General features: G+C 33.4%; 12 protein-coding genes and 1 non-coding gene across 34 annotated transcripts in view; 9 read left to right on the top strand and 4 right to left on the bottom strand.

Moving 5' to 3' along the window:
* LOC126769920 (oxysterol-binding protein-related protein 1) overlaps nt 1-31,558 on the top strand; it is a 31,600-nt gene extending 42 nt beyond the window's left edge. The window contains exons 1-21 of one of the 8 annotated variants that reach the window (XM_050488913.1): nt 1-329; nt 887-1,047; nt 1,349-1,546; nt 2,078-2,222; nt 2,835-2,980; nt 4,261-4,470; nt 5,510-5,630; nt 6,164-6,303; nt 6,576-6,686; nt 6,792-6,884; nt 7,821-7,890; nt 8,329-8,448; nt 8,536-8,686; nt 26,336-26,556; nt 27,787-27,902; nt 28,655-28,797; nt 29,130-29,330; nt 29,450-29,639; nt 29,759-29,875; nt 30,122-30,336; nt 30,700-31,558. The exon at nt 1-329 is cut by the window's left edge and continues 42 nt beyond it. In XM_050488913.1, the coding sequence (XP_050344870.1) occupies nt 188-329; nt 887-1,047; nt 1,349-1,546; nt 2,078-2,222; nt 2,835-2,980; nt 4,261-4,470; nt 5,510-5,630; nt 6,164-6,303; nt 6,576-6,686; nt 6,792-6,884; nt 7,821-7,890; nt 8,329-8,448; nt 8,536-8,686; nt 26,336-26,556; nt 27,787-27,902; nt 28,655-28,797; nt 29,130-29,330; nt 29,450-29,639; nt 29,759-29,875; nt 30,122-30,336; nt 30,700-30,808 (3,120 nt within the window). In that variant the 5' untranslated portion in view covers nt 1-187 and the 3' untranslated portion in view covers nt 30,809-31,558. Of the gene's footprint in view, nt 330-886; nt 1,048-1,348; nt 1,547-2,077; nt 2,223-2,834; nt 2,981-4,260; nt 4,471-5,509; nt 5,631-6,163; nt 6,304-6,575; nt 6,687-6,791; nt 6,885-7,820; nt 7,891-8,328; nt 8,455-8,535; nt 8,687-12,234; nt 12,404-16,287; nt 16,501-26,335; nt 26,557-27,786; nt 27,903-28,654; nt 28,798-29,129; nt 29,331-29,449; nt 29,640-29,758; nt 29,876-30,121; nt 30,337-30,699 lie in introns of those variants that run through there. The other 7 variants (XM_050488904.1, XM_050488951.1, XM_050488941.1 and 4 more) reach the window with 7 other exon arrangements.
* Nucleotides 31,559-34,594: 3,036 nt separating this feature from the next.
* LOC126770350 (estradiol 17-beta-dehydrogenase 11-like) lies at nt 34,595-71,270 on the bottom strand. 3 transcript variants are annotated; one of them, XM_050489734.1, is made up of 8 exons: nt 71,121-71,270; nt 67,981-68,048; nt 41,355-41,514; nt 38,353-38,504; nt 37,480-37,657; nt 37,018-37,203; nt 36,519-36,701; nt 34,595-35,697 (listed from the first exon to the last, which is right to left on the bottom strand). In XM_050489734.1, the coding sequence occupies exons 2-8, from the start codon at nt 68,040-68,042 to the stop codon at nt 35,623-35,625; spliced, it is 996 nt and encodes a 331-aa protein (XP_050345691.1). In that variant the 5' UTR covers nt 68,043-68,048; nt 71,121-71,270; the 3' UTR covers nt 34,595-35,622. The 3 variants fall into 3 exon arrangements, with proteins under 3 accessions (XP_050345691.1, XP_050345709.1, XP_050345700.1); XM_050489752.1 differs by lacking the exons at nt 67,981-68,048; nt 71,121-71,270 and adding an exon at nt 60,144-60,254; XM_050489743.1 differs by lacking the exons at nt 67,981-68,048; nt 71,121-71,270 and adding an exon at nt 60,078-60,151.
* Nucleotides 71,271-81,294: 10,024 nt separating this feature from the next.
* On the top strand, nt 81,295-93,591 carry LOC126770373 (epidermal retinol dehydrogenase 2-like). The gene is made up of 7 exons (XM_050489774.1): nt 81,295-81,442; nt 86,224-86,362; nt 86,768-86,919; nt 87,082-87,259; nt 89,875-90,060; nt 92,275-92,457; nt 93,448-93,591. Coding segments are annotated over exons 1-7 (921 nt in total). The 5' UTR covers nt 81,295-81,440; the 3' UTR covers nt 93,529-93,591.
* A 580-nt stretch (nt 93,592-94,171) lies between these two features.
* LOC126770442 (calaxin) lies at nt 94,172-102,672 on the bottom strand. 2 transcript variants are annotated; one of them, XM_050489815.1, is made up of 5 exons: nt 102,467-102,672; nt 99,576-99,678; nt 97,161-97,423; nt 95,618-95,740; nt 94,172-94,490 (listed from the first exon to the last, which is right to left on the bottom strand). In XM_050489815.1, exons 1-5 carry the CDS (start codon nt 102,670-102,672, stop codon nt 94,388-94,390), a joined length of 798 nt encoding a protein of 265 aa, XP_050345772.1. In that variant the 3' UTR covers nt 94,172-94,387. The 2 variants fall into 2 exon arrangements, with proteins under 2 accessions (XP_050345772.1, XP_050345781.1); XM_050489824.1 differs by lacking the exon at nt 102,467-102,672 and adding an exon at nt 99,952-100,055.
* A 6,990-nt stretch (nt 102,673-109,662) lies between these two features.
* Nucleotides 109,663-191,781, top strand: LOC126770394 (uncharacterized). 2 transcript variants are annotated; one of them, XM_050489800.1, is made up of 5 exons: nt 109,663-109,841; nt 164,366-164,423; nt 181,581-181,674; nt 189,790-190,514; nt 190,765-191,781. In XM_050489800.1, exons 3-5 carry the CDS (start codon nt 181,617-181,619, stop codon nt 190,873-190,875), a joined length of 894 nt encoding a protein of 297 aa, XP_050345757.1. In that variant the 5' UTR covers nt 109,663-109,841; nt 164,366-164,423; nt 181,581-181,616; the 3' UTR covers nt 190,876-191,781. The 2 variants fall into 2 exon arrangements, with proteins under 2 accessions (XP_050345757.1, XP_050345751.1); XM_050489794.1 differs by lacking the exon at nt 109,663-109,841 and adding an exon at nt 147,325-147,503.
* On the top strand, nt 137,891-138,052 carry LOC126772728 (U1 spliceosomal RNA). Its single transcript, XR_007669678.1, has one exon. It is a non-coding gene; the product is annotated as a U1 spliceosomal RNA (small nuclear RNA).
* A 3,134-nt stretch (nt 191,782-194,915) lies between the features above and the next one.
* On the top strand, nt 194,916-198,408 carry LOC126770547 (acireductone dioxygenase). 2 transcript variants are annotated; one of them, XM_050489997.1, is made up of 5 exons: nt 194,916-195,030; nt 195,136-195,290; nt 196,522-196,688; nt 196,896-197,028; nt 198,015-198,408. In XM_050489997.1, the coding sequence occupies exons 2-5, from the start codon at nt 195,168-195,170 to the stop codon at nt 198,144-198,146; spliced, it is 555 nt and encodes a 184-aa protein (XP_050345954.1). In that variant the 5' UTR covers nt 194,916-195,030; nt 195,136-195,167; the 3' UTR covers nt 198,147-198,408. The 2 variants fall into 2 exon arrangements, with proteins under 2 accessions (XP_050345954.1, XP_050345962.1); XM_050490005.1 differs by having other exon boundaries at nt 194,935-195,026.
* Nucleotides 198,409-198,568: 160 nt separating this feature from the next.
* Nucleotides 198,569-226,662, top strand: LOC126770651 (uncharacterized). 2 transcript variants are annotated; one of them, XM_050490170.1, is made up of 3 exons: nt 198,569-198,619; nt 199,340-199,413; nt 226,246-226,662. In XM_050490170.1, the coding sequence occupies exons 2-3, from the start codon at nt 199,352-199,354 to the stop codon at nt 226,490-226,492; spliced, it is 309 nt and encodes a 102-aa protein (XP_050346127.1). In that variant the 5' UTR covers nt 198,569-198,619; nt 199,340-199,351; the 3' UTR covers nt 226,493-226,662. The 2 variants fall into 2 exon arrangements, with proteins under 2 accessions (XP_050346127.1, XP_050346119.1); XM_050490162.1 differs by lacking the exon at nt 198,569-198,619 and adding an exon at nt 198,943-199,084.
* LOC126770609 (low molecular weight phosphotyrosine protein phosphatase-like) lies at nt 201,102-203,141 on the bottom strand. The gene is made up of 4 exons (XM_050490092.1): nt 203,014-203,141; nt 202,750-202,937; nt 201,964-202,125; nt 201,102-201,263 (listed from the first exon to the last, which is right to left on the bottom strand). The coding sequence occupies exons 1-4, from the start codon at nt 203,051-203,053 to the stop codon at nt 201,168-201,170; spliced, it is 486 nt and encodes a 161-aa protein (XP_050346049.1). The 5' UTR covers nt 203,054-203,141; the 3' UTR covers nt 201,102-201,167.
* On the bottom strand, nt 213,324-222,632 carry LOC126770567 (low molecular weight phosphotyrosine protein phosphatase-like). Of its 7 annotated transcripts, none has more exons than XM_050490064.1 (5): nt 222,615-222,632; nt 215,789-215,872; nt 214,708-214,871; nt 214,179-214,340; nt 213,324-213,477 (listed from the first exon to the last, which is right to left on the bottom strand). In XM_050490064.1, the coding sequence occupies exons 2-5, from the start codon at nt 215,829-215,831 to the stop codon at nt 213,382-213,384; spliced, it is 465 nt and encodes a 154-aa protein (XP_050346021.1). In that variant the 5' UTR covers nt 215,832-215,872; nt 222,615-222,632; the 3' UTR covers nt 213,324-213,381. The 7 variants fall into 7 exon arrangements, with proteins under 7 accessions (XP_050346021.1, XP_050346036.1, XP_050346013.1 ...); XM_050490079.1 differs by having other exon boundaries at nt 214,708-214,868; nt 222,615-222,631; XM_050490056.1 differs by lacking the exon at nt 222,615-222,632 and adding an exon at nt 215,958-216,164.
* A 16,549-nt stretch (nt 226,663-243,211) lies between the features above and the next one.
* LOC126770298 (arginine kinase) lies at nt 243,212-247,281 on the top strand. Of its 3 annotated transcripts, none has more exons than XM_050489668.1 (3): nt 243,212-243,371; nt 245,303-245,481; nt 246,174-247,281. In XM_050489668.1, the coding sequence occupies exons 2-3, from the start codon at nt 245,316-245,318 to the stop codon at nt 247,073-247,075; spliced, it is 1,068 nt and encodes a 355-aa protein (XP_050345625.1). In that variant the 5' UTR covers nt 243,212-243,371; nt 245,303-245,315; the 3' UTR covers nt 247,076-247,281. The 3 variants fall into 3 exon arrangements, with proteins under 3 accessions (XP_050345625.1, XP_050345618.1, XP_050345609.1); XM_050489661.1 differs by lacking the exon at nt 243,212-243,371 and adding an exon at nt 243,902-243,925; XM_050489652.1 differs by lacking the exon at nt 243,212-243,371 and adding an exon at nt 244,551-244,845.
* A 1,616-nt stretch (nt 247,282-248,897) lies between these two features.
* Nucleotides 248,898-250,758, top strand: LOC126770641 (chromatin accessibility complex 16kD protein). The gene is made up of 2 exons (XM_050490151.1): nt 248,898-249,114; nt 249,197-250,758. Exons 1-2 carry the CDS (start codon nt 248,989-248,991, stop codon nt 249,473-249,475), a joined length of 405 nt encoding a protein of 134 aa, XP_050346108.1. The 5' UTR covers nt 248,898-248,988; the 3' UTR covers nt 249,476-250,758.
* Nucleotides 250,759-267,470: 16,712 nt separating this feature from the next.
* LOC126770486 (uncharacterized) lies at nt 267,471-288,068 on the top strand. The gene is made up of 6 exons (XM_050489884.1): nt 267,471-267,685; nt 283,779-283,946; nt 284,477-284,674; nt 286,703-286,845; nt 287,341-287,454; nt 287,928-288,068. Exons 2-6 carry the CDS (start codon nt 283,785-283,787, stop codon nt 287,983-287,985), a joined length of 675 nt encoding a protein of 224 aa, XP_050345841.1. The 5' UTR covers nt 267,471-267,685; nt 283,779-283,784; the 3' UTR covers nt 287,986-288,068.
* Nucleotides 288,069-288,358: the final 290 nt, after the last annotated feature.

The raw sequence follows: 288,358 nt of genomic DNA, 5'->3' as shown, positions 1-288,358 counted from the left end.
TTTGCGCAAAAGCTTCTTATATATTTCTTGTGATTTAATATTTGAGTCGGTTAGTTGGTTACATACATTCCAGGTCAATGCACAAAACCACTAATCGGATGTGACTGACGGGATAAAATATCTCGAGTAGAGTTCGCTTAATGTAGTAAGATATTTAATACTGTTTTGTTTACAAAGTTTATTAGATATGTCTACTAAAGAAGAAAATCCTAGTTTGGAGGCTGAAGAATCTCTTTTATATTCGGCCAGACATGGAGAACTATCGGTAGTAAAAGCTCTTTTAGAAGCTAACAAAGAAGGAAAATTAAGATTGAATATAAACTGTAAAGGTAATTTTTTAAGTTATAAAAAAACACACCAATATAAAATGCGGGACTTACAAAAAATTTTATTGTTAACAATTTATATTAATCTTAAATTTACTATAAAATTTAAACTGTTCCAAGCTTAACATCAGAGATAATAAATTGGATATGTATTTGCTTAAAAGTGACTTATTTAAAATTCACAAATGAACAAATGTGAAAAAATAAGCTGTTTTTCTTTAAATAGGTAAGCTAACAGGCATTAGCTATCTGATGGTAAGTAGTCACCACCACCCTTAGACAATGGCGATAAGAAATATTAACCATATCTTTACCAAGGTGCCACCAACCTTGGAACTAATATTTATGTCCCTTTTGTCTTGTTACACTGGGTCACTCATCCTTTAAACCAGAACACAACAATACTAAGAATTGCTGCTTGGCTGTAGAGTATGTAATGAGTGGATGTTACCTATTCAGGGGCTTGCACAAAGCCCTACCACCAACTTTATTTTATTTTATTCCAGAAGTTTTGCATATGTTTATATATTCTTTTGTTTCTAATTTACTTATGATTTTAGGTAAAAGTAAAACCAATTTAGGATGGACCCCTCTTCACTTAGCCACATATTTTGGTCATGCGGACGTAGTGGAGGTGCTGCTGGATGCTGGTGTGGATGTAGATGAGGTCAACGACACCGGTGACACTGCTTTGCACAAGGCATCGTTTATTGGGAACGAGGTCAGGTTAAATCGAGAGTAAAGTATTTGCTATTGTATGTCAAATCAGTTGTTCCAAATGGTTACATTAATAAGCAAAGTTTGCTTATTAGCTATTTGGTTTATATATTTTTTAATAAATGTAACTCAAATGATTGTGTATATAATATACACAATCACAAACTTGCAAATAAAAAAATTATAGAAAAAAATAAATGTGTCTCCGCTAATCATCCTCCTCTTAGCTCTTGCTGTGTACTTGTTCTAATAACTGAGCTATCTAGACTCATTCTCTAATCTAGTAAATTTCATTTTATTTATAGGAGTTAGTGATTCTACTCCTGAATTATAAAGCAGATGTAAATATAATGAATGGGGAAGGTCGGACAGCGGTAGATGTGTGCAAGACTCAGGACGTACAGAGATTGTTGGAGGCAGCTGGCCTTGCAGAGAGGAGGGATAGAGAGAGGAAGCTGTTGACGGCTGCAAGGGAGGGGCGTATTGAAGAAGTACAAGAGTTGGTTGGTATTGATAAAGATTTTCTCTATGTACAAAAAGACATAATAGTCTAAACGTAATATGGTTTAGAGATCATAATACAAATTCAAATTAATCTTATGAATGAATAAATTTTTAAGAATTGTAACATTTGTAGTTGTTATACTACACAATATCTTATATACGACATAATTTTTTTGATAATTGCTTATTATAGTAATTATTTATTTATGGAACTAGTATTTATTTAAGTAAAAGTAATAATAATAAACACATACATTTATTTATAAGACATAACTTAATTGCACTTATACATAGTTATGCCGGGCATTATTATTTAAAATGATGTTGAAATTCAAGAAATTTATCCCTGTTTGAAGGTTGAGTGAGCTAGTGTAACTTTAGGCACAATGGATAACGTCTTAGTTCCCAAGTTTGATGTCAAGGATGATAATTATTTATTATATAGCCAATGTCTATGGGCCCTACCCATAGACATTGGCGCCACTTACCATCTACTGACTCATTTGCCAGTAATAAAAAAATGTTCTTAGTTGAGTAGTTCGAGTCCTCCGAACATAAACTGTGCGGACGCGCAAGGCAACACGTGTCTGCATTGCGCCGCCTACCGCGGACACGCGCGCGTCGCCGTGCTGTTGCTGCAGAACGGCGTCGACACCACGCTGAAAAACAACAACGGTGAGTGAACTTTTTGTCACGATGAAAGGTAGGTACAATTCAAATTATTAAAACGAAACCAAGCTGAGATGGCCTAGAGGTTAGAACGCGTGAATGTTAACCGGTGATCGTGGGTTCAAACCCGGGCAAGCACCACTGCATTTTCATGTGCTTGATTTGTGTTTATAATTCATCTCGTGCTTGACGGCTAAGGAAAACATCGTGAGGAAACCTGCATGAAATTCTGCCACATGTGTATCCTACCAACCCGCATTGGAGCAGCGTGGTGGAATAAGCTCCAAACCTTCTCCTCAAAACGGAGAGGAGGCCTTAGCCCAGCAGTGGGACATTAACAGGCTGTTACTGTAATTTATTCCATGTATTAAAACGGATACAATTTAATATTTGACTATGTATACTAGCACCTAAGTGTATGCAAAATATCAGCTCCATGCGTTTGGGTAGAACTGAATTTTATATTCAGATTTGATTATTTGTGTTTTTTTATATACAAGCTTGTAAAAATATTCGTGTTTTAATTATTTATTATTCAATACAAGATAGTATGTATGTGTGCGTATGATCGCTCTTGGAGTCTTTAGCGAATGGATAAAGGCCACGTGACGCCCGCAGGCCAGCTGGCGATCGAGCTGGCGAAGGACGGCGACATGCGCGAGGTGCTGAGCGTGCGGCCCGTGCAGCGCTTGCAGCGCACGGCGGCGCGCTTCGAGGGCGCGCTGCTCAAGCGCTCGCGGTTCCTCGGCTGGCGCCCGATGTGGGTCAGTTCTCGCTCACTTTCATATATCGTTTTATGTAATTAACTTAATTATTTGGATTTTATTCTCTACGTTTTGCCGAGCCTAGCCTTCGTAGTATAATTAATTTTCTTCTTAAACTTCATTTGCTGCAGAATACTCATTTGGGGATTAGTGTCCTGTGACTTTGGTCAATGTTGTTGGACGTCTTACGGAGACGTACATTAACGTTCGTAGCTTAAGATATAATAAAAATTAAAATAGACTTTGCTTAGTACTATAGAATATAAAAAAGATTTTTATATTTAAATCATTATAGGAAGACAGAAGACGAGCAAGTAAGCCTCGCGGTAAGTAGTTTACACTCATAGATATTTGCAATGTAAGAAGTATAAATCACTTTTTACATCGCTAGCAGTACCGACCACTGTAATTTCACACGCTCATCAAATATAATACAGCAATGCAAAGTATATTATCAATCGATGGTGTATACTCCCCACTAATAATAAAGTTTCTACCGCTTGTTCCTAGTAGTATTTTTTTTATTAGATGTCGTTCAGAAATTACCCGTTTCGGGCGCCATATTAATGATTCGCTAACGCAAACGTACAAAACCAAATAGATCGCGATTGAAACACTGAAGAAGGACAATGGATATGTCTGATTACTCTATTCAAGAATCGTTATATTTTGCTTACGGCGTGAAGAGGCATCTTGCGGGCCGGCAAGGCGGGGACGGCTAGTACAGAACATTCTTCCCGTCTGTACTGGCCGTCGTCGCGTTTGGACTCTACTACCACTTACCATCAGGTGGAGTAGAGTCATTTGCCATTCCGGGGCATATAAAAAAAATAAAAAAATAGTACAATTCAGACGTCGGACTTCCGGATCAGAACGGTACGAATAACCGGTAGTAGGATGAATGTATCAAGATAACAGATACTATGTGTTTCACTTGGCGGTAGGCTGTGTCCATACCCGTTGAGTAGGTACCGACACATCATCAAATATTCTACCGCCAAACATCAATACTTAGTATTTATGTGTTCCGGTGGAAAGGATGAGTGAGCCAGTGTGTCAGGCACAAGAGACATGACATCTTAGTTCTCAACATTGGTGGCGCATTGGTGAATTCAGGTATGATTAATATTTCTTAATTTTTGACAGCCGGTCTATGGGCGGTGGTGACCACTTATCATATGCCTCTTAAACCTAACCATATTGTAAGTAACAAAAATATAAAAATCCATAAAAAATGTAATCAACTTTTATCTTTCGCTTATAAAATAATTGCTCCTCAGGCGGTCCTCCAGCGTGGTGTGCTCCTCTACTACGGCTCACGAGCGGAAGCGGCTCGAGAGGGTGGTCGCTGGCGGGACCGGAAGTACCTGGACGGGGCGAAGTTCACCGCGCCTGACACCGAACCCGCACTCATTGTGATCGCCTTCAGCGACGGAGACAATCACCGTCTCGCCGTGCCGCAGGCCGGTAATGTCCCCGCTTGTAGACAGGTGAACAGCTGTTATTAAATAATATTTTTTATTAACTACAATTGGAGAGGCGAGATGGCCCTCCAAAGTGGTAAGAGCGCGTGAATCTTAACCGATGATCGTGGGTTCAAACCCGGATAAACACCACTGAATTTTCATATGCTTAATTTGTGATTATAATTCATCCCTTGCTTTACGGTGAAGGAAAACATCGTGAGGAAACCTGCATGTGTCGATTTTACTAAAATTCTGCCATATGTGTATTCCACCAACCCGCATTGGAGCAGCGTGGTGGAATAAGCTCTAAACCTTCTCAAAAAGAGAAGAGGAGGCCTTTAGCTCAGCAGTGGGACGTTCATAGGCTGTTACGGAACAATTGATCATATCCTTCTCCTTTTTCGTATTTCCAAATACCTTTTTCCAAACGAAAAAAACAGTATCGCATGCGATTTGCTAATATGTCTACTGTACTATGCACTACAAACAGTTCTTGACTATCCTATCCACTGTAATTTTACTTCTAAAGTTAGCCTACATTCAAAACGCACACATACATAAATTATTCAAGATCATCATCAATTGTATCGCGTCGATTTAACGCCAAAGTTGTTTTTTGTTTTTGCTCTTATTGGAATGAGCTGTATACATATATGTGTATCTTAAAACTGAGAGCAATGACCATGTTTTAGTATTTATGTAAGGAAAAACGTGGACTGTATATCCACAGGTTGCTGGTTCATATCCGGCTCGAAGGACCTCAATGATTACTCCCGAAGTACTCGGAGGGACCAAATGATGAACGAAATAATAACTATATTTCACTGTTTACAGTACTTTAATAAATTTGGTCAATTTTGTAACATTGTATACGTACTATAACAAAAAGCCTAGAACAGCGTGATTCAGGAATTTCAAATAATGAATCAACGCCATCTTTTGACAAACAGTAACAAACATGTTTACTCTTAACAATAATTAATATGACATATTAGTATCATGATATTGAATAATGTATTTAAATTATTCGTTTGTTTTCATCGATGAAAATATTTGTTTCCAGTCGTGGATAACAGCGCTAAAGGAACACATCGCGTATTCCGGACACTACCTGTGGGCCGGCGCCGGACCGGACACCGCTAAAGAGGCCACGGAGGACCTGGAAGACGAGTGCAAGCCGCTTGGTTAGTGGATCCGGTTTGATGTATAGTTGTCTTGTAGTATTACAAAAATACTTAAATGATAAAAACACACACACACACACACAAAAGTAAAAGCGTAAATAGAAACTACATTTTGAATTAAATCCATAATAGTTTTACATTGTAAAATATTATTGCAACAACCAAAACCACTCCATGGAGCTTTAGTCGGCAATTTTTCCGAACTGATATGACATAGGAATATTTGGCAAAGCACCTGTAAGACCTCCGGTGTTGTACGTGTTCATGGGCAGCGGTGGTCACTTTTCATCAGACGAGCTTCCTGTCCTCTTACATAAAAACCTCTTACATAGTATTTAATTCTGTCATATGATTATTAAAAAGTGCTCATAAAAAATCTTTGATAGTATGATTTTGTAAATAAGTATATTTTTTATTTTATTTTAGTAACATTTTTATTGAACAGTGGACTATTTTCCCTGGTATATATAATGAGAAGACACGCTTTTGACGGCAAAATTTAAGACAGTACAGGTGAGTGCGTCTGCCCGCAGGCTCGATGCAGGACGCGCTGACGGCGGCCACCAACAGCCTGGCGCTGCTCGACACGCAGCTGCGCGAGTGCGGCGCCATCGTGGCCGCGCTCGACCGCAGCGTCACCGTCGGCAACTCGCTGCACCACTCCGCCTGCATGGTGCGTGCCGCTGCCTCCCTATACCATTCATATATCGTTTGCATTCAACTGAGATGTAAAGTTAGATTTATTAAAACCATGCAGAACTTGTGTTCTGATAGAATTACACGTAAAGTGATTTCGTGTCGCGAGTGAGACACGAGTGAAATCTTTGTCGCAATGACAAGAGACTGCCGGCCCCTCGTATTACGGCAGCGAGGAAGTAGCGAGTTGACGTGTCCGGTGTGAGGCGTGGTATAGTAGCCCGGCTGAGCGCGGCGGTGTGTGTGCAGCGCTTCCAGCACGCGTGCGGCTCGGGGCAGGCGGCGCTGGCGGCGCTGCGGCACTGCGCCGCGCTCGTGGCGCAGGCGCGCGACCGCGACCGACACGCGCTCGCGCTGCAGGTGCGGACGCCCACATCTTATCCTATCTGAGTTGCTTTTGCTTAAACGAAACATTCATGTGACATAAATATTTGAAATGATACTAAATATGAAATGTGCTCGCAGATAGAGAGGAATAGAGTGCTAGAGGAGGCGCTGGCGGCGCTCGCGCGCACGCACCACGCGCTAGAGATGTCGGTGGCGGAGGAGCTGACGAAGGTAGGTCCTCCGGCTTACCGTATCTGTAAAATACTAATCGTTTTGAGGTTTTGAATCGTGAAATTAGACAATTTTGATACATCATACAAAGATACGACACTTTTATTTGATAATACATACAAGAATTTTCTCAACACTAAATCCGGCTAAAATGTCGCACTGAACGTAAAGAAATATTTATTCAGTATTGTGTCACCATATAACATAATCCGCGCGCAATCCAAATGGGATGCGACCTTTTGGAACTGTGAGACACGCGGTCAGCTTGCCAACGGACGCGTCGGCAAACTCGCGTCGATGCTCGCGAGATGCGTATTATCACTTGTTTGTTAGTGTGGATTTTTCACTGCATTATTTTAGAAAGTTATGATTGTACGATTTTCAGAATGAGTAAAAAATCAATACAATTTTAAAATCAAGTGAAATAATTCTGGTAGTTCATTATACATACATACAAACACCTTCTTGGTGGTAGGGTGAGTAGGTACCACCTAGTCATTATATATTCTACCTCTTTACAATAAAACTTAGTATTTTTGTGTTCCGATTCGTAGGTTGAATGAGGCAGTGTAACTGCAGCCATTAGCGATATAAGGAATGGTTAATATTTCATACAGTGTCTATATATATGTCTATGGGCGGTGGTGACCACTTACCATTAGTGGCCATTTAGTGGCCCCAATTGGGCCTTGTCTGCCTACCTATAGATACCTAAATAGAAATAATCTGCTACGATTATCCCTATTTTCGTCTCAGAGTTAAATAATTATTGTTCAGAACTGCTTTGCTAACGCGTCGCTCGAAAACTGACATTTTCGATATACTTTAACAAGGTTTCATTTCCATACCATTCTTATAGCGCGCGGGTTATATATCGTGCAAACATATTATTGATCGCTATATAAGACTATGTATACACTGTTTCTCTATTTACAGAGTAAAAAAAAGAAAAAGAACTCGCAATCAACGAATGACTCAAAAGAAAATTTCTACGACGTATACGATGGTAAATAAATTAATATTAATAAAACTGCAGTCTAAATACGGAGGCTCTGATTTGTTGTTAGCAGACCTGGTATATTTACTGCCACAGTACTTTGCCGCTGCCAAACAGTCAAAGATTGCTTGTGTGTGGTGAGTGAGTCAGTGTCATTTTTAGTTAGTTTAATCGCCTTTGGATATTTTATTCGCTACTGAAAAAGATACTACTTACCACCCGGTTTTATTATACGCTATGGTAGGTTATTCGACACATCACTCCGTTGACATTGGCAGCGCAATACACAGTCAGGAATGCCATAAATAGTTGTTAGTTGTTAATTGGCTCGCTCACTGTTAAAGACGTAACAAAGTAAGTATGGATATTTTTTGGTAAAACGTCGGGTAGTGGTGCCCAGAGAGGTGGTGGTTATAAAGCTCCTTCAATATCCAAGTTCTTATTTAGATTCCGATGACGATACCCTGGTGACGGCGGGTCTATCTAGCCCGCTGGGCGCACTCAGTCCCTGGGGGAGCAGTCCCGACCTCACGAGGAGAACTCCAGTCGGTAGCATCGATGGTGATAGTAATGGTAAGATCATATGTTTTTGATGTAATTTTTAATAAAATTGTTGTTGCATACTGCAAATATTTTATGAGCCACTTTCTTTAGGCGAGAGGACTCCTACAAACGAGGATAACCTGGAGCTGAGTGGGCGACTGTCGGCGTCATCCGGCTCCGCACACTCGCTCGGCACACTCGTGTCGCAGGGGGGACACGTGTACAGGAACGCGCGCCCGTACACACGACACGGCAAGCCCAGGTACATACACGCACCACGCCGCACACTCGCTCGGCACACTCGTGTCGCAGGGGGGACACGTGTACAGGAACGCGCGCCCGTACACACGACACGGCAAGCCCAGGTACATACACGCACCACGCCGCACACTCGCTCGGCACACTCGTGTCGCAGGGGGGACACGTGTACAGGAACGCGCGCCCGTACACACGACACGGCAAGCCCAGGTACATACACGCACCACGCCGAACACTCGCTCGGCACACTCGTGTCGCAGGGGGGACACGTGTACAGGAACGCGCGCCCGTACACACGACACGGCAAGCCCAGGTACATACACGCACCACGCCGCACACTCGCTCGGCACACTCGGGTCGCAGGGGGGACACGTGTACAGGAACGCGCGCCCGTACACACGACACGGCAAGCCCAGGTACATACACGCACCACGCCGCACACTCGCTCGGCACACTCGTGTCGCAGGGGGGACACGTGTACAGGAACGCGCGCCCGTACACACGACACGGCAAGCCCAGGTACATACACGCACCACGCCGCACACTCGCTCGGCACACTCGTGTCGCAGGGGGGACACGTGTACAGTACACTCAACACACTACACAATGGTTTGGTTTGGTGATTTTGTGAGGTACTTTTCGTTTTTCGTTTCGTTTTTATTTAGCAAGACAGCAGCGGTGGTAAGTTTTGGGGCCTCGTAATGGTTGCGGTGGAGCGTGATCAGCTTGCTCATTCTTCACCTTTACGCTTTCGAAGCTACTAGAAGGGCACGTGTAAGGAAACGTTGTTCTTGTTGTTGACAAAACATTAAATACGACCTTCGTTGTTTCATTTTTTTTTTTTCAAATCATTCTAATCTCATATATTTCATTAATTTCATAACACTGTTTTCTATGATTTAGCCTTTGTCTTATTTATGTGTAAGCTGTGTTAAAAGTATGTTATTTATTTTAATTTTATTTTGTTTTTGTTTCAGTTCCGAGTGGTCGTTATAAATTCTATCGAAGTACAAATTTTACTTAATAAGATTTTCGCATTTAATCATCGAAGTTATACTTAAGATATTTTTAATCTGTGACAATGGCGGATGCCAGCAATAAAACTTCCTACTAATGCTTTATAAAAAATAATAATTAAATACTTGATCTACAATTATATAAATGACTATTCGTTCCAGCTTATTGTGCTGATAGGTTATGTAACCTCATAGGTTAAATAGGAGGTTGACTGCAGCTCAACTTAAAAATAAATAAAAATACATAGAATAAAGATGTCAGTGCAAAAAAACTTTTATTCTATACATATTACTATAAGTGAGATGATAATATTTAAAAACGGCAACTACGTTGGGCTCAGGGACAGTGCGAATTTAGTTTCCAATTTACTAAATTATATTTAAAAAATCCATCTCAGTGCCTATTTAAAATTAAGTATCAGAAAAAATATTCTTTTAGTAATTTTGTTATTGTTATGCAAGTGTTAAACAGTATTATTTATCACAAATTGAGTATAATTTTTAAAGGTCGGTATATCCAGTCCATTCAAAGTCCTTCTAAATTCTTATGACATTTTATATCTAGAACCGTTACTTAAAAACTTTAGATGAGCGTCGCATCCAGCAAATTTAATAGTCATATGATATATTTTTTTTTTCATAATATCAGGTAGGCGGACGTACGAATCACAAATCACCACTGCCCAGACATTGGCACTGTGAGAAATATTAAACATTACTCACAAAATCAATGCAGCACAACCTTGGGAACTGACGCTTTTACTTTTAAATGTTGCCTAACGGTTTTTTAGTTAAACACCAATTTATCTCTTTTTGTCATTATTTATTTCACATTCGAAAGAAGAAGACAGCATCTTTTAACTAATCAGACGCAACGCAACGTTTATAAGTAATGCCGTAAAGTGTTATGTCCCTTGTGCCTGTAGTTGCACTGACTCACTCAGCCTTCATCAGTATTGCTGTTTGGTGGTAGAATGTCTGATTAGCGTGTGGTATCTACCAACACCCGAAGCCCTACCACAAATTAATAAATGTAAATTAAACAAAAATGAGTTAATAGTTTTCGTGTTCGTTTGGCAAAAACACAACGTGTCTGGAGATAAAATGTCATGAAATAAATAATAGATAAATGACTTCAATATTAATTGTTGATTTGATTGTTTAACTCGCGCGGTTATGCGATGTACAGACTTACTGACGAATATACTTATTATCACGAATATTTACAAAAAAGTGAGAACTTACTACATTACTCGCCCGTAATATGTTGGCAACCGACTTATGTTGATATACTATTTTGATCCGTGTATTCTTGTAATGTTATAATTATTATGGTCAATATCGCAAATCAATTTGACATTTCACGACCGTCTTCTGCGGTGTTTCGAGTTTGTTCTCGAAAATATCCTAACAATTGATTTGTTTACGTATGCTATCATTTTAATAAGATCGCGTTTAAGTTCGTCTCTTGTGATTAAGAGGATATTCGTCAATTCTGTTACTTTTGGCAAAACAACAAATTAACTTCTAAATAGTTTAGGACCAAAAAGGATTGACTTGGCCAATCGGTTGTTTCATTTAAAAAAAAAAAAAACGTTTTGATAGTAATAAATTGCTTGGGAGATAACATTTTGTTGTTTTTATCTCGTTATTAAATATTTGATTATGAAAACATTTCATAATTCAAATAAATCTTAAATAATCTGTTATAATATTTAGTTTGAGCGAACTCTTAAAATTAATTGAAAAAGTCGGTATGATGACAAAACGAAGTTAAGTTAAATATATATAACAATGAGACTACAAATAACGAATAATAATTATTTAAAAAAATAATAATACTACTATAATTTTCTGAAAACAGGGTGTGTAGGTTAAATTTGGGATTTTCTTGTTTTATTATGCAATACGCACAAAAACTATTATACAAATGTGAGGTGCCATTTTATATGATTAATTATTATTATTCCTTTGAATGTTTTGATTAGCAGTTATTAATAACAAATTAATGTGTTTGTGTTCGTTGCGTACCTGAGCAGGGAATGATGTGATAAATACTTAATATTATGTAATAAGTTTTTATTTTTTTATTATTATTGTTTGTAGCTTTTATGAAAATGATTGGACATTAAAAGAAATTATATATTTTTTACCCTTTTGTTTTATTTAATTTTTTTTATTCCAATTTTACAATTACGAATATACGTACATTTCAATTTCATATATTTTTAAATACAATTGTGAAGAAAACTAAATATCTAAGCTTAGAATATAAAGATAGCAATGAATTCCGCATTGTAAAACCATTTCGCCGACCTAATAACGGAACAGAAAAAGGTGATTCATAAACTCCAGCATAAAGGGTAACTATATACCTGCAGTATTTCAAGAGATTTTCCGTGCCATTATAGTTGTACGTCGTACTGTCAGTCGGTGAGAGGTATTACGCCCCACGATGGGCGCCACAATATTTTCTGTGGTGTGGGGAGGGGACGGTGCCCACTTGTCTCGCCCGACCTCTGCCAGTTGCGTTGCAGCGCTCGCCGCGTGCACACGTCTCACAGCGTCCGCGAATATCACACATTCCACACATGCCAGTCGGATCGTGAGTGTCCATCTGGTTACGTAATTGAACTGCTGGCTTGTTTGATTTTTGTGTCACTGTGACGCTTGCACCTAAAATGCTATAGTTTTGATGTTGGTTTGTATGTAATAATCGTAATTGTATTTTTTAGTTTGCTTGTAGATCTAATTATTTTTCCCTACGTTTTTTTTTATTTTTAAATTAAACAATAGGACGAAGATTTTACGATATTTTTACGAAGAGTAAAATTAAAGCAAATTAATAACTATATAATATTATATAAAAATTTTAATTGAAATAAACGAGAACTGTATTAAAATTGACCTCATTCTAAGCGCCTCCAGTTGTAGGTACTGTAGATTGTCACGTCGAGGGACACATTTGCTCCAAAGTCTTTTAATACGTAGAGACAACATTTACTTAACCTAGAATTCAAATTTTTTTTTTCTTAAAAAGTAGGTACGTGAGTTACGTCAAAAATACGTCTAGAATTTTCTTAACTAACTTAACTTTAACGTCTATTTTACTTTTCATAATGTTATATAAGAATAACCACATTTTAATACCTGTTTCTGACTGGTACTTAAAATAATATTATGATTAATAATGATCATTTTTATTTAACATAATATAATATTTAATAACGATTTTAATCGAGATATTATATATGCTTATAGCGTTACTAACTATTAATATATACTTTAAAATACAGATTATAAGTAGTATATAATTAGCGTTGAAGAATAAGTAGACAATAGTTTTTTTTATCCTTTTCAAACAAATTGACTTATGAACCTGGCTCAGTCTTTTATAACTAAGACTTATCTTAGTTAAATATTTATTTTGTTCCATTGGAATTTGTTGCAAAAATTCGTTATTTTTCTTATATTAAAAGCAACATGCGACAATCCATATGAAGTGGAGGACGTGCGATAATATATAAGGCGTTCAGACGATTTACTGTTTTAATTCCAACCATAGATTATTATAAGACTGATATCGTGTTTACTTTATTAAAAATACGTTTCGAGCCATATACGTTTCGAAATATTGTTACCGCATCTGTGATGTGTTATGCTCGTCTAGATCCTGGCTTACAGCCAGCTTAAACAAGTTGTTCGCACTTTGTTTCAGCTTAGATAACTTACATATTGTTGCACCATTTGTGATTTTGGTATAAACATAGATTAGGTAAATACAACAACTAAGAACATTTTGAATATGAACAATTGAGCTGAACAAGACGATAATTACTTAGGTAACGGTACGCCTTAAATGTCAGTATAGCAAATAACGCATATCGCTTTTTGAAATTTCTCGATCGTGTTCTCAAGATTGGTCTCGATTTTCAATTATGCTCTTACAGAATAGCTTTATTTATGTCTCTTTTAATATACAAATTAATACCGTATAATATTCGTTCAACCCCGTATGCTAATAAACTTTGAAGAACAAGCACATTTGTGACAATTGAGCACTACTACACTGAGGGCAGGATTTTGTGCAAGCCCGTCTGGGTAGGTACCACCCACTCATCAGATATTCAACCGCAAAACAGTAGTACTTGTTATTGTTGTGTTCCGGTTTAAAGGGTCAGTCAGCCAGTGTAATTACAGGCACAAGAGACGTAACATCTTAGTTCCCAAGGTTGGTGGCGCATTGCGATGTGAGCGATGGTCAATATTTCTTACAATGCCAATGTCTATAGGCGTTGGTGACCACTTACCATCAGGTGGCCCATATGCTCGTCCGCCAACCTATAAAAAAAGAGCAACAAGTAACAAATTCAATCGCAGGTTATTGTTGAATGCAAATTACGATATATATTAAATTCTACATTATTATAATACTAAATAGACTTTCAGCCCGTACTATTTTAATTAACCGAATGTAGATTAACTTTCAGGGTCGACAGTTAATAAAGCAGCTGTTCGTGATTATCATTTCCTTATAGCTACTTATATTATTTGCCAGCACTTTGTGTGTTCCAAATTTGATATCGTAATATATTTTATAATATATAGTTATAGAAACTTCTGCATGTATCTGACCTATATTTTTTTTTGGTACTATTTTACAATAGATTATTAAAGGATTCCTCGTTTTAATTTGGAAATTATATAAAAAATCTACTATGTAGTTATTGAAATAAAGAGAGAAAGAGATTTTATTAGCATATATTTAAATTATTGTATAATTATTTACATCTTATTAAGGAAGGTTTGCTTTAGGCTAGTCGAAAACTATAATATTGAGATACGAAAGTTTTGTAAGTATAATACTACATTATGTTATCGTCATACAGCTCTTGAAACGCTAATTAGGCTTCACTGTATTTATGTTTAAAGTGAAACCTTATAATATAATCCAGTGTGTTTCACGATAAACAATTGTTAACATTTCAAATATGCTTATTAGAGTAGTATTTCTTACGAATACTATAAGCTAAATTCGTCCCATGCATATTATAAAAGCAATATAGTCAAACTTGATAAGTCATTCTAAATTCTTTCAGACTGTTCCGTGATACCTAGTTGTTTTGGGTTTGTCAATTGATACATTAATTATTTAACTCAAAATCTTTAAGATTTGTTTTTTTTTTAATATATAGGCTAGCTCTTGAATAAGTAGTCATTGAATTTCAGAGTATATTGTTGATTTTTTTTTTAAAGTTAATAATAATATATTCGTCTTAAAACGATTCCTTCACATTGTTTTATTATAGATTATCGAAAATAGTTATTTGTGAACGAAAGATAAATCAATAAATTCATTTGGCCAGTCGTTCAATCTATATAATTTTCATATACCAATGTATATATATTATAATAGAATAAAGTTTTCATACCACTCTGATAAGGCGCCAAGGGTGACTCATTCAATGGGGTTTTCAAAGGGTGCATTGCATTGTCTAAAATAGAACTGCAGACATATTAAATCAATAGCTCTTTGCTATCTAACATACAACACGCCTTCATATTTAAATCTATGCATTTTTAAATAGTCATGCTAAAAAAAAATAATGACAGACGTTTTTTGGCAAATTGGCAGTAAGCTACGTTTTTAGACTAATATCGTAACAAAAACATCGTCTTCGAACTCAACAATCGTAAGAAATTATTAAGTGCTCACTTAAAAAAAAACATTGTGAGGTACTTATATGTAATATTTTATTTGACTGTTATAAATTATCAATTAAAACTCATTGACACAAATAAATAGAAATAATAAATTACCTCGGTAAACATTTTATTTTTATATAAAATTAAATTATTGAAATAAATCGATATAATATACAAATTTGAGAACAAACGAACATTGACTTAAAGTAGACGTAATATAATAAATTTAAAAAAGACCATAGATCAATTCTCATTCATAGATAATTTATCATCAAGCAAACATTACATATGTTTGTATATAACTGTAAGGCTTTTCCAAATATCTGATGTGATGAGGCCGTAAAACTTAAAAAATTATAGTAATAAAATTAATATATATTGATTTTTGAGACGAAATAACTTTTATGTTTTGAGCACATTTTCACCATCGGTGCAACCCTTGTATTGCAATCCCTTCTATTACATATTATAATATGTAATAGAAGGGATATAACAATCATACATATATAATATGTATGATTGTAACCATTATCATAATCTAAGAACAGCCGCGGGTGGGCTACTGTAACGTTTCTTAGCCCGGACACGAGTAGATTTCTAACTAAAAATTTTTAATCTTCAAGTTGGATCCGATTCGGCTATTTCTTTTTTTAAACTCATCAAAAGTAAATCGCGATTAAATATTTCTTTATAGTGGTGTGTATATACTATTTCAAAGTAATTTTAATACAAGTAATGCCAACCTGCTTTTTAAATTTCTTCCTACAGCATTTTGTTTTTTAAACGCTTCTATTCCAAATCTAACCGTAACCTTGTGTATAAACAATTGTGTTGCCACTGCATAAGACTTGCCAGATTCCAGTTGTCACAAGTACTAAATTAGGTATGTTGCCTGCTTAATTTTTATTCAATACACAAATTCCGAACACAAGGTACATTGTAGCGGTATAATGGGAACTGAGGATTAAAGAACAGAAACAGCAAAAAAGACAGTTATATATAGTGTTGTTCGAGTTACGGAGCGTCGCTAGCGGTAGTAGCGACGGGGGAGCTTCAGGTGTAAGATGGAACATGATCGCCGGCTGTACAAATATAGGTAAGTTGCTTTGTGTGAACTTCGCTTTATGGTTGACGGTGTAGCTTAAACGAGACGCTGTGCGCATTTGTTCGTATGGTCAGTGACGGATAACGGATTTACATATTTTCCAAGTATAATACGGTCTACATATTTATTTCGACCTTATTTACCCCTATAATTTTCAGAGCCTGAGTGCTTACTACGTACTTTCTTTTTGTAATTCAACAATATTGTTGAAAATTTACAAATAACGTTTGTATAATACCTCAAATCTTAATTTAAAATGAAAAAAAAATCTTGAAGACTTCTTTCTGTAAGCCATTTTAAATCCGTGTACAGATTTTGTCCATGTTCATGCATTCTCAGTTGTTAACATTAAAAAAAAATTGCCTACCTAGGCTCAAACCTCCCGATCTGCTGGTAAATCTACTGCGTATGGATGTTGAGAATACACTATTTTTAAAACCTATTTTCGTGATTTCACTTTTCATCATGTCTCAGGATTTTCAATAGTAAGTTTCATTTAAATCGATCACCTTTCAAATTTGAAAAAGAAATTTGGCTGTAATTAAAGCCTCAAAGAATATAACATCAATGTGAATTGTGTGTGAAATGAAATGATTAATTTTGCCTACACTTGTCTATGGGCTGTGGTTATTTACCATAAATTGGAATGTTCGCCAGTTTGCCTTATTAATTAGGATGACCCAGTCTATATTAATTTGACAGGACTGAAATTATTGCTATCCCAAAAATTTATTTGTCAATTTCGACAGTTCCGTTCAATGACTTACTTTAAATATTATACATCTATACTTATACATTTTTCATCAATAATTCATTCAATAGGTACAAATCCAAAATAGCTTGAAACTAGCAACAGCTTGTTAAATCAACCCTCGACACGATAATAATCAATTACCTACAGATTGCCGCCACTCACTCAACGTTGCGTCGCCTCCTCGTAATAGGGGGAGACGACAGAATACACATTACCTAATAGTCTTGTGACCTGTTTATGGGTTAAACGTGGAAATAATGATTGTATTTAGATCTAAATGAACTTAACTAAACTACTTATTAATCTTGGACAAGTTGCTAATTACTTGTATTTATATGAATCACTTACGAGCTTGCCTTAGTGTAAGTCTGTCTGAATAGGTCGCCACCCATCACTTATTCGTCAAACATCAATGATTTGTATTACCTACAAGTACCAGGTCGAAGGACGTGGGTGGGTAAGCACTGCTGAGCTTATATAAGCTTAATTTGTGATTATAATTGATGTTATGCTCCCCGGTGAAGGAAAACAGTCAGGCAACCGGATGCATGTCTCGGATGAAATTTTGCCTCGTCTTTAGTTAATCCACACTGGATCAGTCTGATCGAATAATTTCCAATTTGCTCAGCTGTGGGACGTTATTATTTTCCGAAAGCAGCTTCTATTACCTGTGAGACGGAGAAAAAGGAGGAGAAAAAGCTGATGTTAGGTAATCTATGTCCTTTTCTGTACTCCTGACAAAGTGTATCATAAAATTTCATAATAATAGGGTAACACACAAACATAAGCAACAAATTGAAACATATTTCTGGAAATTGCTGTACGATGTTTATGTATTGTAATAAAATTTTTATTACGCGCTGGAACTTCGTGTGACTAATGTCCGCCATAAAGTATAACTCCAAATCTGTGTAGATTAAACAATTTTAGAAAGAAGGTCAAATTAGCCGAGGACAAATGAGTCAAAGTTATGGCGAGTAAAATTTATAAATCTCCAAAATTTTTTTATGTTTTTTGACTATGATAACACTTAGAAGAATTAATATTATTTTATTTATTCAATATCTTTTATTTACCGTATCTTGTGAAATGATTTAAGTTTTTCTATTTAAAAAAATGGTTTCCCTTTTTATATTGTATTTTTTTTTATATAAAAACCGGGAAAGCAAATGATTCCACTCCACCTGATGGTAAGTGGTAGTGGAGTCGAAACGCGACGACGGCTAGTATAGTCGGGAAGAATGTTCTGCACAAGACACTCCCGCCTTGCCAGCCCACAAGATGGCTCTTTTTTTTTTAATTTAAAATTTAACAACAATTGGAATTAGTTGGTTTTGTTTTGAATTTAAGCTTTATTTATACCTTCGGCTCGCTCGGCTGAATTATGTTGTTCCAATACATGAGTCTAAGCAACATAAATATAGCATATAGCATATAGCATATAGCATACAGTCTGTTCAAGTTATAAATAAGTTATCGTGGTAGCGAGTCTACTACTGGCGTTTTAATAAAATATTTGGCCTAGATAAGCATTGACATTGTTAAATTTTGATTGATCTGAACTTTTCATTTGAAATATTTGTAATGAATTCGATTTTTAAAATTGTAACTGTTTAACTTTACGTTTGTTATCTTTACGTTTTCAAACTCTCCGATTTCAAATATGTTATTTGGAATAATTATCTTATGTCATAAGCACAGACACAAAAGATATATAAATATGAATGCGTATAACAATAACGGCATATTGTTATAGGTACGCGTTCGATAATATTTATTAATCAGAAATCATGTTGATTAAATCTAGCAATAAGCCAATTTATTGTGATACAAATATTTTTGTAAGAAAAAAACGTTATGGCATTAAAGTTAAATTAAAATAATGACAGTTTGTTTTTTGATTACTCATAATCTATATACACATTTTAAGACATTATATTTTTATAATAAACATTGATTCGTCGAATATAACTAATTTATTTTAAAAGTATTTTAATTCTTGTACAGAAAAAATCTAAATATTTCGTATAAAAGAATATTTCGTGTAGATCTACCTGAGTGTTTTAGGACATTTAGAATATAAAAAAAAAACAAATATTTAGAATAAGACAGTCTTAGTAACATAAAAAAATGATATTTCTTGCTACGATACTGATATTATAAGTAACTAACTTTTTTTTAAAAGAACAGGTTATTTAATATAATATAAAGTATATTTTTTCTCGCAATATCAGAATAATATTTGTTCTTAAAGGTCCTTGAAACCGCAATGTTTCCAAAGGATGCCGATAAAAATGGACGCTCGTATTGGCGCTGGTATCGATCCCGACTCGAATAACGATCCCCGAAGGCTATTATGTACACAGTTTTGTATGATTCAATATACTCTTACTGAACCTATATTTATTATTCTAATTTAGTGCTGTGACTTACCATTTCAAAACTCTTTGTTAAACAATAGAAAATTGACAATTGTTAAAATACTTATTTGTGAAAAATTAAGTTATGTTAAAGTAAATCATTATTGACCACAACTGGCCAAATTCTTTGTCAAATCCTCTTAAGTCAAAGTCATAAAGATTTTTTTTCACCACGTTGCTCAAGCTTTGTGGTGCCCAGTTTGGCAGCGTGGATAAAAAATATTTTAATTTATTATTTGATGATGTTAACCACCTTCCATATAAATAATAATAAATAGAAAAGATATTAACAACGCGTCTAGACAAAAAGACAAGTAAAATATCGATCGACGAATTTTATAAAACCGAAAAGTAATTATTTATTAGGTCACGTGATCAAAGAATGAGGTAAAAACGTAGAAAGGCAATAGTAACTCGAATGAAATACACTTGTCTAAGCCCACTGTTCTTACAAGTCAGTCATGCGAAGTAAATCCCTCGTGCCTGTAATCACACTGACTCACTCACTCTACAAACCTGAAAACACGACACATACACACACAGTTTGCATAGAACTCAACAGAACGCTTTATACATAAGATATTATATTCTTGGTACTTTTTGGTTACAAATTTAACATATTTAACTGCAGTAATGAACTAGTGTGTTGGTCGTAACTAAATTAGTGTTATGAAATAAAGTTTCTTCTCAAGTCTAATCTATGGAATGGCGTCCCTTTGTTATGTTGGCATAATGACTAGAGAGTATGCATATTTATTTAACAAACGCAGTCATTCGTAAGACTTCATTGATTGATAACAGGCAGTTAACGCAGTGTAGGTTTGATGACAGAGTAACACAAACATTTGGTAGATTTTCATCCAACACATGCAGGTTTCATCACGATGTTTTCCTTAAGGCTTAGCACAATATGAATTATAAACAAATAAAAAATCAGTGGTGCTTTTCAGGTTTTGAACCCGAAATCATAGATAAGATTCACGTGTTCAAACCACTGGGCCTACTCGGCTATTAAATAATATAATATAAATATATATTAACTACATTATAATTAAATCATTTTAATAATTTAATTACCATTTAGCGGTTTTATGTCACAGCTGTATTTCCTACGATTTTACCATAACACTTTACTTGGTCTCTCACAAAGGCCGTCTTATTCAGATTTATTATTCATAAAGTATTTTAAATTTATTTTAATTAAAATATGTTTTGTTTTAAATATTTCTTCCATATTTTGTCCTAGATTTTTATAAATTTATACGGAGTTAACATTACAAATTATACTTTGTATTTACGCATTATATATTATATAACATTATAACACGAAATTCCTTTGTTAATTGAGCAACGAAATAAGGACTAATAATCATTATATTAGTAACATATATTTAAAGAAACTTTCAACAGTCACCTTCTTGCATTTTGTAGTTTGTAAATATAAAAGCAATGCTACAAAATATATACATAGATAACAACAGATAGTTGTGCTTTTTAGATTAACCTGAGAGCATACAAGTAAATGAAATATGCTCGTATAGAGCTATATATAATGGTTTCAAAAGTTCCAACTCAAAATTCCATATTATAAAATAAAGTCCCCGCGCTGCATCTGTCTGTCTGAACGCGATTAACTCAAAATCAACCTAACGAATAATCATACATTTGTCACCAATGGATAAAGTCTTTCAATGAGTAGGTTTAATTGTATAATTCATTAGGATTTTTTCTAAATTGGTTGAAATATGACGACGATTGTTGAAGGTGTCGGAAAATACAATGCCAAATTTACGAAATTACTGACGTACGCCATAGTTATATGTATTACGATTTAAGCGTTTTATATAAGAAACGATTAATCAATTATTTTACAGTTAAACAAGTATAAAATGATGATTTCAATTTGTACGAGTCTGTTTTTCAGTATATTTTGAATATGTTACATCAAAATGATATCCATTTCCATGTATGGTGCCTTACTCTATGAGCACATGTTACAAGGTCATCATGTTGGATCGATAGCGAGCGAGCTTCCGTACTCTGATTTATACTTGTGTAGATACTTCCACAACATTTTGTTGTTTCGTATTTCTTTCGTATAAATGTAGCTGGTCTTGCTACGTTTCGCTTATCGTTTTGATCGCTTATCGAGATTAAAACTTATATTTTTAATGTTCGTAAGGTTTTATTTACTTACGGCTTCGTTCTAAGCGTTCGATAATTGTACGTCGAATATGGGGAACGCTCACTACGTTATTTTTATTTGTGGAAATAATAAATAAATTATTTTATGTCCAATATTTTTTTTATTTTAGTTCTTTAACTTCAATATATATACATACTAATTGGTCATAATGTTATTGTAGTCTAATTAGATTGTTCGATATTGTTTAAATTGAAACAGTACTCCGAAACCTATATAGACGAACTAGTAGCCATTAAAATTTTCGTCACCGGCTCCTAGAAAAATCGAATTAATCTTTTACTGATTTTCATGTTATTTCAAAGTTATTTTTTATATCCCATTTGGATTAAATTTTTTAATCAGATTTGCTAAATATTATATTAATTTAAGGTTAGAATTTATATATTTTTTTTCTTTATTTTTTGCCTCATGTTTAATCTTTTATTTAACGAATTAAATATTTAATCAAGCATAGAGTTGAATATTCTTGGCGTTTCAAATAATCCAATTAGTACTATCCTTGAATGCCAACAAAATGGTTAACATAAATTAATTTACTATTTTTCTTTTTACTAAGTATTAGAGAAAGACTATTTATAGTTAATATAATCTGGTTCAAGGATAAATTATAATTTTTAATGCGTCATTCGTATAGTATTGTAAACATACCGGAATGTTCGTAAGAATGCTAGCAGTATTTCTCCGTTGAATTACATGGATATGTACTTTTCGTCCGTACTGCGTCATGAGCAATCTGTGTAGGTTGATTTTAATGACAATCGTGTTTGTATTTGTTATCTATAACCATTACCCTATTTACCATCAAGTGAGCTTCACTCTAATGTTAACATTATTATAAATTCTTGTTCTGCATCTGTTCTCCAAGAGTTGACAACTTTCAAAGCTGCTTTTCATATGCCCAAATAGTTATGAGGAGAAACAATGAAATTTTTAATGATTGAATTTGTGTGAAATCTTAAACAGGCTTCTGAGTTCTCACATATCATTTATAATAATAATAATAATAATATCCTGGGACATTTTGGAAACCAGACAACTGATATACTACATATACTACTTTTCTTTTGTAAATACATACTTATATAGATAACTACACCCAGACTCAGGACAAACAGACATGTTCATGCACACAAATGTCTGTCCTGGGTGGGAATCGAACCCACAACCTTCGGCGTGAAAAGGCAAGTATCTACCAACCACGCCAACGGGCTCGATTTATTATATTGTAACACATCAGAACATTATTTCTATGAGCGAATATTACCACTATCGACCAGGTAGTATAAATATACTATATATATGCTCGTATATGCTCAACGTATATGCTCGTCTGCGTTCCTAATAAATTTTTCGATTATTATAATCCCAATACTTACAAAAACCCCTCAAGTATTAGACTTCGAATTAATAGCTAGAATAATACAGTTTTCAAAATTTCCTCACTGAATCCTACCTTAATTATGAGTTATTAATATTTTAAATGTATACTTAAGTGTGTGTAGTTCGCCCATAAATAAATATACCCTAATAATAAAACCCGACATATCAAAAGAGTAAAATATATGACTCGAACGCAACAGGTCATGGCCATCTGAAAACACGTAAAGGTAATTTTTAAATCCCATTTTTCCCGGGTCCCGTCTCAGCGTCGGGATCGTATTGATCCAATGCGCGACCTTGAATCGTTCCCGAAGACCAATCCGAAGTTTCACACTTTCTTAATATTAATTTAAAAAATATGAAGCGTCTCTTAAGGACATTTGAGATTTTCTTCCTCGTAATGACGTCGGAGATTTTTTTATGACAAATTAAAGTTAATTAATTTCTTGATTAGAAAAATGACTTAACCAAATGATTTAATTTGTCTTTGATACATTGGATACTAATAAATTTTAATCTAACAAAAATAATTTTATTTAATAATAATAAATGAAATTAAGCACATGAAAATTCAGTGGTGCTTGCCCGGATTTGAACCCACGATCATCGGTTAAGATTCACGCGTTCTTACCACAGGGCCATCTCAGCCGCATTGGAGCAGCGTGGTGGAATAAGCTCCAAACCTTCTCCTCAAAAAAAAAAAAAAAAAAGAGGAGAGGAGGCCTTTAGCCCAGCAGTGGGACATTCACAGGCTGTTACAAAAAAATAATAAATGATGATAAAAGTAACATAGAATTAGTATATGTAAATTTTCGTAAAGGATTTACAGTAACAGCCTGTTAATGTCTCACTGCTGGGCTAAGGCCTCCTCTCCCTTTTGAGAAGAAGGTTTGGAGCTTATTCCACCACGCTGCTCCAATGCGGGTTGGTAGAATACACATCTGGTAGAATTTCAATGAAATTAGACACATGCAGGTTTACTCACGATGTTTTCCTTCACCGTCAAGTACGAGATGAATTATAAACACAAATTAAGCACAAGAAAATTCAGTGGTGCTTGCCCGGGTTTGAACCCACGATCATCAACTGCGTTTGTAGTCAGTCCATCCTGGTAGAATCTATATTACGAAGCCGCAAAGCTATTCTGTAAGGACTAACTTGCAAACTCGTAAATCACTGCAGGGTATGTTCGTCTATGTCGGAAAGTAATGTGCCACATTGATAAAAACTATTATAACATTTAGTGTATACACGTATCAAAATAGCGTTTCACATTCGCATTACATCTCATTCTTAACAATACGCGAGTGCGGAACGAAGTGATTTCTTATAGAATAGCCCGGCATTACATTTGATTAATATTGTAAAATGACAATTCAAAAGTGATTATAACAGGCTATTTGAATAAAGAACAATTTGATTGTACACCCAATTTAAAAGACAAATGGAAGTGCTTTCAGAGAACAAATAAATAACGTCCGTTTGTTTCCCTTTGATTAAAATCGTTATTTTTTAATTGCAACACTTCTTTGTTATAAAGTTCCGTCTCATCATTTGTAATTTGTTTATTAGCTGTGTTATTATTATTTTATTTTATAATTATTATATTTATATATAATAAATGTAGTAAGTTTATTTTTATTTATTTTTGTAATTTTGTATATGAGTCTTGTTACTTGAATAAATAAATTATTATTATTATTAACTACCGTAACCGTAACCGTAACAGCCTGTAAATGTCCCACTGCTGGTTAACTAGTATAAATTAATTTTTAATTTAAATATATAAAATTAACTGGTGGTTAACTAGTATAAATTAATTTACAGTAAACAGTAACAGCCTGTTAATGTCCCACTGCTGGGCTAAGGCCTCCTCTCCCTTTTAAGGAAAAGTTTGGAGCTTATTCCATCGTATATAAAATAATTTAAATCCTACTATTTGAAAAATAATGAATCATAGATATGCAGTGTAAGGTTAGTTGAAGTATATCGTAAGCATATATTACCTATGTAGTTCTTATATATTAGGATGCTACCACGTTTCTTAAAGCACTGAGATGTAGTTAAGCTTCAGATATAGGGACCTTTAAATAATTTTTAACGGATCAATTTACAATAACTATATTATTCTATTTTTTTTAACAAAAGAAACCATTGTAATCTGTCCGAAACTATTTCTTGACTAACAACCAACATACAATGAGTACTTATAATTATTTATACTTAAATATGTTACGAGTTAAACAATGTTTATCTTACATTAGATAGGTATTGAGTCGAGCGATCGATCCGCACTTCAGAAGGCACTGCGCAAATACGTCTTAGCACAGAGTCCACGCCTATTTTCAAGAATTCATTCCAATATTTATTAATATATTTAAAATGTTGTCCAAATTGCAAAGTTTTTATTTATTGAATGTATTTTTTTATTTTAACAACGATTGAAACAATTGTAAAATAAGTAAATTGAACTTAACTTATCGTTTATAATTTCCCATTTAAAACAACGGCTACTGCGTCATAATGCTGCCGTGGATTTTTCTAAGGAGGTTTTGGTGATCTACTAATAAATATTTTTATGTATCTGTTATAGTTAGGCAGCGTTTTAAAGCGCCCAGATCGATTTTTTTCTTTGACTACATTGATGTAATAAAAATTGCATAGAATATGTTCGTTTTTAATGACCTATTATATAGTGCAAAGGTTTTATATAAATCGAGTAAATAGTTTTTTCGTTTTTAGTATTTAGCAACTGGTATTTTTATAGTAGAATTATAGATCAGAAATAGTAAAATAACATTAGTTTTAGTTAAAATTTACTAAATGTATATTAAATAAAGAAATATAAAAGATATTATTTTCGGTTTTGAATGAAATGTTGCTTATATAAAATCAGTACTCCACAAACCTTTATAGGCAAACCAATACCATACAATTATTCGTCACTGGATCCTAGCTGAAAGATTAAAGTTTTGGTACTTAAACATACAATTTTAACAATAACAATTAAATATTTCTCCAAAGGTAACACCAATAAAAATTTATACAAAATCATGTCGTTCCCAGGACCTCACTACCTGTGGCCCAATTCAGCCGAGGCGACTTCAACCTCTGGTCGGTCCTGAAGAATTGCGTGGGGAAGGAGCTGTCCAAGATCACGATGCCGGTCGTATTCAACGAACCCCTATCGTTCCTGCAGCGCATGCTGGAGTACCTCGAATATGCGCACCTTCTTAGAATGGCATCGGAACAGACGGATCCTGTAGCAAGGATGGAATATATTGCCGGTATGCAGCTCTAATAAAAATGTCATATTAAAAGCATGCTATATATTATAAAATAAAAAAAGATCCTGATTGTTAAACGTGCGATTAGCTAGTATAAAATCACGTTGTTTTCCATCCGGGCAAGCCAAGTCGTTGTTCTTTAGTGTTTTGAAGCAATATCCCTGTGTAGTTTTATTTTGCTGAGCCACGATCTTGGCTCGTGAACAAATATAGCCGCTTCCTTAGGATATCTGTGAGTCACTAAAACGTTAAGATCGCAGTTCGCAGAGCTTTTATATATGAAATTAAATGTATTTTTGTTCGTTTTTCATGCGCTCGCGGATCATTGATTTGATTAAGTTGAGATTTTCTATTCTATTCTTCAGTTATTGTTTTCCTCTGCGGATATATTTCCGCTATCAACACTTTGACACTTGCGCGCGGGTCGTAGCGGATAATTTATTACAAATAACTGAACATTACGAACGTTAGTTAATTGATTATAGTTATTACAACGTAATAATTACAATCATAATCATAATCGTCACTAAGAAAATAAAAACATAAACTTTCTCCTTATCATTCAAAGGATTTTATAAACGTGCATATAAATATCATTTCAATTTCATGTTAATATTTATTTATCATTACATGTAATTTTTCCCAATAAGATAACTAATTTAAATAAAAGTTTGATTTTACTAATGTGAAATGATTATCCAAATATAAAGCAAAAATAGATTGCAGATTGTAGAGCAACTTCGGCATATTACTTTCCTAATTATGCTTTCCAAGCTTAATAGTCGCAGGAATATAACACAAAGGCCCATTGAAGCTGGGTGCGCGGTTTCAACAAGTTGTGAGCTTCAGTTATTATGAATTTTATTTCTCTGGAACAATAAAATCTACGTACTCTTTTTGCCTTCGGCTATTTTTTCTCGAATTAGTTATTCATCTCAAGTAACTTTAATAATAAAAAGAAACCTTTCAACTTACTTTTCTTTATTTGAAAAACTATATTGGTAACACCATATAAATTATAAGTTTCGGGTTCAGGATTACATGTTGCTATTGAATGGTAATTTGACATGAACTACAGATTATATCTAAAGTAGCTTTGTCCTCCTTAATTTCTGTCAGGCCGACTTTAAATTTGGAAACATCGTTCGAATTGGTTTTTTTTCTTGTTTATTGTAAATATTATAATAAACATAATAATTTTTCTTGTTTATTGTAAGTATGTTTTTACAGCATTCGCAGTAAGCGCTTTGGCTTCAAACTGGGAACGTTTGGGCAAGCCATTCAACCCACTTCTCGGGGAAACATATGAACTCGAACGCCCCGAGTTCAGGGCCGTTTGCGAACAGGTAAAACGGAAATAATTTGTCGTTTATCATTCGAAGAACTGAGCGAACAAATCGATGAAAGCTAAAATAGACTTTAATGTGTATTATTTTAAGAACTTTATTAGAGTTCCCTCATAACAAATTTGATATACGAGTTCGTAATCAACAGTGTGTTGTATAACAATATGTATGTCAATTTTCTAATAAGGAAACTTTGTTTACATTATTGCGTTACTTCCTAGTTCACGTTTCGAGTTCCTTCGTTATAAACTTAATCACAGTTTAAGTAACATGAGAGGAACTTCACTTAAAGCAGAAGTTGTGCACAAAAGTCTCGTATGTATGTAATTGCTTTGAGTGCTCCTTTAAATTAATACGCAAACTAGAGAAGATAATAATGTGCTTCGGCTGTTTTATTATGTAGTAAGTAGTTTTGGTATTCTAAGGCAACTTCTGAATTACGGAGAGAATTACCTAAAACATATTTTAAGACATCGTGATACCTAATTCAATAGGTTTCGATACAAATAATAATTTTCAAAAGAAATTAAATATTTTGAGTACTGTCCATAATGACGTATGACATTCTTTATCTCATAAACTATCCCAAAATACAAATCACGCCGTAACCCTGTGTTTCTACTTATAATAAACACACACACACTCACACATAATTAAAACATTAGTACAAATCATAGCGGTTCTTATTGAAAAAATTTTAGATATTCGATAAACTGTGCTTAGATATTGTTTATTACTATCGATTTTTACAGGTATCGCACCATCCTCCGGTGTCAGCGTTCCACGCTGACAGTCCTCACTTCGTCTTCCACGGCTCCGTGCACCCAAAACTCAAGTTCTGCGGCAAAAGTGTGGAGATCCAGCCCAAAGGACATGTTACCGTCGAACTGCCCAGGTCTTGTTCAAAATTTTAATTTTATTTATTCAATATCGGAGTATTGCAAGCAATGTCATGTGTCCAGCGGTAGCTTAGATTACTTTTTACCATTAAGCATCAATACTATGCATTGCTGAGTTCTGGTGTGAACCAGTATAATTAGAGGCATGAGAACGTAAACTCTTGATGCCGTGGTCTGCAGCACATTAACAATAAAAGATGCGGTTTATGCTTCTTAAAATGCCAGTGTCTGTTCCCGAAGGTAGCCACTTATAACTTCTTCTTTTATATTATGACAATTTGTGGAAAAAGTTCTCGTGCTTGGCACCTTCTCAAAAACCTACTTACAGATGGGGCGAGGCTTACACTTGGAGCAATGTGAACTGCTGCGTTCACAATGTCATCGTTGGCAAGCTTTGGATCGAACAGTACGGAGCTATGGAGGTGACCTGTCACGGAGGTGCCGGACTCAAAGCCAACCTCGCATTCAAACCAGCTGGTTTCAATAACAGGGACTTGCACAGAGTCGATGGATTTATTATTGATCAAAGGTAAGATTATGTTTTTCTTATTCGAAAGATAACTAAAGCTATATTATAAATGATATTATTATAAATGAAAAGCGAATTCTATTGGAATGGAGTTACCTATACTTTCTTAAATTTTTCAGCAAAAAGCGTCTCAAATTCCTTTATGGTAAATGGACGGAATACATAAAATGCTGCAGCGCGGCTGCACACGAGCAATGGGCGCGCGAACGTGGCGACGACGCGCAAACTCCTTCGCATACACCCAAGAAAGTTCTCGCCAAGCTCAATAGTTTTAAAGTTGGGGCATTAAGGTCTATGTCTATACAGGATGTAAGTCACGTCGATTTAGCTTCACGGAAAAATATATTAATAGAACCTGATGGTTTTTGAAAGTTTTCTGCGAACTGTACATTAAATCGTTTTGAAATAAATTAATATCATATTTATAGAATGATGATGCTGAAAACTCAGAGGAGGTGCCAAAGCCAGATGAATCCATGAACATCGACATTCCTGGTTCCGTTACACTTTGGGAAGCGAGACCCAGACCCAGCAGCAGTGCACAGGTAACTACATTGACAATCAGACTGTTTTAAGGACAAATATATTAAAACGTGCCATAAAAGTTATTCTCATTTTATTTTATTTTATTTTCATTATTTAATAACAATTTATTAACAATTATTTGATTATAAAAAATGGTTGTTTATATAAAGAATTTTAAATCTACCTCGAAGGTACATTTTTACGTAAATTAAACTATAATATATAATGTTGGTATAACCGTTTTACCGTGCTATTAATCCTTCCAGTATTACCAATTCACCGAATTCGCAATGTCCCTGAACGAGTTGGAACGAGACATGAAGGGTCAGCTATGTCCCACGGACAGTCGGCTGAGACCAGACATTCGGTTGCTGGAGCAAGGAGATATAGACGCAGCTGCCACTGAGAAAACCAGACTTGAGGAGAAGCAGCGAGCGGCGAGGAAGGTTCTCAAAAAGAACGTGGATGCTTGGCAACCAAGGTATTGTGATTACGGAGGTTATATTTACTATCTTTGTAGGAATATAGATTAGTGATTACGAATATTCGTATTTATTTTATCAACAGATGTAATATATGTATTAAAAACGAATAAAAATTATATGTCATCCAAGTATATTCTCTTTTTTTAATAAAATTAACTATAGGTCCTTAAATTTTGGATCTTTATTGCATTATAAACGAAACTATGCATCATTTATTAGTTGCATATTTATATTTTAACGGTTTTACATTCGTTTAAAACGATCCATTTTGTAGAAATGTTATATGATATTTTTTCTCTATCTTAAATTAGATAAATTAATATTAAAAATCAATTTATTATTAAATATCGACTTTCCAGGTGGTTCAGTCAAGGTACAAACCCGTATACTAAGCAAGAGGACTGGCTCTACAACGGAGGCTACTGGGACCGCAACTACCAGCATCTTAAAGACGTCGATATATTTTAAATTCTTGTCTTTCTTAGCTGTGTTATTAAAATAAATGTTGTCATAGTCATTGAATCGCGAAAACAATTTAAATCAAAATAAATTATCGATGTTGCAAAGTGATTCGTCATTTTAGATAATTCAAAAGTAAGCACTGCTAGCTACGTAGCTTAACAAAAAAAAATGTAGAAGTTACAAATTTTGAATTTGTATAAATATAACGTTAGTAATGGGCGAGGTGCAGTAATTATTCGATTGAAAATAAGAAAACTTCGTCAACGGTACGAAAAGAAAAAAAATACTGTAGAAAAAAAAATTAAAGTAATGTTCTTTTCGCTTCTTCCAGAACCTTCTCTAATTCATCTTCCTTTTCTCTTCCATTGTTCTTTTACAAAGTTGTTATTACTTCGCATTATTGAGACATTAGCGGCCTTGCTTATAAACCGTTAGTGGATGATTCGTTAAATATTGCTATCTTCTTCCTTCGAATTTCAAATCAATAATGACAGAAAGAGATAAACCAATGTTTAACTGAATAGTCTCTAAGCAACGTTTATAAGTAATGCCGCACTTATTATATACCAATCTTAGTAGTATTTTACGGCTAATTAGATATAAATACTGGTAATATTGTCGTTTAACTTTCACTGAAAATCGATGTTTTGTAAAAAAAATAATGAAATTAATAAAAGATCGTTTTTTATATTTATATTTATTAAATTTATAGGCAAATAATAATATTTAAAATTAAAAATAATATTATGTACGTAGTTTGATTCAGATTGAAAAATCTTATTATTTTTATTAAAACTTAGCGAAAAGTATATTTTTGCTAGCTAATGTTTTTATTATTATTAACGAATTTAATGTAAAACACAGCTACTACATAACTTTAGATTAATTTTTCTGTGATATATCTTAAGTTTTTCATTTTGTGTTTTTTTTTCGGAACAGCCATTTGTTCACGTTAATGATATTGTGAGATCGAAACGTTTTGATAAAAATGTGAATTAATATATTTTTTTCTTCGAATTATAAAAAAAACACATCCTGCAGCACAAAATGAGTCTTGCAAATGAATGTACCTCATTAATTTAATAATTCATTAACTTGTTATATTAACGGCCTTATTTATTAAACGTTGTTTAGCGGGTGATTTGTAAAACAATGCTGTCTTCTTCTTTCGAATGTCAAATCAATAATGACAGAAAGAGCGAAATCAATGTTTTCCTAAACAGCCGCTAAATAAGACCGGAATGATTTATTTTGCGTAGTTAGTATTTTATGCTTATCACAAATATATTATGCACAAGTCATTTCATAGCGAGAATATTGTAATGCAGAGTAAATAATACAAATAATAATAAGCATTATTATTACATAACAAAAACATCCAAGCAATCGAAAAATTCATTAATATAGCAGTAAATATATAACCTGCTTAAAGGGAAAACACGAAATGTATTTCAAGGTAACAGCTTAGAAACGAGCATTACATTATAAATACTTCGATTCGAACACTTATACAATATCGTAGGCGGTCTTGAATTTTTTTTATATAATTTTTTTTTAACTTAAACATTTAAAACACTGGCCTGAATGAATTAATTAATAGCCAGCGTGACCTCATAAATTCAAATGTATACAGGTATTTAAGAACTATGTGGAATAAAGGAAGTCATACAAATATACTTGAACCATAAAAGATTACACTTATTTTTTGGGCAGTCGTGTAAAAACAAAATCATCACAATCATTTCGTCTGATATGGTCACAACAAATGAATCGAAAGGGTGGCATGTTCTTAAAGAAAAAACCCTCTTTAAAATAAATGAATTAAAAAAAAAAAAATGAATCGAAACACGTGAACACGTTTAAATGTTCACGTCACACATACGGTTGCAGTTTGTAACGTTGGATCGGTTGCAACAACGAATGATGCTCGACTGTATAGAGTAAGCGTAGCACTGCACTGTGCGCGCTTGTAACATGTGCGTGTAACGTAACGTGTTACGTAACGTGTTACGTAACGTTAGAAATGCTTCTCCGCCGCAATGTTGGTAATTTATTTATTTATTTATTTATTTTGGGAAAACATACAGCATAATATAATACATAAAATTTAGTAACAAAATAAATTACACTTAAGCCAACAAAGTTTCCACTTATACAAACAAACATGGAGTGAACCCAACGATAACAAGTTATTTAACAATTTATTAAGATATAATATACTCTCCATAATTTTGTTTGAATTAATATTATAATTTTTTTGTCATTATTAAATATACGTACACAATGTTTGGTCGTGAAAAGAACAAGTATACGTTATATTTATTTTATTCCGAAAATTAATGAGATTTCGATGATCAGGGATGTTTCTGAGATGAATGTTGTGTTAACGTGTGATAAAAAATAGAAAAAAGTATGTTTATGTGCGATCTTGTGTCGATCGTCTAAAATATAAAGTCACTTATGTAACAATGACTTATTAAAACTTCGTTCTACAACTTAAGAACTTTTAATTGTCGAAGCAAAAATATTCTATTATATTCTATATAATAGTCGAATAATACTATTTTTAAACATTTTAGACAAAATGTAATCGTTCTATTTATCATGAAATCATACATCCTGTATATAAATATTTTTGCATTATTAAATGTTTATCACGATGAATAAAAATGGATTCGAAGTTCAAATAGATATTAGTAAAATAGATTGTGTCTTGTAATTAGATATAACGTTTCAGTGGTTTATGATAAGGACTATGTACACATTTCTATTTAGTACTTTTATATCACATTAATTTAATTTAATCCAGTTATATAAGAACGATATCATTTCGCTCACCATAAACAATGAAAAATGACATTCTTATTTTTTTTTTGTGGAGTTCATTGAATGTGTAAAAGGCAAAGGAATAGATCCGAAATTCCTATAATTATGACGTATTTTTTGTAATACGGTTTAATTGTTAATTTATATTTTTAATTAGTGTAAAGCATTCATATGAAAAACGAGTACAATTCGAGTAAGGCAGATGACATTATAGAAATAATATTCGTACATATGACCTCATATGTGTACATAGGACCTTCTAGGCTTGTGACTATCCTAATTATGTCATAGAATGTATAATTAAAAAATAAATAGGATGTCAATATTATGATTGGGGTTTCAATTAAAATATCATTCGTTTCAATCGTTTTATTCCATTCGCTTAATTACAAATATAAAATTCGTTCACATCACTTATATAAATAATATCACTATATTTTGTATGACAGAATGCAAGGACGTAAATAAAAATAGTTTTTTTTTTTTAAATTGAGAACACCAATTAATCTAAACGGATATACCACAGCGAAAATATATTCGAAATATATAATGTGTATATAATAAATTACAAAAATTATAATAAAAAAAAAATTTTGATAATTTTTTAAATGTTATGTCCAGTATGAGTCGATTTTATTTCAGAGAAATAGTAAAACATTTTAGGTGACAATTTTTTAAGGCATACAAAAAAAAAGTTCGTGTCGATTGTTTTACTATTTAAAGAACACTTTTTTAAATTATACTACTCATATTGTCTATTAAAATTTACATATATGCCTTATTCAAAGTCGAAATGTCTTTGTTACAATACATTGTAACAAAGACACAGTGCAGAATATATAGCAGTTTCCCTCAAATTCGATCTTGAAATGTTACTCTTAAGGCGCTAAAAGAATTTTCACAAATAAAACATACATTCATGAATTAAAACTAATTTTCATGTTATTTTGTTTAATATCCCTAAAAAGTCATTCTGAATTTAGCAAATATATAGAAATGCATAATATATCGACTATAAAATGGAAATGACAAATGGCACTTAAGAGTTCCAAATTTATCACTGGCTGGTAGGAAGTATACAATATCATCTATATTATCAGTATAACGGAATACAGGCACAAGACAAATGTATACAAGTAAATAGGTATAAATATATAACCGTTGATAATATTAAAAAGTAAATGATTCAAAAAAATATACCACGATTTGAAAATCTTGATACTTTTTGTGCAATTTAAAGTCTGAGCTATGAATAACTTTTTGGTCGTAATTTTTCAATTTAACTTCTCGTATTGTTTTCTATTAAAATTTAACCTCAATTATATTATCAACGATTTCTTGACTATCACCATTTTATATATCCTACTTAAGCTTAACAAAATAATAAAAAAAAACTTTATCATACACCAGTCTTATGTACAACGTTCAACCATTTAAAAATATTAATAACAATTAATGTACACTAATATTATCCTTATTCAAATGTTCAATATTGTAAAGAAATATACATATATAATTTGGATAACTTACCCAAGAAAAATGAAGTCAGATTTCTTCCCATACATATATATTTTTAAGAAAAAATCGCAATTATATTTCTCTTTAACTTGTTAATCATCATATTGAATATTGTAAGAATAAGGATTTTATTTAATTGAATCATTGAAGGCAGAATGTTAACGAAAACCAAAACAGATTTGAAAAAAATCTGGTCATACAGAATATTTTGGCGAAATGTTTTAGCACAAATCCATTCAACAACTTCAGACAAAGTTTTAAGACAATTTTAATAAAGAAAACGAAAACATTCTTCATTCGAGCTGTGAAGTATTTGATGAGAAAAATATTTATCGCTCCTTGTTTATACATCCTGCATTGTTGTATATTACTTAGATAATATTTGTGGCAAAAAATTTTGATCCTAAGTTGTCTAAAAAGACTTTGCACCCTTAGTCTTTGAATTGCGAAAACATACCGTGTTGTAAGCAGCGTTGTTACTGCGCCTCCAGTCCGGAGTCCAGGAAGTCTTTGATATGTAGAGGTACTGATCGGGGGAATACTCGGAACATCTGGATGAGCAAAAACATAGCTTTGGTCTTTTTAGAGATGGTACATTGAACCATTTAAAACATTGAAGAGAAGACAAATATCCGATAATGGTTGGGCCGAAAACAGCACCACCCATTCCAGTGTAGTTAGTTTGAAATAATATAATTGCTGCGAGAAAGCGGGAGATTACCCACAAGCGTTCGAGACGTCGGGATGTTGGGTGTCGGATGCCCTTGCATTTAAGTCCGTCGCCTTAGAGAGAGGATTTGACAGTAGCTCCTGGTCTTACTTGGCGCAAAGGATGTCCATTGCCGTACAGCGTCGAAACGCGGCCTACGTTCTGGGCAGCTTTGCGACGGGTAAGGATCGGGGGGACTTCTTTAAATTTACTGGTGGTAGAGCTTTATGCAAGCTCGTCTGGGTAGGTACCACCCACTCATCAGTTATTCTACCGCAAAACAGCAGTACTTGGTATTGTTGTGTTCCGGTTTGAAGGGTGAGTGAGCCAGTGTAATTATAGGCACAAGGGATATAACATCTTAGTTCCCAAGGTTGGTGGCGCATTGGTGATGTAAGCGATGGTTAACATTTATACATTTATAATAACATAATGTCTACGAGCGTTGGTGACCACTTACCATCAGGTGGCCCATATGCTCACCCAACTTCCTAGTATATAAATAAATGAAATAAATTTGGCTATTTTTGTTTTAGTTTTGAGAAATATGTATATTCAATTGATATATTTTATCCTTTTAACGTATTTACAAAAAAAAAAAATGTTTAATGAAAATTTAAAACTAACTTTAATCCAGTAAGTAGACCGCAAAAGACCACTTACTTGATTAATATAATAAAGCGAGCTAGGAATGGTAATCTCTTGGTATTCTCTTCGAACGGCATCTACTATATGCTTAACAGCCTCTTGAGGTGAGAGGATCTTCATTAGGGAGGGGAACTTTATCTTCGGGTTCTTGCAGAGACCAGTGTCCACGATATACGGACAGATACAAGTCAGTTTGATCTGGAAGAATAGGAAAGGATTTAATACAAATTAGTTCATAATATCTATTTGATTTATACTATAACATTTATATTTGATTGACCCGTTACTCTTGCCCTATCTGTTATATATTCACCCAGTTACACAGTATTCATCGTACAACTTGTATAAAGATTTTTCTTCTCATCCGTACTCATCCGTAAGTCTTGATAATTTTAAACAATGCGTAATGACTTCTTACTTATACAATAGTACTATCGAGTGTGTTAATTGTAAGCACACCATTCGACATTGCTAGCATAATAATAATTTTTAAAATATATATTACGGAACTCACTCCACTAAAATCCCTCGGGTCCTCTCTCAGCTCTTCATGGATGGCTTCCATCATACCACGCACAGCAAACTTGGTGCCGCAGTAGGGTACCAAGTTACGGAGACCGATAACACCTGCCATGGATGACATGGCCACTATGTGCCCATGGTTACGTTCCATCATACCGGGGAGGAAAGCTTGAAGAGTCTGAATACAAAAGAAGAAAAAAGTTACAAAATTAACCAATATTGAAATGCGCATTAAAACAGAATTTACGTATGAAAATATAAAATAAAGAAAATAAAGAAATAAAAAATAAATTAAAAGGTTAATTCTTGTCCATAATTATAGGTTAAAAATATATGAAAAAGATCATTACAGAAAGAAGAAACTTAAACAGTAGATTTCAGTTTATAGTTCGTTAAAAATACGATGAAACAAAATAAGGACTGTACTCTGCTAAACCTCTTACCCACTACTTACCCAAAGATGCGCCAGACAATTGACTTCGAAGGCAGTACGTATCTCCTTCTCGCCAGTCTGAAGCAATGGCTTGCAGGGCATTATCCCTGCGTTGTTGATGAGGATTGACACTTCACCCACCTCCTTGCGGATCTTGTCCGCCATTTCGTTGATCGATGTGCGGCTTGTTACGTCGCAGCTATAGACGAGATATTTTTTATTGCCTTCTTAAGTTTAAATAAACTTAAGAAGTATCAAGTTTTTGCTTCTTTTACAAGAGCTATAAATTTTTATCGAACCTCGAGCTCAATAGTGGAGAAACCCATTCTTTTGACGGGATTTGTAAAGCTTGTGCATTATTTGATTTAATTCGTATCCTTTATTTTTAACGTGAAGCATTTATTTGTCCAACAGGGAAACATTTGTGGTTTGATTGTTTGAAAGTCCAAAAGACAAAAAATATGGAAGTTTTGATCTCAAGAATCAAGACGATCGATCATTTGGGTGGGTTATTAGAAACATATTATTATATACTCGTACTTTCATTTTATGGGGCATAATCATATATTGTGTTTCGGCCGATCTGCAGCTAACAGTAGTTGAAGAGGATTTCCACATCCGAATATATCGGATGCCCGAACCAAATCGAAGGTTTAAAAATTATTTATTACGATTTAATAATTATTACACGTATAACGTTTTTGTAAATCTCAGATTATTCATATCAACTAAATATATATTTTATTTATGTGTCTTAGGCTATAATATATTTAATGACAAAGCTAAATATTACCTCTATTGCTGCAAATTGGTTTTTGCAAAATTTCATTTTACTAAAAATACTATAAAGTATGGAATGGAACTGGAAATGGATGGATATTTACAAGAACTTACAGATAACTATGCGCTTTTCCTTTGCTATCTTTAATCATTTCGACGGTCTCCTGGTTGCCTGTAGGGTTGATGTCCACGCACACGATGGTGCCTCCGAGTTTAGCGAAGCTCAGCGCCATCTCTCGGCCCATACCGTGGCCGGCACCTGTGATCTGCCGACAACAGAGTATAAAATACAAAATCCAAAAGTCAATGCTAAACTACTATCTCATTTATTGGATTGAATTCGCGATTTTCTATTGCAATAAAAATAAAAAGTATTCGTTTCTTAACTTTGTCTATACTAAAGCTAGTAGTATTATATTTCATCTACTATGGAAGAGTTTCCATAATAGATGAAAATGTGGCTCAATTATAATTTCCTATTTAACAACTGAATCTATTCAGTTATATTATTATTTTATGGATAAATTTTAAAAGTCTAGTCAACATGTATTTCTATTGCGCTTTGGGTTTTCACAGATTTTCACAGATATTAAAGAAAATCTCTATTTAAAACAGCAACTCTTTATGTATGACGTGGTAACCACATTTAGTAGCTTTACATAAAATTATTCATTCATTTATGCAACCTTTGTCTTAAAAATAGATATCAATGTCAAATTAATAGTTTTGCTTTGAACGTTAACAACAATAACACATAATTTTAATTAATTTTATATAATGGTAAGAATGCGTAGTCCTTACAACTTTTATGGACTTGAATATTTTATATTAGTGAAATTGCAAACCTGGTTGATTGGTATCTTGTTTTCTACTGTAATTAGGTTAGGTTTTATTACTGTAATGGCATTCATTATAATTATAGACCATATATAATTCTTATATGTTCGTCTTGAAAACTGTTTATGCGTCAAATGAAATAAAGTGTCGTTTGTATTTCTCCGAACGGATTCTTATCCTATCGCTTGATCGCTCTGTGGTAACGGAGTCGAATATACCAATATGATTTTTTTCGCTAGAAGAGCCTAACTCCAACGGAATAATACACCGCAATAGCAAGAGCATAGGCCTAAGAATCCTCACCGTACCCGATGGGGTATGGTGAGGATTCTAAGTTTACATAATATATGTGAAATATTGAAATGTTGAATGAGAGCCGAGATGGCCCAGTGGTTAGAAAGCGGTAATCTTAACCGATGATCGTGGGTTCAAACCCGGGCAAGCACCACTGAATTTACATTTGCTTAATTTGTGTTTCTGATTCATCTTGTGCTTGACACTGAAGGAAAACATCGTGAGGAAACCTACATATATCTTATTTCACTGAAATTCTACCACATGTGTATTCGACCAACCCGCATTGGAGCAGCGTGGTGTAATAAGCTCCAAACCTTCTCCTTAAAAAAGGAGAGGAGGCCTTAGCCCAGCAGTGGAACATTCACAGGCTGATAAAGTTGAAATGTTATGAAAACAATTAAGAGTTTTTGATTTTTTAAGAAATTTTTTTAATACTTATTCATTGTCATGAATAAGTATTACATTTCTATTTCACGTATTTACTATTCATTCAAAAAATATATTAATAACCTTTAACTTTCTCAAAGGTCAACAGAGCACTTAATTTAATAAACGTTTTTGTAATTTGAAGTAAGTATATGTTTATTTGAATATAGATTCGCTGTTTGTTAATTACATTCTGTTCAATCTCGACCGATGATCAAAAGTCAAAAAATATTTAGTACCGTATTTTTTTTTAATAGAATAGGAAGGCGGACGAGCAAATGGACCACCTGATGGTAAGTGGTCACCAACGCCCTTAGTCATTGGCATTGTAAGAAACGTTAATCATCGCTTACATCACCAATGCGCTACCAACCTTGGGAACTAAGATTTTATGTCCCTTGTGCCTGTAATTACACTGGCTCACTCACCCTTCAAACCGGAACACAACAATACCAAATACTGATGAGTGATGAAATCTGAATGAATGAATGTAATAGAATATCTGATGAGTGGGTGGTACCTACCCAGACGAGCTTGCACAAAGCTCTACCACCAGTATCTGATGAGTGGGTGGTACCTACCCAGACCAGACCAGAGCTTGCACAAAGCCCTGTCACCAATAATTTGTTGAACTTGCGACAAATATTGGTCGGCTTGGTTCAATATTATATTGTTCGTTGTTCATTAATAATGTATCATTTAATGACTTCAGATGTTTTTATGTCAATGACCTTTAGACAGCACGGCGCATATATCGAGCGATAAAAATCATTTTAGGTATGACACATAAAATGAAAACTGAATAAAATAATTAAACGTGTGCAATTCGTCAGAACTTCCATTCAAATTCGACCTTAAAATTTCAAAGTCGTCTAAAAAAGTTTCACTTCAATTATACACAATTTCTTATCTATTATGTACGTGTGCACTTAATATTACACCTTGCAAGTCAATATATATATATTAACATCGTAAAATTTACTTAGTACGTATTAAATATAAGTATGCCACGTATATTATACCACAGCCTAGCACTGGATATAGTCTTTCCTAATTTTACTTTTATTTTGAATGTATTCGAATAAAGTAAAGGTAATGATGACATAAAATGTTTGCTTAAAACCTATTTATGTACAAAGTAACTGCAAACTCTTTACAAACATATTAAATCCACCTCACTCGATGGTAACTTTTTATTTTATATTACAGGTAGCGGGACGGGTAAATGGGGCACCTGATGGGTAGTGGTCACCGCCGTCCATAGACATTGGTGATGTAAGCAGTATTAACATTTCTTACATCGCCAATGCGTCACCAACTTGGGAACTAAGATGTTATGTCCCTTGTGCCTGTAATTACAGGTTCCAATTTGAAGGGTGGTGTAATTACACCACCCTTCAAATTGGAACGCGACAATGCTAAATATTGCTGTTTAGCGGTAGAATATCTGATGGATGGGTACGGCTTTAAATTTATCTAGAGATTTAGATTTCGTCATATACATACATATATTTCTAATCTACATAAATACATATGTAATTATAGTAATTGCTTACAAGTATAATTTCGCCCTTAACGCTCTTAGGTTCGGGGGGCACGAAAAACTTGTAAATGCTGTAGAACCAGGTCGCGTACATCTTGACGATGAGCACGATCACCTCCAGGGTGAGCATTACGCCTTGGTAGATCTTCATACTGATGCCTTGCTCATCAGTCCTGGAAATAGAAAAGAATTTTAAAAAATTAGTAAAAACATTTTTTGCGCCGATAATAGGATTATTGGGATGGTAAATTTAAAAATTTAACGTGATAAGTCAGCTTTGGAATATTATAATATAATTATAAAGCTTGTGTTGCTGCAGATAATAGGATATTCTCTCAATTCTTAAATCAACTAGGATTGATAAATCATCAATCATTTTTTTTTTCATTAACATGTACAAATGTATATGGAATTTGTTTATGTGATACAAATCGATATGTCGGTAAGTGAAATGACGAAGCTTATCTATATTTTCTTTAAAAAAACCGGTTGTTATTTTTGTAAGTGTTCACGCATCGTTTATCTACTTTGTACAGTTGTTGTTGGCACTTGCGTAAATTTTTCCGTCATAGTACGATCCGATCCGAAATTAACATACAATTAAATAGTTAGAACATGAGTTGAAGATTTTTTTTTAATAAATAAACCTGGCATTGCAAGTTATACTAGTTGTATTCAATAAAAATAAATAAATTGTTTTAAATACATGCGTATCCGAGATAAGCCGAGATGGCTTAGTGGTTAGAACGCGTGAATCTTAACCGATGATGGTGGTGGTGGGATGATTTGTGATTATAATTCATCTCATGCTTTTCGGTGAAGGTAAACATCGTGATTTCCTGGAAACCTGCATTTGCGTAATTTCACTGAAATTCTGTCACATGTGTATTCCACCAACCCGCATTTGGGCAGCGTGGTGGAATAAACCTTCTCAAAAATGGAGAGGATAGCCCAGCAATGGGACATTAACAGGGTTACTTGCGGTACATACATAGCATTGAACCTGCGAAAAGCATTATTTTTTATTATATAAAGGTAGGTTATAAAATCGGCTACCTGATAGAAAGTGGTAAAACCACTTGAAGACATTGGTAGTGTAATATTAAGCATTCCAAAAATAGGGTCTAAGATGTCATGTCTTTTGTGCCTGTAATTAGACTATTTCATTCATAGTTTCAACCGAAAAACAAGCATACAAAGTATTGCTATTTGATGGTATATTAATTATTGAGTGGTTCCTAATAATCGTACTCTTCAACTCACTTTTAATTATTAATAATTATTTATATTAATCGACACAGATTAATTTAAATTTGAAATTTAATTTAATTAACAACTCCCACCTCCGCATATAGAGGGTAATTTGATTTGCAGGGAACTGTTGACGCAATCAAAGACGACAAGTCAATACATACCGCAGACCACAGAACGTGATGACATATCAGAATGGACTTACTATTATCAACTTCATAATCCTTTTATATATAAGTAAGAAAGAATTTGATGTCTCTTTAAATAAAAAAAAAATACATGCTCAATGTGAATAGGGAGCTCTTGGATGAAATAATTTGACTTCAAAATGAATGCATCCGCTTAATTTAAAGATACACTACTAAGTTTGACGACGTCTCAGAAATGCGACGTCAATTAAAGTAACTTATTTCGTCTTCTTCGGAACTTTCGCGTTCACACACATCTTCAATGTGCTGAAACCAGTTTATGCTCTTCAATAAACCAGTACGTTATTGTGTGGTATTCAATCAAGGCTTATACTTATTGGGCCAGACTTATACTGTCCTTGCAGCACGATTCTGGATCATTCTTCCTTTTCATATTTGCCTTGACGAAATATTATAAACATGAAATAAACATACAACAGCATACGCTTTTCGTTTCAATGTAATATAATATATTTTATTTGATATGTTATCATAATTCCATAAGCATTATATTAATTATTTTATCAACGCTTTTATGCAAAAAATATTACTTTATATTGACACTGTCCATATATCATAAGTTATCAAATAATTTCCTTTTTCTCGATTTAGTGATTATTATAAATAAAATATACAATGATTATAAATAAAAATATTTTGATATATAAATATAATAAGAGAGGTGATGATGAATTTACTTTTTGTTGTGAATCTTTGTTCTGAAAAGCTTAGGAATATATTTGTAATACAATTTAAATAAATAATAATGGTCTTTTAAAGTTTTGTTTTAGCAAAATACATTTATAAATAAAGCAAAAATCACTGCAAAATACTGTTTTCAATGTTAAAATATCTTTGCTCCTTCCTTGTCGATTGTTGACGACATTGTACCGTCCAAATCTGGAGCGCATTCTGACCTTATTGTATCGATGTATATATTTTGCTTTTACTCGCATTTCAGTATTACGCTCGGTATTTTACTTATACTATAAACAAAAAAAAACTCACTTTGGGTTACGTTTCAAAGGCAATTTTAGTAATCATGATTGTTAATCGAATAAAACGTTTGTGACAGATTTGTAGAACCTTAACAAATAACTCTTATTCATTTTGTGAAAGATAAGATAACGTTACACGTAAAAGTAAAGCGGAGGTGAAGAAAGATATGAGTCACAAAAACATGTTCAAAAAGCAATAATAGTAGGTATTAATATTTCGGATATATAATAATAATATCAACTCAAACTCCTAATCGACAAATATTAAATGTTTACCGTTAATTATACGGACGAGATTAATTTTTGGGATAAATTCGCTTTTGTTCACGTATAATTTAAAATAACGTTAAGTTTTTATCGTGTATCATTATTTTAAATGACAAACCATTGTTAATACAATCAAATGTTGAATCTTTTATTAGATCCAAAGGTTTATGTAACTATATCATATATAACATTATTATTAGAATATCAGGTTAATTTTGGGTACAAGGAACAGAAATTTTGATGGGATCGTGACATATGTAGAATATTTGTTATTATATATTATTGTACAGTGTTTGTTTAATTGATACCTAAAAGGTAAATATGTAAGTATATAGGTATATATTTAATATATAAGATCAATATCAATAAGCAAGAAAGCAATGTATTGAGGTCTCATTCGTACAAATGATCGTCAATCGAATGGCTATTTATAATAAGACATTTAGATTCAGAAGCTCAAACTACGTCATGCCAATTTATTAGCACCAATAATGTTTAACTGAAACACACCAGAAACGATTATAACATATTTCATATTAAAAAGATGGCATACCCGTTGAGCTCATTATATGTCATATTTTTTTATGAATACAATATTTAACAACTCTAAATACATCTTTAGATAAACAGCCTTGGAGTCAATACAACAGCCTAATGGGTCAATCATCAAATCTATATCATCTTATTTACTAGACGTCTCTTATCATTCAATTATTGACGTTAATTATGAATATTCTAGAAGCTTCTAAATATGAAATTATTAAACATAAATAAATCTATCGAAACTCTATACGGCCTTGTCGTGCGCATGAGTCGCTGGTGCGTTGCAGTTAGCAGGAAATAAAGTACATAATTACGCTGTTATGGTTCAGTCTGTTAACATATGACTCGTAAAAGTACAATATTTTCATAATGCAGACTTGATTCATTTAGAACGGTCACTTCATCGGTCGAATTTAAGTGAGTAGCTCATTCAAAGTATCGTCGGGTACTGGACTCGTTTGCAAATAATATACACGTACATAAATACATATTCTTGGTATGCTTATTATTTTTATTATTCGTTACTCTACGTATTCGTTACTCTAGGATGCGTTTAAGAAAAACAATGTTTTATTTAAAAATACATCCATTCTACGCAAGATTATACAAGTTTTTTTTTGGGTAGATTTAATAAAATATAATAAAAGTATTAATGAGCCAAATGAGAAAATTATCCAACCGTTAACTAAGAACTATAGAATTTAGTTACCGTGTGTTTCTGTGTTAGTTTTTTAGTAACTTTGTTTATTGCTCAGAATAACGTTATTATTTTTTATTTTAAAACTTCGATAACAGAGCTGTTTTAAAATTTATCTTAGTAATTTCAAGGTAACATTTTTTCTGTTCATACTATAGCTATTAAGGTCGTAGCGAACCATAAACATGTTCGATTACATGTTATTTACTTAAATTGCTTAATTGTTTAGCTCGTAACATAATAAAGACGCAATAGGGAAAAATATAAAAAAATATATTTCTATTCTAACATAAACAACATAAAACCCAAAGGCATTATAGCATACATTGGGAAGGGAGTTATCAAATTATAAAAAGGTATACCAAACTAATATTATTCAGAATTTATTTCACATGAACAAAATTGTCAGAAGTACTGTATAAATAGAAAAAAAAAAACGAAATAAAATCAGTCTTTTCTTTCAAATACACGCAATCCGTGTTAGTCGGAAGTGAGTCTCTGACGCGCATGTGAGACAACAAAAAGTAATAACAATTGGCTGTTTACGAAATTGAATAGATAAATAGGCAGATTGTATTCACTATTCATCTCCCATATATGTCACAACCCGCACTAGCCGATTTCGTTGCCAAGATTTGTTTTATTGAAGATTTATCGAAGATGAATCACTCCACTGCCACTCTATATATATAGTTTGCACAAGAAATTAATCACGAGTGGCTGCGTAGACAAAGATCTTAGCAACAAGTCGCCTTCTAGAAATTTATTTATTATATTGAAAATTATAAACTATTTGTTTTCATCTCCTGCGTAAGGCGGGCTTGCATTGGTTTTATCGATTGCATTATGTTTATTGCATCTACATTCAATTGTTATAATATAATGATCTATTGTGGAACTCATGTTTATACGTGCAATATATACATTTTTATGATCTTTTGCTCCTAAAACCAAAGTTGTATCTTTGGTTTTAGGAGCAAAAGATCATGGAGCAAACGAATTGTAAATTGGTGATATAAAATGGTTTTACCTAATAAAAGAAATTGCTAACGCAAACGCATTTGTAGCTATCGGATTTATTACCCTTAAATACACATATTATATATTGCGCATTTGCATAAAATGAGCAAATTTAATTTAATTTAAAAAATCTTGGATCTGTGGTTCAAAAGGGAAATTGCATGTAGTTGTCGACGAGTTAAGACATTGTGAAGGCTATGAATTAGAATATGTATGATTGAGTATAAAAAATACGAAATTACCATTCGAATAGCTTGAAGTCATGACAATGACCCTCGTATTATATATACGTACCTATGATGTAAAAACTGTCATAGAGTAATATATGCTCATTGTACTTGCAAATAATCTGATTCTGAAAAAAATGCCTTCATTTAACAAGTTAGTAAGTAAAAGTTAAGTAATAGCCTATAAATGTCCCACGGCTAGACTAAGTTATCACTCCTTTTTGATATGATTAGGAGATGCTCCACCACGCTGCTCCAATGCGGGTTGGTCGGGGGGAAGATTTTTATCCGCCACGTAAGTTTCCTCACTATTTTCCTTCATCACCAAGCACGAGATTAATTATAAACACAAATTAAGCACATGAAAATTCAATGGTGCTTGCTCGGGTTTAAAATTGGAATCGTCGGTTAAGATTTTCATCTTCTAACCACTTAAACTTAACAAACGCCAATAAAATTAAGATGGACATGAGTGAACCCATTTTTTTTTCTTTTTATAAACTAGGTAGGTTCTTTTTATAGACGAGCAAAACGGCCCCCTGCTGGTTTGGTCACCATCGCACATTAGCGCTGTATGAAATATTAACCATACCTTGCATCGTCGATGCGCCACCAACCTTGGAACAAAGATGTAGTGTTTTTTGTACCAATAATTACACTGTCTCACTCACCTTTCAAACCGGAACACAACAATACTGTAAGTAATATTATTTTAATTTTTTAATATTATTTCTTGGTCGGCGGCAGAATGCATAATGAGTAACTAACCAGACAGGTTTCTATGCATCCTCTATAGACGATTTGAGAAACACCTCAGTTTTTAATCGTAATAAAAACTGCCAGCAATACTGTCAGTGATACTGTCGGAATATTAGATATCTGAATTTATACGTCGTCCTGGTATTATAAGGTAACGTTTACGTGACGTGAAATATAAAATAATTTTGGTAACAAAGAATAGAAATATGTGTTATCATAATTCAAACGACGTCTACAAATTAATTTGCATAGGAATTGAACTGTAAGACATGTTAATAAGCTAACACTATTCATTAAACGAAACGAATGAATTAATTTTCATTAATAGACACATACGCTTATCTATATTATTTATCTATATCTTTTATCGTCGTTTTATAGTATAGGTTTTTAAACTTCACAAATTACTCGAGGTCGAATGATAATTTTCCATTAAAATGTCCAAAGTTTATGTGATTTTGCCATTTTACAATTATTCAGAACCTACAACTATAAAAAGCCAATATGTAAGCATAATAAGTACGAAAACTTCTATAGGATTCCTCTTGGTATCATAATAGATGCAACGGTTTAGTGAAAACCTGACCGGCAGAGTGGTTTATGCATCGGTATAGATTAGTATATCCAATGTTATATAACGCTCGGCTAACCTGTTAGGTTAAGCCTCATTGAACCGACTCGTCATTTCCTGAATATCGTATTCTTGAATATCGTTTAATTTTCTCTGGAAGACCTTGATTGATAATTTTATAATGTTAACGTTCTTCTTTTTTTTCATTATTAAAAGTGTTTATTCGTTAAAACGAATATGCCACTCTGTAAAAGTAACAATAGTAATTAAGTTCTCAATGTGGCTATGTATTCTTAATATTACATTATCCTTTCTGTTATAAAGGCCGACTTTAACTAATTTTAATAATTCAGAAGCTGCTTCTGTGCGAGGTTCTGCCAAGATGCTATTTAAATATCCCATACAAGATTTTAATTGTGATTTAAATGACATATTTTGTTATATTATATTTATCTATTAAACTGTTATCAATCCAAGATAATTTGGGTGGTTGAGGCTGAATCGTTTTATACCAAATACATTTTCCTTTGGACCTTTCATCAAAATATTCCTTCCACAAATCACAGCAATACTTCTTAATTATATAAATATAATCCGAGCAAAAGGGACGTAAAACTACTTCAATGCCATAATTATAAGCTTCTCTAGTCAAACAATCGGCTTTTTTATTACCCTCTTTACCTATATGAGATGGAATCCACTGTCTAGATGTAAATTTCAATAGTAGCTTCAGTATACTACTACAAGCTTTTGGAACGCCTCGAAAAGCCGAGGTTCACCGAGCCAAGTGTTGTAAAGAACTTTTCGAGTCTGTTAAAATTACAATTTTATTATGATCTATAGTCTATATACGATAATGCTTCAGCTATGGCGAAATGTTCCAAATGCATAATAGATACATTATTTTTAATTCTTAATTTAAAACCATATCCTAATTTATCATCATATTATGCAGCCCCTGATACATCTTTTTCTTTAGATCCATCTGTAAAAATCCGGTAATATGTTTTATATTTATCCAAGGTATCTGAAGAGTTATAATTACGTTTTGGTTTAGAAATTTGATCAGTCAATTTAATATTATTTGATATATCAATATTCGTAATCCAATTATTAAAAAAAAAACGTTTCTAATTGACACAAACATAAGAAATTTTTATTTAATTTTAAAAATATTGTTAATCTGTTTCGACGATTTCGCTTGAAAATTTTCAATCAGTTCTATTAATTATTAATATTATTTTATTTGAGGTAGCATGATTTTTATGACTTACCATTAATTAATATTAATTTACCTACATAAGTACATTTGCTACTGACCCCTTGCAACATATGAATTTGGCATTATTTATGTATTATCGTATTACATGTTATCATTGCAAAATTACTAAATTAAATATAAATTTATAAATATATATACATTGGTACATAATCAAACTACATATCGTAAATTAAGACTAAGACATTTGCGGTCCTGCTTATAATCTTGTGCTTAACGGTTGTTCAGTTAAACACTGATTTTTCTCTCTCTGTCATTATTATAAGAAGACACAGCATTGTCTATCTAATCTCCCGTTCAGTTTATAAGTTAGTCTTTGGATGCAATGATCGTGAACAATTTTCATTAAGAAATTCTTCTTTATACTATTGTGTACACCGATTACAAAATATTTTAAACTCAGGGCGAGAATGTAAAGTTTCAGGGTAGCATGCGAAAGCGATCCCGTGGCGCTCCACGTTAAGATGGAAAGGGTACCACTGGTTTTTAGTGGGTATTCCGATGTTCGGGGCGCATTCGGCGCCTTGGACACCGGTGAGCCCCACATACCCCCAAAGGTTCCCGTGGGGGAAACGCGTAACGCGTTTTTCCAGCGTTAAAAAAAAAGTATATAAAGTTAAACAATTATTTACAACAAGAAAGCATAAAATCTCATATTTTTCGTCTATGTTATCATTGTTATGTTACTGAACCTAAACAATTACTTTGAACAAATACGAATTTGTATGTACAAATTACCAAAATGTCTGGAAGTTTAAAAATAGTATATATGTCTCACTTGATCAAAAATTGACATTGCAACGACGTAGAAAATTGTTTATATTACAGCGATAAATTAGTTTGAAATTATTTCTATCTTGACTATAATATATTTTATTTAAGTCGCATTCACGGGATTTCTGGTTACAGGAAAACATTCGAAATGAAATTGAAAATGAAAATTTTTTTTAATAGAATAGGAAGGCGGACGAGCATATGTAACCAACGCTCGTAGACAATATGTTATTATAAATGTATAAATGTTAACCATCGCTTACATAACCAATGCGCCACCAACCTTGGGAACTAAGATGTTATGTCCCTTGTGCCTGTAATTACACTGGCTCACTCACCCTTCAAACCGGAACACAACAATACCAAGAACTGCTGTTTTGAACATCTGATGAGTGGGTGGTACCTACCCAGACGAGCTTGCACAAAGCTCTACCACCAGTAGAATTAAAAATAATAGGAAATTTTGAATTGAAATAAGAACACTTATAATAGAGCCTTTTTACAGGACTTCTACATACGATTTATGTAGGCACTTCATCACAATCAATTTGTCAAAAAAAAAAAAACACGAATCTGTTTTCGATTTAGAAGCTGATCGACTGAAATCGAATCGTGTGCATATTCTATAGAGGTTGTTTACTTGTTTCGACAGGGTCATACGACGTATTTGCACATTTGTATAATTTCATTCGTTTGCCTTTCAATTCGAAAGTCATTTACATAGCATTAATATGGTATTTTTTCAAAACATATAATAAATGCATACCACAACATTTATCGAAAAAACCAATTAAACTTTTACTATTGAAATCGTTATATCACAACATTTAAGGAAAATTACAAAATATACTATCAGCCACTGCACATGTGCAAGTAAGTACACTGGCTCATTCAATTGTCACAACGGATTTCGGAACAATGTAAAACAAGACAGCGTATACCATTACTATAGGACCTGAATATAAAAAAGCAAAAATTCACGTAATTAAAAAAAAATACAAGAATACATTAAATGATATTCATTCATTAAAGCGCACACAGCACTAATTATTAAGTGCACAAGTTAACATGGGAAAAAATATACAACATATTAATTATATTTTAATATGTTATAATATATTTTAAGAGATAAACTATAATTATCATTCAAATGACTTACAATTAAACAATTTACTTGTGTCAATAAATTAAGCCTAATGGTCAATCAGAAGTCATAATAAGATAAAAGATTTTTAAATGTATATGAAAAAAGATGTCGGTATATCTGCTTCAGATTTCTAGACTTTACAGTGAGACCAATTAACATGACAGCTAATTAGTATATATATATGTCCTTTTCATGGAGAAAGTATTTATATTATCCATTTTGGAGTAATACACCGCTGAAAAGAGCGCTGCAACATAAATTCTATAGCACTTTGACCGATCGCCGTTACAACTGATTGGTTTTTGGATTGGGTTTTGAAAATATTTTAGCGCAACTCGTATGGGAATAGATGTTTAACAAATTTAAAGAAGCATTGCACTATTAACCGTATTAACAAATAAAAAAATTGTATTTTGAGAATATATTTTTTCATGTGTATCAATTGTCTACTTCTATGCACTTCGATGTATGAAAGATTCAATTGGTACAACGAACTGCCAGTCGTTGATTTATAGCAATTTGTTCCTCTATTATTGTGATAGAGCGAGCAAGCGTTCAGAATCTTCATGATTATTCAAGATAGCCTTTGCAAATAACGGATGAAACACAAGTTTATAATAAAGAATATATTTATAATTTGTGGATAATATCTAGAGAAGAATCCGATTTTCAAAAACAACTTCAATTAAAAAAAACAGCCAAATCTAATTTCCGAAATAGCTAATATAAAAAAAACGTAAATTTTTTAACGTAAATTTATTTAAATTCTTAGAAGCCTAGAAACTATATTTGTCATTAATATTCTTATCGTTTTTTTCCGCTTTTTTAATTGCTTTATGATACTTTACTTTATATATTTTAATTACTTGTTAAATAACTTGTTCTTGTTAGGTTCACTCCACGTTTCAATGTAAAAGTGGAAACTTTGTTGGCTTATGTGAGACGTATTTTTTTTTATAGCATAGGAAGGTGGACGAGCATATTGGCCACCTGATGGTAAGTGGTCACCAAACGCCCTTAGACATTGGCATTGTAAGAAATGTCAACCATCGCTTATAGCCAATGCGCCACCAACCTTGGGAACTAAGATTTTATGTCCCTTGTGCCTGTAATTACACTGGCTCACTCACCCTTCAAACCGGAACACAACAATATCAAGTACTGCTGTTTTGCGGTAGAATATCTGATGAGTGGGTGGTACCTATCCAGACGAGCTTGCACAAAGCCCTACCACCAGTATATTGTTATCAAATGTTTATGTATTATATTATGCTGTATGTTTCCCAAAATAAATAAATAAATAAAGCTTTCTGCGATCAAATAAATGTTACATTAAAATTCAAACGTTTTATCTCACAATATAGTTATAATTATACCATCGGAACATTTGTATTATCTGTGCTAGAGTGAGTGGGAGCGTACTGACAAAGACTATTTATTATCTACAAGTATATCATCCGGAAGGCCGAGGCTGCTTCATATAACGCTATAGAAATCATAACATCACATTGAAATATAATTATAAAGAATCGAGAGAACGTGGCAGTTTTCGAGAAGCTGGCTGAAACCAGATATACAGACGTGGCGGGGAATTTCATGTATAATAATACTAGTTATCGTAGGTCACCCACGTATGGTAGGAGGGGGGTGTTGATGGGTTATATGCCCTATGTCTAATATTAGTATGACTGCCTCGTTGGTCTAATGGCTTGATGTAAGGCCGCAGACCCGGAGGTCCTGGGTCCAATTCCCAGGTCGGGCCAATAAAAAGTTATTGGGTTTTTCTGTCAGAAAATTCTCAGTAGCAGCCCGGAGTCTGGAAGCTGGAAGTGTTTTCACTCCCGTGCCTCGGAAAGCACGTAAAGCCGTTGGCCCTGCGCCTGAACTCTTTCCGTTCGTGTCGGATTGCCGTCCCATCGGATTATGAGAGTTAGGGAATAGAGAGTGCACCTGTGTTTGCACACACACTTGTGCACTATAATATCTCCTGCGTAGTTGGTTTATCTCTCTTGAGATTGGCTGCCGTGACCGAAATCGGTCTGGAGGACATTATTAGTAAGAATGTAATGATTAGCGAAGCGAATAACGAAAACTATAAAAAATTAATACAAGAATAAGACTTTTATCTATAGACAAGATTATCGAACATTAAAGATTTATCGAACAACTCAATTAAAATGTACATACCTATCAAGTTCGTTGATCCTATGGTATTCAGAAACCGGCCGTGGGAATTATACAATCACGCGAAAACTACAGAATCTCGTTTTTATAACGTCTGACCCTAATTAATAAAAATTGTGTATGAAATGTCGAGATGGTCCAGTGTAAAAACGCGTGAATCATGATCGATGATCGTGGATTCCAACCCGGGCAAGCACTACTGAATTTTCATGTGCTTAATTTGTGATTGTAATTCATCGTGAGGAAATCTGCGTGTGTCTAATTTCACTGAAATTCTGCCACATATGTATTTCACCAACCCGCATTGGAGCAGCGTGGTGGAATAAGCTCCAAACCTTCTCTTCAAAAAGGGAGAGGAGGCCATAGCCCAGCAGTGAGAATTCATAGGCTGTTACCATGAACTGCCGAAATGGCCCATGTTTTTATGTGAATCCCAAACTCAGGTAAGCACCTCTTAATTTTCATGTTCATAGTCTTCATAATTCATCTCATATTTGGCGGTGAAGGAAACCATCGTGAGGTAACCTGTACACTTGCATATGTATATCCACCAACCCGCATTGGAGCTGGTGGAATAAGCTCTAAACCTTCTCCTTAACACTGGAGAGGGGCCTTAGCCCAGCAATGGGACATTTACAGACGGTGAATAATTATTTTTACTTTAATAATACAAGTATATAAACAAGCGAAAACCGGTTAATGTGTTAATACATGTGCTTATTAGATTAACTCAGATAATTCAGCTCAAGGAGATCATTTATTATTTTTTATACAGTCTAATAGTTTATTAAATATGATGTACATATTTGCAATTTAGTTTTATTTATTTATTAATTTATCTGTATACCAGCAAAACCCGCGGCTTCAACTTCTGCCATTTTAACGTACGTAATGCCTATTTGAATTATACATATAAATAAATAATAATAAATACAATATTTAAATTATTAGATAGTAACGGTTGTCTAAAATATAATAACTTAATATGGCAAATAGCCATATTATATTAACTATATAATAAAAGGCATTACAAATAATTATTTAATTACTACACTAATATTAGGCATATAATTAACATTTCACATAATATAACATTGTAACTTTACTTCCAAAGTTCCGGTTACAACTTCGCCGAGACTAAACGCCATTTTTTTATTAACCCGTTATGTAATACTATAGGTTGTTCAATGTCAACCAATGATATCATGGCAATTCAATGTCAAAGTTGTTTTTAGTTTTTTACATCATATAATGAAATTAAAAAAAAAAACAGACGATAACATTCTTGTATATGTGTGAACCGCTTTAAAATTAAAAAAAAATAACAAATATTTTTTTATATTAAATTAAAAATTATATATGAATCTCACTTCCTTATAACGTTTTTGTATGTGTAACTAAAAAAAAATTGAGGTATTTAAAAAAAAGGGAAATCCAAGACCTTCAAGTTGTGGGTACGGTATGATACGGCCTCTCAATCAGGCCTAAAAACTCAAAATTTTTGTTTCTCATACTAAAGTTATCGAGTCGGTACAGTATTTGATATCAATGATTGCCATGGACATGTAAGTATTTAGCCCATCGGGGACGTTAAAATATTACAATATAGCAAAATTGGAATTTTACTTTCATTGTGCCCAAGAAATTTCATAATAATAACCTATTCTCCAACCTTATTGAAACCGATTAAGATCGTTAATCTTTTATAGAGGGTCACAAGGTCAAATGTTCGCACATAATGTTCAGCCATTAAAAAGTATATTATAAGAGAAGCAGTACTTTTGAAATACCGAGTTTACTTTCCACAAAGGTGTAGTGCTTTTTTAATAGAATAGGAAAGCGGGCGAGCATATGGGCCACCTGTTGGTAAGTGGTCACCAACGCCCTTAGACATTGGCATTGTTAAAAACGTCAACCATCGCTTACATAGCCAATGCGTGGCGCATGGGGAACCTTGGGAACTAAGATTTTTGTAATTACACTGGCTCACTCACCGTTCAAACCGGAACACAACAATATCAAGTACTGCTGTTTTGCGGTAGAATATCTGATGAGTGGGTGGTACCTACCCAAACGAGCACAATTATATTAATTATATATATTCATCAAGTTAGTCTTATTGCGTATAATACGCCGCTGTGCATGTTTGCGCTTAGGTTAATCTACAATTGATAATGAATTGTAATAATAAATATGAATGACATTGAAAAACAGGCATATTTACTTGCCCGAGTATCCATTATTATCAATATTTATGCAATAAGATTAAAAGGTATGATAAAATGTAAACATTATTTAGTATTGCATTTTGCAGCGCATTTATAACGTCAGTATGTATAAAGTGACTTCCATACCTTCGTTATTAGACACCGAGAGCGTTTAATTAACCCGAGACGAGTAGTGTGAGTAGGATTTAAGCGGCATACCCTTATAATATTATATATAGGACGTAGTTACAGAGTCTATAAGAAGTGACATTTATTAACGTTATTCTTATATATTAAATGAGCTTAAGGTTTTGTTTTTTAATATAAAATTATAATGCACATTCTAATGGACATCGGGGAGGGTACTAATGATAAAAGATCATTTCGGACAATGTAATAAATAAAACGATTCTCACATTTACGAATCGTGATAATTTTTAGAACAAATCAATAGGTACGTAAGTGCTAAAATGCTTAAATTTAAATTGCTTGCAATCAAATGCTTCAATCGTGAACAAAAGCTTAATTCAAATTTGACATTGTATTGTTACTTGATATCATATCGGAAAATGTGAAAACGTTTTAACACTTAAGGCTTCCTGTTAAGGTAATATTAGTTATTTACGTAATTACATTTTTTCCGGTTTTAATTCCGTTATCGCGTGTTGAATTTAATTTGTGGATCGTAATTTGTGTACGTTTCTTATCTTAAAAATACTATACATCCCATAATATAAAATATTTAACAAAATCATCTCTATATATTTTTTTTTTATTATTAATCTACATAACTACATTATCACTATTGACAAAAAAAATAATATTGTGATTTGTGTCTGTGTTTGTCACGCCTTACGCCATATTGGAAGTACGAACTGTTTTGCAATGTGAAGTCATAATTTCAACCGTAGCTGGCTGTGAGCTTTTGTCCTACCATTTTTTAACTCAATATTAACTAAGTGTAGTTAGACTTGTTACAAATATTTTAACATATATTTCGAAAACTAACCAAAATTCGTGTACTTACATATTATATCATACCCGAAGTTTAGCCCGCTGGTTAATTTATTATATACTTTATGATTCTGTCCATGCTACAATAAAATGTTTTTTAAATATTAAAATAATAGAATAGTCGTAAGGTATATTATATGAAGGGACTACATTAACTAAATCTTATTTTATTAAAAGTTTAAAAAATCACATTCACGATGAGTTAGACAATGTTTACGCAATAACTAGGAAACATTTTACATAAGCCATTAATTAGTAATTATACAGGCAACGTTCAACGACAATGTACGTTATGAGATGCGCTTTATATATATGGTGGTACTGGTGGTAGGGCTTTGTACAAGCTCGTCTGGGTAAGTACAACCCACTCATCAGATATTCTACCGCAGAACAGCAGTACTTGGTATTGTTGTGTACCGGTTTGGAAGGTGAGTGAGCCAGTGTAATTACAGACACAAGGAAAATAACATCAGATATGAACATGGGATGTAAGAGATGGTTAATATTTCTGACAATGCCAATTTCTATGAGCGTTGGTGACCACTTAACATCAGATGGCTCATATGCTCGTTTACCTACCTATACTATAAAAAAAAAGCTTAAAGAATTCCACACCAGGGAAAACCATCATCAGTGTAGCTTATTCCAAGATTTTGGTCCACTTCGGGTTTGTTGGTTATTTACATGTGGCAAAATTTCAATGTTTCCTTCATCACTGAGCACGTATTACTATAATTATAAACATATAATTACGCACGTGAAAAATAGGTAAGCCTGGATTTTAAAGTGTGATCTTCTATTAAGATCCACGTGTTCTAACGAATATATATACTACTGTATATTTCTATATTTTTACATCAATACTATCAATTACGTACGTTTCGATACGAATTCTATTCGTGTGTGACAAATTTGACAGAACCGGATCGTTATTTTAATTTGAATAAACTAATCGTTAAAAACCAAACATTTCTCAGCAAGTCACGTTGCGCACACGCAGGTTACCCCACGTATTGCGCTCACCTTCACATTGACATACTTGTTACGATATACACTAATGAAATGCTTGCTATTTATGCAATTTGTTCAACTATATTTTTTTAGAAATTATATTTTGTTGTGACCGATCGATCAGTCGAAAACTTTGTACAATATTTTTGTGCACTGGATCGAAATTTACAATAAGGTGATATATGATAATTGTTGATATAACTATGTTTTTTTTTAGATCTATAAAATTTAAATAAAATAATATTAAGTAAAGTCCATGACGAATTAATTCTAACCATCAGAGAAAAATAAGATTGCATACTCGCTAATTAATTATCAAAAATGAAAATTTTAATTCTAAGTATTATTACTAATATTAATTCTTACCAAAAAAAAAAAGCATTTGATTGCAAGCAATTTAAATTGAAGCATTTTAGCACTTACGTACCTATTGATTTGTTCTAAAAATTATCACGATTCGTAAATGTGAGAATCGTTTTATTTATTACATTGTCCGAAATGATCTTTTATCATTAGTACCCTCCCCGATGTCCATTAGAATGTGCATTATAATTTTATATTAAAAAACAAAACCTTAAGCTCATTTAATGTATAAAAATAACGTTAATCTAGTTTGGGACTCATAAGTTAAAACCCATAACAAAAAAGTTGCCTAAGATAATATTAGAGTACGGACAGATCGATCGCGCCACGGGATACGAAATATGTAATAATACTAGTGGTTGAACCATAATTTTACATTCAATCGATTCGATCAACAAATTGTTGGTCGAAGACGAAATCGGGGCGCATAGCCGAACGAAAATTTAAATACGTACAAATTCCACTCGATTTAATTATTGATCTTTAATTATATTATACGAAGTTCCTAATAAGCAACAAGTCACTGTGGTGACAAGGTATAAAGTTAAACGTAGCTTATATATTACAGAAACATTCTATTCCTTCCCTTTATTTTTAAAGAGTAATAATATTCCATTTACATTATTATATTGCATTGCGAGTTGTATGTTAACAGTTACGGCTTTTGCGGCAATTGCTTTTTTTTATAGAATAGGAAGGTGGACGAGCATATGGGTCACCTGATGGTAAGTGGTCACCAAACGCCCTAAGACATTGGCATTGTAAGAAATGTCAAGCATCGCTTATAGCCAATGCGCCACTAACCTTGGGAACTAAGATTTTATGTCCCTTGTGCCTGTAATTACACTGGCTCACTCACCCTTCAAACCGGAACACAACAATATCAAGTATTGCTGTTTTGCGGTAGAATATCTGATGAGTGGATGGTACCTACCCAGACGAGCTTGCACAAAGCCCTACCTAAAATGTATAAATTTCGAAATCATCGATGACATAAAAACAAGCAAATGATATTAATCAATGGTGTTTGCCGGAGTTTGAACCAGTAAAATTAGATTAATATATACTCAAGTCAAAACTTTAATACTTACCTTAATATATTACAAATAGTAAATTCTAGAATACAATATAAATATAATATAATAAAAAAATTACAAGAAGTATAATGCAAAATAATGTCGTTTTGATAAGCAAAGATTTGTTATTTCAAATACTTTTGCACGTAACTAATGTAAATTCGGACCGGTTCATAACAATAACGCCTGTATTTTTCCTAACGATGTCGATAGAAGTCTATTGTACAAGATTTTTTTTGTAACGAATACCTTCTCTCATTTTATATAATATGAGCAAAGGAAAATTCCTGTATATAATAACGTTTTAAATTCTATTTAAATCAATATAAACCAAACTAGAACCCTACTTATGTTTTAAATGGGAAAGTGTATTTGTTTCTATCTCTTTTCCGCAACAACGAAGCAACAGAAGAACATTAATGTTGCATAAAGTGTAAATGACATAGGTTTTTTATTCCGTAAGAATGAGGCCACGAGGCATTAGTGAACGACAAATAATTAATCAATATAATATATAAAAAATCAATCAATAATCGATAATCGATCAATAATTAATCAAACGCGACATCTGGGATGTCGCGTTTGATTAATCTTTCATAGAAAATTGTTATATTTCTAACGTATATAACCTTCAATTTAAGTTATGTAATAGTGGTTTTCAATTTCTCAACTTAACACGAACGAACATCTAACCGTCCGTCCGTCAAAATGTTATGTACCTGCAGTTATATATATAAATATATACACATTTAAAACACTATTTATTTTTTATTTTGTTAATGCTATATATATATATATATATATATATATATATATATATATATATATATATATATACTCAAGTCAATTATATATGTATGCAATATATATATATATATATTGCATACATATATAATTACATAATTTTGTAAAGCGAATAAAAACGAAATTATTATAATAATTATTAACGAATATCCACAATTCGTATCGTTAATATTGTTTTGCAAAAAATATGAATAAATAAAGTTATCTAATTTTTGCCTTATAAAAAAAAATACAATACGATTAATTATTCAGTAAATTTTAATGAACGAAGGTTAATTAGGAAGCGGACTGTTTTTAAAGTTTTTTTTTTTGTAAATTCCAAGATTTTATCGGCCTGTAAACATTTATCTACTCACTCGAAGCACAAAACCTTCTTCTTCCCGGACTGAACCATAGACACGTTGAACCACATTGCCACTAACCTTATACACCAATTTTCGGTGGTTTCCAACTCAAACGTTAACCGCTGATTAACCGAACACTATTTGAAATATACAACTATTACGTTGTAGAGTCAAAGAGGCGTGCGGCTGCCGAGCCAGACTTTCACTAATGCAGAATGTTGCAGGTGCAATTGCATAATTGGAGGAAACGTTACGAAAATCTTCGCAGACGTCCTGCTTGTGTATCCTTCCCTAATTCCGCTTGTTAGCACCGATACGATGAACAACAGTAACAATATTCATGCGTTCGTCCGTCCGTCGATAGTACGATTATTTATTTTATTCAAAAATCATTTCCTAGAAGAAGTTTTAACAATTGCCGATATTAGTTGCAGGTAGAAGAACCGCCAAGTGATATAAAAGTTACAGACTCCTGATACATTAAGAGTTTAGACTATTATAATCGTATCATAAGTTTAATGCCCAATTGTATAAGATAACACAGCACATTAAAGCATATTAAGGAATTTAGTAAATTATTATATTATGTTAATGTGCCATTGAAACACAAAATACAGATAATTTGGTAGGTTAACTATTATTCAAGTAAATCTGAGATACAAAAATAACTATCTATAATATTTCCCAATACGTCATCGCTGTAATCGCAATATTAAGTTTATCGATGTACTTACTTGGTGACGTAATTCGCAGCGTAACAGATCATTAGAGACTTGAATGAGTAAAACATGTGTTACGTTAAATACACTTCGTTAATACCATACAGTATTACTTTGCTAAGCTGAGACTGCCTATGGGAACGATCACATCAACTTTAACTAACTTCGATTACAATACGGATTAAAATTAAGCGACTTCTGAGGTGATTTGGACTATAACCTTACAATGGCGTTAAAATCCATAATAGAGATGACCCCATCATGGACATGATGGCCGAACGCCATCCAAACCAGCGTTGGCATCCAGAATGAAAATAAGATCAATTTCCAAATTTTTTTTTACGAGTAACAAAACTGACATAAAGCATGATGAAATCAAAACAAAAGAAAAATTACAATTTATTGTGATGCTGTCTGGAAATAAAATTATCCAAGCACATCAAACTATCAAAATCTGAATTGATGACACTGAACGTCCGTGGAGCCTACAAGACAGCACAAAAAACAATTGTCATGGCAATTATTTGAATGTATAGTGCATATTAACTTCCATACGAGAAGTTGATACCATCTAGAGGTTAGTTGCAACAAAGTTAATTGTATGTAAAAACCGTCGAAAAATACATATATGTAGCAACTTTCGCGGCAATCGTTTAAACGGTGTCGAAGTCATCATTTTTTATAATGCTGATCGGTAAAACGTTGTCGATTAATATTGAGCTGTAAACTTTGAATGACGTAGGTTTTGAAATCATCCTTCCTAATATTATAAATGCAAAAGTGAGTTTGTTTGTTTCGCTTTCTCGTCTGAGCTACTCACAAATTATCATGAAAATTTGCATTCACGTTATCAAGGATACAGAAAAGGACATACGGTACCAGACACCTGCTCCACTAGTAATCTTAGATACCGGAAACAATAATACCACTAAGAAAGGTAACGGCTAGATATCATCAAATGATTACTTGTTTATTTGTTTTTAATTTTACAAGAGTACGTAGGTACTCGTCATACATCATGAAACTTGTTGTTTTATTTTAATTACAGAATATATATTTTTTATTGAGACTTGCACATATGTTACATCCGCAATATGTGCTATGGATTTATCTGTTCACTCTTTTAAAGAAAATAAGGCTTTAAAGCGCTTTTCTTATTTTTTATATATAAATCGCCTGTTATACTCGTCGCACATACACATTGGCGGTGTTAGATATATTAACCGTTCCTTGCAGTGTTAAAGCCCCACCAACCTTGCGAACTGAGATGTCATGTCCCTTGTGCCTGTAGTTACACTGGCTCACTCACCTTTCAAACCAGAACGCAATAAAACTAAGTATTGCTGCTTAGCGGTAGAATATCTGATAAGTGGGTGGTAACCACCCAGATGGGTCTGCACAAAGCCCAACCACCAGGTAAGGCATTGCGCAGGCAGATATCCGGCCTACTCAAAAAAATGTATTTGGCTTGACCAGAGGAGTGACACCATATCCTCGGGCCTTATAAGTCAGCACTAGATCAATGAGTGCCACAAATTAATTAATATATTTGCGAAAACAAAACCAGGCGTTAAATCTAACATATGGACGATATACGCTAATTACAATTTTAATAATTACAAGTGCGTGAATTATTATTACCGTGAATACAAAACATTATAACAAACACGTTATTATTATTTGATGTGATTTATTTTTTAAATAAAATCTCAATAATAAGAAGGAACCCATCCTTATTAAGAACGATTGTAATTATTATACATCACACACCAAATTATATCATTTATATATGTAGTTAACACGCAATACTCATTATTTTCGGTGCGTAAACAAATTTTAAGGTGTGCTTCAAAACGATTGAAACCTTTTTTAGCTCTCTTAAAAAGTCAAAGTATACAAGACTGAGGTAAGTAATGAATTTTATAACTATTGTTTCATTTCATCGTTACTAGTAAATTAATACTATAAATTACGAAATAGTATTTGGGCTGTGTTCTTCTATCGCGCAGCAACAAAGCAATGTATCCACGTTTGTTTTATAAATAGAGATAGTTTACAGGCCGAAGTGACAAAAGCTAAATTTTACAAGAAAGTCTTTGTCTTTGTTGTAAAATAAAAACTCGTTTAATAGACAAACTTTGTTTGGAAGTGTTATAAATTTTTAGTATAGTTCATAACTTTAACGATAAAAAACGACCTGAAAATCGATTTGAAAATAATTTACTTATTAAATTTCTTTCGTAAGCCTACTTTAAAAAGATGAAAGGAAATTTCTGTCCGTCTAAATATACACGAAACTATTATGATTAGTCCAGTCTTACTTCGTCCACCGCTGGTGTTAGTTAGTTAGTTAGTTTTCTCTGTGTCACTCCTCACGGTCTTTTGCTAGCCTGTTATTCTAGCGTATTAATATTACAGTTATCGCTTTTAAATGTCCTACTCGACTAATGCCTCCTCTCCAGTTAAGGAGATGGTTTAGAGCTTATTAAACATGCTATATTTAGAATAACAACCAACATATATAGTTTCACTATGTTTTCCTTAACCACCGCACCCAAGATGAAATTATAAGGTACTGTAATTCCGGTTTTTTCAATCATAGGTTCGTTTGTGATCAGTTCGTTTATCAGATAATATAATATCGTTACGTAGAAAGCGCCCGCAGCCATAGAAGTAAAGCTTATTTGTAAGTGTATTTAAAATCTTATGGGCCCCCGTAACCTTGAACGTTATAATAAAGCCAGGAGTCAATGTCACGTGGTGCACGACACGTAAAACTTTATAAGGTTAATCGCTTGCGCGTGAGTCCGATGCGTCTCGCTTGTGTAACTGCGCGTGAGTCCACGCGTAAATAGCCGTATCGAGCTTATAGCTTTCTTGCTACGGTTGCCGTCCTTGAAATTTTATGTAAACTATCTAGTTTGATCAGCAATTCCTTGAACGGTATCTACCGTTCAAGGAATTGCTGGCAAGCCAGCACATTTGTCGTTTGTACATATTAACCATAGGGCTTTTCAATAAGACCGAACTCGAAATCGGTCGTGAAATGTCAGAAAGTGATATGCGAAATTGACATCACCATAAGTAAATAATAGCACGCGGGTGAGAAGTTATGTAAGTTATTATAGAATTGCACTGTCGAATACGATTTTGTACCATTAATTTTACTATCACTATCAAAATAGTAAAAAGACCGTCTAAAAGTACAGCCTGATGGTAAATGATCACCAGTCTATCTTGAAATTGACTGTCGTGGTAGAATCGGTTAGGACATATCAGAGTAACGTTCAACAAATAAATGTTCCACTTTACTTTGAAGTAAAGTTTTATAAGTTCACAGTTAGTATGTGCGGTTTAAATATTCCAAGCAAATTTAAAGCCAGTACCACACAACCAATCAACATGAAATTGGCACACACTTTTGGTGTTGGTAAAAATCGACTTTGTATACGATTCGTTTTATAACGTGGATTAAATAAATGCTCGTATTTAAAAGTTGATATCCTTTATATAGAAATTTGAAATTTACTTTATTAAGTTAATTACCCAGACGTCATGTTGACTCTGTTTTTAGAACATGTAATCTTAACCAGAGATAACAGGCTTAAACCTGGGCAAGCATCACTGAAATCTAATATGCTTATTTTGGGTTCATCTCAAGAAAACATGTATCAGATAAAAATCTGCCTGTATGTGTCCGCGAACATTGAAACAACTTATTGAAATGAGCTCCGCACTTTTTTCTCAATACAAGAAAAACCTTAGAGCTCAGATTATAAAACAAGATCTGTTTCTTGTTTTATAAGCGCGCTAAAAATTACAGAGCGGGCACAAAATACAAAAGCGCTCTCACTGTTTTTATTTTGGCAAAGTATAATAAACTGAAGACATTGTCAAAGTTATGAGTCGAATCAGAACCAGATTCACGCAGGACTGAGGCAGATGGGTTGCGGAAGGAGCTCTATACCCAACAGGGATAAGGAAGGCTCTAGATGATAATGATGAAAATCAGTTATTATCAATGTACGTCCCAATAGATTCCGCTGACGTACTCAAAAAAATTTCATACAATAAACCATTTTGAATTTCAAAAGATCGTTCTCTACTTACGAATAAATCACGTAAACTAGAAAAAGACTGATATCAATAAAAAAAATTGAATAATTATATAACAAGAAAAAAAACGAATCAACATAAAAAACAGGTTATAGATATATCTTTAAAAATCGGTTATATATTTTTTTTTTCGATCACAAGCAATTATGCTTAATATTGTTTAGTCTTATAATTATGCTTATTTATAAAAATAAGGTAACAAGAAGCGGCCTACTAGTCATAACGGATTTCGCTCAAATTTACAGCATAGGCAGACTTTGGCTAGAAATGAAAGTACCCGAAGTGGGAACTCCAAGTAACCAAGCGTTTAGAAAACAGAATTTTTAACGCGGCTCTCGCACCGTATAAGCCATTTACGTTACATACATATATAGTATAATAGGTATAGATACTGTTTGAAGCTATGATTACTTTGTGTTCGTAATTGGTGTTCGCGCTATAAAATTTTTTGTCTTTTATTCAAGTATTACAATTATAATAGTATATACTTTTTGTGTCTTAATATAAGAAAATTTAATTAACATCAAATTCTCGCGTTCTGAATAAGAGATTCCTGACGTTTCTCTCATTATTATATAATTCGTCCTGGATTCGCACGGGTAGAATAAGACACGTCAGTAAAGCTCCCAGTCGGCATGTTTTTCTCCGACAATCATCGTCATATTTCAGCGAATTTATTCAGTAATGTATGTTTTAACTTTCCTTACGCCATCTATTGGTGAAAACCGTATGAAAATCTATTTAATTGTTTTTGAGTTAATCACATTCACACAGACAGTCATACGCGGTTGGGGGAACTTTTTTTATTATATATAGCGATTTGTTGAAAAAATTACCAGCGAGTCGTTTTTTAAATTAAAAATCTTTATTATCGCTGTATTGTTTTGCTTTTAATCAAAATTCATCGCACGTTGAAACGTACACTCGCAGAATGCATAATTAAGAAGGTTATACAAAATAATTTACTTTACATTCGAGTGAAAGAGGTAACGATAAGTAAATAATAAATATTAAGACACATAATAAAATAAAGAAAAAAGATTAAAATATTGTCATATTTTAATAAAACTGGACGGGAATGTCATGATGTTGAACATCGGCAAGAATACAAGTAGGTACAAAAGGTCGTATGTAAAATACGAGCTTCAATTTTAATTTGGTAAAAGTTTATATATTTCGTTTAATTGACGAAATTTATATCTTAATATAAAATTACGTTGTTATTGTGAGAGAAGTCGTTTGAAAAAACATTAATATATTACTAAAACAAAAACAGCTTATTGCTCCCTTTTAAAGTACACTATATTAACATACGACCCTGGTTCTAACAGTAGCGTAAACGAAACTTAGTAATGAGAGAAAAAAGAAAAAGAAAGGGAATCCACAACAATCCCCTCTCACTTCACGCACGACACGCACGACAAGTATGACATTGACATTGAAGCATTGGTATTGTAAGCTACGTTTAAAATTTCTTACAGCGCCACTGATCTGATCATCAGATGTCCCTTTTGCCTATATATTTTATAAAAAAAAAATATACCATCGAGGCAGTTCTGAATAATGCAGTTTCAGAACAGATCAAAAGGTGATCACTAGATATGTTTTAGAAGGAAAACTAGTCAGATCCAGGATTACAGCTTTCAAACTAGTGGGGTTAGATATTATTATTCTGTACGAAAAGGACAAGTGTATGCAAAATTTCATGATGATTACTAATAATAATATGATGATTAGTTGAGTAGTGAAGACTTGAAAACGTAAACAAAAAGAACAAACTCACTTCCGCTTTTATAATATTAGTAAGGGCAGTGTGTAGTGAGAACTAGGTATAATATAATATTCATATACTGGGACATTATTCACACACGTCCATCTGATCCCAAACTAAGCAGAGCTTGTACTATGGAAACCTGACAACTGATATACTAGATATACTATTTTTCTTTTGTAAATACATACTTATATAGATAATTACACCCAGACACAGGAAAAACATTCATGCACACAAATGTCTGTCCTGGTTGAGAATCGAACGCACAACCTTCGGCGTGAAAGGTAAATCTACCAACCACACCAACCGGAATTTCGTTCCAAAGATTAAACGTCTTTGATTGCGTTTTGAAGTACTTGTAAATTCGTATTATAGTTGTCGATAGGATAAGCAAGAATTTCACAGTGACTGACATTTGAACACATATAGCGTTACCAGGCGTCCGGTTTAAGCTGAACATTACCAGCTAAATATAAATTTGCCTTTTCTGTCAGACCAGAGGTGTCTCTAGCCCATATAGCGCCCGTGTGCAATCATTACCCTAGCGCCCTCTAGTAAGCGCGCGGTCTAAATGGAATAGGTAAAAATGTTAACATGTCTTTATAAATGTTATGTCATTTTTTTACAATGTATTTTTACGTGGGGTTGAGTTATAACACTCGGCGTCATAACACGGGCGCAGGTTTATTGAAAGCGCCGAGGCCAGTCCCGGCGCCCCTAACACCGTTGCGCCCGTGTGCACCGCACACCCTGCACCATAGGTAAAGACGCCTCTGTGTCAGGCTTTTATTAAGCTTTTTGTCTATGTGACGCAGTAAAGTGCATCAACTGTAGAACGAACGATGCACAATAACAATGTCATTATAATTATCTATGGACCGACTTAATGCGAAATTGTATTCTAAACGTTATGTTAAGTCTTAAAAAATATGTCTTTTAATAATCGTGTTCAGCTATAAGGAAGAAATGTCCGATCTTTAAAATATAATCGGGCCTTAATACCTAACAATCCTAGACAGATATTAGTAAAATAACGAAACACGATTAAAAGGATAGTGTGTCTCGTTCTTTTGCTAATTTAATACTATATTTTATGTATGTGTATGATAAATGCTTAATAATATCTAAATTGGTTAGTAACTATTTCCTTAATATGTTATGTTTAATCTTAATCGCGAGTAATGTGTGTTGCCTAATTAGTTTTATTTTATATAATATATCAAAATGTGAATTATTATTTTTATATACATACTTTTTAAATAATTATATATATTTTATTTATTTGAATTAAATGCAAAAAACATACCATGGCGCCTTTGATAGAAGGTTCTGCGCGTTGCCATTTTTATGCGTTTCCACCGAAGCCATTTGGATCTGAAAATAGTATTTCATAATCAATAGGAGATTACAGTAATACATAATTTTAAATAAATTTTAGTAAATGAAATTAGTAGTTATATACAATTATTGTTTAAGACTTATTTCAAGCTTGAAGGTTTACGTCAGAACTCAAAAGACCTTGCTCTTTCAATGCAAATAAATATACTAATAACAATACATGTCTAATAACTCATGAAAATATTTAATATTTCAAACAACGGTATTTAAATCAAACCAACCTATCAAAGTACATATATTCCGATATCCTTATTATTACAATTAGTATTATACTTTGATAAATCGGTTTTAGTTCCTACACTTTTATTGTGTCTGTTTTTCTTGATACCGTTGTTTCATGCATTACCTAAAACACATAGTTATCAACAAGACACGTGGTCTTCAAAGTTTCAAACTTTATCGTTTGAGAACCGCCACTTAAATGAAAGAACTGTCATAGATTCAAAAGCAAAAATCAAAATCGAAATGATTTATTCAACATTGAAGCATTACACTTGTTTATTTATAGTCAGACCAGACTACCACCGGTTCGGAAAAGAAACACCCAGTCCTGAGAAGAACCGGCGAAAGAATTGAAAAAGATTGAATTAGAACTTAGAATACTTAATTAAATAAATTTTAGGAAGCTTGGTCCAACATAATATAAATAACCATTGGAGACTTCTTAATATGAAGCTATGATTCATCATATGTATATAAAGAGTTGTCATGATATGATAAAGTTCATATTATAAAAGAGCACTTTATAATGGTTAAATGAAATATATGTTTATTTTGTTTTTATCGAGTATATATATATATATATATATATATATATAAAGTAAGATATAAAAGAACATAAGATACTGGCATATGATCATTGGCGTTAAGCCAGTTAATAGATGCAAAATAGTTATTATAGCGTGGAGACGAATAATATACATGATTAATTTCTATTATTATTATATACTATATAAATATTTAATTGTCCATTAAGTAACGAGAGATTATAAAAGAAATACATTTAAAATCAAAAATATTCTTTACTTACAACATGAAGTGCCAAAAAAATCAATTTAAAATAATGTATAATATTTTAATTGCGTCTGGTAAATTAATAATTTTATTTAAATAATAAATTAATAATTTAATACAAAAATTGTACAAAAAACATAAGCGTCAAACAATTTATTTGTTATGGTCGAATAAATACAAAAAAAAAATTCCTAATTAACACATAAATATTCTATGAGTAGATTCTTTGTCTAAAGTTTATTCGTAAAGTTCTTTTAACAAAATAATTAATATTATACATGTACAAATGTATAATATGATAAACATATTTATGACGTCGGTGGCGTCAGTTAAACAGAAATTTAATTAATTATTACAAATGTATAGTGTATTGTTATGTGATTTACCATAAGGAATCCAAATATAATCGCAATATTATCTAATGTGACAGTTGAAGATCGTTCGACTTAAATATCAATTAAATGTTTACAAAATATCTCTATATAACAATCGCTTACAATTTGAAGTCTATATTATTTCAAATTGGTTGACATTTGGTTAGCAGAATTCGTAATAAATTTCCGATTCAAAAGGATCTTTTTAGAGATAAAATTGTACCTATCAAGATAATTGTTGAGAATGGTGAGGAAGTCATATTTTCTTTATGTGTACTTATAAATAAAAATGAATGTTCGTATATTTTTCCTCTATGTTTTCCTAAATCATTGTGATGTAACTTATGTTACTTCTCAGTTCCTCGCCTAAAAACAAGAATTTGTATGTATGTCCTTCAATATAAACGTTCTAAAAATTATTCTAAAGCAGACGGGTAGCTGATTAAGTTCGGGGAAGTCCACTACGCGAGGCCTTTAAGGACGGGAGGTTGTCGAGCCGAAACTCACAAAATTTCACGTGGGGGAGAATGGGGTGTATGGTCTCAGCAAATATCACGTTTTTTTCCCACAACAAGTACTGTGTAAAGTTGTAAGAAAACAGGGTTAAATTAATGAAAAAATGTTTTTCTTGTTTGAACCTTGCAAATTCATAGTTTCATAATTCCTTGTGTAAAATTCTCTCGAGTAATGTTCAATTTTCATCAATAATAAATCGGGAAAGTTGCTCAAAAAATGAAATAAATTAATACTAATTAACAGTGTTGACCCGTGACTTAGCTAGACAACCTATTTGCAATTTATCAATTTACGTATTATCTAACGTATAAACTTTGTCGACATCAAATAACTATGATATTTCTAATCTGTTTATTTTTAATAACGTATCTAAGACAATAGTCTAGTCTAGGGGAAGAGCAAGGAACTCATCGTGAGTTTTTGCTCGACTTCCTTTGCCCCCTTATAAAAATTAAAACTGAGATCGTTCAGATGATAAAAACATACAAAAAACGGACATGGTCGCAAATTGTGATAAGAAATGTTTTCAACTTCATTATTATTTATTTATTATATATACTATTTTATTTTATAATTTATAAAGCAAAATATGCCCGTCTTTTCGGGTGTCAATTTTTTTTAAAGTAAATAACTAAAAATATTTATAATTTATTATTAGCAAAACGGAAAATTCGTTCAATCAATATAGATTTGGTTATACAATACTATACAGCCTCGTTTTCAATATTTTGGTTTTTTTCTGAATTAAATTGTAAAGCATCGTTTCAACAAATTTGATTAATCAAATATGTCTTTGTCTTACTACAATTGACTAATTACAATTTGTTATTTAACTACCTACATACAATAACATATATTAACAATTCCATTTTGTTCTCTTTATATTAAAATAAAAGTAATTTAAAATACATATTATACCAACAGACTTTATTTAAATTAATCGTCACAATAAAAACTATTTTGTATCATTACTTATGTTATGAGAAATATATTTTTTTCTACTTTAAAATGTATATAAGTTAATCAATGCATGTATATAAGGAATCATGCGGTATTTAACAAATGTATTAAAATATCATTTATTATTAATATGCAAAACGATCGAGCGTAGGTTAAATAGAAAAAAAAAACAGTGACAACTTACGTCTTGGTAATTGAAAATAATTTACCACTGAACTGTCAACCGCTAGAATGGCGGGAACTTGTAAATATAATCTGCGCTATTTTCGACACGTCCAACTGACGACGGAAGCCGCGAATGACTGGCCAACAGGCGAAGTGGCGATTCGCGATGCGTTCGGAAATTAGGTCGTAGTTAAGTACACTGCCATTGAGATATTAATCTGTTCATATAGACCAAGTTTGAACAATTCAATAACTTTCCATTTATTTCAATTCAAATAAAGTCTTACAGGATAAATTAAGATATAATAACACTAAATAAATAATTTTTGTACAAATCCTATCCTATTTGCTGTTGTCCTATTCACGGTTAAATAATTATTGGACTATTACGATTTCTATTCATTTATCTCAGATAATGAGATTATGCTGCCTTTGCACTCACACTAGTGCACTTAATATTATAATCTCTTCTCAACCCCAAACGGTAGAAAAGTAAAAAAGAATGCCTTAAAGATGGCTTAAAGAAAAAAAAGCGTCTAAAACAAAATTGGCGCTTATCATAGTACATACCATATATTATGATAATAAGTGTGACGTCATGGTTACAGAAATATAAAAATAAGGAAATTCAATTCAATTACGTGCACTTATGTTTCGGTATAATTTCCTGCTTTCCATCTGATACTTACCAACCTTGTCATTTGTTTTGAAGAAAAAATATTTAATTTTTAACTTATTGTAAAATTGTTGTTTTTTTTAAATTAATATAAATTTTATTTAACACAATAATTGCGTCAAGGTCACTCGTTGATATACCTTAATTAATGATCATTGGCTATAATAATTGATACAAATGTGTAAAGTCATTGCAATGCGCGAAATCTTTTTTATATTTATCGATTTAATATTACCGCACTTTGACTAGGTTTTAATTTCAGAATTAATTAAAAAACATTCATTTTAAATAAAAACTGATATAATTTTGACGATATTTGTAAATTACAATTATGTGACCTGTAAAGATGTTTAGACCAAAGACTCTATGGCAAATCAGTTAACTTTTAAATGATACGTTTCATTCCTCATTTTTCAAATCAATACTGAAAAACGTACGGCGAATTTCACATATTGATTGTTCGAGATTGATCTTGAGTTCTTTGGTACTTGGTGGTAGGGCTTTGTAGATGGTCTAGCACCAAACAGAAATACTTAGAATTGTTGTGTTCCGGTTTGAAGGGTGAGTGATCTACTCTAACTAAAGGTACTAAATACATACACAGTTCTAAAGGTTGGTGGCACATTGGTGAGGTTAGGAACGGTTTATATTTCATACATGGTCAATGACTGGTACTAACACTCACCCAGGCCCATGGCCCGTTTCCCCGATCAACTACCGATTTTATAAAAAAAATTCGAACCAAGTCGCGACTATACATTTGGTATACAACAAGTCCTCTTAATTGGTACAAATATTTGAAATATCACAGTTATACGGTGCTTTATCTGGAGCAATTTATACTTTTTATTTAAAAAAAAATTAAGAGCTGTAAGTACATATTAAGTTAGACACTCGTGTATGCCCTGATTCTAACAACTATCATTGTTAAGTATCCTCATGTTTTATCCATTGTTCTATCAAAAAGTCAATGACCTGGTTTAAATTTTATACAAAACAACAATTTAAATATTACCTACTGTATAAGTTTTAAATGAACATTTGTGTATAATTGTAATGTTTGTTTAATTGTAATGTTTTGATTATACTAATACTAAATATTAATTCTCGATTTCAAATTTTGCCGTTCGGACATTGCTATCGTTGTCCTAAATCCTATAAAAAGATACAAATTACTTATTTCGATACATCAACTTCAAATATCATATTATATGCAAACAGAATTAAAAAAATATATCTTGAGTATATATTTATAGAAATCAGGTAAATAGTAATATTTGCTGTATATTTTCAAAGCATTTTCATTTTAAATTTTAAAAAGCTCTTTAAAAGTTACGCGCTAAACCTAAAGAATAGCGTAAGAACCGTAAGAATATTTAACTAAGAATAATTTGGTACGTACCTATTTGTAATATCTGATTTTAATACAAAGTTAAACAATGAAAAGAAAAAAAACACTAAAAATCCAAGTAATATTTGATAATTAAAATTAAACTTTAATATATATTATTGTTTATAATTTATACTTTTAGCTGTTCTGAGAAGACAGATTAGGATTAATTACGAAATGGATGCTGTGGTTTCCTACAATTAAGGGAGCAGATAGACATATAACTAGTGTACCTAATTGTGATATTCCTTATTGGAGATCCTAAAAAAATAAAATAAAAAAATATATAAAATTAAATATAACCATATGTTCTGTCAAATCACCGGCCAAATAGCTAAGCATAACATAAAAATGAATTTCGTTATTTTTTTTAAGCAACTCGCTTAAAGTTTCGCATGTTAGCCCTAATTACGTAAAGGTCATTCGCATTTCATCCGTAAAAATATTCCATTCGGCCTTGAAAGAGAATGCGTGGTACACAGCACCACAAAAGTCGACGGGTACATTTTCTAGGCCAAAGTTTTAATATGAGCTCGTTAATATAAAATTGCTATGAATAATAAGATTAATATTGCCTATTTATAAGGGTTTTTTTTTATATTTTAGTTATTCTCGTACTGTTCTATCCTTTCTAAGTGAACTCATTGTTTTTATCTATTAAAATTATTTAAATGTTAATTTTATTTAAGCGGTCGTGGAATGTACTGATTACAAATAAGTTTTCCGTTTTTAATAAAATTAATTGTTTTAATATTGCAAATGGTAAAATAATGATTTGTAAATTCCTTTTGAGCAACCTTGACATAAACCAAATTAAAAAAAAATAGTAAATGTATTTAACTCAATCAGCTTAACATTTATGTATTACTATATATATATGTATACCATACGCTGCAAATACTATTTAGTATATAGTAGTAGATTTATTTAATTCCGTCCTCCACAATGGTATAACACCGAAGACATGGAGCAGAAGTGTGGTGATGCTGTTTTTCAAGAAGGGCGATAAAGCTCTTCTGAAAAACTACCGCCCCATTTCACTTTTAAGCCATGTTTACAAATTGTTTTCGAGGGTAATCACGAATCGTCTTGCCCGAAAATTCGATGACTTCCAACCCGTGGAACAGGCTGGGTTTCAAAAACGCTTCGGTACCAGTACTTAACGGTCAAACAGCGGTATTGGCGGAACAGGGGTATTCAAACCCGCAATCTTAAGTTAAGATTCTTGCTATTAGGCCATCTCAACCCACAAAATAGATAAATAATTGCTAAATCATATCTCGAGTGGCGACCACGAACCGGAAGACGCAGCGTGGGCAGGCCCCCTACAAGGTGGACCGACGACTTAGAACGAGTCGCGGGAAGCCGTTGGATGCGGGCAGCGCAAGATCGGCCAACGTGGAAATCCTTGGGGGAGGCCTTTGTCCAGCAGTGGACGTCTTTCGGCTGATGATGATGATGATGATGAAATCATATCTCTAGCAGTATTGTAAAACATTGCGCTGAGCCCGACTAAATAGAAAAAGGGCAAGCGAATGATGAAACATTGAAACAATATAAATACATCATTATAAACAATGAAACACATTACTTAGTATAGAATAATTAACAACGATTATTTTATAATTGCAGGCTTAATCACGAATACCAAGGAAGTAACCAGTGCAGATGTTACATCAGAGATCCGTTTAATAGTCAATTATTTCGCTAGAATAAATAAACTTCTGTGCGTCTATATTTCTATACTATCAATATTTCTATCTTTCTATCTTCTTCTATTACAAAAAAACAAAAAGGTTTTTTGTATAATATTCTGGGACATTATTCACACATGGCCATCTGATCCCAAACTAAGCAGAGCTTCTGCTATGGAAGCCAAACACTGTTATACTACATATACTATTTTTCTTTTGTAAATAATTACACTCAGACTCAGGACAAACAGACATGTTCATGTACACAAATGTCTGTCCTGGGTGGGACTCGAACTCACAACCTTCGGCGTGAAAGGCAAGTATCTACGAACCACGCCAACCAGCCCAAAGTTCTCAACTCTATTATTTTTTGATAATAATTTATGTTTGTTTGTAATGAAAAAGATCAAAATCTACTTCACTGATTTTAAAATTTATTTCACCAACAAACAAGTTACATTACCAGCCAGTGATATAGGTTATATTAAAAGTAATATATAGAGATCCCTTTTTTATTTTTAAATAGGTCGTACGTAACGGACGAGCAGATGGGCCACCTGATGATAAGTGGTCACGAAAGCCCACAGTCATTGCCATTGTAAGAAATGTTAACCATTGCTTACATCGCCAATGCGCCACCAACCTCGGCAACTAAGATGTTATATCCTTTGTGCCTGTAATTACACTGGCTCACTCACCCTTCAAACCGGAACACAACAATACCAAGTACTGCTGTTTTGCGGTAGAATATCTGATGAGTGGGTGGTACCTATCCAGTCCCTATAAATATTGTAATAATATAACACAAGGTATCACTTGCCTCCTATAAAAGACATTATTGGCGTAACATAGTTCAACCCGGACGAAGTCGGGGAGGGCCGCTAGTATATATATTGATAGAAGTAAATATAACGTCCATAAATCAGCCCACTCACGGAACAAGTTTACTAACCCGTTTTAGACGATTCTCCGTTGATCTAGCTTGCTCAACTATCCATGGTTTGCGTCATTGTTTTGGAGTAATATATGACACTTAGACGTACAAGAATTTTTGCCGCTGTCGAAATACTTTTCGAGATTGGACGAAAATAATCTTGTTTGCTTCAATAATATTTTGCAAGGAAACCACTTTATTTAGAGGACAGGATTGAAAGTTTTGCGTAAAATATATTTTTGCAATTTTAATTATATATCTATTTCTTTGAATACGTTTTATAGCATTTTTTGTATAAAGAAATAACAAATTGCATTCGATTTGATGTCAATTTCGAGATGTGCATAAGATTTTATTTAGGGTATGCCAACTGTGCAGACTAAGAAACATTTGCCAGATTCCGCGCAAACTTGGGATATTATTTCCTGCTTATGACGTACAATAGAGATGACATAATACTGAAAAATATTTGAAACAATACTGACAAATATTTTAAACATAATTGAATAGTAAACTTTGGCATTTTATAATTATTGTATTTTCGATGACCAATTAGTGTGTTGTGGACACTGTTGCAATTCGAATAAATTAAATACCAATACGAACGTTGAATTTCGAAAACATTTGATCATTGATTAAAATCTTCAAAATTTGCTGTCACATTTAGGCGGGAATGGGAGCAATTACGGAAACGATAAACAATAAATTCGTATTAAAAAACATATAATATCGTATGTCTAGATTATAGATATTGTAGTACTTATGTAACATTGGCGATATAATCTATACAATATGTTCCGTCTTGTATGTAGTTTGTATTTAATAAGTTAATTATTTATAGGATTGTTTATCTCAATAAAAGTCTCTATAGACTTTAAATTTAGGTGAGACCTTCGTTTCATTATTTATTGGAACAATTAGTAAAGATTCTAAGGGGGCGCTGCAACACATTAATTTACTATTGATCCGTTAAAAGTAATATTTCTTTTACCTCATGACAAATAAATAACAATAAATATACATACGTTTATAGGAGTAGACAAACGAGTTCAAGACCTGGTTAGTCATCAGTTGTGTAAGATTTTCATCATATCATGCAACTGGTCATCATATATCAGATACTATTCGATTTGCTTCAAGGCCCTAAGGAATGTCTGAGGCGACGATGGTGTCACGCCGATGAACAGAGGCGTACTTCTGTGATTGTTAGAATGGGAGCGACCCCATAGCACAGGCATGTACCATACTCTCCTTTCATTGACGAAACGGGATTGGTCCTCTACTAATCCCATCGCACCTTCTCAGTTAAGGCTTTTATTTATCTCAGCAGTCCAATAACTCGGCTTCGGCCGTTGGTGTGTTAAGTAAACTTCGCGTGCCGTTGCTGCCAGCCGTACAGCCGTTGGTGTGTTAAAACAGAAAAGACGAAACATGCACAGAGGTGCAAGGACATCGAAATTGTGTTCCCTCTTCCCCGATGCGATGGTGACCCCATCTCGGTCTACGTCGGTAAATCTTTCGCAAATTGTTCAGATTCCCCTCCGCGTTGATTCTTAAAAACATTGATTATGTGTTGTAAATATTTAGATTTACTATTTTTAAATTTTACGACTTTATTAATAAGTATCACTGTATCTGAATAATTAAAAACTATTCAACAAAAAAGAGTAATTAAAATCGGCTAACATTCGGCAAGCCCACGGAACGCCCAGCAAGTTACACACGGCATCACCGTCCATTTGTTACAAAAACAATCATTACCATGATGGTAATGATTATCTTCGATTGTGAGGTGATCCTCACAATCGATGATACTCCGAATATTATCAAAAAATAGAGTTGAGAACTTTCTATTTCAAAATAGTAGAGAGATGGTGTATCTTGTGAGCTTAGTAATTTGATGTGCCTGAATGTTTTTCCTTCCAGGTCGTTGGCATCTGAACGCCTCTAAATAATTTATTAAATATTTTCTCTTTTACATGAGAAATAAATATTGACGCCTACACAAACCACGTACATGCTTAAATCCTTTTTTGCTAATAATTTATATCAGGCGTTTTTATTATAAAAATATATATTAAAATGATGAATTTGATTCGTCATTTTAATATATATTTTATATAAAAAAAGTCTTACTAGCTATGTACCGAGGTTTAAAGTTCATGAATGTTTCCTATACATAAACAAGTCCATCTTATTAAATAAGCAATCATGTGTGCGTAATAATTGAAATAAAATTTAACGATCCAAAAATGTCAATTCTATTTTCATTATTTTTTTTAATTGTGAAAATACCATTTTTATTTGATCTGACATTTACAGCATCGCCGAGCCAGCTGCGAAGGACATATTATAATGGAAAGAGTTCAGGCGCAGAGTTTTGAATGCTTTCCGACGCACCGGCGTGTATTCACTTCCAACTTCCAGAATCCGGCCTACGTCTGAGATTCATCGACAGAAAAACCCTATTACTCTCTTGATCTGCGACCTTATATCTTGCCACTAGACCAACGAGGCAGTCATACATAATACAAGGCTTAAAATCTATAAAATCAAAATAACCTTTATTCAAAGAGGCTCAAAAGCATTTTTGAATCGTCATTTTACAGAATTGAATTTAATGTTAAGCAAACACCGGCTTGGAATGAAATTGTAATCAGAACAATCGACAAGAAATTCAGTACTTTGAGAAACTCTTTTCTACCAATTAAATAACAGAAAGGTGTTAACAAAAACGGTAAGAGTAACAGCCTGTTAATGTCCCACTGCTTATATATATCATGTTAATTAGACACATGCAGGTTTCTTCACGATGTTTTCCTTCACCGTAAAGCACGAGATGAATTATAATCACAAATTAAGCACATGAAAATTCAGTGGTGCTTGCTCGAGTTTGAACCTACGATCGTCGGTTAAGATTCACGCGTTCTAACCACTAGGCCATCTCGGCTTTTAAATAATAATATATACATTTTAATAATATGTATACCATTTCTATTAAATGTAATCTAATATAATTTTTATGTATAAATTTATTTCGTGTATCTCGAAAATGGCGCACGGTTTGGTTCAAATTTTTTATTTTGTAAAATATTTAAAATAATTATTAAAGCCACTCAGGTACATACTACATGTCATTTACACGTCGATTTGATAACTTCTTTCTTTTATTTTCGTTGGCTTAAAATACAATTCAATTTTAAACTCAAGCAAACTAACTACTAACTTCGTGCTTTTTATCATCTATATAACAATATAATATTTTAGTAATAAAGTAAAGCAACAGCATTCAAATTAATGCTGGGCTGAGGCCCCCAGTCTTTTTGAAGAGAAGGTTAGAAGCTTATTCCACCACGCTGCTCCACACTGCATATCTGGTGGAATTTCAGTGAAATGAGACACTTGCAGCTGTCACCAAGATGTTTTCAGAGACGAAACACAAATGAAGCACATGAAAATTATGTTAAAATTCATGTTAAAACAGACACAAATTAAGTTACGTAATTATTATAAAATGCATGATTAGTTTTAATTAGTATTTTAAATTTTTTTTAATTATATTTCGTCGATTGATTTTTATTATAATAATGACATTATTTATTATTTAAATTTGACTTTTTTTTTTAAATTACTGATGACTTTTTGTTACTTTTAATTTGAATTCGATTAGATGAATCTGGAAGTGCTATGTACACTTGTAATTAACACGCATATTAGATATACTATTATTGTTTTATAAATTAATCTTTTCAATGCTTTATATGTATAATGTAAGTGTGCTATTATAAATATAAATAAATAAATAAATAAAAAAGCATGATGTTAAAATTCATGTGTTCTAAAATATTAGTACAATAAATAAACTTAATAATTATTGGGTAAGTTAAAAATATATGCGGAATTTCATTACAGAAACTAATACCTCGACCCTGGAAGTATATATCGACTTTGTGGAGTCGGAAACTAGATATTAAGAGCCTATCTTTATATCCCGCTATAAACAGGGGATATATTATACATGATTAACAATGACTATCAAAATAATCACCGTTATCGTGAATTTACAAATTGTTGTAACAACACTTTTTTTTTTATTATCGCTTTAGTTTTATTTAAGCGAAACTATTAAATATTTTTATTATTACTTCAACAAACATTGCTTATAAATTAGACATTAACCCGAAACAAGTTTCTCCTTTATTGTGCTATCTTGTATAATGCGTTATCAGACGACGTTATCAGTCCCTATATATATAATCAACGGGAAGTATGTCTGTGTATTTTTTAAGTAAAATTACTTTTGGAACGATGAAATGAAATTTTTAAGGATGAATATGCGGTGCAACTTTGTATATGTAGAGTTTGTGAAAAACTTTTCTGAGGCGAAAAGTTTTCCCTAACTAAAGTCAAGTCGTATTAAACTTAGTAAAGAACATATGTCAAAAGCAAAGAATAATAACAACTTGGTACTATTTGTTACTAGAAAATTACTTGGTGGTAAAGCCTTGTGCAAGCCCGTCTGGGTATCACCCACACATCAGATATTCTAGCGCCAATCAGCAATACTTACTAATATTCCCGTGTTGTCTATGTAACTCATATCTTGTTACGTCAATCACCCTTGTTTTGAAGAGATTTTGTATTCAAGTGTGGACCTCCATCGTCCTTTCTGATCATAATATCATTATAAACAATCACTGTTTTTATGATTAATAGTTACTTTTTACAACAGCGAAAAGATCTTGTATTCTTGACGCAAGAACACAATAACTTTATATTGATCTGACCCGGGTTTTGAATGCACCGGGATGCACAGCCTTATAAACTAACAAGCTACTAGAGACAGGATTCTGTTAAAAGCTAAATGATGATTTAGTTCTAACTGATAATAATATGCAATAGCATTTGGTAGAACATTTTATAACACACAAGGCGATTTGAATAGTCTGAATAGACTTTCAATCAAACTCATTCGAAAAAATGATATAATAAAGTTTTCTAGTATATTGTAAATGATGGTTTGATTCATAATTTTTTTAATTAATGTTTTTTTTTTATTCTATGGTAACTAACTATATTACTTCCCGTTAAATTTTGACAACCGACTTATGGTGATTACTATTTGGATGTGTTACTTGAAATGTTATAATTGTTATGCTCAAAGCATGCGACATATCACATTTTGACAGATTTCTGCGGTTAGTTTCGAGTCTGTTCTTACGGATTACTAAGAGACCTACAGCGTTGTTTACGATTTGCTAAAAATATATCAAAAAAATATACCATGTAACAATTATATTATAATATTAATAAAATAAACGAAAATAACAGAGCAATAATCCTAATAAATAAATAACATAAGACCTTCATTCATTATTTAGTGTTGACGCGTTTTTAAAATAGACGCTATCGATTACTAAACTTTCTATAAATAAAACCATGGTTCGCTGCGTAAAGTTCGTTTTTAGAATCATATAACATTGTGTCTAAACTGTACAGATTAATAAAATGCTAACGTGAAATTATTATCAGAAGAAATCCAAAGTTCATAGCTTGTATTACAAACAACTCGCGTTTATCACTTATCAACTTCATTATTATGTGAATTTCCTTAAGAGTGCCGGCAAGCTAGCACGTATTTAAAAATGTGAGTTATTTTCGTTTATTATATATTATAACAATGCGTTTAATAATAATATGTATATTGACATTTTATTATTTCTATTTTTAGAATTAAATTTATAAATAGCTTCATTCATTACAACATTCGTGGTATTTTTATGTTCGTTGTTATTTATCATTACGTTATATGTATTTTCATGTGTATTAGGAGCTGAACTAATCCATTGGTTAGAATAAGTGAATCTTAACCGAAGATTGTGGATCACAACCTAGGCGATTTGATTGTTTTAGTACTCAATTAAAGTTTATAATTTACGTGTGCTCGGCAGTAAAAGTAAATATCGTGAGGATGCAGGTTGCATGTGTCGAATGAAAATCTGCCGATTGTGATAGAACCGTTACAGTAGTATAGTGGAATTAGTTTAAGACTTTCTCCTTAAATTGTAAAAAAATAAATACTTTCAAGAAAATACACGAAATAGAATATTTTTAACAGAACTGTTTTAAGGGAGTTTTACAGGGATACTGTGATGCTGCCCCTATACTTAGGGTAATGTCTAACTCCATTGCGATGGGAGAAGTAAAAACGCGTGGACGTTATTTCCGATAGGTTAGTTTCTTTATGGCAGTCCAAGCAGCTAGTTTATTGAGTGTCAATTGTTATTAGGTGAATCTAAGTTTCATTAAAGTAAACTTAAATAATAGCCAGAAAAAATCCACTGCTACACAAAGTCCTCTCCCCTTGAGGAGAAGGTTCGGAGGCTTGGCTTATTTCTTCAAGGGGAGAGGCCCCTTGAGGAGAAGGTTTGGAGGCTTGGCTTATTTCTCCACGTTGCTCCAATGGGAGTTGATAAAATGCCTTATTATAAGGAAAAATCAAATTTTAAAAGATTGTGGATAATGTCAGTAAAAATTAGATATCTTTTGAATAATGTGAAATACGTTCGACCTGTCGCGCGTAATTTGCTGTATAGCTATACTATATATAAAATCAGTGTGGCCAATTTATTAAATAAATTGTTAATACAAATGTTAAGTGACTGACGGACTGCCCAAGATCGGGATGGTTGGCGTTCTATGGGGGAGGCTTTCGTCCAGCAGTGGACGGCAAAAGGCTGAAAAAAAAAACTGTTAAGTGTTCAATAACGTTAAATGTAACTTGTGAAAGCATTAAGCGTAAGTCTTTTAGCTTTTTTTTAGAAATAGAAATATTAAAACAAAAATATTATTTATTTAATGCTATGCTCGTTGTCTTAAAAGCAACCAATTCTGATGAACATGAATGAATCGGCTCAAAATGAAAATTGTGTTGAAAAGTCAATCAAAACTCAGTAGCTAGTTTTCTGTGGAATGAAATATAAAGCAACAATAGTATTCAATTTGTATAATAAATTTAATTTACGAAAAAACACCGAATATGACCTCTATGCTTAATTATCATCTAAGTATTCTTGTATTGTGCAATGAGTTTTATCTATTGTTTGTTTTAGAAACATGATTAAATTTATTAAAAGGTGAAATTAAAAGATATTCAATTTTCTTTACAAAACTGTAATTTTGATTTAATTCTAATTCAATTATGTAATGTAATAGACTGTGAATGTCCCACTGCTGGGCTAAGGCCTCATCTCCCTTTTTGAGGAGTAGGTATGGTAGCTTATTCCACCACGCTGCTCCTGCGCGGGTTGGTCGAATACACATGTGGCAGAATTTCAGTGAAATTAGACACATGCAGGTTTCCTTACCATATTTTCCTTCACCGTAAAGCACAAGATGAACTATAATCACAAATTAAGCACATGAAAACTAAGTGGTGCCTGCCCAGTTTAAGCCCACGATCATCGGCTGAGATTCACGCGTTTTTACCACTGAGCCATCTCGGTTAAAATTCAATTATTGACATAATAATTGTTATGTACAAGAAAATCATATTAAAGATATATAAAACATCACATAAAATAACGATTATTATACAGCTAAATGTGTTAGAACAAGTTTCTATTATAATTTACCTTTACTCTCCTTATTTTTTACTTAGATTTTAAAATATATTTCAACATCTTGATTCAAATTACAAGTTAAGCCTGACTTTTTTATACAACACCATATATTTCTAATAGCTATAACTATGTTCTTAAAATATAACGTATCTTCTTTTGAAACCCATTTTTTTTTATTTAATATACGCAAGGATTCTGACAAATGTGTCACCTAATGACAAGTGGTCACCACCGCATACAGACATTAGCACTATAATAAATAATAAACGTCCCTTATATCATCAGTGCCACCATTTGTTACACTGGCTCACCCACCATTCGCATCGATAAACAATAATACTAAGTATGGTTATAACGTTTAGTGGTGTATTGTTATTGTTATATATATATTGTTACCTATCCAGACGGGCTAGCATAATTCGAATCGGCGCTGTTTCTATAGCATTAGAGATTTTGTTATCGTAACGTAATATAAAAAATGCTTGATAAGATTAATCATTTTAGTTGACGACACAAATGTGTACCTATGTGTAACCTATATTTATAATTTGACACAAATATACATTTTTGTCTATTGTTATTTTTATCATTATTCTTTCCTATTTTGCATGTATCATGAAAAACAGTCTGTCAATGCGCAGATGGCTTATCTCCCTTAAAATGACATCGTGGGCGTGGGCTAAGTCTATTGTACATATAAATTAATCAAGTAGCCAGATGTCTTTATAGCCTAATAAAAAGTGTAATAGGCTTTTTTCAAAAAGGTGACAGTTTTACTTTTGAAAGTTCATCTGTAAACTGATAGTAAATTTGCTTTCAAAATTTTAAACAAATAAGTCCATCGATTCACGTATGTATATAAGACAAGTATAATTAAAGGTCAGCTACCCTGAAACAATACAAGTTTTTTTATATTATCCAAGATAATACATAAGATATAATTGTATTGTATTAATTTGTAAAGATAACATGATTATATAAGTATTTTAATTTTTACTAAATACTTTTACTAACTGTCCATGTTTTTCATAAGCAACATATATTATAATATATTCTACATCTACATCTCGTAATGTCTCGAGAAACGGTTGAGTTTCTGTTAGGAAATTTTTATATGAAATATTTTTACGCGCCTCGGGAGCAAGACCGATTCGTATGCCGTGACGACAAACGTCATATAGTTTTTGTGCCATGTCACCATCATCTACTCCACTAAGTGTGCGTAGTACGTGGCGTGTATACTATATACTTCACTGCTTTATATTATTATAATAATAAGATGATCTATTTATTTTATTAACGGAGTAATGTACCAAAAATGACTGACTGGGTCCACCCGTTTGGGTGGTTGTTATTGTAAAGTTTATCATTATTTATATGTATGCTTCAAAAATGTATATAATTTAGTTTTAAGTCTTTGTCTTTTGTCTTTGTTTTGCCCGTGGGTAAGTACCACTCTGAACAGATATTCTACCACCAAACAGCGTGTACTATATAATACTTAGTGTTGTTTTGGCTTAAAAGACAAGTCTTCCAGTATAACTACAGACCCAAATTTGACTTTGATTATCAACTAACTAAAATAAGAAACTTTAAGGGAATAACTTTCAGTTTCTGAAACGGAGCAAAGTCAATTAAATAATTTGACTTTAAATACTCATTGTTCACTTATTACATTTTCGGCTGCCATCGACCAATGCCTATTCAATACCGAAGTATTTAACTTTAATTTTTCGGAAAATGAGGGTAAATGATAAATTAATATTAAACGAATAAAATAAGTTTATCGACGCACTTGTATAAATAATGCATCCATTATAAATAGCATTATAATTTTTTTTTTTCGTCATAGACTCATGTACAAGTAATTAATAGTATGCTTACTTATAACAGCTCAGTGTACCGATATCATGTTCTGGTCCACTTTAGATCTTATTGATATTAGTTGAGCCAGAGTTAGGTAACGACTTGACATTCCAGGACGTTAATAGCGCTATTGAGATAAAAAGATGTCCCAGTGGTTAGAACCCACAGATCCAAGACGAAAATTGCGGGTTCAGCCGGGGCAGGCAACAATTTATCATGTGATTAATTTGTGTTTAAATATCATTCTCGATAGCAAAGAAAAACATAAGACAAACAGAACAGCGTGGTGAAAACCTACAAACCTTCTCCTCAAAAGGAAATCAGTGGGACAATTACAGGCTGTAACTTAACTTTGATGATTTGTTATGTCTTTATTTATCTAATGTAAATTTTAAATTAAAATAGATACGAGCAGCTTACTAGTGTTATTTCCATTTTTTTTAAATTGATAACATTTTACGCCAATATTCAATATAATATACAATGCGATAGACAATGAATTGACATGTAATGAATTAATTTCATGTGCAATTAACACACTAAGATATAATAAGAATTTTATATGCAAATAGGACACGAAGTGTCAATATTTAAATAAGTAAGATAATATACTTTCAATAAATAGCTACATATTATTCCAATAACAATAATAACTATTTCTATTATTTATTTAAATACTTTACGTAATTGACTGATAATCACGCTTTCTTGTTGGTTAATATTTCGAAACTTTTCGTTTAAATTTTCAGAATATAATTCCATTTGAATATGTGATCTGGCGTACTTTTAGGTACTGTGATATTTAAGTTTGTTTCATTAATCATTTTTGTCCCTTAACTAGATCTCAGCGTATATTAAGATTATCGATCGATTATTATCACACTCTATCTTTATAATATAGAAAATATACAAAAATATACGAAACGGTTTCTGTTATCAGGGTGGATATACAAGGAGCAATAAGCCTTTTGTTCGAATTCCTGTGGACTCTCATTAAAGTCAACTATGAAACGATTCGAGGAATGTGGAGAGCGCTGGTTCCTCCTGATCCCAAGGACGTTAAGAATGATATTATATTTGTAAGTATCACTACGTGATAGGACTATGTGCGAGCCCTTCTGGGTAGTTACCATTCATCAGATAATCTACCGCAAAACAGCAATACAAGTAGTTGTTTGAAAGAAAATTAATTTAACATACTAATATTGCAAAGAATAAGTATCATCTTAGTTGAAGTCTGTGTCGGTTATTTGCCGCTGAAAATAAAACTATTATTTTATGGATTGATTTATTATTATTGATTTCTTCTTATTTTCTCTTTTGTGTGTTTTATTTTAGTATTGTTGTATGAACTTACCTAACTGTGTTTTAGTGGATGTTTTCGCTTTAAAGCATACTTACCTTAAATTTTCTAATATTTGAAGCTGAAATGATGTTCTATTTATAGTAAATCGTAACTTTAGTATATTTGTCAAATGGATTAGATTACTGGCACCGGCCATGGCATCGGTCGCGAGATGGCTTTGCGCTTCGCAAGGCTCGGCGGAACTATCGTGTGCGTTGACATCAATGCGAGTAGCAATGAAGAAACTGTCAAACTTATCAAACAGGAGAAAGGAAAGGCACATTCCTATCAGTAAGTTATGTCATATTACCTATTGGAAAATATAATATTTTTTTGGTTATGGAGTATTCGAATCCGACCTGGATTAAACCTCGGGAACTTATTTAAGGCAGAGAGTTTCTGGCTTAAAGGAAGTATTTTTTCTGTGTACCTTATTGTTAAATATTTTTAAAGGTGTGATGTCACGGATCGTTCAGCTGTGATGCAGCTAGCAGAGAGAGTTGGTCGTGAAGTCGGCGACGTGTCTATTTTAATCAACAACGCTGGTATCATGCCTTGCAAGCCTGTTCTCCAACAAACTGAGCAAGAAATTAGGCTGATGAATGATATCAACATTAATGCTAATCTATGGGTGAGTAAATTGATTATTCACTTTAAAGTACAGTTAGTCCTGGACTTAGATCCAAGGCCCTTTAACATTAGAGGCGCCCCTTTCTAAAGCGGTTAGAATAAAATTATATTATTTTTCCGGTATGGGATCCCTAGACCGATGCTTTGTAGGCCTAGGCCATGGCATAAATCAAGGGCCGAGCACAGTATATGATATATCTTCTTCTATATAAATAAAAAATAATATTTGTATGTTTGTCCTCTATGCGTTCGTAAACACATCCGATCGTGATGTCATTTTGGTGAGTTGTTGCACGAAGATTTCTGACCGCAAAGTTTTCATAAAACAAGATTTTTTCCTGTTTATAATTGTCCTTCAAAATAAGCATTTTATAAAGACAGTTATTCTTATCATACGAAGCCAGAAACTGTACCTAGTACTATAATTATAAAATTTTAGCACTTATGTTTTGCCTCATTTGTGATTATTATGTTTTGCCACATTTGTCTCATATTGTCTTTGGGACATTCCTCGTCTTGTATCCATAAAAATATTAATAGTTTTTAAGTCATAGTGTAATCAGCTGCTGTACTCGTGACTTCGTTAAAAGATTTTAATTATTTTTAGAGTAGGATATCGTAAATATACAGCTCTCTATCGCTAATGAGAGGTCAATTTATTTCAGAGATAAAAAGTACCTACCGTATGACATGACAAGTATTTACGATCCTATTGGTTTAAAGTCCCATAACTATTTTTGAATATTACATTGATATATTTCGCTTATTTGTTAAGAATTTGTTGTTACTAACTTTTGAAAATGGTAACTAAATGTTTGTTAAAAAATATAACTTGCACACAAAGTACTTCAATTAAAGATAACGTTGTTTGTATTGCTCAAGTTGATGACCTTATTTACATACTCTGAAAGATTATTGAACTTACTTTTTATTAAAATATATTCACATATTATCACGTTTGAAAAGCAAATCCATTTAAAATACATCATACTCAATAATATAAAATTGACAGTGTATGTGTCCCACTGTTAGGCAAAATCCTTTCATCTTAAGAAGGTTTCTGAAGACTTAAGAGTCTGGTAGAATTTCATTCGAAACCTGGACGTTTACTCACTATATATTTCTTCGTCGATTAAGACGAGAGGAATCATAAGCGAATAATTTAAATACAGTGTTGCTTGCCCAGGTTTGAACACGCAATCTTTGGGTGATATTCGCGAATTCCAACATCTTGACCAAACCACATTCTATTTAACTGGCTAAACAATAAACTAAAATGCCGAGATGAACCAGTGGTAAGAAAGCGTGAATATTAGCCGATGATCGTGGGTTCAAGCCCGGGCAAGCACCACTGAATTTGCATGTGCTTAATTTGTGATTATAATTCATCCGTGCTTGACGGTGAAGGAAAACATCGTGAGGAAACCCTGCTTGTGTCTAATTTCACTGAAATTCTGCGACATGTGTACTCCACTAACCCGCATTGGAGCAGCGTGGTCGAATAAGCTCCAAAACCTTCTCCTCAAAAAGGGAGAGGAGGCCTTAGCCCAGCAGTGGGACATTCACAGGCTGTTACTGTACTGACTAAACAACAAACATATTATTTTTACATAATATGGTGAAGGACACATACAAGGCTTAATACGGTTACTAACAGCAAGCCTGTCGTTGAAAAAGGTCACTTGTTAAAAAACATTGAAGATAAAAAATAATTCGAATCATATAAATGTTGTTATCTAAGTCATTCATTACGTATATAATAGCGTACAAGTCCCCATACACATTGAAAACGGCTGACGTTCGGATAGAATAGGCTTATTGAAAAGTAAATGAAATATTTGGTTTTCAATTGATGTCATAATTATTTGACTGTGGTGTTTCTCTAGTGGCCAGCTTGTGAGGACGAGGTCCTGGGCTCAAGCTCTGGATTGGACCAATAAAAAGTGGCTTTTTTCAGTTGAGAAATTTCCATTGGCAACCTGAATTCTTGATGTTGCCAAAGCTTACACTACCATGCCTCGGAAAGTACATAAATCCGTTGGCCCTGCACCTGATTTCTTGCGATTGCCGTTTAGATCGGATTATTAGTGATGAATAAAGATGATACACAATTGTCTGTCTGGTTTAAAATCTTTTACATCTAATGAATATTATAATATCTATATGAATATATATATATATATTCATTAGATGTAAAAGATATGTATATATATATATATATATATATATATATATATATATATATATGAAAATATATATATATATATATATTTTCATTAGATGTAAAAGATTTTAAACCAGACAGACAATTGTGTATCATCTTCATATATATATATAAAAGAAAGAGAAAAAGAAAAGTGGGAACTTCATAGTTTATTTAAAATTAACACATCCGTTATAAGTTAGGGAATAGAGACTGTAGTGTACGTATCTGCGCACATATTTGTGCACTATAAAATATCCTACGCAGCTATCCAGTCTCTCTTGACTAACTCAACAGGACATCACTATTTTCAGAATTATTCAACAGTATATGAACACTTGTATCTAAATACCAATGACTCGAAATTTATTAAAATTGCATTAACGTATATCCTTTTATGATGTTTCGAACAGACGATCCAAGCTTTTCTCCCATCGATGATAGCCCGTAATTACGGGCACATTGTAGCGATGTCCTCGATGGCGGGTCTGATAGGGCTCAGCAATCTGGTCCCGTACTGCGGCTCCAAGTTCGCCGTTAGAGGCATCATGGAGGCTCTCGCCGTGGAACTCAAAGATGATCCAAGGGAGTTGAATGGAGTAAGTTTGTCTTTTTATAATCTGTATTAAATATTTTGTAATTATAACAAAACGTGCCCCTGAGATCATGATATCGAATAAAGAAGTCATCACCCATTCCTTGGAAATAGCCCCTTTTTATATACAAACCGGGAAAGCAAATGACTACTCCACCTGATGGTAAGTGGTAGTGGAATCGAAACGCGACGACGGCCAGTACAGTCGAAAAGAATGTTATGCACTAGCCGCCCCCGCCTTGCCGGCCCGCGAGATGCCATCTAAGAGCCCTTAGTAATATTGATTATATAGTGGCCAAACTAAATTTGAAATTGTAATAAAACAGCTTGAATATATATAAAATTGTGTTGTGGTGAAAAATACAAATTATTTAGGATAGAAAAGGGCCCAAGACTTATATTGCCTACGAGCCCTTACATGGTTAATCCAGACCTGCACATGTTTGTAATGTCGTAAGTGATGAATTTATAACGATTATCAATGAATTAAGATACTCATATGATATTTAAGGTAAGCGATAGTAAAATTGATATCTAAAACAGATAAAACTAATTTAAAATGCCTATCCGATAAGATACTCGTATGGAATAGCTTATTAACCATTTCCCGGCAACTTCAATTTCAATTTTATTGATGCTAAATTCCAAACTTCATTCACCGATGACATTCATATATCATATTCATATTTGCGTAAGTTTCTAGAAACAAAGAATGATACTGGGCAGAATTAATCAAGTATTTTAAACATGTAAATAAACTCACTTGCGTTGTATACCTATCATGTCATCACAAATAACGGTACAATTTGCCATATTGATTAACCTTTATGCTATTCACTTCTTAGAGCCATAGCGTATTTTGCAATAATGGGAAAATTTAACGTAAAATTAATGATCGAAAACGTTACCAACTATATATAACAAATTGCAAGTTTCGACTTGCAATATATTTGCCTAATTTAATGTTAAAGTTTAAAAGATATTTTTTCATAAAATTTAAAATCAATTTGCTATTACGATTAATTAATAGAAATAAACAAAACTTAAAGTTGCCGTTTTTTTCTGTCCCACTTTTTTTAAATTAAAATTTATACTATTTATATAAAAGGTATTTTTTTATATCTGTTTATAATTTATACTGATCACAAAAGCGCATGAACCGACAATTTTCTTTCCGAAAAACAAACAAATGAAACTTACCTCTTTATAATATTAGTATGATTATCTAGGAGGTAATATAATAATATCTATATCTTATGAATATAAATTATCTTTAAATATTCGTTTTATTTATGTTCCTAAACTGGATTATGAGCTAAAAGGATGAACAGTTTATCAGGTATTAACCTTAGTTGTTATTCATTCAATATGCGTCTTAAAATGTTTTAAAGTATTATCACTTATTTTATATGGTCAATGTAACCTTTGATAACATTAAAATTAATTATTTTGTTATACAGCTTGAAATAATATTTTATATCTTATATATTTTACCTGGTGGTAAGACTTTGTCCCGTCCTACTACGTACCCTACGTACCACCACTGTGATGACACATCTGCTATCGCCAAATAGCAATACTTAGTATTGTTGTGCTGCGTTTGAAGCTGGGTGAGCCAGTAAATAAAGGCATAAGGAACATAACATCTTAGTTCCTAAGTGATGTAAGGGTTGATTAGTATCGCTAGTAGGCACCAATGTTCATGATGGTGACCACTTATCAGGTGGCCCATTTGGTCGCCCTATAAAATAAAAAATATTTTGTTATTAAACTCAGCACTTTTGTTTGTGTAAGTAACATCAAGTTAATCGTTATTAGCGACACTAGCAAATACAATAAGAAGTTTTTTGAATCATGCTGTATATTTAAAAAAATAAGACATTAAAGTGTACTACGGCTGATGTATAAAGGCCTCCTTTATTCACGAAAAGGAGGCTTGGAGTTTATTCCATCACGCTGCTCTAATTCGGAACGAAAATGAACGGTGAATGACACACACAGGTTTCCTTACGATGCTGCCTTTACCACCGAGGACAAATAAATTATAAACACAAGCTCGGGTGCAATTATCGGATTCGTTTGTTCTAACTACGAGGCCATTTCGGCTCATATAATATACAAGCCACAAAAATGTATTACGTAAATGTACCTATATAAGCGATATCAGAATTATTGTCTCATTATCCAATCAAATTTTAAAAGTACTATTTATTCACAGATCAAATTCACGACAATCTGCCCATACATTGTCGACACTGGTCTCTGCAAGAAGCCTCGCATCCGATTCCAAAACTTGATGAAGGTCGTGAACGCCGGTGAAGCCGCCGATATCATCGTTGATGCAGTACGCAGAGAAATCACTGAGATAACCATCCCTTCTGAGCTGCACTTCTTGATTAGGGTAAGCTGAACATCTGACTGAAGGATCTAATATCCTCACAATACATAAGGAACAGACTAAACGAGACGAACATGCTTATAAACTGTGCAACAAAAAGCTAGAATTAGGAGAGGAGAGAGAAGGAGACGGTAACGTATCCTTTACAATGATTGCAATAACGTGTCAGACTAAGAATTCGTATACTACACTGACGACTGACGGGGCGGTGAGGAAATTAGTGAATAGGGCACAATGGCAACTACTAAGGAGTTTTTGGACAATAACTTAGAATAGCAATCCGTAATAGACGACCCCGTATGGACAGCCTGGCCAGACTTTATTTTTTTTTCTTGGGGAAATCTTCTTCGGATACTTCCCCGCCCGGGGAGGCGAGAGAGTTATGTCGGACTCTTACCGACTAAAACCCCAAGGTGTCCCTCTCGTTGCTATGCGGCGAAGCCACGGGAACGCTTTCGCACACATCCGCGACTTCGTCAGCAATTGCCCGAATACAGACCCCCCTATGTTTTACTCCTGTTACAGGTACACCTAAGCACTCGGTGCACCTCTAACTATTTTAAGGCCTGTTCTCGTCGGGTGACAGACGTCCCCGCATCTGCCACCCATAGGTTATTCATTAGGGGGGGAACTGTCGACCGTAGGCCACTCGTCTACACCCTTCGAATCTTGCGACGCATGAGTTCAGCAGAGACATCTACCTCTGATGCGCTCCGCTTGCTCCTTAACTGACATGACGTGCTCTCAGTACGCAACCATCGCCATCCAGGAGGAGCCTGACCAGCCTGACCGAACACCATCCAGACCTACCTAGGAATCCTAAATCCCAATAAGACAATATATTTTTTTTGCTATGATCAATTTTTAGTTTCCGCAATTACTATAGAATGTGTTGTTATTAAAATTTGCTGGGATAATATTGGAAAATTTTCATTTTAAACATCAGTCTTAGATGACATAGCATACATACATATATTTCTATTTTATTTTCAGTATATCCACCGCTTGATGCCTTTCCCGGCCGCTTGTGCTTGGAGCGCTTTCGTCAACACTGGTGTGGACCCGCACGACTAATCGTTTTTAAATAAAATAAATCTCTAATTATAATTAATTTAAATAAATTGTTCCATTTTTGTATTTTTTTATTTTTATTTCGTGACTTTATTATATCGTGAATCACGTTATATTTTAAATTTTGAAGAGCGTTACATTGTTTTTAAATTTTATATTATTCATTGTTGTTCAAAATAACAGATCGTACAATGGATTAAGAAAATAGAAGCTATTTTAAATTTTATTGGTAATATATAATGTAAATGATTCTTATGATTATTATGATATATATTATTGTCAATGGCAGTATTTAAATTTCGTGCAAGAGATATTTGTTTTGATATATATGTATATATTTAGAACCATATCGAAAATCATTTATTCTTCATGGATATAAATCTATCGTTCAGCATTTAAAGTTACATCAGAACAACAGCAAGTGAAACACAAGACATTATTTTATTAACAGTAAAATATTAAATATAAAAAAACTTAACACTTAATACATAAACAAATATTATCACTTAGTTAAATTATTTTATTTGCCAAATTAATTAATTAGTCAAATAAAAGCATCTTTCTTATAAATGTACATACAGCTTAAACGGTTATATAAATATAAAATTTATAATAATGTAATGATTTTTTTTATTGTAGCGTGGTGATGTAGTTATCTTTTCTAGTGATGATTTATATTAATTTATAGAAATCACGCAATGATTGACAATCAACATTAATAATAATAATAAATTTATTTATTCTCTCCCACGGACAATAATGTTTACATTTTTTTTATAATGTATATAAATACAGTTATATGTGGGAGACAGGAGCCCAAACTAGGTTGCCTAAATAATATATTACTAATTTAATTATTTCCTTATTTAGTAACTAAAGTTTTGATAAAGGCAGATGCGTGTCGTTTTGAAGGTAGACACTGCCCGAACGCTTCAAGTAATAAAGGTTCTTGTTCCACGGCTTGCCTAATTAAAAAATCAATAAATAAAATTAGTGACAATACAAAATTATCGATTTGATATCAAAAATACGTTATCGGAATTTCGCTCAACAAGTGTAGGTTTTCTCGTGACATCATCAAGCATGAAATGAATTATGAACACAATTAAAAAATGAATCAATTAATTAATAGTTAAATTATATTTGAACATAATATATGTCATAAATAATTCGTATTTCGCTTTCTTCGATTGAGATATACATATTATATCCAGTCTGTATAAAATTTCTTATTTTACAAACTAATTAATAAAAAAGGAAAGTAGTAGTAGTAACAGCCTGTGAATGTCCCACTGCTGGGCTAAGGCCTCCTGTCTCTTTTTGAGGTGAAGGTTTGGAGCTTACTTCACCGATGCGGGTTGGAGAAATACACATGCGGCAGAATTTCAGTGAAATTCGACACATATCGGTTTCCTCACGGTGTTTTTTTTTATAGAATAGGAAGGCGGACGAGCATATGGGCCACCTGATGGTAAGTGATCACCAAACGCCCTTAGACATTGGCATTGTAAGAAATGTTAACCATCGCTTACATAGCCAATGCGCCACCAACCTTGGGAACTAAGATTTTATATCCCTTGTACCTGTAATTACACTGGCTCACTCACCCTTCAAACCGGAACACAACAATAACAAGTACTGCTGTTTTGCGGTAGAATATCTGAAGAGTTGGTGGTACCTACTCAGACGAGCTTGCACAAAGCCCTACCATCAGTAGGTTTTTCTTCACTGTCAAGCACGAGATGAATTATAATAACAAAATATGCACATGAAAATTCAGTGGTGCTTGCCCGGGTTTGAACTCACGATCATCGGTTAAGATTCACGCGTTCTTACCACTGGGCAATCTAGGATTTTCAAAGGAAAGAATTACTTAAATTCCTGTTTCCCTTGTATGATGCAGAATAAACCATTAAATTGTAACAAATTAAACGAAATTTGCTCAGTTGAGAAACTCAACACATGTATCCGATACAACTTGTTCGGTACTAATACTAAAATTATGGTACGTAAACGCTATGGTATGCATTTTGAGCACTGCATATACGAACAAGTATATTTTTTTATACATAAGTTTAAAAAAATATATTACTTGTAATCTTCTATGGAGAGCTTGCCATCCTTGTCAATGTCCATTTTTCTTAGGACTAGCTCTACGAGATCTCTGACACCTTCATCCGGGTCCTCATCTCCTGGCTGCTTCAACAGGGAATTCCTGTGAATATAATTTTTATTTTTATTTCAAGATTAGTTAGTACTTATACTCGTAATTTGAATTTCGTATTGAGAGTATCTCAGGCATGCAATACAAGAAATATTAAATAAGACTCAAAAAAATAAAAAAAGCGCGAACGCGACAGATGATAGGAAATAAATAAACTATAATTATAAAATTAGTATATATTAGAAAATGGTTTGTAAACAAAAATATTTTTGACTTCAACAATCGATTTGTCAATTCGTTACCCAAAGCCGGAGGATTTTACCACGCACGACATACGGGTAGCATAATTACATACAAAAATACATATATTTTTCAACGATTACGTAAACAACAGTTTGTATTATGATTTTAAACCTGGCGAAAACATACAAATTATAGAGTTTTAGATTGAGCAAATACAAAATGTAGCTTCCATAATGTGATAACAATATTACAGAACATATTATGCACTTACTCAGTAAAAACTCGGTTGCCCCATTTCAAAACATACTAACTTTTATTTGGATTCACGTGTTTAATTTACTAAGCATTCTCGGTTTGTAATTTTTCAACTAAAAAGTAATATAAAAGAAACTGCATTATTATTGCATGTTGCATTAAAAAGACAATAATTATAAAAGCAATAACTTGCTTATCTTTTCTTGTGACATCGTGGTTTAATGCAGTAGAAGTTAAAATGTCAGCGGATAACCATTAAAGAACAATTTTACAAAAGTTTTATTATCTGTTTATTTAAGTAGTAAAAGTTTTAATTTTTGTTTTAAAAGTAGCAATTTATGATTTTAGCGTACTACACACACGGTTTCTTAACGTTTAAACGAGCCTTTTTTTTTGGCGTTTTGACATTTTTATCGTTCATGCTTTATTTTAAGCGTGGAGTATAAAGCTCACAATATAACATCAGATAGGGAATGGCACTCTTATGAAAAATTATGGCGTTCAGACGAGCGCTTTTCAAAACACCAAGTCGAGTGTAATTGCGATAACCGCTGCGTATGTCTATATTTAAAAGCTACGTATATCAATAAATAACATAACAATAACATAACAATTAATGTGTAATTTAATAGCTAGTAATATTATATATAACTTTTTACTTTTCTCCGTATTCAGCCGAGAAATTTGCAGAATTTTATACTTTAACCTTTCACTATGTATTTCGGATTTAAACCGTGATTTGACCAAGGTTTCAAAAGAATGTCAGGTGCACTAGCCTCCGGGCGTGACTACAACTGGTTGACAAGTTCTTAGACATTTTGTCTTATTTTTTTTTTATCACATAGAATCTTCGAAACGTCAAATATATATTTGTCAAAATTTGAAAGTTAAAATACATCGAACCAATTCGAGCAAGTTACTTTCATATAAATAGAAATATATAATTATTATCTATATTAATATTTTAACTTACTTGAGAAGCGTAAACATTTCATCCCTAGTGATGTACCCATCGCTATTCAAGTCGTAAACGGCAAAACAGTGCGACTTCTTCTCTTCATCGGTGCCCCGCAAGAGTACGCTAAGACCTCGAGCCCAGGCTTCGAACTTTAATGCCCCTTCTCCGCCATTCACTCCCCTTTCCCAAGTAAGCCACACACGGTCCAGTACCACGTCCTCTGTCACCAGGTCGAAAGTATTGTGCATCACATCGCGGAAGGTATTCTGGTCGATACCCTGATAAAATAAATATGAATAAATTTACCTAGTAATTATAGGCACTGACCATACAACGCGTAAAAATATTATAAAATGACTTAATTAAAATGTAATTAAATGTGTTTTTGGTTCCTTAAAACCAATCCACTTCCACTTTTTGTACATTTAGCTACAGAGAGAAAAACGTACACATCTTAATAAAAGCAAATTATCTAGCTTAGGGAACTAGGAGGGGTTTATGTCTTCTTTCACGTGTTTAGAGGTTTAATTACATTTAAATATTTACCCTTAATTGTGGCTATTTTTTTATTACTTGTTACTGCTGTACCGTTAGTTATAAAGTATAACCTATTCATTAAAACAATTAAAGTCAATTCAATCAAATTCAATCAACAAAGATATCGAATAATAAAAACACAGTAAAAGTGACGAATCACGGAATTTTCCACACTTTTCCACTCATGGTTATTTTTTAATCGACAACTTCATATAATCTATTCGATAAAAATAATCGTTCAAAAATAATCACAATCGGCAAAGATATCTAGTTAAAGTTCCACAGTTAAGTTATTTTTTTTTTTAAATGAATATACCAACAACTTTCCCCGAGATGTAGACTATCGAATAAAAAAATAATCTTTAAAATCGGTTCCCAATCGACGAAATTGTTGACGAACAAACAAAGAAAAGGTTAAATTTCACCTTTTTTTAAATCGACTAATATTAAACCACAATCCGGCCGATATAATAAACCTGTGACATTATTCCTGTAAGCTGATAGTATATCATTAAATTTTAATATCTACATTCGTTCGTTTTGGCACAAAATAATAAAGCAAATTGCTGCTATATCAGATTTTAAGCATGCTAGAAACACATCCACTATTGCTAGTCATAAAAAGATATCGAAATACGAACATCGAATGTGTTTTTTTATTCCTGTATTGCCGTAAACGTTAGTTGTATCACGTCATAATTGGTCACGAATATTATAGAGAACGTTCGTCAGACAAAAGATGTTTAGAATTGCGTGCGTCCATATCATGACTGTTACATACTTTCTAAGTTTACGGTTCATGCTTTTTTTTCGGTTTATATCGTAGAAATGTCATGTGGTCCCATAGCTATAGAACACATACATATCGTGACTTGTGCGAGTAGCGCTACCGTTCACCATTTTGGTTGTTTAAATTAGCCTTTTATGTAAGACTAAGTTTTTTTTGTACTAAGCTCTTCGCAGTTAATTGGTGTTAACCACTCCGCCCCCGAGGATCGTAGCGTGATCTTATATATAAATATCACGTAAATGCTGAGATTAGCAAGATCAAATAAGCTAATTTATTGTCAATTATGTTTTCGATTATGGAATACGGAATTCGATTAATTATTGAAAATTTTAGGAATTTTTTAAATCACAATTTATATGAATTTATTTAAATAATACCCACATGTTTCGTGCATACATTTTTATTTTTTATTTTTTTGTGATTACTGACGGTTGTCATTAGCTATCAAACAAAAAAAAGAAGAAAATCGGTTCAGAAACAAGAGGAGAAAAAGGTGTGTCATGTGACGTAAGGTGTTATGGTTAAGTGTTCTTGTCTATTTATATATAAATGTAGATGTATATGTACATGTTTATTATTATTTCATAGTTTTTTTTAAATATAACAATAATAATTTTTAATAATAATTTACATACTTAAACTCTCACCTAATATTTACGACTCTATTAAAGTCATGTATTTTTAAAAATAAATATTTTAATAATTTTATTTTACTATCAGTATAATAAATACTAACATTCCTTTTATCCAATATTATATATAATATGTGCATTTAAGCTAGTCTTGAAATGAGAAAAATATCGCCGTTATTTTTACCCGTCGCGGTTTCGCTCGCGGAAAGTTAACAATTATTTGTCCTTTATCAAATCCCACTTTTATAAAAATAGTTAGTACATAATTGGCATTAAAATCTGAAACGCACACTTCTGAAATATCTCCAAGTCTCTACAATATAAAACACAGGACTTCTAATTGAAATGATTTTATTATTATTATTATTATAATTCAAGTGTCATAAAGAATAAGCCGTGTGTTGTTAGTCAGTAGCGGCATTTACAAATATATAAATATAGGTACGTTTATACTATAGATTAAAAACTCACGTCAATTTTAGCAGCTGGCTGACCAATAACAGAAGTTGGAGCCGTGTTTTGTGCAGATGTTACTAATCTTCTATACATAGTGAAGAGCGCATCCAATTCATTCCTAAAACAAATTATTTAAATATAATAAAATGTAACTTTTCATCTTAAAGTTTTATTTTAATGGATAATATACTTAATATTTTTTAAAAGACAAAGCATCAAGCAATATAAAAACGATGTATGTAAACAGTGGAGTCATGTTTTTCAATACACAATAACGTAAATAGGTATATGTATGGCTTATGGAAAATATTCACTTTAAATCATAATAGTCATGCTCACGCGACGTTCGAAACGATCACTTCTTTCTAATATCATTTTATATTCGACTCACTTGCTGAAATGCGTGTTTCTATATAACATTTCTAGTGTCTTTTCTTTGAGCTGTCGATACGGCATGACTACAGGGCAATGGGTGCGTGATATACGGCTACCTGTACGAAGCTCCCGAGTTCAACTGACAAGGGCGTAAACAGGGTGGTATAAACAAAATTTGGAACACAATTACCCTAAACGTTTCGGTTGAATTTGTAACGTGTAATATACATTCTTTATTGTTTATGAAATTGAGAAAAATATTATAAAATCATAATTTCTCATAAAAAAAAAACTTAAAGTATACAATTCGTTTACTTATTTCGATTTAAAATTTAAATTTATATATTTTCATTTAAATCGAATTTAATTGTAGTATTTTGTAATTCGACATTAAAAAATTAAAAAAAATATAAAGAACTTGAAGCCTCTTTTTACCGACATGAGGTTCTTCATACAAAACGGCTACTCTGATTATATTATATATTAGAATTTGCAGAACAAAATTAAACTAATTTTAATTCTCAAACAACTGCAATGGTATAATTTATTTATCGCGTGTTTATTTGCGATACATAATAATATCACAAGTCGTAACGTTGTGTTTGTATTAATACTAACTGACTAACAATTAAGGCTTGATTAGAGTATAGAAAACGTTGCTTAAAACGTATTTATTGTAAACTTTAAGTTACTGGTGGTAGGGCTTTGTGCTCGTCTGGGTAGGTACCACCCACTCATTAGATATTCTACCGCACAACAGCAGTACTTGGTATTGTTGTGTTCTGGTTTTAAGGGTGAGTGAGCCAGTGTAATTACAGACAAAAGGTTCAAATCTTAGTTCCCAAGGTTGGTGGCGCATTAGCGATGTAAGCAATAGTTAACATTTCTTACAATGCCAATGTCTATGGGTTTTGGTGACCACGTACCATCAGGTGGCCCATAAGCTCTACCGCCTACCTATTCTGTATAAAAAAAAAGGAAGTATATATATATATTATAAAAACTAATAAAACCCAAAGAAGTTCGATCGCGTTTGTAACCTGAATGAATATAATATCTTATATTAAATGTGAAAGTGTGTTTCATAGTTTGATTTCTTCTTTCATTAGCAACGGAGCAACGCATCGATGTTATAATTTGCATGGATTAATAAAGTGGAGTGAAATAGGTTTTGCTAAAACTTTTAAAGTATACATGTAAAACTTCTACTGTCTATTCTATAATCTATGAATAATTTCAGTGCCTTCCTATCCTTTGAATGTTGATCCCATATTAAGTTACTGTCTTTATAATTTAAGGAGTCTGTGTCAAGTTTCGATTATTTACTATTTAACTCAGTAGCTCTCGTCTCCACGGGAGTTAATATTCTTTAAAATCTTTCGAACTCATAGTAAAAAAAAATGTCTTATTATTATTAGTCTTTAGTCTTTATATATATACAATTACATACTATTAATGTACTATTAACGTATTAATTGTCACTGAGTTAATTGACATAGAACTTATACACAGGTAGCCTGAGGCGGACTGTCAATACTATCTTTTGAAACATATCAAGATTATAGACAATTATTAGTACTTTTATAGTTTTGTCATATTCCTAACAAATAGATTTATGACAGCCAATGCAACTTAAAACACATGTTTGCCTTATTTCCAGTCTTCCGGATTTATACGTGACAATACTTTGTGGTGTTTTGATATATATTTTTTATGCGTCTGTGCGTCTGTGTCTTGGCCTTATATTTGGTTTCTTAATTTTTTTCGAATGTTTGGTCCGATTTTTAAAATAAAAATACACTCTGCTCATTATTACATCAATATTATAAATAAAATAATAATAAACATAATTTTGTCTCCACCTTGGAAGTAAATTAAATATTTTATTAAAAAGTATGTTCGTAATATAGTAGACAAAAAGTTATATTTTACAACCAGCGTTATGATTCAAATATTATCAGGTATATGTATACCAAGTTATATCTACTTCCAGACATAACAAACCTATTCAGTAGTAATTTCAAAAATACAGGTAAAAATTACAAAATTAAAAGCCAAACTTTTAATATTGTTGAGAGTGTAATACTAGTTCAATAATGCTTAAAATATTAATAAAAAAGATAGTTATCAAAAACTTATATGAAATTGAGGACTTGTCGAAAGAGTTAAACAGGTGGCAACATTTTCTTTTTGAATCGCTTACTTAAAATGTAGTTTTATTTAATAAGTCGTTATGTCATCCGGCATTTTTGTGCGTATCAGTGGGGGTAAGATGTTGAACAACTATTTGCAACGTGTTTATCATTTTCCGCGCACGTTCTCACAGTTACCAAAATATGGCAGGAACTCCTACAGTTATCATAGTATAAATGAAACAATAAGAAACTCGAATTATTATAAAAATGGTAAGTACCTCAAACGCAAATAAAAAAATGTTAGACATAAGTGATCACTAAAACTACATTTGCAGATATTAAATAAAATACAATCAACAAGAAAAATAAGAACTAAAAAAAATATGTTGAACTTACTTATCGAATTTAGTTTCCTTAAGCAAAACCTCAGTGACATCAAACTGAAGTTTGTTCCCAGATACAACCTTCTTCGTCCGACGAGCTCGAGGTGGAGAAGTTCGTCGCTCTGCAGCAGCCTTTCCCGCGCTTAAGAATATGCGGATGCCGCGCATAGCAATGGCACTCGCAGCCATGCTGATCTGATGATTCTTGTTGTCAGCCATAGTCTATGAAATCAATTATCATCGGTATACATCAAGAATCAGTTAAATTGTTTCTCGTGATTAAGAGATTGTGAATTGAACATCGTTGACCCATTAAAAGTAAATGGATTTTTCTGTTATTATTTTCCCATGTTACACTACGCTGCCTTGAAAACACATGATATTTATCATTGATCCTGCCTTCGTTACAATAAGTACGTGCCTATGCATACTAATAGGTATTGTGTTATATGATCTATGGTACTAGTATAGTATTATATGATATGTGCTATGTAAATGTTAATAAGAAACATATTTACAATGCGGCAGTATTTGTTTACATCGTAATAACATTCGCGTTGACGAAAGGAAGTTAACTTCACAAGTGAAGTCAATTATTTAAATAGTGTCCAACTGCAACTATTTTTGCTCTATGGCATCTAGACCTACCAAACGGATGTTGTATCTGTATTATAAAACTGCACATTTTTTTAATATATAATATATATTAAAATAAAACAGAAACCAAGATAGATAATAAAATAGTAATTATTACTGATTTTATCGAAATAATTATAAATAGGCAAAGACAATACAGCTTAATATCATTTTCTTCTCGGTAAACCGATTATCTATTTTTTTTTATGTGCGCCGGGATGGCAAATGACTACTCCACCTGATGGTAAGTGGTAGTAGAGTCCAAACGCGACGACGGCCAGTACAGTCGGGAAGAATGTTCTGTACTAGCCGTCCCCGCCTTGCCGGCCCGCAAGATGCCTCTTCACGCCTCGTTTGAAGGAATCCGGGTTGTAAGAGGTTCTAACAGTAATGTTAGACAGAAAAACACAATAACTTTTTACTGGCCCGACCTGGAAACTGAACCCAGGACAGGTCTGCGGCCTTATATCTAGCCACTAGACCAACGAGGCATTTATAAAATAGACAATAGAAGCTTTGAAGTTTTACAGGTATAATTTAAAACCTATTTCACTCCACATTATTTTTTTTTGTTTGATAGTTATTGACAAGCTTTACTGTAACAAATTAAAAAATGGAAATTAGAGTGAAAAAACAATGTTCGAAACATGCAAATTAATATATGTTTTCGACTGAGCGCTTACTAGAAATGAAAAATGTTCGTAAATGTACTATTCATTCCAGTTTCACCGCATTCAGTCATGTTACATAGCGCTGGAATCATCAAAACCTAATCTAATCTCAGTTGGAAGTTAAAGTGGCAATTAGCTGCGGCTTGATCACCAGGGATAGGTAGTGCAAGGTACGAACAGCGAACTAGAACGTTCTTCTAATTGTTGCATTTACTACATTATTTTATATATAGTAATAGCTCTTAGGTTATTAGACGGACAGTTAGAAAAAAAGAATAAGTTCTCAATTCGTCTGTGTGTATATTTATACATATAATATTGTAAAGTAAAACAAACCACATTGTTCATGAAATGATTAATAAAATACATTTTGCGTTTCATTCAGCGTTCCATCTAATTTGGTCTCATCTCAATTTTATTGGTAATGGATATTGTTAACTTTCTATTTAAAACGTACATTAAATTTATTAATTTAGTTTTTCATTTATTATTTATTTTGTATTTTTTTTAGTATATTTCTGAACTATTTTCATTGTATATATCTTATTAAGAAACGATCAATTTCATTATTTGTTCAACAGTTTTCAATTTCATATATTTTTTTTTCATATAAAAATAAAATTATCGATATATAAAGGAAACTTATAACTGGATAACGTCTACATATGTTATTTATTTTCATACAAACTGTCTATTATTATCATCTGGAGAGTCGTTAATGTGTAAAGCGGTATTTGCAAACCTTTATTTTTACTTAGTCGATAGTAAAAACCACATTTAATATTATTTAATTAAAGTATTTCTGTCAGAAAATTCTCAATAGCAACCCGGAGTCTGAAAGTTGGACGTGACTCGAAAAACAAGTAAAGCCGTTGGTCCATTACAATAAGTTATATTTAATAGATGTAATTAAGTTGTTCTCATGTCTCAATATCAAATCTAAGTACATAAGATGGATTCGGTTTATTTATTATTTTTCCATCAAGTACATCAAGTACTGGTGGTAGAGCTTTGTGCAAGCTCGTCTGGGTAGGTACCACCCACTCATCAGATATTCTACCGCAAAACAGCAGTACTTGTTATTGTTGTGTTCCGGTTTGAATGATGAGTGAGCCAGTGTAATTACAGGCACAAGGGACATAAAATCTTAGTTCCCAAGGTTGGTGGCGCATTGGCTATAAGCGATGGTTGACATTTCTTACAATGCCAATGTCTAAGGGCGTTTGGTGACCACTTACCATCAGGTGGCCCATATGCTCGTCCGCCTTCCTATTTTATAAAAAAAAAGTCTAATAAGATTTACTTTAATTGTAAATGTTATCATGAATACAATTTTACAAGGAAATTATCGATTTTTTCATATTTACTATTGCCTTCGTCTCGGTTTGTCAATTCTCACATCCCTGAAAGTAAAAATACGCTTAAGTTAAATCCTAATTTTTCATTTTAAGCTGTGGTTTGAGCGGTTAAGGTCAAAATGAGCGTATAATGGGTTTAAGACTTACCTTCGAATATTTTGAAATACGTTTGAATATATCTTATATCCCGTTTTGGCACAATCCAACAAGTATTTAAATTTTCACCAAAGTTAACAAAATATATTTATGCATAAACAAGTTTGAAGTTTAATTTATCTATTCAAGTATGGTAAACAATGCCAAAACCAATACAAGATACGATATATAAACGCTGATTATTATCTTAATCAGATCGGTGATATTTCTAAATTTACGAGTACCAAATGTTAAGGGACCCACGCGATTTGACTACGGAATACAGTTAATAGTTTCCTCATTGGCATCCATTGAAGTTTCGATTTAATAAAATACCTATTAAGTGAAAAAATTCGGGTTATAGAAATTTCTACTCATTAAAACTTATATAATATAAATAAATTATTACTAAAAATGCAGGCATTAGGTACAACCTTACTAGTTAGTATGTAGTGATACCAAAATATTGTTAGCTACACTTTTATTGAATATATGGCTTTATAAACTACGTGTTGATGTTAAGTAAGCCACTTAAATATATTTGTATTCATAAATTAAAAACTGAGTTCGAATGTGTATTTTTGTATTAACTTGTGACTTATCGTATATAAATATCAATTCGATGAAATCCGAATACAAGAATATTGCCACGCCCGACATGCTTCTGCGAATTTAATGACAAATAATTTGTAAAAATTACTATCAGAATTTTTACTTACTAGAATATGTGTATACATAGGTATCTATCTACATTGAATATTCATTCTTATAACTAATAAAAGTTTTCAAGAAACTCATCATAAGGAAACGAACTTGTAACTAAAATCTAAAATCGAGTGTTCTGTGTTAGACGCTTAAATGGCTTATACTTTATAGTCATAGATCATCAAAATTTGTAAATCATTCGCTATCCTATTTATTTGGTATCGGTATTTGTCTCTTTCTTTCATTCATCTTCTCTCTATTCATATCTTCAGTTACTCTCTTTTTGCACATATCATTATTTAATGTTCAATATTGTCACACAGCGAGTGCAAATAAAATTTTAATCTATCTATCATCCCAACATAATATCTATCTTTTATAGTCTTCTTCATGGCGTATATGCACTTTTATACTTAACACTATTCCTATTATCTCAATCGTTTCTCCACATTAAGTGTATTTAACATAATAATCTGTTTTCTTTCAGATTTTCCGACAAGTTTTTTCACTCTTACCTACTTATTCCACACTATCCATCTCAACAAGAAGGTTTTGCAGAAATAATTAGGCAAAACTTTCGTATTTATTTTATTTGTTTTTTAAAGGGTCTTTCATTCATCTTCATAAATATAAATATCTGTATGTCATTCATGGCATAAACTTCAAACCTCCTCAAAGAGGAAGAAGAGGCCTTAGCCCAGCAGTGGGACATTCACAGGCTGTTAGTGTGCGGCATTCATCAACTCTGCCATGAATGAATTTATCGGGAGGATCGCAGTTCTCTGAAGATTAATCATGACTACCTATATACATATATATATTCACATTGTGAAAATACCTGTTGTATATCTTTAAAAATATTAATAATAAAGACGAGCCGGTTGGCGTGGTTGGTAGATACTTGCCTTTCACGCCGAAGTTGTGGGTTCAATTCCCACCCGGGATAGACATTTGTGTGCATGAACATATCTGTTTGTCCTGAGTCTGAGTGTAATTATCTATATAAGTATGTATTTACAAAAGAAAAGTAGTATATGTAGTATATCAGTTGTCAGGTTTCCATGGTACAAGCTCTGCTTAGTTTGGGATCTGATGGCCGTGTGTGAATAATGTTCCAGAATATTATTATTATTTATTTGTTTTCATCATTTGTACAGTTATACAGGCTATTGTTTTAGTAAAAGAAATACATAGATAAATAAATCTTTGTAATATTCATAATGCCGGAGTAATGCAATAATTTCTCCCATATCATGCTTGAAAGACATTTACGTATATTCGCAAAGCATGACATGACATACATAAGTAATTTTTTTCAAAGATATCTTTATTTTATTATCTGATTATTGATAAAATACCCCAAATACTTGGCGATAAAATATATGCATTTAAGGTGGGCTCGGCTTCGATAAGCAACCAGTCAGAGGTTACCCCCCTGAAGACTACAAGTACCACCCACTTATAAGGTATTCGACAATCTGCTACTATGTTTTGTGTTGTAGGTTGGAAAAAGAATAAAGTGTTGTGGCAAAAAGCCTGAGCTGGCCACCAGGACTTTGACCTGTGCCGAAAATGCAAGCAGCATTGTAATTACATCAAATAATACTGCATAAAACGAATTAGTATAGGGTTCTTCGATTTGAATTAGAATTCGATAATAATTATTGTGTATCAACAAATAGCATTGATTTTGAAATGTATATAAAAAGCAATACTCTCGATATTACTTCGCTTTACTCGATTTTCGGCTAGCTGATAAAAAGCACAGATGGCTAGGCTTAAGGTTCGATAGTCAAAACGCAAAATTCGAACTGGGTCATGTTATTTATTATATCCGCGCAATAGCAGCTGTAGTTTGACCTTTTCTATTAAGCTTAGTTGTTTCAACTACCTTGCATCGCAATAATCCACAATCTTTAAAATATGTAAAATATATATCTCGATACAACATCAATAAAATTAATATCTTCCAAAGTCAAAATATTTGATAAATAAATCTTATAATATCACCATGCGTATGGAGATATTTTTGCACAGAAATGAATAGATTATCAACCCTTACAGGTACTAGTTTTCCTACAAATCAAATACACTAGTACTTACGTTATTATAGTTATATCTCCCCCATTTACACCACACGATATACATACAAATAAAGATAACGATATAACGCGTAACGAGTAGCAGGGAACATGTAAGTTGATTGTTGCCTGGTTACGGATTTTCGGCGTATTGATATTTCGAAGTATTCGTTTGGATGTACAACACCCGTAGTAAAAATATCGTTTGAATTTTGCATCATAAGGACAATTATTGCAAATAATACCTACTATAATAGTAAATGGAAAAACTAAATTTAAATACATAAGCGGGGTATTAACAGGCTGTTTAACATTTTACTTTATATACTACTACTACTCGGCCAGCGCAGTCCAATTCTGGACATACGAAACTAGAATCTCGTATGTGCAGAATTATCCGGTTGTCCACCTTCCGCATCTGATCGGGTCTCACGTCCTTTTCAGTACCGATCCCGGCTAAGTCTTCACTTAAAAGCTCGCCCCAATCTGTCATCAGTCCTTAGTCCATACGCGCACACTGGCGCTTCAGTCTATTAATTTTGCTATAAATTTGCAATTGCAAATCGACACCTCCGCACCTTCTCCAGATAAATTGATTTCTAATTGTATCTGTGTGCTCACGCCATACCATACATGCCAACATGTTGAATATAACTTTGGTCTTGGTCTATTTTTTTTCAAGCACTGGAAACCTTCAGAAAGGTATCCGGCTCGGTTATTTGGGGGAGAAATCGGGTTATGTAGGATAACCCACTAAAGCAACTGCGATGGGAATCCTTGCACGGATCGGAGAGCTACGGGACCGCGTCGATATAGCACATCCGCGGCCCCAGTTTATGTCGACACTGGCATTTCGAAAAGTTATTCCATCGACACTTTTTTTTTATTTAAACAAATGGGCCACCTGATGGTAAGAAGTCACCACCACCCATAATAGATATTGGTACGGTAAGAAAGATTAACCATTCCTTACATCGCTAACGCGCCACTAACCTTGGGAAGTAAAATGTTATGTCCCTTATTTCTGTACCTTATTACTGTTACATTTACTCACCCTTCAAACCGGAACACAACAATAATGAGTAATGCTGTTTAGCGGTATAATATTGAATGGGGGAATGGTACCTACCTAGATGGGCGAACGTTAAGTCACTACTACCACCAACGGACAATATTGTCCGGTTTTAATTTTAGAGCTTGCTAGCTCTTTCAGGACTAAAATCCCGCTTATCGACATAAGCAACTCTTTTGTGATTACGAGACGTTCGATATAAATTGTATCCAATGATCAATGTCGAAGCTTGAAATCGTTGAACATTTATTTATTAGTTAGCAGCGACATCTTGTTTTATACTACATACACTTTTGAAAACTAACAGCTACGAACGTTACTGCCATCTATTGATAGCTTTCTAAACTATTCCTCAAAAATGATATTTTATAATATAAACGGTAACTTTTGAAATTCATGCATGAGCACAAAATTAACTAAAGGTTAAAATTATTTCAATACATATTTTAAAACTGTGTTTTATTGTAAATAAGCCAGGAATGGAAACAATGCAACATGCGGATAAATCAAGTGTCAAAATGAAACAGTCAACCTGTCAATGTCCAAAAAAGACAAACAATGGAATTGTGTATCTAGTAGCGAATTAAAAAGTTAGTGAACAATATATATCTAATAAGATTCTAACAAAATATTCATTTCGAAAAACTATAGTGTAATGTACTTTTAAAATTAAACTTAAGTGTAGTGCTATAAAGTTAACAATTAGACATATAGTGGAGATTGACTTTGGGTATGTATTTTTTTTTAAAGTGAAAACTTACTTTTGAAATTTTTAAACGTTCCTAAATATGTTACACATTAATAAAAAAAAATTAAAATATTCTTATAATAATGCTAATGTATCAAAACATTTTTAATTTTTTTTATATGAAATAAAAAAGTTATCAACTTAATTTGATAATAAGCAGCTAATTATATATTTATTTAAATACCTATTTAGGTTCTTCATTATTTTCATCTATGTAAGTTACAAAAATTAAAAAATAAATTGCCTCACTTCCTCATTTCTTATTTAAGTATACTAGTTACTTTTATAATTTAAAAAAACTACTCAAAAACTTACCATTTCATCTATTAATCTATTGTCATGTTTAAAAATTATAAAGCATTTTGCCTGTTTAATGATGTATAAAGTTTAATATAACTGTGTATTTCAATATAATTAATAGTATTAAATTGTAAATCTACTTTACAGAACATAAGTTTCATTTTTAGAAGATAAATCAAATGGTATCACTTTATATATATTACATTTTTTATAAATTTTAACACAAAGGCTAAAAAAACATAAGTACCTATCCATATTTCAACAGCTGTAATTTTTCAATGCCAATTTTCATAATTACATAGTAGCATGTTAGTTATATTACTCAGATTAGAATATGATAATGATATATTTAATAAAATTATATATAATATATTTCACTAAAATAATTAAATTGCTCTTATAGTTACAATATTAATAATCTACAAATATTTAAATTTTGGAAGTGCAAAATATTTTGAACATAAATTTAATACTAAGGAGCAGTCTTTTGATCTTCTCTATCGGCTTTTACTCGCATTAATTGAATATATAATGATACTAAATATGAGTAAGGAATAATCTTCTTTGTTTTAAATAATTTGAGGTTTATTATTAATAAAAATATACTTAATTCAGTGTTTTAAGGATTTTCTGTAAATAAATATACCACCTTAACTATATATATAATGGAGATATAGAAGTTTTGCCAATGGGCCGAGAACTATGTTTGTGAATTATAAATACAAAGAACTTTACACAGTACCTTACAATACCCCTTATATCCATATATTCTATCTACTGGGCCGTAGTAGCTTATTATATATGTTAGCCTATTGCTTAAATAAAGTAAAGCCTATTAATAACATTTTTTGTATACTGAAAAATATATTTAAAAAACTTTAAATTCCTTGTACATACTCATTTTACATGTATATATATAGTGAATGGTAGCATATTTCATGATTATCTGTTTAAGAAATAAAACTAACTAAATAAAAATCTCTTATTTTTCATCTTTAGAGGTGGTACTTTTTTTTCAAATTGAAATGGGGACCAAATGGAAAGTATACTTCACAATAAAAAAAATCCAAATATGTTCATAAATGAAGGAGTTATATATAAGAAAAATTACAAATAAGTTCAGTTAAATTTTTTTCAATTTGGTTAAAAATATTATATAATATATTTATTAATTTAAAAATTATTATATCTTAAGTTATATTACTTGAAACAAAAAAGCTTTGATTTTTTTTAACAAAATAGAATAGATTATTTTATTCCAATATAAGGGTATTTATTGAATGGCAAAAGGACCACTCGACATAAGTACAAATACCGTGCAAGTTCAGCATTATTACAAAGTCGTGACTGGATATAGGCACAAATAATCCCTAAGCTCGGATCCCGCACCGGCTGAGCAGGTAAGGGCCACCGACGGTCCTTGATCCCGGAGCGCGCTACAGATTACGATAGATTCCCCGCCATTCAGTAGACTTATTTGGAATTCGTGCTCTTCAAAGCATGTAAAATATTTTGTGATAAATGTTTGATATCTACCTATTCTAGGTATTTGTAAAATATCGTCGTTTGATTTATAACATTTTCGTTTCGTGTGAAATATGGAAAATGAACAGCTATTTTTAATTATTTAAAAAAATAGGCAATGTGTTGACATTATAATCAAGAATATGGAGAATATTGTAAATGCGAAAGTGAGTTTGTTTGTTTGTGTGTTTGTTACGCCTTTACTTTTTAACTACACAATCGATCATGATGTAATTTTGCATACCCGTTCCAGGGTACAGAAAAGGACTTAGGGTACATAACATCGTCCCCTCTCAAACGCAGGCGTAAATTAAAGTTTTATATTACTATTTACTGGTGGTAGGGTGAATTGTAATTATAAGCACAAGGGACATAACATCTTGGTTCCCAAGGTTGGTGGCGCATTGGCGATGTAAGCGATGGTTAACATTTCTTATAATGCCAATGTCTATGGGCGTTGGTGACCATTTACCATCAGGTGGCCCATATGGTCCTCGGCCTACAAACTTCAACGGTCAACGGACTATATCCGACTTTCGTTGCAGTACATCCACAACCACAAACTATACGTTAATGTATATTTATTTATTTAAAATATATGCATATTCACAAAAAAAAAAAACAGTCGAAATATACACATACTGATGTAGCGAGATACACCATTAAAGTTATTTACAACATTGTTGCCGAAACCTAAACATAAGTGTCAACAACAACTCAATCCGATGAGTGGTATACAAACTCATACAGAGACATGCAAAGGAAGATTCATTTTTAAATACTTTTATAGACAACATAAATTAATACCTCGGGTATATCTTTGAATAGGATCAAATTAAATAACAATTAATACATAGTACGCCATTATGAAGATATATTTGAATTAAACTTTTCCTTTTGTACCAATCATTATTATCTAAATAACCTAGCATCTCAAAGGAATTGCTAAGTTATGAAGTCGTCATAAACAAATTAGCGAGATTGTGACTTATTACCCAAGAAGTTGCATTGATGCAACTGTCTATAATTATGTAATAAATAAAGATTTCCATATTTATTAATGACAAAGTAAAATTATCAGTAAACGACCTACCTTTTTTATTTTAATATGTTTAAAACGCGAAAGTTTATAATCGGTTACTTAATATTATAATTTAAAATAATAGATGATGATCTAACCGATTTCGGTCTAAAAGGAGACTAGCCTGCCCAGGAGGTATTATAGTGACCAAGTGTATTAGCAAACAAAAAAAACATTTCATTACAGCCGGTGATCCAAACGAAAGCAGAGTTCAGGGACCATCGGCTTTACATGCATTTTGAGATGCTAGAGTATAAAAACTGCCCACTTAAAACTTATTATGACTTCAAACCAATTAAATTTGGTTCGTATGCATAAAGGGCACGTGATTACGCTTTGAAAAATTTTTTTTTTGTTTACAAAAACAAATCAAAAAAACTTTAATAAATTTTGTTTTTTGGTGGATATTTCGGTGCGCTCGTAGCCATTGAGTCTCACATAGCCCCACATAACCCCCACATCATGTAGCGAAAACAGGCAAAAGCGTTATTCCCGCTAGTTAAAAAAAATGGTCAAATATCCAAATATCAAAGAAATTAGTCGCTAATTTCTTTGATATTTCTAGTCCATTTTTTTATTTAATAATTTTTTTGTTTACAAAAACAAATCAAAATAACTTTAATAAATTTTGTTTTTTTTTTTCGGTGAATCTCTAGATAAAGAAATGACCAAATCGCATCTAATTTCTTTAATATTTCTATTCCATCTGTGTCTTCACGCATGAAATATTACATTAACAATAGCAATGTGGTGATGTTGTCAACTTTTAAAACGTTAATTTTCTAACGAAATTACTAATAAGCTAGCCATTAGAAATGTTGTATTATTATATGTGATTTTTGACATATCAAAGGGTTTTAGGGGGTTAAATTATGCACACAGCCTTGTCACATTGTCATTTTGTTTAACGTGTTCTCATTGTGAACGCAATATACCATATAGCCGCTTTTACCTCTGATGCGAATACGGCGCACCTAGTGTACTATATTTGCTCACACAGTCACGTTTTACTTTGGGGTAATGTAACATATATAAATAGGACTTTTGACTTGCAGAAGAAGGCTATTCGCGGAACTTATAACCTCGACCCGAAAGCGTCACTAAGAAGTAAATTTAATTAAATAAAAATACCGAGCCCGTGGTAGATTTTTGACAGTCAGAAAGTGTAAAGTTTATAAATTTGAATTGAATCTGTGCGTGGTCTAAGGTGGAGTAATACTTTAATGTAGCTCCGTGTTTTAAGTATGATTTTTGGCGATTTGGTCATTAACAATATCGTTAGCGCACATATGTAACAGTAACAGACTGTGAATGTGCCACTGCTGGGCTAAGGCCTCCTTTCCATTTCTAAGGAGAAAGTTTGGAGCTTATTCCACCACGCTACTACAATGCGTGTTGGTGGAATACACATTTGGCAGAATTTCAATGAAATTCGACCGGTGGTTTCTTTCACCGTCAAGCACGAGATGAATTAAAATAACAAATTATGTACTTCAATTAGCACATGAAAATTCAGTGGTGCTTGCCCGGGCTTGAACCCGCGATCATCGGTTAAGATTCACGCGTACTTACCACTGAGCCATCTCGGCTTATATTACATATGTAGTTTTAGCGTAATTGAAAAAATCTTTATAACAACTGATACACGACACAAATATCAACGGTATTGCCAGTTTTGTAACACCCACGTCCACTTAATAATATTTGATCTCTTCTTTAAATACAAAGACCCCTATTAAAATGAAGAAGGCTTGGAAATAAACTAGCAAGGCTCTTTCGTAGTGGGTTAGTCTGTGTCAGCTACTGTCGTTTCTTAATGAGCTCTTCACTCCTATTGTTTTTAATCAACCTTTGCTGGCGGATTTCTATAATACTTATGTATTGTTGTTGTATTGAAGCTTTAGGTTCTTATTTTTTCAAATTGTTATAAGATACCCTTTGAAAAATAGATCTTTGCCCAAAATCTAAAGAAGCAAATTCGTAAACAATATCTGGCTGCGCATAAAAAGCGTGCCGGTTTATAAATACGCAATCCTCATATGATGACGTTATTATTATTTCAACAATCTTTTATTAACTTCACGTTTTAGTATAGAATATAACAGCATGCAAACGTCGACCATTTTTCGTATATACTGTAATAATCAATGCCTATTTATTATTTAACAAATGAGGCTTAATCTTAAAGTGATCTAATATTATTCCAACACACACATCGGTTCATATTTGAACTTATTGAATCGTATGAGTGGGAGAAGGAGGTTAAGTATGCACAAATGTCTTTTCTTGTCTTTGGTTCAAGCTTGCTTAGTTATAAAATTTGTATACATTATATAAAGTGCTTACTAAAACAATGTTAACTTTATTTGTGTATTTAAGTGACTGTAATAGCGGAATTCTTGAATTGATGCATCTGTTCTTCCTTAAGTGACCGTGGCGCCATCTGTTGTTAGAATCTTTATCGAATTCCAAGTCACATTTCATATTCTTCGAAAACTATCAAAGGAACGTGTTCATCAGATGTTAAAACTGTAATTCAATTAGCGTAACATTTTTATGAGAAGTTTTTGTGTTACTTCGTTACGTATTCGTATCAAATATACAAGGATGATACAATTTAAATTGAAGTATGAATAGAAATAGTTCTTTGGTGCCGCTCACAGCCCAGTTAACGTTTCACGTTAAATCGGTCAGGGACGGAGTCTGAGCTAGATTGTAAATGTACTCTCCAGATATTTCCTTTTTACAATAGTTAACATTAATATCTAGTACTTAAAGGATACAATCATAGCTAGTTGTAAAATGATTGCGGCAAATTACCTGCTGGTCTCAACTTTCAGCTCACTTGTCTAATTTTCATACGAAGGCTGTATTTACAGCTAATGACGTAATGAAATCGGTTGAGAGATATTGCGTGATACGTAATACGAAGACAATGTAACTGTTTTTAGGCTGATCTTTGAGTAACGGCAGAGTGAACCCACGTTAACAATAAAATGATCAAACTATACTATATGAGAAGAATATTTTGGTGTGGAATATCTGACCGCTTTTTCCAAACAAGTTTAAAACATTTAAGTATCAGTCTTCAAATATCCCACTACTGGCCTCCTCTCCTCGGTAGGAGAACGTTTGGAGATTATTCCATCACCCTACTCCAATGCACATTCGTGTAAATACGTGTAAATACGTTTTACGACATCGAGCACGAGATGAATTACAGATTTTTGCGAAATATTTATGTTTCTCATAACTGTCATCGCTTACACAAAATAATGATGAGTATTTATTGATCCAATAATCAGAAACAATGTTACACTAACGTAACTCTATAGGTTATTGGCAATTATGTTGGTTACGGAAAATTTAACATCAACACAAACAGTATAAGTATTAAACTCGAAACCACGAGACATTTAAAAATAGTATTCAAGTGTAATATTGTAAATTGATGATGAATATATTCCGTTTTAATATCGGAATATGGCATTGAATAATACATTTAAACTTCTGGTTATTGCGAATATAAAAACCGAATTGACCGTGTTTTAAGTAAAAACTAAATGCATAGACTAGCGTCTCTCGAATAATAAATAATTCATTTTTTTTAATCTTCAATTAATATTTACATTAAAATTTTAAAAGTTTTTACGTTCGGTGTGTTTTATTAATTACGCAATAGATTACCTCGCAAGTTTTACATAAATGATTCTATTTATTTTCTAACGTTTTCATTATCGTCCAATGATCCTTATCATTTCATATAAGGCAAGATAGCAAGCGAGTAGAGCCCATAGTCGCATTTATCTTGAACGATTTCTATTACGCCTCATACGTCTGCTATAGATTACGTTAGTATATCAGCCTATAAATTCAATTTACTTGGATTTAAGTAAAACGAGATACTATTAAGCATTCTAAAAAAATCTTTTTGTTGAGTTCAATAATTCTTTATTTGAGAAATATTATTTTAAGTTAATTAAAGTTTTAGTACATCAGAGCATACAGTTGATAAAATGAAATTAATATAACATTATATACATATGTATAAGGATTGGCTGTATTTTGTTTGCGTATGTACATATCGTTTTCTCTCCGTCGCATAAATGATCCAAATTTCATAATAACTGGAGTTAATAAAATTTCTTAACGATTATCGCAACCGACACAAAATATTCTTGCTACTATTTTTTATGACCATTTGACTAATGATCTTGAGAAATTCAAGATTTCTCACAATATTAAGTTACATTAACCACTATTGAATATATATTAATTATATAAAAAATATATTAACCCTTAAAACTCAAATAATTGTCGTTAGGTGTTATTAAGTAGGAAGCAATTAATTGGTTATTAATAGTAAAAAACAAAGATGCTGAAATCCAAAAAATGTTATTTTTTGAATTTATATTACAAACAAACTTAGAATCGTATTCTTTTTTTTAATTATAGGTAGGTTTACGAGCAAATGGGCCACCTGATGGTAAGTGGTCACCAACGCCCATAGACATTGACAATGTAAGAAATGTTATCCATCGCTTACATCGCCAATGCGCCACCAACCTCGGCAACTAAAATGAAATGAAACACTCACCCTTCAAACCGGAACACAACAATACCAAGTACTGCTGTTTTGCGGTAAAATATCTGATGAGTGGGTGGTACCTACCCAGACGAGCTTGCACAAAGCCATACCACCAGTAATATTACAAGTATTATTTTGCCTACATATTGTTTTGTGTTGTTTGTTTTTTCTTCTTCGATCTTAGTGGTATTCTGGATTCCTAGGCTGGTCTGGACGGTGTTCGGCCAGTCCTTCCATGATGGGGTGGTCTCTTTTATAGAACGCCATTCTATGTCCAGAACCTGCATGGTAGTCACCATTTGTACCCTATTCACCAGTTGCCCCGCCGCGTCGTCAGAGTCGTCGGTATAATATACGAAGTTCTTCGTGTGACGCGTTATTGCAACTACTGCATAGGATACGCTGTCCCGTAAATGTTTGCGCTGTTGACGCTTGCTTAATTATTCGCTGTTTTTAATAATTAAAATGACACGTATAATCTATATATACTTACCATTGTATGCTATATCATTGTCGTATGAAATGTGGTGAAAATTTGATCCGTCTTTTCTTTAAGACGAGATGAGGAGGCCTATGAACAGCGGTTTGTCATTTACAGACTCTTACTTTACTTTACAATCTTTTAAAGTCATCAAATTAAAAATTATGTAATCCAATTTCTTAATGGTAAAGTTTGCACTCAGTCAGAAGACGGCTTTTCAGTAGAATTAACTGCGGTCACATAATTTCAAAGGTGCTAAATACTCCCCAAGCAGTAAATTTAGGTTAAAGAAATACGTTCGTGGAATTTAAGATTGAATAGACTGTAGTACGAGTAATAGTACGAGCATGACCTGTTTTTGAACACTCGCTTTTTGCATTAATTAAGTTATGATATACATATGATATATATATGAACATATTATTTTGTAACTGCAAGTAATTTGGTAATGGTATGTGGTCATCTCACGTGAGAAACGTACACAATGAGAAATATAAAACATTGTCAAAGGGCAGATAGTTGATAATTTATATGCAAGATGCTATTAATATTAAATCCTTTATGTCCGTTATTATTACTGATTCGTTCAACTTTAAAACATTTCGACAACGTCGTAAATCGAGATGCGTTCTCACAGGAGACATTTTCAGGACATTCGTCTCAGTGAGCCTTCTCGTGGGTACCACGCTAAGTCTCCCAACATGTGATTCCGTCAAGGCTAATAATGCCAACAGAAATGCATAATTTTGCACAAAGCCCAGCTCCCGATAAATAATGGCTAAAGCAATCTCAATCCTACAGTTTGGAACATCAACGCAAAGTAGCGTGTCTGTCGGTCTTCTACAGGTTATCATTCGAAGAGTTTGAACAGAAGTTACATATCTATGATATATTCAGTGCAATCCACGGAGACGAGCCCCGCTGTTACAGCTTATATTGCACAATTGCACGATAGCGATTGGATAAAAAAGAGCTATCTACGCCTACTAGTAGCAGGACTTTGATCAATGTTAGCAGGAGTTTGAATGTCAGTCAACGATATACACTTTAGTGCAATATAACAAACCAAGTCATTGTGTCTCAAACTCTAAAGGTATTTAACTTAATATTTGTGGGTAGAGTACCGTATTGTGGACTGCCTCGCTGGTCTAGTGGATAGATAGATATAAGGCTGCAGACCCCGAGTTCCTGGGTTCAAATCCCAAGTCGAGCCAGTAAAAAAGTTATTAGGTTTTTCAGTCGAAATTTCTCAGTAGCAGCCTGGAGTCTGGAAACGGGTAGTGTAATATATAAAAACTTTGATCCTGAACCTGAACTCTGTCTCGGATTGCCGTCCCATCGGATTATGAGATTGGGAGAATAGAGAGTGCCAGGTGCACAGGTGTTTGCGCACACACTTGTGCACTATAATATCTCCTGCGCAGTTGGCTAATCTCTCTCGAAATTGGCCGCCGAGGCCGGAATCGGTCTGGAGGACTTTATTATTACCGTGTAAGAGGTGTAAAAAGTTTCAGGAATAATTCATTCGATCTTCAATCAACAGCCAATCGTTGTCCACTGCTGAACATAGGCCTCTCCCAAGGTGCGCCAAAGCTCCCTGTCCTCCGCCTTCCGCATCCAGTTGGTGCCCGCCACCTTCTTAAGGTCGTCGGTCCACCTGGCTGGAGGGCGCCCTACGCTGCGCTTGCCGATTCGCGGTCTCCACTCTAGGACTCGTCTGCTCCAACGGCCATCGGTCCTACGACATACGTGACCAGCCCACTGCCACTTCAGCCTGCTAATTTTGCAAGCTATGTCGGTGACTCCGGTTCTTTTCCGGATAATCTCATTTCTGATCTTATCCTTCAAAGATACTCCGAGCATAGCTCGCTCCATAGCACGCTGAGCGACTTTGAATTTGTGGACTAGTCCCGCAGTTAGTGTCCACGTTTCGGCACCGTATGTCATGGCAGGTAAGACGCATTGGTTGAAGACTTTCGTCTTCAAACATTGCGGTATAGACGACTTGAGGACTTGACGAAGGTTGCCAAATGCTGCCCATCCCAAGCGAATTCTTCGATCGGCTTCCTTCTCGAAGTTGTTCCTACCGACTTGTATTATCTGTCCTAGGTAGGTATATTCACTAACAACTTCGAGAGGTTTCCCCTCGACGTATATCGGTCCCGGCACGACATGCCTATTGAACATGACCTTGGTCTTTTCCAAGTTCATACCGAGACCGACACACCGGGAAGACTCGCCTAGGCTACGCAGCATTTCGGTGAGTTGTTCCAGCGACTCTGCTATGATGACGATATCGTCGGCAAATCGAAGGTGTGAGATGTACTCGCCGTTTACATTGACTCCATACCTAGTCCAATCCAGCGTTTTGAAAACGTCTTCCAACGCGTTGGTGAACAGTTTCGGGGATATTACATCCCCCTGTCTCACCCCTCTGCGCAGTTGGATCGCCTTCGTCTTACAGTCCTGGATGTGGACAGTCATTGTAGCGGCGTTGTACAGACATCTCAGTACCTCGATATATCTCCAATCGATATGACATCTCTGCAATGAGTCGAGCACTGCCCAGGTTTCGATGGAGTCGAAGGCTTTCTCGTAGTCCACAAATGCCATACACAGCGGCTGATTGTACTCTTCGGTCTTCTGCACAATCTGCCGAACAGTATGGATGTGGTCCACGGTGCTGTAGCCTGATCGAAAGCCGGCTTGCTCTGGGGGCTGGAACTCGTCAAGTCGTCTGGCGAGACGGTTCGTGACGACTCTTGAGAACAGCTTATACACGTGACTCAGGAGGGAGATTGGTCTGTAGTTTTTCAAGAGGGTTTTATCACCTTTCTTGAAAAACAGTACCACCTCACTCCCGCTCCACGTTTCCGGGGTCTTGCCATGTTGGATGACGGAATTAAAGAGGCTTGCTAGCTCTTTCAGGACCGGAGTCCCGCCTGCCTTAAGCAACTCTGTTGTGATTCCGTCATCTCCCGGAGCTTTGTTGTTTTTAAGCTGTTCTAGAGCCGCCCTAATCTCTCCTTGGTCAACGACCGGGAGCTCCTCGGAGTAATGGCGCATAAGAGGGGCGCGCTGGTCATCAATACTGATTCCCACGGGTTTATCCGATCTTGAAGAAAACAACTGCCCATAAAACCTCTCTACTTCTCCGATAATCTCAGGCCTAGAGGTAACGACCCCACCATTTTCAGTTTTAAGTTTTGTCAGACGCGGCCTCCCAAACTTGCGAGCGAACACTTTCGATCCCCGATTTTGCTCAATCGCAGCCTTGATGGCACGGGTATTGGAGCGTCGGAGATCGCGTCGCGTCAGCGTTTTTATTGTTCGGTTTAAGGCCTTATCTGACAAAAACGATGGTAGTTCTCGTCGTTTTCTCATGAGCTCGAGTGTCTCAGCAGAGAGTTTTGGTGCGTTGTCTCTTCTCTGTGGCGGAAAACACTTGCGGGATGTGTTTTGCAGTATTTTGACCAGCGTGTCGGTTCTCTCATCAATGCTGCTTATGGTTTCCAACGCGGTGAATTGATTTTGAAGTTCCATTTGGAACTTTTCGGAGCCTTGAGCAGCTTGGAGCATGGTAGGTCGGAGAGTAGACCTCATCATTCTCGATCTTTCGGCTTTTAAGTTGATATTTAGAGTGCCTCGAACCAAGCGGTGATCACTTCCGGTATTAAACCTGTTGATCACTGAAACATCTCTAAATATGTGCCTTTTATTCGAAATGATAAAGTCTATCTCGTTCCTTGTCACGTTATCGGGGCTTCGCCAGGTCCACCTCCTCTGAGGCTTCTTTTGAAAGAAAGAATTCATCAAAAAAAAGCCCCTGCGCTTCGAGAAAGTTTACCAGCATTTGCCCCCTGTGATTTCTGCAGCCCAAGCCGTAAGGTCCGACTTTCGATTCACCGCTATCTTGTACTCCCACTTTAGCATTAAAGTCTCCCATAACAACATTGTAGTGGGCCCTCGAGGTGTCGTTGAGGGCCTTTGCGATGTCCTCGTACATCGCTTCGACCACATCATCAGAGTATGTCGAAGTTGGCGCATATACCTGTACAACCTTCAGGGAGTACCTGTCGGAAAGTTTTAGGACAAGGTACGCTACCCGATTCGACACACTACTGATTTCCACAATGCTGCTAATGAGATCCTTTTTGACAAGAAAACCGACACCACCCTGGGAGAGGTTATCACCTTCGCGGAAGTAGAGTAAGTTACCGGACTCTAGAGTTATCGTGTCCTCCCCCTGTCTTCGGACTTCAGATAACCCCAGTATATGCCAGTTTATATGACTTAACTCTACTTCTAATTCGGCGAGGTGATGGTCCAGCCTCATCGAGCGTCCATTATACGTTGCCATTTTCAGTCGTTTTATACAGTAGCCTGCCGTGAACCGGTGATTCTTAGCACCCCCTGCCCTGCCGATACCGCGACCGCTACCTTGGTCGGGCCTAGCGGGCTTGCCGGTAACTGGGGGCCTTTTTTTGGGCGCATCTGCCATTAAGGGAGGGGTTTGCCCATACTCGCCGCGCTGGGCAGGCGTGTTGGCGAGCGCAGTAGGGGGTAAGATGTTTATGGGAGGGGATCATTCGATCTTAAGAGTAAAATTATATAATATTATTTTTAATGTGAAATATTATTTCAAACGTTCCATATATTATTCATCCACTCTTGTTAAATAAAAAAAACTTTATAATGCAGATGAATTTATATGCATTCTTATCGCATAATAGGCTTAGATCTACGAGCACCGGAACGAAGGATTTTCATCTCAATTTAAAATTCAATACCTGTTTTCAGCGTTCATCGACCTGGCGTAATTTATTCCTTCGCATGAAAGGCAGTTTAATTTTATATTACGACTTCTAAACCGTTTTAAGCTTGCCTAAAAATCAGTATAATATAAAAAATAGATTTGTTAAATAGATAGTAACTTATTGAAAAATAAAGGTGCCTTTAGCTTGGATAACTAGATATTTTACTTATAAACGTCACTGTCTCATACCTCGAATTATTATTTACTTTTGAAAATTAAAAAATAAGATATTTTTCACAAAAAATAATGTACAAAATATACATTTAAAAAAAATATTTTCAATACAGTAACAGCCTGTTAATGTCCCACTGTTGGGCTAAGGCCTCCTCTCCCTTTTGAGGAGAAGGTTTGGAGCTTATTCCACCACGCTGCTCCAATGCGGGTTGGTAGAATACACATGTGGCATAATTTCAATGAAATTAGACGCATGCAGGTTTCCTCACGATGTTTTCCTTCACCGTCAAGCACGAGATGAATTATAAACACAAATTAAGCACATGAAAATTCAGTGGTGCTTGCCCGGGTTTGAACCCACGATCATCGGTTAAGATTCACGCGTTCTAACCACTAGGCCATCTCGGCTTTTTTCATTTTCAATAACGCTGAAGAAAAGTTTATATAGATAATACTTTCTTATTTATATAATTACAATACATGATAGATAATTAAAAATAAACGCGTACATAAATAAACCGTAGAATAATAAAAAAATATATATATAATTGGAGTCGTTTCTTTTATTAACTTTCGTGTCAACATTCTTGAGTCAATTTATCAGCGTAACTTTAGCCCATTCTATGTTTCAGCACGTGTAATATTTTAAAGCCTAAATATTGTTTGTAATCTTAATTTATAATAAGGAATAAATAAGGAATAATTTTTATCTTTTTATTACGTTACGATCTGCACTAATTGTAGACCCGATATTCATACCAGCCAGTATTAAAAGTAGAACGAAATTAAAAAATATATATTACTTACTTATACTTTTTTTAAGTTTTGTTCTAAGAACATGTCAATGTCACTAGTGTAAGGACATATGCTATAATTTTACCTCTCTATTGTTTTTTTTCCTTTGTTAAAAAATTGTAAAAGACAAACGGTTTAATTCTCAGGATTTATCTAATAATCACTTATAGCTTAGAAGGCTTGAAAACAGCTATAAGACGAATTAAATTAAAGAAAACATACAACATCAACAAACAAACAAGAAGAATTTAGAAAATAATCATATTTTTATTCTGCCTTTCATCTTTTCGAGTGAATGATTTTTAGTCTTGCACTCCGATTTATATAGTAAAACATCTTTTGCGCAATAAAATTTAAAATCAAGGTGACGTTTTAGTGTAAAATAAATAATATATAAAGTTTGTTTAAAGTGTTTATATCCGAAAATAAATTCGCTTTTGTTACGTCTACATAGTGCAAGTATTCACTTCACATCTCCCTCGTGAAAACTGACTTACGATATTGTAATCCCTTTGAGTTAAAGCAAAATTACTAATCTTTTACTTTATTTGCAAGGGTAGATCCAGTTCAAAATTAAAATTAAAATATTGTACATATAAATAAATATTGTACATATAAATAAATATTGTAAATTAAAATATTGTACAATTTCAAAGGTTTTTTCTATCTGAAACATAAAATAATTAAAAAAAAAATCTAAAATTTATATTTACAAATAATCTATGGCTGTCCCTAGGGGGTTAGTGTAGAACCCTTTAGTTTTATTTTTATAACGATAAAAGCATATTTGTGTCGTTTTCAGTTATGACAATACTATAATCAGAAGCATTTCGAAGCGTGTACTGGCTCAATCAGCGCTAAAACAACTTTCAAATGAAAAACTATGATAACAAAGCGGCATTTTTCATTACGGAGATGCGTCTTTTATCCTTTGTTGTATTGAAAACTATGGGGTTGTGTTTATTAGGGCCATGTTATATGACTACTAAAAAAAAATTTCTATTACCCATATTAATATGGACCATGCTTATAAATATGGTATTGATGCTATATATAATGTTTTGCAACTTTAATTATATTTATGTAATTTGGTAACTTTAAGCGTAACATCAGAAGTATATATGCTTAAGCATATATTTTTCAATTGAGCGTCTATTTAAAGGAGTCTATATTTATGTCGTTAAACAGCACTTCAAATTCGCTATTTTCAAGAAAAAGTGCGGTTTATAATCCACTACGCTCCTTCAGTGTAGTTTAAAGTAAATAGAAGTAAAGTAACGGCTTGTAAATGTCTCACTACTGGGCTCATTTCCTTTTGATAAATGGTTTAGGAGCTTTCAGCTCCAAGGTGCTCCATTGCTTGGTGAATACACATATAACAGATTTTCATTCGAAAAATGCTGGTTTTCTCACGATGTATACTTTCACTACCGAGCACAGAAGGAATTGTATACACAAATTAAGCACAAGAAAACTCAGCGGGGCGAAGACCCGCAATCTGTTTAGATGCACGTGTTCCAACGGCTGGCCCATTTCGTCTCGGTGGTTATATATATGCAAAATTTTATCCGACGCATGTAACTGACAAAATATTGTCTTTCACTTAAATCCTTACTATTATTATAAAATTTCAAAGTTTGTATATTTGTTTGTTATGCTTTTACGTCTTAACTATTCAACCATTATCGATCATTATGAAATTTTGCATACACTTTGACAGATAGAATAATATATAAATTCATATAAATTATACTCGTAACAAGAAACAGTAAGTGCTCTTGCCCTTGAATACTAATGATTCACGTGTTCTATCACCTGAACAATCTCTGTACGTTTTTTTTTTATTATAGTCCAAGTATTTTTTTATTATAGTCATTTGTAATATGGACATAGCAATTTTTTCCGTTCTAACTCCAAAGCACTTCACTTAGCGTAGCGTGTTCGCGGTTTTGCGATAACCGTCCAATAACAGCAACGTGTAAAGGGTTGATTATATTTGCAATACGGCAAATTAAGCAAATAGTAAATAACCGTTTTCGTCCACTTGTCGCTTTATAGTTCATATCAAAGTAGTAAATATTTGCGTCGACCATTACTTTGAACATGAAGTTTATAGTTATAGTGGAAATAATCCCAAAAAAGTTCGTTCGTTGATTTTGATAAAGTTGGTACGGTATAGGTAGTTCAATATACGAGTATGTTTCTTTTGGGTGAGACTAAATATATATATGGTTATACTGAGACGCAATGCTGACTGTTATACGTTAATTTGATACAAGGGAAAAATATAAGTCAATAAAGTAATTAAAAAAAGTAGAGAAAAATGGCTAGATATTATAGACTCTATTTCAATTTAACTAGAGTTTATATTTTCACCCAACGACTATGCAAGTGCTCGTCGACACACTTGCTTTGCATTGCCATACTGGAAACTGAACTGGCCCGGCTAACGCCATTGACTCATGCACTGCGCTTGCTCAATGATTTTTTCGAGATTGATTGTGGATGCGTACATATATCTAACACTCCGCTGACAAAGTATATCAAATTAAATATTTTAATTATATTAGAATAGAGATGATTTATATAAACAACATTGTATATATATATTTTTTACTTATAATCTTAAGGCATTGGAAGATAACTAGGATAACTGTAGTAATTCTCCGAGCATGTAATGTAAATATGTTGCTCCGTTTTTCTTTATTATAAATGATAATTGCATTTGTCATTTACATATTTTTAATTTTCATTATATAAACGAGCTGTTTGCAGGTTCATTCATGTTAGTAGTATCTGCGTATACACCAAATATTTGGGCAAACAAAATGGGTACGCTAAGAGAACACGCTAATGTTAAAACAAATAAAGTGACGAATTAACATACAAACAAAACTCACCATTTTATTGCTATACATAGAGTAACACAATTCATTGAACAATCGTTATAATGTCATTTCCCACACTTATATGTAAATAGCCTGTGCTAATGATCTTGTAATATACAAGATTGACTGTACCTGCGACTAAGTTACGCAAGTAGAATAACAAATAATTAGGTATATATTAGATCCTAGATATTGCAAAAACCTCGAACTTATTGCGACATTAATTGTAGAACTGTCGCAAAAAATAACGCCCACAAATGACCGTTGTGCAATCACGTAATTAGTGTTAACGTTGACAGAATTAAAATATTAATAAAAATGAATGTTTGTTTCAAAGCTTGACGAAGTTCGCAGTGAGCACAACAGAGGTTTCTTCAAGGTCGCTCTCATTGTTGACAAGATTGCCGAGAGTCGAATGCAATCTTTAATATCTTGGCGCCTTAAAACGAGAGGCGACACCAAATAAAGACATACGGAAAGGATGAAAAAGCAGAATGTTCTGTGTTTATTCTCTATACATTCCTAAATGATTCATCCGATTGTGATGAAACTATAACAAGTTTATCTACGGACGCCCCTGTACATGAATTATATGTTTCTGTGCATGTAATATTGTTATTTGTCTTTGTGATTTGTAGTAACTTGTTTATCGAGTTTTATAAAAAATGTAACTACGACTAGGTATTACTTTTTTGCTGATTCTTCTCGATAGCATTGACACTACCATTCTGTTGAAACGCTGGTCGATTTAAAAGTGATTGCAAATGTTTAGATAAAAAATACACATTTTATAAATAAAAAAATGTCCGCACATTTTTTGATGAACTGTTCTTTTTTATATCGATCTTTGAAAACGTTAGTTTTCCGACTTAATGATAGTATTTAATGACTTTATTGTACAATTACTAAAGTACTTAAATACTATATTATATAATACTTTTAAAAAATCTCTCATTAAAACGCAAAAATCTATTCAATAAAATGTTAATTTTATGTTACCAAAGTTCTTACTTTATTTTATTATTTCTTTTTTGTTTTGTTTTTAATGAATTATTTGTTACAAAAAGTTCTCGAGTATGCTTTAAACATAAATTACATTCTGTCCGTGTTATTCTGAAGTTCAAATAAATATCTCAAAAAATACTTATGATGTTTTATTAGAGAGAATAAGTCGAAATAAGCAACAATAAGAGAAACAAATTTAATAACAGGGATCAACGTTTTCCAACCATGGACGCTCGTAATACCGTAGAATTAAAATACATCCGTTTGAAAATTACACTAGCAATAATAAAACGATTTATATGTTTCCTACCATTTTCATTAACCAGTGGATGGCCAAATTGGTAACTGCAAGGAATTTCGAAAAATGCTTAAACGAGAAAGGAAGGTATCGAAGACGATATTGTTAAAATCAACAAATAAATAATGAAAAATTTATTTTACAGGAAAAAAATCGAATCTGGTATTTTGATTTTAAATTTTTTGGTGATTAAAGATTGAGTACATTTATTATTTTACAAATTTGAGGCAAGGCAAAAATATAGTTATAAATCAATTTGGTTCAGTCGATTAAGATAATTTAACTGTCTGAACTAAATATATTTTCACTGGTGGTAGGGCTTTGTGCAAGCTCGTCTGGGTAGGTACCACCCACTCATCAGATATTCTACTGCAAAACAGCAGTACTTGATATTGTTGTGTTCCGGTTTGAAGGGTGAGTGAGCCAGTGTAATTACAGGCACAAGGGACATAAAATCTTAGTTCCCAAGGTTGGTGGCGCATTGGATATTATGTAAGCTATGGTTGACATTTCTTACAATGCCAATGTCTAAGGGCGTTGGTGACCACTTACCATCAGGTGGCCCATATGCTCGTCCGCCTTCCTATTCTATAAAAAAAAAAAATTGTATTGATCTATATGAAGCGTGAGCAAATCATATACAAAAATGCTATGATGCGTGCTATTCTCCGCTTGATCGTTTTAATCTCGAACAGTAAAGGTGAATAAAAAATAGACCTGGCTAAACACTTTTCCAGTACAAATATGCCTCATTTTGAAAATGTTTTTTTTTATTTGCAAATATTTTAAGAGAATAATTACCACAATAGAAAAACAAATATCACATACTAAAGACGTTTCTAAAAAACCTTACACCACTAATGATATAAATAGAAGAAAACAAATGACCGTGAATTCTAAATAACATTATAATATAATCCAGTTATAACTAAACGAATCAGTGTTTTGATTTTGCAATGGTTGTATTTACGTATGCAGATAAAGGGCTTCTAAGAATAACACTCAAACAAATTCCTTCGTCAAACATTTACAACTTATCTAGCAGTTTTGTGACCTATCGAATGGAAGGATTTAAATTGTTACTAACGAAGCAAAAGGCTCCAGTTAAATTATGCGCCGGGGCAAAGACAAACAACTTGTAAAACGAGAAGCTCGGCTCGAGAAGACGCCGGTAGGGGCGGTATATTCTTAAGACACGATCCAATTACGTTGAAGAGATTATGTTCAACGTAATCCTGTATCAATTACCCTCAACCTTAGGCTGTTATTATGACATAAAAACGTTTCCATATTATATAACTTAAGCGACTTTATTTTCTTAGTTCTGGACGAGGGAATAGTTTAAGGGATATAATCTGGGAACCCTTTCATTATGTTTCATTCTGTTTTTATCCGTGCAGTGACGGAGAAAGAATACATTTCACTGCCCCTCTCTTTCCCATGGGTGTCGTAAGAGGCGACTAAGGGATATCTGAGCGACCATCTGCTCATCTGGTGGTAGGATGCTAACATCCGCCTGGCTTGTTACCACCGTACGCATGGTGAAAAACTCGTGGCTTGCATGCTTGAGGTGAATGCCGGGGGAAACTGTATTGACCTGCCGGACAGGGAGACCCGAAGAAACGGCTGTTCCGCTGGCCGCCCGTGGCATAGTACAGGGGCCCGAGCGTGCCTAACCAGCTCTCGAGGCTGCCCCACCAGGCCACGCATAATCTCGGGGTGGACCGTCGTGCCGGTTGGTGACCGGAAGGTGGGGTCCCGGCGGCCACTTCCGGGGGGGTTCGGGGGCCCTTCCGTCCGGCGGATCAGTATATTTTCCTTTTTGGCAAACATTTGGGAAAACACGCCTCCATACTTTGCCCATCCCTATCGTGGCAATACGTCGCTCGCCTCACGTCTCTTTTCCTAATTTCCAAATGGTAGCGCAAATAAGAAATAACGGTCGTTCAGCGGTGCACACCCCCACCATACCCACGCTGTTTGAGGTCGAGTTCTCTAACATCCGAGGACTCCATGCTAACCTCAACGCTGTCCACCACCATCTCGAGACAGCACGGCCAGCAATGTTGTTTCTCACGGAGACGCAAATACTCCGCCCTGCCGACACCAGCTACCTTAACTATCCCGGCTACATGCTGGAAGAATCTTTTAAAGCGAAAGCCGGAGTATGCTTGTTCGTCAGGGCGGATGTTTGTTGTCACCGATTGCGCTGCTTGGAGGACCCCTCCTTCTCCATGTTGGTGGTACGTGTGGACCTGGTTCGTCAGAGTCGAGTCTACGTGTGCCTCTACAGATCCCACAATGGTGACTTGGAGACAAGCCGATTATTCGACCATCTTAGTCGGGTGGCAGATGCTGCGCAAGAGCAGTTTCCTAACGCGGAATTGGTGTTTTTGGGGGATTTTAATGCTCACCATGAATCATGGTTGAAATCCCTCAAAACTGACCATGCTGGAAGAACTGCTCATGCTTTTGCTCTCACACACGACTTGACCCAACTGGTTGATCAGCCCACCAGGATCCCGGACATTGATGGGCAAGCGCCTTCTCTACTGGATCTTCTGCTGACTTCTCACCCGGTGGAATATCAGGTTGTGGTTCAGGCTCCACTTGGTTCTTCGGATCACGGCCTTATATCTACCAAAGTGCCACAGACCAAGCTGCCGCCATCAGCGGTATGCAAACGTCGCGTTTGGCACTATAAGTCGGCAGATTGGGACGGTATGCGCGATTACTATGCGTCAGTCCCTTGGAAGGAACGTTGCTTCAGTGGGAATGACCCGACAGCTAGTGCCGCTGCTGTTGCTGATGAGATCATGTTAGGAATGGAATACTACATTCCTAGCTCAGATCTCAACAATAGGGGTACGCGTAACCGTTGGTTCACGCGTGAATGTGCCGACGCTGTATCATCTAAGCAGGCGGCATATCGCGCGTGGATCAACGGCTGCATTAGCGGGGCATCTAACATTGACTCACTGAAAGCAAACTACAATAAAAATTCCAAGTCCTGTAGGAAGGCATACACGAGAGCGGATGCACAGCGCATTGTACAGATTGGTCATGACCTTATTTCGCATCCTAGGGGCTCCCGTAGCTTCTGGCGTCTGACCAAGTCTGTGCAAAACAATTTCTGCCAACCTTCGCTGCCACCGCTCAGAAATCCGGACGGATCGCTAGCTCACAGTCCGCAGGAGAAAGCCGACCTCCTGGCTAAACTCTTTGCCGACAACTCTGTGATCGATGATTGTAGTGCGCAGCCACCAACAATACCTTCATGTGGCCACACGATGCCTGACATCAAAATCAGGCAACGTGATGTGCGTGCGGAGCTGCAATCACTCGATATACGGAAAGCTAGCGGTCCCGATGGAATACCAGCCATTGTGCTGAAGAAGTGCGCAGCGGAGCTGTCTCCTGTGTTAACGCGCCTGTTCCAACTTTCTCTCTCTTCGGGATGTGTGCCGGGGGCTTGGAGAAGAGCTAATGTGCAAGCGGTTCCCAAAAAAGGGGATCGGTCTGACCCGGCAAATTATCGGCCAATAGCTATCACCTCAGTACTTTGTAAGGTGATGGAACGGATTTTAAACAACCAACTGATCCATTACCTAGAAGATCACTGTCTAATTAATGATTGTCAGTACGGGTTTCGACCAAAACGGTCCACAGGTGATCTTCTAGCGTACGTAACGCACCTCTGGGGTGAAGCTATCGACAAGCATGGAGAATCGTTGGCTGTCAGCCTCGATATCTCCAAGGCTTTCGACAGGGTCTGGCACAGAAGTCTTCTCTCCAAGCTACCGGCATATGGTCTGCCTGCTCAGCTATGCACCTGGATTGCCAGCTTCCTACACAAGCGTAGCCTTCGTGTTTTAGTAGATGGTTGCGCTTCACAATTCTATGTAGTGAATGCTGGGGTCCCCCAGGGATCTGTGCTATCTCCCACACTCTTTCTTTTGCATATCAATGATATGCTCTCTCTTGGGAACATACATTGCTATGCAGATGATAGTACAGTGCATGGTGGATACCACGGACGCGCAGTGGCTGGGCGGGCGGAAACTGAGGAGAGGCGGGTGAATCTTGTCATTGAACTCGATAGGACATTAGAGCTCATCGCCAAATGGGGTTCTGATAATCTTGTTGAGTTTAATGCCAAGAAAACACAGGTGTGCGCTCTCACAGCGAAAAAGTCACCATTTTACCCTCATCCCTCCCTCTGTGGCACACCGCTGATGATACAAAGCAAAATCGCCATGCTGGGGATGGACGTTCGCTGCGACCTTAGTCCAAGGGATTACATCGAGGCTATTATAAAAACAGCTTCACGAAAACTCGGAGTTCTGAACAAGGTGCGGCGTTTTTTCACGCCACAACAACTGTGCCTGTTATACAAAACACAGGTACGGTCTTGCGTTGAATATTGCTCGCACCTTTGGGATGGCTCCGCTAAGTACCTAATGGAGGCCTTGGACCGTTTGCAGCGACGTGCAGTACGCATTATTGGCGACGTAAAGGTCACAAACACCCTTGAACCTTTACAATTGCGTCGCGAGATAGCAGCACTGAGCGCTTTCTATCGTCTGTATCACGGCGAGTGCTCTGAGGAATTATTCTCTCTAATTCCTGCTTCCCCCTTCCTTCTTAAGTCCACGCGAGCCGGTTCTCGATGTCACCGCCTAACTGTGACATCAATTCCATCGCGCACAAAGAAATTTGGCAACTCCTTTCTTTGCCGCACTACCAAAGAATGGAATTCCTTACCAGCTCACGTGTTCCCCTCCTCTTACAACCCGGGTTCCTTCAAACGAGGCGTGAAGAGGCATCTTGCGGGCCGGCATGGCGGGTACGGCTAGTACAGAACATTCTTCCCGACTGTACTGGCCGTCGTCGCGTTTGGACTCTACTACCACTTACCATCAGGTGGAGTGGAGTCATTTGCCATCCCGGGGCATATAAAAAAAAAAAAAAAAATGTACGATAAGTGTAATGATTTATAATTTTGTTTAAGAGTAAAAGTAATCACCATTTCATTCAAATTCATTCAGCAGCAGTGACAGAAATAGACAGCGGACGGAAAATATTTTAAATAAATAGTAAATTTTAGCTTGTTTTATAATAAAGATGAGCGATGGCAAGTTATCACATATTATTTACACCAATGCACCATCAACCTCGGGAATTAAGATATTATCCCTCGTGCCTGTGGTTACACTGGCTCACTCACCCTTCCGGTTGGAAACAAAATAAAACCGCAAATAAACCCGTAACGAGAAATTATTTTCTTATTATATATATTTTTCGGGGGTGGTTATGTACAAACAGTTCACTACAAAAATATGTCATTAGTTCTCGTTTGAAAACGTAAATCCCTTCTTTCCTAAATCGTCAAATTTTAGGTACAAATATAGCTTTTGTTTAAACCTTTGCGTGGGTGGAGAAGGCAGAGCCTACGCGTGGATAGTCTGTCCCTTTTTACTATATTAGGGTTTTAAATCTTTTCTGGAATACATTTCCAATATTATTATTTACATAAGGACCTTTAACAAACGAAACGTCTTATATTCTTAAAAGGTAATCGTAGTTCCTTATAAATATTTTTTATATTAATATAATTATATAAAACCTCTTTCCAGAAACCTAATAATTATAAATGATCGAAAATATACAATAAAAAAAAAATTCAACAATGAACAATGTTTAGCAATGTAAGGGACATTTTAGTGAATATGATAAAATGTAATTCTCGAGAGTCGCCCGCCCTTGACCTCTTGCTAGATCAAGCATGGCCGGAAGGTGACGGAAGGCTTGTATTGCAGGTAATTAAGTACCATTTGCTATGGCTTACCACACTGCGTCAGTTAAAAAGGTCGCCTTGACTGATAATGCGTTGGAAAATATTGTCGAACGACCAATTTGAACTCACTTATAATAAATACATGTTTTACAAAAAGATTGTACAAATAGATTGTATATGTCATATATAGTCTTGCAATGAGGTCTAAAGGAATAATCGTGTTTTCGTACCCTTTTTATCGACTTCAAAAGCGAAGGTCAATCAATTCCACTGAACAAAGTTTGTGATTTATTTATTTAATACCCCCATTCATAGCGCAAGCCACTATAATTTTGATGAAAAATTCCAGCTTTAAGGGTGTAATATGGATTGAAAATGACAGTCTTTGCTTATTTATTATTTCTCGGTATTGTTTTCGGAGAGGGCGGTGTCTCGCTTGAGCCACGCGTTCGGTAATATGCTTAATGTTCACTAAATATTTTTTTACTGGTATACTTAAATATTTTTGAAACGCTTTAAACGCGCTTTTAAAGGTTGCTATTATATTACTATAATTAAAAGTTCAAACTATCGGCCTTACTTATAAACTTTGTTTACTAGGTGATTAGTTAAACAATGCCGTGTCTTCTTCATTCAAAAGATATGATAAAATAGTTTGGATAAATTTCAATACTAACATAATATGACAGTAATAATCTTCTTTCAAACAAAAGACTTACGATATTCCCATTCGTTTTTCGTTTAATGATCCGAATGGAGATTAATATTTACATACTTCAACAATCATAATCTTTAGACTTCCTTAATAATTATGTTTATAAAAAATAAACAACAAAATACAGTTTGTCACTAATAACTATTATTAAAGTATGTTTTCAGAATCACAATTCTTATTCATGTAGTAGCGACGGCAAAAAAATGAATGTTAAACACCATATTTATGGTCTGCAATTCTTATTGCTTCCCAGATATTAAACAATCGGAGTAACCGATAACAAACTAAACAATTTGTTATATACGGCTTATATTTAAACTTAAAAAAATCTCTCTATCTTTTTCTATTTTTTTTCTTTATTATAAATAAGTCTTATTACATCTAATCATAAACATAAACATTTTTAGTTAAAGGATTTCCTAACACATTAAGATTCAAAATAAGATTTTATTGTTGTTATTTTTTTATTACGTTGAGAACATTTTAATTGTATTTAAACTATTTATGCAATGCAAGCCATCAAGGCCGGAGACTGGAAGTCGCCGAGAGCTCTTCTTAGTTACAAGCTCGGGGAAACTGGAGTTCAAGTGATTTATACTAGAAATCCCCGTTCTGAACTCGGTGCTTAGTTTTTAAGCATCTTATGGCTTATACGATACTAATTGTTACATTTCATCTTTACTTTATTTTTAGTAAACTTCAAAGAGAAGCGGTATGTCTATTGAACCTATGTTTTAATTAATCGTTAATTGTATACGAATTTTGACCTTTTTTTTCGATCGGATGTATATAGAGATTGGTCCTATTTTAATTTGAATAAGTAATTTTCTATTATAATTGTAATAAGTGTAGAGAATAGTCGATCGCAGAATGTGCACCGACTTTATTCGTTCTCATTTAAGTAAAAATTAAATTGGGGATGGTCCCATTACACTGAAAGAAAACACTAACCGTATCTATTTTTACTAAAAAGATTATACTTTAAGGGTAATCAATGGTTAATTAGAAGAAAATTATGTTTATCTAAAAAGCGCCATACTTACTTCGACAAAACAACACAAAGTCGTAAGACAGTACAGTCCGCAATAAAGTAACGAATTTTGTACATTATATATAATATTGTTCCAGCTCACGTGTTCCCCTCCTCTTACAACCCGGGTTCCTTCAAACGAGGCGTGAAGAGGCATCTTGCGGGCCGGCAAGGCGAAGGCGGCTAGTGCAGAACGTTTTTCCCGTCTGTACTGGCCGTCGTCGCGTTTGGACTCTACTACCACTTACCATCAGGTGGAGTAGAGTCATTTGCCATCCCGGCGAATATAAAAAAAAAAAAAAATTATTATTATTATTTCGGTATAAAATAAACACAACAATAAAATAAAGCAAGATAGTAATTGACAAAAAGAAAAAATCGTCAATGTTAAGATAAACGAAACTTGAACAAATTGTCATCTTGAACGATTTTTGTCACAACGGTCATAGTCAAAGGAGAGCTAAATGTCATAAGGTCATAACAGTACAGTAACAGCCTGTTAATGTCCCACTGCTGGGCTTCTCTCCTTTTTGAGGAGAAGGTTTTGGAGCTTATTCCATGACGCTGCTCCAATGCGAGTTGGTAGAATACACATGTGGCAGGATTTCAATGAAATTAGACACATGCAGGTTTCCTCACGATGTTTTCCTTCAAGCACGAGATGAATTATAAACACAAATTAAGCACATGAAAATTCAGTGGTGCTTGCCCGGGTTTGAACCCACGATCATCGGTTAAGATTCACGCGTTCGAACCACTGGGCCATCTCGGCTTTTTTTAATAAGGTCATAGCCAAAACAAAAAAATAATAATAACTGTGCAGGAGATATTATAGTGCTCAAGTGTGTGCGCCCTGCACACATGCACTCGCTATTCCGTCATTCTCATAATCCGACACGACAATGAGTTACGCCCAAGAACGGCTTTATTTTCTTCCCAAAGCAGGATTGTTAACACAGCTAACTTCCAATGGTTGCTATTAAGATATCCTTTACATAAGTCTTAATAACTTTATAACCTCATCTGTAGTTTCAACCCACAAAACCTCAGTATCTATAGACTTACAAGCTAACAATAGGATCACAGGAGACAGTCTGATAACAGAGTAAAACATAATTTAAGTATTAGATTTTTCAATTATAATATGCTCGTAGCAAAACTTTATTGTTAATTCATTGAAATAAATCAGACAGTGAGTACAAAAACCTACCTAGAACATTTTTACGCTCCAGTGATTCTAAATTAGTTTTTAATAGCGCAATTACATTGTGTTTTTATAGTAGCTTTATATGTAATGCTATATAATAAGAAACGTCTAATTTTAACAAAGTTTGTTTAAAAAATGTGCTGTTTAAAAATGCATTCGTAATTCAATATTCATCAATAAATATGCCAAGAAGAGCGTGGTAGAATAAGCTCCACACCTTCCCTTTATACGTTTTTACTTTTATTTATTATATTAAATATGTACTCATAAATCGCTAATATAAATATATCATATATTTACCTAACATTTATATGTTTATCGCATTCAACAAACGAATCCAATTCAAACAATACTTTATGATTTAATGTTTTCTTTTTGTTCAACTTTATTGTCAGATAAATTATATAATATCAGTAAGTAAATAACAATTCCTTTATTAAAACCGATTACGTTTACTATTCTGAAAATAAAACATGTCAACCAAGACATTATTCATTATTTGAATTAAGTGCATTTAGGATTGAAGCAGATTTACTCTCGTGGGAAAAATGCAATAACTGCAAGGCGATAATTTTAAAATTTTAGGATTGTCCTAACCTATTCATGAAGCTAGATAGGCTGACTGAATACCATACATTAAAATTGTCACTTTGAGAATTGTGAAATACTAAACTAAATCGAAATATATGTAATAATCGTATATGGAGATATGTTCGGGTAGAAATTAAATACATTTATATATCCAGAGTAGAAAAACTAATTGGTTTGTAATTTTAATAGGATTCATTGTTGGCAATCGGTCTACAGAATTTTACCGTTTCAAATTACGAACGGTCACTAACAAAATTGCGGATTTGTCACGTACAAGGGAATATTTTTTCAGTTTTCCTACTCGTAAACGTTTCGACAACTTTGACACATTCAATTTAGTTCAGAATTATTTCGGAGCTTTCGGAAATTTGAATTCGTCATTTCCATCTCAATTCCTCGACAGTTCGCTTTTGAATTTGTAGAAAGTTTCAATATTAAACCTTTATTACGGTTATTTTACTTATCGTTTGTTGAGTACGCTCTGCGTCAATCCAATTTAAATAGAGAAATAAATAAATAAACCAACCAAATACGAAGTATTTATTATTATTATTCATTTAAATAAGCAAATATATGTTTGTTTTGTTTATCATCCATCAACTCGCTCGTTCACAAGTTTACATTAAAATTAGTTATCACACCCCTCGCTAGATGGCGCTTCACAATAAACAAAAAATTCTACATCGCGCTGGCAAGATTTTTATGCGAAACATGACTACCCCAACGCAAAATGTTGAAATCATACTTACCTGGCGTAGGGGACACCGTGATCAATAAGGCGGTTCCCCCAGAGCGAGACCCTAGCATTGCACTGCGGTAGGGTTGACCTCTGTGATTATCCCTAATGCGGATAACTCGGACGCATAATTTTTGGTAGTGGGGACTGCGTACGCGCCGTCCCTCATTAATAATTATATAAATAAAGAAGCTGCAAGTTCTTCAGTTTTCAAGTAATATTAACGTCAAATCTTGAAATATATTTAAGAAATAAACAAGTCAATCATGTAAACGTTTCAAACATTAACGCACGTGCGCATTAAAATATTAAAGTTAATTTCAGTAAATGCCGATTCCGTGAAATAACGAATAAAATTAAATATGTTTCACATTTAGGTCAAATTATGCCAGCAATGTCCATTGAAACTGTGGGTTTCATATGGCGAAACCTAACTAAATTTAACGTAATACCTGCACACAATAGTTCCCACAGCACGCTTTCTATTTTGAAGTAGATTGGGGAATAAACAGTTAAGAATAACTACATTAAATGAAATGATTCAAATATTAAATCCTTAATTTTTTCTTTTTGCTTATACAATAACAATATATATTACTTATAATTTATTTTAATGCAGTTTAATGGTTAATAATTTAATAGCTGTATTTTAAACATATTTTGATTCGATTAAGGAAATATATATGAAAACCTCATTACGTCATTATGATTGCAATGTTTTAAATCTGACAGTGATAAAAATTTGTTAGAAAATGAAAGGTCAGGTTTAATTGTTTTATAGACAATATTTGATAATAAATATTAATATTATTGATTGAACGTTAATATGTTTCAATAATCATTTTAATATTATTCAATAATCGAACGTAAATATTTCCTATAGATATTCAATTAAAAAATGGTTGTATACTGAATCTCATAGCGTATAAGTAAAGTACCATACTTGTTTTGGTAAAAATCTAAGAATTCGGATAATAATGATATCAAATGTATTTTTTAAATTAGTAACAGCCTGTGAATGTCCCACTGCTGGGCTAAGGCCTCCTCTCCCTTTTTGAGGAGAAGGTTAGGAGCTTTCCACCACGCTGCTCCAATGCGGGTTGGTGGAATATTATAATATATTTTTTAAATTTGTCAAACTTAATATGATATTTGTCACGTTCAGCGTGTATTTTATGCTGCTGCACGTTTTATTTGTTAAATATTAATTTGAAACGGTTAACGCATAATTATAATCAAGTAGTTTCGAAACGATAATATTATATAAATCGGAAATGGTGCCGTGTGTTGCCAACTAACACAGATAAAAATAAACAGCCGTTATGAGTAGGCCGAGTAATTAATCATTATCTTTTATTTGCAATCTACATCACATTTTATCTGTGTCCACGGATTAGTAACAAAACTAATAAATTGCAAAGGCTGTAGAGATTAAAAATATACACTCGTAGTTCCTCACTTACTTTACCATTTGGTGGCTTTTGCTATGATGTCATATTTTTACATCACTAAAACCTTCAAATCATTCAACCGATCATACTCATTCGTACCTGCTTTTTTAATAATCAGGTAAAAAATTGTTGTTCGAAAATTTTATTAAAAAAATAACTAAAAGAAAAAAAAACTTTTTATATGGTTTACATGGTTATATAGGTTTTCATACTTCAAAATGATCTAGTCGATGGCAACTGCCAAACCCTGGAAGAATTTCAATCATTTTTATTTGGTATTCGAAGTTAGCCCCCATTCTAAAGCTATGGAAACCTAACTTAATAGAATTCAGAACTGCGATTTGTATGGAGTCCCGATTCTTGTCACTAGACGGCGCTGCTTCATTCTATATAATTCACAGTTAACGTCACGCTATCAAATAAGTAAAAAATAAAATTACACTTTGCAAACAGCTTAAATCCATATCTGTCAAGCCCTTTTTAAGTAATTGGTTAATATACATTTAAAAAAAAAACGTTCCTTTTTTGAAGTCCTCTAGAGAAGATGTCATGGACTCATGATACGATAACGATATATATATCCAGCCAGTCTTTCTTGTAGATTTATTCATCGCGTTGATTATTTTGTTGACTACATACTAAAATTCTAATCCATCTTCTATACACACATCATCATCTTAGTAAACACACATCTACAATAATATATTAATTTGTATTTTATAATATATATATACTTCTATCTGTGTACCTCGAGTGACACACATCGCGGAGCGCCGGAAAATAGATTATGTATGTATTGGAATTGGCGCGAAGTGAAGACATTGTACATGTACATAGCGAACTCATATATAAAATATAGTATATATTATTTCATTTGTAATACCGAGCCTACGCCGTCAGTTAAACGTTACAGCAATCATAACTTTTGTCCTATAAATTTATATTAAAAGCTATTATAAATAAATACATACATATATTCTGTCTGGAAATTAAACTCGTAACGTCCCGCATCACCAAAGTCGTAATTGTCCATTTACTGTATGGATATGAAAATCATGTATGACAAAAAAACGGGTTACCTAATCGTATATCGATTTTTGATAATCGCTTAGTATTGTGAAACTGTAATTGGAATTAAATATTTATGTTACTCAATAAAAAGACGCAGGGAATTGCGCTTATATTTTAAGTCCTTATTGCGGAGTAAACCAAACAAATATATTCAAAACTTGTGGTTCGCGTCGACTTTACACATGTAGCGCTAAGTAGATTGACATAGTCGTTGGCTGACTTACAAGGCCGTAGTCCAAAACCCGGCTTCGGATATTAAAAAGTTATTAAGATTTACAGTCGAGAAATTTCTCGAAGTTTGCTTAAAGACAAATTTATTTGTTCAATATCGAAGCATTACACTAAATTATTGATATAATCAAAGTAAGTTTACTGGTGGTAGGGCTTTAATAATAAAAATAATCTTTATTTTTCAGGCATCAAGGCCCATACTTTCAGTACATGCTATCACACATAATATTTGTGCAAGCTCGTCTGGGTAGGTTGTTACCTACCCACTCATTAAATATTCTACCGGAAAACAGCAGTATTGCTGTGTTCCGGTTTGTAAGGTGAGTGAGCCAGTGTAATTACAGGCACAATGGACATAAAATCTTAGTTCCCAAGGTTGGTGGCGCATTGGCGATATAAGCAATGGTTAACATTTCTTACAATGCGAATGACTATGGACATTGGTGACCACTTACCATCAGGTGGCCCATATGCTCGTCCGCCTATTTATTCAATAAAAAAAAAGTTACCGGTTTGGAAAAGAAAATACTCTGAACTGAGAACAACATAGAAAATAAATTTAGGGTTTTAGAGCTAGCCATGTTTAATTCCCTAGGTGTACTATCATCCATAAACTCACCAATTTATATATTAACCTTAAGCACACAAACGTTCCTTTACATTTTTTTTTTAATTTAGCAGTAGAGGCAGTTTGAGCTATTTCTGAGATCTCAGAACCGTATACATTGCCCCACGAAATAGATGTCTCGAAATGCAATTAAAGCCTATGTCAGAAGCAACGACTTTAATACATGAAATCTTTCCATCCCATCAAATAACACATAAAAGTGGGGTAATAGAATGTTCACTTGTGTTTTCGTACACAGTTGTCCAAGTACTATAACATATCCTGCGCAGTTATCTAGTCTCCCTTGAAAATGGTCGCGGTCGGTCTGGAGGACATTATGTAGTTTCGCAAACTTTTCTTAATAACAGCTTGAGAGGGCAATCTCTCCACACATTATTTTTATATAACATTATCGATCTCACGTTCATAAAATGCTCTCAGCTCATATGCGATATAATAACGTTAGCTATTTTTCACGTAATATTTATAAAATATTCCCTTAAACCTTCCTCGTGTTTCTGTTTTCAATTTTTTCAGAATTAATCTGCTTATATTGTTGCAAATAATACGTCCAAAGATTATCGTGAAATTACAGAGACGCGAAAGGCTTCAATTTATAATCATTCAAAGTATTTGGATCTAATCGTATCGGAATTAATAAAGAATATTGTTTATTATTCGGAATAGTTGAACTATATAACTACATATGTATATATAATTTAACAAATTGAATAAACACAACATGCAGTTTTTTATCGTATTAGTGAGTTAATTTATTATGTATGCTACCAGCGTATGTGTTACAATTGACAAGTCGTCTAACCTCATTTAAAAAACGAATTTATTCATCACACAAGTTGTTTTTTTTAATGGAGGATTTTTTTTATTTTTTTATCTCTTTATCCATTGTAAATCAGACCAAGAAGGTTGCAATTAATTTGGTTTTAGAACAAAATAAAACATTATCTATTCAGCAATAATTCTTATAGTTATGTACATACTTGAAAAAACATGCAAAAATATCTGTGTAATTATATTTACATAAGGTAAATTAGGGAAATGACTATTCATTTATGCAAATGACGTTGTTATGTACTTAGGAAGTTGAATTGTTGCTTCGAATGTGCTCTGGATGTTTTATGTACCGCACAAGGTCTTTCACTTTTGTGAATTAATTTCCTATTCGACAGAGAAAGTTTATTGTTCGGTCAATCGATACGATTGAATTTTTAGACTGTATATCAGTGAACTATTTACGCGAATTGCTTAAACTGGAGAAAAAAAAACCAAAATGATCTATTTTAAACGGTATCTAAGCTAATCTCGTTTATGTTTGGGGTATTCAATAGTATTGCAAGATTTTAGTTCTGCCAAATTTTAATCAAATGAATAAACAGAAAAACGCCTGTATGCTTTTCTCTCACACGGTATGTGGGGATTATCTGGAACCCACCAGCGCAGAATAAGCGCCGGAGTACCCACTAAAAAACCAGCAATACAGACTAGTCTCTTCGGGGGGCGTCACGGGATCGCTTGCTACTGATTAACTTCGTCTTACAAAGAAAAAACATAATGAATTCCGTGATACGAAGGTTGGCCCTCGTCTGTGAGCCTCCAATTCGGGGGGGGGGGGGGTTCCCAAGGTACCGGAGAAGATGCACATTTCGTCGACGCCTTCCCCTAGTCTACTACGATGAGCTTCATATGCAACTAGATAACTATAAAAATTTGTCCTAGCAAACAGTTGAACGGTATAGAAAATCTAGCGGCAAGTTGGAACAAAGGAATAGTATTAAAGCCTTCTCCTTTGCGTACAAACGATGACAAAGCCAATTAATCTCAAACAGATAAATCAACAAACATTTATTTATACAAATAGTTTTTAAGAGTGAAATGGAATGATATTTCATTACAAAAGTTAGTAATTTAAAATTTGAAGGCTGCTAATTAAAACGTAACAAACTTCAGTGTAAAATTTCGCAACTGGCTTATTATTTATCTATCAGTTAACGTTTGTGTTGCAAGAGAATTTCGTCTGATAAGACCTGACAATTGTATAAAAAATATCTATGGGAATCGCAGTTAGAGAATGTTTTTAGCGTTTATCGAATTTCACTTCTTTAAAATGCCATAAATATCCAGTTTACGGGCTAAAAGCCTCTTCTCCTGTTGACAAGAAAATTTTATGCTATTCCACCACGCTGCTCCAATGAAGATCGGTGGATACAAATGTGGAAGATATCCGACACATACAAGTTTTCGTGAACCGCCGAGCATAAGACGAATTATAAACATTAAATTAAAACCTGAAATTGTGTTGCTTGTTCGACTTTGAATCCCCAATCCTCGGTTATGATTCACATACTCACTGAGCTGACTGGGCTGTTGCACTAGCAATCAATTATTATCTCAAAAAACACTTTTCATAAAAACCACTTACGGGTCTTTATTAAAGACTACACACTTTATATGTTAGAGTGGTATGTGACACAGTTGCCGTATCTAATATACTTTAATATACTATGTATACATAATAGCAAGAACATTGAACTCAAAGAATTCTTTTATCTCCATCTCTTTCGTTTTTCATTTCGTCCGTACCTTCGTATTTTAGACCGTAACACATGTGACGTTGTCAGAAATAAAGGCACGGCGATTTTCATATTTAAGTTAGCTTCAAACATTATTACGAATTCATTCTTAAATTTTGTTTCGTTTACAAATTCAATATATGTGAAACTAGTTGAAACTAGTTATCGACACCACTGGTTCGTTCAATAACTCATATGTTTGGCTAATTGATTAGCCCAGTAGTGTGTGCAGCTTTATGTTACGCTATATGGATCAGTTTCGTAATTTCCTATTTGCAAAATTCATTGCAGTTACAATTATCATGCTACTTGTTGCGCTATAGGGAAATTGCTTATCTGTATCAAAATTGTGTATTATTTTTATTTTATTAAATGTTTCACTTTTATTTTAGTGATTGTATTTGGTCATTGCATTCGATTTTCGACTCGATTGTTAGTTAGCTGTCCTATGCAGTTTTCCGCAGAATACCGTAACCGTAACAGCCTGTGAACTGCTGGGCTAAAACCTCCCTTTTTGAGGAGAAGGAGCTTATTCCACCACGCTGTTTCAGTGAGGGTTGGTGGAAAACACATGTGGCAGAATTTCAGTGAAATTAGACACATGCAGGTTTCCTCACGATATTTTCCTTCACCGTAAAGCACGAGATGAATTATAATTGCAAATTAAGCACATTCCGCAGTATAGCGATATTTAAAATGATGTATATCTTTATTGTTCTTCCTATTTAACCGTTTTTGATATAAATTAAAATCAAATCATACTAACTTTATTTAAGTAGCAATTTTAAATCCTCATTATACAATACAATATAAGATTAAATTTAAAGTTAGGTAGAGTAGTTTGTACAGACAAGGACAATCAAGAAATTCAGCAATTGTCATTAATAATATTAAATAATGATCACGTACAATTATAGTATGTATCCCGTATGAATCGTCGCTTTAAAAGATTAAAAAAAAGTCTGAACTCCGTTATTTATGAAATAATTTGGAACATTTTTGATTTGTTTTTGTTTTAAGCAGATTAATATAATAATGAGTTTAATTTATCAATGTTTATTAAGAGAATTTTATGAATATGTAAAACAAAAAAATTGAATATACAATCATAGCGGAGAAATTGCTGAAATGAGTAGGATTTGTAACTAAAAATATCTAACAAAATTATCCTAGATATGTATAGTATGATTTGTCTAATTCTTTTTCTTTATTAAAATGATGTACTTACCATATTACTAGACTATCGAGATCTGTACTTTATTTCTTGTTAAACTTGCCAGACAGAGATTACTGGTGGTAGGGCTTTCTGCAAGCTCGTCTAGGTAGGTACCACCCACTCAACAGATATTCTACCGCGAAACAGCAGTAATTAGTGTTGTTGTATTCCGGTTTGAAGGGTGAGTAAGCCAGTGTAATTACAGGCACAAAGGACATAATATCTTAGTTTCCAAGGTCGGTGGCGCATTGACGATGTAAGCGATGGTTAACATTTCTTACAATACTAATGTCTATGGGCGTTGGTGACCATCAGGTGGCCCATATGCTCGTCCGCCTACCTATATTATAAAAATAAGAAAATATAAAAACTACATTTTAAATGACAAATCTATTAACGATCTCGTCTCCATTCGTTTTCGGCAAACATTGAAAACAATGATACGTTCACAAAATGGCCGAAACATACGAAGATTAAAATGTCGCACCTAATTGAAGCGAAGTAGTCAAATTGTAACTATTTCATCGAGTTGTGAAGCGCGATGACTGTTAGTAAATAGTGAAACCGCATTATTTAGTTAACAGTTCCCAAGGTTAAGCGCTCAGGGACATTGTATAATACGCCAAAAAATATTCAACACCCCGTTTCAGTACATCCGCAAAATAAATTATAACCTAACAAAGGATACTTGGATAATGCGGTCGTAAAATTCATACGTGACATGAAATATGACAAAATGGTTATAATAATCAGTATTTAAATTATAATACATTTTTATCGGTAAATTACGAATATATTTTTAGTAAATCCCATACAATTATCCTTAAATTTCTGCACTGGAGCGGTGTGGTGGAATAACCTCCAAACCTTATACTTAAGAAAAATTAGGCCTTTGCGCAGCAGTAGGATAATAACTAGGTGTCACTCACCTATGTTATAATCAATAAATATATAAATAAATTACGAGTTTTTGGAATATATTTTTCCGTGAAAAAACTATAACTATGTCATTCTTTTATCTATAAACTACAATTATGTAAGTAAACATTGTATGATCTATTGCTCCGTTGTTGCGTGAAATAAAGACAAAACAACGAACACACTTTCGCATTTATAATGGGTATTAAGTAAGAGTTCTTGGACCAACTAATTATTTATTGTATATTGAACCGATTTTGTCGTTAATCATAATTTTCTGCACGATGTGCCAAATCATATTGGATCGAAAAAAGATGCAGTATTTGTATACTCTATGTATTTACTTAAAATATTGTATTCAATTACAATGTAATTAATGTATATATAAATATTTAATATAACTTAAAATAATTAAATAATACTGTTATTATAATAATAATTATAATAATACTGTTATTAGCAGGTAATGCTAAAAAACACTAGTTACTTCTTTATAGTAATATAAATAATAATAAGTTTTTCTTTTATCTTTTAAGTACAATGACCCGTGTGCCCTAAACAATGTAGGGCTTCATCCACATTTGGCTACTTCCGCCACGGAACCAACTTCCGTAATAGTTACATGAACATCCTTATTTGAATTTGTTTTCCTTCTAGATTAATAAATATATTTATTACCTTCTTTTAAACAGAACTGCCCATTTGACGTCCTTAAATACAATTTATATTCACGCATTAATTTATCACAAAAGAAAACTTAAATCATATAGACATCGGATGAAATTGGTTTTGAGTCGATATCGTCATCTGTTCTCAAAATAAAGAGTGGTGAGCAAGAAAAATGCACGAATATACGTATATAGCATGTATGTATAAAATACTCACACACAAACTGTCTTTTAAAATACACTCATTCGAATTCTGGAAGATTCAGAACGCGAAAATTATTGGTCCATTCCACTTAAAATACAATATTATATGCTTTTGTATATGTATAAAATGGGTCGTAGTTTCTACCTCGTTGTGAAAAATTATTTGAATAAACTATCAAGATACCTCATATTTACCTCCATCATCATTTTACCAGTTGTCAGATAACATTATCAAATACATCTGAAAGTAGCTGATATTAATAGAAAATTGATTTATAATTATACGCAGCTTAATCGATGCATCAGAAAATTTTACCTTTCCAATGCCGTTTTTTAAAGAAAATCGCGAAGCTTCATAGTTGTTACCAAGCATTGAAAATAGACATATGATATGACAATGTAACACAGGTATTGTTCATTGATGAAAGCGAACCTGCGGAGTGCCTACTGCCTGCCGCGCGGAGGCCAGTTGCCATTTGGCGCGCTAAGAGGACAGACGTGTTATTGTTGGTTTGAATTTTCTTATACTTTGATTGGATTGCTACGAATTGAGTTCAATTTACGTGAATAAGTATTTGTGAGTGATTGTTACTTGTTGAACTAATTTGTGGCTCGGGCTGTGCGGAACTACTATTCGGATACGGTTTATTTCTCAAACAAGGTACGCTTCTAGGCTTTATTTGCGTTCTTTTCGGCTAGAATACTAGAAACGGTTCGCAATTGAATTGTTACTTTTTTTACTCTTACTTTTTATTTTACTTTTATGATATGTTCTCTAAAAACTGAAATTAGAACCAAACCAATCCTTATTTTGCCATAACATAGGATATAATTTTAGGGAAATATGTAAATATATGATATGAGTAGAAGAAGAATCTCATAGAAGGTATGAGTGATTTAAGGATAATAATTTCTTTCGAAACAATGTAACATTCGAAGCTTGGGAATAAGTTTCACTTGGTATATTGTTTTACAAAAAAAAATATCTTTTTTGGTGGAACATTTCAAGGCATCAATCACACCTCGTAGTTTCAAAATGCTCCACTAAATATCTGTTCATAAGTTATAATTCTATCCATGTTAAAATTACACAGCATCGCCGTTTTACCGGTCCGGTTTTATCCGGTGATAAAGACTTATTACAAGTTAACCCTTCACATCCAGGTAGTATTTCAACACAGTCCCTTACGTCGAGTAAGAAAAAAATGAAATGGCCTTAAAGTCCTTGATATCAATAACAAAGCGATTGTAAAAAACGAAACCCTCTGCTTCGGTCAAAGGGCTTGTCAGTAGATCAGACAACGTACAAAACGTTTCCGGATATTTAAATTTTTCCACATTTCAATGAGATTGTTATTTGATATGATTTGTAGTATTATTGATCTTCCTCTTTGGCTAAAACATTGACTAACCTTTTTATATCATTGGAATTTATTTCAAGTTGTAATATTTGCGTTTTATCTTCTATAGAAATGTTTGGTGATACTAAAAAGCAGTGACACGTAAATTTCATAGATAAGTTGCTACTGGCGTACTAAAATCTAACACGAATTATCGATCGATAACTTGAAATAATTAATTACTTATGAAATATGTTGATTAATAGATATAGGAGTGATCTTAATGATAAATAAATAAACCGTTAAAGTTATTCCAATAAAACCTATAGTTATCGATCAGGATTATTGCATCTATCGGTAAAAACATACGTACAGCAGCTGGAGTATAATAATATACGTTTTTGCTAGACAGACTGATCGTATCAGGTTTACGGAAACCACAAACGGATAGAATACACGCACCTTCGATGACAAGAGCTGCATAAGGTGTAAATTACACCTCTATAACTATAAAAATATTATTTGTCCTTGAAAGTTATTTATAAGCGCGTTCGTTACTCGATTTTTTGCAATGTTACTCATTGGCTACCATTTTAAAAATGGCCGACGAATGCACAATATAGGTTCCCAAAAAAAATATAACTGCAATTGTGAAATAAAATGATTTGAAGTAGTAGCTGTTGCTTTTAAGTTAATTAAGTTTTATGAATCGTAATCGTCTGAATTTTATTATATTATTTTGTCGATTAATTTGTGCAATGTTCACTGCAATATACGCAACATATTTTAACACACAAACGTTCGGCTTTGAATTTCTTATGAAAACGACATAACGAAATATTTACTTGGAGAATCCATATGGGTTTTAGTTACCAAGGTTTATTTTAATGACTAACAGGCATTTCGTATTTAATAGGAAAATTATGTATTTTCTTACTTGATTTTCGGGATCCTAATCAATTAGGGGGTTTATATTGAACAATACTTAAGTGTTTACAATTATATAAAACACAGAGGATTAATATAAAAATAACTAATCGACCAAAATATACGCGTCATCAGTGATTGTAGTAAATAAATCGAAATTTTGCGAAATCTTTTTTTATTGCTATACATTACGAAACTACTTTTGGTTACTTCGTGGCAGGAATTTATGCAAGCCCGTCTGGGTAGGTAACACCTAGTCATCACGTATTTTACCGCCAAACAGTAATACTTAGTATTGTTGTGTTTCGGTTTAAAGGGTGAGTAAGCCAGTGTAACTACAAGACATAACATCTTAGTTGCCAAGGTTTTTTCTTTCTATCTGCCAACCTATTTTATAAATGTTCAAATGTCTATGTCTCACTTACAGTCAGACAGGAGATACCATTTTATATAATTGTAAAGATTATGATTATTATTATTATACCAGACGCGGATCTATGTTTTAAATAGATTGAGTCATAATGACGTTAGTTTAACACGTCAAGTCTTTTGTGTCTAGATTCTAGATAGATTTCAATTTGTAAATGATAAACGGTATAAAGACCAGCATTTTGATAATAGGTTTAATTTTTACTCTTTATATAAGATTTTAATCATATTAATTTAATATTTTAATATAATATTTTAATCATATTAATTTCTTAGATTTGTTTGATGCTTGTAATACGCCGGAAAATAAAATAAATTTAATCATTATTAGGTTTACTTAAGTAAAGAATAAATGCTGTTGTGGTTGGTATATAAATGTTAGGATTGCGGAAGACGAAGGCCACTGGTCTGTTAATGCCCTTTGCAGGTATTGGCATTTAAGGAGTTACCTTCTCGATAAATAACTCGCGGCTGTGGTGAAGGACTGGCTGCTCGAAAGGATATACCGTTTGAACAGCCAGTGTACTCAAACTTACAAAATTTATTTGATAAACACTCGAGTTGTGGCCAAAGAAAACAATCTTACTAAATAAGTAATAAGAATCATTTTTTTAATGTAAAAATAAAACTTACTAATACTTCTCAAAAAATTCCAAATTTTTTACCCTTCTGAATCTTTATCAAAAAAGTGCCTGTCATACCATGTGGAGATACTGTGAAACTCTTGAACACTTAAAAAGATATTTCATTTTTCACTGGATCTTATGAACTCCTTTTACAGTCGCAAATATATATTTTATAAGCAATACATAATATTATAAGAATCATAAAAAATTACCTTCAAACATTTCTGTCTCATTTGAGCAGCGCGCTTAAATTTAAGTATCCTTATTTAATATAAAACTGTTATTACTTTTTTTTTTTTTTATAGAATAGGAAGGCGGACGAGCATATGGGCCACCTGATGGTAAGTGGTCACCAACGCTCTTAGACATTAGCATTGTAAGAAATGTCAACCATCGCTTACATATCCAATGCGCCACCAACCTTGGGAACTAAGATTTTATGTCCCTTGTGCCTGTAATTACACTGGCTCACTCACCCTTCAAACCGGAACACAACAATACCAAGTATTGCTGTTTTGCGGTAGAATATCTGATGAGTGGGTGGTACCTACCCAGACGAGCTTGCACAAAGCCCTACCACCAGTGTAATTACTCACTTATTCAACACTAAAATGAAAAAAAAATATATTTCAATAAAAAAATATAAACGGAATTCAAATATTTAATAATATGCGGTCTTTTTATTAAGTTACTTTGAATATATTTTTTAAAGTAATAATTATAGATTAATATGATATTAATTGCTAATCATTTATACAGATAAGATAATTCTAATTACGATTATATTTTATAACTTTATTACATACGTGTTTTTGTACGTACGTATATAAAAACCATATAATTGTACGTTATTGTTTTCTAAAAAAATATTAAGCAGTTGTTTTATTTTTAATAAGTTTTATTTAAAAAAAAGTGACTTGATAAAATGTTAAGTTTTATTTTTGTCGAAACCTGTCTAGTTCGTCTACGAGTGACATTCCGAGTTGTGAACGTTCGATCTTTACTATTTCAATTATTTATATTCTCCTACCGCGAATCGGCAAGCGCAGCGTAGGGCGCCCTCCAGCCAGGTGGACCGACGACCTTAAGAAGGTGGCGGGCACCAACTGGATGCGGAAGGCGGAGGACAGGGAGCTTTGGCGCACCTTGGGAGAGGCCTATGTTCAGCAGTGGACAACGATTGGCTGTTGATTGATTGATTGATATATTCTCCTCGTTTTTTTAAACACGTATACTAGTTAATTTTTAATTAAACAAGTACACCTACCATGTAGGTAACAAGGTTCGTGTAGCGTTATGTATGTGTGTCTATGTTCGCAAGTGCGTGTGCGATAAATAATCACATGCTTCAATAAATCTGTTTTATTTTAAAAGAGTGGAAATTGTAAAAATTACTTATTTTATATGCTGTTTCTTGTGTACAATAAGGTACTTAATGTAAGTTAACGTTTATATAACCACCAACCTTGGGAACTAAGATGATCTGTCCCTAGTGCCTGTAATTACACTGGCTCACTCACCCTTCAAACCAGAACGTAACAATAACAAGTAGTGCTGTTTTGCAGTAAAATATCTAATATCTGATTGGTGGGTGGTACCTACCCAGATGAGCTTGCACAAAACCCTAGCACCAGTACGTTTACGGTATAAAGTGTGAATTGATTTTAAGGATCACATAATGTTTGCTTTATTGAAGCTTCCTCACAACTCGTTCCCTCCGGAAGGAATACACCGTTTTGCACTCATATCCTCTATTTGTCAATTTTTATTGCATAAACTAGTTACGTACCCCGGCTTCGCAAGGGTAGAATAAATGTGCATAAAAAGATTCAATACGATTATATTGAAGTACATCACTTCAATACATACATTAATTTTTTGTGCCTTGTACCTTCTCTGAAAATAACTCGCTAAAGTTTTATCACAATCGGTTGAGTAACGCATAGAAGGAAAACATTAAATTTTATTTATTGAGATGATGACAAAAGGTTTGATGTGTGTATTTATTTCTCGTAGTCACTTTACTCTTACATAAAAAAAAACAAAAGTATCTAACCCCAAAAGATGCGAGTTGACGAATCATAGTAAAATATAAATTTAGATAAATCATTTCTAAAATTTAAAAACAAATGGTTACCTTTATCACGATTATACGTACATTTTATTTTAATAGGAGATACGTCTTGCCTTAGGTTATATGTAAATTGGGATCTTGTAAATATTCATTTATTAAAACATAACAACAGAAAAAATGTATCACATCTGATATATTAAGATAAAAATAATTTGCAAAAACGATTCTCTTCATTAAATAATATATTCGTTCTATTAAGGGTTTCTGACGATATTTAATTAAAATGTTATTTTTTCCAATATCGTCCTCATAAAAATTATTCTACTTGGTTGTGTTCATAAAGCAGGCATTTTTTTTCTTTTAATTATTGACTTATATAGTTTTATTTGCAACATGCCGATTTAACAACAAAGGTTAATTCCACCATTTAAAAAAATAGACTAATCTGTTATAGGTACTTATTTTAAGACTTATTAAAAGTAATTTGAAATTAGTTATTTAATTGTAACATTATATTTATGGCGTTTATAAACGTGACTAGCTTCTACCCATCTATGTACGTCGCTAGGCAAAAACCAAAGTGTTTATTATATTTGATATCAAATATAACCTAACGATATTTTAAATATTTCACACATGTTATAGTACTAGTATAATTTCGCGTTGAATATGCCATCGTATAATACTAGATCTTAAAAAAAATCAACCTTTTAAAGCATTAAACAGGCTTCAAGTTGAAGATGTAGTGCATAAAGTTATAGTCTATTTGAAAAGAGTTGTATTGTCCGTGATTAATCTTTGAAAACACCATTGTTTAAATTTAGGCTAAAACATTTCTTTTGTTCATTCCAACCAACAGTCAACATGTTTCGACCCATTATCTGGGAATCAATCAAATTAATAATGTTAACGTCGAATTATTTGAGAGTCGGCTATCACAGTTCTCTTTAAAGTTTTAATTCTATCTAAAGGCACAAGAAACATAATATCTTAACTCCGATGTAAGGTATGGTTAATATATCCTAGTTTGATGGTGACCACTTACCATCAGATGGCCCATTTGCTAGTCTGCCAAACTATTTTAAATTAAAAAAATATATCCTATATGAGTTGTAGTCGATTAACCGCATAGACGACGTAACGACGGCACCGTAATTAGGCCACTGGTCTAAATTCGTCTTGTATTTTTTACATATATCGGTATAAACAATACCTCTTTCGTCATTTGCGAGCCGAAAAAGTTTATTTTTACATTTAAAAACAGCTACAAAAAAGTGTTTTTTTTTCTTGTACATTTCACGTACAAAACACTAGGCGTTGTACGGACAATTGTATAATTTACCGTAATCGTTTAATTTAACTGAATTGAGTATTCTAGAATTAATTGCATACAGTTCTTTGAGTGTCATTGACATTGCGAATGCGTGATTTGAATCGAAGCCAAACATAGGCTGAGAAATGGAGTGTTTTATTTTAACGCGAGAATGCCTATTTGATTTGGCACGCACGTAAAACCCGACATGTTTAAAGATGTTATAGTATATTCTTAAATGTGAATAAATTATGAACGTTTTTTGCGAAACGACACATAAGATTATGTCTCCGATAGCATTTTGTAATTGTATACTTTACGATTACAAAACGTATTAATTATTTATTTGAACATTATAAATTACAGTCCGTTGTGTGTAAGTTAAATCATAACAAATGATTTAAATGATAGTTTAAATTATAATTAACTTTTTTTTTAAATTGAACAAATGAATCTTTTCCCGTACATGGTTATGTTTAATACTTGATTTCTTTTAATAAGAATCCATCGAAGCGTTCAAGCATGATTACGTAAGATATATTTACGAGTATTTACAAACAAACTTTCGTATTTATAATATTTATTACAGTACCAAAATTTGACTTATTTGATGATTTAAAGTAACAATAGATGTATTAAGAAAACCGTTTCAAAAACGCATACAAATTGTGGAACTGGTTTTTTGACTATATGAATAATATCCGCTATATAAGATTTCATGTCAATTAACATACAACTCGAGATAGTCGATTTCATAATATTATGCAAAAATGTACACAAAAAATAAAATTGATTCCTAAGCGTATAAAATATCGATCGAATTGATTTCATAGTTATTATTTATATTTGAATTGGGATGGATTTTGTAATAAACAATAAAATACTTACCGCGCAGATAAGGTGCATGCCTTATCGCCAACAGAGTTAATCGAATTTTTTGCTTTTTTATTCTCAACCATGCATGTCAAATTGTTTTTTTTTATTTTCAGCGTGGTCGGAACGTTCCGAATATGAAATGCTTTGAATTAATTATATTTTCTTTTTTGTTCTTTTAATGGATGAAAAGCGAATGTATTCCGCCGAGATGAGAATGTTGAGATAGATAGCGGAGTGACGTAAATGGATAGATTAAGAAATGAGTACGTAAGAGGAAGTTCAAAAGTAGCTCCCTTGACAGACAAGCTGGAATGAAACAGTAAATCGCGATATGTACATGAAATGAAGAAGAATTAATGTACAATTTTACAAGAAGTGTGTTATATATGATTCTGGCAAAAGGGAGCTTAAAAAAGTTGTCATTTTGACATTATTAAAAATTATTGATGATTTTTTTTTACTTTTAATTTGATTAGATTGAATCTGGTACTTGACCTGCATATTAGATATACTATTATTGTTTTATAAATTCATTATTTCAATGCTTTTTTGCTTTACAAATAAATAAATAAATAAAGATGATTCACACTATCACTAAAGATTTTAATAATTGGAGCATTCGACCCCAAATAAATGTAGTAGCAAACGATAATTTTCATTTAAAGATTATGTATTGAAAAGCTTAAACATTAAAAATGACAGAAAAACTTTTGTAGAACACACAAACAGCCGAGTAGAATGAAAACTTTATTTTGATGTTTAACTTACGGCCCAGAATAGGAGTGGCTCAGTAGATGTACGTCCCTTTTTAGATTTAAAGATATAGTTCTTTTATTGGTTTACATCAATAATTATAACAAATTATTTTGAGGTTTCATATTGTGATAATTGTAATTAGTTAAAACCTAATTATAATAACAACACAGTACATATATGTACCGTGTTTGTAAGTTTTGTTACAATTTAAGAACTCAAATTTCGTTCATATTATTCTAGCTTAATTTAAAGTTTTTTATTCAAATAAGTTCCATCAGGTGAACATTTATAGTATGTTCTTAATAAATAATATCTCATAAAATATCAACACCTACTAGCAAGCTATTTATGTACTGGGTGTTATGTTTTTGTTATTGTCTTATGTTATTACGACTTCATTTGTCATTGAATAACCAATGCGCTAAAACGGTGACTAAATCAGGAGATCTGAAGTTGTTTTGAATTTTCAAAACAATCTAATTGTTTTGAAAATAGACTTTTAATTATAAACATCGCATAACATGCGATTTTGCTGTTTTGATGTTTTAATTGAATAATTTCAATTAAAACATCTACTTCTCTCTATTTATTAATCAATGCGTAATGACGAAAAGACATATATGTACATAAAAAGTATATTAACGCGACAATCTTTTACATCATATTAATTGTGTAATGACTTTATAAGTTAATAGTAAAAGTTTTAATGTAAAAGTTTATTTTTTTACTTTTTAGCGCATTTTAATTAAAGCTTGTTTTTTAAAAAAGGTTTTTTGTATTAATATGTATTAATTCTTGTGATGTTATTAATTTTTCAAACAATATTCTACATAAACAGACAAAAACTCTGTCTGTACATTTGTCAGGGCATTTACAGTGCCCTATATTCTCGAACACACTAACTTGGCATTTTGTCGGGACATTACCCTACCTTCCTCAGTGGGACGGATGCAATCTCCTACAATGTATTCACATAAGGTCACGAGTTCGTTTGCCACAGCCGACATTTGTATTGGTAAAACAAATATTTATACCGGTCTGGTCTCGGTACCGTTGCTCGGAATACGCATAGCACGCATGGACATAGATTTTTTTTTTCATATTGGCTTTGTTATACAGGCATTAAAGCCAAAAGAGGTTTTATATTTGGGTTTTTTGGACATATGTTTATAACCTTAGGCAATTTCGATAAATTAAATAAAAATAAATTCGTAATTGAAACTACTTTTATTAATGTAAATTCCAATATTTTCATAATATTATTAAAACTTGTAAACATAATTCATTTCTATACACATTATATTAGACAGTATTGGTAAAGCTTTAACTGTCAAGAGTTCAATGATCTATTTTAACTCTTATTGTAACAGTAAATGGCCAGTTAGGTATATTTGGCAAATACACTACCTACATATGTTTTAAGTGAAACAAAAGATTGAAATGACTTGCGACCGATTCCTATATTAACGAAACTTTATTGTATTGTATTTTTGGTCAGTAATCAATTGTTTCCGAGTTACGAGTTATAAGCTTTTAAAATCATTCCTATACATCACATATATGCGACTTCGAAGCTTACAAAACGTTCCTTATTCAAACGATTTTGTATTACGTCTCGTTTACAATTCTACTGTTAATAGGCCAAGTCTCTTATGTCACGGGAAACTGTTACAGCCTGCCCGTCAAGATCTTGCCAGTCGAAATTACATTTGTCAATTGAAGTCGATCATATTAGTTATATCTTTTATGCAACAAACACAAAATGTAACTATCTACATTAGGGGAAAAAAAGTGAACAAACACAATAGTAGATTTGCATAAAGGTTATTTTAAGAGTATACTGCCCCAGCTCGATATGCCCATATCGAGTTTTCGAAATTAAATTTTGTTCCCACTTCACCGCCGCACAATAGCAGCTATCTCTCTTGCACCATTCAAGCAAATGTCTTGAATATTTAGTGATTAAGGTACGATAATTCATAAAGTAGAAATGCTCGTAATATTTGAAATATTTTATTATTAAAATTGATGTCAATTTTTACATTTAAGTTTAATTGAAGTGAATATGTACATTACTTATAAAACAATGACTGTCTTGGACATTATTGTAAATTCGTAGCATTAAAAAATATATTACCTACTCTGTAGGAAGACTTAGTTCGCATCATTTCAAGGATAAGACGGTGATTAATTTCTGTACGACTGTCATTTCCCTCAGTCCAATGTCAACTATTGTGCTCTCGTAAAAGTCGAAATAACCTTGATGTAATGGAATTGAGTTCATTACGCTCAATTCACAATATCAAACTCAATAAATCATTATTATTAACCAAAATTTTATATTAACTTTTCTAATGTGTTGACGCTTACGACAATACGGAAAACCGTATTGTACTGCAAAATAACAAACTTTAACCCGCATCAAATGTGTTTGCATAATTTCAAAATCATTTTGGAGAAATTGGTTTCAAATTTAGTTGCTAGATACACCTAGTAGTACATATGTTATTATGAAGTTACATTATATATATAAAACTTGGATGGAAAGAAACTTCGTCCTTTGTTTCTATCTATAAATTGTGTTTTGCTACCGAAGGAAGTTTTATTAATTTACGTGTATTATGGAATGTTCAGATGTGTAATTTATTACTATATTTTTATAAATAAACTTATACGATAGTTTTAGTTTTTATCATACTTTGACTGCACTAACTCGACTGTGAAAGATCTCCTAAGCCGTCTTCTTTATGCCTTTTTTTCTTATAAATTTTATTCTCTGTTACTCTAATGTCATTCTTCTGATCGAACGGCACATAATTTTGACATTATGTGCCATGAAATTTAAATAAATAATGTTTCGCAACTATGATGATCCTGAGAAATTCAGACCAAGACAGCTATTCCCAATGTAGAATAGCGTAGAAGATATTACTGAAAATTTCTTGACAGAAAAACTCAATAATTTTTCAGGACATCAGGTTCTGCAACCTTACAAACTAACTGAAACGACGAGACAGTCACGATGTAAAATTTACATATGGCTTGGTAGTGTGGATAGTGTCCTTGATTGTGATTACTTACAAACATAATATTGTAACGATGCAGTCGTGCACTTCACATCTCAGCAGACAGTACTCATTCTAATGAGGCTCCTTGAATTTGCAATGCAGATGAACTCGTTAAGAAGCGCATTAGACACTCGTTAGCTAGATATTTAAATAAATGTCATCGCACTAGAGTTTTTTACAACTACGGCACAGCGTAATGTGCTGTGGCTGTAAGTAGAATTATGTGTACCAAGAAACTATTGTGATATAAAAAATATATGTATTTATTTTAGTGGTTCTATTAAAAAAAGAAAAAGAATTGCGTCAGAATTGATTCATGTATTTTACAGCTTGTGTGTGTATGTGTGTGTGACGATACAACAAGGATAAGATTGTTCATTTCTTTTGTTTTGAGTATTTGATATTTGTTTAATATAGGATTTAGTTTTTCCTTTGGTAGCATTGTCCCTTAACCTGATCCGTGATTTGTAAACAAAATTAATTACGCCCAAACAAGGGTTCATGTATAATTAAGAAAAAAGAATTTGAAGTTCATATTATATTTCAGAGTGAAGTTATAAGTTACTATAAATGCGAAAATTATTGTGTTGGTCTGTTGACTTAGGTAGCTGTTAGTTGTAGGTTAGCTTGTTGTTTAATGGCAAATAAATTATGAGATGTAGGAGGAAAACAAATTTGACGCGGTTGAATTCCCGAGGATCAGCTACTCACTGTATACATAATTGTAAAATATTTCAATTTCCTCATGATGTTTGTCGTTACCGTCGAGCGGTATTACTTTTAAAACTTGTTAAAGCTATTCCATCTACTTAAAAATGTCATTTCTTTAAATTTAACATTACCTAAACGGTTCAAAACCAGCCATTTGATAACTCAGAAGCTGATTACAAAAGGACTGAAACCGTCCAACTTCACCCGTATACGACACACAATACGGCCTTAATCTGTCATGTACACCGCTCCCTAATGACAGAGGCCTCCGCAAAAAAAAAACATTCTAAATTTTCGTTACTCATTCTTAAAATGCACACATACGGTTCATTTTTGAATGTATCTGATTTAACTTTGCGTAAAATTAAAGTTGCGTCTGTTTGGTATTGTTGTGCCGTCATGCGATAGTGTGTTGCAATATTCAGTCAAACAGTGTACATTGTACTGGATATCGGTTACACTCCGATTAAACGACCTCACAAGACCTCAATGGCTCTGTATTAAATTACGGTAACACTGAAACTTAATAAAAACTTAATGTTCGTCATAGTTATAGTGAAACAAATACATTCTCCCGGCCTTTGAATTCCGTACATTTTGTTGATTAGTCATTTTAATTGAAGAGTTCGTACTATGTTAAGTAACAGCCTGTTAATTATCCTGCTGTAAATAATGTGTAAAAGCCTTCTTGAGGGTCTGGTTTTTGAAGCCGATCCCTCCAAACTGTTCCTATACGGTACGGTTGGTTACCATGTACAACTTCAAATTAAATATAAATTATTGATTAAAATTAACCAAACACAAAATAAGGAAAAGCCGAAAATTAAGATTATTTAAATTTAAATTCTAGGCATGTGTTTATTATAAATAGCAAAAACTATTCTATATAAGGCCAACACTTGTCCTTTAAAACTACACAATGTCCAGAGAAATGACGCTGCAGAATTATTTCCGAAAAGGAAATTCCAATGAGTCATCGCTCGTTGATCGTGTTTTACTTCATCTTATATACTCTTGTCCTTTTCCATACACGTTCATTTCTGATGATTCAACAATTATAAAAATATTGTGGCCGCGGAATTTATTTATCTAACTGGGCACCGACTTTAAGGGTTACTGAGGAGTAAGGGTATTAGGGATTTTGGCGTAAATTTATTCAGGAATAAATAAATTTTGAGGGTACTATGAGAGTAGACATTTAATTAATAATTGACTATTGTATTATTTTTTAGTATATGTTTTAGAAGGCAATGAAACTTGAGTCATACAAAAGTTCAAAAAGTAGGCGAATTACGAACTTACGTGATTATGTTTTAATCGTTTTATCAATTCTGAATTTAATTTCGTATTTGCCAGCGCAATAATGCCAAAATAAAACCAATGTTTACAGTCCAAAGAACAACAAAACATAGATATTTGTTTTATTCTCTTCGTAAAATGTTAGTTTTCTACTATAAGGGTAACGGTATAAACGTTCTGCTGGTTCTCATAGATCTGGTTTTGTATTAAAATCAGAAAAAAAATCTAAAATAATGTAATGCGTGTAAAGTCTTATCGTGTATTTTTTTAAGTAACAGTTCCGCTTTTAGTCGCTGATGGGAAATCTGTTATCGGCCGGATACAAGACAGGCATTTAATCTGTAGTACCGGATATTAATCGAGCGCGAGGAAAATTATGAAGTGAATAAATAGAAAAAGGTTTTGTGATTTATGAGCAACGACCCGATAACCGTTTCAATGCAAACGCTCGGCCCTAATAGCTCGCTTGTTTGTTTAACTTCTCACCTTCCGCATTGGTATCAAAATTGTATTGTATATGTATATTTTCCACCAACCCGCATTGGAGCAGCGTGGTGGAATAAGCTCCAAACCTTCTCCTCAAAAAGAGGAGAGGAGGCCTTTAGCCCAGCAGTGGGACATTCACAGGCTGTTACGGTTACGGTTATGTATATTTTGGGTTTTTTAATAACCTAGTAACATTTATTGCTAGATAACTTCTATCTACTTCACATGAATGTATATTGTAGGCTAACATTGTAATCCATATAATATTGTTCGATAGAAAAAAAAGAACATCTGATACAACACATATAACATTATGAATAAGTGTTGACTCTTACCTGTTAACACATATATCACCAAAAGTAGTCCCATTAAATTCAGATACTATGGGCCTCGCTCGGTTTTTCATAAATCGCCTAAGAAAAGCAGCTAACTTTAACTAATGTTTACTCAGCTAAGCTTCGCGTACATATCGATAAAAGTATATCATCATATTCAGCCCACATTTATCCACTGCTGGACATAGGCCTCCTCACAGGCGCGCCAAATCTCCCGGTCCTGTGCTAGTCGCATCCATTGAGCACCCGCCATTTTCCTAAAATCGTCTGAACCATCGGGCGGGTGGTCTGTCCACTGGCCTTTTTGCTTCTCTAGGCCACCACTCCGTAACGAGTGATAAAAGTATATTATGATACTAAATTAAATATACCTTCATCGTGATCACAAATTTTCTTTCAACAGATGCTAGTTACCAAATTTTTATAGTTAATATAAAATACATTGCTTTTTTTTTGGTTTCTTTTTTTTGCTAACTCTGTGGTCATGTGAATTCTAAATTTATTTACGTTATACGAGTACAATTAATATAATGTTTGGATTTAGACAGGTGCTAAGTTGCGAGATCGTGGCCTTTATGAGTTACGTGGCTTTTATTTTCCATCTATATAAATAAGTTTAATACTTTGGAAATAACATTTTGCAAGCCGTCAACAGCTAAAAGGTTTTGGTACTTGAAACGTTAGTAACACTTCATTTTGTACACATTAAGCCTGTATACATATTTATATTATTAACTGTGAACGTTATCATGATATATAATAGTACAGTATTACAGTAACAGCTTGTTAATGTCCCACTGCTGGGCTAAGGCCTCTTCTCCCTTTTAAGGAGAAGGTTTGGAGCTTATTCCACCACGCTGCTCCAATGCGGGATGGTGGAATACATATGTGGCAGAATTTCGCAGGTTTACTCACGATGTTTTCCTTCAATGTCAAGCACGAGATGAATTACAAACACAAATTAAGCACATGAAAATTCAGTGGTGCTTCCCGGGTTTGAACCCACGACCATCGGTTAAGATTCACGCGTTCTAACCAATAGGCCATCTCCGCTTAAAGTGTAGATATAGAATAAAACTCATTAAAATATGAAATAATAATTATTTTTTCTTATTCCAATTTATTATTTATATTTTCAGTCTTTCCATTATTTCTATCTCTTTCTTATCAATGGAGTTTAAAAGGATAACAAGTATTTTATTTATAAAAAATTGTCTATCAAATTCAGTACCATCGTTGACATAATTTAAATAATAAGAATGTGAACGAAATGATCGCAGACTGATCTGGGGAATGGCATCGATCTTATTCCGTCGTATTTTAAATACGCAATAACTTTTGCCAATCCCATTGGTTGTATTTTACAAAATTATCACTAATAATAGCATTAAACTTAACATGTCAATGTCAATAAAAATTGGTCAGGCTTAGATTACTAGCTCTTGCGTCCAAAGCCTTTCTAAACCGAAGGCCGTACTGGATGACTAATGAAGGGTGTAACGACAAAAACTATAAATAATAAGAAGTAGATTTCAATAAATATGACAGAAATATGTTAATTTCGTATCAAGTACATATTATGTAGTTGATAATTTACTACTGATACCTACAGGGCTTCTGCCGACTTTTGTTAGTTACGATATAAATGTGTTGTATGAAGCTTTGATGAATACAAAAATATTTTATAAGGTTTTTATTATGTTTTCACTTAACCTTTTTTAACACGATGTGCAATAAATATTCGATCGTCTCCTGATCGCAAATCTAATTTGCACTGTAGTATATTAGATTCACTAGCCAATAACAGGCGTCCCAAACCTTATTAAACCTAACGATGACATTGTAGTAGTATAAATTCCTTTTGTAGCTTACAAAACAAGTTCATAGACCTGGACGTTGTTTGAGGCTATTGACCTCGCTCAGTGTCTTAAAACAAAGATCTTTGTCAAGTAATAGTGTTTGTAATTAAGCCCCATAGCTATAATCTCTCGTAAGCTCTCCTTTTCATAGCTGTCTCACTTTCCTTTCATATTTTCTTCTAAGTTTAATATTGTCAACATTTAATCGATGTCGACTCGAAAGAAACAGTCTGTGACCTGTGCTACTATTTTATTTTCTTACTACCCGCATAAAGCGTGTTTTAATGGACGCTACGATTTTTTCTTTATAATTTAATTTCTTATCTAAACTAAGCTTAACATCAAAGAAGACCAGACTAATGTTACAATCTAAACTACTATATTCTGGGCAGGTACCACTCACCTATCACATGTTCGACCTCAAAACAGCAGTACTTTGTATTTTTGTGTTCCGTTTTGAGTGAGCTAATGTAACTACAGGTACTAGGAGCACAGCATCTTAATTCATAAGGTTGTTGACGCATTGGTGATGTAAGGGATGGCTAATATTTCTTACAATACAGATGTCAATGGGCGGACCACTAACCATCAGATGGCCCATATGCTCGTCCGCCTTCCTATTCTATAAAAAAATATATTTAATAATAAACATTTATAATTAAGGCCGTTTTTGTTTTATTCGAAAATTTAGGATTTGTAAATAGTTCTTTTTATTTATTAAAACCAGTACAGTAAGTACAGTAAGTGGTCACCAAACGCCCTTAGACATTGGCATTGTAAGAAATGTCAACCATCGCTTACCTAGCCAATGTGCCACCAACCTTGGGAACTAAGTTTTTATGTCCCTTGTGCCTGTAATTACACTGGCTCACTCACCCTTCAAACCGGAACACAACAATAACAAGTACTGGTGTTTTGCGGTAGAATTTCTGATGAATGGTTGGTACCTAACCAGACGAGCTTGCACAAAGCCCTACCACCATTAAACCGATTGTTTCAGTAAACAACGATTTATCTCTTTCTGCCATCTCTGTTTTGACATTCGAAAGAAGAAGACAGCATTGTTTATCTAATAACACCGTATAAAATATTTAAAAATAAAGACGATTATATTAAATAAATTATGGCTTTATTCAGTTATTTTGACACAAAATTAGCTATATTAAATCATTTAAGCATTATAATATTAGAAAGTTGTTTCTTTTTATCATTGAAAGGCAAAGGTAACACTTCGAAAGCATTGAGATCAAACATTTATTTTTAAAATAAAATGAAATAATTTTATTACATAATTGATTTTAACTAATTCGTCCGAAAATAGTCTTCCGAAACCCTTTATTCGAATCATTTAACGTTAAAAACCGATTAATTATATTTAAATTTAATATTCCAATTATATTATTTTTTTATAATATTTTGTTACAGGTGTGGCAACATCCGATCGACTTATGATTCGAAGGTGAATCAACGGCCGACGTAATCGGTACGTACTTCAAAAAACTTTTACTTTATAACTGTGTTAATGAATTAAATGTATAATAAATATTGACGTAATTATATTCATTTTATTATATATCTCGATTAATTATGTCAATTTAAAGTTAAAATTATTTCTTTAACTTCACTTCTGGCATTAGAATCGGATAGATACATACTTTTTTAACAGAAATTCTATTTTCAAATAAACATTTTTAAGCTGCACATTTTTTGTTTTAAATGCGAAACCCTTTTTAAGTAGAACAAGGACAAACATGGACGTTTTTAATTTAAGAGATTGTATTATTCCCATTAATAAAACATTGCCGTTCTCTAGAGTTGCGATATCCCTTTTAACCTGAGCTTAAAATATTATAAATTTAAGTTAATTTATTGGTACATGTATTTAGAATAATTTAAAAATTTAAAAGTTAATACTTCGCGCATTCTTATTTTTCTTTTTTTTATTTAAAGTCTGTTTTGTTTTTGCAAATTGGTCATTTAAGGGTTAACAGTTACCACTGCCCTTAATGCATTGATAAATTATGGGTTTCTGGATTATAAGCCCCTTGTGCCTGTGATAAGCTGTTAGTTTGCCATTTAAGACGAAATGTCCCAGTAATATGCCTAGACGGGTGTACACAAAGCCCTTCCACCAGTGATATATTCCTTTGTCGTATATAGAAATGTAATATAAGAAATATAACATCTCCAAGCCAATGGAAGGTGGCTTATTACGTACAGAATGTAAATTATTACTAATAAAATGTATATTATGTATTCGATGAAATCAGCTTTAAAAAAAACTAATTAATTCTTAGAGAATTATTAATTATATAAATAAAAATACAAACGTAAAATATATATTTCCATATATGTCTAGCTCTTGCGCAATTAATTTCAAATATTTTAGAAATTTTTATTCGAAAATTATTCTATGTTATTTAAATATAATAACGTAAAAAAACATCTGACATAAAATGGCTCAGTTGCCATTAAAAAAACCATTAGACGATGCGCTCAGCCATACATTGTTAATCTTGAAAGCTTACTGTCCACAGACATAAACGTACAGGAATATACAGATATATATCCTTCCTTTGAAAGCCTTAAGGGCCTTTGAGGTTACTAATCGGTCTCCTCGATTGATAAAGCGCTCTTGAAAGTAGTCATTGTAAAATAAGTATTATCATTTTAAAAATGAATCGTGATATTTGCTTTTATTAATCTTAAAATTAGTAATAACCATAAATTGTTATATAAAACATACAGTACCAGTTAAAAACTGATCAAGTAATTTGGCTTTAAAATGCACGCTCATTGGTCGCCTATTACGTCATCGGCTACCACCGACCAATGACGATTGAGTAAAGCCAAATTATTTCATCGATGACTTTGATTAGCGTTTCAGATACTGGAGAGTTCGTGTTTCAAAATAAATGAGTAAAAAAGATGTAGAAATATTACCCTTATGTCTTCTCTTACATTATTAATTTGATGTTTGTTATAAGTTATGCTTGCTTATGCTTTATTAAGGATTCCTCGCTTCGCATCGGGTACTATTTATAATTGGTATAAATGTTGTACAGGAAAATTAACAGGAAATTGGATTTTACTGTTAGCTTATAATAAATCTATTTAAATTGTTAAATCGTGGAAAACTGGGAATAAACCGCGTACAATTTAGATAATTTACAACCTTTTAGGTTAGCGAATTTTGGTACGTTTATAATTTAACTAAAATTGGCCCGGGATATTCGGCAATTACGGCGCATACAGTTTTACAATCATATTTTATGTATTTTATATAAACATATATAGACACAATAGACATATATTTATATACATAGATTTTGAAATTACGTTTTGCAAGAAAATAAAAACAAAACAGAAACTGAATGTTTTTACTCATAACATCTCTAATGTAACCTGTTAGCGATCTCTCTTTTTGCTCGAACTTAATTTTAAATATCGAAGCATATATTTGTTACACAAAATATTTTAGTATATTATATAAAAGATATTTCGACAAAAATATTTATCTATATGACTTGAATTTACGAACCGTGCTGTAATCTAGTGTTATTTAGTTGAAATGTCTCGACCGCTGTTGATGAATCAAATGTCCCAATAGTTTCCCAAAAGGCTGAGCTTCATGATGTCATTACAATTACACTAATCAAATCATCAACAAAGTTATAGTAGTGATTTAACTATGTTAGATAAAAAAGCCGAGATGGCCTAGTGGTTAGAACGCGTGAATCTTAACTGACGATCGTGGGTTCAAACCCGGCCAAGCACCACTGAATTTTTATGTGCTTAATTTGTGATTATAATTTATCTCGTGCTTGACGGTGAAGGAAAACATCGTGAGGAAACCTGCATGTGTCTAATTTCATTGAAATTATGCCACATGTGTATTCTACCAACCCGCATTGGAGCAGCGTGGTGGAATAAGCTCCAAACCTTCTCCTCAAAAGGGAGAGGAGGCCTTAGCCCAGCAGTGGGACATTGACAGGCTGTTACTGTACTGTAGATAAATAATATTAAATAAAAAGCTATGTAGCTGCTTATAATTTTAGTTGTTATTCCTTTATATAATTACCATAATACTTGCTCTTATCTAAATGCAATCTTATCTGCGAATCTAAACTAGCTAATTTTTATATAATGAGACCTTGAAAATTAAATGTTCGCCTTCAGGCCTTTTTAAGTAATATTTTTAACATTATTGGTATCTTGCGTAGAAGAACCGCTTCTGAGGTCTGTGGTAAATTTTTGATAATCAATAAGCGAGCTTCTAAATTGAATAAAAATTTTAACTTTGACGTAATGTTGAAAATGAGGCCGCTGTTCATAACTCCATCGTTACTATGAAATTTTAATTACCAACGAAGTGACGTGAGCTGTGATCAGAAATTCTTCGCTACTATGTGCAAATATTTTCACCTGGTCATTACCGCGACCTTTTCACCGTAATATTTTCGGTGTAAAAAGCCTATGTCACTCTCGAGAGTAAATTTTACCAAATATAATAATAAATATTACGAAATACGAACAAAACAAGAAACACACTTTCTTATTTATAAGTATTTTCCTATGAATATTTTAATAGTCGCGATACATCACACGCTTCGTTGATAGCTTCACAAGGATAGACTTCAGGAACAATGGGCTATTGTTTAAATGCCCTTAACGGAGACGCAATATGTACGTCTGTTTTCTGAGACCATCGTTATACTTTTGTCATTGATACCTTGAAAATGTCTGGGTCTGAAGTCTCTCAAGATTGGTTATTTGAATTTATCACAATTAAAGAACTTACTGGCGCAAAGACTTTTTTTTTTTTTTTAAAGACGATAATGTAGGCTTATAAATTTTACTTATTAATTTTACTGGTGGCTTTGTGCAAGCTACTACGGTAGGTAACACCCACTTAAGATATTCTACTGCAAAACAGCAGTACTTGTTATTGTTGTGTTCCGGTTTGAAAGGTGGGTGAGCCAGTGTAATTACAGGCACAAGGGACATAACATCTTAGTTCTCGAGGTTGATGGCGCATTGGTGATGTAAGTGATGGTTAACATTTCTTACAATGGCAATGTCTATGGGCGTGACCAATTACCATCAGATGACCCACGTGCTTATCCGCCAACCTATTCTATAAAAAATAAAATAAGTAAACGTAGTCCACTTTATAGATCACCGTCTAAAATTAAGAGAGCCAATATGGTTCATTTTATCATATATCTTCTCTCAAATAAAAGGCAAATGACAAAATACGTGTGTGATTGAATGAGTGACAAGGATGCCTGTTAGATGTATGTAAATATGCTACTAACATCAGTTGAGGAAACTGGAAGTGTTATACTTACGTGACCCTGAAACCACGTAAAGTTGAACTGCGCCTGTACGCTCTCAAAGATCGTATCTTGATCGTAGATTGCCGTCTCATCGGACTATAGGCGTAAAAGAAAAAAGAGCGCATACCATTTCCATATTTAACCCAAATTTTCTTGATTTTTTGACTCGAAGAATAATGTACTAAGCGACCTTGCAATAAAGTTCTATTAGGGCTGCCGGTTCAAAGATCACAGTTGAGTTACGATAAAAAATAAACTTTAGAACATTTTTTTTTTTAAATTACATATGTGTAAGTATGATATATAGCAGGTTTTTTATTCATTAAAACTATCGATCAGTGAAAGTAATATGGAAATAGTGGCGATACAAAAACACGCTTTCCCTCTTAACGATACATTTTAGAAAACAGTAAGGTTTAAGTTCAAACGAAACGAAACGGCTGCACACCAAACACAGGGTTGCCAAAAATCCAGAATCCTGAAAATTTTACTTCTATAATTTCGATATAATTAATATTTACAAAAAAGTATTTAGTGTCTTTACATCGGTTATCCATTGTTATCTTATTTAACCAAAATAAAAAATACTTGTATTATCTTCAAAAGGTCTTGTATGATAATAGTAGATGATACTTAATTTTAATTTTCAGTATGAAAATACATTTGGGCCATTTATAGGTTCAAAGCTCAGGGCACACCCGAATAGGTGGCTGTCACGTGGATACATGACAGCCCTATTGATATGTTAATGCTCCACCTCATGTGGATCGAAGCGAATCACGCGCACCCAAAAATCAATGGCGTCACGGATCAGTGTACGCTATTGTGTAACTTAAGTCATGACAATAAGGGCTTTTATTGTATGTTTATTAAAATATTGCGATAATTAAAAATTTTCATATGAAGAAATTAATTGCTTGAAATTCGTTTGCTTGTTGTGATTGTTTTTGGAGTAGGTTAAATGGACAATTATATGCAGTGTATTAGTTGAAATGATAAATTGTCATAATCATAGAGCAAATGTAGGTTTGCGATTATGTAACCGTTACATTACAGCATCTTAAAGTTTTAATTAGACTTTTTGCTTAGAATTAAATAATGATGAAATAATTGTGAGCTCTTCATATCAGCTTACCAGTATTAACACACTTAACGGAAACTAAAAACTCAGTTTTCACTGTTATCAGTATGAAACCTTAACACACTTGTACAACTCTTGTGATAATCCAATAACGCAGTACCATACCAGTGAGCTCGTATTGAAGCGTTTTAGTTTTTCAACTTGGTATATTTACTCGTAACTCCCATCACTTTTATTATCCACCCGGCTTTGTCTACGTTTGAGGGGGGGGGGGGTTGTAAATGTCAAGTACCCTATGTCCTTTTCTATATTCCTAAAACTATGTATGCATATATATTTCACGATGATCGGTTAAGTACTTAAGACTAGGAAGCGTAGAAAATAAACAAAGTCACTCGGATTTATAATATTACAAACTATAGACAAAAGAGAGATAGTTAGAATTAAATAAGGTTAGGTATTCTTATTAGGTTATTAAAATTGATTCTATGCTTTTGAATGAATGTTTTATTAAGGCATTTATAATAACAGTTTATATTTCAAACTATTCTAAAAATTGTATTAAAAAAAAATAAGTCGATATGTTCATTGTTAGTAAATAAGTACCTAGCAAGTATATAATTAAATAAGTCGTTATAAGTGAACTGTAACGAACAAGAAGATATGACAAATCGTAATATCTGTTATGTAACGTTATATTACAGAAAAAATAAAATATTCCGATATTGTAAACGAATAAATAATTAAGTGTCAAAAATGTCAGCTACTGGGAGCATATTTTATTTTATTTTATTAGATTTTTTTTATAGAATAGGAAGGCAGACGAGCATATGGGTCACCTAACGGTAAGTGGTCACCAACGCCCATAGACATTGGCATTGTAAGAAATGTTAACCATCGCTTACATCACCAATGCGCCACCGACCTTGGGAACTAAGATGTTATATCTCTTGTGCCTGTTATTACACTATACATACATTGATACTAATACATCATACTTACTTACCTTATACATCAATACATTTGATGTCTGCTCAATCTGAAAAATGTTTTTTATTATTGTAAAATTATCATAGCTTGTCATCCGTTGTCACAAAAAGTTTTCACATTTTAGCCCTAAATTGACGTCAGTGAAGCTCGAATACACGAGCAACTAACGCTAGCTAATGGGCGTTCAACGTCTTTCGGCATTTATACGTCGGCTTTAATGTATCTTGCGTGGAATTTTCCTTCCAATTCGAGTCGTATCTACCTTAATTATCAAGGGAAGGTCGCGACAAATTAACAAGACATATATTAGAATACTCAGACTCGGATACCGACTGGGACACTTTCTGTTATCTTACTTTTCAACAGCATAAACATTAGCATCGTCGTCGTTTTGTATCATACTTTATACGAATATAATTTCTAAACAAAACTTTTATTATATATAAATGTAAATCCCAAATAATTAAAGTTAAAAGGTTCAAAGAACTATTCTTTTTCCCGTTTCTGGCGAGTATCTACGCTATTTGCGCAAAATATTCTGCCATGTCACGTATAACAAAGAACTATTAATAATTCACTGAAAAAAATCATGGCGGATTGACAGCGTTATCTTTTTTTTTATATTGCCAGTATAGCACAGAGTATTAACTATTTCAGGTTCTAACGCTTGAACAATTTGCGCTGCCATAATATTCTTGTATGTGTTAAATGGTGTAATAAATTCAAACTGCTAACTTGTAAATCTTGTATATTATACGTATTCTTCATCTCATATATGATGTTCACAGTGTCTGAAAATGAAATTTAAATTTCAATTTCTTTTATTCTTATTTATAGGACTTAAACACGCTAACAATTTATTTGACGAATCGACGCTGTACTATAAAGCAAATCTTTGAATCACGTTTAAATATCACGTAGTTTCGTTTAGAAATATGTATTATTTAATCACGTTCTAATTGGAGGAAAGTTTTATTTATTTTGTTTGTTCCAAATAACGCCAAAACTACTAATTCCATTAACGTTAAACTTTCTTATTATGATAATTTAATAATGTAGGTCTTATCACTTTTCGCTAGTATATTTTGTGGAGTATGGTTAACTTCGGTTAAGTGACAGAAAAAATTAAAATTTTAGTCAACTTATCATTTATAAAAAAAAAAAAATATCGTTCTAAATTTAAATTTATAGATAAGCTTAAAATATATGCAATTCGATATATTCCCACGTTTTTTGAAAATTAGTCCGTCCTTTTTTTATATAGGAAGGCGGACGTGCATATGGGCCACCTGATGGTAAGTGGTCACCAACGGCCATAAACATTGGCATTGTAAGAAATGTTAACCATCGCTTACTTCGGCAATGCGCCACCAACCTTGGGAACTAAGATGTTATGTTCCTTGTGCCTGTAATTACACTGGCTCACTCAACCTTCAAACTGGAACACAACAATACGAAGTACTGTACTGTTTCGCGGTAGAATAACTGATGAGTGGGTGGTACCTACCCAGACGAGCTTGCACAAAGCCATACTACCAGCAAAATAGAACATGAGCGATACGTAGTCATGACAATAGCTTTTATATACCTGCTCGTAATTTGTTCCTTCCACGACGACGGCTTGATAAATTAAAAATTTACAATGTACTTCTTAATAAAATACTTTCACCACTTTTCATGCTATTTGTGTGAGTTGTGATCATGTATATTCTATTGATGGACCTTTATAGATATAATAGACTTGGTAATGTAGTCACATGAATTTTTCGTAGAAGTTTTTTTTACTATTCAACTTGTTGTATCCCGCAGCTAATGGCGCTGCAGCACATCACCTTCTATACCGTTTAACCATTCGCCATGCCAATTGGGCATCGTCTGCCGGATTTTTCTAATAAATAGTAATAGATTGATATTTTGAAACCGGTGGTCAATTACCGAGAACCCAGGGGTGGTTCTCGGTAAAATTGAAATTTCTAAAAATCTTTTTTTTAAATAATAAATATTTTGTTTTGCCTGTGCGTGGATATAGTATATAGCTTAAGTAATCTCTAGACTTAGGTAATAAGTTTGAATTTAATAATTCTGTCAGTGAAAGTGATTCTAATAAATAAAATAAAAGGCTTTCGACAGGGTCTGGCACAGAAGTCTTCTCTCCAAGCTACCGGCATATGGTCTGCCTGCTCAGCTATGCACCTGGATTGCTAGCTTCCTACACAAGCGTAGCCTTCGTGCTTTAGTAGATGGTTGCGCTTCACAATTCTATGTAGTGAATGCTGGGGTCCCCCAGGGATCTGTGCTATCTCCCACACTCTTTCTTTTGCATATCAATGATATGCTCTCCCTTGGGAACATACATTGCTATGCAGATGATAGTACAGTGCATGGTGGATACCACGGACGCGCAGTGGCTGGGCGGGCGGAAACTGAGGAGAGGCGGGAGAATCTTGTCATTGAACTCGATAGGACGTTAGATCTCATCGCCAAATGGGGCTCTGATAATCTTGTTGAGTTTAATGCCAAGAAAACACAGGTATGCGCTCTCACGGCGAAAAAGTCAACATTTTCCCCTCTTCCCTCCCTCTGTGGTACTCCGCTGGTGATGCAAAGCAAAATCGCCATGCTGGGGATTGACGTTCGCTGCGACCTTAGTCCAAGGGATTACATCGAGGCTGTTATAAAAACAGCTTCACGGAAACTCGGAGTTCTGAACAAGGTGCGGCGCTTTTTCACGCCACAACAACTGTGCCTGCTGTACAAAACACAGGTACGGTCTTGCGTGGAATATTGCTCGCACCTTTGGGATGGCTCCACTAAGTACCTACTTGAGGCCTTGGACCGGTTGCAGCGACGTGCCGTACGCATTATTGGCGACGTAAAGGTCACAAACACCCTTGAACCTTTACAATTGCGTCGTGAGATAGCAGCACTGAGCGCTTTCTATCGACTGTATCACGGCGAGTGCTCTGAGGAATTATTCTCTCTAATTCCTGCTTCCCCCTTCCTTCTTAAGTCCACGCGAGCTGGTTCTCGATGTCACCGCCTAACTGTGACATCAATTCCATCGCGAACAAAGAAATTTGGCAACTCCTTTCTTTGTCGCACTTCCAAAAAATGGAATTCCTTACCAGCTCACGTATTCCCCTCCTCTTACAACCCGGGTTCCTTCAAACGAGGCGTGAAGAGGCATCTTGCGGGCCGGCAAGGCGAAGGCGGCTAGTGCAGAACGTTTTTCCCGTCTGTACTGGCCGTCGTCGCGTTTGGACTCTACTACCACTTACCATCAGGTGGAGTAGAGTCATTTGCCCTCCCGGCGATATAAAAAAAAAAAAATAAATAAATATAATTAGCCAAAAAATGGTTGAAAAAATATACATAATACAAAAACTATATGAAAAACCTACTTGGATAAGTATATTTCTTTTTTTTTAAATAAATACATTAATTAATATGTTTGAGACGACTGTCAACTTTACAATAAATAACGTATTTTAAATTGAGTTGGTTTATATTTAACATGTAAAAGCATAACGACGTCATGTTGCGTGGGATTTAACATCCGAATTAAATACATTTCGTTTTTATTTAAATCCTGATTGGATCGAATGAATTCGTCCAGAAATATAAAATATTTTTGCTATCGAAATATAAAATACAAAAGTAAATATAGTTTACTTGTTATTCCAGAAGATTTTTTTTATTTCGCTGGAAAAACGCATTTACGCGTTTCCCACACATGAAGCGAAGGGGGGGATGTGGAGCTCGCTGACGCCTGGAACTCCAGTGCACCGGAATACCCACTAAAAAACCAGCGGTACCCTCGCCGTCTCTTCGGGGGGCGTCACAGGATCGTTTGTGCATTCTTCCGTGACTTATGAATTACAGAAGATATTAGTTTTGTTCACTTATTATGTAAACAATGTTTTATATATTTACAAGCTTTTATTTAAATTGCATTATATATTTTTGTTAGTTTGTTTAGGTCAAATCTCGCAAACTGTTTTAGAAACACCTTCCACTTAGTTTGCGGAATTGAAACGTTACATATGGGTTCAGTTCCGATGATGATCACCAGAAACGAAAGCACTTCTTAACGTTTAATAGCACAGAGAAGAAAGTTTGTATATAAAAGGTTGTTTTTAAGAATATTTAGCTATGAAGTTATTTTATAATACCAATAAATTTACATTTCGTAGTATTTAATGCGAATTCCAGTGTCTAGAATACGAGAATCTTAAATTAAAAATTAATATAAAACGTAAAAATAGGTGATGATTGAACTAGTTTGAATCTACAATCTTCGAAAGATTCACGTTATCTAGCTACTGGGCAACAACTCATAAATATAACGAAAACATGACGTTCTTTAAGATAAGATTTAAAATTATGAATGGCCAAAGTTCAAATTATCTGCGGAATTTTTGTATAGGAGCTAATTTATTGACTTTGCAAAGTCGGAAACTTCGTGTTACAAGTTTATCTTTGCCGCGGTATCTTATAGACAAAATGCGGTCCACGGCTACCCACGTTAAATATACAAGCCCATTTCATATACACGATGAGAGAGTAATCAACTGAGTCGTAATACCAGTAAAGTATTGTGGGTTGGTTAACGTTTTGGTTACTGCCTAGGGTCGTAGGTTGATGTGGTAGATATGTAGAAATTAACTAAAAAACTTAATATATCACTGTTGAGTTTGCCCGAAGAGTCGAAAAGACTGAAGGTTTGGATTTTATTTCATCACGCTGCGTTCAAGATTGATTGGTTACACGTGTGGCTAAATATTATACAACACGTGCATTTTTTCTCACGCTAATTACCTTTATCGCAGCGTACAAGATTAATTATTTATTATTATCACAAATTGAGCTCATGATAACTCAGTGGTCCTCGAATTTGATCCCGCGACCTTCGGTATACACGTGTCCTGTCCCCGAAAGGTTGATCAAATCACAATAAATGTTTGTATGTATTTACATGGCCTATGTTTTCTTTCATATATACAATTATATTCATATAATAAACGCGAAAGTAACTCTGTCTGATACGCTATCACGGCTAAGTCACTAAAACAATTTTGAAGAAGTTTAGTATGAAGCAAACTTAAAACCCAAAGAAGGACATTTTTTTGAACTCAATGTCAAAAATCTTTATTCAATATAGAAGCGTTACACTTACTCATTGATTGCGGGATTTTTTTATATCTCATCCTTTACAATTACAAGTAACATACAACAATAGCAGAATAATATATATATATATATATACATATATATAGTAATTTGAAATAATATGGGTGCGATCGTTTCATTCACAAAGGGTGCAATCATTTAAAAAGTCATTGGTTGTGTCCTTTAGCACACAAGCGTTCCTTAACGATTCTTTTAAATTTCACAATTGAATATTTTTGAAAGTTTTCTGGAATCCTTTTGTTCAGCTTATACAGCATATACTCTCACTAACATGTGGACGAAGTCGCAGACGAAAACTAGTTGTCTTATACGATTACATTTCACGCGTTCACTCGCTAATGAGTACTCTGGACTTGCAGACAGACAATCATCTGTTATGAAGGCGCAGTCGGAATAATTAACAGTTTCCTTTGTCATTAAACAGTTCACACCTACCTTCCAACTTCCAACAGTTTTCAAGTCAACACGATAGTGTAAAACAAAAGAAAGAACAGCTTTGTGTAATACGTTAAATCACTAAGTTATTTAAATGAGTTATGGAGCCGGTATGTGGTTAGACGCAATTGGCTTATGTAAGATTTATTTATTTATACACATGTTCTGTTTACACTAGCCCTTAATTCCAAACTAGTTTTTCGCTGTGTTTTGGAAGTCAGTTCCTTCCCAGATTTATGTTACAGTAAATGTACCTTATACTATGATATGAAACTAAACAAAAAAAAAAGCCAAATGTTTATAATTACTAATGAAAGTTATGTATTGTATAAAATTTTCCGTGTGTGTGTTGTAAGAGTATGTTTGTATATGTGTGTTTCTGTGTAAAGTTGCATGTAGGAGATGACAAGATGGATGCAGGTTCAAATCCAGCAAACGCCACTAGTTTTTCGTAACTTTAATTTGTGTTTATAATTCATCTCGTCAATCGTTAAGCTTAAAGAAAGCATATCGTAATTATCTGTAATTGGAAATGTAAGTAGTTTAGTTTATCTAATAATTTATTGTTTTGCTTATTTTTTTTTTCTGTTGGTAAGTCAAATATATAAATATATATAAAATAAAGAAAATGTGTTGGAAGAATATCAGCCATATGTGTATCCGCCAATCCTCGTGGTGGTATAAATCACAAAAATTCTCAGGGAAAGGAGGCCTTAGCTGTGTGACATTTTCGAGCTGTTACATACAATCTCTTTATTACAATCTTACAAATAAAGTTACTTACAATCTTTAAGTTATTTAAAGTAATAGATAGTTTTCTAATACATAATAATTAATGTGGTTTAACAAATATTCGTGACTGCAAATAACAGCTTTCACATATAACGGCTAATGATATCAATTTACTGACGACGTCATGGCCTTCGACATTGTGAACCCTTATACAGACGGCGCCTTATTTATCTAGATTAAATAGTGTACTTAGATTTATATCATACTAATATTCTAAAGATTGATTTTATGTAGTTTTATTCATTAAAATTTATGCAAACCTATTAAACCTATTAGAGATTCTAAAATGTAACTATAATAATCAAAAAATCATAAAGAATCACGATATATGCATAAAATTATATTAGAGATGAAATCTCGAACCAAAATGGTAACAATGTATACTTTATATATGTGGTGGGTCAGGTATCCAGGACTTCTAGGTTCGCCGTTCATGGCTACGTCAAGGAAGGCAGACAGACTCATCACACGATCTCAAAAACTATAGGTCAGATTGACTTGAAATTTAGCTTACACCTTTTGCGACGTAGACGCTCACTTAGAATTTAATGCGAAAGGATTCAACGGAATTTCCAACAAAAAAAAATTTTTTATCATCTGAAAGTTTTTAACTAAATAAAAAATTAAAGAGGTCACTTTGTACGAATCTAACACGGGCGGGTGGTGTATGTACGTGTATATATCGCTATTGCTTTTAAGTGCAATAAAATATCTTTGATAAAGTGTTAACTCGGTTTGTTTGAACCATAGTTCTTATTTGAAAGAGACGAGATCGCCCAGTAGTTAGAACACGTTAATTAGCCGAAGATTGCGATTTACTGAACATTCTGTATATTGCAGCATTTTTATTATTTCGACTTCATCTAACAACTGTCTATACTCTTTCCATGATGATCCATTAGGGTAACTTAATAATTTCATCAAACATCAATGTCAATAAAAAAAAATCGATAATATTCGTCCCTGAAATACATTTGTAAGAAACTGACAGTCATTTTGGTTTTGGTCCGAACTGTGATTGGATCGCAGTCGTGTCAAATCTGTTTACGCCTTAAATTTGTTCTTTTGTTATATTATTTTTACTTATTTCGGCCCCCGACTTCGCCTGCATGTGAAGCGAACTGACAACGTGTGTGCAAAACAAACTCACCTTCACAATATTAATTGGAAATAATTTATTCTGTTTCTCAACAGATTTCACGTCCGCACCTCTTTGAGTTCCCTTTCCGTTATATTCTTATTATTAATTAAATAAATTCTATATATTAAATATGATGCTTTATAATTTCGTGACTGCAATACTATTTAATAACTCTCTTGATTACCAATAAGCGATTTCGTCTTTGTAATGCAACAAGTCAAGATGGATTGAAGTCGAAACCCGATATTTGGTCAGCTCCTCAATTTTTATGGCCATTTTCAAATTATAATCTCATAAAGCGCTGCGTGGAGTAGTCTCGGCCTTCCGGTTCCTTCGGTCTTTCTTGTGCTGAAATGATATGTTGCGTCTGTTTATATATGAGACGCTATTATTTATTTACCGCCAACCCAGCGGCACACTCGTCACTGCGAACCCATTACACGCACAAAAGACATTCTTCGATAACTTACACGCCTGAGACTGGGCTGATAGCTTTAAAGTCAAAACCATTGACGTTTCCTATAAACATGGAGTACATGATGCTACTGCGGACATATTACTCCGCAGTAGTATCATTTAATCGAATGTATATATATAAATGTAAAGTAATATAAATGTTTGGAACTCATTCTCGTTATGTTCGCCTGTATTAGTTAAATGAAGTAGTTAATTTAAATTTAAAATTAGTTAATAAAAGGTTTTAAGGCAAAGCATATTCCTGATAAACTGATTAATTTAGATTTTTATTCGAATAACAAAACGACGAAGTCGGTCGTATGTTATTGGTTTGTAATTATGGGTCCGATTATGATTTTATTTTTATTTTAAACTTTAGAATGGAAACTTTCAGCTGTCATGTCATTAGTAATTGTATGCTTTTAATTTTATTTTCTTTTGGTCTTTACTACACTGCTCATACTTTTTTTCTCATCAAAGACAAAGTAAACTCCCGTAAAGTATATAACATATAGTTCTATTAATCTCTCACTAATTTGTTTGTATGTTCGTTACCAGCAAGGCCTTCTTCATTAGTATCCATACATTTAATTAGCGAATTAGCCCAACATTAAGACTTGTTAATCAAGGCGCACGTTAACTTACTGTACTGTGTTTACTTATTAGCAGACAAACTAAATACATCTTTATATATAAAGGGCAATGTCCTGGCTATCAACGCACAGCTTCACCTGTAAGACGGAGGATTATGCAATTTAGAAGAAAGCTTCGTTTTGTAATGTTTGCGTACTATGACTCATCTAAAGGATTTTGTAACATTTTTGTGTTTAGGGTGTTGTCCTCTCAATCTTCAACTCGATCCATATAACGCGTGCCGCTGAAAACGTAGTATATACATACGTATATATTTTTTAACATTCCGCTGATAAACTGAAAAATATATTTTTATAATATAATTGAAGTAGCCTTTTACGAGCACTTTTGAATCTTCATATTATAGGATTGTATTAAACGTAATGATAACACCGGTTTGGAATGTACTTTTTTCTGACAGTCAAGTAACATAAATACAAATTAACTGCATAATTGGTCACAACCGCCCATAGATATTGGCGACCTAAGATATATTAACCAAGCGCTGCATTATTTGCTGCATTTCGACTTAACTAACACTTACCATCAGGTGGAGAAGTCATTTGCCTTCCCGGCAAATATAAAAAAAAAACATTCCTTACATCTCCAATGCGCCACCAACCTTGTGAACTAAGATGTTGTGTACTAAGCCGTACCACCTTGAAAGCATAAAATATTTATTACATAATTATCTTGAATGTGATACATACATATATTTTGTCAAGTGTTGCGGGACACAAAGAAACATGGAAAGACTTTGCGAAATTTATAAAGTCGTTGTTACCGTAACGTTAGTGGAGTTTAGTTTAGTGGAGAGAGTTTTATAAAGTTTACACGTCTACAGTCCCATGCGTCATAACATAAATATAATGAAACTTTAACACGTGATAAAAATACAAAACAAATATTTAAAAAATTATATAAAATATAATGCGTGTACGTGATTAAGAATACCTGTATTAAATTTATAAAACGGCTCTTCTAATATAACACAACAACCTTATTGTTGTTGGTAAAATTCAGTACATCATCAAGGTCGTATGTATGTCAATACTTTATTTTAATCAGAGAAATGAAAAGTTAGTTCGCAAGGGACAACACTGTCTTCAACATACTTTTGTAATTCAACGCCCACAAACAAAAGCAGGCCGTCAGAAATTCAATATGGCGAATTATAGCGACCATATTTTCAAACTTGTTTTGACATTCATACTAAATATGGGTTTCATTTGTTTGCGTAGTGAGGAAAGGACATCTCTAAGGAACACGGTGCACCCCTCGTCAATTTAAGTGTTACCAAAGGAAAACTTTAGTAATGGTTAAGAAGTTTACGAGTAAATTTTCTATATGATTCGTATATATGGCAAACGTATTAATAGTAAAAATAATGCCATTAAGGACCGCGTCTGCCAACAGCATGGTAGCGTTGCAATGTCAAAGGCAAGCGCGTCAAATGTATAAAAAACCTGCAATAATAAGAAGCCTGCCCGGATGTCTGGCTTATACATTTTTTTCCTTTCCTAGAATAATCTAGAACATCTGCCACAAATTATTTGTTATGATTTATATGTCTGTCACATAAGCAAATTATTAATAACCCTTTTGAAGCACTGTATCTCAAAATGCAAGAACATAGGACCTTAATTAACTGAAACATATCAATTCGTGTTAATCTGATCCAAAATGCCAACCTTAATACATTTTATATCTTTCAAATTAGAAAAAACAATCCATCACTTTATTTTACCCACAACAGTTGTAATATATTTTGTGTTCCTAGTTAATGAGGAATAAAATATAATAACAATTATAATGTCCTCCAGACCGATTTCGGCCACGGCGGCCAATCTCAAGAGAGATTAGCCAACTGCGCAGGAGATATTATTGTGCACAAGTATGTGCGCAAACACAGATGCACTCTATTCCCTCACTCTCATAATCCGATGGGACGGCAATCCGACACGACCGGAAAGCGTTCAGGCGAAGGACCAACGGCTTTACGTGCTTTTCGAGGCACAAGAGTGAACACACTTCCAACTTCCCTACTCCGGGCTGCTTCTGAGAATTTTCTGACAGAAAACCCCAATAACTTATTATTGGCCCGACCTGGGAATTGAACCCAGGACTTCTGGGTTTGCGGCCTTACATCAAGCCACTAGACCAACAAAAACACAACAAGGCAGTCACTACGAATAAAATAAAATATAAAGAAATATTTCTAGCTATAAAATCAAAATGTATTTTTACATCGAAGTACAGCATAATTACAACTTTTATTTGCATCTAAGTAGACTTTTGCTTCCGATCGTGATTCACGACCACTGCGGTCGTATTACTTTACAATTTCTCGTCCTTTAGCTTGCTATACCAAAAACAAGTTTCACGCGCCCACTCTATCATAATCTTTGGTCTATCTTTTTTTGAGTATTATTAGTTAATATTACAATATACTTTAAAAATACATACTTTAATAACGCAATGAATAATGTGAAATTAGACAAATTATTTTTATGTCAATTTGGCCCTTCGAAATATTTATTCACCTGTGTATTAACAGGCTAATGTTCCGAATGTTTGTTTCAGGTCGGTAGAACGAGCAGTCGTCACCACGCTTTCATCATGACCCTGCACTGGTGGATGCACTGGTTCTGGGTGACGATGCTTCTCACAATTATAGGTAGGTTTCGTAAATGGAAAATAACTTGGCACAATACATTTGAAATTAAATTTCTTCTTTTGTGTCACGTGTATCGGAGCTGCACCTTTATTTTTATTATTTTTATGTAATCGTATTCGTATCGTATCGTATTTGTATATAAATCGTAGTATACATATACATAATTAAATTAATAAAAAAAACTACACTCCACTCATTATCGTGGACTGGAAAGCCGATACCTGATACCTCAACCAGGCCTGTTCCCTCCCCCCTACTACCAAAACAAACACCATTAATTTTCTTCGTTATTCTTACCATTTCTTGTTATATATCAACTCCACGACGCAATCTCTACTATCGTGATGCTTCATAAGAAAACATTGCAAGTACAAAACATCGCCCTTCGCCTAAATATTTAGTAAGGTCTTTCCTTAGTATACGAGTCTGCGCTGTCTGTAATACGTGGTATACTTAAACCTTCCTGTTATTAATGAAAAAAACAATAGTTAATGATGGTGATTTTATTTTGTCAATCTAAATTCGTATCCCGTACATCCGGCAACGTTTTTAAGTAGTTATTATTGTGACTGTTACCGCGAAATTGTTTCAACATTGTGCCGTGTAGCAATTAGTCTTGATGGATCTTCGTGCCTGTCTCATTATTTTCGCTAAGGCCTTGTCGTCGCTACACACAAAAGTAAACGTGCCCGTAATTTATAGCCCTATCCTATAGAAATTCGTATGAACTATGGATCAAGTAATTTGATACGAATGTTTCAGAGTAAACGATGTTTATTTCAATGTTTTTATGTCGTCGATATGGCCCGAAGATTGTATTCATACTCGGGGAATCTTCGTAGAGTTCCCAGAGAATTACCTCAGCACTGGGAAAATTTATAGGCTGTTTTACTAGGGACTTTTACGACCGGATGTGCTGTTTGTCAGTAATAATATAAAAAATAGAATATCGTATTTGCTCATAAACTAACAAAAGATAAATACAAAAAGAAAGTGACGAAACTGAGATATTATACCCAAATATCGGTTTTAAGTTTGAGTGAATTTAACCTATTGGTCTATTTCTAGGTTTCAATTCAATTATAAGCATGTTTTAAACAGTTATTTATCCACTTGATTGATGTCGTGGGCGTAAGCCGTGAAGCATCTGTAACACTATAAATGCTTTCGCAGTCTTGTCCTGTCCGTTATTACTAATATCTTCATATACCTACGATTCAAAACAATATATCGTTTCAATAATGTCTTATGCGCGTCAAATATGACATTCAAACAAAATGTCGGACGAAAAACGTGTGTCAATTTATAAATGGCGTGGTATTTATATTTTTATTTATAAAACATTATTGACCAACAAAATTGTGTAGTTGGAACAATATGTGAACTCAATGCCTGAGGGCATTCTCTACCAGTCAATATTTAGACAAAACACATATTCATGAAGGCGGTACTACAAAATAAACAGTAACAAACAATACACAAATAAATGACATGCCTAAAATATGATTATATCATTAAATTAAATATTTGGATAGAAAATATCTGATAATTAAATAGTACAAATAAAAATCCTTATGAAATGTTGTACTAAGAGAAAATATAAATATAACTTCTTAGTATAAAATAAATAAAGCCCTAACAGACATTTATGTTTAATAATAATATCGGTATCACAAAACAACGAAATGGGATGCTTATAGCATTTTAATTGGAATACGTCATTGATAGTAATATCATTAGTGTCATATTTCTCATAGTTAGAGACACAGAGGTGATATTAAAATAAATGATTACAAGAACTATTAAATCAAATGGTCAATTGGTTTAACAAGAGACGAATAATCGTTAGACGAATATTAATAGTTCTCTATTATACAGCAAGGTGTGGCTTTACTACAATTTCCATGACGAATACATTTTTTGAATAAGAAAATTTTGTAGCCATCAATTGTTCGATAATAAATTTACCTAACAAAGGTAAAAAACTTAAAATAGCAAGTTCAACAAATTTTATTTACATTCAAATTATATATTGCATATTCTACAATATCAGGAAGATTATTAAAATTGATAAAACCTGGTCTTTGAATTGTCTATCATAAACAATTTTAGAATAGATATAATAATAATATCCTGGGACACTATTCACACATGGCCATCTGATCCCAAACTAAGCAGAGCTCGTACTATGGAAACCAGACAACTTATATAGATAATTACACCCAGACTCAGGACAAACAGACATGTTCATGCACACAAATATCTATCCTGGGTGGGAATCGAACCCACAACCCTCGACGTGAAAGACAAGCATCCACCAATCACGCCAACCGGCTCGTCATAGATAATGTATGTTTGTGTGCGTGTGGGTGCGTGTTTGTTTATGCGTGGGTGTGTTTATTTACTAGCTTTACATAAGTAAGGGCTTAATAAATCCAATGCACTTACTTCACTAATGGCATTACCCTTGACTTTATCAACGGTCCCGCTCGTCGGGTATGGCAATAAACATATGTACGAGAAAGGCTTCCGGTAAGGGATTAAACTCATAAGTAGATTAATTCGAGCTTCAAAATCTAATTTTCCATGCATATGCAAATTCTTTCCGGCGTCTTACTGAGTAATAAAATCAGTTTAATCCTTTATTTAAAATTTCCCATTATTATTTTTTTACAGATTTTATACATTTAAAGAACCCAAAAAATTTGCTACGCCAAATTAATGCTTCTCACTTTTAATTATCATAAAATTTACATTCAAAATTGCATGCAGCAGTTTGTCGAGTTCGTTCTATATAGCATCAGAATAAAATGTCTCTAAAATAATGCTATCAATAATTAACTTTCATTGAATCGATGAAATGATTGCCTATACGGACTGACAGACAATATCTTTAGAAACATACTGTATATTACTGTAAAGACTATGTACTTCAAAATATCGATTCAGATTTAAAATGTATTTTATGATCACATTCTTGGAATACACTAATAAATTATTTAATTCAAGTTGTTCAAAATTAATTTATATTTGATGATGCATATTATGCATTATACCATTAAATAAACATTAATTGCGGTATATAAAATAAAGTGGCACTGCAACGCATGCCGCGTATAAGCTACTTTATATTACGCTTCCACGAAAAAAGAAATACTATACTTAATTCTACGACATTTTGAAAAACCCTACTTAATTTTCTCAACATCGAATCAGTGACTTGGCTCTCTTCAAAACAAGTGAAGGTCTTTGCCGAGCTCTGGTCTATTTACAACACAACAATTACAACTGTTAGTTTTACTAACTTTAATGAGGAATTCAAATTTTAGACTACTGAATACTGAACCTTTCGTCCAAATGAAGAAGAAGTTACGAGAGCTAACATTCCTTTCATAACTTCCAGATCATATAATCGAACTTGTTAAAAGTTTCCAAGGAACCGTCATTATGAAAATTGAGAACCCTTTTCAAACAATATTTACAGTAATATTACAGAAGTGAGATAGTTTTCATAATAATTAACGAGTAACTGTGTAATAGTCGTGTTCATTGAATCTTGAACAATAATTCTCTTGCAGCAAGAATTAAATGGAAGGGAAAATGGGAATTGGTAGTTCTTTTCTGTTAATTAAGTATAAAACTCATTTTACAACACGGGTGGGTTACTTTTTTATTTCCCTAGCACAAACAACATGACATTATACATAAAAAATTATAACATATAGACGTAAGGCCTTAAAGTTTACTTTACTGCTATTTTTAGTTGATTTGAATTATTCTTCATGACAGAAAAAATATTGCATTGTATTTTGGTTATGGCACATGGTCATGACAATAAGCTTACGATTAAGTTAAGTGAATGTAGTAATTTCTCATTGAAACCTTATAATTTAAATCTTTAGATTAATTTCTCTTTTCACGGCTCGCTCTTTTCTAACCTAGTAGCCACGGATAATGTGAAGCCTTTCATGACAACTTGAACACGACATTGCACATATGACGTTGTTTCATTTACTTATTTTATCATCCATTAATATTTTTAAGAACCGATATGAACCGTTTGATAGAACATGTACTCAATGCGTGATCATGAAAGAAACAAGTGAGGAAATGCCTGTGTCTTTGCATTCCTGTCAAATGTGTATCCACTAACCTGAACTGGAGCAGCATGACAGAATAAGCTTTCAACTTACTTCTTAAGAGGACATCCTGTTACCCAGCGGTGGGACATTTTTTTTATAATTGCACGGGTATTTCTGTACCTATTACCAAAACAATTAAATAAAACGTATAAAATTCATTCAACCCAATAGTCAAGGTATAATTAAAGAGGTTTATTATCTTCCATCACGAGTGCTATGAAGGTCTCAAAATCCTTTGTTTTTAATTTGAACGAGATCAACGGGAAGTGCCTTATGTTTTTATGCGTTACTGAGAATCAATGAAATCATGATTTTTCATTACATTAATAGCATTAATTTACCAAAACGTGCCTATTGATTTCAATTCTCGCTATTAATTTAATCGTGTACCAAGTCTAGACAGATGACCCTCTAGGTGAGTAGAACGCGTGAATCTGTGTTTTCACTTGCTTAATTTGTATCGATTATTTATTTCGTGATCTAATCGTGCAGAGAAAACATCGTGCGGAAACATGCGCGTGTATTCACCAGCAATGGAGCAGTAAAGCCCTGTGCCCAGCAGTGGGACATTTACGGGCTATTTCTTATTTAGTTACTTATTATTTTATGTGATTATATACGTAGATAGGCCGCTTGATGGTAAGTGGTCTCCGTCGCCCATAGACATTGGCGCCGTCAGAAATATTAACCATTCTTTACATTCCAAAGCGCCATCAACCTAGGGAATTACGATGTCATGTCCTTTGTTCTTACTTTTTGGCTATAGTGTTGAGTGGGTGGTAACTACCCAGACGGTATTGCAAAAAGCCCTACAACCAAGTCTGAATGATGGGATCAGATCAGCGTGAATAATGTCCCAGGATATTTTTATTCTAGCGTTCGTAATCGTAAAAATGTACAAAGCTGTTATAGGTCAGCAGTTTATTTGTTGTTTTCTCCGTTTTACGATTAAACCCTGAAAAAAAAAATCTAAAGTCATATCAAATATATAAAATCATATTACGAAAATAATGATATCCCATGACACTGATTGATTTACTTCGTTGAATGTATGACTCGTTCAATTTCTCTACGTGACGAGTATGATACTGAATTAGACAGTCTAGGTAGGTGTGATACCTTAGTTAATAAAAAGGTCATGAATAGTATTTTTACAAGCCCAGGATAAAACATATTCGTTGTTAAACACATTTGAGGCGGTTGCATTTCCTGTGGATACAAAGTCCTTAAAAGAAGTCACAAAATGAAAATATAAATTAAATTTATTCAAGAACGCTTAAAGAGCGCGGTGGCTTGTGGTTAGAACACGTGAACCTTAACAAAAGATTGCGGCGTCAAATCCGGGCTAGTACAAATGAATTGTCCTGTGCTATCTGTAAATCAAAGAAAATAAACTCTACGATTTTTTAACATTTTTAAATTGTTTGATAAACCTTATCCTATTCATGTTTTACATAATATTTAATACATTATACCCTTTTACACATCAAATAATTATATAAATGTTATTCAAATTAATACTCCTGTCATTGGCTTAAACCAATATTATTAATAGATATTTTTTTTTTAATTATTATAATCAATAAGCTCGCTTCCGTCATTCAAAGCAAATATTCGTATATTATTTATATTATAGTATATAGCATATTAATTAAAATTAATTTTGATTTTTTTTTTCACACATAGTTGCATTGATGTCATGAATTCATTATATACAGACAAGGATATCATTGATAAATATTAAGCACTCCAAGTTCCAACACGATCGAAAGAGACTTGACGACACTTCCAGGCACCGCAAATCAATCTAATTTATATGCAAGCAGCAACGTTTAGGAACTCTCGTGTACGTATAACGAAAACGATGTATCGTCTCACATGGATGTGTAAGATAGTTTAGAATCATACATTTTACTTAACTCGAGCTCTGGAGTGCATGATGAAGAATAATGCTTTCTTAGTTTATATAAAATGAAAATTTAGATTCCTTATGGTTTTCGATTTTCAAACAGAATATTGATAAGTTACATGACATAAATAACAATTTTCCATAAAAAATTCAGTTAATTTCTCATCGCACAAATTTATACGTAAATACAAGTGCACTCTTATAGTTCTGACAGTGCAAGAAATTGACCAAGCTTATGAAACATATATTATATGATCTCCGAACACCGGAATTTAATGTTACATAACGGTGCTATAAACATACTCGCTTCGAGTGGCTACTTAGACCCGGTATTCCTATCCCACACCCCTATAAACGTTTTGCTATACCGAAAAAATTATAAAATATAATTAACCTTGACCTAAACAAACTTAATTATTATAGTGAATACACAAAAAAAAACATAAACAAAACTACATCCGAGTTTGAAGTTGCTTTGTTTCGGTTCAATTTAATTATTTCCACGCAAACTACTCGTGTGCGACCTTGGGCGTGGCCTGATCGCTTATTTACTTTGGTCGGTTCATTGAATACACAATTGAAATAACTATTAACTTTACACATACTACAGCGTAGAGTAAATACTTGCGAGCCGTTCCTATTTCGCAACAACTGATTTTTAAACTTTTTCAGTGTGTAATTTAGTTTTCATGACTATTTACTATTGGCATGTAGAAATACCTTTACTTATTCAAAATGAACTAGAAGTTTTTGAGATTATCGCTTTCAACTATACAAATTCTTCAGTTTAGCTACCGTTGTTTAATGTTCATTCATTTACACAATGCTTTGTTTTCTTCCTTCCAATGTCAATTGACTGATGACAGAAAGAAAGAAAACAGTGTGGTTTTTTGTTTCGATTGTATTAACCTTACACCCGGATTTCAAAGTTTATTAGTAAGTAGGTTCTAAAATAACTTTATAGAGATATACAATTTTTTTTTATCCATATTTGTTGCTATAAACGAGGTAGGCAGAGGTAGGTAGAAATTTTTCCCCTCCCTGGTGACGAGCAACTAGAGAGGTCAGGATTGAGGCGAGTCTTTCTCGGAAAGAACCGCGGATGCGTCATGTCAAAACGAATCTTTAGTCTATTCTATCCGAACGGAGTAAAACTATTGCAGGGGTTTAACTAGATGAGAGTTCCACATAACCCAAAATTCCGCCCTAGGGGACCGAGTACCTAAAAAGATTTCCCAGCGTAATAAAAAACAGGAAAAGCTTTATTCCTTTTCCCCGGTTAGAAATGACATAATTACAAAAAAGTCCTTCTATGTTCTAGATCGCGCCGTACAAACAGTTGATTTTGAGTTTTTTATTCATTTTTAGTACAAGCTATAAATGTTCGATGCAATTAAAGTAATTACAACTTAATTTAAATTAAAACTTTGTAGGCTATTATAGTCTGTAACTTATATGTCATTGGACCAATTTTCAACTGAGCCAATTCGTATTCCAATGATTTACTGTACAGCCTTTCCTTTGGCAATAAAACAACGGAAACGAAGAACTGTATAAAATAACAATATAATCCGCTTTTAAGGCTCGCAAAATCTCTGTTTTCCTAACATTGGTTATAAGAACTTATATCCTTGAATTGGTTTCATAAAACAAACTTGCAATGATGATGCCTATTGTAAAAACAAATATCAAAACAACATTATTTTAAAATATATGTAATTCTGAATTTGTTCCTAGTTCTTCAAATATTCCCATTAGTGTAACTAGGATGTAAAGCTGAATGTAATAAGCCCTCACCTCAACCGTACATAGTTATGCCTCAGACCACGATAGTTTCGCTAACTTAGAATTCAATCGGTCGAGTTTCGTATTTATGCAAAATATAATATAAATTCGTTTTTATTTTACCACCCAACGAACTATAAAAATACAATTTATAATAAAATTACTAATGCCCGGACAAGCGTCCTTAATATATTTTTTTTAACGTTTATCGTTAACATTACTTACCGTGTATGAGTTACGTTTAAATCAAATACTAATAAAGATATCTTATATTTCCAGCGAGCACTGGCAAAAACCTTGCGGCGCCCCAGTCAGAGGACTTAGCAGATTTTGAAGTCGAACGTCAAAGCGCTGATAGGCAAGCGAGAGCCATGTACTTCACAAAAACTCCACAAGTCAGCACCACCAGAACAAATCCGGAAATAAATGAAACAGTAAATGTTGTAACTAAAGAACCACTTAAAGAAGTTAACGCATCTGTTACGAATGCAACAATAGTAAATATCACGGAAGCTCAGCAAATACAATGGACTCCTGTCAACACAACTGATAATAATGTGTCCATTATAGCACTACCAGAAAATACAACTAACATCAATGTAACAATAGACTTCACTAATGTGACCAATTCACAAAATTCTACTTTCGCATCAAAAAAACGCAATTTGACAAGACCGGACTTCATAAAAGAGGACCTCAGCTTGGAAGGCGTTGCAGAAAGTCGAATCGTGACTGAAAAACCTCTTTCTTTGGAGACTACTTTCCTGCAAACGAGAATACCCCCAAATGTAGAATCTTCCAGAAGGATAATAGATTCTAATGGCGGTGGAATGGATACGGGAGCAATTGCCGGTATATCATTCGCAGCGCTAGTGTTGGCAGCGCTAGCAGGTAGTACCGCCTTCGTTCTTTATCGCAGGCGGTATTTAAACAAGCCACAGACATTGAATGACAAATGCTCGAATCCCGATTCTAGTGGATATCTTGATGACAGCACTATCAGGGTAGGTTCATGTTTTATATCATTGTATCTACGATTATTACAAAAAAACTATTCAATTAAAATATTGGAACTGTCTTGACAAAACTCTTTCGTTTCTGGAAAATAACCCTATAGCTTATATATATTAGATGCAATATTCCTAAGCAATAAAAACCAGTAATTTTGAGCTTAAAAACTTTGATATTACCCAATCACTGATGTAATAAGTTACTTCAAATTTGTTTTATCTGACAATTTCTTACCTGTTTCAGGATAATTCTGAGGAGATGTACAGCCTGGACAACGATTCATTCCTGAATTCGCTTGAAGCGATGACAATCCAGAATTACTGGACTGACACGGTGAAACACACCAAGCTGTAAACATCCGTACTAATAGTATGTTAACGTATACGACTATCTGAAGTGAAATTGGATATATGTATATGTTGCCAGTAGAAACATTTCCCAGTGATATATAAAAAAATTGTTTTCATAGTGAATGATTTATTGAAATAATTCAATTTTCCAGTTTTATTTAACATTATTTTAATAAAATATATTTATATAATGCGGTAATCGGTAAATAATTTGTTCTATGCAAAGTGACATTTAATGATATTTTAATTTTCAAAATAATCGTAAACGTATATTAAAAATGCTAGCAATGTTATTATTGCTATACTTTTACGTCATTCATTAAAATAAAGTGAGTAGGTATTAATGTTGCTAACGTATGCAAAAAGTATTTTTTTGCACTAGCAACGAAATTAATAGACCTCTGCAAAACATATTTCAACTACACGCAATCTATTTAATACAATTTTAAAACATGATCAAATAAATTCCGACGCGTTTTATTTTTGTGATCCACTCTTATCTAGTCTTAAATCACACTTATGTATTACGGTCACTGGTTTAGTGTAACCTGAATACAAATTGTTTATTAAACAATTATGGTCTCTCATTTTGTGTGATAGGATTATAGAGTCCTTCATCCAATCAACGGCACCGCATACGAAAAAAAGCTATGGTAACATTGGCTATTTATTTTTTTTGAGTAATATTTCTTTTACTTATAGGTATTTTTTTTTGGAATTAAAATGACCACAGATTCTACTTTACGCAATAATTATAGTGGAAATAAAGATAGCCGTAATATTATTTTAATATTTGATGTTAATTAAGCATATTCAAATTGTAATTAATTTATAATAGTATTATTGTTTTAAAATTAGATTATGTAAATAGTTTTAATGATTGTGATAACATGTTCGGTTGTATGATATATATATAATAGTAATTGTCGATCTATAGTTCCATGATTTAATATTTATATTCATATATTAAAAACAAAGTTTTAGCTTTCAAGAGCAGTTAAAAACAATTATTATTTGTTTTTTTTTTTTCAAATTTGTAAGCTAAGGAACTTGAATCCCATTATAATAGAAATAAGAAAATGATCTCAGTATTTCATTTTTAAGTCAGGATAGTATATTTAATGAATCTAGCTTTAAATACCTACTTGTTTCTTAAATGTATAATTGAAATTCATCGAAAAGGTACAATTTAAAAAGTATTTTATCTTTTTTTTAACATTAACTAGGTTTATGAATAAAAAATGGCTGATTGAATTAAATTTAAATATTGTCTTTAATTTTTAATTGCAGATTTAGCTAAATTGTCTTTATTTACATCGTATTTTAATGAAAAAACCGAAATCTTAATATGTACCAAATACAAATAAAATTTAAGATTATTTTTGTTATCACTTTGTACAAATTATTTTCTATGTATAACGTCGACTTGTAGTGAAAACCTTGTGATTGTATATTTTTAATTATGTAATTTTACATAAGAAGTTTGTCTACTCCTGTAAACTGTTTGAGGGAAAGATGTATAAAGCTTAAATCGTGCCCTGACGATGTGGAACATAGTTTTTCAAACTAAAATAATCATCATTGCAGTTTCCTGAAGATTTCAATGTAATCAATAAAAGGCAATAAATGCAAAACTTAATCAAAACTGTGCACGTTCGCTTCGTTAAAATATATTCTACTCAACAAATAATTGTTGAAAAAGCGATACTCACGAGGTTCTCACTACGGCGACGACGTATAAAATGAGTGATGGCTTGACACACATTTGACAGATCAAATCATGCTATAAAAAATGTTCTTGTTAACCCCATATCACCAAAATTGTCATATAAGAAATTGATGATTGTTATCCTTGCTTTTGATTCTTAGAATTGCCATTAAGAAAACAAAGCGTACCAAGTTGTATCAAGTTATTAATCTGCGGTACGTGATCCGTGTAGGTATAAGAATATATTTTTTCAACTAATATAGAAGAAATATTTTTGTTAAATGTTCTATTTTCATCCATTTCGTAAACTTAATATGTTCGTCTTTCAGTTTTAGACAATTGTAGATACTAGAAGTTATTTTAAGAATATTAAATCTTAAGGCCAAGGGGCTTTACCTATAAATGTTATTTACGTGGTGAAACAAGGTTCTGCCTTCTTCTTTCAGACGTCAAGTCATTGATGACAGAAAGAGAAAAATCAGTGTTTAACTGAACAGCCACAAAACAACGTATATAAGTAAGAGTATACGTCTTTAAATGAGGAAAATTTTTAAATCTAGTTAATACGCAAGATTTAAAAAGCTTATTTCAAAGACGCCAAACCCATAACTCCCATTATATATACTCTAAGCAATGATCTATAGCTGATAACAACTAATTATGTATTCCTCATTCATTATATTTCCAAAGAAAATGTACATTTAATATTTTGTGTATATTCTGTCCTTACAAACTTATTTTTTAAATTATAATTATTTTGTGATTTGTATTTCCGTCCAGTTAATATCAATTTAAATTTGTCGCATTTATTTTTCACACTTGTTATATTCGTTTTTTTTTAAATTTGTAATCGATATTTGTTTATAATAATTTTTAACAATCGCTTTGTTATCCAAAATTTATTTAAATTATCCTCGGAACCAAATAATTAGCATGAAAAATATATATTACAACTTTCTAGCCTAAAAATGTATTAATTACTTATAACTACATTCGTATAGTTATCGGCGATATACTTAACTGTATTCATATCATATACGACAAAAGAGGTAGGTCACTTAATAATATTCAATTGGATGTATTCATATAATATAATGTATATTATGACATAATTATTTAAACTTGTCTCGTTATATGTCGTTTCTAGAATAAACCCTTATTCCGTTTCAGTTAGTATTTTTTTTTAGGAAAATCTTTGTAGTATAGTAGAAGGTGTATTCATAAATTTCTTTCAGCTTCATTAACGACACCGATTATTACTCGTAAACTTATTTTTGATGATAAGTCGTAATATTTTAAAATTTTTTCGCTGTGTGATTAAATTATTTTTGTATAAATAAAAATGACCCCATGTCTTGAATAACGGTTTTTGTAATTTAGTTACGAGACAAAATGTTATATTATTAGACTAATGTATTAAAATTATTTTTAATCTACATATGGTTTTATTTGTTCATTCAATCTTGTTTTGAAATAATTTTGTTATCGTAACAGACTTGGTAGGAGATCAAATACATTAAGAAAAGAATTTTAAAGCACTCTAAAAATATATAAACAGCATAGGAAAGTTTAATAGCATGATTATATTTAAAAGGCAAAAATATTTTACATCAATTTGAATTCTAAGAATTAGTATTAAAAAGTAACCGTTATTTAGCAAAATCAATTGCTATATACGATCAAGCAAAATATAGGCAATTTATAAACACCACTTTATTTTAACTAACCCAACAAACCTATTTTATGTTCCAAAGAGTTTCGTATAAACGAGTATTTTTGATAAAAAAAAGTAAATTATCATTTGGTGTTAAAATATGAAAATTAAATAATTTATTACTATCTACCAGCTCCAACTGCTAAAGTGCTACAAAATAAAAATTATGATCTTGTCAAGATCATAGGTTCCTCTCTTAGTCGGTTTATTTTTTTAATCGACTATGATATTCTTATAGATTAAAATGCCTCATAAATTAAAAAAAAGCAAAAAATTTCAGAACTCAGACCACGAGAGATGGTTTAATATTATTAAACAGTTCCTACAGTTGACAGACAAACTGAGTTTCTCTGTCTACGGGCTGAACCTATGGTGTAACGGGCCGCAATTATTTTTATCATTTCCTGACGTTTCAAACACTTTGCAGAGTCCGTGGTCACAAGCAGTTGTTTAATACAAATTATTTAGATGTTAATAAAAAATCTTTGAAATTTAAAATAATTTAATATAAAGTAACACCAGGTGGGTCAAAGGTTGAGTATCAGGGCCATGTAACCACAAAAGTCCTGCGGGCCGTAGGTTGAGTACCGCTGGAGTACATCATACAGAGACAGTAGAGCAAAGAGTGTCCGTCAAAATTAGAATGTCAAATTGACAATTTGGTATTTATTATGTATCAATTCTTTTTGTCAAAGAGTGTCTAATATTTATATATAATATCTGAATAAACTTTGTAAGTACGATTGTGAGTTTTTTCTACTTACGTATTTACGTTGTTACTTGTGTATCAGTTGTGAACCTTTCGACTGTCACATTTTTTAAATATAACATTTGTTCTTTAGGTTGTTCAAACATAAAGGTTTTTTAGTAAACAATGGTCAAGGCTTGGTTTATGGATAACGACTCAAGCGATCAGCGCTTAGAACATCACAGGAATCCGCCTGAATTCATATCAATAGGAGAATTGTTCAAGAAAACTGGAGTCGAATATTTTAACGTAAGTTTCTGCGTCTACATCTTATCTCTGATTTCTTGTATTTATCTCTAATTGTAGGTTAGAGGTCATCTATTTATACAATGTAATGAATTTCATAAAATAAATACCTACAAATTTATTATCTTATTAGTGGACTACAAATACCGATCTATAAATCGTTAAATCGTTAAAAGAAACCTAGAGTATTATGTTAAATCATTAAACATAAAACTAAAAGCTTAGTACTTATTTAAAAGACTTGTTCTAGAATCTAAATGAAATTATAAGTTAACTCTGACCAACTGAAAATATCTATTTGTTCAGCAACCACAGCAATTATTTTTAATGTTTATTTTTATAACACAATAACAACTACCCATCTAGTATTGCGGTTAAAACTTTTTTTAACTAAAACTTTTCTAAATAATAGTCAATATAACATGTCAAACATGTTTTTGAGGCTGTGACTTTCATTATTATTAGTATTTTTATGTGCACACTTTGTAAACAAGCTTAAATGTTTTTGTTGATGTATTGTATGGCCCAGTTAATTTTTTTTCTATAATATAGGAAGGTGGACGAGCGTAAGGACCACCTGATGGAAAGTGGTCACCAACGCACATAGGCATTGTAAGAAATGTTGACTATCACTTATATCCCTAATGCACCACCAACCTCGGGAACTAAGTTGTTATGTCCCTTGTGTCTGTAATTACACTGGCTGATTCACCCTTCAAACCGGAACACAACGATACCAATTACTACTGTTTTGCGATAGAATATCCGATGAGTACTATCCATACCTACCCAGGCGAGCTTGCACAAAGCCCTACCACCAGTAATTTAATTGTGTTGTTTTACTTCTCTTAATAAATGCTGGATATTAACTGCTACTGCGATGCAATGCAGAGATAAAAGAATATCTTGCTATCTTTCAAGACAGCCAGATGTTATCAAAATATATTATTTATATAAAATAAATATGCACTGTAACTCTTGTTATAGGAATAAATGTAATACAAAGCTGCCATGGGTATTTCTATTTAATCACTAATAACAACAACTGACCTGTATTGATAATTTGTTTGTATATCTATGAAGTTGTTTTAACTCCTAGGAATGTTTGGTAATATATAAATAAACATAAATTTAATAACAAGAATCTTTCAACAAAAATATTAATAGATTATTCTTTCTATTAATATTTCAATTTAAAACATAATCAAATAATTTAACTAAAAAATATTTTCAGATTAATGTTAAAACTTACACAACAGATGGAGTTTTAGATAAAATAAAGAAAGATAGAGGTTACACATATGAAGATGAAATAGCTTGCTCAAAGGAGTGCCTCCCAAATTATGAGGAGAAAATTAAATCCTTTTATGAAGAACATCTTCACACAGATGAAGAAATAAGGTATATAAAATCCATTAAGATGTAAGGAATTGGTAACATTTTTTGGGCCAATATCTATCTATAGATGTAATCACCAATTGTCGGAAGATCTACATCAGCTCATCTGCCTCGTATAAAAAAATATATTAGGATATCTATCAGTATATGAATGACAAAATCACATAATTTCTCTTTTAATTTCTTAAAATTTTGTCATTTAAATTGCAGGCTTGTTCTCGAAGGTTCTGGATATTTTGATGTAAGAGATGGCAAAGATGAATGGATCAGAATAGCTGTGTCCGCAGGTGACATGATTGTCATACCAAGTGGCATTTACCATCGTTTTACTCTTGACGCGAATGTAAGTTATAGATGTTGTTAAACAAATTTTATTTTATAATAGAAAACTACGTATTCCTTTATTTCATTATATAAGAAAGTTTATAGCTTTTTCTTCTCGAAATTCACCTTATAATATGCCTTAAATTATTAAAAAAATATATATCAATATTATTATTGCTGTGCATAAATATTGTTTTTAATTCAAAAGATAGATCTAAAATTAATACAGGCGGTACAGTTGGTTAAGTCCCTCCCTCTCTGTATGATAAATTACTTAGTGGTCCTTCAACAAATATGATTTTTTTCTATATACAATAGAAAAGTCATGTCTAAATGAGCCATCTTTTAAAATAACTGGTCCAGGGTAGTGCAGTACTTTTTTTTTAAAAATAAGATGTCAGAGTTACTTGACATGACTTTTTAAAACCATGACTCAAATAAATTATTTTAACTGCGATTAGTAGCATGGCTACTTAGGGTTACGTTCTAACAAAAACACCGCAAAATTTTGAAATTTGTGGTCATAATACCTAAAAATGTAGCATGTCTCGATTTCCAACATTGCCTTCAAAAATATGCCTATTATCACGTAACTAGGTGAAATATTTTTTTTTTTATTTTGTCAGAACTGGTTTAACTAGACCATCTAGATCATTGGGACATTTATATATAATATTTTATATCAACAATTGTCTAATTTATAAAGTAACAAATATAAAGATGGTGTCATCCTTATACCTGAAAAATTGCTGAAAAATCACAATTATATCATCTACAGCACTTATTCTATATTCGTTTGTTGCAATGCCTAATTTTTCTATACTATTTTTCTAATAAATTTTTATCTGTATGTCACTACATATATTTATTACACTTTCATACGAGAATGGCGACGCATGCACAACTTATGTTGCGGATTTCTATGGCTGACTGTGACCACTATATGAAACAAACTAACATATTTTGTTTCAATATATTAAAACGCATCTATATTTTAATTTACAGAATTTTATTCGTGCTAAACGATTCTTCATCGGTGAACCAGTCTGGCTTCCATATAATCGTCCTGCGGACAACTTACCATGCAGAAAGGAATATGTAGAAAAACTCGAAAAAGGTTTTGTAGCTGCGTGCTAGAACATCGCCTCGTTATTTCACTAAAAGAAAGATTTGCATTATTTTTAGATTAAGATAAGCCTTTAGTATAATATAATGGTGTGTGTATAATCACGATTTTCTAAGGTGATATGGATAATAAAATTGTCCTAATTGGTTACTAATATTAATACATAGTAACATAATTTTCCACTCATAGGTATATGTATATATTTTGTAAATTTTACTACTGTAAATTGTTATCATATGAAATTATTGATTTTAATAAAATAAATTGTTGAATTTATTGGCTTTTATTTATAAACAATTTATACGGATAACTTATTATTTTTTAATGATTATGATTAAGAAGAAAAGTAATTTTGGTTTATTTTATTGGGTAGAGATTAAGAAGGTGAAACTTTTTGTACAGGCAACTGACATTTATTTAATAATTTAGCCATAGCCTTCTTAACTTGATTTTGTATTTTTGAAATATATTTATAAATTTAAAGGTAAGCCTGTTTTTAATAATTAATTTTAATAATCATTGATAAGTAATTCTGTAGTGTTTGACATGTAGGAAATTGATATTTGTTATAATTATTAAATCATTTATTTATTAGACTGAATATTTTGTCGATTATTTCACTTAAGTACATATATTCAAATAAAATAGATCAAAATCACACGAAGTTTTATTACCCAAATACAAAATGTTATCATGTAGCCTTCTTAGAGAGCTTTATATGATTACATGTCACGGTAGTTGCTTTGTTTATGATAGAATAATGTTGTCATAGTGACATACACATCAACTTAATTCAATTAATAATGTCTCGAATTGAAACTCAACAATTATCATAAAATATACCGTGACCATCTTTAAATATGTTATAAAAATGACGCTTATAAATTATACTATAACAGAAAAGTTTCATTATTTATAATGACGGAGAACAATAGACATTTACGTAAAGGTAATGCGATTTTTGGGTATTTTTTTTATAATTATAATAAACCTTACAGTTTATTCTATTTCCACTCATTAAATAAATGTATGTGAAAAATAATCTTACACTACTAGGTTGTAAAAATTTACAAATATCTGTAGCCTTAAAATAATTTGTTACGATAAATTGCGCATATTATTTAATAGTAGACTATGCAATAATATCAAGATAAAAAGCAAAAGGTACGTAAATTATTTAATTGTGAGTTTTTTTTTATTTCAGAAAACAGGAAGCATGGGTGAAGGCATCATTATTTTTGCACTATGGTATATAGTAATTGCCTACAATTATTATATGTAAGTGATTTTAAATGTTTTAGATTGTAGGTTGTTAAGAATCAAAACATACCTATTATTTATGTGTTATATTGTTAGTTTGCGACGTTTATCAATTTGACCGATTTTTTACGGATCTCTAACATTATTTTTTTTAAGAAAAGTCCCCGTAAAGCTTGTACTAGGAATGAGACGACAATAGCAGAAAGGTTCAGGGCCGAACCTGCGATTTTTACGTTCGCGAGTAGTTCTACTCTTGACAAGATTTTAAAAATAGTATGAGCACTATCAAGCCGCTTTGAATGCGAGATGTATAACACTAATATCTAATAATACTAAGTTTAATATTCAGAAAATGTATGGTTAAAAATTTTATTATGGAGTGATTCAGAACGGGTCAAATCTTATTACTTATATGAGTTATATTTGGAATAGAGCGGTGATATTTAAGAAACGAATGCCAAAATTAACAATTAAATCTCTGTTGGAGCTTCCTCTTTGATCCAAGTTTATTTGGCTAAAGCGATCAATATTCTACGCCACAATGTTACATTTACGACATTGTATACAATAAGGCATTGATACGCTATAAGTGCAAATGTATTCATGAATATGCCGTGCCAGTACCATTTGCACCACTAAATCAATCAGAACACAATATTTTCATCTCTTTCTTCTTAAATCGTAACTGCATATTTACGATTAAAAAAAAAGAGATTAATTTGTTAAGTGGTACACTTTAAAATGGCATCGTTGACTTTCGAGTTACTAGAAACTAGACCGATTAAATCATCTAGATAAGGAGTTATTTTGTGCAAACCATCTATCTTCCCCCGATCCGGTTCTACCCTGACAAACTATATATTTTTTAATAAACTTAACTAGTAATCAACGTAAATTTTTAAATTTTAAATTCCCTTGATAAATTAACAATTAGAAATAAAATAATGATAAAATAATTAAAAAAAAAGTTGAAAATGTGAGAAGTGTCTTACAAATAATTCGACGTCATTTTTTAAAATTTTTATTCGTTATGTACCTATGAATTGGTCACGTACTTGCTTGCAATATATACTTTAGTTTTGGGTAATTTTATTATTATATATAAATGCAATTCTGACATTAAAATAGTTCAATTACACACAAAGTGTTATATCGAATCCATGCCAAGATATTAGTTTCACTCAATTAGCTGTAGGGTAATTATTTTGGCGCGCATTCTAATCTAACGTAACTTATGATAGGTCATGTATTACGAAGTACGGGGTCAAGGTCAAGGCATCCATAAATATTGTTTTACACGATAAAAATGCGATTTCTAGAAAATAATATGCAATAATATTGTAATATTTGTCTTTTCTATGTACTAGATATCAAATTAACTAAGAACTATTGTAATTTTAAAAATATATGATTAAACAATAGCCCATAAACATATTAACGGTACAGGCTTTCTTAAGGAAACTGTTTTCCGGCTTATTTACTAAGATCCACTTGTAAAATCCACTCGCTAATAGAGATTGCTTAAAAAAAAAAGAAATACAGTATCTTCTTTCAATTGACTGTTCTTAATAATACTTGGTTTAACAAATCATTGCAATTAAAAGACATCATAAGCATTTATACAGGATTTTTGCTTGTATATTGTTGTCTTGAAGTAGGGTTTGCATTCATAAAAGTTTATTTCGTAAAAAAAAAAAAACCCAAGATCAGAATATCATATTTTACTACTAATTATTATGGAATTACATATGGAATGAGTAATAAGTTAAGAATTATTTAATGGCTCCTTTCTCTAGTTGCTCCAGGAATCCCTTTGCACATCTCACGGATTGTTGGTAGCATTTCTCAAATCCCGATGAATCACTGTCCTATAATTAAAGTATGATAGATAAAGTAGAGCAAAATTCAAATAATGCTTAAATAATATTCATATATGTATATATTTACAAAAACCTTACATCAGTAATAATTTAAATAACCAATAACAATTGACATTAAGATTCGATATTTATTCATAGTAAGCGAGTAATGTCCTCCAGACCGATTTTGGCCACGGCGGCTAGTCTCAAGAGAGATTAGTTGTGCAGCAGATGTTATAGTGCACAAGTGTGTGCACAAACACAGGTGCACTCTCTCTTCCCTCACTCTCATAATCCGATGGGACGGCAATCCGACAAGACCGTAAAGAGTTCAGGCAACAGTTAAGGCTTTACATGCTTTCCGAGGCACGGGAGTGTGCACACTTCCAAATTCCGGACACCGGGATGCTACTGAGAATTTTCTGACAGATAAACCCGATAACTTTTTATTGGCCAGACCTGGAAATTGAACCCAGGACCTCCGGCTCCTCTGCCTTACATCAAGCCACTAGACCAACGAGGCAGTAAAAGTATATGTTAAAATAACTTGTTTGTAGTTTAGACATTACTAATACTTTTAATTTTGTTATTGTTTCATAAGTATATGATAATACTTAAAAACAAATTTGGTTAACAATTAATAGCAGCAATGGTATTATCCAGTTCATATTTAAGTTTATAAATAGTATAGAAAATTGTTTATGCTTACATAATAAGGATCCCTTATGATCCTGTCACCTTGAGGATCAAAGTCCCCAAACAGTAGCAGTTTAGCCTTGGAACCTTTGGGTGCCCTTTTACTTAGATCCCTCATATTAGCTTCATCCATTCCAAATATGAAGTCATAATGATTGAAATCCTCAGATGTTACCTAATAAGTAACATATTTATAATTTATTACTTTGCTAAAAGTAAATATAATATTGATTAAATAATTTATTTATAATGTCCACATACACTAATACTTCATAGCTTGTAGCAAAATAAACTAAGTGTTTATATTAGTTATTTTTACTGTATACATTGCATATAGTTACACTATTATAATATGTACATGACATATACATTATTTAATTGTTATTTAAGACTATTTATAGACAAATCTATTCATTGTGTATGGCTTTTACTTTGTGTTGATTTGAATAATAGCCAAATGTCTGAATAAGTAAAATAACAAGTAGATATTCAGAGAGTATCAACATTTAATATCTAAAACATTTATTTCAAGTACTCAGAATTTGATTCTAATTACTTTAATAAATATATATAAGTTTTTTTTTCACTTAATAGGATAGGAAGTGATAATTTTTATTTACTCTGATCATATTGAACAGGTTAAGTTTTTATTAATACATCCATAGGCAATATGATGGTATTGGTTGACTATGAAAATACTAATAAGAAAGTTCTTTGTCAAGCCATTTTTTAAATATTTATGTAAATTTTGTACAAAATTTCATCAAGTATTCTTCTAATAACTCGATAGCACACATACCTGCCTGGCACAGTTGTTATAAGGCACATCATGTTTCTTCATAGTATCCAGAGCTCTCCAATCAGGTGGGTTACCAACATGCCAGCTGCCTATTGCAGCACTGTCTACCTCCCATTTATCACCTTCTCCAATATCATTTACCGCCTTTTGAAATACACCTTCTGCTATCGGTGACCGGCAAATATTTCCTACCAAAATTTCAATCCATAATATCTGTGTCTGTTTTCATGGAATTTATAATATATTTATTACAATTGGACTTACCTAAACATATAAATAACGCTTTCCTTTTGGCAGTCGACATTGTAGCACTTGTTAACTTTAATCAATAAAACTGTTAACAAAATAAAATACTAGAATTACCTACAAGTGAAAAAACTTGTCAAAAATCAATAATAGCTGTCAAAGTCATTGAAAAAATTTAACTTCGTTTAAAATAATATGCTCAAGATAAATTATATGGAGCCGAATAATTGTTTTCAAAATATAACTTATCACCTTTTTATAATAAAGTGAAACTAAAATTTGTATTAAACTGATTAACATAATTATCATTTTTCTGAGAAAAACAAGAAAGATAACTAAACATAATATTACATAATCAGTTTAATATCAACATGATTTTTACTTTAAAAAAACTCCTTGTAGTTTTTGAATTGATAATCCTCTATCCTTCATCTCCGCTACTAATCATTTTGGCACTCGCAGTAGAATATGAATATAAGATAAAATTAATATCGTAGAATTACCTACCAAATTAAAAGCGTAACCAATTTTTATAATAATAATAATAAAAAATATAATTTACCATGACTCCTACATTTTAAAGTCTACATATCTTTACAATAATTAACCAAAAATATTATCTCTCCTCTGATCTGATTTTCCTGATCAGCTTTTATCAAATGAGAACTAGGTTCCATTGTCGACATCATAATTATACGCGTGAATGTTAAACGATGGTTACTCATTCAAAACCGCAAGTACCGCTGAAAGTTCGTAGTAATTTGTGTTTATAATTCATCTCATTCTCGGCAGCGAAGGAAAACATCGAGAGGTAACCTTAATATGTCGGATAAAATTCATCCAGCAACCCTCTTTGAACCTTTGTGGTGGAATAAGCTTCAAACCTTGTTAGGAGACAAGTCCTTTACCTTGCTGTAGGACATCTACATGGACATTTTTTTTAAAGTTACCTGAAGACCATTGCACTTATTCGACCTTGAAAGTTAATAATAATAATATCCTGGGACATTTTTCACACACGGCCATCTGATCCCAAATTAAGCTTTTACAAAGCTTGTACTATGGAAACCAGACAACTGGTATACTACATATACTACTTTTCTTTTGTAAATACATTTTTATATAGATAATTACACCCAGACTCAGGACAAACAGACATGTTCATACACACAAATGTTTGTCCTGGGTGGGAATCGAACCCACAACCTTCGGCGTGAAAGGCAAGTATCTACCAACCACGCCAACCGGCTCGTCCAAAGTTGACTTTCAGCGCGTCCAAAGAAATTCACTTCAATAATATCAGTAACAGCCTGTTAATGTCCCACTACTGGGCTAAGGCCTCCTCTCCCTTTTGAGGAGAAGGTTGGAGCTTATTCCACCACGCTGTTCCAATGCGGGTTGTCAATAATATCAGACATAGGTAATTTCAAAACGTAACAGATCACATTGGCGTCTCTCCAAACTGGATATCGTATCTGCGCCAATGTTATAAATGATAACTAGCGTTTCGAGCACTGTATACCGGGCAAGCTGAAAATACTCAAATAAATCTTCTATTTTGACATGAATGATCGATGGACAATACTTAATGAGAGTTAAATAAAAAATACAGACAATGGTAATTATCTACATATATGTATTGTTAAGTCCTAGTAAATATTTTTTGGAAACAGATTAGTATAATTTTGTTTGTCATAAGTTCGTATTCACCACGAGTATTCTGGTTACCAATAGGTACCATTATTTGTGGCCGCTTCCCTCTTATACACATTTTTTTTTTTTGTAAAATAAGCCTTATACTTTAGGAATGAATCCAATTTTAAAAGTATATCCATATTTTAATAGAAATTTCTATATCAAAAATTTAATTTAATTATGCGTCCTATAGTTGGAATAACGTATCGACTGTTCGATAAAGGTTTCGGTTTTTCTATTCCGTTGCGGTCGGTGGACTTAATGTTTGCAGATGTTAAAAAATCCCCAATATCCTCTCACTGTACTTTCATTCAAGAAGAATTAAAGTTTATGTAGACATACTTGTATTATAATCAGTAGTTTACTGGTGGTAGTGCTTTGTGCAAGCTCGTCTGGGTCAACTCATCAGATATTCTACCGCAAAACAGCAGTACTTGGTATTGTTGTATTCCGGTTTGAAGGGTGAGTGAGCCAGTGTAATTACAGGCACAAGGGACATAACATCTTAGTTCCCAAGGTTGGTGGCGCATTGGTGATGTAAGCGATGGTTAAATTTTATTACAATGCCAATGTCTATGAGCGTTGGTGATCATTTACCATCAGGTGGCCCATATGCTCATCCGCCTTCCTATCCTATAAAAAAAGAAGTAGTGTACATACGGGCTGATTAAGAGAGTAACTTCTTTATTTCTTCATGCTCGCTTAATTTATAAATTATTTCCTACAATAGATAATAATAATACCTAATACCCTCTTCGAATTTCGAACACAGCAGCCGAACTCAAGGGACTATTTAAACCTTATATTATATAGTGCACAATCCAATGAGTCAGCAATCCGTATTTGTACAATTTATTTACACACACACTAACCTAATACAAATATTATGTATAATTTTAATGGTTGAAAAAATGCTATTAAAATAACAATCAGGTGACTTCCTCTATTCAACGTGATTCAAAGTATTTATTCAACTTCGCTTAAGATTTACGTCTACAATAATTAACGTGGTACGTTTCGAACTAAATTGGTTTTAATGATGCCCGCATATTTATGGTACAAACGTTATTAGTTTTAATTTATTTTAAACAGGACATAATTGATGCAGTTGTATTACTAAACCATAGATAATAACAACGTTTTGTATCTTATTCGTACACAGTTTACTTTTAACTTAATGATTTCAATTTACAGAAAATTTTATAAAAACAAAGATGTATGTAACATTTGTGACGTTATTGATAAATATAAATAAAACATATAACTATTACTGCACGATCTTTTACAAAATATAGATTGCTTTTTTTCACAAGCACAACTAGGCACAAGTACAACATTGTGGAGCATTAACCATGAAACATGAATTCGAATCTCATTTCAGAGTAATTTTTCGCTTCACCACAGCGCATCGTTAGAGCGACAAGGTCGTTTATATACAAATGAAATTGCTTCCATTTAGTTTTGCATGACTATCGACTCATTATTTTATTCATGAATACGATTTTTTTTTAATGTACATATACTTGATTATTGATTCTCGAAAAATTTTAAATAATATCATATAAGGATTTTAGGAAATTAATAAATAAACATAATAGAACATTGCATCTCATTTTTGTTGAATTTATATTAGGAAGGATTTAAATTAGGACATGTTAAAACAATCTAGTGGTCACTTATGTTAACAGAGGTTAATATGGTAAAGCAACAGCCGTAAATGACCCACAGCTGGGCTTAGGCCCTTCTCTCCCTTTGAGACGATTTGAAGTTAATACCACCACGCTGCTTCAATGCAGATTTGGTGGATATACATACGACAGAATTTAATTCCACATGTGTAGGTTTACTAGTGATTGATGATATGTCAGAGACCGCGGCGACCGTCGAGGGTCGGCGGATGTCGAGCGGATCAGGGCTCTAGCCCAGCAAGCCCTGATAGCCCGATGGGAGGAAGATCTGGGGTCCCCCATAGCGGGCCTGGCGTCAGTGGAGGCGGTACGTCCCCACTTAAGTCGCTGGGTCAAAAGAAAACGAGGCACGCTCTCGTTTAGGTTGACGCAGGTACTTACCGGCACTGCTGCTACGGTAAGTACCTGCACAAGATAGCACGGCGGGAAATGTCACCTTCCTACCACGAGTGTGGTGCGCCAATCGACACGGCGCAACACACCCTGACGGAGTTTGCCGCGTGGGGCCCCAAAGGCTTTCTCTGGCGGCAGTTGTCGGCGGAGACCTCTCCTTGCCGAGCATCATCAACGCGATGCTCGGAAGCGATGAGTGTTGGTCGGAAATGGTCTCCTTCTGTGAAAATGTAATGTCGCAGAAGGAGGCCGCGGAGCGGGAGCGGGAAGAGGACGCCGCTGCAAACCTGCTCCGCCGAAGAAGACTGGGGAAAAGAATGAGGCGCTATGCGCACCTTCTCCCTCCGCCGCAAAAGGCACCGCTGGGACTAGGGGGTTCTCAGTACCCTGGTAATCCCCCTAGAGAATGGAGGCCTGCATACGCAGGCCGCCCGTCAGAGCGTCGCGGTAGCATGCGTAAGCGATCCCGTGGCGCTCCTCGTTATGACGGAAAGGGTACCTGGGTAGGCTGGTAGGCTGGTTTTTTAGTGGGTATTCCGTTGTTCGGGGCGCACTCGGCGCCTCGGACATCGGCGAGCCCCACATACCAGTCCCCCACTGTTCCCGTGGGGGAAACGCGTAATGCGTTTTTCCAGCGTAAAAAAAAGGTTTACTAGTGATGTTCGTGTTCATGATTTATGAAAACTCAGTGGTACTTGTCCTGGGTCTTGAACCCGCAATCTTCGGTTAAGATTCATGTGTTCTATCCACTGGTCTATGTCGGCTCTGAAAATTAACCATTATTATAAATATTAATTGTTCCTAATATTGTCAATGCGTGCTAATCCGTTTTTTAAACAAAGTATTGCCGTTGCATTGTGTTGATTTTTTATTATAATTTATTATATTTTAATCTATAGGTAGTTAAACTTCAACTTAATTATTAATAGTCCATCCAAATTGTTAGTGTCTGCTGTGCATATAATTTCTCTAACTCATTGGTCACATAAACCTGGACATAGGAACATGATGCTCACCTTTTTGTATGATGGAGTAAATTAGGAATTGGAGGTTACAATTATAGATCTGCCTTGAGCTTTGCTATTAATAGTTATTTACACAATTACTTATTGATAAAGAAACTATGTTATTTTTTAGTACGTTCTATCGATGTTCCTCTTCAATCGACAATAATTACATATATGATATGATGAATAATCAAATCTATTTCGTATTTAAATTAAATTAACATACTTTATATAGATGTTTGCAATAGCTCAGGCAATTGACATTCAATACGAGATACCCTGGTGAGCCAGGAGGCCCACAGGGACCTGATACAAATCTATTCCGAACGGAATTATCCGCGACCTTAGTGAAAGGCACGAATGACGATGCCCGTTAGTTGGATTCATGTCGCAATGAATAATAAAAAACAAGCGGTATTGAATACTTTAAAAATAAGTACCATTAACTCTAAGAAATACATGCAAATTAATTTAACATAAAAGTAGAAATTTAAAATATGATTTTGTTTAAAGCTGAGCAAATCTATAATATGGGTAGGTAGATAGCACTCAAGTAGTAGATCACTAACAATAGTTTTAATAGCATCAGCGAGGTTTTCGTTTCTTGCCAAACTCTCATAACGTCGTCCTGTCTCCATTATCATACGACTGTTTGGAATACCTACTTACATTTCGTATTATATCACTCTAGAAATGTGTTCTTTTACTCGAAACTTAAAAATTGAATTTAAAAATGCAATCTTTTTATAGTAAAGAAAATTTCATTTTTATATGCTTTCTGTCGTGTATTTGTACATGCTATCGACATAAACAAACAAACAAATTCGCTTTCGCATTTATCATATTGTTTAGGATAGTCAGTTGTTAATTCGAGTAAGTAATGCAATACAATAATACTTTTGTAGTCGGTCATTCTCATTGATTGTATAGTGATTTGGAACAAAATTAAAGTTAAACCCACACCGATAAGAGTACTACGTTAATTTAACTAATCTAATTAACTAAAATAGTTTAAACAGATTGAACTATCAAAACCTATTTAAATAAGGTAAAAAAATTAAGGTCATAAAGTATAATATTTATATATATTTATATTATTTTATTCATACCACCACCTACCTCATATCCTATCTGTAATTACTTACACCATTGGTTGCCTGGAAGAAATCGCTATGTAACGATAACGTCGCCATAATTGTACATTTATTTAGGCAGTATACATGTTTTGTATTTTTCTCTTTGTGGTGTGGTGTACAATAAAGTATAAAGTAAAGTATAATATTGTCATGAAACATATTGTAAGTCATAACCCAAGCAGTCTACGACTGTTAATCTGGATTTTTTTTCAAGAAAATAAAAAATATGCCAGCATCCTTATGTCATTAATTATCTATTAAAGCAATAAAACCTATTTTAAACATGATGTTGTCTATTGCAACACACTATGTCTCTTTCGTCGGTTTTTTTCAGAACTAATCTATTTCTTTCCGACCTGTGGCAGATTTTTGTCATAAATAAGCTAATGTAATGTTTCTTTAATTAATATAGATTGATAGACTTCGAATTAAAAATTTCTTTATACTTAAATACAGTCTATTATTTATAATTTATATTCATTGTCCACTTAGATTGAATTTATTATTCTTTTAAATAAGTAAGTACTTAACAAATTCATTTAAGTATACCTTTAATATATAATTTGCAACCCATTTATTCATTTCCTTTCGTTTTTATATTTTTAATCTTTTAATGTTTTCTAAATAATTTAGATAGGTACTTAAGTCGTCTCGTCTAACATCGTGAACATCATTTGTGACGTAATGTTTACAAAGATATTAGTCGATGATGCGATGCAAGATTTGCGACCTTGCTCAGTCCCTCGTAATTACGATCCTATAAATCTATTCACCGCGGTCAGTTATTTAAGCGAACAGAGATATTTGAATCTCACATCCTATCTATGTATTTATCATAAATCTCTAGTTGATTAATGATTGTAAATGTTTGCACAAAGATGCTGTTTGTTCTATTGCCGGCAACAATTTTGTTTTACTTGCTTAGTTCAAGTATTCAAGTTGTAACTTATAACCCTATATCTAATTGAAAGCGTTCCATTTTTGATACTCCCTATAGTTTGAGGGGATCATTTACCATTAAAAGGCCTATCTGCCCGCCTACTTTCCCACAAAACCGGATTGAATAAGCTAAGCATTATGAATTGTATGCAACTAAACGGAGCGAAGTAATGCAATGTCTAATGATTCATTTATTTTAGGCAATTAATCTGTGCAAATTGGTTGTGCTAATAGATTTTCAACAGATATTAAGTTTTGTGCCTACATAATGCTACTAGTAGCGTTTAGCTCGTATTTTATTGAACGTAAATTATTAATGATATTCAAGTGATGATAAAAATTAAAATAAGAAACCATTATATTACAAAAAAATGATATGCGATGTGACAAAGCCTTAAAATTATGAAAAGTCGCCTTTAACATTTATTATATAATCCTGGCTACAACGAGTTTTTCGAATTCATAACATTAGGTATGTGAATGTAGAACTGTAAACTGAGCTGCAATGCGCAGTATTGATTTCACATGTATCATCTGTAATATGTATGAATGTACGACGTATTTGTACGTATACCTATTACGGATATTCAACGACAGCTGAAATGTTATTAGGCTATAGCAAAAGCGGTGTAGTGTTTGTTTGTAAAGTTGTGTGGCGAAGTTAAATGTTAGTCTAGTTGCATCTATAAAAGTAGGATTGCAATTCATCATGAGTTGAAACCGACATGACGGTTCAGCGCTTGATCTCTCTGCGCTGGTACCAGATTGCCGTCCAATCGGATTATGAGAGTAAAGGATAGGTAGTTCACATATATTTGCGCGTACATATTTAAGCACTATAATATCTTATACGCTAGTCTTTGAAAAAGCCGCGTCGAAATTTTTGTCTTCAAATAAACTTTTTTTAAACCATAATACATCAACAATCATAAGCGAAGAAGGCAATTTATATTCTTATCTTAGACATATAATTTCCAATTAATGAAAACTGGTTCAAATTGAACGTCAGTCAAGTGACCCCACGGCGGAAGTAATGCGAGACCGGGGTCTGACTCACGTCTCCGACAGCCGGAAACGCATTAAGCAGTCTGCCCACGGGCCACGGCGCAGGCGCGATAGTCATTCATGCCACACCATATGGTCTCGTATTCGAACGATTTGTCCTAAACTGCATTTAAATAGTTGTGAAAGTAATTTTGATTTTTGTTTTTCTTTTTTAGTATAATTTAAGTATTATCAAAGATTTTGTAGGTATTAATAATAATGTCCTCCAGACCGATTTCGGCCACGGCGGCCAATCACTGGTGATAGGGTTTTGTGCAAGCTCATCTGGGTAGGTACCACCCACTCATCAGATATTCTACCGCAAAACAGCAGTACTTGGTATTGTTGTGTTCCGGTTTGAAGGGTGAGTGAGCCAGTGTAATTACAGGCACAAGGGACATAAAATCTTAGGCCCCAAGATTGGTGGCGCATTGACTATGTAAGCGATGGTTGACATTTCTTACAATGCCAATGTCTAAGGGCGTTGGTGACCACTTACCATCAGTCCGCCTATATGCTCGTCCGCCTTCCTATTCTATAAAAAAAGTCAAGAGAGATTAGCCAACTACGCAGGTGATATTATAGTGCACAAGTGTGTGCGCAAACACAGGTGCACTCTCTATTCTCTAACTTTCATAATCCAATTGGACGGCAATCCGACAAGACCGGAAAAAGTTCAGGCGCATGACCAACGGCTTTACGTGCTTTCCGAGGCACGGGAGTGTACACATTTCCAACTTCTCTGTCTGCTAATGAGAATTTTCTGAGAGAAAAACCCAATAACTTTTTGTTGGCCGTAGACACAGAGGCCCTGGGTTCAATTCTGGGAATTGAACCTCACATCAAGCCACTAGACCAACGAGGTAATCAAGGAGGTATTAATAATAATACATATACCCACGTACGTAGATCTTACCCTGTGTGATTCGTATTCGTTTAATGTGTTTAATTTTAATCTTGACGGTAAAGGAAAACATTAGAGGTACACTTGCATGTGTTGGATGGATTTACGGTCTGTTATCATCATTATAATAAGCGATGTTCCTTGAACATTGTTATAGATATTTTTTTTATAAATACATTTGGAGAATACTGCCAATCGCAACGTGCAAAAGTAATTAACTAAACGATAAATATTAATGTGTTTTTTATTCATTTTGTTACTGTTAAGTATAATGTATGTTTCGATTCGAAATTCAAATATATAATATTACCAAATACCGTTAATTAATAAATAGCCGAAGGATATTAAAAGTGTTTTATAAATACATTCCAAGACTGTAATCCAATATTCTCACCTTAATATATTGTGGCTTCGTAAATGAAATATTGCCGCTTAGCCCGTATGTTACGTAAACTAATTGTTACACTGAGAACCGTGTCAGTTGTCACGTAGGTATTTAACAATGATTAATTGAATTTGGCGTTCTATAATGTTGAAAGGACGAGGTATACTTTTACTGCTATTAAAACATTTTTTTTTTCTTTCCCTTTTCTGGCGTGTATCTACGCTATTTGGGCGCAAAATAAATGAAAGACTAATAAATTGTAATTTTCTGCCAATGTCACATATAAAATAGATGACACATATGATATGAGATTATACGATTTCAAATTTTGAATCGTTTAATGATGATGAGTGTATTAAAGATGCCGAGATGGCCCAGTGTTAAGAACGCGTGAATCTTAACCGATGATCGTGGGTTCAAACCCGGGCAAGCACCACTGAATTTTCATGTGCTTAAGTTGTGATTATAATTCATCTCGCGCTTTACGGTGAAGGAAAACATCGTGAGGAAACCTGCATTTGTCTAATTTCACTGAAATTCTACTACATGTGTATTCCACCAACTCGCATTGGAGCAGTATGGTGGAATAAGCTCCAAACCTTCTCCTCAAAAAAAGGAGAGGAGGCCTTTAGCCCAGCAGTGGGACACTCACAGGCTGTTACGGATACGGAGTGTATTAAAACATATTTGATTATTCTCTTTAGTTTTTTTTTTTTTATTTTTAATAGCTCATGGTAATTCTGTCAACGTCATTTTAAATTACTTTTATATTTTTAAATATTTTGCGATTTGTTGTCTAACTAAAATTATGTCCCTCACTCCGTAAGCATGCTTCTGTAATATTTGTACGTCACCTTAGTAGCATTAAAATGCTGCAATGGTTGCTCACGCAGGGTTCGTTCGAACTACTTTAATTTATTAACCCCAATTTTGATTGCTGTCAACTATTTTTGAACTAATTTGTAGTCATTTTGTCACTAATTTATACACAACTAAATGCAAAATTAGTGCGATTAGGTCTTTAGGATATTTTGTCTTTGTCTTTAAAAATAATTTTAATCATTTTTTTTTAAATATATAGTGTAACAAGTTCAAGGAAATTTATAGTTTGGATGCCAGTAAGAAAATATCGTTAACTACGAGTGCAAATTCATTTATTTTTCGAAATTGAAATTCACAATAACAGCTTAATAAACTATTCAACATTTCCTTTCTCCAGTTGTTCTAAAAATCCTTTCGAACACCTGACGGCCTGTTCATAACATTTCTCGAAGCCTCTATCGTGGTTATCCTAGGAAATATTTTGTAATATAACATTTAAAATATACATATATTATGTTTTATAAGTACTTATACTGTGAGTAATCATTATTAAAATTATTTTGACAAATTAATAATTTGTGTTTAAACCTCATTGGTCGCCCATTACATCATAGATTGCCCCCAACCATTTTATTTAGGGCTTTGTGCAAGCTCGTCTGGGTAGGTACCACCCACTCATCAGATATTCTACCGCAAAACAGCAATACTTGATATTGTTGTGTTCCGGTTTGAAGGGTGAGTGAGCCAGTGTAATTACAGGCACAAGGGACATAAAATCTTAGTTCCCAAGGTTGGTGGCGCATTGGCTATAAGCGATGGTTGACATTTCTTACAATGCCAATGTCTAAGGGCGTTTGGTGACCACTTACCGTCAGGTGGCCCATATGCTCGTCCACCTTCCTATTCTATATAAAAAAAAAAAAATATGTTAACCATTCAGATTAATATTCCCAGAACTGGTAATAGTCATTTGTACTTATTAGTTTTATATATTTTTTACTGGGACGAAAATTCTCCTTGGGCAGATATGGGTTAAAGCCAAATTAGTTAATGTAACTGATTTAAAAAATATTTTAAAACAAATACTAATGAAGTCAAGTTTAAATTTTTTAATAATTTCTGTACTTGTAAGATTTTGTTCATTTAATAAATAAATACAAAAGTACTCACAAAATAAGGATCCCTTATAATTCTCTCACCCTCCGGATCAAAGTCCCCAAGTAGTAGTACTTTCGCCTTGCAATTTTCAGGTGCCATACTTTTTAGATCTCTTATATTGATTTCATCCATTCCAAATATAAAATTAAAGTGGTTGAAATCTTCCTTGTTTATCTAAAAAAAATTTTTAATAAAAGAATTTCTTAACAGAATTAATTAATTCTCATTCTGGCATTTTCACTATATACCTTTGCCATATGTCACATGAGAATATTGATTTAATAAATTATATGTTTTTTTAGCACAGGATTAGCACACTTGCCTATAAGAAACCTTTTTACTCTGAATTTAAAAACACTAACATTGTACCTATCAGGAAATACAGATTCAGGCAAAGTATTCCTCAGTTTCAGATGCAAGTTGTCAGACGCTATGACAAATATTGATATGAAATATCAAAAAATTATCTTATTATTATCAATAATTTAATTAATATATATTAATCTCAAAGTTTAATATATATTAATCTCAAAGTATTTACCTGCCTTCCAACATTATTATATCGTAGTCCATGTTTTCTCATTGTGTTCAATACTCTATCGGTAGGGGAATAACCAACATTCCAATCAGCTAACCCAGCACTGTCTATCTCCCACAGATGTCCGTTAGCCATCTTATTTACTGTGTTTTGAAACACAGCTTCTGCTATCGGTGATCGACAACTATTACCTATTTTATTATATTTTATACAGAAATTGATAATTTATTTAATCCGTAACAGCCTGTGAATGTCCCACTGCTGGGCTAAAGGCCTCCTCTCCTCTTTTTGAGGAGAAGGTTTGGAGCTTATTCCACCACGCTGCTCCAATGCGGGTTGGTAGAATTCACATGTGGCAGAATTTCAGTGAAATTAGACACATGCAGGTTTCCTCACGATGTTTTCCTTCACCGTAAAGCATGAGATGAATTATAATCACAAATTAAGCACATGTAAATTCAGTGGTGCCTGCCCGGGTTTGAACCCACGATCATCGGTTAAGATTCACGCGTTCTTACCACAGGGCCATCTCGGCTTTTTTAATTTATTTAATAATAATTTTAATCGTTTAATTAAAAGCTTCTTCATATTTATTCAAATATATACATAATCCATTGATTAGTGTGTAAGGAAAAAAATGATAGTGCTTTATATCATTAATGTTAATAGTTTCTGACACTGTGAAATTTATCTATTTAAAATTCAATGGCATAGCTATTCCAATGCAACCAATGTCACATGGGGCCTTTTTTTGAGGTCCTTCTTTACTTCTAGATAATTTAAATCGGCACATGCAATTTGAACATGTTATTTTTTATTCTGGGTTTGATGCATTAAGATGAAAAATTGAATCTAGGTTCAAGCCTCAGTCAGGTGAATAAGAAGTTATTGAATTTTTCTGCCGAAGCATCTCATTAGCAGCTCAGTCTGAAAGTTAAAGTGTGTACACTCCAGCCTCTCGGAGAGCATATAAAGTCATTGGCCCTGTGCCTGAACTCTTTCTTTTAAAATTTTAATAATATACAAATAAAGGTTATGGAAGTAGAATTAAAGGAAGTACTTAATGTTGATAAGAAAAACTTACCAAGACAAACGAAAAGAGCTTTCATTTTAATATCTTCAGACATTTAGTACTATTTGTTCACTAATTAATGAATATTTCACAAATCTGAAACATTATAAACAAAAGATTGCATAATAATCACTCCATTTCTAAATTAATACAATTCGTTTAATGATAAAAATAAACGCACTTGCAAAGGAACTAAGCTCATGAATAGGAAAATACCTGGTAAAATTTACAGAAGAAACTTTTACGTATATCAATAATGGCGGTTTTGGGAATTCCATAAGAATGTTTTTCATTGCATGAATACATTTATACTTAGTATAATATAAAGCCGGTTTTCCTGTTTTGATTTCAATTTTTTTAAATGTTATCAAGCAAAGTAAGAGGTTTCTGTCACTGTCATATTACTCATAAAGTAGGTACCTATTCAGTTTCAAATTCAAGTCTTTTAAGTTTTTGATTGTTTCGTTTTATTTTGCGTATTAGAACTAACGTCTGAGCTTAATAAATATTAGTCTTTTAAACCTAGGCTTGTGTTGAATTATTACATAATAGAGTTTCATCTCTTATCTAATATATTTAAAAGTTACTTATGCGTGCTATCGTATGTAGAATATTTCAATATTTGTATTTATATGCTAATAATATATTTATACATATTAATATATGAATATATTATTAGCATTTAATTTGGGAAAAATTTGATCCTATATTTTCGAATAAGCCACACTTCATTGTGTTGTATAAATGTTTGTTATTTAATAAAATAAATCCTCGAATAGTTTATACCGATTATATACGCCTAATATAGCATTGTGTGTTGTCGCGGATCCAGCCCTCAAAAAAGGTTTTAGCTATGGTCACTCAATAAATCAGCCTTGTTCGAGTCGGAATTACTTATAATCGATAAATTGCATTTTTATTCGTACAAAGGAGATGCTTAAATAATGGTTGACGGCCCCACGGATATCTTGCCCAAGCTTTGCCTGTATGGACTTTTAGGCACTTCTATCAACATCAGGGTCTAGGGTAGGGTTGTAAGCATCCACGGTAGCATGCAAAAGCGATCCCGTGGCGCTCCTCGTTAAGACGGAAAGGGTACCGCTGGTTTTTTAGTGGGTATTCCAATGTTCGGGGTACACTCGACGCCTTGGACACCAGCGAGCCCCCCATACCACCCCACTGTTGCTGTGGGGGAAACGCGTAATGCGTTTTTCCAGCGTTAAAAAAAGGTTGTTAGCATGCCTACAGTGCCCACAACGGTGATTCCGCGCTTAATTATTTGTTAGTTAATGTCTGATTAATAAATAATTAACCAACACTAACGGGCGTTATAATAAATGCAAATTATTAAGAATGTATCATATCTGTGTCAATAGCGAGTTAATATAAAATGTACCTAATGTGCAAATCCTAAATGATCAATAGGGATTATCTAAATAAAAGTGGATCAGTTTGTATAGATGCTTCCCCATTAATTTTTTATCACGGTAAAAGTAACACAAATAGGAAATCTTGAATATAAGAGTATTTCAAGTAAAATAATAATAAATAGTATCATCTAGTTTTCAATCATAAAATATATAGACAATGCTATTTCTTCCGCCACTTTATCCCCTTCCACTTTTTTCTGTTCATCTTTTATCCTACTTTTCTTCTGAGTCTCCTCTTCTAGTTTTTTGATATTCATTTCCTTTATATAAATTGTATTATTCTGATATTTTACGAACGTGTTCTGCAGACAGTTTCGAGTGTGGTTTTACGGAGTAGCTGTATAGGTTCGGATTTCATAGTTATGCGACGAATTAAATTGGCGCGATGTCGATATCATTATTTGTCCCCGAGATTTGCAAAACGAAAATTGACATTACATATACGTATAGTAAATAATTTAATATTTTCAGAATAATTGTTATCAATACACTCAGGAGTATAAAATACATAAAAACATTGACGCATAAGCGAGCTGTTCTCATGGCCAGTACGTCTTTAAAAGACAATCGTAGGCTCTTCGACAGGAACATGGCAATCAATGTTTGTCTTACCGGCAAGTTAAATGCTGTTATGTACCTAATTAGTATTTTGTATATACTATAAGAATAATTGACATTCTGTATAACTCTATGATCTCTTATTTACTTTTCCATGTGGGATTTGCGGTTTATTCATATATTTATATATTCTTTTCTTGATTGATTTTGAACATAGCGGCTTTTCTAATCGGATACTAGCCAACTGCACTGCACATATTTTAGATATTATATATTATATACACATGTATGTGTGCAAAAACATCTTTTCTTTCATACGATGAGCAAGCTGACCTGATCGGAGAGAGACCAGACACAGCACCATATCTTTACGTGCTATCCGGAACAAGGCGCTGTTGATATTGCCTACTATTGAGAATTTCTTAAAGGATATTGTTAGTTGTGATTAGTACTTGACCTCGAACAGACCTCGACATCTGCATCTTTACCTCTGGGTACTTGCTGTGTAATAGCTCGCTCGTTAGGCTGTCAACGAGACACAGAGATTGGCGGACACCAGTGCCGCTGCGGTGAATCGTACACGAGAAACCATAGCATCAATGATTTTCGGTGGTTAGACAAATTATTCGAGTATAATTCTTTGTTATTGTATTATAGAAATACTGCCTATGCTAAAGCTAAAAACTATTGTAATCATTCCATTACTTTTAAAGGAATGATTTTAATAGTTAAACAAAGACATAGCATTCGTTTATTATATTATCATGCATACCATTATTGTGGTCATAATCATGCTACGAATATAATAGAACGAATTTCATTGTTCACTAATAAAACAGTATTCTAAAATATAAGTTTATGAAAATGATTTCAACCCCCACAAAATGTACTTATCTATTTTAGTGCAACGCATGCGGTTCTCCGTTGGCGATGTCGCCTTAAACGGTAACTACGGATTTAGACATAGATCTCTTTGTCTCGTCGCATGTTGCTAGGCAGTAAATACTGTTTATAGTTTCCTGGACGTGTTCTTGTATATGACTGCAGTTAACGACGCGTGGGGTTCACGTACAAATGCATATTGCATACCATGTTCCGATTGTGCACGCATCACTATATTTCATCCAAATGCAAATGCTATTCGCGAACACAAAATAAAACAAATTAATTAGATGAAATAACAAATCTCAATATAATTTCTTAATTTTCTAGCTTTTCGAGAGTTTTAAACTTAAATTCGAGCAATATTTTTTTTAATGTTTAAGGTGGACGAATAGGCGATGTAACTATTTGTAATCGGGAAGTGATCATCGTTTACTGGTGGTAGAGCTTTGTGCAAGCTCGTCTAGGTCGTCGGTCGTCTAGGCAAAACATCAGTATTTAATATTGTTGCGGTTTTATGAGTGAGTGAGCCACTGTAATTACAGGCGCGAGGGACATAACATTTAACGTTCCCAAGGTTGGTGGCGCATGTCAAGGTAGCATCAAGGTAGACGGAAAGGGTACCGCTGGTTTTTTAGTGGCTGTTCTGATGTTCGGAGCGTAGTCGGCGCCTTGGACAGCGGCGAGCCCCACATACCCTCCAATGTTCCCATGGAGGAAACGCGTAATGCATTTTTCCAGCGATAAAAAATAGATTGGTGGCGCATGCCAATGCACTACCAATGTCTATAAGCGTTGGTGACCACTTACCGTCAAGTAGTCATATGCAAAATGTTTTCTTTGTAAAAAGACGATAGTAATCAATACAAACGTAAGTTACAATCACCAATGACGTTAGTACCTTGGCCAGTTGCATGATTAATTGATAGCTGATATGGCGTGCGGCATTATTGATTTTGTTCTTTTGCTATTGTTACCTCAATTTTATATTCAATTAAAAAATAAACTAAAAAAGGTACATTTTTATCATTTTATTTTGTTATTTTTCTCCTTTGCCTTGATATTATATAATAAAACATATAAAGATTAAATAATGATAATTGTTGTAACATTTCAATGTGCGGTACGTATATTTCTGAATTTCCTTTACGAACACAAGTTTATGTTTGTAAAAAAATTAATAGATAACTTTAAGATATCTGCAATTCATATATTGACTTTAACCCTCAGATACCAACATGTGTGTCATTTATATAATTTATATGCGAGATGGTCCAGCGCTTGACAACGTGGTTTTTAATAAGATTGCTGGTTCAAATCCGGACAAGCATATCTTTACATGCTCCATTTGTGTAAATAAAATATACGAAAGAAAAGTTAGACAGCGTGGTAAAATTTTCCCAGCAGCTAAAACTTTTAAGTGTGGTTACTATATTTTATATTCCATTGTATCTCTGAACTATTAATACGATAATGAAAATTTGTAATTTGGTATTAAAAGTAGAAAAGTACTTTCTACTACTTACAAATATCGTCAACATTTCATCTGACGTACTTCTTAGATAAAATTTAGTTAAATTTATTTGTCACACAGTTCTTATTTAAAAATCGTTATCAAAATAAATAAAATATACCTTAACAGTTTTCTGTACGTTACATTTACACTTAATCGGAATTTCGATAAGTAGGTTTAGATAAACGCATTACAAGATCACACAGTATAGACCGATCTTGGATTAATATTGATTTTATAGTAATAATGGCTTATGTCTAACTAAAATTATTAAAATATCCTTGTATGAACCTATTTTTTTCTTCGAAATTAATATTTTTTGAAGTATTCGATAACTAGAATATTGTATAAACCGCGTTCCATTTCTCCATATTCAACAATAATATTCCCGATCACCATATTAGACATTATAGCGACAAGTTCAGCTTTGTTCGTGTAAATCGATCTTTGGAACGAAGCCGCTTCGTTTGTCGTAACGAGCATGTGGGCTGATGTCCCCAAACGACGACAAATTCACAATTTTCCGACTTATTCGTTATTATATACTTAATCATAATATTATTTAATTAAATTGTTTAATAAAGTAATATATATATATATATATTATTGTATGTATGTTAAATATATATATACATATTTAACATACATACAATATACAGGATAGACGAGATATAGACGAGAACAAATCGATTGACGAAGTTGATTGTAAAATACAAACATGTATAGAAATGTATTTGACATGTCACGTGATCAATGCCGGAAGAAAAACGGTAGAAATTGCTTCAACTCGAGTTTATAGTTTCAAACTATAATTAAATTATGATTGTTTTTCGATTTTAAGATAGCTATGTTTCTTAACACTTTTATAGTTTTACCTGAATCCAACAAGGAAATAGGTAAAACGAGATTAGTTTGCAATGCAATATCCCTACGATTTATTTATAAATATAGATACATATTAGCCTAGCAAATTCAACCAAAAATTTGCCTCAAATATTACAAGCATCCGAGCCAGGGATGTTAAGAGTTATTGCAGAATTTCTGTTTTATGTTACATGATAATGCAGAATAAGTCGCTGCACGATGAGTGGGCGGACGTGCCTGCATGTAATCCTCTCGTTATGGAACGATGGCGGGGAACTGATTTAATGACCCACTTGGTTAAACCACCGGATACTCCTAAGAAATATATCGATGTTCTGTACTGATTACTTGAGGGATTGACGCATTTATTTATTTATTTATAAAGTAGTCCTTTTATAATCAAGAAATAAACGGGATTATTCTGTATTCAAGATTATATTTGCATATTGTACTTACATAAACAAGAGTAAGATTAACTACATAAAGAAGATTTAGATTGATCAAAAATCAATGAAACCAAGAAGTAAGAAGTTTCATAACTATTCAAATCTTTTTATACGTATTTGTTAATCTTTTCACGTTTAACTAGACCATTTACGCCGCCGAACTGTGACGACTTTGTCCGAATTTTTCCATTAGCCAAAAGTGATAAAAAACTTATCACCGTGTGAAATTATTGTGATTCAAAATATCCTCGTCTTCGTTTTATTTCAATTCATGTATGACTTATATAATCTCTTAAAAGATAATATGGTAAACAAGAATTTCGATTCTTTTAGATGTGTTGCGTTACAATACATATTTGCAAAAGTAATAGTTCATGATAATAAGTAATAGTAAGGATGAGTCGATATGGTCCAGTGGTTGGAATACGTGAATCTTACTCGAAGATTGCGGGTCTAATTCAAAGCCGAGCAAATAATATTGAATCTTCATGCTTAATTTGCGGTTAAGATTTATAGTGTAGCATTTACAGGCTGTTACATTTTACAACTTTTACTAATATTAAAAATTTTGTATGAATGTTATACCGTTTCTCTTTATGCCCAATTCTTCGTTTTTATATATGGAATAGACTGCTTAAAATTTATATTAATGTATTTTTAAAAAAAGACCACATTGATCGCTATTTAACCTTCCTCAGAGGACCGAGACTCGAGTAGTCGACTCGTCCGGCCGGGGTTGTCGGCCTGCGTTTGAAAATAGCGCCCGTAGCTGCGCGCGCGCAAATACCGCAGTATATCTAATGCAAATAAAATAATTCAAACCTAATCGCCTCTGCACTACAGTCTGGCTAACTTATAAATAGATTGGAAATGTTTTAACACAATAAATAAGATTGATAAAGATTGAGTATTGTTGCCAATAACTATTTTTTTTATAACTATTTATTGCATAACACATAGGTTAGACTACGTTTTGTCTTTCTCATTTAACATAAAAGCTCAATTATATAATTGAAACGTGTTCTCATAGTAAATTAATAATTATTAGGTAATTCAAAACTGCCATTTTATAAAATATTTTAGTCTTATAAAATAGGCGGGAGGGCAAATGGGGGAACTTGATGGTAAATGGAATCTCTTATTACATCGACGATGCGCCATCACCTGGGGAACTAAGTTATGTCCCTAGTCCCTGTGTAGTTACACTGGCTTACTCTCCGTTCAAACCGGCACACAACAATACTAATTGTCTTATAGGTACGTAATCGTCAAATTATGCAAATATACATCAAACAAAATGGAAATTCGTAGCACAACAGAGCCGGGCGTTACGAATTCGACACCAAGGGAAGTCGGCAGCTGGAATAACGCCAACTCTGTAAGGTCGATAGACGATAGACGGCGCGTAAGATAAAAAAAATAGACCATCAAAGTTTAACGCCTCTTGATCTTACATAATTTGACACAGATCATGTGGTTAATATCAATATAACGTTGATTAAAGGACAAATTTATATCGATGTATCGATTCGAACCTTAATTGTCAATCCATATATTTATATTGGAATATATAAGTCGAATGTACGTGTTCGATAAACTCGTGTCCCTGTAGTTAAATTGGCTTACACTTTTTACAGTTGAATAAATGAATGATAACACGAAGCATTGTTACCTAACGATTTATCGCATTCGTTTGTGGAAGATTTTGCACCGCTATGGTATTTGAAACTAGAGACATAAGTCTACGTCGGCGTTGTTTTTCAGTAAGCTACAGTAAATCTGATTGTTATCCATTTTGCCCTTCGAGATTATTGTACAATATTGCTATGTGTACTTGAGAAATATTTGTGATAAATACCTGTGATAAATATATGAGACGTGTGTCACTTCTTGGAATGTATAATATATTTTATAAAATAAATATACTAATTCATAAGCATTATATGTACTCTTCGCAAAATATAAGCTTCGTCTTACCGCAGTTTAAATGTTGCATTGTTTTATATACATCTAATAGCATTATCTTCCTTCGTTACTTGTTTTCGACGTTTGTACATATAAGACTAATTGACAATTCTTTTTTGGTTACAGATAGTTTAGGCTTTTTATCCCGGAAAAATACACAGGGTTTTAGTCGCGGGTTAATCCTGTATTAATAATGAAACCGCAATACCCGCGAATAATTATTAAACATGTAATGAAATTTTGATACGCTATTATAATGCTTATATTCTCTAAATGTTATAATTATTATAGTCGCATATGGCATATCGGAGTATAATGTCGCATTTCACGACCGCGTTCTGTGTTGAATTTTGAGATTCTTCTTATAAAATGTCTTCCTATCATCAGTTATTCGTCAAATTTCGTCAAACTTACTCCATTACACTTTTTTTATGTTTTCCGGTTTGATGTATTAAGATGATTAATGGGGGTGATTCAAAATTACCAGGTAGTTATTGTTGATTTCCAGATAAAATAAAATATTTTTTTTTTTAAAGAAAGCTTGGTCAAAGTTTACAAGTATAAGTACTTAATAATGGAGCGAGTTTTCCATGATAATTCCGGTAATAATGAATGACAGCAGTGTCAATCAATGAAACGTATCTTTTTCCTGTTTATTCTAGGTTATTCTTTTGACAAAATTCCCAGAATTTGTGACACAATTATAATGAAACATTCAATCTCGCACACGTAGCCCTAAAATGATTTTTGATCATAAATCTACATATTATTTAAAGTATTATATAATAAGTTATGTTATATTATTATTCTGGATTTTTGTGTAACGTATATGTAAATATGTACTTAGAGTATGTTACTTTGAACAGGCTTATTTAATTAAAAAATGAAAAGGGCAATTAAAAAAATATTTTTGCCTGTGACGCCCATAGAATTTTATAATATCCTGTTTTTTTATTGGAGATAACAGAGACTTTTGCATGCTGCATCTCTGTCAAAATAATTGAGATTTATTTAATAATTACGTCTGTTCTATATAGATAATATATAAAAGCAATGTCCCGACTGTAGTCCAAACAAACGATCTATCCCTCAGATGGTGGATCATCGGAAATGTGTGGTGCACTTTTTTTTTTTACTTGTTATGAGCGAAGCAACATCTGGTTCTAGTACTTTATAAATGACCCATTTTTTTTTTCAAGAATTTTTGATATTCAATACTATTTTTCCTCGGTTTTGTAATATGAATGGCAACGATAGTATTGTCGAACGCTGTTTTGTTTTACTTACAGTCTGCAATTCCCACGGCCGACCGTAAAATCGATTCGCATCTGTGGTCCTTGCATTTATAGTCATTTTATTGAAACTATTGATTTTTTTATGTTTACCCCTTCAAGGTTATCCGGCATGTGGCCTTGTCCCACCAGACTTCTCTATTTTTTTTTATATTAATCAATAAATTTCCGTATCTTTTTGCTCTGTCTCGATACAGTTTTTTATCTATTGGTGAATTTAATTATCGATATATTTTTTATTTTATTACCTAGAAGCGTTTATCTGGGAATTTGTTTATATCGACCTATAATTGTGAAACATATACATTATTTATTCTGGTACAGACTTCTTTTTCAGGATGAATAGCTATAAAGCTAAATAAACAGTTTATCAAACGCCACATTAATTAAAAATCGTTTAAGTAACATCAAAATGTTCTCAAAAAACTACTACGATTAAATTGGCGATTAATATGGCCCTTTTTAAGGTTAACGTAATTTTATTCTGAAAAGTTAGTCTTATCATGGGCCTGTATATTTATTAATCCTACCGACTGAAGATTTAAAGTTATTACTCCTTGATAAAAACTAGATTTAAATCCTACTTATAGTGTTTAGAAATAAACTCGACGTACTGCGCGCTCAGCCCACGCTCGTCACAAACAGGAAGCGAAGATTGGGTTCACATTTTGCACTTACCATCTAGTTGCAGACTACAGTTACATAATATTGAGTGCGTCTAACTTTGTTTCTAAACTTAACCTCGAGACAGATGGCGCATTTACAAGTCTTCCATCGTGAATACATAATCCTATTATAGTTTATCTATTGATTTTGCGTTATATTTTTCTTCAAACATTGGTCGCTAAATAAAGACGATTTGTTTATTTATTAAAATCTCGAGATTAATTCGACCCTTATAATTTATCTGCTTTTGAAATAAATATTATTTAATAAATTGTAGTTACATAGTAATAAATGAGGTGATCTTTTTTGAAAAGCCTAACTGAAAATCACTAATTAACCAATGTACATAAAACGTATAGCAGAAGATTTTATTATATAATGATAATATAAAAGCTGCGCTTCGCAGTGTCACCCATTTTAAATTCACCGACGTGATTTTCTTGTTCTCGTAATTAAATATATCTATTAATATATATGCCAATATTACATACAGTTTCTTCTTTTCAGCAATAGTGGAAAAAACAAAGTTGGTTCGATTCCAATTATTCAGTCGTCAAGATCAGCTGTGTTCTTGCGTAGCTTTTAAAAGATTTTTTATTTGGATTATCTAACACTATTTACATTAACTAATGCCAATTCCACTTCTGATTCCTCTCAGAATTCAATATATTACGCAATTTCTACGTAAACAAGATAAAATATCAACGTTTAAGTGGTCATTCTTTGAAATTTTTATTATTTTATTTGGTCGACGGTATGTTATTAGACATTTTTTATTTTTTTTGTTTTGTTTAATTTTTTTTCTAATACTTTGTATTTTCATGAATCTTAAGTCCCATTTTTATATTTCCAGTGAAAACTGCTCCAATGATGAGAAGAATAGTGATTCTCAAAGTAAAGCGTCACAGATTCCGGATTTTATCATGAAACAGCTAAGTGTACACGAAACAAATGACGATAATGTCCCTGTAACCGAAGAAATAGTAACGGTAGGTGGTACGAAAGAACCTGAAAAACCAGCTGAGACTGTTGAACCAGTCATTGACAACAATGAAGATACAGCTGACGAATTCATACATGAAGAAATTGATGAAAACTAAAAATTTTTTCTAACGATAGAAAAAATTAAGAAAACAACTGAAATGAGTCTTTGTATATTCCTTTAGATTTTTTGAAAAACTTACAATCGAGGTTTTTGTATGTTCATGTATTAAGCAGTTTGCATTTTGTATCTCATTTATTTCGTATCTCATATAAAATTACATATTATCCATATAATAAATTGTGTTGCTTTATTTAACTATAAATCAGAATTACGTTTTACAATTATATTTTTTTTTTGTTTGATGAATTATTTACGTTTGCATTTTTTATGAAAGTATTACCTATATTATTTACCCATTACTACGAAAATGTCTTGATCGGTTTAAATCATTTAGGTTTTTGTTTTTGAGAATTTATTCTATTGAGATAATTGCACCCTACAAAGATGATCACACGCCTTTTTTACTGCTTTTCAGAAAAAGAAAATACCATGTTTATTAGACTCTCAACAAATGTATGCCTTTTATGGATTTTATTTTTTAAGTGACAACCGATTTCCATGATTAAACAGAACGTGTATTTTTTAAGGAAATCTGTTTAATAGTATGTTAATTATAAATAAATGCAGGTCGTACGTTTACTTAAACTTGGCTGTCCAAGTATATAATGTTCAAAAACAGTTTAAATATCTTCAAGGCCTTGGCATCAGACAAGCTACTAGTACATAGGAAACAATTTTGTTATTTTTCACTTTATAATACTTTTTTTTATTTTTATTATATTTTTTTTTGCCTTGATTTCTATGTTAGATTTTCATATATCTTAAATTTAAATTGGTATACATGAGCAATATGTTTGTTGGTTTACTGTAGTGTAATATTTTTAAAAGCAGAAGCAAACAACTACACGCTTTACTTTGTAGAATTTTATTGCTCGATACTGTTGCCACATATTGAATGGTTACGTTATCAATACATAAATAATCGCAACGTATTATTATCCATCCTATTATCGTCTTAAGAACTATTTTTCCATGCATTGTTAGTCTTATAGGTTATTTTAGAAACGGTATGGAGAAGATGCAAATTTGCAGGAGGTTTAAATGATTATCGACTTTACGTTCCATCGAATAAGGTGTAAATTTGATTAAATTCAGTTGAAGATCTACTGAGTCAATGCTTACAATATGTTTATTCGGTTTGCAATTAACACATGTCTGTCTGCATGTTTGTTCGTTCACGTATCGTCAAGGTCTTAAAGTGATAATTCAGTTACAGCTATTGTGCGATTTCTCTCGGTCCTTACGTAAATTTAAATTTTGCTAATTTTAAACAGTCAAGTGCAATGTCACGGATATTTAGAATTCGACATTGGAAGTCTGTCGAAGGCAGCGTCAGAATTTTAGTATGTGAAATATGTCAAAGCCAAAAACACATTCACAAAACTTGCTTGATGATTGTCAAAAATTAGTACAAGTACAATAAAACATTGAAAACTAATTATTATTAATTAATAATACCATAGTTGGTAACTTTTTATCGTTTAAACTATGCATCAAATATATTAAATACATAATATGTGGTCTAGGTTTCTGATTTGCCAAATTAATTGAAAAATTAAAACATTGTATTCGTCTTCGGTTCATTTAATTAGTACCTCATTCTACATACAACGCCATAAACATTGTCAGAGCCTTGCCCACGCACGTCTCCTTCATAAAACTTTCTGACCCTTAATTCCGGAGACATTCCGAGAAAGCTCTTTGGTCAGTGTAAACCAATTTAAAATATAATATTCCATTTGTAAAGCAAACTACTATGTTATATACCAATTAATTGAATGATATTATTTTTATACGCCAGTCATCCTAATGTTAGCTATGTCAATGAAATAATAATATTTAAATATGACTTTTTTTACAATTTGTTTTATCAGGGGATACTTGCCTGCTCCGATTCAAGATGAACCTCCTAATCCTGATGCAAAACCTCCTCCTAAATGAGTACGTCATTTGCCTTTCATTATAATCCTAGTATGTAAACGCTCTAATTCTCGTATTCAATGAGTACTTATATAAATCTACTGAATATATTTTAATACATGATAAGTCCTTCTATTTTCTTCTCCCCAAAGGGAGAGGAGACCTTAGCCCAGCGGTCGGACATTTACTAGATTAGTGAACCTCTGTCTTGTTAATCTTATAGTTGTGACTTAATGGATCTTACATCAAGTCCGGACTGCCTCATTGATCTAGTAGCTAGATATAAGGATGCAGAACCCAAGGTCCTAGGTTCAAACCGCATAGATATTGGTTAAATAAAATTATATAAATATTACATTTTTTACCTTATAACGTGATTTATTATTATTATCTGAAAATAAATTGTAATTATTATTTAAATATCTGCCTATCTACCTATCCGAGATGGCTAAATGTATGTATGTATGTATGTATGATGGTAAATGTCACCAACTTATTTTTTTAACGAAAGTAATTTGACCGAGTATTTTGTGCACGTCTATTACACAGTAACTAGTTACATAATCCTTTTTTTTAAATAAATACAGTTAACATATAAATAATATATTAAATTGTTATAGATACGCTTCATAAAATTTAAAATTGTCATAAATAGCAATGTATTTTTTTTTGTTTGTAACAAGGACTTTGTTATTACTTTCTAATGACATATTATATATGTATATATGTTATATATATATAACGTATATATAAGTATAAGTATTCAAAATAAACAAACAAATTAATCGAATTTATATAAAATATCTACATATCGAAGCAATATTGTTGTACTTTTTTTTTTTATAGAATAGGAAGGTGGACGAGCATATGGGCCACCTGATGGTAAGTGGTCACCAAACGCCCTTAGACATTGCCAATGCATTGTAAGAAATGTCAACCATCGCTTATAGCCAATGCGACACCAACCTTGGGAACTAAGATTTTATGTCCCTTGTGCCTGTAATTACACTGGCTCACTCACCCTTCAAACCGGAACACAACAATATCAAGTATTGCTGTTTTGCGGTAGAATATCTGATAAGTGGGTGGTACCTACCCAGACGAGCTTGCACAAAGCCCTACCACCAGTAGTACAGTACATTGTGTGAAGATATCGAAAAATGGCAAAATAAATGTTATCGAATTTTTATTTGGTTTATTACTTTCAAAGTTTTAATTGGATTGGATCGACTAGCCGGAATGGTTTTAACTAAATGTATAACATTATTATAACGATGAAATGCTTAATTTTTATTTCAGAATTCCGGCCGGCACTTTTTCACTGGTGATTTTGAATGTGGTACAATCCTTTTAAAAAGATTTACTCTATTGATAATTCTGGTTGGACACTAAAAGAAATGTAAAAATAAATAAAATGCTGACATCATATTATATTGTGTTTTATTTTTATTTTAATACTTCATCTTTATCATTTTAATATCCAATCCACATGCATCGTGGTGGAGTAAAGTCCAAAATCTCCTCATCTAAAGGAAAGTCTCCTTAGGATAGCAGTGCGACATTTACAGACGTTCTTTTTTCGAGATGATAATTGTATTTAAAAGTCATTTATTTTTACATTACATTATCTATAAATCTAAAAACATATTTAATCAGTCAAGGCTAATAAATCAAGGACTTTTTTGTATATTACCAGTAGTACATTACAAAAAATAGGTTAAAGTCCATTATTCTAAACAAATCCAATCTGCTCGTCACTCTTGACGCAAGCGATCAGCAGAGGCGCGGCGGGAAATAAACAGTTGCTATGATTGATTTATGTTTTCTTCCCAAAATATCTTACATTGTATAAGAGTGTAGAATCGTATCTGGTTTTATGTAACAATTTTAACGTTCACAATATTTTTACAATACTCCCATAGTAAATAATGCTTACTTTGTTTCATTGAAAACTATGTACTTATTAAACTCGTTCTACCCACCTTTCTTATTTAATTTTTAATTTTGTATTTTATATATTCTATTGGAATTATATACAAAGTTTTTATTCATAAGAAATATTAAACTTTAAAAAGAATTCTTATCTGTAGAAAACTTAAGGTATTATGTGTACAAAGTACGATTCGCAGCTAAGACCTCTTTCTAAAATATATTTTTTGAAAGATATCGATTGAATTTTATGATGTTCTAATGCTTCTCTAGGTTTGGTGATGCTTTCTCGAAAAAAGTGCCTTTCACCGGTAAGTAAATCGATTATTTATATACCGATGTTATCATTATTAGGGTAGCTAAAAAAAACTACGACAAATTTAGGAGATTTGTTAACAAAAACAAATATTTTATGTTGGGCAAGAAAGGAAGCAAATATTTAAGTAGAAAAACATCGTAATGGTAACCGAATTAAAACAAACAAAAAAATAATACGAATTTTTTGGCGCGTGCTCCAGTTTTTTTGGCAACTATTGTTGAATGTTCAATTTCTTTTCAAAGTCAATTGACTCTCGACCATAACCAATTCACCCATATTTTATAATTTGATATTTGAATTGGTTTTGAGTTTGAATGTTTCCGTGACTGAAAGGCATTACTTTCACAGGAAAGCTTACTATTAGATATATAACGAACTGTTTTAAACTAAACCTTACAATAAAATCCACGCGAAATATCTAAATAAACGTTTTAAGCAATTTACTGAGCCAAAATTTTTCTCTAACAATAAAAAGAAAAACTTTTTATACAATAATTCATTAGTATATCAATTAACAAGATTTAAAATAATGAATTTCTAGTCATTCTCTTTTAATCCAACAGGTAAATATTTAAAAAAACATACAAAACAATTATACAATATTACATAAAACTATAACATAAATATAAAAGATAACATTTTCATAACTATTAACTTAACAAAACTTTACTAAAATTGTATTTAAAAAAAATTATCGTTTGCAAGATTAGCTTATATAATTTTCAGTAGTAACTGCTCGGATTCATGAAGAGATTATGATGAAATATGAATAATACATCAAGCTAAGAAATATTCGTGCCAAGTAAGTAAAAAATTAAATAGTTTTATTTTTAAACTTTATGTCGTGACTTTTTAGACATTGCGATGACGTGGAGGAGCCACTTAACTGTAGTGCTCTTAAATTCTTAGAATGCTGAAGTCTACGGCTCGTACGCCGCGAGTGAGAAAGGAATATAGAAACATACCTTTACATATTTTCTTGTTTTAAAAGTGTATGAAAAAGATAAGTATCTTCAATTTAATATTTATGTGAGAATAAGTTGCATTCTATATACTTATGTTTGAAACTATTTAGTCTCGGAAGTTTTTTTTCACAATTATTCTAACTTAACGATTTGTTCTAGGTTTATGTATGACTTTCAGCTTAAAAATAAACTCCTAAAACAAGCTTTACACTTAATTATAGGAAAAGTAGGAATATCTATAATCCCTTGAAAGCATGGATTACTAAATCTAAATATGATATTGCATACATTAATTTTAACGAGATAGCCCAGTGATTATTAGGAAAGGAGAAACGTGCGAAGATTGCGGATTCGAAACTCAGGCCAGCACCACTGAATTTTAATTGTGTGTGTTTGTTAATAAAAACCTGTATATGTTGGATGATAATCTGCTATATGTATAACTCGCATTGGAGCAGCGTGATGTATTCAAAAGTATGTTACTTTACTTTTTTTTTATTATTTATTTACAAAATAACGATTTTTTTACAACATACATTCCCATCTAATTCTTTTAAAGTTAATCACTGCCATTAGATACTTGTATTACAAAAACAATAATATGAGATCACAACGTGAAATAAACTCAATATTAATAATTGCAAAATAAAAATTCTTTGAATGATAGTGAACGCTGCCACAAAATCCGAAAAGTATCTTGTTTATAAGCATGAGCCGAATATTAACACATTTTTTTTACAGAAATACATTTTTTTTATTAAATTAGACGTTTGCTGGATATTTTAGGATATTATATATAACAACACTATTTTAGCTTATTTCAAATATTACACAAAATGGACTAAAATTATGTAACTAAAATGTACATTATAATTGTGAATAATATATGTTTCATTGTAATCATCTAAAATCATATAAATAGAAGACGGGTTTCCTGACCATGTTTGTCGAGACGAGACGTATGGTCCGCGTGTGCGGTTGCCAACTGCACGTTGCAACGGTTAATGACCCCCTACTGACTAATACTTCCGCACACGCCTTCACAGCTTAAACTAAAGAGTTTGTCTCTATAATGTGCCCGTAAAGTTCCATTAACGCCTATGCTATCGTCATAAAATATGTACACCCAATCCCGTCAGCTTGTCTAAGGCTTCGTCGTTTTAAGAAGTGACTGTTTGTTTTCAGAATAATCTCAATCAGATGTCGTTTACATTGATGAAGGTGCCTATAATTTGGGGATTAAGATTATGTAAATTATATGGCAATCATCATACTATAAAGAGGATAGACATACATATTATTAAGAGGTAAGTTTTGTTTGTGTGTGTTTTATTTCGATTCACGCGAAAACTACTAATTCGATTGATATGGAACTTCTATATTATTTTGTTTTATATAGTTTTAAAACGTAGCCTTAAATAGTATTTTTATTACGTTTTTTCATTGTATAAATGAAGAACATAATGAAGTCTATATATGTATATGTATATATACAGAGATAGGTATATATATATATACAGAGATAGGTAGCTATTTTTATTCTACAACCAAACAAAAATATTTTGTATTGTTTTGTTCCAGTTTTAAGGTACTTTAGACCAAAGTAATTACAGGGTCGTAGCAAGTTGGTTCCCAAAGTTGGCCGCAGAGAATGAATTGGTTTTATTTTTCTTACACTGTTTGTGTGTTTAAATATGTTTTATGTTTATAATTTGACGATCTACGAGTCCGATGTGAGTAATTTGTGACCCCCTGAGGCAAATATATTTAAAACAAGAATGAAACCGTGGGGTGTTTTTCGCTCGTCAAGTACAGTGATAGCCGTTCAGACTTTGGCGAAACTAATGGCGGTTGAGGCCACAATGGGTTAACATGTTGGTACGAGCTCTTCTTGCACCATTTATTTTGCCTGTGACTAAGGTAGGTTATGTGAAGTTATAAATTAGTGTAGCGTGAATATGCGCTTTGCTCTGAACATTGAATGCTGTGTCATTGTAAAAAGCTCGCTAATCACTAAAAATATTCGTCGGAATATAAAATAAAATCGATATAAAATTGAATATTGATGTCGATACATGTATCATATTATATCTGCTCAGTATTATAGTAAACGTAAATCAGTAGAATGCTCGCATAAAAAGGTATCCAAAATAATATTAATTGTATAGGCTGAACCAACAGACCATTGATGCATGCGATAAACTTGTTATATATCTATTATACCTACTACCCTATGTAATTACGAGGTTGGTAATTGAATTACATAAGAATGGAAAATATTCTCATGATTTTATCATCATGTTTTTATCGATAAATTACATCTTTGCCTAATTCATTCTAAATTTCATGTGTTCCTCTTAACTATTAAATGTAGTCGTATATTCCTTTTTGAATTATGTTAATATAAATAAAAACATACTGAATTAATGTGTCTTGTAGATTCTTTTAAAAGCGGTTTTTAAAACCATACATCCATTAATAGGAAACAGAGATTTATTTTGTTTATGTAGCAATTTCTTTTCTTGTCCGTTAATTCCCGCGATTAATTAAAGATGGCCCAGTGGTAAGAACATGTGAATCTTAACCGATGATTGTGGGTTCAAACCCGGGCAAGCACCACTGAATTTTCATGTGCTTAATTTGTGATTATAATTCATCTCGTGCTTTACGGTGAAGGAAAACATCGTGAGGAAACCTGCATGTGTCTAATTTCACTGAAATTCTGCCACATGTGTATTCCACCAACCCGCATTGGAGCAGCGTGGTGGAATAAGCTCGAAACCTTCTCCTCAAAAAGAGGAGAGGAGGCCTTTAGCCCAGCAGTGGGACATTCACAGGCTGTTACATCATGTTTATTTCTATGAGCTCAAGTTTGTAATACTATACTGTGCTGATCATCAATATAATTAATAATACCTGAAAAACAATTTTCCAGGACTAAAATATTACGAATATTCTTATATATCCCCTCGAGTTAAGCGTTAACTTTATATTAAGAGTTAATACTACAATAGCACATGGATCAGGATGAAACCTACGATTTCACATCGATAGATGATCCGTATATCTTTAAGATATTAAGTTTTAAATTTAATATAAAATCATAAACATAAATTATATGTTTAAAGTATACATAAAATTTTAATGAAACGTCTTGATTAAGTATTTAATGTATCCGTGGACCAAGGAAATAGTAAACAGTTTTAATTTACTGTAATAGATTGATACCGTTCATAAGAAAAATAATTATTGAGATCATGTTAATAATTACTTAACTTATAGTTCTCTTAATAATCTTATTCGAACAAAAAACAGGTTATGTAGTGTTTCTGAACGCTCTCTTCATAAAATTTTAATATAAAATTTTGTATTATTCTTTCTTTTCCCTTAACAAAAAGTATTTAATACTTACGGTATATAACAACATGCGATTACCCTTAATGTCAATCTAGATTTTTTTCTGATGAATATGAAACGGGAATGATATTATTATGTTGGTATTATTAGTAATGATCATTAACAAATCGCTCTTCGTAATTTGTAATTTTAAGCAGTATAGGTATATTTTTTTATGAACAATATTAATATGGCAACCCTTATGTAGAAGAAGATCTCTGATAGTGATCCAGACTTTTTAGGCTAAGCTTAAGAGTAATTCTTAACGTGGGTCGTCGTGTGTAGCAATGAAGCCACGGGCGGGACCGGATATTACTCATATAGCTACAAATTGCAATGCCCCTCCTAATGTCCTCCAGCGACCGACCCCGCAAACTACGTTCTTTATTGTGTTCAGATCTAGTTACAATTGGTTTTCTAGATTCTCCCACACGCGGCTCGGCTTATTGCATGTTTCACTAGTAATTGGATTACAAAGTCTGATCTACTTATAAAACGATTGTTATCCAAATTCAAGACACAGCCAAAGTATATGATAAGGTTATAAGTTTGGGAATTGGGTAAAGCGATGGTCGGCTGGATTAACAACGCCAGTATAAATTATGATATTTTCCTAAATTGAAGTTGGCCTGCAGTCCGCCTGTAAACTAAACTTTTTTCAACTGATAATCATTCTCGGAGACTAGCCAACCGCACGGCAAATATTATAGTGCACAAATGTGAATACAAATATAGGTCCACTTTTAATCCCGATTGCAGTTCCTAGGACTTTGGCCTCATAAGGTAACCAATAGCTATATTATTACCTCGAATCATTCAAGTTTTAGAGTACGAATATGTATAACTTCGTATTTTATTTTAATGTTAATTAAATTCTTATGTAATACTTCACAAGATATCCATTTACTGATAATTCGTTAGCCGTATGTATTTACTAATCAATTCATTATATTTACAAGTACCTACATTGTTTGCAAGTATTATAGAATGGCGTCATGGCGTTAGTGCTTCGTTGATAGTGGAGGGAATGGAGGGTGGATCTATATTTGCGCACGCGCTTGTCTACTTTAGTATCACTTGCGAAGATGGTCCTTAAGAACACCGTGGCCAAAGTCGTTCAGAAGGACAACATGATCAGAATTGCGTCATGGTTTAAAAGGTTTTGATGGGTCAAGAAAAATGTGCAATCTATTTGATAATTAGACCACTTTTGCCACTTACCTTTGCAACATTTTGCGTAGTATATATAGTAAAATGTACATATGTATATAATATAAAAGTTATAAATGAATATTGCAAAAATTGATCTCGTAAGAATATTTCATAACCCTCACATCGTAAGTCAATTATTGCAAGGATAGATCTTACATCAACATGATTTGATAATCTAATCGTAATTCGATTGTACTTATCTGTGATAAATGTTTATCGGACATGCGGCTTAAAACGAGTGCCACAGCACGACCGTTTCGAGAAGTTTCTAAAATGTTATTATCTTTTAGAAATTTTTCCAAGTATCTGTATCGTTTTTATTTTACACTAGGATTTCTTTACTCTGTATTCTTGCTTATAAATCTGTACAACTACAGGTAAGTTGTTTTGCTTATATTTTATTACAAGTTTGCTTAATAAGTCTGTTAGTTATATAATAGGTTGCCGGACGAGCAAATGGGCCACCTGACGGTAAGTGGTAACCAACGCCCATAGACTTAGGCATTATAAAAATTGTTAACCATCGCTTATATCGCCAATGCCTCACCTACCTTGGGAACTAAGATGTTATGTCCCTTGTGCCTGTAATTACAATGGCCCCAACCGGAACATAACAATACTAAGTACTGCTGTTTTGTGGCAAAATATCTGATGAGTGGTTGGTACTTACCCAGACGAGCTTACACAAAGCCCTACCAGTTAGTTTACTTTTGTTAAAAAAAAGTACAGAAATAAAATTATCAATAAAAATACTTTTTTCCCCATTACATATTTGAAAAATGAATATAAATATATATATATTTCATATAATATGACGAAAAAATGTGTGTACGTCGTTCATTGGCGCAGCCAAGTGTCAAGCCCCTAAACATGTCAAATACTTACTCCAATAAGAATTGTAAACAGCTGTACATAAATTGGATTATTTTGTGTTTTTTTAATCTCATCCCTGTATGCTTTGGTAACGCCGTATAATACCGCGCACACGCATTACTGCGGTCGAAAAATACTTGAAATTCCACTTATAAATAGTAGAAATGTTTTCAATACAATACAGTTATATATTTATTATTAGATCTTAATAATAAATCTACATATATTTTTCTTTTCATTTTTCATACTAAAAGTTGTAATCTTTTATGGCCTTACCTAATTACTGAGTAATAACTGTACACCTATTTTTGTAACGCGGTTAATTACGAGTATATCAATAAATTAAAATAATTCGTAAAATAATGACTAACGGCCTTACTTATCATTGATATGACATTTGAAAGAAGAAGCCATATACAATTATACATATGCGAGTAAAAGTATGGAATTAAAAATAATAAAACATTTTTTTTAAATACATATAAAGCCTTTTCTCTTACTCGTATACCCAGCCGCGTGGCATACTTCACCGACCTACTTTTTTAAACCATTGTGCTGCGGTAGCCTACGAAACTCTAACCGCTAGATATATGAGATGTATTCTAAAACCACGACCTTATTTAACGTAATGTTATTTACACTGTTTAAATATAAATTTCTTTCGAGAAACTTTGATAGAAGATTTGTGCTACAATAATTTGTTTTTATTCCATTCGTTAGAGGCCTAAAAGAGAACTTTCACTACAAAAGGTCAAGGAGAGTTGTAATTTGGTAGATTAGTGGTTTGTCTCTTGGGAAAATAGTACCAAAAAACAGTTTTTCGTCAATATCATCACTCCAGTCAACCAACTAGGTCAAAAATAGTTATTACGAAAATGATAATCCATAAAATCTATTAGAAATTTTGTCTGAAACATTTTTGAGTCTTGAACTATATACCTATAAATATAGTTCACGAGTTTGTAAAGCAGAACCTACCCGTTCACTGATCTATAGGTACATACATACATCATTAGTATGTAATATGTAACAATTTATTTATAAATAATAAAATTACAATGTTATTGCGTACCAAATAAATGTAAGCAGAGGGAAATTGGAATATTACGTAACTTAAACATTTTCGCTGGCTGCCATGTTGACCCAATTTTGCTGAACATCGATCCAGGCTTTACGTAAACGTTTAGGTCTTAAGAATAAAAAACTCACCTGCGATCAGCTTTCTTACTAGTAATAAAATAAATCCACAAAAACACCAATACTTATAATTTTTTTTTTTTTTTTTATAGAATAGGAAGGCGGACGAGCATATGGGCCACCTGATGGTAAGTGGTCACCAACGCTCTTAGACATTGGCATTGTAAGAAATGTCAAACATCGCTTACATATCCAATGCGCCACCAACCTTGGGAACTAAGATTTTATGTCCCTTGTGCCTGTAATTACACTGGCTCACTCACCCTTCAAACCGGACCACAACAATATCAAGTATTGCTGTTTTGCGGTAGAATATCTGATGAGTGGGTGGTACCTACCCAGACGAGCTAAAATTACATACAACCAAAATGGATAGTGTTGAGAAACTTGCAAAGGGTAACCTGATGGTAAGTAATTGCCAAGGCCTATAGACACTAGTACTGTGAGAAATATTAACAATTCCTTACATAATCAATGCGCCAATATCTTAGGGAACTAAGGTGTTATGTTCCTTGTGCCAGCAGTTACACTGGACTGGAAACTACGTCACCACGGTATCAGTAAAGGGAAAGACATTATTCTAGGATCAAATTAATGTAGGGTTCCGTCAGGGATCTATTCTTGGTCGAGTCTAAGTCAAAGCATTACACTTGCTTAACGATCGTAAAAAATCTACAACAAGTCCGAATATCACATCATCATATTATATCATTTAATACATAAGTAACGATTCAGCGAAGTTGTTAAAATTGGAAAGTCAGTAAAAAATTTCAAAGACAGTTGCAACATCCTGATCAGAAATAGTTAATTGGTTTATTGTCATTGACACTTCCAGTTTCGCAGGAAATCTTCACCCAGGCATATAAAATTCTATCACCTCTACAAATAAATAAAGTATAAGAAAAAAAAAAGATGTATGAAAATGAATAATGAATCTCGTTCTTGGTTATAATCGGCTATTCCGCTTTATATTTATTATTAATACACTATTTATTACATCAATCAATCGTCTGTAGTCTGGCATGGCATTCCGAACGACGAATTCGATAGTTGCAACAATGCAATGTAGCGATTGGCATTTGCAGCTAAGGCATTCTTTGTAGAGCTTGTCTACTAATAGATATTATTGTTAAACAAAATACAGCCGTCGTAAGTTGGTAGGTTAAAAGTGAAACGTACTTTACCGTCTATAAATAAATAAAGTAAATTTTCATATGAACTTTACAAAGCTATATTATCTATACCTATTACAATCGAAGGGATAAAGATAAACAAGCCTTATATTTACATATTCCATGCGATTGGCGAATACCTCTGCTATATTTATGCACTACAAACGTTTCTTAATTAAGATATATTTATTTATAATGCAAAATTATTCCACGTTGGTACTTATATATACACTTATTTTACTTCCATAGTTTCGATGACCTATGGTTAGGGTAAGCTGTAAATCTACTTAATACATAAACCTGTCTTAAGGCTGGACTAAAAGAGGTAAATTGATTAAACTTTAATCATACGACGTTATCGATTAAACCAAACCAAACTTTCATACATTTGCCATAAATGCCAGTAAATAATAATATTATATACTTTTGTTTAAAAAGAAAGTTAAATAGAGAAGGCCTTTTAGTCTATCCAAATGATATATCGAGATGATGAAAACTGCATAGTTAGTGTTCATTGATTTACAAATTTATAAATTTAATTGTACCTTGTTGATGTATGTCATTTCATTAGTAATAAAAAAACTAATGTATTTCTTGTACGTTATTCCTCGGATAACCTACGTTCCGCGACAAGCACAGTAGCTTTACGGTTCTGCAAGATTTTGCAATCTTAAATCATCGCGAGAGCCGATTGTCATGTAACAAGCTCATAAGAGTCCCACGGCTGGGGTCTCTCCTCAAGCTTCCCAACTTTAATCACATGTTCAGGTTTCCTGACGACTTGTTCTTCACCAAAGTCCACATGAAAACTCACTGATGCTGAGAAGGCTTGAACCCACTGTCTTCGGTCACACGTACTCTACCCTAAAAGCCACATCTGCACTCCTTTGAATAAATTAGGTATACGTTTCGATTTTATATATTTCTTATCCAACATGATACGATGCAGTTATACTTTTGAGCAATTTACATATTCGTGCTATTTTCACGGTCACTACCAAATAATCCACCTCCGTTTCGTTCGACATTGACATTGGCCTTACAAACGCGAGGCGAGCGGGGCAAGGTCGCACGCGAAGCTGTTTCGACAGGGCGAACTCATACCATACCACCCAACACCCTTGGATAATAGAAATTTTACGATTACCCGGAAGGTTTTATGATTTTCATGTTAAAAAGTACACATACATTTGGATATGCATTTGATCTTATTATAGAGGTAAGAATGTTATATACATCGATGATGAGGTATCATAGTAATTCTACATTTAATTTTAATAGATTATAGAAATAATCATAACTAAATAATCTTTCGAAACTTCATCTTTTTGTTAGTTTTGGTATAAAAGCTAAGCAAATCATGTATAAAACCTTATCCTTTTTTATGTCGAGCTAAATTACCCACGTACCTCTGAAGTCTGACAGTCACAACAGTTCTTATTGTGCAATTCAATTGTTGTGTGGAATTTTCGTATTTCCGTTATGAATCATGTTCGTTTTAGGTATTCAATTAAACTATGGTACTTTTCGATACGATACTTTACCTGCTTTATATCAAAAACATATTTGACATGATATGACATGATGTTCATAAAATATATTTGCTGTTGGTACCTACAATATCTAAAATACAAATATTTCGCGATTCGGCAAACATTAATTTTTAGAATTTATTTTTAAACGCTTAATAGTTATTACCGTTATTGCGAGGCCACAAGCCCGTGTCACTGCCAAGGCCTTCCAGAACCTTCCCACGGCCAGTGGCCACAATTTTTTTGCTTCACGTTGTTTAAAATAAAAGTGCTCGCGAATGACATGTGTTAACAATGAATGAATTGGTTATTTTCACAAGCAAAAATAATAATTAATACAGCTTTTTTCCTTAATGACTTAACTTACCTTATTAAAAAAATAAAAATCATACGTAACTAAATTTACCTAATATTTTAGAAAATACCTAAAATCATCGGATTTAAAATTAAATGATTACATAACTTACGATTACGATATAGTTAGATTATTATCGCCTCTCTCATTAGAATGGAGAATTACTAAAACAATAAAGGTAAGGTAAGTAGGTAGATGCATAATAATGATTTTCCAATTGATGTAAAGTTAAATATTTTTTCTTATAATCCGATTCGTTAGAATCGATCCCTGAACGTTGGTTTCTCTATTAAAAGTCAAAAAATATATCATAAAATTATTTTCAAACTATAGAAATTCGACTATTTACTTATTTGTAGCCGCAAAGTACACGTACTATTTGAATCTCTAGCTTAATTCAAAGTAAGATTCGCAAACTACGATTTTGTTTCTAAAAAATACATTTGCACAACAACTCGTGACTAATTTTTAATCGGAAAACTGATGTAGACCTTCATATAATACCCAATAAAGTAACAAACTGTTTATTTAGCCTGTTAAATGCCCCACTGCTGAGCTAACCTTTAGAGGTAAAAACTACAGAGTGGAATATTTAAAATAAAGGTTTTTCTGCTTTTAAAGCTCAGTTTTTTGATTTATCAGGTTCAAATTATACGCGAATTTTAATAAAAATATGTGTTGTGAAACACAATGCAACAATTTATTTTTTGTTTCTTATTTAAAATAAAAAAATAAAACTTTAACGGGAGATCAGGTAAATGGAATTATTAAATACTTACGTCATAAGCTGGTAACGTAATTAGCGCCACTAGTAAGTGACTACGACGTGGTGACACAGTGATGACTATTTTATTGTTTATGGAGAAGTGATGAATCCAGTAAATACGCCTGATTAACATTATAAAAATATTTTAGTAACTGATTCAGACTAGTGTTAGATTAGACTACGGAGACAAACCTATAGTTAACTTTAACTTACTTAAAAGTTTAGATTACCACGGTCGTATATTAATTAAAAATAACACTGCCAAATTGTATTCTATTTACGATGACATAAAAATAACAAAATTCAATCTAAATTATATAAAATTAAGAACCCTATGTAATTATTCGCGATGAATGAAATACTTACTTGCTTTGAATATCGCTTACCAACTTCTTCATTAAAAGGTCAAAGCCGTTTATAAAACAGCTTTGAGGGTAACATTATGGCTTCCTCCGACCTTGACGCACAAAACCCACGCAAGTAAATGCTAATGATTTTAATATATATTTTCCAGAGCTATAGAAAAACGTCTTAGGTCAATAACACAAAAATAAACTAATTTTATAAAAGGTTTACATAATCTTCGTTTTATTTTAAAAGTGTATTATGTTGTAGTTCTTTCATAGGAGATTTACAACATCATAGATTAAAAAAATATTTATATTTAATAACTATGAAAAAGAACAGCTATTGTTCCAATTGAAAGTGAAAAAATAAACTTGACATTGGCGAGGCCAGTATTAAGCAAGTATCGTAATACTTTTGGAGTTCATCCAGGTTCGAAAACGAATCGGCAACATCCTAATTTTATATTGCTGTTGTGTACCGGTTTGAATACAATAGGTATATTCAATAATATAGGTAGGTACCTGATTATTCTTTGGAATCATTATATCTCGTAACCGTTTTTATATCAACGTTTTAATGATGATATGTTGTAAAAAAACCAAAATCTATTTTTTATCGCACAAAGAATATGCAAATATGATTACTTGAATGTGATAGTTATCTCATATTACATACTGAACATTCGATACTGACGATTAAATTAATAAAGAAAAGCATTTAGAAAGCGTTAAGTCTGCGGTGGCCAGACGCTGAGCATCCCAGCAAGGCCAAGGTTGGCAGCGGTAGGGCTGCGGTGCGGGCGCGGGACGCAGTAGGCTTAACGTTCCGCGCGCTCCCGCACCGACCATTCTGCACCTCGCAGTCGACTCTAACGGTTGTTCAAGTAAAAGGTAAGCGGTGGACACTTAACTATTTATTCTACCGCCCTGAGCAGCCTCTTCAACCGTCATTATCATTCGATATCACCTCAAAAGTTTTTGATAAGTTATATCTGCTATCTAGTGACAAATTAAATCGTTTCAAGATGTGCAATGATAAGTTTAAGTGCGCCCTTTCTGATATGACGATAGTAGGCGGTAAAAAAGTTGGTTTTCCATTCAAATATAGCCCGCGAACGTTAACGGTGGCGCTGGCCAGGGGTAGATTTCCCTCCGAAAAGTTTTGAAGCGGTTCCCGAAGGGCGGGAAGCGTGAGCCGCGTGCGTGCGTACCGAGCATCGATCGGGTCACCCCTCAACGTCGCCGCTCCCTGCACAGGCATATTCATTTGGGCAAAATATCATTCCATCATTGCATTTAGTATTCTCCGTTGATTTTATTTATTTGCTGTAGTTATTCGTGATATAGTGCATGTTTAGCGGCTAGTTAAATTGTATATTAGTGAAAATGGGTGGCTGTGCTACAAAAGAAAACAAGGAAAACAAACCGGCAGATGAAGCCGACGGGTGCGTATATTAGAAGCCGGCATTTATTTTGCAACAGAATAAGTTTTCTTGATAAATGATCAATATTTCCATATAATTTTTCATATTTGCTTAACAAAATCCAACTAATTGAACGACCACATTAATTCTATTTTACCCTCTTAAAGAATTTAATTTATGCGCTGTGAAATAAGATCATAATGGTAGTAGTATACTTTATAAAATAATAAATAATTAATATTACTTTATATTATTAAAGTATTATCATTATTTTTAGAATGAGTTATAATAATTAACATATTTTTATTACTGTGGCAAGATTTATTTTTAATAAGTCTTTCATTCTGTTATAAATTTTCATATTATAAGTTTAACAAGAATTATTCCAATTTCATAGCTATTTTTCTATAGTTTTATTCGAATGAGTAATTAATTAATTGCATATCATTGAATATTATTTTCAAGCAAAAATATAAGGTGTATTCGTAATCGATATCATTCTGAGAACATCAAATTGCAGCTGTAATTTGACGAAGCTTGTTCATGTTTTCATTGTCGACTGTCGCACATATGTAATAAATGCAATTTGGTAATAAGAAACTCGCGATAATACGTTCGTAAGCAGTTTGCTAGTGGGAGGTAACGGCTGCGCGCAACTAAGCAGCACCGGTGCGCAGTGAGCTGACAATTCTACACGACTTGCGCGCGGCTAAGGCGACCTCTGACAATATTACGTAATTCTACTAAATTCGAGTGACTCTTGGGTGTGTTCGAAAAACAATTCCAAATCCGTCAGTACTCCTTAACACTATCACCTAGTTGGTAGATCCTCTCATCGCCCCTAGTAGTATTAGAAACATCGCTATGAATTATAAATTTAAAATTACGATTCCTGTTATGGTTTGCGGCGGCGCTGTTCTTGCGTATTACCTCATCAGACGGTTTGTAAATTTTATATCCAATATTCAAGGAATTTTAAGCTACAATTATAAATCTGCATTTTCTTAAATTAGTCCTAGTTGTATATTTATCTAAATGTATGTTTTATTTTTTAATATAAGTTATATTAAATTATAATACTTAAAGCATCTAAGAAGAAGAAACTGGAGAAAAAAGTGGGTAGATACCTAAACAACCAAATTTTAAATTTGGTAGTGTGTGTGTGTTAACCTTAATAATGTTGAAAGCAGTCGTAGTGATTTTTGAACGTCAACCGCGCCGTTTCAATTCTAAAGTCAAAATATTTTTTTGGGTTTGGTTTGATTTTCTTTGAAAAATCAAAAATGTGTACGCGAGCTACTTGTGCTGCTTTAAAAGCGTTAGAATCCTTTTCCTCCATTACCTATATAGTCTAGTTTATATAAGAAAATATATTGACCTTTTTTTAATCTTTTGCAGAAAAGCCGCAGCAATGGTGGACGCCGCAACCATGGAGAAATTGGAAGCTGGATTCAGCAAGCTCCAGGCCTCCGACTCAAAGTCGCTGCTTAAGAAGTACCTTACCAAGGAAGTATTCGATGCTCTAAAGAACAAGAAGACTTCCTTTGGCTCTACACTCTTGGATTGTATCCAGTCTGGTAAGTAATACCTACTCATAGGCATAGGCAATTGATATTGAATGCGGAGTTATTCAACGAAGTGTAAATCATACTTTAACTCATTACCATTATTATATTACATAATTATTTAGTTTGATGCAATAAGTCAAGATCACTTTTTTAAATGAAATAATTACGCTTTTGCGAACTTAGCAACAATTTAGTAGTCGAAATTTTTGTTCCAATTCATTGCAAGTAATTGATTTTATACTTTTTAATTTTTAAATAATTTCATTTTTATTATGTGTATATTTTGTAATAATACCTTTATTTTAAAATGAATATCACCTATTGAAATATAATCTTTTCTGGAAAATTTGTAGATAATGGCTGATAATTGTAGTCTGATAGCTTGTGATAGTAGCAATGTAATATCTAGAAAAAGTTTTAAGATTAAAATTATTTTCTTGTAATATAATATTACTTCACTTTAAAGGTGTTCAATTTCTTTACTTTTTGTATAAAATAAATAGTTTTATTAATAAAATGTTTTTCTAGCCGTTCAATGATCCATAATATTTAAAAGAATTTATGAATAAAAAAATCAATCATCAATAGAAGTTGAAATATGAAGTTCATATTAAAATATGTAGAAATAATTGTAGACTGTTTATGTTCTCTATTTATCTATTCTCTACTTCTATTCTAACTATTTTTTACTTATTTTCCAGGTGTTGAGAACTTGGATTCTGGTGTTGGAATCTACGCTCCTGATGCTGAAGCATACTCGGTATTTGCCGACCTCTTTGACCCCATCATTGAAGATTACCACAATGGCTTCAAGAAAACCGACAAGCACCCAGCCAAGAACTGGGGTGATGTTGAGACCCTAGGCAACTTAGACCCTGCTAGTGAATTCATTGTATCCACACGTGTCCGTTGTGGCCGTTCTTTGGAAGGTTACCCCTTCAACCCCTGCTTGACTGAGGCCCAGTACAAGGAAATGGAAGAAAAAGTTTCTTCAACTTTATCTGGTCTTGATGGTGAACTTAAGGGTACTTTCTTCCCCCTTACTGGCATGTCCAAGGAAACTCAACAACAACTTATTGATGACCATTTCCTCTTCAAGGAGGGTGACCGTTTCCTCCAGGCTGCCAATGCTTGCCGCTTCTGGCCCTCAGGTCGTGGTATCTACCACAATGAAAACAAAACCTTCTTGGTTTGGTGCAATGAGGAGGACCATCTCCGCATCATTTCCATGCAAATGGGTGGTGACTTGAAGCAAGTATACAAGAGGTTAGTGACTGCTGTAAACGACATCGAGAAGAGGATCCCCTTCTCTCACCATGACCGTCTTGGTTTCCTGACCTTCTGCCCCACCAACCTGGGAACAACCGTGCGTGCTTCCGTGCACATCAAGTTGCCCAAACTCGCAGCTGACAAGGCAAAGTTGGAGGAAGTCGCAGCGAAATACCACTTGCAGGTGCGCGGAACCCGCGGCGAGCACACCGAGGCCGAAGGTGGTGTTTACGACATCTCCAACAAGAGGCGCATGGGTCTCACCGAGTACGATGCCGTTAAGGAGATGTACGATGGCATCGCTGAACTGATCAAAATTGAGAAGTCCCTGTAAGCTTCGATCTCGTGCTATCAGTATTTTTTTTATATTATTTATCGTTTTCACGTAAGTATTGTATGTTGGCTGGGCTGCCGGGCGACACTAGTCAGCGGCGCTCCATCGGGGCGTACGGGCACGCGGGCGGCCCTATATACTGTTTTTCGTAAAAATATTTTCTATAAGGAAATGGAAAATAAAGACAGCTAGCGTTAAGACCACAATTGTTGATTTATTTATTATTGATTGACCCTTGCTTCCTTACACTAATAATATTATGAAAATTGCAAATGAAAGAAACCAGCCAAATATATAATTAATTATAATTGAATAATATTTACAATAGCAGCTTTTATTAGATTCTTGAGTTGATTGCTATATTTTCAAAGCTCCTGTATTTTAATTAGTACGGAACTACAGTAAGAACATTTATCTGTCGCCATATTGTACATTTTGCATTGACCGTTCGATAAGAATAATTCTAAGTAAAAACAGATATTCTAAGTCTTATTGGTCCAAAATGAGTTATATTTACCGTATCGTAACACCACAGACATTATAAAAAACTGCTGAAAACTAAAAAAATGCAATTCATCACTATCCCATATAGCTGTCGCCAACTCGAGAATGAAATGCAGCGCAATGCAATTTTGTTTATGCATATAAAATATTTTACGAAGGTAGATCAAATTGCATGTACAAACTTGAACTAAGACCAATGCTATTTATTCTATATGATCTGTGCTTGTGCTGTGATAATTTATAATGTCCTGAAAATATCAAAAAGAAACGGCAACGTAACTAACATGTAAAACGTTGCTCATATTAAAATGTGAGTACAAAAAATTATTTAGTCATTTAAGTGTTTAAAAGAACTTTTTGAGTATTTATTTCTATCTTCTGAAAGAACGACTAAGATAAATTTTAAAAGCGTTTTAAAATAATATGTATATATAGTTTATAATAATTACATGTTGACTGCCTCGTTGGTCTAGTGGCTAGATGTAAGGTGGCAGACCCGGAGGTCCTAGGCTCAATGCCCAGGTCGGGTCAATTAAAGTTATTGAGTTTTTCTGTAGAAAATTCTCAGAAGCAGTCCGGAGTCTGGAAGTGGAAGTGTGTACACTCCCGTGACTCGGAAAGCACGTAAAGATTTTGGTCCTGCGCTTGTTCTCTTTCTGGTCGGGTCGGATTGCAGTCCCATCGGATTCGGAGATTTAGGGTATAGACAATGCACCTGTGTCTGCACACACACTTGTGCTTTAATTATCACTTGTAATTTTATTAAATTTTATTTTTGCAATTAATATCTATAGTTATATTAAAACTCCCTTAACTGTCTACCTTTACCCTCACGTGTTTAGTTGTTTAATTTAGGTTGGTAATCAACACGACTTATCCCATTTTGATAGCTCATCAAGGTCTAAAGTATGATAAATGCATGCAACATTAATAATTTTTAATTTTGTGACAAGAGATCTTACAGCAATGTCTTTACCAGGCATATTAAAAAGTAATAGACATTCCGCTTTCTTTTGAAGTCTTTTGAAGTTTACTGAATAATTGTGAATAGCTTGTCTGTTCATACTCGAAGAAAAATCTAGCTATGTCAATTTTTTACTAAAGAAATATTTAATAATTTAGGTTTTTTGCTTTAATTAGTTAATAAAAAAAGAAAAACAAGTTGTATAGGTATTTCACTTTCGTATTTTCCAAAAGTAAATTAATCGAAGAAACAGTTGTCATGCACAGTAAAAACTTTAGGGTGTGATATCTTTGCTTTTTTCAAAGGGACAGAATTAATGTCATTGTGACTTTACAATTTTTGACATGACAAGACAATCTGAAAGCATGCTGTGATGTGATAAATCTGACAGTTTCAAATTTTCAACTTACATTAAATTCAAAATCGTGATCCTAATATAAATACAATGTCCACTCCTAAGGCAGAAAAAGATTTACACTTACCACTATCCAGAGTAAAAACTATAATGAAAAGCTCACCAGAAGTGGATGCAGTTGGACCAGAACCTTTATATTTAGTAACTAAAGTAACTGTAAGTAATACATGTTTAAAACAAATACTATTTATATTTAATGACAACAATATATAATTTAATTGAATACAATTTATTTCAGGAATTATTCGTAACGGATCTAGCGAAGAGGGCATTTAAAAATAGCAAAAACAACTTTCTTGAATACAAACACATTGCCGAAGTGGTCCAAGAGGACGACACGTTAGATTTTCTGAGAGAAATTATGCCGCGAAAGATTACAGTGCGGCAGTTTAAAGAATTAATGGCTAAAAAGTCATCACAGGGTGATGAATCAGACGAGACAAGTGAGGAATCCAGTGATGAAGGTAGCAGTGAGGAGAGTTCAAGTAGCAATAACCCAGATCCACAAAATAGCTAATAATAAATATCCATTTATAGTTAGTATAATATTTCAATGACATTTGACATACACTTGCAGTTTAAAGTTTACTGAGTTGAGTGCAGTGATAAAAAATTACTTGTACTTAAGACTACTGCTAATTAAAATGAAAGGACATAAATGTTGTTATGAATTAGATTGTTAAAATATTCTTTTAAAGTACATGTAAAACATTGCTTTTTGAATTTAGCATGAAATTGAATAATTGATATGTCCATTACAGTGTTAAATTTAGAATTTAAATGTAGTGTATAAAAATAATTTACATTAGATGAGTTACTAATTCTTCAATAAACTCACTCATCAGATATTCTACCGCAAAACAGCAATACTTGATATTGTTGTGTTCCGGTTTGAAGGGTGAGTGAGCCAGTGTAATTACAGGCACAAGGGACATAAAATCTTAGTTCCCAAGGTTGGTGGCGCATTGGATATGTAAGCGATGGTTGACATTTCTTACAATGCCAATGTCTAAGAGCGTTGGTGACCACTTACCATCAGGTGGCCCATATGCTCGTCCGCCTTCCTATTCTATAAAAAAAAAAAAAACTAAGATTTATTTTTCTAAGTAGTGTAAGCGTAAAATATTTATATTTTTAAAATTGGAATTCAAACAGTAAAATTATCCATTAATTACTATTATTCCTATTCATTCATTTCTAGAACAAAATTGAATGTTATTGATGAATTGTATTAATAAAATTAAGTTAGATACATTAATGAATGTTTTGTAGCACCGATACATCATGTCATTAATAATAAGCTTGTTCATAATATTTCATTATAAAAAGTCATTAGTAATAATTTATCATTTATGATTTTTTGAAAACAAATGATTTATTTGTACTTCACTACTAGGTGTTAAGGTTTCGGCCAAGCTCATCTGTGTAGGTACTACCACTCACTACATATTCAACCGCATTACTTAGTATCCTTGTGTTCCAGTTTGAAGGGTGAGTGCGCCAGTGTAACTACAGGCACTGGAGACATTATATCTTAGTTCCCAAGGTTGGTGGTGCATTGACGATATAAGGAACGATTTATATTACTCACAGCACCAGTGTATGGGTGATGGTGACCATTTATTATCAGGTGGCCCACCCGCCTGCCTGTCTCCTATTTTATAAAAAAATAAATACTCAATGTTAAATTTCTGTTTTAATAATGAAATACAAGCTCAAATGCTTGGGTAAAATATTATGATTGACTCCCAAATATAATGATATAAATAAAATGAGGTACATACATATTGGATGTGTTAATGTAATTTTGTCATGTTAATGTTAGTTTAATAGTAAGTTTGTAAAATAAATTAATTTTGAAATAACATATGACTTTTTATTTATTATATTAGAATTATTAATATTGATGACAAATCATGTCAAGTCTATCATTTATTCATTCTGTAATGATAATGTTTATTCATTTTTATAATACATTTCCCTTTCAATTTTTCATTTCAAGTAAACTTTTATTATATTTTAATTTTGTTAGGTAGAATGGAAGGAATAAAAGAAAAATTGTAATTAAACCGCAAATAATGATGGTTGACTGTTTATGATTATTACTATTTATAATACTGAATTAAATATTAGGTCCTTACATATGAAATTAGCGTTTTGTCGTACTGACCACTTTGATCTGAAATATCTCCCCTTTGGTTAATAATTCCAAATTCAAATTTATAAATTCATTTAGCTGGTACATTTGAGTTTCGAAAACAGTCATTCATTTGTTTTTTCCTCATTATTTTTTTCTTTGGCGTCGCTTATTACCGCACAATGGAAAACATGAAATATCGGTATATTTACGAGTACGAGTTCTACCGTGGCACCAGTGCTGCAGAAACAGCTCCAAGGATTAATGATGTGTACGGCGCTGGTGTCGCAAAAGAAAGCACGGTACGTTTTTGGTTTCAACGTTTTCTTTCTGGAAATTTCGACCTTCAGAACCAACCCCGTGGACGGCCGGAGACCAAAGTGGAAAATGATGAATTAAAGGCTATTGTGGAAGCGGATCCATCACAAAGCACTCCAGAGATAGCTGCAGGCTTCGGGGTAAGTTATAAAACTGTATTAATCCACTTGAAGCAAATCGGGAAAGTAAAAAAACTTGAACGATGGGTACCTTATGAATTGAGTGAATCGAACTTGCAAACACGCGTCGACTGCTGTGTGTGTTACTTTGCTCAACCGACACAATAATGAAGGAATTTTAAATCGAATCATTACTTGTGATGAAAAGTGGATACTGTACGATAATCGGAAGCACTCGTCGCAATGGCTGAACCCTGGAGACCCAGCCAAATCCTGCCCTAAACGAAAATTGACTCAGAAAAAGTTACTTGTGCGTTTGTGTTTGAACTTCTTACAAGGAAAAAAAATCAACTCCGATGCGGCAGTCCAAACCACCTTCAAAGAGTTCATTGATTCTCGCCCCAATGGTTTTTTTTAGTAAAGTTATCAATGAACTACCTATGGAATGGCAAAAGTGCATAGATAACAACGGTGCATACTTTGATTAATTAAATATATTTTACAAAAAAAATTGACTTTATATTCCTCCCGTACAAAACGCCAATTTCATATGTAACGACCTAATATATATATCCATTAATGATTGTTGAATATCATAGATGTAAATACAATAATTTCCATTAACTATAATTACTGATGATTGAAGTTTTACAATTAAATTTTAAAACTAACTAGTATTATAATATTTACATATAACTTATATATAATTAGTTCGGCCATCTAGAGCTGAATATTATTAACCTCCTATATCTTTCAATCAATCAATGGTCCTCCTGGCTGGCCTAGGCCAGTCTGGGTACGGGCCTCGGGGTTGCCCCCCCTACCCGGGATGGTCCTCCCCGACGGTTCGACCGTCGTGTCGATTCTTTTAGGCCCATAGGGCCAGGGTCGTTGTGACCCAATGGCTATCTTTCTTCAATGGTTGGTTGGTTGTTCACTGGTTATGTCGTCCTACCGCGTCTCCAGATCGTCGTCTTCCTCTTCACCGATGCCTGCATCGGCGCTGATGGTCGGCGACAATAGGAGCTCACGAGGTAACGGACGCCCCTCAGGTGGTCTGGCATGAAGTGGTGCTATACCGTGGAGGTGTACGCTCGCACTGCTATCTGCCTTAGCAAATAGCGAGCGAGCGAGCTTGCGGACGAACTCCTCCACGGTGGGCGTCCTGGTGTCTCTATGGATGACATCATTTCTGACGTACCTCGGAGCTCCTACAATCAAGCGTAGGCATCGGTTCTGTTGGATCTGAATCCTCCGCTTCTGGTACGCTGAGCAGAGTGCGTACCAGGCGGGGGCCGCATACGTCAGGCGCGAGCGGACGTAGGCACCGTAGACCCTCAGTCTGGTCTTTAATGGAAGCCGCGACGTGAAGAGGGTGTGCAGCTTAGACCGGGCAGCCGCGGCATGACTCACCACCTTGTTAACGGTGGGTATCATGCGCAGCCTGCGGTCCAAGTGACACCCCAGGTAGCAGACTGAGGTCTGCCATCCCACGTCCTGGCCTCGAAGGGTGAGCCGACGCATCGGCTTGTCAGCACCGACAAGCAGAGCGGCCGTCTTATCGACGTTGACAGCCATCCTCCACTTGTCTAGCCAATCCGGTATCAGATCCAACACTCGTTGCATCTTATTTATTGCGACGATCTGGTGGTAGGACGACGAAAAGAATGCGCTGTCGTCCGCGTACAGGGCCAGCAACACATCCTCTTCACCCTCACGCAGATGGTCGCGGAGGGTAGGGATGTCGTCCGTGTACACCGCGTATAGACGCGGTGACAGGCAGCTACCCTGGGGTACTCCGGCTCGAATGGGGCGCGGCTGAGAGTCCGCGCCTTCCACCGAGACATAGAAGCTTCGGCCTTCCAAAAACGACGCCACTACTCGCACATACGCGAGAGGCGCCGAGGTGTTCAAGAGCTTAGCCAGGAGTCCGGCATGCCACACCCGGTCGAAGGCCTTCTCCATGTCGAGAAAGACCCCGACGGTGGGATGCCCTCTGTTTCGCTCACTGGCTAAGTGGCTAAGAACTCTCGCCAGCTGGAGCGTCGTTGAATGGTCGCTGCGGAATCCGAACTGCTCCTCGCGCAGGGGCAGGTGAGGCGCGAGTCTCCGCAGCAACAGACGCTCGAACAGCTTGGCGATGTGCGAGAGTAGCGTGATAGGCCGATAGCTTGCCGGGAGGCGACGATCCTTCCCGGGTTTAGGGAGGGCGATAACCTTCCCTCTCTTCCACGCCTCGGGGAAGTGTCCGGTCCGGAGTATCCCGTTAAAAGCACTCGCGAGCGCTACGAGGCAGTTGTTGGGTAGCTGCATCAACGCGGCGTTGGTAATTCCGTCGGGGCCTGGCGCCTTCCTCTTCGGTAATCGGAAGACGGCCTTCCGCAGCTCGGACAGAGAGATATAATCGTCTCCCTGGAGCGGCGGGATTGGGGCCGACAGGAATACCTCCACTTGCCTCTGGATCGCCGCGTGATGATGGACGACATCGATTCTTGATAAGTCCGGTGGATTGGGGGTGAATTGACCCTCCAAATGTTCCGCCAGGATCTCTGCTCTGTCGCTGGCGGAATATCTTCTGTTACCCGCTCGATCTAGGAGCGGGTAAACAGGCGAGTCATGTCCGGTAAGCTGTTTGCAGAGGTGGTACAACGTAGTGTCGTGCTCGGATGCTCGATCGATGGTGGCCTCCCAGTAGTCATCCTCGAGAGCCACGAGCGCACGCGACACTTCCTCTGCAATCCTATTGAGGTCACGCTTCACCCTCGGGCAGCGCGTTCGCGCCCACAGTCGGCGAAGAACTCGTTTCTTCCTCAGCTTCACTCGGAGCGAGCTCGGCAGCTGGTCCTGACGACTTCTCGGTGTGCTTCCTTGAGAGGTGGCTGCTTCTTTGGCTTTCTGGATCGCCTCAGAAATTTTAGAAGCAGCTCCTTCCACATCTTCAGTCGTCGCGATCGGGACCGTGAGCTCAAACTCCGAGAGCTCTGAGGAGTAGCGCCCCCAGTCGACCCGCAAACGAGGGGAGCGGGGCACTGTAAAGTCGCGCTGGAGGGCGATTGTGACCACAATCGGCAGGTGCTGTGTGTTGAGGTCGTAATTCACCTCAACATCGATGGGTGCGTCTAGTCGGTGGTGCAGCACGATGTCCAGGACGTCCGGCTGGTACGAAGGGTTCGTCGGTATGTGGGTCGGCGCTCCTGGGCCCAACACACCGTAACCCTGTCGTTCGCTATCCTCAAGCAGGTGCCTACCCGCCTGGGTGATGACGCGCGAGCCCCAAGCGTGGTGCTTCGCGTTCAGATCACCCACGATCAGTGTAGGCATCGGCGAGTCGATAAGCGATTGGACATCGGTGCTGCAGAAAACCTGTCCGGGTGGCTTGTAGGCGGCATACAGCAGCAGCTCCGTCTCACCAGCATGCACACGCACCCCCTGCGTACGTAGGCTCACAAAAGGTGCATGTGCAAGTTCTTCGTGTATGATATCCCTCCTCACCAGGGCTGCAGTTCCTCTGAATGGGCAGCCCCGGGGAGAGACTTCATCTCGCCGATACACGAAGAAATTCGGGATTCGGAGCTCGATCTCAGCCGAGAGCTTCGTCTCGCCCAGGAGGATTACGTGAATATCCTGCGACTGGGCGAGTAGGGTCAGCTCCCGGATATGGCCACGTATGCCACCTGGGTTCCAGTATAGTATTCTCAGCTGGAATTGAGCTTCGCAAGAGCGGCTATTCCAGCTGAGATGGCAGGTATTATGTCCTGGCCCTGTGTATAGGCGACCAGGATCGCCGTCAGTGCCTCCATGAAGACCCGGACGATGATGGTGGTGTCCAGGCCTTTCGCACTGGCCGAGGTAGTCATCTGCGCAGGGGGAGGCACTTCTTGCCTCACCACCGGACGCGTGGCGGCAGCCGGAGCGGACTTTGGCTCCGTCGCTGCCTTCCTGGGCTGCGGCGTCGATGCCGCCGCAGGCTCAGTCCTGGGAGGCCTAGCTGCCCTCTTTCTTCTCTTCTTTTTGTTAGGCACCTTTATAGGCTGGTCCCTGGCCGTCGGCTGGTTGGCTGGAGGCGCCAAAGTTGTTGGGGGCGCAAGCTTGGCTCGCACCTCCGTGGCTTTCTTCGCAGGAGGTGGCTGCTTAGTTCGCTGGTCGACTACTATCGTCGCTTTAGGTTCTGCGACGATAGGGCGACCGACCACCTGCTTAGGTGCTACCGGGGGGACACGCTCCCTGTCCCCCTTTGGCTGTGCTCTCGGTCCGTTCGGGTGAGGGGCGGGCACGTTAATGCCCCTCCTTCGTGCTTCTTTCTTAAAGACCGGGCACCTCCGGTCCTTTGCTGTATGCGCCTTAGCGCAGTTTGCGCACGTCGGTGGTTCCGAAAGAGGTCTCGGGCAGTCCCGTGCCAGGTGTTCGCCGGCGCAGCGAACACACTTTTGTTGCCTATGGCAATTGGCCGAGGAGTGGCCAAATGCCTGGCAGCGGTGACATTGAGGCGGGCTCTTCGCGCCTCTCCAGGCTTCAATCAGCAGGCCGGGCATGCACAGGAGCTCAGTAGTCTTGTATAGTGACCTGAGCTCCTGCTCCTTCAGGTGCACCAGCTGGACGAAATAGGTGCACCCATGTCGACCTCTTCCGCCTGGAATCGCCTTCGCGCTCTGCGCAGGGAACCCTAAACTGCGCAGGGCGGCGATCACCTCTTCCGGGGGTGTGTCGAGTGGTAGCCCCCTAATGGCCACCTTGGTTGGCAGTTCCGCGGCTGGGCTATAGCAGAACCAGGATATAGTCTTATCCTGGTTCATAGCCTCAGTCAGATGGCGCTGGATGACCCGGAACTCCTCCGCGGATCCGGGCAGGAAGCGCACTCCCTTTCCCAAAGGGCGTGCGTTCGGGGCGTGTCCAAGCTTGCTTTTTAGCACCTCGAAGTGCCTCGTCCAGTTAGGTAAGCGTTCCGCCGTAATCGGTGGGTAGCTGGAACGAGGCGCCGTTCTTGGGGCAGGTACCGGTGCGGGGGCCCGACTCCTGGGCGACGCTGGAGCGGCAGCGGCCGCCGCATAGGAGATCCCTGACGGCCCCGGTTGCGGTGAAGTGGGACGGGAGGCTGTCCTCTCCTCGACCGTCGATGGCAGTGCCGCGTAGCTCGTCGAGTCACGCGGCCAGGTGTCTTGCGACCCCCCCTCCATTGGGGAGGGGGATCGCGGCGGTGGTAATTCTTTTGGCCGTCCTTTTTCGCTTGCTTCGCCCGTTGTAGGCGATGCCGCGCGCGATGAGGATGCCGAATCCTGCGGCGATCCGTACGGCGGTGATGCAGTGGAAGCATCGGTCTTGGGGCGCTTGTCCTCCCCTTCCATGGACTCCGGCGAAGAGTCCGGTCTCGGGCGCTTGGCTCCTTCCGCGCCTGCTGTAGACTCAGCTACAGTGACGGCGAAGTCTGCTTCAGCAGCCCGGTGGACGTCCTCTCCACCGGTTTCAGCATGTATAATGCGTATACGCGGGGCGGCGGCGGGGGTGAGGGCGACAGGCACGGTCGCGTTGTCGAAGATGTCTCTTCGAACAACTGACCGCGCGATGCCGGACCTGCCTCGGCCACGCTTGCGTTGGTCTAAGGGGGGGATATATCTTTGCAAATGTATAGAAGTTAGTACCTAAAAAGTCTAATAGATGTCATCACATTCTAAGACATATATTGGTCTTGTCGGTTTTATCCTTTGATGTTTTCTTTAAAACCGTGTGCGCAAAGGGAGTGATCCGATTTGCCCAATTAGCCTACTGCATAATTGTTATATAAACTATACTATGCATTTAAAAGATGAAAACAATTGCTCATTGATTAAGTCGGTCCTAGGAATATTCGGTTTGCCGAGGTAATAGTTTCAATGGACAGATTGGTTACCCTTGCAGCCATAGATAGCCATAGACCTATGGAAGATAGCCCTTCTACTCTTTGTAAAGTATTAATAATTTAATCATATATAAGAATTAAAGTCTGTAAATGATAAAATTATCTCAATCGTTTTTCTAATTGTTACTGATGCTTACCTATTTTTACTTACGGATTTTTTACTAAAATCCCGCCAGTTATTACTCGGCCTATAGAGAAATCCACTCGTGAAAAATTGGTGGAAATATATCTTATTTATAAAATTAATTATTGTCTATGGCATCATCTTCATATTTATGTTTAACCATTAGAATATGGAAAAAGTTGTGAGGCGAAAAAAGGCGTTGTGAGGTTAAAACCTATTGTCCTAAAATAAATATTTTTTAGTATGTAAACCTAGTCTTATTCAAAGATTCTACGTAGTTTGTAAACATTTTATCAACTGCACTGAACACTAAGAGTGCTAGGTTGTTTAGTTAGAACAATAAACGCATAGGTACGTCAATTAAGGACAAGTTTGATGACAATGTCAATAATATTTGTTAAATATGCACTAATTATCTCGACTCTATAATTTCTTATTACGAAAATATGAAAAATTCATGCAAACATCAGTTACGCAATCGGCTTAAATAAGAACAAATTAAACATTACTTAATGTTTTTTTTACTAAGCGATTTTATTGAAATACATGACAAAACCCTTAATGCATATTTATTTTCATTCGTATTACCAGTTACTTCAATCAATCAATCAACAGCCAATCATTGTCCACTGCTGAACATAGGCCTCTCCCAAGGTGCGCCAAAGCTCGTCTGCTCCAATGGCCATCGGTCCTACGACATACGTGACCAGCCCACTGCCACTTCAGCCTGCTAATTTTGCAAGCTATGTCGGTGACTCCGGTTCTTTTCCGGATAATCTCATTTCTGATCTTATCCTTCAAAGATACTCCGAGCATAGCTCGCTCCATAGCACGCTGAGCGACTTTGAATTTGTGGACTAGTCCCGCAGTTAGTGTCCACGTTTCGGCGCCGTATGTCATGGCAGGTAAAACGCATTGGTTGAAGACTTTCGTCTTCAAACATTGCGGTGTAGACGACTTGAGGACTTGACGAAGGTTGCCAAATGCTGCCCATCCCAAGCGAATTCTTCGATCGGCTTCCTTCTCGAAGTTGTTCCTACCGACTTGTATTATCTGTCCTAGGTAGGTATATTCACTAACAACTTCGAGAGGTTTTCCCTCGACGTATATCGGTCCCGGCACGACATGCCTATTGAACATGACCTTGGTCTTGTCCAACTTCATACCGAGACCGACACACTGGGAAGACTCGCCTAGACTACGCAGCATTTCGGTGAGTTGTTCCAGCGACTCTGCTATGATGACGATCGTCGGCAAATCGAAGGTGTGAGATGTACTCGCCGTTTACATTGACTCCATACCCAGTCCAATCCAGCGTCTTGAAAACGTCTTCCAACGCATTGGTGAACAGTTTCGGGGATATTACATCCCCTTGTCTCACCCCTCTGCGCAGTTGGATCGCCTTCGTCTTACAGTCCTGGATGTGGACAGTCATTGTAGCGGCGTTGTACAGACATCTCAGTACCTCGATATATCTCCAATCGATATGACATCTCTGCAATGAGTCGAGCACTGCCCAGGTTTCGATGGAGTCGAAGGCTTTCTCGTAGTCCACAAATGCCATACACAGCGGCTGATTGTACTCTTCGGTCTTCTGCACAATCTGCCGAACAGTATGGATGTGGTCCACGGTGCTGTAGCCTGATCGAAAGCCGGCTTGCTCTGGGGGCTGGAACTCGTCAAGTCGTCTGGCGAGACGGTTCGTGACGACTCTTGAGAACAGCTTATACACGCGACTCAGGAGGGAGATTGGTCTGTAGTTTTTCAAGAGGGTTTTATCACCTTTCTTGAAAAACAGTACCACCTCATTCCCGCTCCACGTTCCCGGGGTCTTGCCATGTTGGATGACGGAATTAAAGAGGCTTGCTACCTCTTTCAGGACCGGAGTCCCGCCTGCCTTAAGCAACTCTGTTGTGATTCCATCATCTCCCGGAGCTTTGTTGTTTTTAAGCTGTTCTAGAGCCGCCCTAATCTCGCCTTGGTCAACGACCGGGAGCTCCTCGGAGTAATGGCGCGTAAGAGGGGCGCGCTGGTCATCAATACTGATTCCCACGGGTTTACCCGATCTTGAAGAGAACAACTGCCCATAAAACCTCTCTACTTCTCCGACAATCTCAGGCCTAGAGGTAACGACCCCACCATTTTCAGTTTTAAGTTTTGTCAGACGCGGTCTCCCAAACTTGCGAGCGAACACTTTCGATCCCCGATTTTGCTCAATCGCAGCCTTGATGGCACGGGTATTGGAGCGTCGGAGATCGCGTCGCGTCAGCGTTTTTATTGTTCGGTTTAAGGCCTTATCTGACAAAAACGATGGTAGTTCTCGTCGTTTTCTCATGAGCTCGAGTGTCTCAGCAGAGAGTTTTGGTGCGTTGTCTCTTCTCTGTGGCAGAAAGCACTTGCGGGATGTGTTTTGCAGTATTTTGACCAGCGTGTCGGTTTTCTCATCAATGCTGCTTACGGTTTCCAAGTTACTTATAGAAAACAAAATTTCCCGTTTAAATTTCAGTAATACCTATTATTTTATTCTCTCCGGAATGATTTATTTTTTTAAACTAAAACCAATTGTGTGAAAAGCCTTAAATTTTAGAGCGAAGCACAGATTATACGCAAGACATTTTTTTATATTTATACCATAAATACTTGCACAAACTTTTGAAGAAAAACAAACAGTAATACGTGTTAACATAAAAGTCAAATAATAAAATTATGTCAAGGTTGTATCCAGTCAATAGTTACTGAAGATTATAAATAAATGATAAATACAAAAAAAAACATTGCACTAGTAGGTTTGCAGCATAATAGTACACTAATAATTGCTATAGATAAAAATCTCCCGCTTAAACGTCAACAATTATTGTGATACTAATTATGAAATAGTAGCCTTTATGTAGTAGTAGTAAACATTTCAAAGTTGCATAAATGGAACATTACGTTCTTACGTTCATTGTTTGCTATAGAAATAAAATGAAAAAAAGTCTTGAACATGCATTACAATATTTTTTTGAGGTTCTATTGCTTAAATTTTTTAAGGACACAGATACTTTTAACGTATATAATAATTATTATTATTATTATATGTACCTACGTATTTTAACTTTTACTACTTCCACATTTTCATGTACCGGCATTAATATTTTTGAGGTATAACAAAATAACAGATTAGTGTTTTAATTATTATATTTTATTACTTTAATATTTCTATAATATAAGAGATAGTGATCGCTCCTTTCTATAATATTTGGTTTTAGGTTGACTTATTTTTATTATACTTATACTACGAATTATTAGTCTTGTTGTTTTGGATTTTCCTAACCTTTATTTATGTATATGAAAAAAATATTGTTCTACCGTGATACGGAATCAGATTAAAGTTCGTTAGTTATGTTAGAAAATAGCTAAATACAGAGTATTGAGGCTTTCTAGAAAACATAAGTTACCTGGAAGTAATAATTATAATACTTAATAGGAATACTATAGTCTTATGTATAATATTATTTTTATTTTGTTACGGACTTCTTTCCAGTAAATTTCTAATCTGCCTACTTATATCTCAATTAGGCACGATTTTTTTGTTCGGAATTAGTTACTACAAAATCCTAAGTTGTTATGATGCCTTTTCGTGTTATGTATGGAATGGCTTGGATGTGATCATTGAACTGAAGTTTATTTATTATTGAATTGATTTTCAATAAGATTAGTTGTACGCATAAAGTTTGTGCTAGAAGTCCTTAAGTAAATTAACCTAAGAGGTAAGGTTTGAATCTACGACTTTTAAATCGCTAGGTGAATCATAAGCCATTACATTATTAACACTTAGGTAAGTAACTCACGGCCCATATAATTAAATCATGTAGCTATATATTATTTAATATTTAAGCCTATTATATGTTATTAAAGCCAAGATGGCCCAGTGGTAAGAACGTCGGACGCGTCGGCGATGTGAGGGAGATCTTGGTCTGCGAAGTCGGACAAGACCTGTCTCTGCGAGCAGTCGTGTCGGCGAGTGCTTCGCAGGGAATCGGCGTGGAGGGCCGAGTGACCTTCTGTGAGACCGTCATGGTCCACAAGGAGATGGCGGAGCAAGAACGGGAAAGGATCGATCTGCTCGGCGGAGCCGACGTCGGCGTCGTCTCGGCCCCATCACAGCCCCGACGCCCGGGGCTTAAAAGATAGGGCGTAACCCTGGGGCCGTGGATGCGTGAGGTGGGGGCCTCGCGTGGCTTATTTCAGACGGCCCTGAGGAGGACGGCAGCCGGGATGGCCTCGCGCTGCCGTACGCGAGCACGCTAGCAAGGAGTGCAGGGGGGCGAGATTACCTTCACCCCTGAGGAGAGCTCTACCGAGCCACGATCGGAGCAAAGCACGGGAGAGATCGCGGATGCGTTATATCAACATGATCGTGCAGCCTTTCCTACCCGTGCCAAGGACGGCCATCGTAGTGGTTTTAGTGGGTAAGAATCCCACATAACCCAGTTCCCCCACCATGGGAGCTAGGTAACTTTCCGAAGGTTTCCACTGTCTTCAAATCTTAACCGATGATCGTGGGTTCAAACCCGGACAAAGATCACTGAATTTTCATGTGCTTAATTTGTGATTATAATTCATTTCGTGCTTTACGGTGAAGGAAAACATCGGAGGAAACCTGCATGTGTGTAACCACACTAGAGCAACATGGTGGAATAAGCTCCAAACCTTCTCCTCACAAAGGGAGAGGAGGCCTTTAGCCCAGCAGTGGGACTTTCACAGGCTGTTACGGATATTTTATTTTAGCATTTCGTAATCAATTAATCACTTAACAAGTCATAGACGTAACTTAAGCAAAGTCAAATTATCAAACTAGTTAAAAAAAAATTATATCAAGGCTAAAGTCTAGTTTTAAACTCTCAATGTTAAATAAATTCCAACCAGCCAAGAACTATTGTGACCCTCGTTTATTGTCATTTCTCGCAACTCTGTGCTGCAATATTTGCTTCAGTTATTATTCGTTTGTATTTGACAGTTATTTAGATTTCTATCACGTGTTATAGTTTATTTTAGCAGTATACATACATGCTAGTTTTCTTCCGCGGCTTTGCCCGCGTGCTATGCAAATAGCACTACAGTAGGAATGAGGTCGAAAAAGCAGCCTATATGTTTTCTCAGGATTCATGCTTGCTTCATACCAAATGTAATAAAAATCGGTTAAGCTGTTAAGCCGTGAAAGCGTAATTGCCAGACAGTTACTTTCGCATTTATAATATTAGTATTAATTACGCTTAGGTTCCATTTCGAAAGCAACTTGTTTTTAATGGTATTTTTATTGAATATATATCTGGATATTTAATTTAGGTTACTGCTACTCTTAAGTTCATCTCATCGTCAATACTACGCGTTGTTAATTAAAGTAAATTTAAACATGTTGCAAAAATATGTCACTGCCTTACCGTCACCTCAACCTGACCTTTGGTATCTGTAATATATTTAAGGTTTCATCTTAAGATATATATTAATAAATTAAGATATAAAATAATAATAATTATTATTATTTTTATATATTGTGTTATAGTCTTGCTTTGTATTATACAAAATAACTTAACGTTATATATTTTTAAAACATATTTAGATCTATGGCTTATTTATAACTGCAGATCGTTCCTTCGTTTTGTTCAAATTGTTTTTCTTAGTAAATTTAATTCAATTAACATATTATAAATAAAAAAATAAAACTCGCCATGCTCTATAAAATAGCTTAAGAAAAACTTTAAAAAAAATCTTTACTTTATATTACACAAATATTATTTAAATAGTGGGTTGAGTTTCATAAACTTACGTGTTAAAAAAGTAAATAAAATTATAATACGACATGCGTCTAACCTCGTTTTAAAGAATAAATAAAGTACCTACACATTGCGAGTATGAGGGCAAGTGAGATTTATGAATTTATAATACTGTTTTCATAACTATAATAAACTAATATTAGTTACGTAGTTATTGAATAAGTATATTTTGTTTATATTTTTTAGGCTTTTGAGCGTCTTTGTGTCCCGCAAGTCAGGTGTTGTCACCTCTTTTATAAAGGCACTATTTTCATTAATTATATTTATCTTTAACTGCCTTTACGAACGTGGTCTCGTCTCCAGTACCTCTCCACTGCTTATGAGTTTACTTCAGACTATTTCTTACAATAGTTATAATTTATACGTTAATACATTAAAAACATACGCATCGACATGTAGTATTATCTATATTAGTCTTTAGTTTTGTGTGTATTTTTATAAACTATATAATAGTTTGACATATTCCTAACAGAACCCTGAGGAGGCCCTGCAAGCCCGGCTGAGTTGGTTAGTCCCCTCGTCAGTTAATCTACCGTATTTATGCAACCTCCTTATTTGCTATAGCTCTTTTCTAACAATGGTTAAATGTGAGTATCCGTTTAATTATTACAAAATTTTGAAGGATATTTATAACACAGGATTTTAGTACATTCTTCCTATATTTTATACAAATTTATATTCTTCTTTTCCATTTGTATCGATCATAATATGGTATATATGTATATTATGTACGCATAGCTTTATGACATGTATAGATTAGGCTAAGCTAGTAGGTACGTAGTGCATATTTCTTTGATTATAACTTAATTTTTTGTTGTGTTAGGTTTATTCTCATTAACCGCTTATATCTTAGAATAGTTTCATTACTATTAGCTACAATACAATAATTATATATGTACTCGCCTTATGATTTTTTTTTTTCTGTTACAGTTTATTTTAGTTCGATTAATAAGATGTATATACATTTTAACCGCAAAATAAATGCAGTGTTTTATAGCTATCATCATTGCTATAAAACACTGTACCTATTTATTATTGCTTAGCTATAAACAATAGCTGTCTGTTAGAATAGATTAATGTATAATCTTGATATATATTCCAACTTTTTTTCTGCAATGTTTATTAAATATATTGAAGCTTAGAGTTGCGTTAAAATGTGCAATGTTATGGATACTTGCTTAAATTAAATGTTTATTTCATATTATTAGTGCAAACTGGAAACGTTGTAGTTAGTTTTTATTGTTGTGAGAATTGCGACTGCTTCAGAGTTTCCAATTTTTTTTAAATAGGTATAACAATTATTGAATCCCTACATTACTCCATTATTCATTATTATGTATGTATGTCGCATGTACAAAATGTTTTATAAGGAAGAACTAAAGACATTTTGTTGAATGTAATATGGACCAGTAAATAGCACGCTTTGATTACCAATTAAGTTGTCTCAACGTAATTTGGAATACCTAATGAAAACATGTGACCATAATCCACAAACGTGCTAAATGTATAAAAATTTTGGATTGTGCAATCGTTTGCATTGCAATTGTTAACAGATATATCGACTTGACTAGAAACAAAAGACTGCCGATTTTTCTATGCACGAAGTCCCGGTCTTTACACTTTCAGACGCCATTTATCTAAGTTATTTTGGCTATCAAAACGAAGGTGTTGAGCGAAGCTAAAGCTAATTAAGCGCCTTAACTTTTGACTAAGCTAGACACCGCAGAATTCAAAGACTTACAACGCGCCACCACTAATGGGAAATAAGATATTATTCCCGCTGTAGATACACTGGCTCACTCACCATTCAAACCGTAATACAACAATAATAAATATTGCTATTTGGAGGTAGAATATCTGATAAGTTAGTGGTGACCGACCCAGACGGGCTCGCTCACAAAACCTACCACCAAGTAAATAAAAAATCTAAAGCGTCTATCCTTAGATATAAATTAATTTTGGGTCATCAGACATTTACTCGATACGCTTCTATGATAAGCGCAATGACGCAAAGTAAGGGTTGCAAATCTTAGAAATAGTATATATTACTATTTATCATATCGAAGCATTACACCCGGTGTAAATCATAACAAAGAAATCAGTTTGCATTATTTTTATTTTATATAATAAAATCCATTATCAACGTCGATATTGGATATATTGTATTTTTTAATGAAAAATTACATATATTTCATATTTTGACAATTGAAATCTTTGTAATTATATTATTTTTATATCATAGATAAACTTAAATAATAAGTACTCGCTACAATGTTGTAGTAAGAAACCAAAGAGTTTTTAATTCAACAAAAACAAAACAAAATCACTTTCTTGTTGATATCCTAGACTACCCTGCAACTGACTTGTATAGTTTACTTGTATACGTTAAGGAATCTTTTTATGAAGGCGCCTTTCCTCCTGGGATATTTTTTAAAATATATTGCAAGCAATTATAGTATTCTCTTTTTGTTATATAATATTGCAACTAGTTCGCTTTTGTACACTTTCTTTTTCTTATACAGTTCAGTTTACTGCTTGAATGATCATTTTTGAACAATACGGCGATTTACAACAACAACTGTTTGGCCAAGCGATAACTAGTACCAAGTATTACATATATTTAACAAAACATTTTTTTCTTAAAAAATCTAAGATAAAAAATGGGTTTAAGTTGCAATTTGAGAAATGTTGTAAAATTGCAAATTGAAACTGATATTTCTTACGAATTAACTTAATCATGGATCAGTGTTTGAAAATAATCTTAAACATACTTACTTATTTGTAATTTAATTGCGACCTTTTTAAGTTTCTCTTGAAAATATTATAGATATTAGAGAGAACAATACAGAAGCTGAGAACAATATTCGAATTATTTATTTTTGAATAATGAAAAAAGTACTGAATTTATTTATGGTTCTTCTTTTTGGTAGAATTTACTTTCCGAATTGGTGGTAGATTAACATTAAATTAACTCTAAAATGACATATTTTGACTAAAGTGAAGCATTACATGCCAGGTATAATATTTCAATGTCACATTGGAGCAGAAAATCAAAAGATAAATAAACAACATTGATCTTGACATGATATTATTGACCATGATCTAAATAAATATAGTAGGCATTTTGGGTTCGGATCGGAGCTTTAGGTAAAATTAAAGTGGATATAAGTAGACAAGTGGAACAGCGTTATATTATAAAAAAAATATAAATCAAGAACTATTTCTATTGCGTAATATAGAAGAGCTATTAGCGAATTGTATGGTATATCTAAATCTAAAGTTTATTTAACTTTACTTCTTGAATCATTGAAATAAGACGAAGATGAGTAAGACATGTATACGCTTTAATTTAATAGTTTATATTCCAATAGCTGACAACCCTGACTGGACATCGTTACGTAAACTACCGTAACAGTTATTCCTGGTATAACGTAACAGTTCCTGCTTACAAACACTAAACTATGTCCTCGATTGCAATACTTGTTTTCTGTTATTATTTATAAAGTGTAATTAATTATTTGATTACCTGCTTTCTAAAGTTTAAAATTTCGTTTATTATATACTCAGTATTTTTAGCAAATTAAACCTATTTTCCTATATTTTCACGATATATAGTGATTATTAATAAATTAAACACATAGACATATTTTTATTTCTAATAATTTTTAAATATCTTACTACAAAAATAAACTACAAAATATATTGTAATTTTCATGAACGTTTTACTTAAAAAATTACTACCGTTTTGTAATAGTATAAAAAGGACAAAGCAATCAATTACTATTCCAAGGCTGAGAAAAGGCTTCTACTAAGATGTATCCGAATTCAAATTTACGATCTAGTTAATTATTCAATCCATAACATGAACCTATGAAAAAGAGCTGATATGTAATCTGTAGAAAAATGTGGTAATTGACATATTCTGAAACACCGTTTACATATTTGTAAAATACCACAGAATTACGAGCCTTATAAATTAATTTCTATGTAAAATAGTAATTGCACGAATAACAAACAATGAAAATCGCTGGAAAATGAAGGCCAACGCTGTGCATTGTTTTATTTTTTCTTATTTCGATTTCAACGGTAATGGAAAACGCATTCACGTACTAGCACTGCTTCTGAGCGCACCTCGACTCTCGAGGTTGTATCGTGGCCCGTGAAAACATCACGCCAAAATTTGACAATTTATTTTTAAATACAAGGCTAAGTCGTGACTTATGAAAATGACAATATACAGCAAAATTGTTCAAATAATATTGGTCAGTGTGTAATGAAATTATAAAAATCAAAAGTTATGAACCTCACCGTTAATTACATGTAAGTTGTTTAAAATCAATGAAATTATTTTTAAGCTTTTTTAGTATTAGTTCTTTTAATTTTTTTCATTTACTAACTGTGTTTTAATTTTTAATTTTTTCATTTAGCCAAATAGAGAAAGTTATTGCACTTTATTATAATTCGAAGAGAAAATTAAGAATATGAATAAAAAATACATTTTTAAATAGATGATACTAATTCTCCAAAAAAAAAAAAACGGTGATGATGATAATAATTATCTGCTTGCAATTTATATATGTATTTTTTAAAACCGTTTGCGTAATGAATTACCTATCTTAACTGACATAAGTATTAGTGTGCTAAAGAAAGACTAAGAAATATACTAAGAAAGGATTTTTGGAAACTTTATTTATGGGGAAATGTAAGTTTGTATGAATTTTATCAGAAGTTGGGACTGGCAGCCAGTTAATGTATATGTGAAGTAATTTAGATCATCCTTTTTAATAAAAACTTTATAAGTGTAGGTTGATTCTATTTCTATTTCTGGATTTTATTAATGATAATATGATTTATTGATTTTATTTCTGGAAATTACTCAACTCCAAAAGTGATATAAGGATGCAAATTTTGGATATTCGTTACTTGTTTATTTTAAACAGACTTGTTTGAAATTATTAGAATTATTACATAAAAATTCGATCAATTTATTTAGCAATCTTATTCACCTCTTAAAAAATCAATACATCTCATTAATTTTGAAATACATCTTTATAAGCTTTTCTTCAACACAGTACAAAATATGGTTTAAGTTGTTAATTTAACTCGGAAGTGTACTCGCAGACCAAATTCTTTAAATTTCGTTTTGGAAAATTCAATTTAATCATTATTATAACTACATTAAACAATTGTAGTATTTAGTTTCTTCTTTTTAAATGTATACTGGCAAGAACTACTTTTTAAGGAATTAATATTCCTATATCCATCCAGTTAAGTTGTGTTAGTAGAAGGGACGACAATAGATCAGGTTAGGATCGAACCAACTTTCACTATGCTAGGCGGTCGTTACGGAATACCGTTGAGCTATTGACGCTTTTGATATATATAGATTCAATATAAATAATATAAGTACATAATATTGCATACAATAATTGCACTTAGTCACTAACTACAATAGTAATGCATATAAGGAGCTATTTACTAGACTAACGTTGACTCAAACATAATTATTGAGGGTTTTTCCCGAGATACTTTTTCGAAATATGATGAAATAAACAAATTATTATAATACAATCATTGTCGGTCCCTCGAAGCTAGTTTGCTTAGGGTAAACATTATTTCGTCATTCGCGAGTACAATAATTAAGGTATTAACGTTGTAATATATTCATATGTTTGAATATTAATATGACACTATTCATTTATAATACAAGCCGGTTGGCGTGGTTCGATTCCCATCCAGGACAGATATTTGTGTGCATGAACACGTCTGTTTGTCCTGAGTCTGGGTGTAATTATCTATATAAGTATGTATTTACAAAAAGGAAAATAGTATATGTAGTATATCAGTTGTCTAGTTTCCATAGTACAAGCTCTGTACAAGCTTAATTTGAGATCAGATGGCCGTGTGTGAAAAAAATGTCCCAGGATATTATTATTTATTTCTTTCTTTTAATTGACGGCCTCGTTACTCTAGTGACAAGTTTATAAGGCAGCAGAGTTCCTGGTTTTGAACCGCGAGTTTTTTAATGAACGAGTTGAAATACTGCGCATGAGATACGAAACGCTCAATAAAGATTTTGCGGCACTCGTACGCTGTATATATATTCGTTGTACACATTGGTTATATAATAGAATATTTTCTCTAATTTAATTTATTACAAAACACAATAAATACGACCTATATATAGTCAATATACTAAATAAATTTAATGGCGTGCTGTCGTGTCATCTCTTATCATATCCTCTAAGTTTATGGTAAAAAAAAAAACATTTTTTTTCCATTGTACAGAGAAACGAAACACTCTGTTTTGTTGACGGCTTGCAAAATTAAGCAGAGCCGATTGAAAAATTATGTCGTGTGATAATAATGCATCGACAAAATTTTTAAACGATAAAACTGTCATCACGTCTCAGTAGGAACAATTATTAAGTCAGTCATTTGACGATAAAAATGAGACAACAGCGTCATGAAAATTTTTATTAGAAATACTTAGTGACGACAGTCATCCAACTATGAAAAACACTGATGAGAATGCAAAATAGCTCATTTATTTAAATAACTTATAATAATTCTCAAAATACTAGTTCCAATCGCGTATATAGTATGGAAGTTTGTATGGATGGAAAATACTTAAAATTAATTTGTAGTCATTTATATTGATAATGATTGATATTAAATGAATCTGAAAAGCTACTCTGTAAGAAACAAATTAATATTCAACGCTCGCTACGATCTTTCAATGTTGTACCGTCCAATTTTGATGATATCCTGTAAATATTATCTTGGTCTATACCACCATTGGTCTATATCACTTTTCACTAAGAGTTCCTAAGTTGTACTTAAAAAAAATAATTAATTATTGTTTAAAAATGATATTCTGTCAGTATTTGTAATTAGGCGTCATTATGTTTTTGGGCTGTCTATAGTTACAGTTGTGTTATTAAAAGACCTATCGTTTCTCTACTCGCTTGCCTTGATTTTAAAGGAATTTGATGCGAGCCACTGTCGAAGTAGGTCCGAAGTCTTTTAAATTGTTCTTTAATATACTCAGGTGTATGAAGATCTTCCTTAAGCATTTACCAAATTAAGCCCTAGACAGCACGTGAAACTTAAGGTTTTGCGTACATGAGAAACGGTATAGGTGTTTAATATTCATACAAAATATATAATAAAAAATATATCTTTAAAAAAAATGTCATAAAAAAGTGTATTCGCTTAAAAAAATGAAAACCATTCAAAAGCATTTAAAGTCAAATTATGTATGAATAAGTATAAAAAAATCTGAATCATAGATAATTAGTATTTGTCACAATATGAACATATATATACATATATCATAGTAGGTATAACTTATGACGTTAAAGCACTGACGAATTGAACGACGTTTGTCTTATTGTACACACACACTTAAACTAAGAACAACATGTATATATCATGTATATAGCATATTATGCGTCTGTTTTAAATTTACAGAAAACATTTAAAATGTATTAAGTATTATCATTTATATTGATAGCTTATTCCGACTTCGTACGTGAGGATTTGCATATATGTACGTTTATATTTAATGGGTTTTATTTTGGCTATAAATCTTCTCCGAGAAAACTTTGGTGAGTTATTCTGCGTACAGTTTCATTTCGATCGGATGAATGGTTTAAGAACGCATATTCAGTTGTATTTACACAGACAAATTCTTTTTTTTAAATTTCGAAGTGATTTCTATCGCCTTTATTTTTATCTCACCTTGCTTATTTTTATGTCATTGTTACAAAACGTGTTTTACTTATTTGTACTGTACCCTTGTAAGCAATCAGATAACGCACATTGTCACTGTCGTCGGCGGAGATCATAGGGTCAATTCTACTTATTTATATCGTTTACGATACATTCCCTTCTTTTCGTAACAAAAATAAAACTCGGCTGAATCGTAACTTTACTGAGGGCCAATTACAATACAACTTCGGTCGAATCGGAAAAAGGCTAAACGGCGACAATTAAGCTTTGATTTGATCGCGATGAAATGACGTTTCGCACACACACTTGATAGTCATTATATATTAAAGTGGACTGCCTATTTCATCTCGTTCCTAAAACGTATTTTTATGCCGATTTTTCTATCTACTATGACGATGATAAATTTCTGACTGATAACAGCCATTCATTCTCAGCCAGGTATTCTGAATAAAAACTCTGCCAAAATAGTAGTAAAGACGGAAATTGATGAAAAGTTTTAATGTTTTCCTGCAACTAGTATTACTTACTTAAGTTTAAAGGTTTCTATTTTTATGTCGCTATTAGATACACGATAAATTAACCGGAAATCGGTTTTACTCTCTGAACATGCATCATCGGTAAAAATGTGTGAAATGTATTTAAAAAAACAAAATCGAACTCGAAATTGGGCAAATCTTTACAATGTTCTCAGAACGTGAAGATTTGCTCAATTGTAAACTTCAACAAACTGAGTTCATTAATTTGCTAACTAAATTGAGAAGTTGATAAAGCATTGCCAGTATTCCGAATGCAAAGTTGAGCTATTGACAAAAATATGAATTATAGATTGGACACATGGCCGGAAATACTAGCCCAAGAACACCGGACCTTCTAATTCGTTGAGGGCCGACTCTAACCTCCATGTAGGTTCGAAGGATGTAAGAAATGTATGGATCCAATTTTAAATTGTCTAATTTATCTTGTAACAAAATTTTATCGGACGAGAAATAGTTTGTTTAAATGGTAACGTTTTACCAATATTATTACCGAAACAGAGAAAACGTTATTCAAAGTATTTATCCGCCTAACTGACATAATCTGCCTACATTTTTGTTTATTTGTCAAACCGAAATGATCTAATTAACAATAACTGCTTAACTAACTTAGCACAATCTAAAAATCTATTTATAAGTAAAGAAAATTAAAATTAAACACACAATGTTTTAAACGTAAATAAACATAATTACGACTACACGATCATAAAAACACTGACGTGAAATTTTTAATAGTTTCATATTAAAAGGCACAAAAAATTACATGAAGCTGGAGCAAGGTTAACAGAATCGTAAAGCATAAACGATGTGTTGTTACGTTGCTTTGTGGGTAGTTAATCTTAAGTTCTACAAGGTCTCGCACACACAACAAAACAATAAAAAAAAACTAGAGCCATGTCCATAGTAAGATGTTACTTAAATAAATTCAAAGGCAGTCTAAAATTTAGGTTACACTCGTCGATAGTAGTCTAATAGATTAGTACCAAAGACAGTGAGCGACCTGCCGGCCTTGCAACGAGCTGCGTGCACCTGTGTCATACGATTCACTCTACTATGTACCACTGGCAGAACACTTCTTCGTCAGTGTGGAATTCAATTCATGACAAGAATCCTTCAAAATCTGCCATTTTAAAGTACATAATCCCTTTTTGAATTATACATGATTTAAAATATTTACATTGTTAGGTAGCAACGGTGAACTAAAATAAAAAAGGAGGTTTTGTTGTTTTGAAATCACTGCTTAATTTGTGTTTATAATTCATCTCGTGCTTGACGGTGAAGGAAACCCCGCATTGGAGCAGCGTGGCGAAATAGCCCAGCAGTGGGACAATAACAGGCTGTTACTGTTTTGAAATCACAGACAGACATAAATTTTATTTAATTATTTAGATGTATAGACACGCTTGACCAAAGCGACACTGTTAAGTTATTGTTTATTATTATAAATAGTATGTAAATTGTAATATATACCTACACTAAAAAGCAGAGCAGTAGCTAACGATAAAAAAAAATGCCAAAGATCAACTTTAATTAACTCACGGTCTAAGTCTTCGGTACAAATCTATTATACTATCGACGAATATAGCCTGACTTAAATTAACCAAATTTCACTTATGAAAACTTTCTAATAAAATACATTAGACGTGTATTCCGGTTACAAGGTTAAGTTATTCGTAAAAAATGTAATAAATTTTGGTACGTAATTTTGTTTTCTATTACAGTTATTTAAACATAAATGATATATCTTGACTGAAGACTGCATTATTCTGTAATTATGAATTTATTTCCATGTCATGTTTCCGAGCCTATATTGTAATGTCCGTCGGATTCCATGCATATATCCGCAGGCCTTGTAACTGTTTATTTTATATTAATAATGACAACTATCGAAAAACCAAGTATGATAAAGCAAATAAATTTAATGCCTATAATATGTCTACAGATAAAAAATATGTATATCTTGAAGAACGTCTCATATAAGGAAATATATGTTTATTAAATTGCATTATCATTTTGTATTTATATTAAAAATTATGGAAAATTTTAAAAAGTTTAATCAAGTATTTTTAATATTTATTTGAAATGATTTTAAAAAAGTTGAGTTTTTTAGAATTCACAATGATATTCATCTTTGAATGTTTTGTTTTATATATTGCTCATATAATTTTTTAATTACGTATCTCCTCCTCGTACAAGTACTAATATAATGAAATATAATATATCTTAATTTTTATTAATTCTTTTTACCTTTATATAAGAGTGTCATAGTGTGAACTATCAATCGAATCTTGGTATTCATAATAAATTGTTTTCAACTTATTACGTAAAAAGTAAAGATGTACTAGAGTTTTTGCGGTACCAAGGTTACCCCCATTATATTTTTTTCATTGAAAAAGCTTGTCAACTTCTTATACATATATTACAAATTAAGATTATATTTACAAAAGAATTATTTATATTGATGAATTAAACATAAATCACTTGGTTGATACTTGGTAGTAGATGTTTGTGGATATTCAACCGCTAAACAGCAATATTTAGTATTGTTGTGTTACGGTTTGAACGCTGAGTGAACCAGTGTAACTACAGGCACAAGGGACATAACTTCTTAGTTCCCAAGTTTGGTGGCGCGTTGAAGATGTACCGGAATGGTTCATATTTCACTTACCAACAGATGACCCATTTGCCGTTTTTTTTATCTCGCTGGAAAAAAGCATTTACGCGTTTCCACCAAATGAAGTGGGGAGATATGTGGGACTCGCCGGCGCCTGGAACTTTAGTGCACCGGAATACCCACTAAAAAACTGGATGTATCCTCACCGTCTCTTTGGGGGGCGTCACGGGATCGCTTCTGCATACTACCCTGACCCGTGCGCCTATCTAGCACAATAAAAAACAAAATTAAAAATACCTACTGTACAAATCATGAACATTTCCCCGTTGAATCGTAATTCTAATCCTACTGTCACCATAGGCAATAAGACGGGGTGTTATATGTGTGATACAAATTATTCCAAGGTCCATGTGTTTCAATTGCAACATAATAATATTCAGCTAAGATGACATTGAAATAAAGAAACTAAATTATCAAGCGTATGCTTATTTAGCATTTACTTAGAAGTACGTGTAAGTCGACTCATGACAATTATCATTGTTAGTACAAAAAATTTTTGTACAAAAAATCATATTATTTAAGTATTAGAGTATGAAAAAAAAACCACTAATAGCAACGCGACTTTGTGTTCTGTGTGAGGTTAAATGTATTATTATTTAATATATATTTATATTGTTATAAAATATTGGAGAGGCTTTTTAAACTTGTCCCAACTTGGCATTGCTGATTCTCAATACCAAGCTTCAAGACCCTGGGATGAATTTAGCTACTATGTAATATAGGAAACGATAAAATATGAAATGTAATTCGTACTATTGTTCCTAAATATAGTAATTATAAAAAGTCATTGTTTTGAAATAAATATTCTATGTTAAATAAAAATGCTCGTATTACACCTACAGACTCGACCAGTTACAGTATTATGTATATGAAAAGTTTAACATAAAATTATCAAAAGACAAATAGTTTTTTCAATATGGCTAAAATAATATTATACTTTTAAACATCCTGTGACACATTGTTGGTAAAAAAAACAGATTCGACTCGTCCGTATTATATCTTATTAATAATTATAACGTGCAAAAGTGTATGATTTTATACGTTTGTTACTTGAATACATCAATGATCTTGAATACAGCAATATTAACCGATGTACGCTGACTTAAATTCGTTAATCAAGCTTATATTTTCAATGTTCAATTTTTTACTTATCATCCATCACATGCTTTGCAGTGAACGAGAATATTGTAATGAATCATGCGTTGAAAGAAATTCTATTTGTGTATCGACTAGCCTGCATTGGAGCAGCACGCTAAAATAATCTTCAAACTTTCTTGAGCTCTACTTCTTTAATCTATGACGCCCAAACGGCATGATGAGGTAAATTATTTTTTTCACACTAAGATGACGATTTATGCTATGTCATTCTAACAAATAATCACAATACACTTTACGCTATATTTGTGTTGTTAAGTAATGTTTGTGTTCTATAAGTGTACCTTTCCCCTGTACCATTGTTAGTTCGTTAAAAAAACTCATTGAGATTTGAATCAAAGGGGAAAACGTTGCCGTGTAAATACTGCTATCTTAATCTTCTATACAGTTGAGATGACAATTGTCATAAACTATAAACGAGTTATTGAAAAAACCTCACCGTGACCCCTGTCTTATTTAAATTCATAAACGTATACTAATTTAAATATGTACAATACTTATATTTCGCTCTTTAAAACCAAAACAAAGACTTTTTATACGTGATGAGGCAAAGTCGCAACAGACTTTGCACGGGTAGATTTAACACTACATACGATTATATAATATTTACATACAGTCAATTGCTGTTCATCGGTAGGTATAGCAAACAGGATTATAATATATAGTCTGACATTTTAATGCCTCGTGGGTCTAGTGACTTAATAAAGTTACAGATCCCGAAGGCAACTTTTCCAACCTCGGGTCGGACCAATAAAAACTTATTCGGTGTTTCTGTTGATAAATTCTCAGTAGCAGCCAGGAGTTTAGAAGTTGACAAGTAAAGCCCTTAATCAATCATGAGGACATTACCGTCATCATCGTTATATATTCTACCGCCAAACACCAATATTCTGTATGCCTATGTTCCTTTAGGAAGAGTGAGTGAGTCAATCAACTATGCCGAAACGTTTTTATTAAAAAAGAAAAAAGTGTTGTCTGTATTAGTGTGATGTTGTAAAATCATTAAGTAATTTTATTGCCAACAACATTAGAAACTATGATTGCCAACGCTGATTTTCAGTATCCGTCTTGAAAAACTAAGTAGGTAACTAAACTAAAAGTAAGGTAAGTAAGGTACGACTGTGAATGACAATGACTCAACTGTAGAGTATTAGCTTACAGTATGGTACAATCAAAGGAGAAGATAATATAAACAAACCTAAGACTGACATATTATTCCATACGATTTGCTAATACCTCTTCTACATTATGCCCTGATAACTAAAATTAAATTAAAAATTTAAATAACGCCCGAAAAAATAATATAAAACGTAAATCGTTTAATGTTTGTTGGGAATTTATCTTTATTATAAGTATCTAGTAATATTTTAATACAAGCGTCGTCGCGTCGGAGGACAGCAATTTCAAATCAATCGGACCTATGCAAGTTTGTCACGTAGTAAATGAACTGATGAACTTCAAACACCTGATTATCTAATCACAATTTATAACTGAGAACCATCTCGATCACATCAGGTTGCAAACACACGTTAAACATATAACGCCCTTAAATTTGCAGTAATATTTTTTTCTATTTACATCTGAGTATTTGAGAAATTATTGTATTTATTAAGTCAATCTCTAAGATCTCTTCGAAGTATAATAATTATGTTTTTTTTTTTAAATGGTTGCATCTGAACTATTTAGTCAAATTGTAAGATAATACCGCAGGACTTTATTTAAAAAAAACGTAACATGTAATTGCTTGGACGTCGTTACGTTACAATTACGCGTCACGTGTACGTACACGTAATTGTTTAACAGAATTGGTTATTTTTTTTATATTGCCCATAACTATTTGAAAAAAGTAATGTTGTTTATTGTAGGGTGTACAATGCAAGCATTTGATATAAGTTAATACTATAACTACATATACCTTTCTATATACCTATACCTTTATAAATACCTATAAATATATGTACCTATTTAATTAATGATGATCACTAATATGAAATTTACTAAATGTGTACAACACGCAGGGAATAATTAAAAAATATCTATATAAAAGTCATGACTGAAGTGATGTGCTCACTTACTATCTCGTAATGTAAAGTGATTTATCTTTATAATTGCGCGATTTTATCAAACGAGGTTTATATTCTAAATGAAACAAAACGCGACGAGCCATGAAGGTCTTCAATAACCTACTTACTTAACTCTTACCTCTCGTTTAAATTCTAGCACGAAAACACATATGCGTTTTTTTTTCAATCAATATATCTCTTATAATTTCAATATTTCCGTCTACAGTTTTACTTTACTTTCTTTTATCTGGATTCTTTTAAAAATATAGGTTGGAATTACATTTAAACAATATATAATCATGTAAATATCTTACCTTTAAAAATTAGAGCTTAATAGAAAATATATTTGTTACAAAATATATTTGTAAACAAAACTATTCCGTTGAATATATTTCCGAAGTAATAATATCGATAACACACATGATATTTTAATTTATTTAAGTCATTCTATAAATCATTTTAATCTCATAATGTAAAATAAAAACATACTTTTATTTCTTAAAGTTGTTTTAGGTGTCAAAATTATAATCAAAATGAAATGTTATTATAGAAATTTATTATTTGGCAAATAAAGGTTACCGTTCACATTTGGCCATTTAGATCAATAGTTGCGAGACATTATTTTAATGAAATTATGAAAAAAAGAGGTGTTTGGTAAGATGAATGACAGAATGGGCGGATAGGTCGCTTGGCTCAATTGCCGTTATTGAACATAACATTATATTTATTTATACTGAATTTATTTTACTGAAAAGAATGTTACGCAGTGAACATCTATTTTTGTCTTTGCGAAGCCGGTACTGATTAGCTAGTCATTAATACCTGTAAGTTTGCCAGATTGGTTGTCATTGATATTATGGTATCATATTACTCATCTCCTAAGGTTGACCCTTGAAAAGTTTGAATTTTATTAATCGGGTATTTACTTCTTGCGTATATATAGTGCATTCAATGATATATAATTCAATAATTATAAAAGTATTATTATTATATATGACTGATGACTCGCTCAACACAAACTAACTGACAAAAACAAAAACGAACTCTCAAATAAATTAAGCGGTCTCTTACGACACCCACCCATTATTCGTTTCACCACGCTGAATATTTCTAGACATCAAATTATAGTGATTTTGTCGCATTTGTCTCAAAAAAAAAATGTTTATTACAAAATACTTTGAACAGTAACGATAAAGAGATACATGCCTTTCTCGTTTTTATAGTCTGTCTAGTTTGGTAACATGAAAACATGCGATTACCTTGTGCTTTCTTTAAAATTATGCAAAGTATAGTAGATAAAACTGCATCGCTGTCTTAGTCGCTACTTATAAGGCTGTGGATCAAGAGGTCTTAGGTGCAAGTACCGAGTCGGGCCAGTGAAAGATATTGGGTCGTAAATTATCACAAGCAGTCCAAATTGTAAAAAGATAACCCTTCAAAATAACTTGTCTCGGTAAGCAAGTAAAGCGACTGTATTCTTTTTGATCATGTTATTAATAAGGAATATACTTCTGGTTTAAAATTTTTATTATTCTAGTTAGAATGATATTCACTTATTACTATATATCTAAGATATGGACTACTTCTTATTAGGTGCACGAGATAAGAGCCATTTAATATAATATTAAATTCACTTTAGCATTTTGTTTACTTACACAAAGTCACGACATTCAATGATTGGTAAGACTTTAAAGGGCGAAATAGATTTCGATCTGAAAGCAAAACAGTTTCCTAGTAATAATTTATTTGAACTAACATTTCTTTAGTCAGAAACATAAATAATGAACAAGAAACCAGGACATTATTGTGACTATGCGAATAAGGCAATTGTTATTAAAATAAAATAGTAAAAAATTAATCTAGTCGCATTTTTCGTTGATAAGCTACAATAAAATAAAAATATCTCGAATGAGAAACAATTCTACAATCGAGGTAAAATTTAAGTATCTTTGTCAACAAATGAGAAAATACTATATTCAATATTATTATTATTATTATTATATTCTTCTGTTATCATTAATTTAGACGTATTAACGTCTAGTAAACGAAAATAATGTATAAATTTGTCTTTCCCCATTTGGGCCCTTATGTATATAACCTCATATTTAAAAGTTTACACCTAATTTGTTTTATTGTGCAATTTTATAAACCTATTTATTTACACACAGTTGTAAATGAATCTAAGAATTCATGATGAATTGAAAGAGGACATAGGCGATAAATTATAGCGCAAGACACAAAGCACAAAGCACAGGACTTACGGCTCTATTCGACATTCTTTATTTTTCATTCTTACTGTGGGCTTAAAATGTATGTAAAGAAAATCAATAACATACATTAGATGGACCCAGAATTCAAATTCTTAATCTTATGTTAGCCTTGCAAGCTAGTCCCAACGCCAACGAGGCATTGGACGTTGATTAGACAATGAGATAAAAAATGTTTAATGCGTGCTTTCTATAATAAGATACGAAACTTTATAAGCCAATAGTTTTTCGTATAGGAATGCTATTGTGCATTATAAGCATTGTATAGATTAACGACTATGTGAAATTTACGATAAAAATAAATAAATAGATTATACAAACTTATATATGATTAGTTAATTGAATTTTGAAATTGAACATTGATATTCTTTGATACTCCGCAGAGGGTTTTAATAATTGTAAAACCAGTCCTAATATAGTAAAGTACTAACTTGTTTAACCATTGTATCTTAGTATACTATTAATGATGGGTATTCAATAGTGAATACTATATAACAGTAAAGTAACAGTCGTCAGCGTGGGCAATGGAATCTCTGTAAAGATCCATATAATCTATCCTCGTGATCATGAAGGATAAGTTAGTGAGTGTAATAAAAAGTACAAGGGTTAATCATCCTAGGTTTTTTAGGTTGGTTCCATTGTTGACAGCGTTACCCATTGGTTAATAGTGGACAAGACTGCCTCGTTGGTCTACTGGCTTGATGTAAGGCCGCAGACTCGGAGGTCCTGGGTTCAATTCCCAGGTCGGGCCACTCCCGTGCCTCGAAAAGCTCGTAAAGCAGCTGGTCCTGCGCCTGAATTCTTTCCGGTCGTGTCGGATTGCCGTCCTATCGGATTATGAGAATGAGGGAAGGGAGAGTGCACCTGTGTTTGCGCACACACTCTTGCACTATAATATCTTCTGCGCAGTTGGCTAATCTCTCTTGAGATTGGCCGCCGTGGCCGAAATCGGTTTGGAGGACATTTTTTTATTTTATTTTATTTTTTAATAATATCCTGGGACATTTTTCACACACGGCCATCTGATCCCAAATTAAGCTTGTACAAAGCTTGTGCTATGGAAACCAGACAACTGATATACTACATATACTACTTTTCTTTTGTAAATTACATACTTATATAGAAAATTACACCCAGACTCAGGACAAACAGTCATGTTCATGCACACAAATGTCTGTCCTGGGTGGGAATCGAACCCACAACCTTCGGCGTGAATAGGCAAGTATCTACCAACCACGCCAACCGGCTCGTCTGTGTGTGACTCCTTATAATAATGTATAAATGGCTCCTTATAATAATGTGGCTACATTATTATAAGGAGCCATTTATATTTTCAGTGTCAATGAACGCTCAGTACAGTTGAGTGCTCATTACGATTTGCTCGTATGCCATCCTAAAATACATAACAACAACATAGTAATAAATAAAACAAGCACGCATTACAGTCCCGAAGGTAATTTGCTCAACCAGTTATTTTACTAATTTGTATTGGTTACGATACATTCCCGATTTATTCTTCATAAAAATAAACCTCAGTTGAATTGTAACTGGGAAGCCCATTCTACTAATGTATAATGGTTACAATAAGTATATTAAATCTTTGACTATACTACAAGCTTGTAATAAAAAGAACTTTAAAACTAACTTATATTATTGCAAAAATAATGTAATTATATTAATAATTATGGTGCCCGCAAAAATGGTTGTCCATTTGTTCTGATGTAATTCCTCTTAAACTATTGAAGTTTTAAAAAACGAAAAAAAACGCGCTTGGCCTTTCGCTATTAATAACGTCTATCGTAATGGCTTGCTGTGCATTTATATTTCAAGCAAATGGTTACAATGGTCTGGTTTTTGATATTGGCCTTGATATAATATTTCAAGTCTTACACTGCCAGTACCTTACCTGACCGAACATAGAATTAATTAAGTCGTCTTCCTTGTGCCTATATCTAAGCTTACCCTTCATTCTGAAACATGGCAATACTGTGTACACTCCATAGTAATATCCTATATTTAGTCTAGTGGCTAACTTTTAATACCGGAGACCCCGTGGTCCTGGGTTCAAACTCCAATAAAAAAGTCACTAAGCTTTCCATGAAAAAATTCTCAGTAACCCAGGGCCCAGAATCTGAAAGGTTTTTACAGGGACTAACTCGAAAAGAACGTAAAACATGGTCCGAGAAATAATAACTGACCAAATAAGACCTGAACTGGACCACATTTTAAGTTTTAAAATAATGGAATATAATGTATCCTATCTATGTAATCTATGTATCTAATCTATCTTACTAAAAATATATTTAATTAAAATTTCATAGTATATAAATAGATATGAATTGTAACAAAAAGCAAGGCAAACAATTTCGTAACAATTGTTCAGCCATAATAAAGATATCAACGCGTTACCCAAACCAACCGCAAACACTATTGCTGTTACAAACGTTTATAATAAAACGTTCACAAAGTAACTGATAGATAGCTGCATATTAACAAGTTATGTCCCTTACATTGTTCGTATAGAATTTAAACATAATTTTTAATTTTCGTCGTTATATCACAATAAACACTGAACTGAACTATTGAAGAAGAAAAGAATTCCAATATTTTACATAAATACTTATTTAATAATATTTAATATAAATGATATTAAATATTGTATATATTTTGTCGTTGTTTTATCTCCAGGATCAGGGAACTCTATGGAACAAATTAAACAAAGTTGCTTGTGATAATAATTTAGTAATACCTTGTGTGTAAAACAAACAATTAATAATAACTTAATAGGATTAATGAAGTTATCAACAAATTTAAAAAAAAAAATAAGTCACCCATAGAAGCTGACAAAAATAAAATTCGAAACGCATAAAGGCTATTTAAAAAAAAATTAAATGTTATCTTACCAGAAACATTTTTTACCCAGACACATCATTTTAAGCGCGGAGAGTTATATGTTCAAGCAAATATATTTGTATTTGATATTTAAGAGCGAACGTAGCATTGACACAAATGGTTCGCTACCGCTCATGCATGTGTTTCTGTACGGATGTTTTTGTTTCGTCAAAATGTCCCGGACTAGGAAACATTTTAAGCTACTGTTATTATTAAAACAAGTATAGTAGTTCACAAAACTAGCAGCCAATCAGATAAGATAATTTCACAGCGATATATATTGCATGCTAAACAGGTATTCAAAAACGAAAGCACTGCATAAAGTGTACATTGATTGAAAACGTGTATAAAAAGTTTTTTCGTTATGTGGAATAAAGGACCAGACAATTTTTATTTAAATCGCCGTATTACAAGTATTTATTTACAAATTATATATAATATTGTGAGTTCTCTTAAGAAACACCACAGTAAAACTTCCAAGACTAAGCTTAAGAAATAAATCACTTTATGCTTCACCTGTAATACAAACTAATTATATTATGACAAAATTTTAGTACAAACAATTTTAATATTCAGGCTTGCAGGTCTTAAATATAATAATCAATTTTAATACATTGACATCTTCCAACATAATTTATATTATTAATGATAACTTAGATTAATTTATTCTTATTTTTAAATACATTTTTATTAGGTAAGCTTTACGGTAGTGATTGTTTAAATGTGGGATAATAAGCAATAAGAAACCATAAGATTCAATTTTACTGTTTGTTTCCCTTGACTAATAAACGAATGTATTATTACCATTATAATTTTAATTCTTTAGTATCTATCAATAATTTATAATAATTATAATTAATTTATTTATTTCTAATTTGTCTATCAATACACTATATACGTATTAATCAAAGACATTAAGATTAAATCATAAACAATTAACCATTATTAAAACTATCCTAACTGGATATAAAAACAATAAAAAAAATCATTTTTAACTTTCTACTGATTTGACATATTCCTAAAAATAAATAAAATAAAATAAGGTTTTTTTTACCAGGATGGGGATTGTTTTATTTAAATTATTGTTTCGTTTAGGTCACAATGACAGAAACTGTAGAAGCGGGTGCTGGTCTCGCTTGGCGATTGCTGGCGACTCTAGAAGGTGGATCGCTTTTAGCTGTAGCCACATCCGCGCTAATTGCTTACACTGCAAGACTGAAACTCACCAAACAGAAGCAATACAAGACTGTTAACAGTGTTCTAGTAAGTAGAATAGAAAAATCAAATAAAATAAACGTGAAACGTCGATAAAACAACGATTCCTTCGAGAAGAAACATTGCTATCCTCCAAATTTATTCGAAGCAAGAATTCTCGATTATTTTTTCAAAAGACTTGAAAATTCTTAAAAACACTCATACTATATAAAAACAAACCTTTATGATGCATTCTTGCAAAACTTAAATATTTTTATACAGAATTAAAATTACTTTTGAGGCTATATGTACAAATTATTAACTACGATAATATATACAGTAACACAGTACAGTATATACTTGTTATGTAGACTAAGAACATAAAAAAATGTATTGAGTAGGTAATTATTATCACAGTGAATAATAATTAAAGAAAAACACAATAGAATACTACATCACCTTTCTGGAAAATTACGAGGAGAATATACAATACATACATACATTGTTATTCTATTCTTTTTTTTTTTTAATATTATGTATAATTGTTTTGAAGTTGTGCACGTTTTTTATTAAAAAAGTAATTATTTTTCCAATTTCAGATATCGAACACTACAAACACCTTAGGTCGTGAATTAAAACGTAAACTAGAAAATCAAGGCTGCATCGTTTGTACAGACACAAGTGACACGCCAGGAGTTGATAAATTCGATTCACTGGTAGTTATCGGTAACGAATCAGAAGCAGGATTAGATGGACTCCTAAATTTGGTCTCTCAAGACGTTAACGAAAATTTAAATGTGAGTATATAAACGAAATAAAACTTCACATGTTTTTATACAACAAAATATAAAAAAACTTATTTACAATGGCTTAATGAATATACGCATGCAAAACTAAACATACAATTAATATTAAACATGCACCTCCATATACTTTAATATTAGGTCCTTACATATGAAATTGGCGTTTTGTAAAGGAGGAATATAGTCAATTTTTTTTTGTAAAATATATTTAATTAATCAAAGTATGCACCGTTGTTATCTATGCACTTTTGCCATCTCATAGAGAGTTCATTGATCCCTTTACTAAAAAAAAAACATGGGGTTTGGACTACCGCATCGGATTTGAATTTTTTTCGTTGTAAGAAGTTGTCCAAATTCCGGAAAAAATGTAATCTGTTGGAGCAAGGTCCGGGGCGTACGGTGGATGTCGCAGACATTTCAATTATAGCTCATCTAACTTAGTGGTTGTTCGTTGTGCAGTATGCAGTAGAAGCGGCCTAGAGCGATTGACCAATCTCGATTTTTTAGCAGCTAGTTCTTCCTTCATGGTTTGCAGTTGCTGACAATAGATATTTGCCGTAATCGTTTGGCCAGATTTTAGAAAGCTGTAGTGAACGACACCGGTGCTAGTCCACCAAACACTCACAAGTAACTTTTTCTGAGTCAATTTTCGTTTAGGGCAAGATTTGGCCGAGTCTCCAGGGTTCAGCCATTGCGACGAGCGCTACTGATTATCGTAAAGTATCCACTTTTCATCACACGTAATGATTCGATTTAAAATCCTTTTATTATTGTGTCGGCTGAGCAAAGTAACACAGCAGTCGACGCGTGTTTGCAAGTTCGATTTACTCAATTCATGAGGTACCCATCGTTCAAGTTTTTGTACTTTTCCGATTTGCTTCAAGTGGGTTAATACAGTTTTATCACTTACCCCGAAGCCTGCAGCTATCTCTGAAGTGCTTTGTGATGGACCCGCTTCCACAACAGCCTTTAATTCTTCATTTTCCACTTTAGTCTCCGGCCATCCACAGGGTTAGTTGTCGAAATTTCCAGAACGAAAACGTTAAAACCAAAAACGTACCGTGCTTTTTTGCGACACCAGCGCCGTACACATAATTAATCCTTCGAGCTGCTTCTGCAGCACTGATGCCACGGTAGAACTCGTACTCGTAAATATCGGTATATTTATATTTTTTCATGTTTTCCATTGCCGGTAATAAGCGACGCCAAAGAAAAAAATAAGGAGAAAAACAAATGAATGACTGTTTTCAGATCTCAAATGTACCGGCTAAATGAATTTATAAATTTGAATTTGAAATTCTTAACCAAAGAGGAGATATTTCAGATAAAAGTGATCAGTACGGCAAAACGCTAATTTCATATCTAAGGATCTAAAACATCCATAGCACTCTACTTAAGCAAAGTCATAGATATAGATAAAAACGCAATTTATTGTGAGACATATTATTGTGAGAGCACACGTAATGTACGAGTATCATCGTTGAAGTTTCTGCTTTTCTTATAAGGAAAATTAGATGGAAGGCCTTTTTTTTATAGAATAGGAAGGTGGACGAGCATATGGGCCACCTGATGGTAAGTGATCACCAAACGCCCTTAGACATTGGGCATTGTAAGAAATGTCAACCATCGCTTATAGCCAATGCGCCACCAACCTTGGGAACTAAGATTTTATGTCCCTTGTGCCTGTAATTACACTGGCTCACTCACCCTTCAAACCGGAACACAACAATATCGAGAATTGCTGTTTTGCGGTAGAATATCTGATGAGTGGGTGGTACCTACCCAGACGAGCTTGCACAAAGCCCTACCACCAGTAACTGCCCTATACAGCTTGCAATTTTTCATTAATCTATGAATATAATATATATAATCGTGGAATCTTAAGCACGATGTTTTCTTTCATTGTTAACTCAAATTAATTACTTATAAGCCTCAATGAAGTTGATTAAGAGTGTTAGTATACATAAATTATGAGACACAAAATAGTGAATTAAAAAAAGTAAAAATTCATATCCTGCCAAGTTACTAGAGACGCTGTCCCATGCTGTGAAAAGAGGGGGTTGCATCGCATGGGTGTGTACAGGAGAAGTCTCCGGCGCGTACGGAGGTGCGACCAGCGCCTTTGATACAGTAGTGCGCGCAAGCCTGCAGCATGTCGCTAAGAAGTAAGTTAATAGCCCATACTAAAACATATGATGCAAATATCTCACTGGGCGAATGGTAACCTAATGTCAGGTTTGACTACCTCCTTGGTCTATGACTGGTGAAATGATCACTTAATCCTGGTCTATAATAATTATTTATTTTAATAACATTAAAAAGTACATCTTTATAAAATATTTCCTTATTTAGCAAAAGCAAGCGAGCCAATTTTGAAACTGATATTTATTATTTTTGTTTTGGTATAAAAAAGCACAATCGTCACTGGCTTTTGTTATAAATGCGTTTGCGATAGATAATTCTCGTTTGTTAGATTATGCTAGTGAATCCTCACTAATAAGTGAAGTATTATTCATTCATTTATAAAATGGAGGTTAATACCTCAATGTTTGATAATTACTTAATAAAACTACAAAAACAGTCCAATATCTGTGTATAAGATAATATAATTTACATAGTACTCCGCAAAAATCTTAAAATCTCGTCCGTTTTGCTTACAGTTCGTATTGCGAACCTCTATGGATAGGGAGATGCAGTACTACGGAGCTGGCAGTGGACAGGATCCTCGCTGAACTCTTACCATCTACTCAGCATAGTCCTGGCTTCTCGATCAGGTAACTAAATATCTATATTAGCAGATACTTATTTACAAATATGGTAGCTGTCTTTATTGTAAGCAAGTTTCTGCCCGCGGCTTCGCACGCGTGTTATAGGGGAAGTTAGGTGTTACCACACATCCTTTTCTGTACCACTGACAACGGTTTAATGGAAAATTTTATGATTAATGGTTGAGTAGCTAAGACGTAAAGGTGTCACAAACAAATAAATAAACAAACTCACTTTCGCATTATAATATTACGATATGAGTGTAAGGGTTTTACGAAACAAAATATACAAACTTTTATTAGATTTACATAAAATTCAAAGGTACTTTGATGTTAGAAATATGATTTTAATTTATTTATTTTATTTTGATGTTAGAAATATGAGCTTGATAACAAATTATTCTATCGTCCTAAATAATATATACCCAACAGTAATATTTTAATTATATGCTATGTAAACATAAATGTATTTTTTTTTTCAGAAACGCCGCAAACAAAGTGAGCATATTCCTCGGAAGATGGCTGAAAATGGTCACATAATTTTTTATAGCTATATTGAATTAGTTTACATGTGATTGATATATTCTGTAAATAATTATATTAAATAAATGACATAAATACGGTATTTGTTTTTTTTATCTGTCGACAGCTTATGTTTAGTTTAAATGTAAAACCAATTAATATATTTTCCTAGATTTAATTCAGGAGACCTGTTGCTATCAACATATCATAAGTTCTGGTAAGTCTTCGAAATTAGTTGACCTAGCTATAATAATAAAAATAATTTACTCGACTCCAAATTATTAATCTTAAGAAGCTTAAGAAGCTTTAAGTGAACACAACGTTACGTCATAAATATATTTTCTATGTTTACGTACCTTCTTCATTTTAAAGTTAATTTAATAATTCCCAG

This window comes from Nymphalis io, chromosome 1, assembly GCF_905147045.1.
Source record: "Nymphalis io chromosome 1, ilAglIoxx1.1, whole genome shotgun sequence".
Taxonomy (NCBI): Eukaryota; Metazoa; Arthropoda; class Insecta; order Lepidoptera; family Nymphalidae; genus Nymphalis; species Nymphalis io.
The sequence above is the reverse complement of the archived record's forward strand: the minus strand, read 5'-3'. Positions and strand labels throughout refer to the sequence as shown.

What these genes read in the sequence shown, in the direction of transcription:
- LOC126770350 (XM_050489734.1), bottom strand. Translation starts at nt 68,042, where the DNA reads ATGGCTTCGGTGGAAACGCATAAAAATGGCAACGCGCAGAACCTTCTA. An exon ending in GGAAAAGCGCATAGTTATCT is followed by an intron (nt 37,658 to 38,352) that starts GTAAGTTCTTGT and finishes TCTCGTCTATAG; the next exon opens with CTGCGACGTAACAAGCCGCA. An exon ending in ACCCGAGGGATTTTAGTGGA is followed by an intron (nt 36,702 to 37,017) that starts GTGAGTTCCGTA and finishes CTATTCTTCCAG; the next exon opens with ATCAAACTGACTTGTATCTG.
- LOC126770651 (XM_050490170.1), top strand. Translation starts at nt 199,352, where the DNA reads ATGGGTGAAGGCATCATTATTTTTGCACTATGGTATATAGTAATTGCC. An exon ending in ATTGCCTACAATTATTATAT is followed by an intron (nt 199,414 to 226,245) that starts GTAAGTGATTTT and finishes TTATATTTCCAG; the next exon opens with TGAAAACTGCTCCAATGATG.
- LOC126770567 (XM_050490037.1), bottom strand. Translation starts at nt 215,831, where the DNA reads ATGTCTGAAGATATTAAAATGAAAGCTCTTTTCGTTTGTCTTG. An exon ending in ATAATAATGTTGGAAGGCAG is followed by an intron (nt 214,341 to 214,707) that starts GTAAATACTTTG and finishes AATTTTTTTTAG; the next exon opens with ATAAACAAGGAAGATTTCAA. An exon ending in TTATAAGGGATCCTTATTTT is followed by an intron (nt 213,478 to 214,178) that starts GTGAGTACTTTT and finishes AATATTTCCTAG; the next exon opens with GATAACCACGATAGAGGCTT.
- LOC126770394 (XM_050489800.1), top strand. Translation starts at nt 181,617, where the DNA reads ATGACCCTGCACTGGTGGATGCACTGGTTCTGGGTGACGATGCTTCTC. An exon ending in GATGCTTCTCACAATTATAG is followed by an intron (nt 181,675 to 189,789) that starts GTAGGTTTCGTA and finishes TTATATTTCCAG; the next exon opens with CGAGCACTGGCAAAAACCTT. An exon ending in TTGATGACAGCACTATCAGG is followed by an intron (nt 190,515 to 190,764) that starts GTAGGTTCATGT and finishes TACCTGTTTCAG; the next exon opens with GATAATTCTGAGGAGATGTA.
- LOC126770298 (XM_050489652.1), top strand. Translation starts at nt 244,769, where the DNA reads ATGAATTATAAATTTAAAATTACGATTCCTGTTATGGTTTGCGGCGGC. An exon ending in GCGTATTACCTCATCAGACG is followed by an intron (nt 244,846 to 245,302) that starts GTTTGTAAATTT and finishes AATCTTTTGCAG; the next exon opens with AAAAGCCGCAGCAATGGTGG. An exon ending in CTTGGATTGTATCCAGTCTG is followed by an intron (nt 245,482 to 246,173) that starts GTAAGTAATACC and finishes CTTATTTTCCAG; the next exon opens with GTGTTGAGAACTTGGATTCT.
- LOC126770641 (XM_050490151.1), top strand. Translation starts at nt 248,989, where the DNA reads ATGTCCACTCCTAAGGCAGAAAAAGATTTACACTTACCACTATCCAGA. An exon ending in ATTTAGTAACTAAAGTAACT is followed by an intron (nt 249,115 to 249,196) that starts GTAAGTAATACA and finishes AATTTATTTCAG; the next exon opens with GAATTATTCGTAACGGATCT.
- LOC126770486 (XM_050489884.1), top strand. Translation starts at nt 283,785, where the DNA reads ATGACAGAAACTGTAGAAGCGGGTGCTGGTCTCGCTTGGCGATTGCTG. An exon ending in CTGCAGCATGTCGCTAAGAA is followed by an intron (nt 286,846 to 287,340) that starts GTAAGTTAATAG and finishes TTTTGCTTACAG; the next exon opens with TTCGTATTGCGAACCTCTAT. An exon ending in AGTCCTGGCTTCTCGATCAG is followed by an intron (nt 287,455 to 287,927) that starts GTAACTAAATAT and finishes TTTTTTTTTCAG; the next exon opens with AAACGCCGCAAACAAAGTGA.
- LOC126770442 (XM_050489815.1), bottom strand. Translation starts at nt 102,672, where the DNA reads ATGGCTGACAACAAGAATCATCAGATCAGCATGGCTGCGAGTGCCATT. An exon ending in AAGGAAACTAAATTCGATAA is followed by an intron (nt 99,679 to 102,466) that starts GTAAGTTCAACA and finishes AATTTGTTTTAG; the next exon opens with GAATGAATTGGATGCGCTCT. An exon ending in CTCTCCATAGAAGATTACAA is followed by an intron (nt 94,491 to 95,617) that starts GTAATATATTTT and finishes TTTTTTAATTAG; the next exon opens with GCAAGCCGTGGAACAAGAAC.
- LOC126770547 (XM_050489997.1), top strand. Translation starts at nt 195,168, where the DNA reads ATGGTCAAGGCTTGGTTTATGGATAACGACTCAAGCGATCAGCGCTTA. An exon ending in CACACAGATGAAGAAATAAG is followed by an intron (nt 196,689 to 196,895) that starts GTATATAAAATC and finishes TTTAAATTGCAG; the next exon opens with GCTTGTTCTCGAAGGTTCTG. An exon ending in GTTTTACTCTTGACGCGAAT is followed by an intron (nt 197,029 to 198,014) that starts GTAAGTTATAGA and finishes TTTAATTTACAG; the next exon opens with AATTTTATTCGTGCTAAACG.
- LOC126770609 (XM_050490092.1), bottom strand. Translation starts at nt 203,053, where the DNA reads ATGTCGACTGCCAAAAGGAAAGCGTTATTTATATGTTTAG. An exon ending in AGCGTTATTTATATGTTTAG is followed by an intron (nt 202,938 to 203,013) that starts GTAAGTCCAATT and finishes AAATTTTGGTAG; the next exon opens with GAAATATTTGCCGGTCACCG. An exon ending in TCATAAGGGATCCTTATTAT is followed by an intron (nt 201,264 to 201,963) that starts GTAAGCATAAAC and finishes CTTTAATTATAG; the next exon opens with GACAGTGATTCATCGGGATT.
- LOC126770373 (XM_050489774.1), top strand. An exon ending in ACATTAATGCTAATCTATGG is followed by an intron (nt 87,260 to 89,874) that starts GTGAGTAAATTG and finishes TGTTTCGAACAG; the next exon opens with ACGATCCAAGCTTTTCTCCC. An exon ending in ATCCAAGGGAGTTGAATGGA is followed by an intron (nt 90,061 to 92,274) that starts GTAAGTTTGTCT and finishes ATTTATTCACAG; the next exon opens with ATCAAATTCACGACAATCTG.